General features: G+C 53.5%; 13 protein-coding genes and 1 long non-coding RNA gene across 48 annotated transcripts; 7 read left to right on the plus strand and 7 right to left on the minus strand.

The window, feature by feature from the left end:
• Nucleotides 1-829: 829 nt before the first annotated feature.
• Myh14 (myosin heavy chain 14) lies at nucleotides 830-58,063 on the plus strand. 6 transcript variants are annotated; one of them, XM_060379843.1, is made up of 43 exons: nucleotides 830-894; nucleotides 5,786-6,181; nucleotides 10,562-10,718; nucleotides 13,576-13,603; nucleotides 13,780-13,882; nucleotides 14,398-14,421; nucleotides 16,106-16,198; nucleotides 16,545-16,608; nucleotides 18,156-18,254; nucleotides 19,155-19,295; nucleotides 25,901-25,996; nucleotides 27,759-27,877; nucleotides 29,500-29,652; nucleotides 29,735-29,908; nucleotides 30,356-30,529; nucleotides 30,927-31,041; nucleotides 32,894-33,007; nucleotides 34,071-34,258; nucleotides 35,000-35,121; nucleotides 35,539-35,608; nucleotides 35,928-36,088; nucleotides 36,682-36,790; nucleotides 37,362-37,493; nucleotides 38,042-38,248; nucleotides 38,678-38,815; nucleotides 39,099-39,222; nucleotides 39,347-39,518; nucleotides 40,362-40,574; nucleotides 42,182-42,326; nucleotides 42,524-42,730; nucleotides 43,176-43,280; nucleotides 43,367-43,519; nucleotides 44,301-44,549; nucleotides 45,598-45,810; nucleotides 47,530-47,742; nucleotides 48,353-48,514; nucleotides 49,279-49,407; nucleotides 49,865-49,953; nucleotides 50,033-50,156; nucleotides 51,677-51,885; nucleotides 55,108-55,216; nucleotides 57,067-57,239; nucleotides 57,521-58,063. In XM_060379843.1, exons 2-43 carry the CDS (start codon nucleotides 5,789-5,791, stop codon nucleotides 57,672-57,674), a joined length of 6,117 nt encoding a protein of 2,038 aa, XP_060235826.1. In that variant the 5' UTR covers nucleotides 830-894; nucleotides 5,786-5,788; the 3' UTR covers nucleotides 57,675-58,063. The 6 variants fall into 6 exon arrangements, with proteins under 6 accessions (XP_060235826.1, XP_021489573.1, XP_060235798.1 ...); XM_060379815.1 differs by lacking the exon at nucleotides 830-894 and adding an exon at nucleotides 1,968-2,308; XM_021633898.2 differs by lacking the exon at nucleotides 32,894-33,007.
• Nucleotides 58,064-59,070: 1,007 nt separating this feature from the next.
• Kcnc3 (potassium voltage-gated channel subfamily C member 3) lies at nucleotides 59,071-73,219 on the minus strand. The gene is given in 9 exon segments (XM_021633938.2): nucleotides 59,071-61,957; nucleotides 62,947-63,006; nucleotides 65,243-65,349; nucleotides 65,351-65,370; nucleotides 65,601-65,792; nucleotides 66,502-66,531; nucleotides 67,866-68,973; nucleotides 72,354-73,129; nucleotides 73,132-73,219. Coding segments are annotated over 9 exon segments (2,529 nt in total). The 3' UTR covers nucleotides 59,071-61,809.
• A 3,846-nt stretch (nucleotides 73,220-77,065) lies between these two features.
• On the minus strand, nucleotides 77,066-90,062 carry Napsa (napsin A aspartic peptidase). The gene is made up of 9 exons (XM_021634021.2): nucleotides 89,781-90,062; nucleotides 81,992-82,118; nucleotides 81,787-81,910; nucleotides 81,551-81,669; nucleotides 80,811-81,010; nucleotides 78,776-78,898; nucleotides 78,538-78,682; nucleotides 78,091-78,189; nucleotides 77,066-77,368 (listed from the first exon to the last, which is right to left on the minus strand). The coding sequence occupies exons 1-9, from the start codon at nucleotides 89,849-89,851 to the stop codon at nucleotides 77,147-77,149; spliced, it is 1,230 nt and encodes a 409-aa protein (XP_021489696.1). The 5' UTR covers nucleotides 89,852-90,062; the 3' UTR covers nucleotides 77,066-77,146.
• On the plus strand, nucleotides 82,113-87,099 carry LOC132653041 (uncharacterized). Its single transcript, XR_009590684.1, has 2 exons — nucleotides 82,113-82,351; nucleotides 86,058-87,099. It is a non-coding gene; the product is annotated as an uncharacterized LOC132653041 (long non-coding RNA).
• A 10,917-nt stretch (nucleotides 90,063-100,979) lies between the features above and the next one.
• Nr1h2 (nuclear receptor subfamily 1 group H member 2) lies at nucleotides 100,980-106,279 on the plus strand. 5 transcript variants are annotated; one of them, XM_021634016.2, is made up of 9 exons: nucleotides 100,980-101,109; nucleotides 101,970-102,030; nucleotides 102,107-102,220; nucleotides 102,460-102,750; nucleotides 102,893-103,167; nucleotides 103,267-103,446; nucleotides 103,853-103,952; nucleotides 105,300-105,508; nucleotides 105,764-106,279. In XM_021634016.2, the coding sequence occupies exons 2-9, from the start codon at nucleotides 101,991-101,993 to the stop codon at nucleotides 105,908-105,910; spliced, it is 1,356 nt and encodes a 451-aa protein (XP_021489691.1). In that variant the 5' UTR covers nucleotides 100,980-101,109; nucleotides 101,970-101,990; the 3' UTR covers nucleotides 105,911-106,279. The 5 variants fall into 5 exon arrangements, with proteins under 5 accessions (XP_021489691.1, XP_021489692.1, XP_060235857.1 ...); XM_021634017.2 differs by having other exon boundaries at nucleotides 101,973-102,030; XM_060379874.1 differs by having other exon boundaries at nucleotides 100,987-101,109; nucleotides 101,973-102,030; nucleotides 102,469-102,750.
• A 510-nt stretch (nucleotides 106,280-106,789) lies between these two features.
• Nucleotides 106,790-123,549, plus strand: Pold1 (DNA polymerase delta 1, catalytic subunit). Of its 3 annotated transcripts, none has more exons than XM_021634009.2 (28): nucleotides 106,790-106,916; nucleotides 109,830-109,930; nucleotides 112,828-113,012; nucleotides 113,343-113,456; nucleotides 113,993-114,139; nucleotides 114,208-114,333; nucleotides 114,398-114,566; nucleotides 114,644-114,725; nucleotides 114,804-114,933; nucleotides 115,207-115,373; nucleotides 115,617-115,721; nucleotides 116,775-116,915; nucleotides 117,105-117,215; nucleotides 117,309-117,500; nucleotides 117,589-117,677; nucleotides 117,840-117,956; nucleotides 118,177-118,290; nucleotides 118,548-118,695; nucleotides 120,299-120,394; nucleotides 120,498-120,635; nucleotides 121,152-121,327; nucleotides 121,569-121,721; nucleotides 121,798-121,900; nucleotides 122,282-122,414; nucleotides 122,492-122,605; nucleotides 122,873-122,925; nucleotides 122,998-123,095; nucleotides 123,404-123,549. In XM_021634009.2, exons 3-28 carry the CDS (start codon nucleotides 112,829-112,831, stop codon nucleotides 123,507-123,509), a joined length of 3,306 nt encoding a protein of 1,101 aa, XP_021489684.1. In that variant the 5' UTR covers nucleotides 106,790-106,916; nucleotides 109,830-109,930; nucleotide 112,828; the 3' UTR covers nucleotides 123,510-123,549. The 3 variants fall into 3 exon arrangements, with proteins under 3 accessions (XP_021489684.1, XP_021489686.1, XP_021489685.1); XM_021634010.2 differs by lacking the exon at nucleotides 106,790-106,916 and adding an exon at nucleotides 106,954-107,295; XM_021634011.2 differs by lacking the exon at nucleotides 109,830-109,930 and having other exon boundaries at nucleotides 106,870-106,916.
• A 682-nt stretch (nucleotides 123,550-124,231) lies between these two features.
• On the plus strand, nucleotides 124,232-129,944 carry Spib (Spi-B transcription factor). Of its 2 annotated transcripts, none has more exons than XM_021633809.2 (6): nucleotides 124,232-124,274; nucleotides 125,042-125,069; nucleotides 126,295-126,367; nucleotides 126,622-126,851; nucleotides 127,265-127,415; nucleotides 127,995-129,944. In XM_021633809.2, the coding sequence occupies exons 1-6, from the start codon at nucleotides 124,252-124,254 to the stop codon at nucleotides 128,291-128,293; spliced, it is 804 nt and encodes a 267-aa protein (XP_021489484.1). In that variant the 5' UTR covers nucleotides 124,232-124,251; the 3' UTR covers nucleotides 128,294-129,944. The 2 variants fall into 2 exon arrangements, with proteins under 2 accessions (XP_021489484.1, XP_060235875.1); XM_060379892.1 differs by having other exon boundaries at nucleotides 124,246-124,274; nucleotides 126,292-126,367.
• Nucleotides 129,945-131,337: 1,393 nt separating this feature from the next.
• On the plus strand, nucleotides 131,338-154,797 carry Mybpc2 (myosin binding protein C2). The gene is made up of 28 exons (XM_021634051.2): nucleotides 131,338-131,435; nucleotides 133,011-133,088; nucleotides 133,510-133,596; nucleotides 133,798-133,946; nucleotides 134,139-134,256; nucleotides 135,071-135,119; nucleotides 135,268-135,327; nucleotides 138,387-138,583; nucleotides 138,856-138,988; nucleotides 139,100-139,224; nucleotides 139,314-139,419; nucleotides 140,294-140,466; nucleotides 141,506-141,671; nucleotides 142,713-142,819; nucleotides 143,178-143,207; nucleotides 143,429-143,568; nucleotides 145,735-145,894; nucleotides 145,988-146,092; nucleotides 147,211-147,399; nucleotides 147,863-147,997; nucleotides 149,123-149,290; nucleotides 149,426-149,514; nucleotides 149,868-150,063; nucleotides 150,522-150,661; nucleotides 150,890-151,049; nucleotides 151,152-151,288; nucleotides 152,384-152,570; nucleotides 154,654-154,797. The coding sequence occupies exons 1-28, from the start codon at nucleotides 131,417-131,419 to the stop codon at nucleotides 154,662-154,664; spliced, it is 3,414 nt and encodes a 1,137-aa protein (XP_021489726.1). The 5' UTR covers nucleotides 131,338-131,416; the 3' UTR covers nucleotides 154,665-154,797.
• A 671-nt stretch (nucleotides 154,798-155,468) lies between these two features.
• Nucleotides 155,469-160,128, minus strand: Garin5a (golgi associated RAB2 interactor 5A). Of its 8 annotated transcripts, XM_060379971.1 has the most exons (5): nucleotides 159,902-160,126; nucleotides 159,599-159,717; nucleotides 158,998-159,128; nucleotides 156,788-157,070; nucleotides 155,577-156,297 (listed from the first exon to the last, which is right to left on the minus strand). In XM_060379971.1, exons 1-5 carry the CDS (start codon nucleotides 159,942-159,944, stop codon nucleotides 156,241-156,243), a joined length of 633 nt encoding a protein of 210 aa, XP_060235954.1. In that variant the 5' UTR covers nucleotides 159,945-160,126; the 3' UTR covers nucleotides 155,577-156,240. The 8 variants fall into 8 exon arrangements, with proteins under 8 accessions (XP_060235936.1, XP_060235954.1, XP_060235938.1 ...); XM_060379953.1 differs by having other exon boundaries at nucleotides 155,469-155,712; nucleotides 159,599-160,127; XM_060379955.1 differs by having other exon boundaries at nucleotides 155,577-157,070; nucleotides 159,902-160,128.
• Nucleotides 160,129-160,180: 52 nt separating this feature from the next.
• Nucleotides 160,181-166,537, plus strand: Emc10 (ER membrane protein complex subunit 10). 2 transcript variants are annotated; one of them, XM_021633808.2, is made up of 8 exons: nucleotides 160,181-160,367; nucleotides 161,704-161,776; nucleotides 163,309-163,418; nucleotides 164,061-164,165; nucleotides 164,383-164,564; nucleotides 164,659-164,752; nucleotides 165,407-165,493; nucleotides 165,672-166,537. In XM_021633808.2, the coding sequence occupies exons 1-7, from the start codon at nucleotides 160,254-160,256 to the stop codon at nucleotides 165,491-165,493; spliced, it is 765 nt and encodes a 254-aa protein (XP_021489483.1). In that variant the 5' UTR covers nucleotides 160,181-160,253; the 3' UTR covers nucleotides 165,672-166,537. The 2 variants fall into 2 exon arrangements, with proteins under 2 accessions (XP_021489483.1, XP_021489482.1); XM_021633807.2 differs by lacking the exon at nucleotides 165,407-165,493 and having other exon boundaries at nucleotides 160,182-160,367.
• Nucleotides 166,538-170,808: 4,271 nt separating this feature from the next.
• LOC132653052 (NADH-quinone oxidoreductase subunit N-like) lies at nucleotides 170,809-186,298 on the minus strand. 2 transcript variants are annotated; one of them, XM_060379934.1, is made up of 3 exons: nucleotides 172,413-186,298; nucleotides 172,194-172,266; nucleotides 170,809-172,085 (listed from the first exon to the last, which is right to left on the minus strand). In XM_060379934.1, the coding sequence occupies exon 1, from the start codon at nucleotides 180,378-180,380 to the stop codon at nucleotides 179,367-179,369; it is 1,014 nt and encodes a 337-aa protein (XP_060235917.1). In that variant the 5' UTR covers nucleotides 180,381-186,298; the 3' UTR covers nucleotides 170,809-172,085; nucleotides 172,194-172,266; nucleotides 172,413-179,366. The 2 variants fall into 2 exon arrangements, with proteins under 2 accessions (XP_060235917.1, XP_060235911.1); XM_060379928.1 differs by having other exon boundaries at nucleotides 172,194-186,298.
• A 145-nt stretch (nucleotides 186,299-186,443) lies between these two features.
• Josd2 (Josephin domain containing 2) lies at nucleotides 186,444-190,398 on the minus strand. 11 transcript variants are annotated; one of them, XM_060380001.1, is made up of 5 exons: nucleotides 190,119-190,398; nucleotides 189,358-189,517; nucleotides 187,581-187,706; nucleotides 186,804-186,998; nucleotides 186,444-186,716 (listed from the first exon to the last, which is right to left on the minus strand). In XM_060380001.1, exons 2-5 carry the CDS (start codon nucleotides 189,501-189,503, stop codon nucleotides 186,596-186,598), a joined length of 588 nt encoding a protein of 195 aa, XP_060235984.1. In that variant the 5' UTR covers nucleotides 189,504-189,517; nucleotides 190,119-190,398; the 3' UTR covers nucleotides 186,444-186,595. The 11 variants fall into 11 exon arrangements, with proteins under 11 accessions (XP_060235984.1, XP_060235980.1, XP_060236010.1 ...); XM_060379997.1 differs by having other exon boundaries at nucleotides 189,358-189,520; XM_060380027.1 differs by having other exon boundaries at nucleotides 190,108-190,398.
• A 147-nt stretch (nucleotides 190,399-190,545) lies between these two features.
• On the minus strand, nucleotides 190,546-193,159 carry Aspdh (aspartate dehydrogenase domain containing). Of its 2 annotated transcripts, none has more exons than XM_021633994.2 (7): nucleotides 193,002-193,159; nucleotides 192,084-192,228; nucleotides 191,771-191,855; nucleotides 191,516-191,665; nucleotides 191,182-191,402; nucleotides 190,961-191,115; nucleotides 190,546-190,668 (listed from the first exon to the last, which is right to left on the minus strand). In XM_021633994.2, the coding sequence occupies exons 1-7, from the start codon at nucleotides 193,063-193,065 to the stop codon at nucleotides 190,625-190,627; spliced, it is 864 nt and encodes a 287-aa protein (XP_021489669.1). In that variant the 5' UTR covers nucleotides 193,066-193,159; the 3' UTR covers nucleotides 190,546-190,624. The 2 variants fall into 2 exon arrangements, with proteins under 2 accessions (XP_021489669.1, XP_060235923.1); XM_060379940.1 differs by having other exon boundaries at nucleotides 192,084-192,246; nucleotides 193,002-193,138.
• Nucleotides 193,160-195,069: 1,910 nt separating this feature from the next.
• Nucleotides 195,070-227,457, minus strand: Lrrc4b (leucine rich repeat containing 4B). Of its 3 annotated transcripts, none has more exons than XM_060379917.1 (3): nucleotides 213,311-213,448; nucleotides 211,816-212,153; nucleotides 195,070-197,391 (listed from the first exon to the last, which is right to left on the minus strand). In XM_060379917.1, the coding sequence occupies exons 2-3, from the start codon at nucleotides 212,116-212,118 to the stop codon at nucleotides 195,565-195,567; spliced, it is 2,130 nt and encodes a 709-aa protein (XP_060235900.1). In that variant the 5' UTR covers nucleotides 212,119-212,153; nucleotides 213,311-213,448; the 3' UTR covers nucleotides 195,070-195,564. The 3 variants fall into 3 exon arrangements, with proteins under 3 accessions (XP_060235900.1, XP_021489481.1, XP_021489480.1); XM_021633806.2 differs by lacking the exon at nucleotides 213,311-213,448 and adding an exon at nucleotides 227,275-227,457 and having other exon boundaries at nucleotides 195,071-197,391; XM_021633805.2 differs by lacking the exon at nucleotides 213,311-213,448 and adding an exon at nucleotides 214,317-214,941 and having other exon boundaries at nucleotides 195,071-197,391.
• Between the last annotated feature and the right edge of the window lie 25,754 nt (nucleotides 227,458-253,211).

Raw genomic sequence — 253,211 nt, forward strand, 5'->3', positions numbered from 1 at the left:
GGTAAGACGCCCATGCACACTAAAATATATATTTAAAAATACAACAGACTTGGGAGTATCAGACTGCAAAGACTGAGGCAGGTCCAGACGCGTAAGGGGCTAAGGAACAACAGCTGCAAAGCAGCTGGGAGACACGGAGTGTGGCATGTGGTGAGGGCCTCGGGGACTTCGGTATCGATTCGTTTACTTATGGATTTACTTTTGCAGTAGCTGAACTCGGTGCTTTACAGCTCATGGGCCTCGCGTCTTAAGCCTTCTTTTTGTACTTTGAGACAGGGTCATTTAAGTTGCTCAATCAGTTTTAAGGTTTCAGTGAAATTACGTAGTGGAAACGCTTTACACAGCTTTGAGCATACAGCAGGCGCTCCATAAACGACGATTCGGACCCACGCAGCCGCCCCCACCTGCGTGGGCCTGCGCGCGGTCTACGATCTTCAAAAGCGACGTCTTGGTGTGAGTCCGCGCGCCGGGTCCGGAGGGACCCAGGCATTCCGGTCTCCCGCCGCCCCCTATGCTTGCGCACAAAGGCATCCATTCATGCCTGTGTACAAAGCCGCCCATTCACCCGGTCCTCTTGAACCAGCGGCTCCCGGCCGCTCCCCAAGCCTCTCCATTGGTGCCTCCCGCTGGCCATCAGGCCCGGGCCCCGCCCACGGCCGCGCACTCTCCTCCAGGTTCTTTTCCCACGCCTGGCACGCTCCGCCAACTTCTGATTGGCCCGGCGCACCGGCCGCTCTTTTTAACTGGGCAGCACTGAGCTCCGTGGGCGGGGTCGGAGCGAGCCGCAGCGAGCGCTGATTGGTCCGCAGTGCCCACCTGTGGGCGGGGCTGCCCCGCGCAGGCCCCGCCTCCTTCTCTGCCCAGGCCGAGGCCTCCGGACTGCCCTGGGCGCCGGTGAGTGTCCGGGGGGCCCCGGTGGTGCGCCCCGGGGGGTGGCCAGGCCGGGGGAGGCCGCAGCCGGTGGGCTGCCGTGGAGGTCCTGAAGAGGGGTGTGCCGGGGCACCCTCGGTGGGGGCAGGCGAGCCCAGGTTCCTGGAGGGTCGGGGGTCGCAGTCACCCGGTCCCGGCGCCCACCGAGTGCCAGGCAGCCTGGGGTCATCCCTGCAGGCGGCGCCCGGTCTGTTCTGCAGAAGGGGAAACTGAGGCAGTACTTGAGACGTCGCGTGAGAGAACACCTGAGTCACGCTTTCCGTCCCCGGCTCCCGGGACGAGCGTGCCAGTTGTGGGAGGAGGACGGGGCCGGGGCCGGGGGCGCTCGGCGGGCGGCCCCGGCTGGTTTCCGTCAGCCTTGGTGGAGGTGGCTGCTCTGAGACGGGTCCTGGGCTCACGTAGAGCAAGCCGACCTCAGCTCCCGACCGTCCTGCTCGCCAGCGCCGCGGTGACAGGGTGCGCCGCGCCGCCTGACTAAGGCGCATTCGGACACGCTCTCGACGGACTCGGGCGCTCTAACTCCTAACTAACATCCTCTCCTGTGTGGAAGGACCGATTGGAGGTGGTTTTACGGGGAGGTGGAGGTGGAGGCTGGACCGAGGAAGGGAATGTAGGGCTCTGGTGTGCCTGGGCATGTCTGGTTGTTTGTTTTTGTTGTTTGTTTGTTTGTTTGTTTTAAACACCGTAGTAGTAATCAGGGGTTCAAGACCACCCTCAGCCCCACGAATGAGTCCCAGGCGAGCCTGGGCTGCGTAAGACCCGTATTAGAAAACCAAAAGAGAAAAATCAATTGTTCCGGAAGCCAGAACTCTTGACGCCTCTGCTAAGGAGAAAACCATAAGCTTATGCTAGACACTCCCCCCCCCCCCATGTCTCCTTAATTCATCCTGAAGAGGAGACCTAAGCTCCCGAGGCTGCCAGAGCATTTTGACATCGTACCTGAGGATTGGGATGTCCCACTTCCAGGGTTGGAGAAGCTGAGGTAATAAACTAAAGCACAGACCTAGGTTCTTTTCTCCACGTGGCTTTTATTGGTTTTATGGGCCTCAATTCCCGGCGAGGAAAGCGGTGGTCCAGAACGCTGGGGAAGGATTTGAACCCTAGGCGTGTTCCACAGTCCTGTTCTGTGCCGGGCCTTTACCTTTGCCCACCGCCGCCGCCCACTGGGCAACAGGTTCTACTTTTGCTGGCTGCAGTGCCAGGACCCGCCACGCCACGCCCCCACCCAGCCCGGCAGGTGTCAGGTGACGTCAGAGCCCCGTCCCGCCTCCTGACGCCAGAGGCCCCACCCCCTGCTGGACCGCAGAGCCGGCCTCACCTGGGTGTCGGAGAGGATCTGGACACAGAGGCCTCCCCATCTCTACCGCCAGGCGCCCAGGTAGCCTCGGGGTCTGCGGGATAGAAGAGCCATGCCACAGGGCACTGGGTCAGGAGGAGAGGGGTTAGGATCCAGGCTCCCAGAGTATATGGGCCAGGTACCCCAAGTCAGAGGGAAGAAGCTGGGTCCCAGTGTCTCAGGGAGGAGGGCTGAGGTCTGAACTCCTGTGTCTGAGGGAGTGGGATCGGGGCGGGGACTCTTGTGTCTGAGGGAATGGGGTCGGGGCCGGGACTCTTGTGTCTGAGGGAGTGGGATTGGGGCGAGACTCTCGTGTCTGAGGGAGGAGGTCTGGGCCTGGGACTCTTGTGTCTCAGGGAGGAGGGCTGAGGTCTGAACTCCTGTGTCTGAGGGAGTGGGGTCGGGGCCAGGACTCTTGTGTCTGAGGGAGAAGGGCTGGGGTCTGGACTTCTGTGCCTGAGGGAAAACGACTGGGGTTAGGACCTCTGTAGGTCTGAGAGAGGAGGCTGGGGTCAGGACCTCTGGGTCTGAAGAGGAAGGGCTAGGGTCAGGACTACCGGGTTTGTGGGAAAAGGTTGGGTCCTGAGTCTGAGGGAGGAGAGCTGGGGTCAGGACCTCTGGGTCTGAGGGAGGAAGTTGTGTCCTGGACCCCTGAGTCTGAGAGAGGAGGCTGGGTAGGGCGTGATCTTACCCATCAGTTGAGGTCATAAGCTTGGTGCTGCCCCTGCCCGGGCGGCGGGCGGAGCCCTGGCTGCTTTCCTTTTCCACACAGCTCTGTCTGCCACTCCCAGGTGCTCTCACCTGCCTAAGTGACACTAATGAGTGCTGGCACCACATTCCTGCTGCCCGAGGGAGGGGTGTGTGGCTGGGGCCCAGCCATTGGGGCCAGGCCCTGGGCTCACACTCTTGGCTTGGTCAACTCCTTGAACCCCAACATCCCTACTTCTAACCCCAGCTGCAGTAAGGCTCTAGGCAACACCTGTGTCCAATGGAGACAGGGCTGGAGCGTCCACTCCAGGGCCCTGGGTGAGGAGACTGTCTGCCCTTCTAGCTCTTGGGGGAGGAGGGTAGTGGGGCTGAGAGGTACAAAGCCACCAAACCCTTCCTGGTCAAAGGCTACCAGGCTGGGGAGGAAACAGGCGGGTGGGGTGGGGCAAAGTCCCAGAGACGGGGCTTGGCTCTGGGTATACCTTTGCTACACTGGAGCCTGGGGTGACCCTTGACCCTTTGGGGCTGGCCGTTTGTAGAGCAGGGGGTCCAAAGTGGCTGGGAACCAGGCTGCTGGTGCTGGTGGGTGTGAGGAGGGCCGAGAAGCCCTAGACACAGGAAGTTTGCATGTGGTCCAGGGCAAGCTTGAGGGGGCAAGGTATGGGAGGACACCCCTTGAGCTGAGTGCTTGGATGGATGTCTCCAAAGGTCTGTGTTGGAGGTGAAGGTGGCCTGGGGTGCAGAGGTGAAAGCAGGTGATGGGGATACAGTGTCTTCTGGATGGAAGCGATGAGGTGGTGGGTCATTGGGGGCTGCTTCCCTCAAGAGAGACTGCCGTGGGACATTTTTTGTGGGATGCTGGACAACCCTGAAATTGCTGTGTTCATCCCCCAGACACCCTGGCTTCCTCCGGGAAGCTTCCTTAAAGAGTCTGAGACGTGGCTGGGTCCATACCCCAAAACCTGCCCAAAGGCAGGGCCCAGAGACTCCTGACTCCCTCCAGCACCTCGGATTCGAAAGACCTCTGAGAGTGTTGAATGAATGTAAGAAAGAATAAATGGAAGCCAGAGAGAGAGAGGATGGGGATCATTTAGTAATCATGGGACAGGCAGGACCAGAGGTGCACAGAGAGCGTGGCGACCAGCGTCAGATCCGTGCCCAACCTGGGCTCCCATCTCAGCCATCCTCACTCCCTCACCTGCTGCCCACTCTCACTCAGCTCCAGCCACCGTGGGCTGCACAGATATAGGGACACATGCCCCCCGGGCCTTTGCCTTCAGCCCGGTGTCCCAGTTCCTCGTTCCTGAGGTTCACTAAGGTCTTTGTTTCGAAAAGTAGCACACTAGGGAAGGCTCCTCCAGTCCACCCAGTTAAAAATGTAAGCGCAGGCTCAGCCCCAGCCCCGCCCTTCCCTGCACCTCTGACAGCCGTTCATCACCATTTTCCTGTCTCCATCAGTGTGTCTGTTTATCCGTCTCCTGAGATTAGAACAGCGCTGTCCAGTATAAACAGAATGCAAGCCAAGTGTGTATTTAAAATTTTATAGAAACCACATTTGGGGATGGGGGCACAGGAGAGATGGCTCCGCCGTTATGAGCGCTGGCTGCTCTTCAGAGGTCCTCAAGTTTCAGCGCCCACACAGTGGTTCAGAACCATCTGTAACTGGAGTTCCAGGGGAAACCTCACCCTCTCCTGGCCTCCGTGGGCACTGCATGCGTGCGGTGTAGACATCCGTGCAGGCTAGACAGCCTTACACATACGATAGTTTCTTTTCTTAAGTGGGGGTGTAGAGAGGACTCAGCGTTTTGCAGCACTGACTGCCCTTACAGAGAGCTGCATCTTGGTCCTCAGCATCCACAACACATCACTCCAGGGAACTGATGCCATCTTCTGGCCTCTGCGGGAATTTGCATACATGTGGTGCATACAAACTCACCCAAGCGCACACACATACACATCAGTAATAAATCTTTTACAGGAAGACGTATTTGTATGGCTTTGAATTGGGTATGTGGTGGGTACGTGTGAGCGCCGGTGCCTATGGGAGCCCAGGCTCTCCTGGAGCATCAGTTGTGAACCCTGATGCAGGTGCTGGGACCCAACTCGGATCCTCTGAAAGAGCAGCACATCCTTTCAACTGCTGAGACCACTTCCCAGTCCCACAATCAATGCATTTATTTATTTAGTCACGGTTTTTCAAGGCAAGGTTTCTTGTGTGTATCCCCGGCTCTCCTGGAACTAGCTCTATAGATCAGGCTGATACTATTCTAATCTGGCCTCACACAGACCCACCTGCCTCTGGCTCCTTGAGTGCTGGGCTTAAAGGCATTACCTGGCTTAAATGATTTTTTTTTTTAAGTAAAGCTGAGCCAGGTGACACAGTCCTGTCATCCCATCTACTCGAAGGCTGAGGCACAGTGGTTGTAAGTTCAAGGCCAGCCTGAGCAATTTAGCAAGACCTTGTTTTAAAATTAAACACACACACACATACACACACACACACACACACACACACACACTGAAGATCACATGCCTTTAATCCCAGCACTTGGAGGCAGAGGCAGGTGGATCTCTGAGTTCAAGGCCAGCCTGGTCTACAGGGTGAGTCCCAGGACAGTCAGGGCTACACAGAGAAAGAAACCCTGTCCCCCAAAAAAACCCAAAAACAAAACCGAGGGGGGGGGTGTTCTGGGGATGTGTTTCAGTAGAACAGCCCCAGTAGAGCCAAAGCAAAGAAATTAGAGAGAGGAAGGCAAGCAGAAGGGCCGGTGAGGGACAGTCCCAACTGATGTGTCCGTTCTCTTCCCACAGACCATGGCCGCAGTGACCTTGTCCGTGCCTGGGAGGAAGGTGGCCTCCAGGCCAGGCCCGGTACCTGAGGCAGCCCAGCCGTTTCTGTTTGCGCCCCGTATGCCAAATGTGGGTGGCCCTGGAGGGCCACAGGTGGAGTGGACAGCGCGGCGCCTGGTGTGGGTGCCGTCGGAACTGCACGGGTTCGAGGCGGCAGCCCTGCGGGATGAAGGGGAGGAGGAGGCAGAAGTGGAGCTGGCGGAGAGCGGTCGGCGCCTGCGGCTGCCCAGGGACCAGATCCAGCGCATGAACCCGCCCAAATTCAGCAAGGCAGAGGACATGGCTGAGCTCACCTGCCTCAATGAGGCCTCGGTCCTGCACAACCTACGAGAGCGCTACTACTCCGGGCTCATTTATGTGAGTGACATGCCCGGGGTGGGGGGTGCCAGGAGTCGCCAGCCCGACCTGGATTAGCAGGGCCTGGCCTGGAGTATTTGCCCCACTTCCTGTGCCCGTCCTCCAACTCGTACAAATTATAATCCTTTATGGAATGTGGGATTAGACCAGACAGTGCTCCAATACTGAGCCACGCCCCCAGTGCTTCACTGGGGTTTCCAGGCAAGGTCGCTACCGCTGAGCCGCAGCCCTGACTGGGCATTCTAGGCAGGTACTCTATTGCCGGACCACTTCCCCAGCATGCTTTCTGGTTGGTTGGTTTTTTGTTTTGTTTTGCCTGGAGACGGATCTCCCTTGTTACTGAGGAAGGCCTCTAACTTGGGCTCCTGCTCGGAGTAGCTAGAATGACAAGGCTTGCAACTCTTACCTTATTGGAGGACTGGAGCCTGCTCTCAACCTGGCTGGGTGTCCTGCACGGGGGCACCTTTACCATTTTATAATAATAAAGAGTTAAACATGATTGAATGCTGAGCCTACATGACTCCCATTAATTCATTTCATTCCGTTTAGCAAGGCAGTGGCCATTATTAATCCCGTTTTACTAAAAGTTTAAGAGAAAGAAATAAAATAAAAATAAAATAAAAGCCATTATGTAGCCAGGCATGGGGAAAAGAGAAGGATCTTTAAAAAAACAAAACAACAACAACAAAACCCCTACGTTATTTATTGACTTGGGGCTGGGGGCATGAGGTCGGAGCACACCTTCCTGTATTGGTTCTCCTACCACATGAGTCTCGGGGTTCAGACTCAGGTCGCCACACTTGGTGGCAAACACCTTTACTTGCTGATCTCACCCCCTTGCCGAAGGATCTTGACTTTGAGGCCAGCTGGATTGTTGAGTGAGATCCTGTTTCAAAACAACAGCGTAAAACAAAATAGTGTGATGGTGTTGCTGATGTTCGGTTGGTTAGGGTGGTCCGCCAAGCTTTGGGATCCATTTTTTACGTCTGCATAGCACATAGGTGGAGTGCTGCTCACAGGAAGTTGTTTAGCACCAGAAGTGGTCCACACCCCGGCTTCATGTTAATCGTTTGGAGAGGTCTCTAGAGTGGCTCGACTGCCTCGCGCCACTACCACCCGCACGGAACTCTGGGTGGTGGTGGTGGTGACGTGAACATAGTTTTTCTTCTTTTTCTTTGAAATAAGCTTGCAGGGCGCGTCTCATGGACAGCCAAGGTGTTATTAACTCCATTTAAGAGAGAGCAAACAGGATTATAGAGTTTAACAAAGAAAGCTACTGCTATAATGAAAAAAAAAAACAAACAAACCTGAGAATGACTGGTAAATATTTATTAAGTACTTATGCTGTGCCGGGCACTGTTCTGAGTGCCATTGTTGGGTTCTTGGCCGGCTTCTTGGCTGGGCACTGTTGATGTCACCAGCATTCCAGAATGTTAAGTGGCCCGGGCCCACAGCCGCTGAGGAATCCGTGGAAGCCCAGCTCTGATAATAACCATTAGGGTGCAAACATACTGCTTTTGCCGCCAGGCTCAGTTCTGAGTTCTCTTCCTGGGGACTGTGCTGTCTCCCCCCACACACCAGGCTGTGAGGTAGGGACCACCCTCTCCTTTTCCCCTAGGCTTGGCCTAGCACAGCTGAGGATGGCTGTCACCAATGGCACAATGTTGCAGGATCTGATCAGTGATGAGCTTCCAGTAAGCCACGTGAACTCGTGATAGGTGGGAAGCACAATTCTTGTCCCCGTTCGTGGAGACAGTGACACCTAGAGAGGTCGCTTGCTCGGCCAACCAGTAAAAAACCGTAGCGCCAAGATTCAGGCTTAGTTTCCGTCTGATGCATAATAAGTTTTTACTACTAACTGACCGTGACAGTGGAGGGTGAAGGCCCCAGGGGCCTGGAGCTGGTAAGGGAATTGGTCCCTTCAGAGGGACTAAAGAGGTAGAGGAAACAGGGGTGGAGTCAGTGGCTATGTAAGGAACTCTTTGCTCCATGTGGCATGGGACAGGGTGTCACTGCTAGAGCCTTGCTAGGAAGAAGCCGCAAACCCCAGTATCTAGCACTGAACTTTGATGCTTCTTTTCCTACAGTAGCTGGGATCAAACTCAGAGCCTTACTCATGGTGTGCCACAACTCAACCCCTCACTGGGCAATTCTAGGCAGGAGCTCTACCACTGAGCCACACCCCCAGCCCCTCACTGGATGATTCTAGGCAAAGGCTCTAACCACATTTTTAGATCTCTTTTTAATTTGAGACAAATTCTCAGGAAGTTGCCTTTGGTGGTCTTCTGATCCTCCTGCCTCAGTCTCCAGAGCAGGTATGCTGGTAGGCCTGTGCTTACCAGACCTGTATGGCACTGAGCCCTTTTGGGGATCAGTCCTTCCTGGAAGTTGCAAACACCTGGGAACCTCAGCCTCTGGCTTCCAACCCTAGACAGTTAAAACCTAGCTAGCTTTGGCTCCTGGGTGGGTCTGTAACTTGAGCATCCCAGCCTGCTGTTTGGAGAGGGAGGTGGGGCCACCTGGCTGGCTAGTATTCATTCTCCCTAATCCCTTGGCCTTTGTAATGAGGCAGGCTGTCTCCCTCTTCCAGAGGAAGCCAGACAGGGGAATGTCCTCCATTTGTGTGTAGGGGGTGTGTTTGCCGGGAGAAGGAGGCCTGTCTCCAGAGCCCTCTGGGCTAGGCAGCCTTCCAAGACCCTTCCGGGGACCCTCTAGGAACTGAGTCGTCTTCCCTTTTTCCCCTGGCCCTGTTGGCCAGCTCAGGTTTCCATCCTAGGTGTTACCCAAGCTGTGTCTGGCCCGAGGGGCTGGCATGGGGAGTGGGCTCTGGCGCCAGCGGCCATGAGATACCCTCCCGGGGAATGTGGTCCAGCCGCCCCACCCTGAGATCTCGGAGAGCCCAGTGGGAGCAGCCTGGGAGACTAGGGAGACAGATACTAGGCCGACCGGTTCTTCCGCTGTGGCCAGCTGCCCCACCCCTTCTATGTGGAGGTGATACCAAGCTTGGTGGCTACACCCTGCTGTAGCCAGGTGGAGGGGGGGAGCAGGTACCCGCTAGAGAATCAGCAATTGTCTGAGTGGCCTAAGTAATAAGCAGTTGCGGCTATGAATGGTGAGCTCTCTGGCGTGTTCAGCTGGCTATCTCCCATGAATTAGGCTAGTTAGCTGTTTGGCTGCCTTCACTAAGGGACTAACTAGTTCTTAGCTACCTTCACTAAGGGACTAACTAGTTCTTAGCTACCAGCCATCTCTGTGGATGGTGAGTGCTTTGTGCTGATCTTGTCATCCTTGTGAGTTCAACAGAATCAGGATTGCTGGCAGCAATCCTCCTGCTTCAGCCCCCAGACTCCCTTCATCTCGTGTTTGTTCATTTCTTTGGTTTTCAAGACAGGGTTTCATGTAGTCCTGGCTAGTCTCATATGCAGTCAGATGACCTGAGATTTCTGCCTCCACCTCCCGAGTGGATGCCCACTCCATGCCTAGTACACGGGGTGCTGGGGATGGAACCAGGGGCTTATGTGTGCCAGGCAAGCATTCTACCAACTAAGCTACATCTCCAGCCTTCTGTTTTTGTGAGACAGGCTCTAATTCTATAGCTCAGGCTGGCCCAGAACTCATAGCAATCCTCCTGCTTCAGCTTCCTGAATAATCGTCTTATAGGTATACACTGTTGCTTCCACAGCTTCATTTGTAGCCTTGAGGGTTTAACAGATGATCATGGATTCCTTCCATTTCCATCTGGGAAGCCAGAGGCCTGTGGCCTGAGGCTGTCTTCATAGCGCCGTTCACTCGGTGGTGAATCGCCACCCGTGAGAGCCTCTGTGCAGTCCGGGAAGGCTTGTGTCTGCTGTTAGCGTGGCAGTTAACACTAATGTAACCGTCACGCTGGGCAAAGTGGCTCATGCCTGTAGTTCTATCACTGAGGGGACTGAGGCAGGAGGATTGCTGCAGTTTCAAGACTGGGCTGGACTAGAGGGTGAGACTTGCTTCAAACAAACAGCAACAGGAGATGGCTCCGCAGCTGGGAGTACTTGCAGGGGACCCATCTTCAATCTGCAGCCCCCAACTCTCTGTAACTCCAGTGGTTTCTTCTGGGCTCCGTGGGCTTGCGCTCATGTAGAACACAGACATACATGCAGGCATAGTGACAGACACCCATAATCTCAGCCCTGGGAGACAGAGGCTCCAGCAAGGCTATGTAGCAAGACCTTCTGTAAACCAAAATGAGCAAAGCCCCAGAGAGCAAAGTTTAGCTTTATGTCTCCAGGTGTAGATACACCTCTGCCTCATACAGGCTTCCTCCTGGCACGGGCAGCCCTACACCACAGCTCTGTCCTCACTGAGGACCCCTGACACACTCCTCCCTCTTGCCTGCCACAGACCTACTCAGGCCTCTTCTGTGTGGTCATCAATCCATACAAGCAGCTGCCCATCTACACGGAGGCCATCGTGGAGATGTACCGGGGCAAGAAACGCCATGAAGTGCCGCCTCACGTGTACGCTGTGACCGAGGGCGCGTACCGCAGCATGCTTCAGGGTGAGTGTGTGCGCAGTCCAGTCGGGGACCGGCTGTACCCTGGGTGCTGGCTCCCAGGGCCAGGCTTAAGTGATGGCTCTGGGAGTACAGTGGGAGGTGGGCCGGGACCCAGTTCCCACCATGCAGGCCTTTAAAACAATCTGGCCGGGCACGCCTTCAATCCCAGAACTCAGGAAGCAAGAGGCAGGAGAATCTCTGTGAGTTCGAGGCCAGCTGGTCTACAGCATGAGCTCCAGGACAGCCAGAGCTACACAGAGAAACCCTGTCTCGAAAAACAAAACAAAAGTTGCCTGTGTTTCTGACAGAATTGCTTTGAAAGGCAATTGATGCTGGCTTAAGCAGAAGTTTTCCAGAGAGACGGCAAATGTGTGACATGGCATGTCTGTTCCACAGTAGACCCTTGTGTTGGGTCACGAGTGGTAATGGGTTAGGTTATGTGAGCTCTTTCCTTGGTTCTTTGTTTTTGGATTTTTTTCAAAATTATGCATATGTGTATGTGAACGTGGGGGCCGCGTGTATGCATGTGCATGAGGCACGCATGGGAACCAGAAGAGGATGTCAGATCCCGGGAGCTGGAGGCCAGGGTGGCTGTGAGCTACTTGATGCAGGAGCTAGGAACCAAACTCAGGTGTCCTTCCCTAGGCCATCCGCTAACCCGGAAGTCGCCAGTTAGGCTAGACTAGCTGGCAGTCGAGCCCCTGGGCTCCACCTGTCTCTGCCTCCACAGCCCTGGGGTTACCATCCCAAGCTGTTTGCGAGGATGCTGGGGATTGAACTCAGGTCCTCAGGATCGCTAGCACTTTATCAGCTAAGCATCTCTCCGGCCCCTCTCCCATCTTTCTGTTGTTAATTTCTGATTGGTCCAAGACAAACCGCCTTGGCTTTGGAGCTCTGAGCAGTGTGAAGGGCCCCGAATGTGCTCATCTTGTGGTCTGTCCTCTGGGGCTTGGGGAACAAGCCACTGTTGTCTGTAGGGCTGCCTGCCAATGGGGCTGCCGAGTGGCTGCTGGGTCGGGCAGGGACAGCTACCTCTGGGATAGTTGTCTCATGGCTTCATTATTTCACCTCAGAAGAGTCCTATGGTGTAGTTTCTTTTATTACCACTCATTTCCAGATGGGGAAACTGAGGCGCAGAGCAGTAGCGTTACTGTCCATGGTCACACTGAACCCAGGTTTGACTTGAACCCATTGTCCTGGCCACTGCCTCCAATTTTCATTTTCATTCTGTGCTGGGTATTGTGTTGAACATTTTTGTCTTTGAGATGGTCTCATGTAGCCCAGGCTGGCCCCTACGTCCCATGTAGTTAAGGATGACTTTGAACTCCAGACTCCCCTGCCTCTGCCTCCTGCGAGTTGGGATGACAGGTGCGGGCCACTGTTATTTCTGGCTCACTAGGCCTTGAGGATGGAGGGTAGGGCTTTGTGCATGCTAGGTGAGTGCCTGTGGATGGTTGTACCGTGGTGCCGTCTCCTAGGTCCTAGGACTCAAACTCAGGCTGTCAGGCTTGGTGCCTTTACCCACTGAGTCATCTAAATCTTGCTTTTTTTTTTTTAATTTAAGATGTATATATTTCATCTCTTTGGGATGGGTGTGTTTCCTGCATGTATGTCTATGTATGTTATATGCCTGGTGCCTGCTGAGAGCAGAGGGCATTGGGCCCCTAGAACTGAAGTTGTAAGCTACTACAGTTGTGAGCCTTCATGTGGGTGCTAGGAATTGAACCTGGGTCCTCTGCAATAGTAGCCAGTGCTCTTGACCACGGAGCCGTCTCTCTAGCCCAGACTCTGACTGCAGCCTTCTTAGACAAGGAGCTGTGCTGAGCCTGTTTTTTTTTTGGATGGGTCAATGGAGGTACAGAGCAACACAGAGACTGGATCACAGACCTGGTTCAGACCCGCTGCACGTCACGGGGCGCAGCACAGCAAGTTAGATGGATGGCCTTATGCCAAGCGTAGCCTGACCGACTGGCTGTTCAGAGGAGCAGCACCCTCATCCTTTGTCTGAGAGGATACAGGTTGTGTGTGGGAGTCATTAGTAAGGCCTGCGTGGTGACAGACAGGTCACCTGGGATCCTACTGCAGTCAACTTACCAACTAAGGATTCCCAGACTCTGCTCACGCTGCCCGTGAATGACACCTCCCTGGAGAAGCAGCAAAGGTCCCCATCCTCGAGAGTCACCGCCTATGGCCCCAAATTCACTGCCTCAGCTCTTATGCAATGTTCCTTTCTGTGTTGATAACAGGACCTAGCACTTAGTAGGTGGTCAGGGTGTATGGCAAGATGCCAGTACAGTCAGAATACACATCTTGTGTCTAAGCTAGACTTCTGGGGTCCAGGACCTCGCTTTCCAAATCGTTTTGTTGGTGTTTTTGTTTGTTTGTTTGTTTTGTTTTGTTTTGTTTTTCGAGACAGGGTTTCTCTGTGTAGCCTTGGCTGTCCTGGACTCACTTTGTAGGCCAGGCTGGCCTCAAACTCACAGAGCTCTGCCTGCCTCTGCCTCCCCAGTGCTGGGAGTAAAGGTGAGCTCCACCATTGCCAGGCTCCCTTTCCAATTCTTGAGTCTCTGATGCCCAGCCTGAGGTGGTGCACAGTAGGGACTCAAAGTGAAGTTGACAGGTGAATTGTAGTCTGTATAGTTAGGGTTCCTTGTCTTCACCTTGCTGTTGAGGAGATGGAGGCTCAGGGAGGGACAGCTGCTTTTATAGGGTCACTCGGCAAGTGTCAGGATAGAGTATTTGAGCCCAGGAGGGCTGTGCATTGCAATCCCTTGTGGTTCTGAAAAGATTTTGAGACGTGAAGGAGCCAAGGGATGGGAGACTCTCTTGGTGACCGGTCATTCTCTTCTGTCCCCTACAGATCGTGAGGATCAGTCCATTCTCTGCACGTGAGTCACCTAAAGGGCTTCAGAGCAGAGGCTCCCACTGAGCAGCTCTGCATGAGTGGGAGGGGTCCCACTGGGTGCCTGGGCAGGGTGCCGGTAGGCATGGCTCTGCATGAACGTGTGGGGCAGGGCCTGCCTGGCCTCCCTGCTTTCCTTACCCCCACTTGCTCTCCACACAGAGGGGAGTCTGGAGCCGGGAAGACGGAAAACACTAAGAAGGTTATCCAGTACCTGGCCCACGTGGCATCATCTCCAAAGGGCAGGAAGGAGCCTGGAGTCCCTGTAAGCCACACGGCCTTGGGACCCCCTAGACGTGTCACCAGCAGTACCCCTTACCTTGGGCTGCACTCCACAAACACAGTGGGTGCAGGGCCTTATGGCTGCCTGTGCTACTGAGCACCTACTGTGTGCTTATCATGGAGCCAGGAGCTTAACAGGTTGGAGATATGAGGCTGGTTCTTAGCCTTGTTGGTTCTGGAATAGTGCTGGGCACATAGTAGGTGCTTCATTTTGAGGGCTGATTTTAGGTGACCTGTGTCTAGGTTTGGAGGGCTGTAGAGGCGCCCCTAGTCTCTGAGCCCTCAGTGGTTCCAGCAACACTGACAGGAAGGCCCAGACATGGTGGGTGAGGCCTGATGGGAGGCAGGTACAGTGGGATCTCAGCCTGGGCATAATCCCCGAGGTTTCCCAATCCCCTCAGCCCAGCCCTGCCCTAAGGCCTCCAGCTCACCCATGTGTCTGTCCATGTTCCATGTGCTGTGTCCTGGTTCGTGTGTCCTGTCCTGTGACTTCCTCAGGCCTCCGTCAGCGCCATGTCTTATGTGAGTAGCAGGGAATCCCTCTTGTCACCCCAGCATCACCCAGTGTCACACAGACATCTGGGAGTCGGTGTCCAAGAATGCCATACCCGCCCCCCAGGGATCCACAAGGCCACCCTTGCCAGGACCGCATGGCCATATAGCTTAGACATACTATGTGCAGGAAGCCAAGGACCTTTTCTGCTGCAATGTAGCCCCACTGTGTTCAGGCAAGCCCATAAAAGTCCTATCACGTGCATGCAACCAAGCTCACTCTGCCGTTATGACGGCCCCGGCATGTGTAATGCCCAGACCCCATGCCGCTATGTGTACAAGGACAGCTCTTCCCCACTTTTCGTGCCAGTCCTACTGTGGTGCTCATGTTCAGGCCTCGTGCTGGCGTTTAATGCAGTCCTCCTGAATACAGGCGGCCAAGCCCCTGTCATTCAGCTACCAGCTCGACTGCACGCTGTCATTTTGTACGGTCCTCCTATGCATGTGTAGGTGATCCTCCCTAATGTCCATATGCGCAGAGCACGGGTCCCTACCGCCACTCGTGGTGACCGGACTGTGTGCACATGTCCAGGCCCACTGCTGGTGTTAGTGCAGTCCTTCTATCTGCACAGCATGGCCCCTACTCTTGTTCATGGAAGCCCTACTGTGTGTGCGCAGCTAGGTCTCCACAGCCGGAGAAGCCATACTGCGCGTACACCCCTGTCCTACTCTAACTGTGCAGCCTGGGCCCGTGCTGCCTGCCAGCTATCCAGAGAGAGAGGCCACGGATACTATCACACGATAACCCAGACACCCAGACGCTCCTCCCAGGAGAGCTGGAGAGACAAGCTCTCACCCGACCAAGCCACGCGGCCCTTACACAGCCTCACCAAGCCAGCCAGCCCGCACATCCCCTCTTTTGTCTGTTTATTTTTATTTGATTTTTCTGGGTCAGGCTCTGACTTTATAGCCCAGGCTGGCTAGCCTTGGATTTGCTCGACAGCGCAGGCTGGTTTCAAACTCCTGTCAGTTCTCCTGCCTTCACTTTCCCAATGCTGGGATTACAGGTGTGAGCCACCATGCCTGGCTGCATTCATTTTTTATTTTTATGTTTTGTTCATTTGGCAAAGCGCTAACTGATGTAGACTGAGAAGACACTTGGCAGCCACCGTTTATTGAGCACCACTGTGTGCCTGGCTCTGACCCTGAAGGCAAGCTCAGAATAAGGATCCCACCAGAGCTACCATTTAGTGAATGCCCACTGTGCGCCGGAGAGTCTGGTGCACTTCTGTGGATGGTAGATTACTCTCCTAACATGCTTCAGCAAACATTGCATGGGGACCTGTGAGCTGCGGCAACAAACACGTCAGCAAAGGGCGACGGCAGCTTGGCGTGCACCCTCGCGGATCTTTCTCCCTATGTTTACCATTTGTATCTGTAGAAATAACCGTGTTTGTTCTCGTGTTTCTAACCTACATTGTTTTTTTATTAACGGGAACACGACTGGTTCTGCCGCATTTTCCCCTTTGTTTGGTCGTTTCACTTCCACTCAACAATAAATCTCCGAGAACTTGCTCTTTTCCCCTCACTATACACATGGCAGGCAAGACTCTTCCACCCCGGACGCACCCAGAGAAGGCGAGCCCCCTCCCCCGACCCCGTGAGGAGGGCTCCTCTCCCGTCTCACTGATGCACCGTCTCCCATGCCCTGCAGGGGGAGCTAGAGCGGCAGCTTCTTCAAGCCAACCCCATCCTGGAGGCCTTTGGCAATGCCAAGACTGTCAAGAACGACAACTCTTCCCGATTTGTGAGTACGGGGACTGTGCAGCCGGCGTTCTGGGAGGCCGGGGCCCAATTCAGGGGTAGGGAAGAAGGGTGGAGGGGAGGGGGCAGGGGTCTGGACCTCGAGGGTTTGAGAGAGGTCTATGGAAGACCTCTGGGTCTGAGGAAGGAGGCTGGGGTCTGAACCCCTGTGTCTCAGGAAGGAGGTCGTACAGCCTATCCGCTGAGGTGGTTCAGCAAAGTTGCCTGGACCTGGATTCCCTGCGGAGTCCCTGCCTGGGACTCACCGCTGCTGTGAGCTTCAGGTAGAGGGAGTTGGTGTGGATTTAGGGAGGCCCTGTGACTTAAGCCCGGCACCATTTTTGCTCCAGGGAAAATTTATCCGCATCAACTTTGATGTTGCTGGCTACATCGTGGGAGCAAACATCGAGACCTGTATCCTCTGAAGGATCGTGGGAGGCATGGGGTAGCGGCTGGGGAGGACAACCCTCTGAACTCTCACCCAGAAAAGACGCCTCTGGTGGGGACCCCATGGTGATGTCGGCCTTGTGAAGGCGTGCTGGCCTGGACCTCCCCAGTCACGCGTGTCTGATGTCCCACACAGCCTGTGGTTAGAGTCTTGGCTATGCTTTATGGGAGGGGAGGGCCACAGGAATTCAGGGAGAGGGGGGAGGGGCGTGGTCCAGGACAGCCAAGTGGGCGCCCAGACTGTTCTCAGTGGGGTTGCATAGGCTGTGCCTAACTGTCTAAACAAGATGGGAACTAGCAGGGCAAAGTCCCGTAGGAGATCCAGCAGAGCCTCAGGCTCAGTGTTCCTATCAGGGTGAGCTAACCCCAGTGCTCGCTGGGTCCCAAACTCCCACTCCTGGAATGGGATACGCCGCATTGAAGCGGTACACAGGGAGGCTCAGCTGCCATCCCAGCACTCAAGGCCCTGTCTTAAACACCAAACAGAATGAGAGGCTGAGGGCTGAAGAGGTGCCGTCCACGTGGCTGCTGGGAACTGATCTCAGACCTTCAGGCTTATTGGCAAGCACTGCCCACTGAGCCACATTACAGTCTCCCATTGATTTAAGTATTTTATTCCGTGTTTTGTGTGAGTGTGTTGGGGGGGGAGCGTTGCCTGTATGAATGTCTGTGCACCATGTCCCTGGTGCTGGCAGAGGCCAGAGAAGGGCCCTGGATCTCCTGGAACAGTTACGGGTGGCTGTGAGCCTCAGTGTGGGTGCTGGGAATTGAACCCCAGTCCTCTGTTTAAGAACAGTCTGTGGTTCACACCTTAATTCCAGCACGTGGGAGGCAGAGGCAGCCTGCTCTCTACAGTGAGGCTACACAGAGAAACCCTGTCTTGAAAAACTGAAAAAGAAAAAAAGAAAAAGAACAGCCTGTGTTCTTTTTTGAGTTATTATTATTATTACTATTATCATTATCATCATTTTCTTTTTTTTTTTTTTTTTTTTTTTTTTGAGACAGGGTTTCTCTGTATAGCTCTGGCTATCCGGGAAATTGATTTGTAGAACATGCTGGCCTCGAACCCATAGAGATATGCCTGCCTCTGCCTCCCAAGTTTGGGGATCAAAGGTGTGTGATCAAAGGTGTGCCACCCGGGGAGCCTGTATTCTTTGTTTTTGGCAGGGGGAGGAATCGAGACAGGGTTTTTCTGTGTTGAACTCTCTGTGTTGGCTGTCCTGAACTCTCAGACCAGGCTGGCCTTGAACTCAGAGATCCGGCTGCCTCAGCCTCCCTGGCTGCTGGGATTACAGCCATGCACCACCATGCCCCACACAGCCTGTGTTCTAACCGCTGATCCACCCTCTGGCCCCACATTATTTTTAAATAATTAAATAACTAATTAATTAATTTTTGGGACAGGGTCTCACACTGTAGTTTGTGCTGGTCTGGAATTCGTTATGTAGTCCAGGCTGGTCTACATCCGAAATTCTGAGAGCGCAGGCAGCAGGCTCCTTGACCTCCCCACCCAGATCTGCTGGAGAAGTCCCGGGCCATCAGGCAGGCCAAGGACGAATGCAGCTTCCATATCTTCTACCAGCTGCTAGGGGGCGCTGGGGAGCAGCTAAGAGGTCAGTGTCGCCCTTTCCCAGCCTGCTGTGCCCTGGGACAGCGGTTGGGAGACCCCCCACCCCCCACCTCTCATGCCCCCCCCACGCCCCCTGGCACCCTCAGCGGGAGACCCATCCCCAGAACAGTCGTCAGATTGGTCCCACTGTCCCTTGGTGTGTGGGGACGGTGCTGTGGCCGCGCTGTGCCGCTCTGCGCTCCTGTAGTGGACTGTGTGCTGGCTTCCCAGCCCTGCTTTCCACACTGTGCTTCCAGCTGCCTTCTGGCTCTCAGTCCTGCCCGCCGCAGCTGTCTGCTCCGTTCCTGCACTCCTGGCCTTGTAGTGACTCTGCCTTGCTGTGACCTCTCACAACTCCATGCTTCCTGTTGACCTCCTGTATGCTGCTCTACCAGCAGGCTGCCTTCTGTTGTGGTTCCTGCCAGCACAATAGCTGTGCCAGAGGTTGTGCCCTCTCTTGTCTCCTTTTCTTTTTGAGACAAGATCTTGCTATGTAGCCTAGGCTAGTCTGGAACTCGGAGCGATCCCTGCCTTAGTCATCTGAGTGCTAGAATGACAGGCGAGTCACCAGGTCTAACTTTGTAGCTCCTCTGCCTCCTTTCCACAGCTTTTTCTTCTCCTCCTCTTTCTGTCCTCCTCCTCCTTTTCTGGCCTGGTCTTTGTGTTGTTCCCCTGACCCCCTGGTCCCAACTCTGTGTCTTCTGGCAGCATGTGTCCCCAGATGCTGGCTCTGCCATCTTGGTCTCCAGACTGGAGACTGTGGAAGAGCCTGAAGAACAGTCTGTGGTTCTGTGCTCTCTAACCTGCCTGCCCCCGGCCCCCCAGCCATCACTGTAAAGGATGTTGGGTTCCACCATGGTAACCTGACCCCAGCACAGCCCGGACTTCTGCCCTCTCCCTACAGCTGACCTCCTTCTGGAGCCCTGTTCCCATTACCGCTTCCTGACCAACGGGCCCTCCTCGACCCCCGGCCAGGAGCGGGAGCTATTCCAGGAGACGCTGGAGTCCCTGCGCGTGCTGGGCTTCCTTCCAGAGGAGATCACCGGTGAGTGACCTGAGCCACCAGGGGCACAGCCATTCCTACTTGGACCAATGTGTCCAAGCTTTTATTTTTTATTTTTTATTTGTGTGTGTGTGTACATATTCAGTGTGTGCAGGTGAGCATGTGTGTGCGTAAGTGGTGTGTGCGAGTGCATGTGTGTGTGCACACGGAGGCCAGAGGTCAACCTTGAATGCTGTACTTTGGGAGCTGATCCACCTACCTTGATTTTAGAGATTTTTGTTTGTTTGATTTTAAAGTTTAATTCTATTTATTATTATTATTATTATTATTATTTTTAAAGTATTACAGCTAGGTGTGGTGGTGCCTGTTTTAACCCCAGCAGAGGCAGGTGGCTCCTGAACTCAAGGCTGGCCTGGTCTGTAAGGCAAGTTCCAGGCCAGCTAGAGCTATCATTTTTTAATTAAATTTTCATTTATCTCTGTGCTGGGAGTATATATGGGCACACACACGCCAGAGCACGTGTGTAAAAGTCAGGACAGCTTGAGGGAGTCAGCCTTCTCTAGCATGTAGGTCCATGTAAGTCACCTCAGGTCGTTCGTTAGACTCGGCAGCAAGTTTACCAACTGAGCCACATCATCAGCCGTTATCTATTATGAGTGTGTCTGTGTGTTGTGAGCATGTGTGTGCACATATATGTGTGTGCATTTGTGTATATGTGTGTTTGTGAGTTGTGTGAATGTGAGAGAGGAAGTGTGTTTGAACATTAAGTGTGAGTGTGTGAGTGCAAGTGTGTTGCGTGAGAGTGTGAGCATGTGTGTTTGAGTATGTGTGGATGTGCGTAGGTCAAAGGACAGGTTATAGGTGTCAGTTCTGCTGCCACTGTTGGCTCTGGGGCTGAACTCAGGCCATCATGTGCATGTGGTAAGCAGTTTCCCCACTGAGCTGTCTCTTCGTCTTCCCGGGATGCTGGTTAAGTGTTTGCTGTGTATCTGCTGTGTATGAAGGGTGGGAGCTCTAGGGAGAGAGGTGGGCAGATCTTCTCTCCTCACCCCAGGGAGCATGTGGAAATGAGATCAGCTATATAAATGACAAGATCCACTAGAACCTGGTCAGAGTATGGGGGAGGGGTGCAGAGCAGGGAGCCGGGGGCTTAGAGTTGGGGTGCAGCTCCACACAGGAGGTCAGACAGAAGCCTGAGGTAAGAGCAATAGGAAGGGCATTCTGAAATGTTCTGTGCAAAGGCCATGGGGAAGGTAAAGTGGTGTGTTTGAGAGATTGAAGCTTCTGAAGAGAGTTGGGTTTTCTTTGAATTTCATTTGACATTGTATATTGTGATAGTAAGGAGAGCTTTTGGGTACAAACAGGAAAGGAACGGTGATGGTTTAACAGTGGTGTGTGCTACGTTGACAAGGGACGGAGTGACCTAGTTAGTCTTTATCGTCAACTAGACACAACCTTGACCACCTGGGAAGAAGACCTCAACTAAAGATCTGTGTGCTCAGACTGGCCTCTGAGCATATTTGTAGGGATTGTCTTGATGGGTGATCCGGATGATGATGGCTCCACATGCCCCCGTCTCTGGAAGGCACAAGTGTGGCTGAAGTTGTGGTGACCTGCGCTCAGGCTGTAAGGACATTCAAACTCTGAAGATTTAGTTTGCAAAATGGGAAAACCCCATCCGACACCGGACCCACTACATAGCAGGTAGCAAGAGGCTGAGCTGACCATGGCCAGGCTCTGAATTTGTTTGCTAGTTCCCCAGTCGGGGAGACCACCAGCCTGGGAAATCACAAAGCCGGTTAGAAAATTACAAAGCCGTGGTTAGGTGAGCTTTGAGCTCTGGAGTACTGGACACAGCTTTGGCTCTAGCGTCCCAGTGTCCTCCCATACACATTTAACTTAATTCATTAATTTGTTTTGTGCTGGGATTTGAATGCTAGGCAACACACTACCACTGAGCCTCACAGCCCCTCACTGAGAGATTCGAGGCAAGTGCTCTACTCCTTAGCCATATCCTAATCTTGGTAGGTTTTAGCTGCAGAGGAACCATCTCAACACCATCCACAAGGTGGCACCATTTCCCCACTCCCCAGCTTGGACCTGCGTGAGCTCCATCCCTCTGTGTGTTTTTTGGAGTGGGAGGCAGACGGAATCAGGTGACAGCCTCCTTAGGTTCCATTTGTATGAGGTAGTGTCCATCATCTTTGCATAGACTCTGTCCTGCCTAGATCCCACCTCCCTTCAGGAGACGACAGGGTGGTGGTGGACCCCACAGCCCACTGCCAGAAATGCAGATGGACTCCCCGAGCGCAGCATTTTGCTCATCAAGAGAGAACCTCTGTGCGGCTCTCTCCTCACTGCGTGTCTTTCCCCTGCCAACCTCTGGTTCTGCAAGTGCCAGTCTGGGAAACTGAACAGTTAGCAGACACAGGGAACCTGATGGTCCCTCCTATGAGCAGGACTCTTGGACTCAGGATAGTCCTCCTGCTTCAGCTTTCCAGTTTTCAGAACTATAGATATGAGCCACCATACCCAGCTGCATTTCACTGGGAGGTGGTCCCTGGGGTCCTGATCACGGGCCTATTCCCTGAGGCTGTGTCCCAGGGTCACAGTGACACATACTGACTGTAAATTATTCAGTTTAATTTACTTACGCCACATTGGATAGGGAAGCAGCAAAGAGCCACAACTGTGCTTATGTCACAGAGGGGGACACTGAGGCCCCTTTTCCTGCAGACCAGGCTGTCACCTCCCAGCTGAGCTGAGCCTGGTGCCCAACCCTGTTCTGCCTGGCCCCAGCAGCATCCCATTTTTGCCAGTCTTATAGATAGCCCGCCCCCCAGAATTGGACCTGAGAGGCCCTCACAGAGAGCAGAGCTGTCTAACACAGGCCTGTCCAGCACTCATTCACCAGCAGGGATTTCTGTCTGTCGGCACGCCAGTCCTCAGCCCTGGGACCTGGGAGCGTGTGTGAAGTGGCTCCTGACAGCTGCGAAACTCACAGTTCCTGGAACTCCTGTCTCTCTGCCCTACCCCTCACCATCTTCCACTCCGAGAGGGTCAAACAAGAGACCAGTGAGTCCATCCCCTTCCCCAGCCCAGCTGGGGAAACTGAGGCCCGGGTAGACACTCAGCAGATGATTTTTTTATCTTAGAGTTTTAGATTTTCGTTTTATGTGTACGGCTGTTTTGCCTGCATATGCACCTGTGCACCATGCGTGTGCAGTGCCAAAGGATGCCAGTCCCCCTGGAGCTGGAGTTACAGATGCCTGTGGGTAGGGAGATTTGAACCCCGATCCTCTGCGAGGGTGGCAGCCAGTGCTCTTAACCACTGAGCCATCTCTCCAGCCTCACACAAATCCAGCAAATTCTACCTTTCAACACTGGGCTTCCGTTTAAATATCTGCTATTCTGTGTTATTCTTTTGTTCACATTTACTTATTTAGCACTTGTTTTGCATGAATGTGTGCTTGGAGGTGGGGACAGCATTGGGAAGTCTGGTTCTCTCCTTCCACATTGTAGGTCCTGGAAATTGAACTCCGGTAATGAGCTATGTCCTCAACCCTGGATTGCTTTGTTGTTGAGACAGAGTATGTAGTCAAGGCCAGTCTGGGCTTGAACTCCTGATCCTCCTGCCTCCACCTCCTGAGTGCTGGGATGATGAGCATGCACCATGGAAGTGTGTGTGCATGTGTGTGTGTTTGAGAGAGATATTCCAGTTTCTGTTGGTGTGCTGTGTGCAAGTACTTCTCCTCATTCCAACTTACTGTGGTGCACAGAAAGCTCACACAGCTCCTGTCAGAATCCTGCCTCTGCCGGCTTATGAATCGAGTGATCCTGAGTTTGTAAGTTAAATGCCTCAGTTTCCCCACCTGTCAAATTGGGTTCGTGTGTAGCAGGGTCCACCCCCTAGAGCGTTTTCTGAAGGTCAGGTGCTTGGAATAGGTGTGGTGCAAGGAAGAGAAAAGAATTCATGTCTGTTGACTGGGTAAACACTGGAGACTGAACAGCTAGGGGTGGGGATCCTTAATGTCGCCATGGAGACAACTGACACAAACACAGCTGCCGCAGCCCATCATCGACCCAGCCAGTGCCCTCAGAGGACGGAATGTCTCAGAAGTATGACCAAGCCTTATAGAACCCTGAGTAAAACCAGGAGCAGGCGCTGGAGAGACAGCTCAGCGGTTAAGAGCACTGGCTGCCCTTCCAGAGGGCCTGAGTTTGATTCCCAGCACCCACAGGGTGGCTCAGAACTCTGGAACTCCCAGAACATCCCCGGGGATCCGACACCCTCTCCTGGCCTCCGTGGGCACTGCATGCAAACAATGCACAGACACAGGCAAAACACCTATCACATAAAATTAAAGATGAAGGGGAAATCAGCAACAGTTCCCCAGGTCTCCGAGGCTGTGCCCCCTCCCCATGCAAAACACGGCGATCTTGGTGAGGCTGAGTAACCGCCTCCGGTCACACAGGCCGAGCTGTTCCTCCACACTGCCCCAGGCGTCCTCCAGGGGGCAGCGCAACCTCAGCTCTTCAAGCACCTAGGTTCCTAATGGAAAAACAACACACTGGCTGTCACAGCCGCAGCATTTGAAAACTCAACTTCACTTCCTCCCTAGCTCTGTCTGTAACCTCAAACCCTACTGTGTCGGAGGTCTCTGAAGTCTCTGGCTGGACAGACTTCCCAACTGGCCAGGGCCCAGTTGGTAGAGCTTGTCATGCATGAAGTTCGGGGTTCTATCACAGAACTGAAAAGCCAGGCATTATGGTGCAGTCTTGTCATCCCAACACTGTGGAAGTGGGGCTCAGGTGTTCAAGGTCACCCTCAGCTATATAGGAAGGTGCAGGCCAGTCTGGGGTACATGAGACCAGTCTCAAACACTCAAAAAACAAAATTAAACAAACACCCTAGGGAATAGGGATTGGGATGAGAATACATTTATTTAAAGGACAGAAGAATCCTTTGTTCCATTCTGCTAGGAAATGGGCCTGCCCAGTATGGGAAGGTGCTTGCTACCAAGCCTCAAACCTGAGGTCAGTTCCTAAAATCTAGAGTGGAAGGAGAGAACCAACTCTTATAAGTTGTCCTCTGACCTCCACATATGTGCTGTTGTGCGCACACACACACACACACACACACACACACACACACACACGATACATACATACATGTGAAAAGAGCCTGTATGGTAGCACACACCGGTGATCCCAGCACTCAGGAGACAGAGGCGGGAGGGTCTCGGAGTTTGAGGTTTACACTGGGAGTTCCAGGTCAGCCCAAGTCACACGGTGAGATGCTGCCTCAGCTCCTACCTCCGAGAGAGAGGCTAGCAGCCAGGAAACGTGTGTGTAGATCAGCCTGCAGGGTGAGTAAGCACAGCCTTCGGGCGCGTCCCCTTCAGTTCAGAGTTTCGGGGCATTCAGCTCCAGCAGGGAATTTTCTGGAGAAGTCTTAGCTCTTTGGGGTCTGTTCTTTCCCCGATTGTGGCCACTCAGAGCAGAAGAGTATGACCTGGCCCAAGAACAGCCAGCCCGGGTTAAAGCAAGATGCTCAGCTGTGTCACTTCAGACTAGTGTCCTTCCTGGGCTTCGCTTGGTTCCCTATCTTGGGATTTTTATAAAAAGATTTATTTGTGTGTGTGTATGTGTGTGTGTTGTGTGTGTGTTATATGTGTGTGTGGTGTGTGTGTTATGTGTGTGTGTGTTGTGTATGTGTTGTGTGTGTGTGTGATGTGTATGTGTTATGTGTGTGTGTGTGTGTGATGTGTATGTGTTGTGTGTGTGTGTGTGTGTGTGTGATGTGGATGCAGGGCCTACGGAGGCGAGGAAAGGGTGCACCATCCCTGGAACTGGTGGTTATATAAGAACCGCCTGACGTGAATACTTGGAACAGAACTTGTCCTTTGGAAGAGCCCTTAACTATGGAGCAGTTCTTGGCGTGTAAGCTGCACACACACACACATACACACACGCACACCGACACAGTGCTCAGTGCTAGAGCAAAGAGGTTTGGTGCCCAACTTGGAAAACAACTTGTGAGACTCACTTCGCTGTGGCACTGACTTTAATACTATTGACCGCAAGATCTGCGTGTCAGAATCAGCAATGGGGATGAGGCGATGGCTTAGCGGGAAGGGCGCTTGCTGCTAAGCATGAGGACCAGAGTTCCAATCCTCAACACTCACGTGAAGAGCTGGGTTTGGGGCTGGCAAGATGGCTCTGAGGAGAGAGGCTGGCTGCCAAGCCTGAGACCATACTTTTGGGACAGGCTCTCCCATTGAACCTGGAGATTGACGATTAGCCTTTGTTGGCCAACCGCTGAGCATCAGGGATCTTCCTGTCTGGTCTCCTCAGTACTGGGCGCTGAGGAATCAAACTCGGGTTCCGATGCTTGCACAGCGAGTGCTTACTGAAGGAACCATCTTCCCAGGCCAGTGTCTGGTTCTCATGTATCCCATTCCTGTCGTGTTCAAAGCTTGAAAGCAGAAAGCTGAGTGACTCTGTTGCATTTTTTAAAGGCTGTGCTGGGGTCAAGGGTGAGCTTTGAGCTTGGGGGTCCTGAGCATACCTTTGGGTTTCCCGTGGCATGACCGAGCCGGTACAAGAGTGCCTGGCCCCATGTGACCTTCCGTGTTGTCCCACAGCCATGCTGCGCACTGTCTCAGCTGTCCTCCAGTTTGGCAACATTGTCTTGAGGAAAGAGCGCAACACGGACCAAGCCACCATGCCTGACAACACAGGTACTGCCCAGGGCCAGCGTCCTCTGCCTCTCACCCAGGGGGCTCTGCCTCCCACCTCTGCCTCTCAAACGCTGTGTTTACAGGATTGTGCGTCCACACTGGTTCATCCTCCTCCTTGTTAAACACTGAAAATCACTGATTCCCCTCTATTTGTAGCCTGGGATGGCCTTGAATTCCTGCTCCTCTTGCATCCATCCTCTTCTTCTTTTCTTTTTTTTCTTTTTCTTTTTTTTTTTTGGTTCCCTGAACTCGCTCTGTAGGCCAGGCTGGCCTTGAACTCACAGAGATCCGCCTGCCTCTGCCTCCTGAGTATTGATGCACCACCACACCCAACTATTTTTGTTTTAAGTTTTGTGAGAGAGGATGTCACTGTAGGCCGGCTTGGCCTCGAACTCCAAGCCAGCCTCCCGCCTCAGCCTCCCGAGTGCTGGGATTTGGCTGTCAAGGAAGGGCAGGCAGTTGTCCACAGTCAGCCTCCTGAGACGCGTGCATCCTGGGGGTGTCCCCTGGGGTCGCCCTACCCTGTGCCAGTGTAGCTGGAGATCTAGACAGAAATAGAGTTGCCCGGCTCCCTCTGGACATCCGAAGCTCTCTGTCCTGGTTATAAAAACCCTCTAGTTCACTCTCAAACTCTGGAGATCTGGGGAACTGGGGCACCGCTCCCCACCCAGCCGACCCTGCAGTGCCGGCTTGTGGCCACCGGGGGCGCTAGTCACCAACTCCACACTGCCTGCGCGGCGCACCTGTTTGCTTTTCTTAAGTGGGAGGCAGAAATTGCAAACTTTGTCTCTTTCTTCTTTCTTTCTTTCTTTCTTTCTTTCTTTCTTTCTTTCTTTCTTTCTTTCTTTCTTTCTTTCTTTCTTTCTTTCTTTCTTTCTTTCTTTCTTTCTTTCTTTCTTTCTCTTTCTTTCTTTCTCTTTCTTTCTTTCTTTCTTTCTTTCCTTCTTTCCTTCCTCCCTCCCTCCCTCCCTCCCTCCCTTCCTTCCTTTTCTTTCTTTCTTTTGGTATGTGTGGGAGGGTTCGAGACAGTGAGACAGGGTTTCTCTGTGTAGCCCTGGCTGTTCTGGAGCTCACTCTGTACACCAGGCTGGCCTCAAATGCAGATGTCTGTCTGCCTCTGCCTCAGAGTGCTGGGATTAAAAGCGTGTGCCACCACCATTTCTGAATCCTGCCCCACCCCCATGCCATGGGGAGTAGCTTTGTGTGTTAACTAGAACCGTGTGGTTGGGGGGGTGGGTTCAGACAGGACCTCGTGTAGCCCAGATAGGCCCCTCTTTTGCTTTGTAGTTGAGGATGACCTTGAATTCCGGATCCTCATGTCTCAAACTGGTACTGGTACTGGGCTGGCAGGTGTGTGCCACCATGGCAGACTCCGGTGCCTTCTTAATGTATCTCTTTCTAGGCTTTCCTTTTTCCCTCAGTGGAGCTGACGGGCGCCTGGAAACATGGCTTGTTTCAGGGTTTAATTCAGAGCAGAAAGGGAAACACGCCTCCCACGCAGCCTTGCCGTGCTCCACCACAAACATCCATCTCGTTAACGTTTTAGTGTAGAGGTGCTTTTTATGCTGCTTATGCTTGTTGAAAATATGCATCACTCCAGGCCCAGTGGCACAGGCCTGTCTCCCCAGCACTCTGATTGCTCAGGATGCTCCTGCCAGCAAAGGCTGCCTCCGCCTCTTCTCTCCAGCGGAGGCGCGGGATGCCCGCCCACAAGCCCTCCTCTTTGCCTGTGCTGACCCCTGCTGCTCCCCCTCTCCCTCAGCTGCCCAGAAGCTCTGCCGCCTCTTAGGACTCGGGGTGACCGACTTCTCCAGAGCCCTTCTCACACCCCGCATCAAGGTTGGCCGAGATTATGTCCAGAAAGCACAGACCAAGGAGCAGGTAGGTGGAACCAGCTGTTCAGGGGCAGGAAGAATGGCCTTGGTATTTAATGATCCTGGGACTTTTAAATTATTATTATCACAAGTCCCTGTTTACTTAGTAATGGGGGAGGGGCCATGCTGAAACCGGAGGACCACCAGCTGAGTCAGTTCTGTCCCTTCGCGCTGTGGGTCCTGGGGAGTGAACTCAGGTCATCAGGCTTGGCAGGGGGCAGCTTTAGCTGCTGAGCCCTCTTTCTAGGTCTTTAAATGTCTTACTTCGTCGCTCACACTCGGCAGCCTGCCTGCTCCTACCCTATCACCAGCCCCGGTGAAAAAGCAGTAATCAAAACACAGATCAAGCCAGGTGAGGTGGCCACGCTGTGATCCCAGCACCCGAGGAGGCAGAGGCAGGCTCCTCGGAGGTGAGTTTGCGGCCAGCCTGGTCTACAAAGCAAATCCAGGACAGCCAAGGCTACACAGAGAAACCCTGCCTCAAAAAAAACAAAACAAAACCCTACAGAGCAGGGCTGGAGAGGTGGTTGCCTCAGTAGGAGCCAGCCTCACACACCGTGAGGACCTGAGTTCGAACCTCAGGACCACGTGAAAAGCTGTGCAGATGAAGATGGTCGATTCCCTCCTCACTGTTCAGCCACTCTGGCTGGAGGAACGAGCTCCATGTTCAATGAGATGGGGAATGTGAGGAAGGACACTGAGCTGACCTCTGGCCTCTACATCCTCACCTGGGCTCACATTTGCACACATGTGCACATACACACAAGCAGAAGTAAAGACTTGTCTCTCATGGGGCTTGGGATGTACATAAAGCATGGCTTCTCAGCCTTCCTGGTGCTGCGATCCTTTATTACAATTCCTCATACTGTGGTGATCCCTGACCATAAAATTAGTTGCTGCTACTTTATAACTGTAATTTTGCTACTGTTTTGAGCTGCGATGTAGACATCTGCTATGCGACCCTTGACCCACAGGCTGAGAACCACTGTGCTAGGGAAATGGTGAATGAAAAGGATGGCTCTATGCAGCGGTGACTCTGTGAATGAGGTTTAGTGATGTCAAGACAAGGGAGCAAGGGAGAGGGTCACTGAAGCCGTGATCACTACAGGATGAGTCATGGGGACCACAGTAGAGACGTGCTGTGAGAGGCTGGGTAGTGACCTGATTTCATTTGTCCTTTATATAAAGATTCCTTAGGGTGCTTATAAAGGCAAGGAAACTCAGAGCTGCTGACAAAATCCAGGCAAAGATGGTGGCCCAGACCAGAGCGAAGGTTGGAACCACCAGAAACAGGAAGGAGCTTGGGAGCCCTGGCTTTCTGTCCCAGCTGAGTCTCTAATACCACAGAGAAACTGAGGCATGGAGAAGTTTACTCCAGGGCCTGAGGTCACACAGCCTCTGAGTGGCTGTGCTGGAATTCCAGCTCAGACTCTCAGATGTGGAGTAATTACTGCAGTAACTGCCGTAAGAGGTAGAGGAGGGCGCGAGCCTGGTGCGCACCAGGCCTTCAGAAGTGTCAGCATGCAGTTTGTGTGGTCCCAGAGGCTGTGAGATGAAGTTCAGGGCCGCCCTGCTTCATCCAAAGCCGTGAGACACGGGCTGGGCCTCACTAAGCTTCCCTCCCTGCAGGCCGACTTCGCGCTGGAGGCACTGGCCAAAGCTACCTATGAGCGCCTGTTCCGCTGGCTGGTTCTGCGGCTCAACCGCGCCCTGGACAGAAGCCCGCGGCAGGGTGCCTCCTTCCTGGGCATCCTGGACATCGCGGGCTTTGAGATCTTCCAGGTACGCATCTTTGCCTTGCCGTCCCCGTCCGCCACCCTGGTTCTGTCCCCTCGCTCACAGCGCTTCTCCCGACCCCTCGCAGCTGAACTCCTTCGAGCAGCTGTGCATCAACTACACCAACGAGAAGCTGCAGCAGCTCTTCAACCACACCATGTTCGTGCTGGAGCAGGAGGAGTACCAGCGGGAGGGCATCCCCTGGACGTTCCTGGACTTTGGGTTGGACCTGCAGCCCTGCATCGACCTCATCGAGCGGCCGGTGAGGGGCCCAGACCAATGGGCCTGCAGTCCTGACTCTCAATGCTCGGCCCCGCCCACCACCCAGACCCGCAAAACTTTGTCCTCCTAATGCTCAGACCGCAAAGCTTGACTCCACCCACCACCCCATCCCGCCCGCCAGTGAGGCTGCTCCTCCTTCACCTGCCACAGCGCCCTCCTCTGACCCAAAGAGCAAATGTCCCGTCAGCAGCCACAAGGGTTCTGCGGACCCTGCAGGTCCCGCTTGAGTTCCTGGCTGTAGACACCGGGTCAGTGTGTGGCTCGGTGCTGGTGATGGAGCCTATCGCCTCGCGCACGCTAGGCAAGCGCTCAGCCGCTCAGCCCCGTCCCAGCCCCTAGCCCCGAGCCGCTCTAAGTGCTGACAGCCAGCAGCAGCCTGTGCGCAGACTTGGAGAATATGACTTCCGTTCCTCCCCGCGCCGGTCAGGCAAACCCTCCAGGCCTCCTGGCGCTGCTGGACGAGGAGTGCTGGTTCCCCAAGGCCACGGACAAGTCTTTCGTGGAGAAGGTGGCCCAGGAGCAGGGCAGCCACCCCAAGTTCCAGCGCCCCAGGCACCTGCGGGATCAGGCCGACTTCAGCGTGCTGCACTACGCAGGCAAGGTGAGGGGTGAGGGCTGGGCCGGCTGTGGGTCCTCGCTCTAGGATCCACCGGTCTCCACTTGGCCGCAGGGCACATAGGCCCACGTGACACAGAGCACAAGACCAAGTCAGCCACAGCTTCCTGCAGAGGGATGCCACCTGTGAAATTCCACAGAGTCACATGCCTGTGGCGCCCGTTAGCGCGAACAGACTATGCTTGAGGAACTGAGGAGGCCCATGTGGCCAGAGCAGAATGTACTGGAAGGATGTTGTAGTCATGGAGGGCAAAGAGATGGAGGGTGGGGAAGGACGTAGAGAGGGCCGTGCGGGTGAGGTGCAGTTCGCAGCGTGGACACGAGTCCATGCTAAGCACCTGTGTGGGGAGCCCAGTCACGCTCCTCTGCCTCGTTCCATGCAGGTTGACTACAAAGCCAGTGAATGGCTGATGAAGAACATGGACCCGTTGAATGACAACGTGGCTGCCTTGCTTCACCAGAGCACGGATCGTCTCACGGCTGAGATCTGGAAGGATGGTAAGGTCCCCCTTCCCAGGGTCTGTCCCCAGACTCCATGCCCCTTTCTAACCCCAGTGGGGACAGCAGCTGCAGGGGGAGGGAGGAAGATGGGGTACGTGGATGACCAGGAGGGTGAGTGAGTGGACGGATGCGTGGATGAGTGGGTTGGTGGGTGAGCCGGTGGGTGGATGGGTAGATGGACAGATATGGACGGATTGATTGGTGGGTGCCGGATGGGCAGGTGCGTAGACAGGTGGGCGGACAGGTCAGTGGATGTATAGATGGCTGGGTAGATGGATGGACGACTGGGTGGGTTGAGAAGTGGGTTGGTGGGTGGAGGTGGTATTGTCTTAAATTAGCATCTTAAAAAGGATAAGAAATAATACAGAAATAATTGTTTTCAGTAATAGTCTCCTCTGCAGTCAGACCAGGAAAATAAGTGCAGGTGTCCCGTGGGACCCGTAGGCCCCTGGGCCACTCGAAGACTTATATAAAATACCATAGTATTCACATTTGACACACATATCTTCCCATCTACTTTCCCCGGCTCTAGCCCCATAGGCTGAGTCATCCCTCATCCTATTTATTTAAAACAATGCAAATGATATGCAAATAGCAGTTACACTAGTACACAGAGACTATGGCAGGGAAAAGCCTGTTCAGTGTTCAGTATAGACTCTTTCCCTCAGAGTATTTTTAATTAGTTGCTCAGTCACAAGCCTGAATATGTGGAAAGCTGACTTTATATAGATATTTTTAGTGAGGCATGGTGGTGCAAGCCTTTAATCCCAGCCCTCAGGGGTCGGGGGAGGCAAGTGGATCTCTGTGAATTTGGGTGCAGCCTGATCTATATCATGTGTTCTAGGAAAGCCAGGGCTACAAAAAAAGAAAAGAAAAGAAAAGAAAGAAAAGAAAGAAAGAAAGAAAGAAAGAAAGAAAGAAAGAAAGAAAAGGCTGGGCATGGTAATGCAAGCCTTTAATCCCAGCACTAGGGAGGCAGAGGCAGGAGTAGCTCTGTGAGTTTGAGGCCAGCTGGTCTACAGAGTTAGTACCAGGACAGGCAGGGCTACACAGAGAAACCTTGTTTCAAATAGAAAGAAAGAAAGAGAGAAAGAAGACAAGTTGAGCCACCAGGGAACCCAAGTTCAGGTTCAGGCGCCCCACTTATAGCCACTCTAACTGCAGGGGATCCAAACCTCTGGCCTCCATGGGTGCCTCCGCTCATGTCACCTAAATACACACATAATTAAAAACATAAGTTCTTTTGAAAAGGCCGCATGACTGATGGGCGCTGTGGACACACGCCCCCTTCCCCAGCTGCCCCGCCCCTGCGTGTGGCCTTGAGTGACAGTCCTGCTCTTCTGGGGCCAGTTCCGAGTCACTCTGCTCCCACATGGAGTCACCAACAAAGCTGCCCCAAAGGGCAGGAAAAGGGAAGGATAGAGAATTGGGCCATTTTGCATCCATCTTACTTGGCTGTCTTGATCCCAGAACTGGCCATGCTGCACCCTAGCAGCCAGGGGGGAAGGCAAATGAGATGCTCCCCTGCAGGGGAACTGGGGATGGCAAGTTAATTGTTGATCTTCCGGCATCTGGGGCAAAGAGGACTAGCTAAGAAACCAGATGCCAACTTGGTTCCTGAGGTGTCCCGCATTGTTTTCTTTGGTGCTAATTTCTCACAGGTGACCTCAGTGCACTGATGTTGGGGTGAACAGGACTTGAGAGGGTCATGGGCAACTTCTGAGTTCCTGCCTGCTTGCTCTGTGCTCACTAATGCTCTTTCTTTCTCTTCCTCTCACCTTTCCCTCCCATCTTCACACATCTCTCCCACCACTGCCATCTTCCCTACCCCTCATCTGACCCTCCCCAGAACAAGGGGGCCTCCAACAGTTCACTTTACTTGGCTCATTTCCATCGTCACCCCCTGGACCTGCAGGCCCTGGTGCTCCTCCGCCAGGGGGTGGGTCTCTCTGTGCACCCACGGGTGAGGCTTGCAGAACAGAGTGAGGGGGACTGTGGGGAGGGTCCTGGGTGGAAATGTCAGTCCTCCTCCCTCTGCATGAGGTCTCTCTCCCTGCTGAGCCTTGGTGGTTCTAGAGGCTTCTAGCCAGACCACATATTAAAAATACACAGAAGGGGCCAGCAGGATGGTTCAGCAGGCAAAGGGCATGTTGCCAAGCTGAGTCCAGGCTCTTAGACCCACATGGTGGAAAGAAAGAACCAATTCCCACAGCTGTCTTCTGACCTCCACAGATGCCTTACACACACACATGCACACACACAACACACACACTCATGCACAGAGAGAGAGAGAGAGAGAGAGATAACATTTTAAGAAAGGCATATCCTAGGCTGGAGTTCAAAAGATCCTGAGTTCAATTCCCAGCAACCACAAGGTGGCTCACCACCATCTATAATGAGATCTGGTGCTCTCTTCTGGCATGCAGGCATACATGCAGGCAGAACATTATATATGTAATAAAAAATAAATAAATCTTAAAAAAAAAGAAAAGCATTTCCTGAGCACCTAATGTACAAATAAGGAAATAAGCACAGAGAGGTTACACAGCCAGTAAGTGATAGAGTATAGATTTGAACCCAGAACCTTAGGCTGTAGGAATATAATCAGTGCTATCAGTTGTTTTGAAATGACTGACAGCATAGGAGCACCAGAGAGGGCTGAACTTGGGGAGGGTCAGCAGTGGCAGGTCACATGAGGACTCAGTGCCCGGTTCTGGCCCAGGGTCTCCAGTTTCTGAGCTATGTGACCTTGAGGTCAGTTAGTGAGTTTCTGGCTCTCTGTCTGCCTGTCAGCTGCACCGCACTCCCCAGCAGGCCAAGGAGCAATGCTCTGTATGACATGCCAAGTCCCATATACAGCAAGATGGGCCACGTAGCTGACTCCACTCCTTAAAGCTGACTGTGAGAAGCTGGGTGTGCTGGCTCAAGCCTGGATCCCAGCACCCCGGAGGCTGAGGCAGGAGGTTGGCACAAATGTGTGCTGGCTGACCTTGATCTCTCTTGTGCACCTCTTTGTCCCTCCGCAGTGGAGGGCATTGTGGGGCTGGAGCAGGTGAGCAGCCTTGGGGATGGGCCGCCAGGAGGCCGCCCCCGCCGTGGGATGTTCCGGACGGTGGGGCAGCTCTACAAGGAATCTCTCAGCCGCCTCATGGCCACACTCAGCAACACCAACCCTAGTTTTGTCCGCTGCATCGTCCCCAATCATGAGAAGAGGGTGAGTGGGAAGGGGCCGGTCAGCTTGGTGTGCTCTGTGCGTGGGTACCGTGGCTGCCTGGGCTCACCACGCCTGCGTCCACTGTGTGACAGACAGGACCTGGGACACAGCGGCAGAGAGGCAAGAAGAGGCTCTTCCAGCTGCTCCGGGGTCCTGCGAGGAGCAGATACAGGGGGAGCATGTACTTCTCATGCTTGCTGGTGGACAGGGCAGAGGGGTTCTTAGTAAAATACATGTTCAGCTGCCCAAAGTGAATGTTCAGGTGAATCTGAAGGGGTGGCAAGGGTCAGGTTGGAGTGTATCTAGCTGGGGAGTCACAGAAGGCTCCCTGGAGAGGAGGAGCCTGAGCTGTGCGGGCCTGAGCAGTTTTCCAAGCGTGGAGTAGCTTGTGCAAAGGCCCCGAGGCCAGTGGGAGCATGGTGAGAATAAGGAGTAGAAAAGGGCTGCTGGGATAGAGGTGGCACAGGCCTGTCAGTGCAGCACTAGGGACAACGAGAGAAAATCTGTCATGCTCAGGGCCAGCCTCACCTGCAGCACCAATTCAAAGAGATACTAATAACACATTAAATAAATAAAATAAAAAGTTAAACCAAAAGAAAAACGAGGGTCATGCTTGGGGATGAAGCTTCCCCCTGGAATCCCCCAGTGAGAGGCTGGGGGTAGGCAGTGGTCAGGCACTTGCCACAGTCCTGCCTGTGGCGCCCCTGGTGGCCGCCACTGACCCTGCGGTCCCCCCTGCAGGCTGGGAAGCTGGAGCCGCGCCTGGTGCTGGACCAGCTCCGCTGTAACGGGGTCCTCGAGGGTATCCGCATCTGCCGCCAGGGCTTCCCCAACCGCATACTCTTCCAGGAGTTCCGGCAGCGGTGAGCAAGGCCAGCCAAGGGCTGCGGGGCGCTGGGCACAACGGGAGCAAGTCCATACAAGTGCCATCGCAGCTTGGGGGCTCGCTCCAGGCTAGGTTACTGGTCTCGTTCCCTTCCGTACTGTGTGAGAGGAAAAGGAGAAAATGTGTAGACTGAAAGGGGCCGGGTGGGGGCGGGGTGCCAGCTGAACCTAGGCACTTCAGTGAGCCATCCTCTGGACCTACCCTCGAATTCGCGGTCTGCACAGTGAGTTCCAGGACAGCCAGGCTACATAAGAGATCTGTCTCAGAAACAACAAACAAACAAACATAAACTGACCCCAAACCCAGGGATGTGGTTAGCGTTCCTGATTTCCACCAAGCCTTGTTTAGACGGCCTCTCATGACATCTCCCCTCCATGCTTCCCTGTGGTTGCAGCTATGAGATCCTCACCCCAAACGCCATTCCCAAGGGCTTCATGGACGGCAAACAGGCCTGTGAAAAGATGGTATGTAGGGGCGGGGCTTCCTGCTCTGAGGCGGGTCCTGTTCAGTGGGTGGGGCCCACGGCTGGGCGAGGGGGCGGGGCCTGTAGAAAGAGGCGGTGCTAACAGCGTGGGCAGGGCCTTTGGTGCTGGGATGGGACCTGTGGAAAATGAGGTTTCGTGGGGCCTATGGAGTGGGGTGGAGCCCATAGCGTGGGAGTGGGGTCTGTGGCAGGTGTGGGATCTGGACAGGGATCCAGGTGATGGGGGAGGAACGGGAGGCCTCCCCATTGTCCTTCCTCACACAGCTTCCCTTCTTCATCTCCTCCCCTTCCCACCCTAGATCCAAGCCCTGGAGCTAGACCCCAACCTCTACCGTGTTGGCCAAAGCAAGATCTTCTTCCGGGCGGGAGTCCTGGCCCAGCTGGAGGAGGAGCGGGACCTGAAGGTCACGGACATCATAGTGTCTTTCCAGGCAGCGGCCCGGGGCTACCTGGCCCGCAGGTGAGGGAAGCCAGGCTGGGCTGAGGCAAACACTCAGAGCATGCCGCTGGAGTTCAGAAAGTTGGGGTCCAGCAGGACACATGACTTGGCCCGCAGCTGGAGGGTGACATGTCTTGGTGGAGGATGCCTTGGCGAAAGAGAATGAGAAGCTGGTCTGTGTAAGGGCCCCGTGGCGGGCACCTGGCCTGTCTCAGGATTCGGACCTGTAGAACAGTCTCTCCTCCCCTCAGAACAAGCAGCCCGTGGGAGGGGTGCCCCAACCCCAGACTGAGGGCTAGGGACCTTGCCTCGGGACCCTGGGAAACTGTGGAGAGCTTTGAGGGTGGACTGAGAAGAACAAGGGAGGCTGAGGCCTGGACGGAGCTAAGAGCAGGAGTGTGAGATTGGTTAAGTCTGCTGTGGTGCGGAGTCAGGTGAGCGGGCACAGACTCACCCAGCATGCTTGAGACCTGGGTTCCCTCCTCATGGATGTGCGCCTGTCATCCTGAACTGAGGAGGAGGTGGGACTGGGGGTTCACAGTCAACCTGAGCGTGTTACTGAGTCTAGCGTGGCTGCTCCCTGGCCAGCGCCCACTCCCGCCGTGTCCCCACAGGGCCTTCCAGCGCAGGCAGCAGCAGCAGAGTGCCCTGAGGGTGATGCAGCGGAACTGCGCCGCCTACCTCAAGCTGAGGAACTGGCAGTGGTGGAGACTGTTCATCAAGGTGAGCCAGGCTGGGCCCAGGCCTCCGCCTGCGGGGAGGATAGGTTGAGGCCTTGGCTCGGGCTAACGCTCCGTTCCAGAGTGCTTGCTCATCATGTACAAAGCCGTCATCCCAAAACTCAGGACGCAGGAGGATGGGGTGTTTTAGGTCATCACTGAATACATGAAGATTGACACCAGCCTGGGCTACATAAGCTTTTGTCTCAGGGGGAAAAAGGGTGGATAATAACATGGTTTGGCAGGTTAAGGGTGCTTACCACCTAGCCTGATGACGTGAGTTCAATACCTGAGACCCAAACTGTGGAAGGAGAGACCTGACTTGCACAAGTTGTCCTTTGACCTCCACACATTTGTGTGTAAGCATGTTCATACAGTAGATGTGGGAGGAGCTGAGCTATCCTGACTTACGTATGAGAGCCTGTCTCAAAACCACCAAACATGTAAAGACGACAACAAGCAAGCCAAAAGAAGAGTACAGGCCGCTTCAGAGGCGGCTGGATCTGGAACGTGAGGTGACAGGGCACCTGCGCGGGGTGGGCCCCCCTGCTTGAAGCAGCCGTGCCTTTCCCCAGGTGAAGCCCCTGCTGCAGGTGACGCGACAGGATGAGGTGCTGCAGGCGCGTGCCCAGGAGCTGCAGAAGGTTCAGGAGCTGCAGCAGCAGAGTGCGCGTGAAGTGGGAGAGCTGCAGAGCCGAGTGGCACAGGTGAGGGGCGGCAGCGTGCGGAGTGAGGCCCAGGGGCCCATGGTCTGTGTGGGTGTGGCCATGGTGCCAGGGCTGGAGCTTCTGGGGGGAGCCAGTGTGTGAAGGGTGCGACTGAGGGAGTGGGGCAGTGGGTGGGCATAAGGGCATGGTCAAGATGGTGAGGAGTGTGGCTGGGAGTGGGGCAGAATGTGAAGGGCAGAATGAAGAGAATGAGTAGGTGGTGTGAGTGTGTGTCAGGGGTGGGCCCTGGTGGGCAAGAGGTAGGGCTGCTGGGCAGGGCCTGTGTGATGGACAGGATTCCTATGGTGAGGGGCAGGGGCAGGGGCAGGGGCAGGGAGGGGTTCAGGGTTGGCTTGGGACCTTGAGACAGGGTGTGGGAGGTGAAGAGGGGGAGGGGTGGAATGGTGGAGCTATGGCAGAGCTGTGTGGATGAGGGGGCGGCGAGGCCAGGGCTCAAGGGACAGAATCTGGCTGTGTCCAGGCTGGACAGGCTTGATGGTGGTGGGCAGTCTGAATGGGGGCCCCTGACTGGTACCCGTCACCCACAGCTGGAGGAGGAGCGCTCGCGCCTGGCCGAGCAGCTGCGCGCAGAAGCCGAGCTGTGCTCCGAGGCCGAGGAGACCAGGGCGCGATTGGCCTCCCGGAAGCAGGAGCTGGAGCTGGTGGTGTCAGAGCTGGAGGCGCGAGTGGGCGAGGAGGAAGAGTGCAGCCGGCAGCTGCAGGGCGAGAAAAAGCGGCTGCAGCAGCACATCCAGGTGTGGCGACCCAGACACCCCGTCCACGCCACCCCAAACCTCAGCTCCGAGGCTCCAAAGCACAAAGACGCTATAGATGTCATTCAAGTGGTGGAGGAACTAGAAAGTGACAGCTTCAGGCACCCCTGGATCCAGCTATTGTCTGTCTCCACCTCGCCCCTACCCCGCAGGCCACCCTCCTGCAGCCATTCTCCCGCATGTGTGTGCACAGAGGGAACAAGAACACTGTTCTTTTTCTGCTGGGATGGAGGCTTTTACCCATCCTCGGGGTCTGCGGTGGTGTCTGGTATACACTAGGCACTCAATAAATGCTTGGTCAAGCCGATGAATGGAAAGGGGAGACAAGGAAAAGCTTGATGCTGGCTAGTGTCACCCTGGGTGTGGACCTGTGTGAAGCCACAGCCCCTGAGGCCCCCTCCCCCACTGCAGGAGCTGGAGACCCACCTGGAGGCCGAGGAGGGCGCTCGGCAGAAGCTGCAGCTGGAGAAGGTGACCACAGAGGCCAAGATGAAGAAGTTTGAGGAAGACCTGCTGCTCCTGGAGGACCAGAATGCCAAACTGAGCAAGGTGGGGCCTCTGGGCAGCAGTGTCCTGGGTGGGGGATAAACGGCAGGTGGGATCCCAGCTGGTGAGACATGGGTGGGAGGTGATGGCGAGGACGTGCCCGGTGGAGTGGCCTGTAGTGTTGTTCATAAGAGCAGCCATGACCCTGTGTGCGCGGTGGCTTCGTGCCATCGGGTGAGCCCTGTGAGGTGGGCTGGGCCCAGATTCAGGGATGGAGAGGAGGAGAGGGTGGAGGAGGGCTGGAAGGGCAGAGAAGCCAAGGGTCCTGATCCTCTTTTGTCCCCAGGAGCGGAGGCTGCTGGAGGAGCGCCTGGCAGAGTTCTCCTCGCAGGCAGCCGAAGAGGAAGAGAAAGTCAAGAGCCTCAATAAGCTGAGGCTCAAATATGAAGCCACGATCGCAGACATGGAGGGTGAGGGGCTGGGAGCCAGGGCGGGCTGCACGCACACTCAACACCTGCAGGCGGAGGGTCGGAATGAGGAGGTAGACAGTGTCAGGCCTGGGCCTGCAGCTCTCGCCTGTCCTGGTACCCGCAGACCGGCTGAAGAAGGAGGAGAAAGGCCGCCAGGAGCTGGAGAAGCTGAAGCGGCGCCTGGATGGGGAGAGCTCGGAGCTTCAGGAACAGATGGTGGAGCAGAAGCAGCGGGCAGAGGAGCTGCTTGCACAGCTGGGCCGCAAGGAGGAAGAGCTGCAGGCAGCCCTGGTCAGGTGAGCTACCCCAGGGCGGCTCTGCCCCCTGCCTCCGCCGAGACACAGCGAGGGGCCTCTAGTGGGAGGCGCCACGCACACTTACTGAGGCACTTCTGTATACAAGCCATGGTGCCTATTTGACATACATTAGCCATATTGCATGTGAGGACTACCAAGACACCTCGGCTTGGGGGACAGCTCCATTTCAGAGGTGTTAGAAGGTGAGGTGGAAGGACTGGAGATCTCTCGGTGGTTGAAAGCACTGAATGCGCCTGCAGGGTACCCAGCTGTGATTCCCAGCATCATGGAGGCTCACAACGATCTGTTACTATAGTTCCAAGGGAGCCAAGACTCTCTCCTGGCCTCCCTGGGCGTATATATGTGGCGTACATACCTACATGCAGGCAACACTCAGTCACATAAAATAAAAATGTGTCATTTTTTAAAAAAACTAAGGTGGAGAAATGATTTGAGGACCTCCACTTGTACATACACATAGAAGTTTTAAAATGGCCCAGCATGGTGGCACATGCTTGTCATCCCAGCACTTAGAATGTTGAGACAGGAGCATTGCCATGAGTTCAAGGCTAGCCTGAGCAGCTTAGAAAGATCCTGTCCTAGAAAACAACAACAAATCCCCAAAGAGGCTGGGGACATGGAGGGAGCCCAGTATCACCTAGGAGAACTGTGGGTAGCATTCTGTGCACACCCAGGAATATGAATAATTTGGGAATAGGAATCACATGAGCAGTGGCAGAGCGAGGACTTGAACCCAGGTCTGGTCTCTCCGGCCCCTGAACTTTACGCTCAGCTGTGCCTGCCTGGGTGCTGACCCCTCCTTGGTCCTTGTCACACCCCCAGGGTAGAGGAGGAGGGTGGTGCCCGTGCCCAGCTGCTCAAGTCCCTGCGAGAAGTGCAGGCTGGCCTGGCTGAGGCCCAGGAGGACCTGGAGTCTGAGCGGGCAGCCAGGGCCAAGGCAGAGAAGCAGCGCCGGGACCTGGGCGAGGAGCTGGAAGCCCTGCGTGGGGAGCTGGAGGACACCCTGGACTCCACCAATGCCCAGCAGGAACTTCGGTGAGGACATGGTGCTGGGTGGGGCACATCTGGGTGGAAATTCAAGCCACACAGGTGCCGCTCTGAGGTATGGGGGGTCAGACCAGACCTGGCCCTCAGGCCACCCCGGCCTTACAGAAGTTTTCTTTTCTTTTTCTTTTTCCTTTCTTTCCTTTCCTTTCCTTTTCCTTTTCCTTTTTTCCTTTTCCTTTTCCTTTCCGTCTTTCCTTTCCTTTCCTTTTGTCTGTTTGTTTGGTTTGGGTTTCTCTGCATAGCCCCGGCTGTCCTGGACTCACTCTGTAGACCAGGCTGGCCTTAAGCTCGCAGAGCTCCACCTGCCTCTGCCTCCCCAATGCCGGGATGAAGACATGGTCTACCACTGCCCATCAATACCAACTCTTAAGTGAAGTAGGGGGGCTGGAGAGATGGTTCAGTGGTTAAGAGCACTGGCTGCTCTTACAGAGGATCCGAGTTCAGTTCCCAGCTCCCACATAGCGGTTTACAACTTCCTGCCACTCCAGTTCCAGGAGATATGACACCCCCTTCTGGCCTTATAGGGCACTGCAGTCACATGCACATACCCACACACATACATGTAAGTAATAAAAAGATTTAAGGCAAGGCTATAGGAGAGACTCGCGAGTACACTGCTGAAGAGCGGCCTTTGAAGAAGGGTTGAGTGTGACTAGGAGTTCACACTTGATAAGAAACCCCCTTCCTCTTGTATTACTACTTGGTACCTTGGCAAATGTATTTGTTACACAACCAAATACCCGACAAGAGGTTACTTGAGAGGAAAGTGTAATCACTTGTTTTAAACTTTTAATTTAGGTTCCCTAATGCCTCTGCCTTCTTTCCAAGCTTCACCCCCACCCACAGCAGGAGAGGAAGGTTAGAAGGGACAGGGGCTATAGAACTCTTTAGACTTAGTTAGGACGGTTGAGTTCTTTGGAAAAACACCAAGCTCAGTCGTCGGGATATCTGGCAGTCCAGCAGAACAAGCAGCCTTTTTCTTTCTCCATTCATCTCCTCAAGGCCTTGTTTCTTTCTCTGGGCTCTGGTGTTTATACCCTCTCAGAGTCCTCAGAATTAAACTAACTACAGCTGGCAAAGACTGCTCCCCTCTCTGAGCCACACGAGGCGGTTATCAGCTGTGGATAAACTAAGGCAACCCCATATCCCACACTTGGGATTAAAACAAAAAAACTGTTTATATTACATAACTGAGTTTGTAGAGAAACCAAAACTTCCACCACAGGGAAGGTTTGTTTTAGCTCAGGATTCCATGGCAGAGAAGTGGCTTCCGTGGAGGCAGAAGTGTCTCCTGTCTGTCGTAGGGGAGCTCTAATCTTGACAGAGCCAGATGGACCTGGGAGGGAACCCAGGCTGTCTGTAACCCTCAGCCTCCGCGAGTCAGCTGAACCCCTTGTCCCAAAGCTTCGCCATCCTTTCAAAACAGCACCTCTGCCTGGGCACTGGAGTATGGGCCCACATGAGCCTGTGGGGGAGACCTCACATCCAGCCCCTCCCAGGAAGCACAAACTACGAGAAGGAAACCACATCTGGCTCTCCCACATCTCACAGTCCATAGGTCTCAATTCCTGTCCCCTTCTCCTCCCCCATCAAAGGTCCAAGAGGGAGCAGGAGGTGACGGAGCTGAAGAAGGCTTTGGAAGAGGAGGCCCGTGCTCATGAGGTAGCCATGCAGGAGCTGAGGCAGAGGCATGGCCAGGCTGTGGGGGAGCTGGCGGAGCAGCTGGAGCAAGCCCGGAGGGTAAGTAGCTAGCCACTGGCCACTCTCTAGGGTGTAGACTCTCACTGTGTTAATTGAGGAATTACTTAGTCGATGGGGTCCTTGGTGGAAAGGGACTATTGAACAAAACCAAGGAGATGAGGGAGTGGGCTACGTAGGGTGATGGGTGTGCAAAGGCTCAGAGATGGAGCCTCTGCGGGTCCATCTATTCCGTGCAGGGTAAAGGAGTGTGGGAGAAGACCCGACTAGCCCTGCAGGCCGAGGTGTCCGAGCTGAGGGCTGAGCTGAGCAGCCTGCAGACCTTGAGACAGGAAGGTGAGCAGAAGAGGCGGCGCCTGGAGTCCCAGCTACAGGAGGTCCAGGGCCGGGCCAGCGACACGGAGCAGGCACGGGCGGAGGCAGCTGAGAAGCTGCAGAGAGCCCAGGTAGGCGGGGTGTGTGTGCCATGTGACTGTTCCTGCGGGGACTGTGAATAGTGGCACTCTAAATAGGGCAGGAAGGAAAGACTAAAAACGACTCACCCCAGACCAGCTTAGCTCACGTACGTCTAGGTTCTGAGACAAGGTTTCTCTGTGTAGCCCTGGCTGTCCTGGAACTTGCTCTGTAGACCCTGTGGGTGACATGGCTGTGGCTCCCTCTTCAGATCAGTCTGAGCACAGCTGTATAATTTCCCTGTGGACACAGGGGCCAGAAATCCCTCTCCTCCGTGAACACCTAACACTTGGCTCTGTGTCTATACTGCGTTAGACCCTAGGACAGCCACCTCACTGGCTTCCCGCCCATGGGTGCAGCTGGGATTTGGGACAGAAGCACCAACAAAACCCACCATGTTGAACTACCCCGGCTGGCTTCATTACCTCCTTTCCACAGGCTGAACTTGAGAGCGTGTCCACAGCACTGAGCGAGGCTGAGTCCAAGGCCATCAGGCTCGGCAAGGAGCTGAGCAGTGCGGAGTCCCAGCTGCACGACACCCAGGTGACCCCGCTCGCCCCTCCTCACCCCTCCCCACCCTCTACTCTGCTGCCGAGTCTGCCTCACCCCGTCATCCCTTCCACCCACAGGAGCTGCTGCAGGAGGAGACCAGGGCAAAGCTGGCCTTGGGGTCGCGTGTGCGTGCCCTCGAGGCCGAGGCTGCGGGGCTTCGGGAGCAGATGGAGGAGGAGGTGGTCGCCAGGGAGCGGGCTGGCCGTGAGCTGCAGACCGCACAGGCCCAGGTGGGCAGTAAAGACACGCACCAGGGACCATGGCCCCCATGCCACTGTGCCCAGTGTCCTGGCTCATGCTAGGCCTCGGGGCCGCTTTCACCTGCCACCCTTGCTGTGTTCTTGCCGCCATGCTGACCTCCCTACCCTAATAGTACACTCTGGCCTTGTGAGTCACCAACCCTACCCTTCTGAAGCTTCTGCTCTGTCCCTAGGTGGCGCAAGGACTCTGCCCATCCTCGCTCAGAGCTAGTTATGGCTCCCCAGTACCCTGGACAGAGCCTCCACCTGTGGTTCCCAGTAATGTCTGTGAACCTTTGTTCTTCCCTCCCTTGTAGTGGGTTGCTTGTCTCCTCCACCCTCCGTTTTACTCCTTGCCAAGTTCTGGCCACCTTGGGCTGTGACTGCTCTACTCATTTGTCTTCCCACCAGATTATGAGTCCTTTCAAATAAGTGATCCTAATGTGTGTGGGAAGCCTTAAGAAATGCCAGCAGGATGAATGAGCAGGCTCCTGTGTGTGCCTCAAAACCCATCTTCAAAACCCTCGTCTGTGGAGACTCTTCCCCATCCTGTGGACTCCCTCAGATTGTGTTTCTTTTCTTCAGCCTTTGTCACCTGGCCTTGGTCTTGAGATCCAAGGGCGAGTCCCTTTTGGACTGAGCGCTGGGTTAGGCTGGGTTGATAGTCCTCAGGGTCTCAGCTGCTATGAGGCCATCTCTAGGCGTCAGGGTGCCAGGAGCCCACACCACACTCACTTGTAGCCATGGCCCCATGCTCTTCTCCTCCATACAGCTCTCTGAATGGCGGCGACGGCAAGAGGAAGAGGCTACGGCGCTGGAGGCTGGCGAGGAGGCTCGCCGCCGTGCAGCCCGGGAGGCAGAGGCCCTGGCCCAGCGCCTGGCAGAAAAGACAGAGGCTGTAGAGAGGCTGGAGCGAGCCCGGCGGCGGCTGCAGCAAGAGCTAGACGATGCCACTGTGGACCTGGGGCAGCAGAAACAGCTCCTGAGCACACTGGAGAAGAAGCAGCGCAAGTTTGACCAGGTAAGTGCCTCCATTTACCCGGCTGGCCACCCTAAGTAACCAGAAACCCATTTCAATATTTGGGAGAAGCTTGCTGGGGAAGAGGAGACTTTTGAGATGAGTTTTGAAGTATGTGTAGGAGTGTGGTGTCACAGCCAGATAGGTAGGTGGTGCCTCTGCCAAAACATCTGTAAGGCAGGCCTCCCGGGTGCCCAGCGTGTGCCTGTCACCCAGGGTCACCCTGTGGCTTGAGTGTCCCAGTCTGAATGATGAGACATCCTCTCTCGTACTCCCGAGGCTGCTTACATCCTGCCTCTCCTGTCCTGTGTGTTGCTACTCCTATCTCAGCCTCAGTTTACTCATCTAGAAAATAGAAATCATATCAAGTATTCCACAGCCTGAGGAGTAAAATGGTCATTGCAGATGTCAAAGGTTCATGTGCCTGTCAGCTGTCTGTTACTGTGGCAAGTACTGGAGGAACTGGCTTATGAAGTGAAAAGGTTATTTTGGCTCACGGGTTTGAGGGTTTGGTTCATGACCATTGGTTGGTTGCTTCTGAGTCTGTGGTGAGTCAGAACTTCATGGCAGGCAGCCCGTGGGAGGCATAAACAGAAGTAACGCAGAGTTTCTTTCCACCGTCCCTGCTTAAAGCCCACCAGATATGGACGGAAGTTCCCAGGCCCCACAGTCTGTGTAATGAAGGTCGTGTGTCTCTCTAGGTGATTAAAACATTTTCAGAGGGCTGGGGAGGTAGCTCTGTGGCTAAAGTGAAAGCTGCAGTTCTGATACTTCAGCGTCCATTAACTGCTGGGTGGATGTGGTGGCCATCCCTAGGGCAAGCTGGCTAGCTGTCTCTCCTCCTGTCTATTTCTTGTCTCTCTTTGTGCATCTCCATTTCTAGCTCTCACTCCCTCTCTCCCTCACTGTCTGTCTGTCTGTCTCTCCCCCTGTCTGTCTGCCTCTCTCTATTTCTGTCTCTGTCTCTTTCTAGTACCTCCCTCCTTCCTCTCCTCCTCCCTTCTCTACCCTCCTTCCAGTCAACCATCTTCCCCTACATCTTTCCCCGCAGCTCCTGGCAGAGGAGAAGGCTGCCGTGCTGCGGGCTGTGGAGGACCGAGAACGGGTGGAGGCCGAAGGCCGGGAGCGAGAGGCCCGGGCCCTGTCGCTGACACGGGCCCTGGAGGAGGAGCAGGAGGCTCGGGAGGAGCTGGAGAGACAGAACCGTGCGCTGCGGGCTGAGCTGGAGGCACTGCTGAGCAGCAAGGATGACGTGGGCAAGAATGTAAGCGGGCCGTGGGCACAGGGGTGGGTGTTTGGGAACGCACACGTGCGCTCACACCGCAGACGTTGTAGTCACGTGTCCACATAGCCAAGAGCTCTGCTCACCGAATGCCAAACGGGCATTCTACACACACTTGCATGGTACAAACAGAATCCGCTGTCACACGCACAGTTGTTTTGGTTTTTTGTTTGTTTGCTTTGTTTTGTTTTTTGAGACAGGGTCTCACTGTGTAGCCCTGGCTGTCCTGGAACTCATTTTGTAGACCAGGCTGGCCTCAAACTCAGAAATTTTTGCTTCCCAAGTGCTGGGACTAAAGACATGCTTTACCATGACCAGCTTCCCAGATGGTTGTGAGCCACCTTATGGGTGCCAGGAATTAAACCTAGGTCCTCTAGATGAGCAGCCAGTGTGCTCAGCCAGTGTGCTCAGCCATTAAGGCATCTCTCCAGCCTGGAGTGCATGGTTTTGTGACAGACTGTATCCATAGCTAAGCCACATCCCAGTGCTGCAGGTTCAACACACCTGTTAGGGTTTTTAAATTTTTACTACCAAAAACGGGGGTAGGGCTGGAGAGATGGCTCAGTGGTTAAGAGCAGTGGCTGTTCTTCCATAGGACCCAGGTTTAATTCCCAGCACCCACATGGCCGTCTGTAACTCCAGTTCCAGGGGACCCCACACCCTCACATAGATATATATGTAGGCAAACACCAATGCACAAAAAATGAAAACAAATAAATCTTTTTTTTAAGTGTTTTGTTTTTTTTTTTTTTTTTAGAGCTGGAGAGATGGTTCAGTTGTTAGGAGCACTGGCTGCTCATCCAGAGGTCCTGAGTTCAATTCCTAGCAACTACATGGTGGCTCATAACCATCTATAGTGAGATCTGATGCCCTTTTCTGCCTGATGCTCTCTGCCATGCAAATAGAGCTCTTATATCCATAACGAATAAATCTTTTTTACAATGTGGTTTTCATTTTAAATTTGAAACTTTTGGATTAGGGGTTCCTACCTGCGTCACGCATACAGGTGGCTCTGAATCTGCTGCCGCTGTGACACCCCAGCAAGAGCAGTGTGAGGGGAAAAGGGATTTACTCGGCTTACAATTCCAAGTTCTAATCCGCCATTGGAGGGTGTCAAGGCAGGAGTGTGAGAAGCCGCTGGTCACACTCACAGTCAACAGCAGAAAATGAATGTATGCACCCTTTCAAGACAGTCCAGGCCTAGGACGTGGGGCCGCCCACCGTGGATGACGTCCTTCCCCATCACTAACACAATTAAGACATTTCTCACAGCCCAACTTGATTTAGACAGCCCTGACTAGACAGTCTGAGGCTTCCTTCCCAAGTGGTTCTAGTTTGTATCATGTTAACAGTTAAAACCAAGGCAGACAGAGCTCTGAGTTTGAGGCCAGCCTGGTCTACCAAGTGGGTCCCAGGATATTAGACAGGATATTAAAAACAAAAACAAAAAACCTGTCTTGAAAACCCAAACCAAACCAAAACCAAAAATCAAAATAACAATTAACCATCACATACAGGTTTTCAGACAATTTAGAATGATCTGAGCACCTGGTGCTCAGGAAACAGTGTGAAGGAGGGAATGAACTCGATTAGGCCCCTCTGCCAGCTGCCACCCCACTCTCCATCATAGCCTCCTCCGCTCTGTTCAAGACACCGTGGTAATCCTGGCCCGGGCCTCAGACTCGCTCCCCTTCCCACCAGGTGCACGAGCTGGAGAGAGCCCGCAGGGCGGCCGAGCAGGCCGCCAGTGACCTTCGGACACAGGTGACAGAACTGGAGGACGAGCTGACTGCCACAGAGGATGCCAAGCTGCGTCTGGAGGTCACGGTGCAGGCACTGAAGGCTCAGCACGAGCGAGACCTGCAGGGCCGAGACGATGCTGGTGAGGAGAGGCGGAGGCAGCTGGCCAAGCAGGTACTGTGTGGCCCACCCTGGTGAACTTGTGAAGAAAGGGAGGTCCCCTCTGTGAGCATTTCCGCTGAGGTCGGGGTCCTCTTGTTGTCCAGCTCCACCTGGACGGACAGCCGTCTTCCTGCGCTGCCAGGAGGCAGGCACATACATGTGTGGCAGGCACATTAGCGTTCCAGACAGACACCATCCACCGAGTGCCGTGTGGTGGCACCTGCCTTTTGCCCCTCACTCTCAGCCTAAGCGATGTGCAGGTGTCCCTAGACTTTTCCCTAGGAGCCTTAGGACTTCTACAGCAGCGAGGGTGAATCTGGGCTGCCCATGTTGCCAACAACTCCATGAAGAGCCTCCTCTCCCTCAGCCAGTACTTACTGCTGTGTGGCCTCAGGGAGGGGAGCTTGTGAATCTTAGAGTGTCTTTTGTTTCATGTGTTCCTGTGATTTTCCTAAGCCTCCCCATTTCCCTCCAGGAGGGAATGCTTCATTCCAAAGGAAATAGGTACAGGGCAGGCCGGAAGGGTGTAGGGACCAAAAAGGGCAAGGTAGGATGAGCCACAGAGGAACAGGTACTTGGAGGGAATCTGGGTGCCATGACCTCTGCTACCCACCCACCCTAGCTGAGAGATGCCGAGGTGGAGCGCGATGAGGAACGGAAGCAGAGGGCACTGGCTATGGCTGCCCGCAAGAAGCTGGAGTCTGAACTGGAGGAGCTGAAGGCCCAGACATCTGCTGCCGGGCAGGGCAAGGAAGAGGCAGTGAAGCAGCTGAAAAAGATGCAGGTAAGGAGGGGTCCTGGGTGGGGGGACCAGGTACCCAGGGTCGAGGTTTGTCCCTCTCGCCGTCACCACCAGCAGAAGCTGGATTCCCTAGCAGCCTCTCAAAAGCAGGCCTCTGATATGTCTTTTTTTTTTTTCTTTGCACTTCATTCATTTTAGATGCTGGACTTTGAAATTTTAGTTCATTATGTAATTAGGTAATAAATTTCGTGCCGCTGAGGATGGAACCTAGGGCCTTGAATCATGCTCTCTGGGGGACTCCAAGAAGGGCCTTTACCACCAAGCCACACTCGCAGCCCCTCACTGGAGGATCTTAGGCTGCGGCTCTATCATTGAGCCACACACCCCGAGCCCATACTAGGATAATTTAAATGACAGATGCCTGTGGTATATTCCTATAGGGCAGCCATCAAAAGGGCCACTTCAAGCACCCAGAGACAGGATCTCTTGTTTAACCCCCTCATCAGGCATGTGATAGTAATAATGACTGTTTGACCACTGCAGCCCATCTTCTTCCTCACTGGCATCCCCTTGGGCGAAAGAAACTTGTGTTGGCCTCTCCTCGCCCTCCCAGGCTATGGCCACATAGCCACCGGCTAAATCGTCTGTCACTTTAAGAAGTTAACTAAGGCTTAGGGAAGAGGTGGAGTTGGCCCAGGGCACACAGGCTCTGCTGCCTTGCTTGCCCTGGCCAAAGCTTGTCTGCAATGAGCAGCCTCCAGGGTGGGGGTTCTGGAAGCAGCTCAACTAAGCCTGCACCTACACAGGCCCAGATGAAGGAGCTGTGGCGAGAGGTGGAGGAGACGCGCAGCTCCCGGGAGGAGATCTTTACCCTTAACAAAGAAAGCGAGAAAAGGCTCAAGGGGCTGGAAGCAGAGGTGCTGAGGCTGCAGGAGGTGAGACTGGTGTGGGCGGTGCCTAGTGGGAGGTCTCGGCGTGGGCGTGGCTTAACGGGATGTTCGGGGGGAATGGGCGGGGCCTTGGGAGGAGAGACTTCGGAAGTGGCTCCCTGTGCCTTCTGCGGGAATCTTGTTTTGGGGGCTGTTGGGAGCCAGCGTGGGAGCAACCAGGCAGGGTCAGTTCTGGAAAGATTTAATACGGACAGGAGCCAGGAAGTCAGGACTAGGAGGCTGATGGGACAGGGGATAGGAGGGAGAGCTTGTGGCCTGCTAGGAGGAGGCCTAGGAATGAGAGGCGTGGAGGAGGAGCACGGCTGCGGGGGACACAGCTCAGCAGAGGGGAGTAAAGGAGCACTGGCGGTTAGCGCTGAGAAAAATCCTCCCGTGAAGGCAGAGAAGAGTTGATGCCAGTGTCCTAACCCCTCACCCCTCCGCCCTTGACTGGTCCGTATAGGAACTGGCTGCCTCAGACCGGGCCCGGAGACAGGCCCAGCAGGACAGAGATGAGATGGCAGAGGAGGTGGCCAGTGGCAACCTTAGCAAGTGAGTGACCTGGTGCCGCGGGCCGGGCATGCCCCTCCTAGAGGCCTGCCCACTGAAGCGATGCCCTCCCTTCTTCCAGGACAGCCATTCTGGAGGAAAAACGGCAGCTGGAGGGACGTCTGGGGCAGCTGGAGGAGGAGCTGGAGGAAGAACAGAGCAACTCTGAGCTGCTCAAGGACCATTACCGGAAGCTGCTGCTACAGGTGGGCTCAGCTGGCGCCCCCTGCCCGCCACCGCCCCACCCCACCTCAGCCTTTAGTTGACTCTTACTCAACCAGCTGAACAGAGGGCATTTGGTAATTTTGAAGGATGAAGAGGAATTCATAAGTCAGGAAGGCACGACTTACCGATTCATCTGTAATTCTGAGCAACTCTCAGACAGGCTTGCAATCGTAATTAAGTGAGCTATCAAGGTGTGGCAGCTCACAGCTGCAATCTCGGTACTTTCCAGAGCTAAGACAGGGGCACTGTCACAGGTTCGAGGCCAGCCAGGGCTGTAAAGAACAAACACTGTCCTGTGACTGGATTGCTTCACACGTTATTAACAGGAAAGCTTGTTTATCATCGTAAACCCAGTCAGGAGGGAAAACTCTGCAGGTAGAAGTACAGGGCGTTGCTGGTCAGCCCCCACCAATAGCCTCACACTGGCCTCGAAGTCACAGTGATCCCCCTGCCTCTGCCTCTCTGAGTGCTGTGATTACTGGCATGGCTCCATCACTCCCAGCTTCAGAGATTCTTTGTGTAGCCTGAGGGTGATCTTGTGCTTCTGATTCCCCTACCTGTGATGGCAGGCTTGTGCCACCAAACCCGGCTTAGGCTGTCCTGGGACACCAGGGCTCCTGGTATGCTAGGCAAGCCCTCTGCCAACTGAGTCCTAGCCAGCTCCTGATACCTATTTTCATTTACAATTAAAAATTTAAGGGCTAATGGAGGGCTGCTGGGCTCACGAGTGTGCCCCACGAGGCGAGACGTGAAAAGCTTTAATCAGCCTGGGCTGAGTGTCTGCTGTTCTGTGACTTCCAGGCTGAGGGCGAAGCGCTATTATTAGGACCAGGGCCCATTCTACACATCTGCCAGCCGCTATGAATGGAAAGGCCTCTTTCCTCAGACCACCCCACAGGTCTCTGCTGCCGGGGCTCAGACTCTGTGGTGGGAGAGGACAGAGACTGCCTTCTTCTCACAGGCTCCTCAGGTGACCCTGGTGCCGAGGAGAGTGTGAAGGGCCAGAAATAGCGCAGTTTGCAACCACGAATTTAGAGCATTTAAACAAGTTTGTGACCATCTCTGAGACTCACTAAAATAGCAAAGCTGAACCTGGCTGTGGCGGTGCATGCCTGTCATCCCAGCATTTGGGAGGTGGAGGCAGGAAGATCAGAGTTCTCAGTCCTCTTCAGTTACATTGAGTTTTAGGTCAACCCAATCAACATGAGACCCTATTTCAAACAAAAATATTAAAACTGAATTTAAGTAGATTTAAATAATTTTGAGTACTTTTAAATAAATTTAAAACATTCTTGCTCACTAAAAAGTAAAAGGTGCTATTTGCTGAGGATTGGTTCTCCTGGGCTTGTTGAAGTGCTCTTGTTGAGAGCTTAGTACCACTAAGGCTCTGTGCTGTGCATGTAACAGCCATGGGCTCAGCCCATCCCAGGAGGTACCTAGCGTGGCCACCAGCTTCCTTCTGAGGCTTCATCACAATGTCCCGCCTCCTTTCCTGCTGCAGGTAGAGTCTCTTACTACAGAGCTGTCTGCTGAACGCAGTTTTTCAGCCAAGGCTGAGAGCGGAAGGCAGCAGCTGGAGCGGCAGATTCAGGAACTGCGGGCTCGCCTAGGTGAAGAGGACGCAGGATCCCGAGCTCGGCAGAAGATGCTGATCGCTGCTCTTGAGTCTAAGCTGGCCCAGGCAGAGGAGCAGCTAGAGCAGGAGACCAGGTGAGAAGGGAGGGTACTCTGGCCTGGAAGTAACTACAGGAGAGTGACTATGTAACTCTAGAGAGTACAGTGTATACAGTAGTATCCGCAGCTAGCTATTGCTGTGTAACCAAACTCCCTAAAACTTAGTGACTGTAAAAGTAGTTTATTGTTGCTTTTGAATTTGGCCCTGGCTGGCAAGTTCTTTTGTGCTGGACTTGACTGGCCAGCCTGCTGCAGCTTTGTTGATAGGAGGGCTGGCTTACGTGGGTTTGCTTAGTCAGGCTTGAGGACATGTAAGGCCTTGCCTAGAACAACTAGACTAACTTGGTTGTGTTCCGTGTGGCTTCTCATCCTTCAGCAGGCTAGCCCAGGATGGCCTGAATGGCCAAGCTATGTGCCCCAGAATAGGGGACACTGTCGCTGGCTTCTGGAGGCTTGGAGCTAGCACTGTGCCGCTTTAGCTATAAGTGGAACAAGTCCTGTGATAGCTTAAGTCCACAGCCACATGGATGCAGCTGGAGTCACAGGCCGAGGGTGTGAGAACAAGAAGGAGTGAGAACTCACCCCCACCCCATCAAACCATCTCAGAAAGGAATGTCGTTTTCCTATATAAAAAGATGCTTTGGGTCAGTGTCTGCGTATTTCCCTGGTGGTCACAAAATGGCTGCACTTTTATATAGTGCCGTGTCCACACATACTCGTGTTTAGAGCCAAGAAGCCAGGCTAGAAAGGTGTGCTCAGTGGGTAAAATGCTTTCTGTAAAGTGAGCTTGAAATCCCAGCACCCACAGAAAAGCTGGACATGGTAGCATGTGTCTGTAATCCAGCACTCCTACAGCAAGACAGGAGGGAGAGACAGGAGAATTCTTGGAAGTTCATTGGCCAGTTAACCTTGTGCACAGCAGTGAACTGAGACCCTGCCTCAAACAAGGTGGGAAATGGGGACTGACACCTGAGCTTGTCCCCTGACCACACACACACACACACACACACTCCTAGTTTTACTTCTGTTGCTGTGACAAACACCTCAACAAAATCAGCTTAAGCGAAAATGGGTTTATTCAGCTTGCAATCCCAGATTATAGTTTATTATTTGGGGGAAGTCAAGGTAGCAGGAACCTGAAGCATCTGGTCATATACATAGTCCAGAGCATGCCTGTGCTCAGCTCAGCTTCTCATTTACACAATTCGGGACCCAAACCCAGGAAAAATGCTACTACCTGCAAGCTGGGTCTTCCCACATCAATTAACAGTCAAGACAATCCCCCCCAGACACGCCCACAGCCCAGCCTGACACAGACATCCCCTCAGACACGCCCACAGCCCAGCCTGACACAGACATCCCCCTCAGACACGCCCACAGCCCAGCCTGGTGTACAGTCCTCTTCAGACATGCTTACAGTCCGGCCTGACACGGACATCCCCTCAGACACGCCCACAGCCCAGCCTGGTGTACAGTCCTCTTCAGACATGCCCACAGTCCGGCCTGACACAGACAGACCTTTATCGACACACTCTTTCCAGGTGATTGGAGGTTGTGTCAAGTTAATTGAAAGTAACCACCAAGCCAGGCATTGTGCTTCATGCCTTTGAGCACAGCACTCAGAGGCAAAGGTGGGTGCATCTCTGTGAGCTGGAGGCTAGCCTGATCTACATAGAGAGTTTCAGGTCAAGGCTACACAGTGAGATCCTGTCCCATGAAACAAAACAAAGCAAGACAAAAACAAACAACAACAAAAAAAAACCCTCCATACAAACAAAACTAACCATCAAACAAAAGAAACCATCAGCTGAGGTTCTGAAGGTGTCGAAATGGGAGTAAACCATGCAAAGAGATGAGGGTGAAAACCTGGTTCAGATTGACGTCGTCAGCCTGGATCAGAGTCTGGGAGTCTGAGGCCAGGCAGTTCGTTGTCAGCTGATTTAAAACAGTCCAGTTTGGGGAAGTGTTTCCAGGCAGCAACCAGCCAGGTGCACAATAAAGCTAATGGTGTGACTACGCAGAAACTTCCTTACAAAGTCCGTGTGACCGTGGCGTGGGCTCTAGAGCTGAAAGGCCTAGAATCTAGAGTGGTCTCTGACTGACAGCACAGAGGTCAGCAGGCCGTTACGTCCATGTGACATCTTCCCTAAAGATGGGCTCAACTAGGATCTCAAGAGAATAGGGTAGGGAGGGAGAGTCTGGGGTAAGCGTTACGGAGGATTTGGGTAAGGTCTGCCTCTGTGGCAAAAGGGGAGGCCTACCACCTCGGACAGCAAAAGGCTCACCAGGAAGTTAACACAGTCCACTTTCAGCTGTCTGGAAGAGAAAACAAGTATTTCTGAGTTTAACATTTCTGGTTTCCCTATTGTTCTGTGGTCACAAGGACGTTTGTGCCCCCAACAATCAACCAAAAGATTAACATTTTTTTATAAAAGACTGGTAGAGTGGCTCAGCGGGCTTGCCACCTGGTTCTGAATACAATCCCCAAGACCCACGTGACAGAAGGGGAGACTCAACTACAGGTTGTCCTCTGACCTTCCCAGCACATGGCATGGCATGCACATGAACACACACACACAGAAATATAAATACACGAAGAAAGAAAGCAGGAAGCAATGGCAATAGAAGCTGTTTCCTGTCAACAAACCTCCCACAACACCTGTCAGGAAGTGCTGTGCTAATTCACCTCATCACTGAGCCCAGCACATGAGGAATTTCCAGTGCAGCAGCATCCCCTGCCATTGAAACAGGTGTGACGCCCGTGATCCTTATGTATAGAAAAACAGATCAGACAGGCTTGTCTGTCGGGCATGCCTGATTTCCAGTTCAGCACTTGCACCTCAGGCTGGAGGGCATGTGAATCGCTCTGCATCCAGAGACAGGTTGGGGCTGCAGCTGGGGTAGAGGCCCAGGCTTTATCCCAACACTGCATAAACTGGGCATGATGGTGCATACTGGTCATCCCACTTGGGAAGCAGAGGCAGGAGGATCAGGAGTTCAAGGTCATCCTTGGCTACATAGTAAGTTTGGGGCCACCCTGGTCTCCAGAGACCCTGTTTCAAAACCATCAGCATCACAGGAGACATTTTTAAGAGAATTAGCTGTCCTGCAGAAGGGGTCCTGGTGCCAGGTCTGGCTGTGTGGAAGGCAGCTGGAATCCTGGTAGGAAAGAGGGAAGAGACCGGAGGGTGGGAGAACCGTCCACAATGCCGCGGTGACACAGAGCTTCCTGAGCCACCCCCTTTTTCTCCTCTTTAGAGAGCGCATCCTCTCTGGCAAGCTGGTGCGCAGAGCTGAGAAGCGGCTGAAGGAGGTGGTTCTTCAGGTGGACGAAGAACGCAGGGTGGCTGACCAGCTCCGGGACCAGGTGAGAGACGACATCACCACAAACAGTGGCCAGTGGGATCAAAGCCAGAGAATAAAACAGCTGCCCTGGCCTGGCAGGGGGCTCAGTGGGTCAAGCTCTGGTGGAAGCCGAGGCAGGATTGCCGAGTTTCAGGACAACCCGAGCTATGGTGAGAGACCCTTTCTCAAACCAGCAGCAAGGACGGAAAACATCCTGTAGTCTGTAGGTGACAGAGCCCAAGCAGAATCTCTGTGTCCTTAAAAGCCCAGCTCTGCAGCTCTGCCTTGTTTGCCATTAATTCCACATGATTATCGAGCATAGCCTTTGTGCCAGGCACGTTGCTAGGCATTAGTGGGTCCGAAAGCCCTGGCCCTCACATGCTCACATTACCAGTCCAGGAAAGGTGTTATACAAAGATAAGGCCGGACTCTAGTGAGGGCTGCAAAAGAGAAGAATGACACAGGAATGGAGAGCCTTGTCCAGACTGGGTGTTGGGAAGGGCCAAGGAAGTGGCTTTTGAATGAAGACCTGATGGGAGGTACAGCCAGAAGGAAAGAGGGTGAGGTTCAAATGCCCTGAGGAAAAGAAGTGAGCAGAATGAGTCGGTATAGCTAGGGAGAGGAATCTAAGAAACGAGGTCAAGTTGGGCTGTGGTGGGAGTGCTTGGGAGGCATGGGCAGGTGGATCTATGAGTTCAAGGCCAGCCTGGTCTATAGAGTGAGTTTCAGGACAGCCAAGGCTACACACACACACACACACACACACACACACACAAATATACACACAAAAAAAAAACAAACCTGGCTTGAAAAAGTCACCCTCCCCCCCAAAAAAAAGTAATGAAGTGAGGGCTGGGGGTGTGGCTCAGGTGGTGAAGTGCTACCTGACATGCAGAAAGACCCTGGTTTCCACTCCCAGCCCTGCATCTGGGAGATGAAGCAGGCCCAGTGGAAGCTGGTCATCTTTAGCTACACACTGAGTCAAGGCCAGCCTGTGCGACAGGAGACGAATGCAGTCACATGACTTATGTTACCCGGGAGAGACGTGGTGGTGTCTGGGGAGATCAGGGTGTAAGGTATGGTCACTGAATTCATCAGAGGTGTGGACGTGAGGAAGACGATGTTAGGGTAGCCCCGTGCCCAGCAGTCCTGGGGAGCTGAAGGAGTGCGGTGACGGGCATGGGGCGGCTCTGACTGTGCCAGCCCCTCTGGTGCTGTCACACGATTCCAAGGAGCAGCATGTTTATACCAGACAGGGCCATGACAGGCAAAGGAACCAATTCCACCAGGCTAGTGTGGCGAGCCAGTGAGTTTATTGGGGTCACTTACAGGAACTTGGGGGACTCAGCAAAACAAAAACAAAACCAACAAGAAAAATAAAAACAAAACAAACAAAAACCCAAACAAAAAACAAAACAAACCCAAACAAACAAAAAACAAAACAAACAACCCAAACAAATAAAAGACAACACATCCCAGCATGAATAATGGCTCATAAACACTGTAGCTCCAGAGGCCCACGCCTCTCAGTTCCCACCTGCTTCCTATATGATCTTGCGTCCCAAAGGCCACAGGCCACAGGATAGGGGTGTGGTGTGGCAGGAGATCTCACAGGGAAGGCTTGCTTTCTCTGCTCATCGTAGGACTGCTGACCACCCCTTCACTGTTGCCCAACACCCAGCTGTCTTCTGCGTATTTTGTTACCATGATTGTGAAGGTCTCAGTAGGCCACCACAGCCGCTGCAGCCCAAGATGACCCGGCCTTGCAAAGGAGAGGCTGAGGCAGAGTAGAGGCCAGTGTGAGGAGTGCAGAGCATGCGGCAATGGGCTCTGGAGGACACCGTAGGAATGACACGGTCCCCCTCCCCTCAGCTGGAGAAAAGCAACCTCCGGCTGAAGCAGCTTAAGAGGCAGCTGGAGGAGGCAGAGGAAGAAGCCTCCCGGGCACAGGCTGGCAGGAGGCGGCTGCAGCGGGAGCTGGAGGACGTCACAGAGTCGGCGGAATCCATGAACCGGGAGGTGACCACGCTGAGGAACAGGCTCCGGTAAGCCATCCACATGCTGGTACCACCCGGGAGAGGAGAGCAGGACCTGGCCTGCGTGGCCAGCATGGGGAAGGGGCTCTGGGGTGGGGAGGAGGCTGCGGCCTCCCTGTCCTCCTGCACTTTTCAGTCTTGCTCGGGTGCCCTCTGCTCCTGTTGGCCCGTTTACCCCCGTTTGGTCGCAGCTTTTCCTGTACCCATCTTTCCTCTTTCTGCGTCTGTGTTCTCATCTCTGTCTGCATCCTTGGCCCTATCTGTCTCACTTGAGCGTTCTCCTCCCACAGGCGTGGCCCGCTCACCTTCACCACGCGCACCGTGCGCCAGGTGTTCAGGCTGGAGGAGGGCGTGGCTTCTGACGAAGAGGAGGCTGAGGGGGCAGAGCCTGGGTCTGCACCACCCCAGGAGCCTGAGGCTCCGCCCCCTGCCACACCCCAGTGACCCAGTGTGTTCTAGAAGTTCCAAGGACAGAGCCTGTCCCAGTGACCCTCCCGGTTTGCACTTTGAAATGACGAAGCCCTCTGGCATTGATGAATCCTACTGAGACCCCAAGACCCTTGCCCACTGGGGACTTCGAATCAAGGCCCCAAACCAAGGAGCCAGGCGGGAGGGAGGCCAGGACGGTCATTCTTGTCAGGGGGACGGAATGAGAATGGATAGCAGGGACCTGCTCCTGCCTTGAGCAGCCCTCTTCCCTGCAGAGGGCAGGCAGGGCATCTCCGTCCCCTCCCAGTGTACTGCCTTCTTTTATGGGGGGAGGGTCTGTGTTCTCAGAGGTCAGTGCTCAGGTCCCTCCAGGCGCCGAAGAAATAAACTGGCTGGACCCTTCACCATGGCTGTGTTCCTAACTGGGGACCAGAGCGCGAGGGGCTTACTCAGCTTCCGTAATAGGTGGGATCCTCCCTAATGACCAGGTGTTTACAGTACAATAGAAAGTATAGATGACCCACTCTACGCTAGGCAAACCATTGTCTCCTCAGCGTCGTTGAGCGTTGCCAAGAGAGTAAGGTACATCTTTCTAGCCCTTTCAGAGTGGTAGAAATAAGCTCAGACAGGCTGAGCTACTAGTCTCAGGACACACAGAAAGACCTAACCAGGTTCTAAACCCCACAGTCTGGCTTCAGGGTTGGTAATCCACAAGGGAAGGCATCCACCTTTGCATACACAGGACACCCTCCCTGTGTCCTAGGGCTCAAGTCCCCAAGCTCAGCGCTCTCCTTAAGAGGGCTGTTCATGTTTGCCACCAAGGAAACCAAGGCAGTACCCAAGGAGGCCAAAAGATCAGGTCCCCTAGAGCTGGAGTTACTGAGCGATGAGAACAGGACTCAGTCCTCTGCAAGACCAGCAAGAGCTCTTAATGGCTGAGCCATCTCTCCAGATTTCTACACGATTTTTTTTCCAGACAGGGCCTGTAGCTGGAACCCATCTCCAGTTGCCTAAGTTGGGATTCACATGTCCACTTCCTCGGTGCTTTGATTACAGGCGCACTCTGCCACGCTCAGCTTTCACCTGGGTTTGGGACTGAAGTCATGCTGGCACTTAATCGACTGAACCAGCTCCCTAGCTACCTCTGCCACTTTTGTTGGCTTTTTGTCGTGCTGGAGCATGAACCCAGAGCTTGCCCGAGGCTAGGCAGCCTCGCAGCTGCTGAGCCAGGACCCCAGCCTCTCACTGGGGTATTCTGGGAAACACTCTTCCCACCGCCCTTTACTTTTTTTTTTTCTGTTTTCCCCCCCCCGCCTTGCCTTAACCTCTTGAGAGGGCTGGCAGGCCAGCACCATCTAGCCCACATTTTAATTTCCCTCTGTGCACCCCAAACCTAAATCAGAAAAGCCACTTCTAAATGAAAAGGAATCATTTATTGGGCAGGGGAGTGGGAGGGAGGGTGGGGAGGGGCATGACACTGTTTCTTTTGGGGGGGAGGGTTGACATGCGGCAGCTTCTGCGTGGGTGGTTCATGCACCCTGGGTGGGCGTGGGGGAGGCTTGGGGGAGGAGCCTGCCGACTCCTCCCTCCCTGCCTGCGGGTGGGCCAGAAAGACCCGCCATTAGCACCAGAGTTGCAGACCTCCCCTCCCCCAGACTCAGGACCCGCCCCCATCCCTGAGAGCGCCCCTTGGCCAGCCCCTCCCGCGCCAGGCCAGGCCAGGCCCGTCCGCTGTCTAGGAGTAGATATACTTATTGCTGTGAGTGTGTGAGGAAGGAGGGGAGCCGTTGAGCTCAGGAAGACCCCCTTCCCCTCTACCAATCGTTCCTCCCCATCGCCCCGCCCCCAGCCCCAAGTCCGTGCTTCCCTCCCCAGCGCAGGAGGGGTGCGCGACGCATGCTTGTGTGTGTGGGGGGGCGCGTCATGCAGCGCATGCGTGCAGTTGCAGGCACCCTGGCGGCCGTGGGGAAAAGGGAGGCCAGACCTGGCTCTCCCTCCCCGAATCCCACACTGTTTGGTAAATTGGGAGATGTGGAAAGGGGCGAAAATCACGTTTTGTAGAGGTTTACAATGATGGCAGCTTTTTCAAAAGCTTAACTAAAAAGCTGGGTATGTGTGGGGAAGTGGAGAGCAGGGGGAGACAGTGGGAGTGGTTAGTACCCTTCAGAAGGACTCTTATCGCCTTTCCCCGCCCCACTCGTCTCTTTGAGGGACGGGGTGGGGATAATAGGGGCTGTTTAAATAAGTTGAACCCTTTGGCAATATTAGGAGTCCTCACTCCATACCCTGGTGTCTGGAGTCCCCTAGCCCTTTGCCTTGCCCCTACCAGATCCCACCCCACCCCTCAACCCCTGTCTCACCAGGGTTTAAGGTCCCGAGGGAAGGCGGCGGGGGGAGGGGGGACTCAATGCCCCTTGCATAGGAATCGTTGCATCAAGAATTGGGCCCAAGGACACCTCCACCGACACTCCGGTGACAGCGGGAGGTTTCCCTGAGGCTGTGGGAACAAGGGATTGCTAATTCTGCGGACCACCGAGCTCCAAAGGGGGAGTTCGCTAAGGATTCTGGGACCGGTGTGGTCTCTGGGCTTGGGGGAGGTAGCATCTTGGAGCCAAGACGGGATTTGAGAAAGTTATCCACCCGCGAACGTGGCACGTGGTGGGCAAGGAATGCTGGGAAGGGCAGGCTGAGATCCTAGCCGAGGAAGGCGTGTCCTCTCCCCACCACGTGGGTAAGAGGGGTTGCCGGAGATTGAACCCTGCGACTCTAGCAGATTAGGCAAGCGCTTTAGCATCGGGTCCCATCCCATCCTTGATTTGCCTTCAGTGGCGACACCCCACTGCTGCGCTGCCGGGACGCACCAGCCCAGAGCGAGCCTGCGACGAGCACACAAGTCTAAAACACCCGTGCACTCTGCAAACTTGGGCACACTAAGAGGGAACGAAGTCCCACGCTCTGGCAAACTCTGGTGGCCGGGAAGAAATGTGTTTTGGCACCATAGGGGGCGCGGGTTAAAGTGCTTGAGGAGGGGGCTGCCTAGACGGCGATGCTGGAGTTGGTGGGAGCTCCCTGGAATCAGACCGACCCCATCTGGGAAGGTCTTGAGTCAGAGGCGCCTGGGGACAGGGGAATGTGATGTCAGGAGGTTGGGGCCGTCTAGGGTGCGGGGAGGCGTGAGGAGATGGGGGTGTCCAGGCAATGGCAGGGTCACGAGGACTGTCAGGACCCCAAAAGACTGAAAGTGAGCCGGAGTGCAAGGGAAGGAGGGAAGAACATGGCGGCGCAGTCCAGGCCAGGGAAGGATAAATGGAGTGATGGAAGTGGGGAGGGTGGGGCGCCGGAGTGCACGGGGCATGGGAGTGCAGGGTGCCAGGGTCTAAACCCGTGTAAGTCTAGGGTGCTCGTCTCACGTCCTGGGATACAGTGGGGACGGGGTGGGGTGGAGGGTTCTGGGCCTGGAGGGCCAAGTCCATGCAGAATAGAGGGAGCAGATCCCCGGAGGCGGGCGTGGGTGGAATGCACCAGCTGGCGTCCTCCAAGCCCGGGAGCAGCTGGCAGAGCCCCCACCCCCAGCTGAGCGCCTCAAGGCTGCGGCTGATTAACCAGCCGTCCTTTCCCTACTTGTTCCTAGAGGTTTGTGTTTTTTTTTGTTTTTGTATTTTTTTTTTTTCCTGAATCGATTAGTGATGTGTGGGTCGCCCTTTTGGAGGGTGATCAGGAAGACCCCTAAAATGTCAGCTCCTACCCCAGAAGCTCCCAGCGGCCTCCCCTCCAACTCTGCAGGCAGCTCCTGGCGGCTTATTGCTGAAGAGGGGTCGGGGAGGCATGCAAACTGGAGTGGGTGCCCCAAGATGGAATCAGCTTTTAGTTATTTACAGGGGTCGATGGGAAGGGTGTCCTATGGCTCATGGAGACCTGAGGTTTGCTTTTTCTTTTTTTTTTTTGAAAGAGGGGAGGGGTTGGGGGGGACAGGCTCCAGCCCCGCCCCCTCTATCGTGGGGGCTCTAGTATGTGGGGAGTGAGAGGCCCCGGGGGCGTCTGCTGGCATCACCTTCTCTTTTGCATATTAATAACTTAAAAAAAAAAGAACCCTTTCCCCCACTCCCAACTCCTTTCGACCTTCCCATCACCCCCAGTCCTCCCACAGGGGTTAGGGAAGCACTAGAGGATGGAGGGGAGGGTCGGGGGAGCTCGGCGCGTGGCCCGGGGTGAGCCAGGGGGCGTGGCGAGGGGCGCGAGACGCAGGGACACCCCACTCAGGCCCACAATGCTGCTCAGGCTGCGGGACTTCTCGTAACCTGGGGAAGGAGCAGAGACAAGGGTGGGACAGGCGTGGGGATGGGAGCCGGAGTGACGATGCGACAGAGAGCCCAAAAACAAGGACACAGGCACAGAGAGAGATGGAGAGGCCAGAGATGCGGAGAGACGAGGAGATAGGTGGGACGGGGGGGCCAAGGAGATGGAGAGAGAGGTGAAGAGATCGGAGAGTCAGTCAGTATCCACAAGAAAGGTGCAGACACAGGGAAGAGGAGAGACAGGGTTAGGAGGCGGCTGGTGCCCATGGAGCCTCCCCACCCAGCATGCCCAGTGGAGAGGCCCGCCCGCCCCCTCCTCCCCCTCTCCAAGGACCCATGGTCTGAGGCCCAAAGGCAGCAGTTGGCGAGGTGGGATGGTGGGCGGCAGGGGCTGGGGTGAAGGCAGCTGGTGGAGAGGGCTGCGCAGGGGGGAGCTGGGGCCTGGTGCAGGAAGTGGGGAGGGAATTTCTTGGGACCTTGTGATAAGAGCTCACTGTGTAGCCCAGACTGACCTCAATCTCAGTATATAGCTCAGGCTGGCCTAGACTAACATTCTATATAGCTTAGGCTAGACTCAACCTCACTATATAGCCCAAGCTGGCCTCAAACTCACTATTTAGCCCAGGCTGACTTCACATTCAGTAGGTAGGTAGCCATGGACTGAGAGGCTTGAGTCATTACATTCATCATGGACATTTTTAAAGAGTCCAGGCCATGGGCTGAGGTGGAGGATTAGAAAATCAGTTGGGATCTGCTGGTGACAGGAATTAAGCGGTAAGGTCACACAGCTCAAGGGACCCCGCGTCAGAACCAGGGTGGGTGGGTGGGTTTCTGGCTTTGTTTTTGTCTCTGCTAGCACCAGGGACTGGGATGGTTTTTCTAAGCTTCACCGGCTGGGAGGTGGTACTCTGACAGCAGGAGAGTGCCTAGGGGTGGGGACCAGAAGCCCAGTGTCTCTGGGACACTCCCTCCCACCATTCCCAGTTGCTAACCTGGGGGGAAGGGACAGGGGGAACCCGAGGGTCTCTCGAGGTCTCAGGCGGTGACAAGAGCTGGGGACAGAAATACAGAGAGTCAAGGATGGGGGATGGGAGGCAGATGGGGGCTCCCCAACACAGGCTCACTGTTGGGGGGACGGAGAAACGCCGGGATGTCTTCCTCCTCTCTGGTGTTTTCCGGGGGTGATGGGAGCGGTGAAATGGGGGCAGCCAGAGACATCAAATATGGCAGGAGCTTCCTGGGTGGCTGGGGAAGGGGGGGGCGGAGGGTGGGAGGAATGGGTTTGGGTATGTGAATCAAGAGGTCAGGCATGAGTGGGACAGGCCAGGAAAGAGGGAAGATATTGGGTCAGAGGGGGTAGAGGACAGGACTGGACAACACTGGGGCAGAAAATTCAGTCAGCCCCATCAGCTCCAGCCATCATTTGAGTTCAAAAATGAATGGATTTTGGTATCATATGCAAGAAAAGCAAGGGCCTTGTCCACCCAATTGGGATCCCCGGCCTTCCCCACACACTCCATTTTACCCTCCACCCCCCCCAGCAATCCCTCAACCTAGGGGTGAGGGGTAGAGGTCTAGGTTCAAGCGAGGGGGGGTGAGATGGGAAGGAGGGAAGGAGTGATGAGATGGACATGGAAGGTGATGGGAGAGGGTGTAAGAGGGACATGGAAGGGAGAGGCACAGGGGTCCTCCGGGCTGTCTGCTTCCCTGGGAACTCTGTGGAACATGGCAGTTCATTAGGCCTTTCCTGAGACTTCTCAACATAGCATTGCCTTGGGCTGAGAGCAGGGATCGATTCTTCATGTATTTGAATTTCTTCTTGTTTGTTTTGTTTTGTTTTTTGAGACAGGGTTTCTCTGTGTAGCCTTGGCTGTCCTGGACTCACTTTGTAGACCAGGCTGGCCTTGAACTCACAGCAATAAGCCTGCCTCTGCCTCCTCAAGTGCTGGGATATAGCTGTGTTTGAATTCCTAAAGAAGGTGCTGTGGTGTTTCTAGAAGTAGATCAGACAGCAACTTCCCATCAATTACCCTACCCAGCACCGAGCCTTCTACCCGGAAGCTCTCTGTCCTCTTTCCCTGGTTCAGGCATCCCATCCTTTCTTCTTTTTCTACAGTATGGGAAGTAGAACTCAGGAAATGCTAAGCAGATGCTCTACCACTGAGCCGCACCCCTCCCCTGGGGTTCTAGGCAGGGGCTCTAAGGCCAAGGTACAAACCTAGTCCCTTCTTTTTCTTTCTTTCTTTCTTTTTTTTTTTTTTTTAAAGAGTCCTTTCAGCACTCTGAGCCTTTGCAGTCATGCTTTTCTTCTGCGTGACTGAGCCTTTTCACCCTTTCAGGTCTCATGTCATTTTCTCAGAGAGGTTTCCCAAAGTTGGCTGTGGTGGTGCCTCCCCACAATCACAGTACTGTCCACATGCAGAGAACAGGCCCCGTCTGGGCGTAGCTCAAAGAGGACCTGAGCTGCCAGAAAGGTTCTTTCCTCCTCATGGTGGGGCAATGTAGCAGCTACCTCTTTATGGTGAAACAAACCACCCCAGCGTGCAGTGGCTAAAACAACATGAAATTTAGGGTGGCAGGGTCTCATTTTCCAGTCCTGGCTAGCTTCAATCTCACAACCCCTCTACCCCAGTATCCAAGTGCTGTGACGACCACCATGCCTGGCTTCTCCTATCCTTGGCTGACCCTTGACCTCTGACTCTTCATCTTTTCCTTTCGTCTCTGAGACCTGGTCCCAGCTAGGTCTCTATCCTCTTGTGCCTAGATTTCATCCCAGCTCCTTCCAGACTCATGATCTGCTCCATTCATCCCATCTCCTGGCCCCTCGCATGGCCCTGCTTTCCTAGTTCTTGTGCCCCCGTCTCTCCTCTGATATGTCTGTTTTCTGCTTGGCTGCCAGAAAGCCCGCAGGGAAGTGCGTCTGCTTAGGTGGAGCCTAGCTCTAGATCAGGGAGCCTGCCTGACTCCACCCTGCACTCAGGAGCATCAGGTACATAACCCACATTGGTGACTACGTAAACAATTCCCAGAGGGGGTGCAGACAGGGGAGGGCACACCAGGGGAGGGGGATGAGGGTGAGCAGGTCAGAGGTCAGAGTTGGGTTAGTTCTGGGGTGTTAGTGAGGACCAGGCGCATCCTGGGGTGACGGTGGGGGTCAGTGTCAGGGACTGGGTGTGGCTGTTTACCATGGGTGAGGGTCTCAGTCAGTGGGAAAGCATGTTCTCAGAGGTTAGGCAGAGGTGTAGAAGGAAGGGGAGTCAGGAGGGGCTGTGGTGGGGAACTACTTACCCTGGGGGGAAGGGGACTCGTCCACTAGGGGGGTATCCAGGCTGCTGCGTTGGCGTTGAGGTCGGGCAAGAAGCTTGGGGGGGCTGGCTTACGCCAGCATGGGGGGAGCAGTGGGGGAGCACCAGTGGCTGGGATGAGGGAAGAGGCCAGACAGTCAGGGCGGGTGGGGGAGATGGAGATGAAATAAAGACAGGTGAGGAAACTTGGGGCTCAGGATGAGGGAGGATGGGGGAAAAGGCAGTTTGGGGCTGATAAGGAGAATGGAGGGGAGCCCGGCACCTCCCCCATCCCCTCCTCTCCCTCCCCTGGGCTGGGGAGAGAGGAAGGGTCTCTGGGGAGGCCCTAGAGGGCACCTCACCTTTTCGGATGGAGCCATCAGGGGAAGGGGCATAGTCAGTGACAAGGAAGCAGGCTCGGTCCCGGCTGTAGCGACCCCGGCTTCCAGGAGTGATGGGGCTCTTATCTTCCGGAGACATGGCTGGCTGGTCAATGGCGGGGCAGTCCTCATGGGCCAGTGCAGCTGCCGCGGGGTCCCCATTGGGACGGGGGTCTACTGCAAGGTGAGAGGTCATAGACAGAGGACAAAAACTGAAGGGAGAAGGTGACAGTGAAGAGCACCGGAGAGATGGAGGTTCAAGAATGATCCTAGGGAAATGGGGTACAAGGTTGCTGGTGAAAAGTGCTGAGAGGTGGGGAAGGCAAATGGGACTGAGGGTGTGGACAGTGATTGGCTAAGGCGCAGAAGTGAGGCCAAGAAATTGGCAGTTGGGTCTCATGTGAGTGTTTGAATGTCCAGAACAGGAGACTAGGAGGGTGGCTGGGGCTACTGTGGACCAGGCTTGGTAGCATATGTTTGTCATTCCATCACTCAGGAGGCTGAGGCAGGAGGATTCTGAGTTTGAAGCCAGCTTGGGTTGCACAGTGAGATTTCTGCACCCCGCCATCCCCCCAAAAAAACAAAGGGTGGGTGTTGGGCACAACCATCGTTAAGATGCTGAGTGTGGGCAGGGGACAGGCAGTGTGTCACGGGTTTTGAAGCGGCTGCTTAGGGACAAGTGTGGGGTGCTGCAAAGGGCAGGATGGGGAAGGGCTGGGAAGGTGACAGGTGAGGGAGGGTGAGGTGGGGGTCCCCTAGGCTCTGACTTGAGCTATTTTTAATGGATGGGAAACTGGGTCAGTGGCTAAGGGAACAAGATGGGGGGCCAGGCAGACTAGCTCATTTTCTTGACCTACTTAAGGCCCAGTGGGGGGTTGCTCACCTCCTTCCTCCAGGACACCCAAGTCACTGCCTGCGAAAAACAGAGTCCCCCAGGACAGACACGACACTTGAAATCCGGCACAACCACCAGCTTTCTCCTCTCCTCCCTCCTTTTCCTGGCCTGTCTCCTTATTTAAAGAAAAAAAATTTTTTTTTTCTTTTGAGATAGTCTCACTCTATAATCCAGGCTGGCTTTGAACTCACAATCCTTTAGCCTCAGCTTCCCAAATGTTGGGATTGCAGGTGTGCTCAAGTAGATCTGGCTGCCTCTTGTCTCAGCGAGAACTCTCTGGAAATCTCTAGTTTCTCATGCTACCCTCTGCAGACCCTGCCTGGCAGCCCTGCACCCTGCCCTCTGTTTGGCCCTTTTGGGTTTCTCCCTTTTGCCTCCCTGTAGGTGGGTCCTGAGCACTCTATCCTGCTGATGGCCTGACTCAAATGGTCTCCTTCTCTTCTTGAGTGACTGGTACCTGCACAGAGCGACTGTGGTCTGGCTCTCAGGACTATGCCACAGTCACGCACTGTAGTGCTGCCCGGGCCTGGCCCTAGCCTTCCCAGGAGTCACGTGAGACTCCCCATGTTTTACACGGAGTCCCACTCTTTTCGGAACAAGGTCTCATGCAGCTCAGACTGACCTTAAACTGCCTCTTTCTCCTAAGTCCTGGGATTACAGGCATGCATCACCACGCCTGGCTCTCACTCCTTTTTCTCCTTTCTCGCTCTCCTTCTCTTCCCTTGCCTTCTCAAATAGAAATAGGAGTTCTTTCTTAGGAAACTGTCCCTAAGAACTGGAGTGGACTAATGGTCTAGGGAGCCATCCAAAACCTTTTTTTGTTTGTTTCCCTGAGACATGGTTTCTATATGTATGTAGCCCAGGATAGCCTCAAACACGTGTTGACCCTCCTGCCTTGGCCTCCCCCATGTTGACATTATAGGGGCGTGTCACCAAGCCCCTCTACCTGCTGGCCACTTTCTCTCTTTCTATTTTCTCCCCCATGACTTTTGACTTGCAGCTCAGGCTAGGCTTGAACTCCTGATCCTCCTACCTCTACCTCCCAAGTATGGAGGGTACCAAGTACCACCAAGGGATGGGAGGCGTGCACCACCACCTCTGGGTTTCTGAGTCTCTTTCTCTGGACACCTTCACTACGCTGCCTCTGACTGAGGCCTCTCAGAGCAGCCTTGCTGAATTCCACATTCCAAAACTCTCTCGCACATGGAATCCTGTCCCTGTGGCTCCTCCTGTCTCTGTTCCTTTCTGTCTGCTCCATTGCCTTCCACCTCTGCCTGAACCTGCATCCCTTCCAGTTCTGCCACCTCCCCGCCCTGGTCTCCCTACACCTCCAGTCCTGGCCCCAGCCTCACCTGCCCTGTTGGTTTCAATCACCTCTTCTTGAGCCAGTGGGCAGGGCTCACCAGGGGCTGGCAGAGGAGGCAATCCCATGATGCCCAGTCCCCCAGCACCACCCCTGAGCAGCCCAGGGTGCGTGTGGGGTCCAGGTGGGTAGGCCCCGGCCACATTCATCCCCATGGAAGGAGGGGTGATGGGCGGTGGGGGGCTGATGCCACCACTGCCGTGGTGGGGGTGTGGCGGGGGTGGAGGTGGGGGGTCGGGCTTGCAGTAGTTGGGTGAGCCAGGCTGCGGGGGCCTGGGGATATGTTTGTTTTTCTTCTTTGGCAATTTCTGCTTGGCCATAGCCAGTGAATAGTACATGCCGAAGTTGTTGACAATGACGGGCACGGGCATGGCAATGGTCAGCACGCCAGCCAGGGCACACAGCGCCCCAACTAGCATCCCAGACCACGTCTTGGGATACATGTCTCCGTAGCCCAGGGTGGTCATAGTGACCACAGCCCACCAGAAGCCGATGGGGATGTTCTTGAAGTAGGTGTGGTTGGAGCCCAGGATGTCATCAGGGTCGGCACCGATGCGCTCAGCATAGTAGATCATGGTGGCAAAGATGAGGACCCCCAGAGCCAGGAAGATAATGAGTAACAAGAACTCGTTGGTGCTGGCGCGGAGCGTGTGGCCCAGCACACGCAGCCCCACAAAGTGACGTGTCAGCTTGAAGATACGAAGGATACGAACAAAGCGGACGACACGCAGGAAGCCCAGCACATCCTTGGCGGCTTTGGAGCTGAGACCTGATAGGCCCACCTCCAGGTAAAAGGGTAAGATGGCCACACAGTCGATGATGTTCAGGCTGCTTTTGAGGAACTCCACCTTATCTGGGCAGAAGGTGACACGCATGAGAAACTCAAAGGTGAACCAGACCACACACACGCCTTCCACATAGGTCAGAAAAGGTTCTGTCTCCACCTCCACATTGGTGATGTTCTCTGGGGGAGCCCCAGGGATTGGGGAGGCTTGCGTCACCGTCTTGTTGCTGATGTGGATGAAGCCCTCGTGTGTTTCCAGGCAGAAGGTGGTGATGGAGATGAGGATGAAGAATAGGGAGGCGAAGGCCACATACTGCAGGAGGACGGGAGAGAGAGTAGCGGTGACCAACACGTTTGCATCACTGGAATCTAAAGAACCTTCTAGTGGTCTCCCATTCCCCACCTCAGGACCCAGATCCCATGAGAACCTCTGTTCCCACTTAACGGTTCCCCCGTTTCTGGGGAGGGAACGCAGGCTCGGGGCAGGAGTTTGCCACAGTGGACCCAGGGAAAAGCATTTTCTGGGTTCCAGATGAGGGGTCCCCAGAAGGATTCAAATGTGCCACTTGAGGATGGGAATGAGAGGGACTACCACACTACCCGTGTGTCAGAGGTTTGGGATTCAGCCTGGAGCTGGGGAAGGGAGAGGGCAGGGGGGACACAGGCTTTTACTTCTGTGGCGCTGAGGATGCAGCCCATACAGCCTTATGCAAGCTAGACAAGCCCTCTGCCCCCGAGCGGCACCCCACCCCTCCCTCTAACTTTTATTTTGAGGCAGGGTCTCTAATTTAACCAGGCCAGCTTCAAACTTCAACTCCCCTGCCTCAGCCCCCTGAGTAGCTGGGCTGACAGACCTGCCCAGCTCAAAAGCCTGGGTTTGAATTTGTCACACTGGAGCAAGGGTTAAGCTTTCTGAATCTGAATTTTGTTTTTTAATGGAATTGTTATGAAGATTTGGTGAGTGTACAGAGGGCTTGCTTCCAAATACAGTGCTTGGCTGAGTGCCTGGAACACAGCGAGAGCTGAGCTGTTACTAGGGTACGGTGGATCAGTTAGTTGGGGGCAAGGATGAGGGGGTCAGGGTGGCTAGGATCTAAGGACCACAATGTCAGTATTCCGCTGAAGAGACCTGGGGGCCGTTCGGGAATGTGGGGAAGCTGAAGAGGGAAGGCCTCACTGGGTTAAGGCTAAGGAGAGGGAAGAGGAAATGGAAGCCTTGTGGATAGGGAGGGGTTGTGTTCTGAAGAGGCAAATTCAGGGACCTAGAGTGTGGTCCAGAGTTCAATAAATGGGGTAAGTAGGCCCTGGGCCTTAGGGTAGGCTGAAAGAGTGGTCAGTAGGATAGATCACCAACTTAGCTTCTCAGCAGTGGAGAAAAGGCCAGAGGACGCTGCAGAGCGCATGCCCGGCGCCTCCCCGTCCCCCTTCCCCCCAACTCCGCAGGCTGCAGCACTGCAGTGGAGGCGGGCCGACCCGGCTCGGAGGAGGGCGCGCGGAGGCCAGCACCACGGACAGCTCACCCCACCCCACCCCCAGCGCGCGCGCACCCGCAGTGCGCAGCCGCAGTGCCCCGATTGCCTTAACTCCTTCCAGGCTGAGGCACCGCGAGCCGGCGGGCTGCCACAATGCCTATGGTTTTGGCTTCGTGGCTCGCGGCCAATTGGCCTATAACTTGCGTAACCCCTTCCCTCCCAGGGGCCCGAGGAAGGGTGGGCAGCCGCTGCAGTGCCCAGGCGCAGGGTTGGTTTCCCTTGGAGAGGCTCTGAAACAGGAGGCAGGGAAGGGTACCAAGGCTCTGGAAGAAGAAATAGCGGGGCTGGAAAGGCTGGACCCTGAGCTAGGGCATGCTTTGCGCTCCCAACTTGCAAGAAGGTCCACCTGGAGATTGGAAAGTACCGCAACAGCAGATCTTCAAATAATTTAAAAGAATATGTGCAATAAATAAATGAGTGACTTTCGCAGCATCACCCAAAAACTCTATATCTCAACCTCAGCACCCTTGAATGGGGTCAAAGGAAGGAAGGACGCCCCAGGCCGCCCAGCGGGGAAGGAGATGCTCAGAGGCCCGAAGGTGCATCTGGGGCCATGTCCCTCCTTCCCCTCTTCCTTTTCCCTTCCCCCCAACTCAACCCCAAATGTCGCCAATTCAGCAGGAACTAAACTTTATGCGAAGCCTCCGGTCCCCCCCCCCGCCATTCCCCCCTCCCCTGGACTGTTCCCCCTCCCCCCGCGGCACGAATGCGGCACTGCGGCTCCGCGTCCTTCCTGGCCCAGGACGCTGCACGGTAGGGGGCGGGGGCGGGCAGAGAATGGCTCTCCCTTATCCACTTTTGCTACTGCTCCCTCTTTTCCTAAACTTAACCCCTAGTTCCTCCCACACCCTCCCTTCAGGGGCTCCCGGCCCGGAGGAAGTTTAGGGAGAGGAAAAAGCTAAGAGCTATCAAGAGGGTCTCCGGAAGGCCTGGGAAGTTACAGAGGCTTACAAACCGTTCCAGGAGAGATCTTTGAGGGAATCTGAGGTTTCTAAGAGAGGAGAGGGTTCTGGGAGCACATCAGAGGAGGCCAACAGAGGAGTGGTGATGGGGGAGCTCGGGAAGGGGTGAGGAGGAGGTGGCTGGGAGAGGAGAGCTCTGAGGCTGAGCTCTCCCAAGGCACGGTGGGGTGGGAATTGAAGCCACTTTGAGAAGTTTCTTGGCGATGACTTGGGGGTGGGTAGCAGGAGCAAGGTTTCGATTTGAGGTGACACAAACTTCTGAAAGTCCCTTGGCAGAATGAGAAAGTAACCGTGGAGGGAGGAATGGAAGAAAAGGAGTCCCAGAGGCAGCTGGAGGGGAGGGATGTGCTGCCGACGGTCAGGGTCAGAGGCAACACTGGTGCCAGAGAGAAGTGTGACAAGGGGGCCCTTCTGGAGAGACGGGGGTGGGACCCACTTCAGTGGAGTCCGAGTTCTATGGGGGAAGGCCCTCGAAGGGGGTTGGTGAAGAAGGTGAAGGGGGAATGAGAGGGGAGTTAGGAAGAACCGACCCCCACCACACTCAGCGTTGCGGTGAGGTTGTGGAGAAACTGTCCTGACTAGAACCAGTAGTTTGGAGGTTCAGTAAGACCCTGAGGACTCGGGGGGGGGGAAGGAATCTCTTAGAACTCTGGGAGGTATGAGCAGATCACCCACAACCAGGAGGCCCGAAGTTAGGTACAGAGAGAGAGAGAGAGAGAGAGATCTAGAAGTTGGGTCTAGGGAGAACATGGGAGGGCCCCAAAGAGGGAGAGATGGGGAGTGTTCCTAAGGCCTGGGACGTCGGGGACCTGGAATAAGTGGCTTCGAGGTGTCCAAGGGACGGAGAGGAGAATTTGAGAAGCCGAGGACGTTCTAGGGGCCTGCCAAGGGTCTCAGACGGTGTGTGGGCAAGGTGGGCTGGTCAGGAAAGTCCAGGAGATTTCCGGTTAGGGAGCCTTTCCCCGGCATCTATGACCTGGAGCAGCAGGGCTGGGGTTTGGAAAGCCCCGGTGTCTTTGCAGAACCAAAGGGGTGGCCTGGAGAGGAGGGGTGTTTTCGCAGGGGCGCAGGGCACTCCCGCCGCAGGGAGGAAGGACTTCCAGAGGACTGGGGGCCCGGGTTAGGGAGTCCTGAGGGGGCGGAATAGGGGCCTCGGGATGGGGTCGGCATAGTTAGAAGTGCTCGGAGAGCGCGCTCACCCTGGCGGCTCGCGACGAGTAGGGGTCCTCGAAAAGCGCCCACACGCGAGGCTGCCAGCGCCGCCACCACGTGCCGCCCGCGCCGCCCGCGCCCCCGGTAGGTCCCCCGGCGCCTCCGCCCGCGTCCTGGAAGCACAGACGCTTGAGTTCGCCGCCGGCCCCGTCCAGGCCGCCGCCTCCTGCTCCCGCCTCGTCGTCAAGGCCCGCATCGTGGGCGCCCCCGGCGTTGGCGGAGTTGGCAGCGCCCGAGGAATCGGGGGCCTCGAAGGAATCCAAAGCCTCCTCGGCGTCGCGGTGCTGGCGGTAGGTCATCCAGCAGCAGGCCTCCACGTCCGTCTCGTCGATGCCCCAGAAGCCCAGCTCCTCCTCGAAGAGCGGCCCGCACACATCGGCCGGGCAGTGCAGCTTGCCCGTGCGGTAGTAGTTGAGCACGTAGGCGAAGACACCCGGGTGGCGGTCGAAGAAGAACTCGTCCGTGCCCGGGTCGTAGTCGAAGCGCGCGGCCGCCTCGGGCTCGGTCAGCCCGGCCAGCCGGGTCCCCGGCAGGGTGCGCAGCGTGGAGCGGTACGTCTCATGGCGCACGCCGCCCACGTTGATCACGATCTTACCGCTGTCGCCGCCGCCGCCGCCGTGCCGCCCCATGGCCACCGCCGGCAGCCCGGGGCATGGCTCGGCGCGCCGGCCCCCGGGCCCGCGGGAAAGCGGGGCACCCGCCGGGGACGCGGCGGGGCCGGGCTGCGCGCACTGCTGTGGTGGCGGCGGCGGCGGCGAGGACTCGGCGGCTGCGGCGCTGGCACCGGCTGCGGCTGCTGCTCGCCGGCCCACTGGCGCCCGCGGAGCGACCAGACGCACAGTGAACTGAGCATTGGACAGGGAGGCGGGGCGAGGGGGGGGGGCAGGGCCTCGGGGGCGGGGCCCGGGAGGGAGGGCCAACGTGATTGGACCGGAGGAGAAGATGAATGGAGGGGGAGGGTATGATTGGGTAGGTGGAGGGAGGACGGGAGCTGATTGGGCTGAGGGGATGGGCGGGGCCATGGCCAGGCGGACTCTGACCAAGCCTAGCTAGGGGAGGCGAGGTTGCTCAGCAAGCTCGGGGATTGGATCCTACTTAGAAGAGGGCGGGGCGTCAAGGGGACCCTAAAAATGCCTAACTCAGCAGCACGGCGAAAATGGAGACCTCGGAGCAAGGTATGAGGAAGAGCCAGGTGCGGTGGAGGCCGGGGGATCAGGAGTTCAAGGTCATGCTGCAAAGTGAGATCGAGGCCAGCCTGAGCTACTTGATAGCTTTTCTTTCTTTTCTTTTCTTTTCTTTCTTTCTTTCTTTCTTTTTTTTTTTTTTTTAGGAACCACAGTAGGAGAAGCTAGCAAAAAGAAATCAAATGGTCACTCGCCTAAGCCCTGGCAGGCAGGACCCAAGAAATCATTAACAGTCCTTATTGGGCCAGGACAGTAAGGAGGAGGGTCTCACCTGGGGTGCACGGGAACTGGAGGTGGAGATGGAATTCGAATAAATAAATAAGAACAGGAGACAGGCAACGGGGAAGATACTGGGACGTAGTGGTAAGAGATGGAAGGAGAGGCCTGGGAATTTCTGGATGAAAGCTAGGGAAGGCAGAGGCTGTAACAAGCCATGGAGTCCAGAGAGGCCTGAGGTTTGCTGTCCTCCTGCCTCAGCCTCCCGAATAGCTGAGATGGCAGGTGAACACCGCCAGACCCTGGAGGTTGCAGACTTGGACTTCGTTAGAAGGGGCTGGACCTGGAAGAAGAGGGTTGCGCATGGATGGGAAGAGACATAGGCGGGTGGGCGGGGTCTCTAGGGGCTAGGAAACACCTTCAGTAGTGCGGAGGAAGACGAGGTGACTGGATGGCAAAGTGGGACACCGAAAACGAGCATTTAGAGCGCCAGGAGCCGGCTGGTGGCATGGAGGACGGGAACTAAGACACCTATTAGGGGAAGGACACTGCTGGACACGGGATGCGGGTGGGCTGGAATAGAGATTCCGTGTCAGAGGCCCAGGAGGACAGTCCACGCGAAGCCTTGGGGAAAGGGGCAAAGGTTTACAGCTTGTGGAGGAAAGGGAATGAGGCGTAGACCACAAAGATTACAGGCAGCAGGGCCAAAAGATAGGTAAAGGAGTGGGCACCAGGGCATGCAGCGAGGGGCGCTGCCGGGAGCGCAGCCAATAGCTTCTCAAGCATAGGTTTAAGTGGAACCAATGGGAAGGGGCGGGCCTACGGAGGAAGAGGGGAGAACCGGACCGGGACCGCACACCTTCTAGAGGGCAGGCCCCGCCCCGTGGGCGGGCCTAGGCGTGGGGACGGCAGTGCGCAAGCGCAGTGGCTGCGGCTGGGGCTGCAGCCAGAGCAGGCGCTTGCAGGAGCGAAGAGGGCGGGTCACGGGCTGCGGCTGCGGCTGCGGCGGTCGCTGGCGCGTCGCCTCCCTCTGCAGGCGCCACGCGGGTTCGTATTTCCATCTCCAGCCCCGTACCCGCTTATGTGTGTCACCTTTTCTCCGTTGTCCTCCCACCTGTCCCCACCACTCTGGATATCTGGTTCTTCTTTTCTAAGTCTCCGTTCTTCCATTTCGGTCTGTCTCTCGGTATGAGTTTCAGCTTTCTCTTTGGGTCTTTGTCATCTTCCTCCACTGGGTCTCAGTCTCTCTCTCTAGGTCACTTATCTCTTCCTCTGGGTCTATGCATATCTCTCTCTGGGATTTTGGCACCCCTGCCCCGTCTTTGTCTCTCACTGAGTCTCTATCCCCACCTGTTTCTTCCCCACCGCTCCCTGGGCCTTTGTTTCTCTCACAGGGTCTCTGCGCCCCACTTCGCCAGGGTCTTGTTTCCTCTGTGTCCCTGGTTCTCTTGGTCTTGGTCTTGTCTTGGACTCTGTCTCTCTGTGGGTCTCTGTCTCCCTCTCCTGGTTCTTGGTTCCTCTCTGTTTCTGGGTTCCCTACCCTAGTGTAACCCCATCCTGGCAGTGGTTAAGTCTGTGTCATTGTAGCGTTGCAGAAGTGGGGCCAGCCTGTCCTGCCACCCAGGAGTGAGTCCTCACCCTCCAGAGACCCTGGGGCCCCCTCTTCTGGAGCCTTCACGACTCTGAGGGACCCACCAGGGCAGAAAATAGAGGCACTCACTCACTCACTGTGTACTCATAATTCTGGCATATCACAAAGAGAAGCTGTGACTTGCTGTGAGGGGTTGGGTGGGTCCCAGGTCTGTTGTGAATAGGGTTTCGTGCTGGTGCAGGGTTTGGGTATGCAGCAGCGGCTGGACCTAATGCCAGTCCTCCTTACACCTCACAACCACCCTGACGGCCTGATTTGGACAGCAGACAGGCACTGGATCCAGTTTCCCAAATAAATCAGTGTCTTGTTTTGTTTACCCCCAAAGATTAGAAGGGTAAGGTGGAGGCTGGCGAGAGGAAACAGAGAGAAGACTCTAACAGGGCTTAGAGGTGGGGATAAAGAGCAGCCAACAGCGGGACACTCATGGAGCCCTGGAAACTTGGGTGTGGTTGTCCCTCCCAGGGCCTCACCAGAGGGGGGTTTTCACTAGAGAACTACCTTCCTTCAGCCAGAGACTGGGTGGGGCTCCTGTCACAGGACACCCAGAATCAAGGCTGAGTTGCTCATTTCTGGAGACTTTTTCTCAGTCCTGGTCCACTGCATCCATAGTCATTCTTTCCCCAGACACTTTCTGTCATCTCTGCCATCCCTCCCGCTGTCCCTTCCAAGGCCAGGTCACTAGGACCAGCCTTCCTCTCTTGGACTGCTAAGATTCCTTTCTGCTCCGACCCCTACACCCAACTGGTCAATGCAAAATCCAGGAAAGAGTCTTAGTAAAGCAGAGACTGTGAAGAGTCACGGCAAAAGACCCCAATACACATAGAGACACACACAGCCAGGCTGTGGTGGCGCATGTCTTTAATCCCAATCCTCCGGAGGCAGAGGCAGCTGGATCTCTCTGAATTGGAGGCCAGACTAGTCCATAGAGCGAGTTCTAGGACAGCCAGGGTCACACGGAGAAAACTCTGTCTCGAAAAACAAAAACAAACAAGCAAGCAAAACGACTCCACACGCAAGTATCTTGCCCCTCCCCTTTCAAAGCTCAGAGTCTGGGTGATCCTTCCGCAGCAAGCTTTGTGTCTCCCGTCCCGTCCCCTGTCTCACAAGCTGAGCTGCAGACTGTCTTCCCGCCCCGAGAGCTTGAGCCTCCGCCCCCTCCCCCGAACTCACCCCAAGTTTCGGTGAGGAGGGGACAGGAGGAATCTGGCGGTGGAGGAGGGCTGACCGAGTCCCAGAACCTCTGAGCGGCCTGTGACAACGGAGGAGGGTCAGCCCTGCTCCCCACGACCCAGGTCTTCGGGCTCCGCCTCTACGGCAGGCCCGGGGGTCCTGGAATCCCCAGAGGGAGGGTAGGATGCACAAGGTCCGCAGGACGGTGAGCTCTCTCCATAGAACCAGGACTGGAGAACCCTTAACGTTTTCACCACCGCTGGCTGCCACCTGTTGCTGTCATCGCGACGCCCGCGGGGAGAGGACTACAAAGTCCGTGATGCTCCGCGTTGTGCGGGCCAGAAGCTTCGCGGGGGTTGTTCCCGGACCGCTCTCACGGGCGCGCGCATGGCAGAATAGGATGCTTCCCTTCCCTCCCCTCTCTTCCTCAACTCCAGACACTCATTTCCCCTACCCGAAAGTTACCCAAGCGAGTTCCTTAAATGGAAAGTGGATTTTTTTTTTTTTTAATTGGAAAAAAACATTGGCTCTGTGGGAATGTACCCTAATCGGGGCGTCCTCAGAGGAACTGCGCCTGCGTAGCTCCTCCTGCCGGTCTGGTTGCACGAGGCTGAGCACGCGCCAGACCCACGCGGGGGCCGTTGTTTTTGTCCCCTCGGTCGAAGACGGCCACGTAGGACCCCAAAAAGACGTCCCCGAGGATCCAGAAGGGTCCTTTAGGCTTCGGGATGTCCAAGGCCTGGAAGCCCAACAGGCAGAGGCCAACATCGCTCGGAAAAATCTGCAAGGTGGCAACACGAGGGACATCGTGTGTCACGGGGTTCCGGGTTTGATCGTTCCCTCTGTACCCAGAAGAGGACAAGCAGTGTTTGCAGCTGGGCATGGTGCTACCAGCCAGTGATGCCAGCCCTCCAGAGATTCAGGCAGGAGGGTGGCGCGCGGGGCGGGGGGAAGGGGTGTTGGGAGGGGAGTAGGAGAGTTCAAGGCCAGCCTGGGCTACATACTTAAACCTCATGAAAGAAAAAGAGAGAGAGAGAGAGGAAGGAAGGAGGAGAGAAGGAAGAGAAGAAGAAAGGAAGGAAGGCGCTCCGCTGGTAAAGGTGCTTGCTGCTAAGTCTGTCGATCGAGTTCCGTCGTCAGACTGCACACAGTAAGAGAAAGTCAGTTCCTCTGATTTGTCTTTCGACTTGTACACAAGTGCGTTGTGCACACAAAATAAATAATCTTTTTTGAAAAGTAGAAAAGGAAAGGCAACGTTCAGGCTGGGTGTACTGGCACAGGCCTTTAATCCCAGCGCTTCAGAAGCAGAGGCAGGAGGATCTCTGCGTATGAGGTCAGCCCGGTCTATGGTAATAATTCTAGGTCTGCCAAAGCTACACAGTGAGACCCTGTCTAAAGGCAAAGTTCCTGTGTTGGATTCCCAGCTTGGTGAATTCAGAGCCCCGGCTCCACCCTCTCAAGCTCAGTTTTGTTGCTCTGATGTCAATATGGCAGCTGCCTTACCTTGAGGACGTAGTCCTGGCCTGTGAGGTTAAACCAGGCTCCGCCAAGGCGGAAGGAGACAGGGGGAAGCTCTGGGATTTTGGAACACTGAATGAGGTACTGCGAAAGAAGAGGAAGAGTGAAGGTAGGCAGGTGACTCTTGCTCGCCAGTGCCCTCGAGCACAGCTTATGTTAGGCAGTCAGGTATTCAGGTATATCCCCTGTACAAAGGCTTGTTCGGTAGGCTTCCATTAAGTCTGCATTTCTCTCCCCAATCCACCTGGAAAGCGCGCTGCTTCCTCCTACTGCCTTCTACCTCATCACTCAGCCCTCCAGTCCCACCTGCCCTTTTTCTTACCTCCTAGTTACCTGTTTTTGTTGTGTAGGCAGCAGCTTCCCACTCAAAGTCTACCACCAAGCCCTCCACCCCTCTGCAGAATATTGGCCAGAACCAGGAGTGGTCCTCACCTGCCCAGTCAGGAGGGGATATCCCCCAATGGCCTTATTCAAGGCCCGGATCTCCTCACTAGGTCCTGTGATGAGGGATGTGCCTGTGTCCAGGATGGCACCACAGCCCTGGGCACAGAGACTCAACCCTGTGCCAACCTTCACACTGTGAGGGAAGGACAGGGCAGGAGCTGTCATCGGAGGTAGGGCCTGGGTGTCCACACCCTCAGCTCAAGCACCACAAGGCCAGGCTCCTCACCTCTCCATGTGGACTTGCCAGTAGGCAGGGATGGTGACTGGTATGAAGGTGAGGGGGGGTATGTAGTGAGCTGGGTCTGAGCCCCCCAGGACCAGCTCTCCCCCGTCAGACCCTTCAGAGTCCCTGCAGAGGCAAAGTGCAATGAGAGGCTGGTGTTTTATCTGTTGGTGCCAGAGGTGAGCCGAGGTGGGACAGTCTGCCAGCTGGCTTCTAGGTGGGTGGGCTGGCTAGTTTTATGTCAGCTTGACACCAGCTTAGAGTGACTGGAGAGTAGGAAACCTCAGCTGACAAAGTACCTTGATAAGATCAGGTTATCAGCAGGCCTGTAGGGCATTTTCTTTATTAGTGATTGATGTGGGAGGGTGAAGCCTATTGTGGGTGGGGTCTCCTCTGGGCAGGGGTTCCGGGGTTCTGCAGGCCAAGCAAGCCATAGGGAACAAGCCAGTAAGCAGCACCCCTCCATGGCCTTTGTGTCAATTCCTGCCTCCAGGTTTGTGCCTGTGGTGGTTTGAAATAAAAGGGCCCCATAGGTTCATAGTAAGTGGTACTTTTAGGAGGCATGGCCTTGTTGAGCTGTGTCACTAGGGGGGTGGGCTTTGAGGCTCAGAAGCTCAAGCCAAGCCTGTCATTTGCTCTGCCTTCCAAACAAGATGTAGAACTTTCAGCTCCTTCTCCAGCACCATGTCTGTCTGCATGCTGCCATGCTTCCCACCATGACAATGTTGGACTAAACCTCTAAAATTGTGAGCCAGCCCCAAATAAATTCACGGTGTCTCTTCACACCAATAGAAACCCCAACTGAGATGCTGCCCTGTTTGAGTCCCTGTCCCAACTTCCTTCAGTGATGACCAGTGATTCAGAAGCGTGAGCCAATTAAGCCCTTTCCTCCCTAACTTGCTTTTGGTCTTGGTGGTTTTTTTGGGGGGGGTTGGGGAGGAAGTAGGGAGTTGTTTTGGTCTGTTTTAGGCTGGTCTCGGACTTTAAGAGATCTGTGTGTGTCTGCCTCCCAAGTGCTGGGATTAAAGACGTGCACGACCACCTGGGGTTTTATCATAGCAATGGTAATCCTAGCCAAGACAGTGGGGTAGTGTGGGCAGGTCCCAGATAGGGAGAATGGAAGCAAGACAAGGATGCCCTTGAACTTCTGATCCTCTTGCTTCCACCTCCCAAGTGCTGGGATGACAGCATGCACCATCATGCTTGGTGCTGGGGGCTTTTTGAATATAAAGTTGTACCTCCTAAAGGCTGGTGAGAAAGATCCTCGCTCGGGCGGGACTCTGCAGCGGAGGGTGGGCTGTCTTTGGGGTGAGGCAAGGGTCCCAAAGTGGAGCACTTGTCCAATGTGCATGGAATTTTCTGTTTGATTTCAAAGCCTGGGGCCTTGTGAGCCCATGGTGAGTGTTGTTGGTATGCCTCACTTAGGTTGTGGGGTTTCTTGTGTTTCCGTATTGGGTAAGCACTTTGCTGAATGCCGGTGGAAGCCCTTGTGTTGGGAGGCTGACTTCCTTCAAGGACCAACGGACTTCCTGTGTTGATGATGGGATTTCCTGAAGGAAATTTCTTGGGGCTGGAGTTGAGACCGTGTGCCAAGCCAAGCAGCCACCATCGTGAAAGTTTAGTCGTGCCCTGTTGCAAAAGCTCATGCCAGCTGGGCTTGCTGACTGACTGCACCCCTTCATAGTGTGAGGAGGGCCATCTGAGCATCCAGCTGCTCCCTCCCAGGCAGCTCTGCCTCACTTGCTCATGGCCTGGGGGAGTGTGTAGGCTAGGGAAGACTAGGGGCGGTTACATCTATGGAGTTACAGGGACTCCCTCATCCCTGCTGGGTAGAGGCTTTTCGGGCACAGCCTTTTAGGAAGAGGAACACCTCACCTATGCTCTGCAAGGATGCCGAATGAAGCCATTGGTCCCCCAGAGGGAACTGTGGTGGAAGGGTGCTTAGGTATTGGGAGCTAAGGAGGAGGTGGATGCCCTGGGGGAGGGCATTTTCTCAATAGCTGCACTCTCAGGCACAGAGACAACTCGCACACAGTACCTGTTGAGGTAGAAGGAGAAGACGAGTTTCTCCAGCAGTCCCTGCTCCACCAGTGTGTCCAGGGGAGGCTGAACTCCTCCCACAGCTAGAGTCGGGAAACCGAGGCCCAGAATCCCATCAAAATGGGCAAACGCAAAGACCAGGCTGGGCTCCCACAGAGCCTCTCCAAACATCACAGAGGCGCCATGGATTCCCCCGATCTAGGAGAGAGTTGAGGTGGGACCAGTTACCTCTAGGAAAGACATTACCCTCCCATGGCTGAGATCCTGCTTGGAAACTTCGGGGAAAGAATCTAGATCCATCCCCACCCCTTCCCTAGAAGCCATACACGTTTGCTCAAGGGAGTCCACCCCTCCAGCCAGGAAGCTCCACTTCTGGGGAGGCCATGCCTATTTGCAAAGGCAGCCTCTTGCCTTTTTCAGATGTCCCATCCCTTCACAAGAGGCCCCGCCCTTTCACAAGAAGCCCCATCCTCTTGTTAAGGAGACCCCATCTCTTCCCTAGTAACCCTAGCTCCTTCCCCAGGAGACCCCGCCTTTTTCTAAGAAGCTCCACCCCTTGTCCAGGAGATTTCCTCCACTCTGACCTCACTCACCCCATCTCTAGGAGAACCCCACCTCTTCTCAATAATCCCCTCCCCCACTCCCATCAGGGCCTGCCTCCTCAAACCCTTCTCTGAACTAGGTGGTGGTACATCCTGGGTTCTAAACTGAAAGTCTTGTTTGGCTGAAGTCACCCACAGTCAGATCATCCTGGCTCAAGATTCCATTCAGCCGTCCGGTCCCATAGCGAATGGCAAACTTGGTCCCGTTGGGCCGAAAGGAGCTGGAGGCCTTGGGGTTGAAACGATGGTGAAACCCTAATTCAGTTCGGGAGACAGGCATCACTCAGGAGATGGGAAACAGCCGAGGGGATACTGAGGCCAAGCCCCTCTTCTCCCGTCACCCCTTTTGGCCTGTTCCCCAGGAAAGCTCACAGCAGGCCAAACTGAAGAAATGACATCTCGAGGATGGGACCCAGAAATTGGAAGAACCCGTGTCAAAGACAACAGTGAAGTTTTGAGGAGGTGTTCCCAAACCAATGTCTCCAAAGTACTGGACCTGGTGGCACAAGAAAACACAGAGCAAATGAGGAGTTGAATATTCTGCTGCAAGGGTGGGAACATGGTGGCTGGGACTCACGTTCATGAACTTGGACAGAGGCACAAAGGAGCGCTCGTCACCAGAGGCGGAGATGCTAGGAGGCTGTCCCCATCCATTCAGTGGGCTTAAGAACCTGTGTCCAGGATGGACTCGGCGAAGAGGAACTCTAGAGAGAGAGGTAGTTTGGCAATGAAAAAAACCATAGGTCCAGGAGACCTTCATGTAATAGATGCCCTCCCTGCACAGATGCTGAAGGTCCCTGAAGTCCTGCAGTAGCAGTCACTGACTACAGCTCCACAGTGACCAGGAAGTGCTTCCAAGAGCAGCTTCACCGCACTACAAAAAAAGCTATCCCCAGTGTACAGACTCAAAGACCTGCCGACATCCGAGTGCCTTAAGGTAAGCTGTTCCCCAGGAACTGGCATTCCCGGCAGGTTCCAAAGACTGAAGAAAAAAAGTTAATGGGAAGGGAAGCTGGAGAGATGGCTCAGTGGTTTAAGAACACTTGGGGAGCCTGGTGATGGTGACACACACCTTTAATTCCAGCACTCAGGAAGGCAGAGGCAGGTGGGTCTTTGTGAGTTCAAGGCCAGCCTGGTCTGCAGAGTGAGTCCAGGACAGTCAAGGCTACACAGAGAAACCCTGTCTCAAAAAACAAAAAGCAAAACAAAATACAAACAAACAAACAAACAAACAAAAAACCCAGAACCCTTAGGGGAGGCTCACAGAGACTGAATCACCAGTCAAAGAGCACGCATGGGCTAGACCTAGGCCCCTACACGTATGTAGCAGATGTGCAGCGTGGTCATCATGTGGGTCCCCTAACAATGGGAGAAGAGGCTGTCTCTGACTCTGTTGCCTGCCACTGGATCTCTTCCCCCTAGCTGGGCTCCTGATGACTTGAGGTGCCAGGGTGGGTTGGTACTCACGGGGGCTCCTTCTCTGAGACGGGGGCGGGGGAAGGAATAGGGGAAGGGGCATGAAGGTGAGGCTGTGAGGAGAGGAAGGAGGGGGCTGGAATCAGGCAGTAAAGTGATTAAATTAAATGAAAACAAAACAGAACAAAAACCCAAATGCTTGGGGATCTAGCAGAGAACCTGAGTTCTGTTTCCATCACTCATATTGGGTGGTTCACAACCACCTTATATAACCATTATATATTATATATTTATATATATTATATAAAATATTTAAATTATATACAAGAAATATTATATGTTTATAACATATAAATATTTAAATTATATATAAGCTTGGCTTATATATAGCCATAGATTCAATCCCCAGTGTTGTCCCAAAGCAAAAAAGAAACCCTGATTTGACATTGCTTTAACAATAGTTTTGAGATTAAAAAAAATTATTTTATGTGTGTGGGTGTTCTGTCTGTGTGTATATCTTGCACTTTTTACATGTCTGGAGCCTGCAGAGGCCAGAATAGGGTGTCAGATCCCTTAAAACTGAAGGTTCAGACAGTTGCGCGCTGCCATGTGCCTGCTGGGCATGAAATCGGTGCTCTTAACGACTGAGCCATCTCTCTAGCCCTACGCTGACAAGTCTTTACATGAGCCTTGTCGAGGGGAAGGTGGATTTAAGACTTGCTGTCGCAACAGGAATTCTCGGAAGCTTCATGCTTGGTGGTGGAACTTTGTTCCCCATGCTTGGGAGAGGGGAAGTTAAATAGCAGAACCCACCCTCACCTTTTATAAATCACAAATGTGTCAAAGAGTTGATGTGAAAATTATAAGAACAAGAGAAGTAAACATAAGACCTAACTGAGAAGAGGGAGACTTCCCTAAGAATGACAGCAAAAGGCCACACTGATGAGGGAGACTACAAAATCACACTTCCAGCTGGAAAATGGCTCAGTGGGTAAAGACGCTTGCTGCCAAACCTGAAGACCTGAGTTTAATTCCTCAGACCTACATTGTGGAAGGAAAGAACTGATTTTTGCAAGTTGTCATCAGACCTCCATGTGCACAATAAATAAATAAGTGTAATAAAAAATAAAATTATGGGCTGGAGAGATGGCTCAGAGGTTAAGAACAATGACTGCTCTTCCAGAGGTCCTGAGTTCAATTCCCAGCAACCACATGGTGGCTCACAAGCATCTATAATGATATCTGGTGCCCTATTGCAGATAGAACATTGTATGCATAATAAATAAATCTTTAAAAACAAAACAAAAAATTATAAACTCCCCTGTAACATATTCACATGCAAAAGAGATAAAGTTGGTCTGTGGGTGGCCTTATTTATTTGTTTGTTTGTTTTGAGACTAGGTCTCACTATATTGTCCTGGCTGTCCTGGACCTCATTAAGTAGACCAGGCTGGCCTTGAATTCACAGAGATTTGCCTGCCTCTGCCTTCATAGTACTGGGATTAAAGATGTACACCACTACCACTTGGCTGAATTTGCTTTTTTTTTTAAATATATATATGTATGTAAAAAATATATATATATATGTAAAAAGAGGTCCTGAGAAATGACTTGGAGTTAGAGAACCTGCCTAGAATCCCCCAGTGTGGGGCTGGAGCCATGGCTTAGTGGTAAAGTATTTTCCTAACATACACAAGACTATGGGTTCACTCTTCAATAACCCACAGGGAGGAAAAAAGGAGATTAAAAAAGAAAGAAAGAAAGTCATGGGAATTAAAGGAGGCAATAAAGGAAGAAAAGGAGTGAAGAAATCTCTGGATACATCTTTTAACTCAATAGCTGGCATTTCTCCTTCAGCAGTTGGCAGGAAGATCTGCTTGGTGCGATTGGTCTGATTGGAGAAGTGGCTGGTTGAAGTGGTCAGCCGCTCTTCTGTGAAAGACACACAGACCAGACAGAGCTCCGCCACACAGCAGGGGAAGTGGCCCCCTCCACCCATGTTTCTCAGAACCTTAGCACGGAGCACTGATCCACTAAGTTAGCAGTGCTGGCCTGACCGTTCTCTCTCTGTAGGGGTGGCACGGGGAGGGAGACCAGGTCTTGCTATATAGTCTTGGCTGGCTTCCAATCCTCCTGCCTCTGCCTGAGTGGTGTCTGGTTAGTGGTAGCCAAATATCTGTAAAGGTGTTGCCTGTCCTCAGTTACTCATAACTACAGTGTTGTAAGCCTCTAATCCACACATAATCCCTGATAGAAGAGGATTTCCATGAGTTCCAAACCACCCTGGCCTACAGAATAAAACTATTTAAAAAAAAAAAAAAAAAGGCTGGAGAGATGGCTCAGCTGGCAAGAACATTATTGCCCTTCCAGAAAATTTGGTTCCAGATTTGATTCCAAGAACCCACATGGTGCCTCACAACAACCTAAACCTAAATTCAGGAGATCCAATGACCTCTTCTAGCTTCTGTGATCACCAGGCGTGTGCGCAGTGCACGTACGTACATGCAGGGTTTCTCTGTGTAAAAGCCCTCGCTGTCCTGGAACTCATTTTGTAGACCAGGCTGGCCTCCAACTCACAGATATCCGCCTGCCTCTGGCCTCCCGAGGGCTGGGATTAAAGGTGTGTGCCACCACACCTGGCCTATGGTGCATTTTTTGATGTGGGAGGTCCCAGCTCACTGTTGGCAATGCCACCCCAGTTGAGCAAACCAAGGGGAGCAAGCAGTGATCGTCCAAGGCTTCTGCTTCAGTTGAATGACAGACATTGTGAAGAGAATGAACATTAGCTACACACTGGGAGAAAATATTTGCACAAGTCTGATTAAGAACTTACAAACAGGGCTGGAGAGATGGCTCAGAGGTTAAGTGCACTGCCTGCTCTTCTAGAGGTCATGAGTTAATTCCCAACAACCCCATGGTGGCTCATAACCATCTATAATGGGACCTGTTGCCCTCTTCTGGCCTGCAGGCATACATGCAGATAGAACACTGTATACATAAATAAATAAATCTTAAAAAAAGAATGCCTTAACAACTCTAAAGGCCACCTTTAATCATAGCAGAGATTGAGCGTCAGGCAGACATGTCTGTGAGTTCAATGCCAGGTTGGTCTACACAGAATTCCGGGCCAGCCAGGGCTACACAGTGAGACCCTGTTGAAGAAGAGGAGGAAGAGGAGAAGGACCTAGAATCTTTGAGGTGACATTCTCTGGGAAATGTTTCCTCAGGTTCAACACACAGAAGCTGTGGTCAGAAGGGAGCTAAGGCTGGCTGTACCTGTGCTGGCAACCAAACTTGGCGATCTGTAAGAGTTTCCAAGGTGGTGCTGGTTTTGAAGGTATGAAGGAGTTGTGGAAAGCAGCTGAGGCTTGGCACTGTGAAGTCATCGGTGAAAATGCACCCCAGCTGCAGAGACCCTGCATTTTGAAGATGCTAACAGCATCTGCTGGAGCCTAGGAGGTGAGCTGTGTGTGCTGTGGCGAAGCCTCTGAGCCTCCATGTGTGTCCCACATGTCTGGGACGGTTTTGCCTGCATATCTGAGTGAGAGTGTCAGGTCCCCTGGAACAGGAGTTACAAACAATTGTGAGCTGCCATGTGGGTGCTGGGAATTGAACTCTGATCCTCTGGAAGAGCTGTCAGTGCTCTTTACCACTAAGCTATCTCTCCAGTCCCCGACTTTGAACTTCTAAAGAGACTTTGGAATTTTAGAGAGACTGTGAGCATTTTAGAGACTGATTATTTTAGAGAGACTTGAACTTTGAAAGACTTTGAATAGATAAAAAGACTGAACTTTTAAAGAGATTGAGTTTTTAAAGACTATGGGACTTTTAAATGTCAGACTGTTTTATTTTGTGATATTAATATGAGATCTTGGGGTGAACAAAAAAGGAAAAATTATGGTTTAACACTTTGTTTTAGTGACAAATTGTCAAGGACTGAGTTGTGCTGGCTAGTTATACTTGACCTAGTTTGGAAGAAAGAGCCTCAGCTGAGAAAATACCCCACTAGATTGCCCTGTGACAAGCCTGTGGTGCATTTTCTTGACTAATGGTTAATGTGGGAGAGTCCAGCTCCTGTGCAAAGTGCCATCCCTGGTCATGTGGTCTCGGGATGTACAAAAAAGCTGCTGGTGGCACTCGCCTTTAACCCCAGCACTCGGGACAGCCTGATCTAGAGAGCAAGTCCAGGACAGCCACAGCTGCACAGAGAAACCCTGCCTCTTAAGAAAAGAAAAGAAAAGAAAAGAAAAGAAAAGAAAAGAAAAGAAAGACAGGAAGGAAGGAAGGAAGGAAGGAAGGAAGGAAGGAAGGAAGGAAGGAAGGAAGGAAGGAAACAGCTGAGCAAGTCTAGTAAGCAGAACTTGCAGGGCCTCTGCATCACTCCGTTAAAGTGTGACCGGAGAACTGCATGCTGAAATAAACCCTTTTTTCCCCAAGCTGCTATTGATCATGTTTTGTCACATCAATAGAAACCCTGAGACAAGGCAAAACACTCATACATTTTTTTTCCAGTTTAAAAATTTTCATTTACATGGCAGGAAAGCATAGAAAACCACAGTGGGAATGAATGGGTGGGGCTTCCTGAAGATTTCATTGCAAAAGCTATTTGAAGAACTTGGTCCTTGAGCTGAGTGTTGACCAAGACTTGACCAAAAGGCTGGCTCAAATGTAGGTCTCTTGGTTCTCTGTTTCACACCTGGGATGGAGTGTGTTGGCAAGGAGTGTGTCCATAATGACCTGAGTTTTAGAACTGCTCTTGGCCCTGAGAGAGTATGCTACATCCACTGCTCTTGGCATGGCCTTGGAAGTGTGTGGTATTTTGGGTTCAAAATTCAGGTTAAAAGGGGCTGGAGGTATGGCTCAGTTGGTAGAGCTCACCTAGCATACAGGACACTCTAGCTTCCACCCCCAGCACCACATAAGTCAGGCATGGTGGCACACCCCTATGATGGTTGAGGCAGGGATCAGAAGCTCATCTGTGGCTATAGGTGCAGTTTATACCTAGTCTGGACTACATGAGTCCTCAGAAAGAAAGAAAGAAAGAAAGAGAGAAAGAAAGAAAGAAAGAAAGAGAAAGAAAAAGAAAGAAAGGAAGAAAGAAAGGAAGAAAGGAAGAAAGAACGAGAATCAGTACGGAAGAGATGGCTGCCAAGTCTGATGACCTAAGTTCAGTCCTAGGATCCATAAGGTAGAAGGAGAGAACTAATTCCTGTAAGGTGTCCCCTGACTTTCACATGTGTGCTGTGTGTGCAGCTGTACCCCACAACACAATAAATACATTAAAAAACAAAACAGGTTGATAGAGCCGCGCCTGGTAGCCTTCTGGCCATTGCTCAACCCCCACCCCTCACCCCAACCCCATGACTCAGCCTGAAGAGGCCCTAGAGTGTCCAGAGTGTAAAGAAGGAAATGCTTTCTGGAAGGGCACCCCTACCAAGAGTTGTGAGATGGTAAAGGGAAATGAGGGAAGAAACTGAGAGAAGAATCAGAGACAAGGTGTTGGGGCACTCAGAGGGAGGCTCCCTGAAACAGACATGCTCAGAGGCTGAGAGTTTCTAGACCATGGAGAATGGATCTCCAAGAAAGGCACAGGGGTCTTGAGCCTCAAAGCCAGATCACCAAGGAACCTCCTCATAAAATGTATCCTGATTGGATAAGGATACATTTATCTTTATCTTGTGGTGCTGGGGACTGAACTCGGAGGCCCTGGTTTCTCCTGGACAAGGGCTGTAGGACTGAGCCACACACACCCTTCCCCCCCCCCCCCCCCCGCTCCTGGTTTGTGGAGACTGTCTCCACACCCTAGAACTCAGCCTTTCTGCCTCAGCCTCCTGAATGCTGGGACTACCACTCCATGGCACCCAGCCAAACAAGTATCTTGGACTTGTGGTGGTGCATGCCTTTGATCTCAGCCCTTGACAGAGGCAGGAGGATCTCTATGAGCTCAAGGCTACCCTGTTTTACACAGTGAGTTCCAATGCAGCCAGGGCTATGTAGTGAGACCCTATCATAAAAAAAGTGGGGTTTTAGGAGGTGAAAGGACGCTGGTCGGTTTGAGCACGGCTCTGGCAGGCCTTGCCCTTCACCCCCATTCTCCATACCTCACTAAAAACCATTAGAATACATTCCTAAATCTAAACACCGAGGTCTATTCCCTTATTTGGCCACTTTCTCCTCCTGAGGCTGACAACCAAGGTCCAGATAGCAAAGTATTGAAGTCCAGCAATCAAAAGCTCCCATTGGTTCACTTAATTAGCACAACCAATTAAACACCTCACCCTAACACGGGGTTTTCCCTTGTTCTTTTATAAACCACCATTTTCCTCTGTCTCCACTCTATCCAAAAGAAGTCCTTTTTTCCACTCCAGGACAAATACCCCTCCTGCTTCTCCCTTGTTCCCTTCCCCTGCTCTCTTATCTTCTGACTCCTGTCTTTGTCTCTTATTCCTTGCCCTCTGTCCCTGTGGTGCAAATAAATCCCCTTGTGCTAATAAATTGGTCTTAGAGGTCCTGACAGGAGGTATTATGCTGATTTTCTCAGGATGGAGACCCCAGTTTGAGAGTCGGGGACCCAGGCCTTTAAGATGGTGCAGAGGGTAAGGAAGCTTGCTGCCAACTTTCAACATGAACCTGAGCTGGTTTCACATTTACAGAACATATTTGCTGTCCTCTGACCTCCCTGCATAGTCTCTCTCTTTCTCCTCTGCCTCCCTCCCTCTCTCCCTCTCCCCCTCTCTTTCCCCTTCCTTCCCTCCCTTTCCCCCACCTCTCTCTCTCTCTCTCTCTCTCTCTCTCTCTCTCTCTCTCACACACACACACACACACACACACACTCATTATAAAAAGTAAAATCTGAGGACCCTGAAGGAAAATTGGGTTCCTGGGGGCACCAAGACCAGCCCCAGTCTTAAAGATTAGTGATAGGAATCTGCCAGGTTGGGGGTCTGTACCGGATCAGTGCTCCTGCAGGCTCCAAATTCCCCAGCAGCAGCAGGCAGAGCAGCACCACTGGTGGCGGCATCTCCAGGGGCTAAGACTTGGCCAAGATGTCCTGCGGCCCCTTTCTTCCCCTTGAGACTCCACCCTGTTCACGCCCCACCACCTACTGGAACACAGAAGTGACGTGTGTGTGTGTGTGTGTGTGTGTGTGTGTGTGTGTGTGTGTGAAGTCCCTCAGTAGCAGGAGGCACAGGGGCCAGGAACAGTCTGTTTAAGATGTGTGCTGAGTGTGTGTGCTGAGGTTCACTGGCTGCTTGGCTTGCACCTGTGGAAGAGAGGCGAGGGCAGACCCAACCCCCACCCCCTTCCTGCCACCTCTATGGCTTTTACTTTTAAGACTTTCAGTTCACTTTTCTGAGACTCATTAACCACATTTTTTTTTCCCCTTGGGCAAGAGTGAGGGACAGGAAAGATTTGAGAGGGGGCTGGGAAGGGACACTCAGGTACAATAGAGACATGCTGTCCTGTGTGGGTGTCTCAGCTGGACTCTCAGGATGCCCACCCTTTCTGTTCTTTCTCTGTTAGAGACTAGGCGCTTCTTCCTCTTTATACACTTTAATTGATTGATTAACCTATGTGTGTGTCCACAAACCCCAGCATGAACTCGAAGGTCAAAGGACACCTTGCTGGAGTCAGTTCTCCTTCTGTCAGGAGAGCCTCAGGAATCAAACAGGCCAGCAGGCTTGGCGGCAAGTGCCTTTGCCTGCTGAGCCATCGCCACAGCCGCCTTTTTCTTCTGAAACAAGTAGCAATGAAATAATTTTATGGTTGGGGGTCACCACAACACAAGGAACTGCATTAAAGGGTCTCAACGTTAGGAAGGCTGAGAACCACAGGTCTAGAGTATCTGCGGACTGAAAAGGCATCCAGCAGGGCCAGGGAGGTGGCTTAGTGGGGAAAGCACTTGCAGCCTAAGTGTGAGGGCTTGGGTTCCATTTCCCACGCTCACATAAAAGCTGGCCTGAGCTGCAGAACTATATATGGCAATTCCAGCACTGCAGAAGACAGAGCTATCCCAGGGGGCTTGTTTGCCATACAGTCTAGCCAATCAGTGAGCTCCAGGCTGAGTGAGGGACCCTGACTCAACAACCAAGGTGGAGAGTGATAGAGGGAGACCCTGACACAGACCTATGGCCTCTGTATGCACATGCACAGGAGAGCTGCCTGTCACAGAAGTACACCCCTGTAATCCCAACAACTGGGAGGCAAAGGCGAGAGGATCAGGAGGTCAAGGTCATCTCTGGCTAAGCTGGATGTCAGCCTGTGCTAAATGAGAACCTGTCTCAAAAGAAAATTGGACCCCCACCCCCTTAGCCACTCAGCCCCTCGCCACCTGTGGCAGATGGCAGAGCCGGCCCTGAGGTCACAAGAATGGGAGAGCTGTCCCTGCCCCTCCCTGGCTGCAGCACTGCAGAGAGCAGGCCCTGCACCTGGCCTGGGCAACAAGATAGAGCTGGCCGTGCTGGTGAGGGCAAATGGAAAGCTGGGCCCCGAGGGCAGGAGCGCAAGAGAGCTGCCTCTGCTCCTTGTTGGCTGCAGCGTTGGGTGAGCTGCCCAGGGCAGTCCTGGAAAGCTTGGCCTGGTGGCATGGATGTAAAAGAGCTGGTGGGCCAACCAGCTCAGCTACCACCCAGGCCCAGATCCAGGGCTTTGGGTTGGCCCACCCCAATAGCTACCCCATCTATGAACTGCAGGAGCACGGGAAAGGACCAGCCCTGCAGATCCAAAGCTTCAGAATCTCCATGACACAGGGCAACAACAGGGCATCCTAGAGGAATTCCAGGGAGGACCCAGCACTGATGGTGCAGCAGAAGCCCGAGGCCTCAAACCAGACCAATGACTCAGTGCAATGAACATTGGCATGTAAATTCTCAAGTGTGGGCCACAGGGTATACTGAAGCACATAACTGTGACACATTATAGCTTCTGCAATGAGATTGTGTGTGTGGTAGGGAGAGGTTGCAAGGGTGGAGGACAGGTAGGAAGGGGCAGGGAGATTAGTGGGATTGGGGCGCATGATGTGAAATTCACAAAGAATAAAAAGTTAAATAAAAATTAAATGTGGAGGCAAATGCTTGTAATGCCACGAATTGAAAGGCTGAGAGAGTAGAATCATGAGTTCAAGGCCTTTGTGTGAGAAAAGAGAGAAAAAGACAAAAAAAAAAAGAAAAAGCAAAAAGGGTGACAAAGAGGAAGGAGGATGAGAGAAAAGGGAGGAATAAGAAAAGGAGGGAATCACGTTTAGGGGCACAGTCCTGTCATCCCAGCTACTTGAAAGGCTAAGGCCGGAAGATGGCAAGTTCCAGGTTAGCCTCGGCTAAAGAGTGAGTTCAAGGCTAGCAGGGGCAACTCAGATCTAGTCTCAAAATTAAAAGCTACCGTTGAGAAGAGCTAAGTGTCTGATGCTTGCCTCTAATCCCAGCATTTTGGAAGTAGAACTAGGTAGATTCCTAGGAGTTCAAGGCCAGCCTGGTGTACACATCAAGTTCCAAGACAGCCGGGGCTACATAGTGAGACCCTGTTTCAGAAAACAAGAAAAATCAAATTTAAAGGATTAAAAAAGTGCCTGGAAAGATGACTCAGCAGTTAAGAGTATATACTGTTCTTCCAGTGTAGACTGACAACATGACCACTCCAAGGTATGGTTAAGCAGAAAGTTTTGTTTTGTTTCTTTTTTGGTTCTTTGATACAGGGTTTCTCTGTGTAGCCCTGGATGTCCTAGGCTCACTATGTAGACCAGGCTGGCCTCACACTCACAGAGATCTGCCATTTCGAGTGCTGGCATTACAGGCATGCGCCACCTGGCCCAGCTAAGCAGAAAGTTTTTATTGTAGATATGATAGAAAACAGGCAGAAGCATCTTGGAAGAGTCCAGAGCAGAGAGAGAAAAATACACTAAATGTTGTCAGCAGACAGGGCCTGGCCAGGAGAGAAGCAGGAGCAGAGCAGGGGTGTTGTGGGGGATGATAACAGAGACGATGAAGGCAAATACGAAGATCAAGTGCAGCGGAAGTTTTGGCGTCTTTAAAAACTCAGTTATGTAAACAGGCTTTTGTATTAATTACAGATATGGGACATGGGCCTTATTCAGATTATCCATAGAAGCCGGCTTCGTGTGGGCTCTGAGAGGGGCCCTTTGCCAGCTAAAGATAGTTTAATTCTGAGGACTCGGGGGAGGGAATAATGCCAGAGCCCAGAGAGAGAAAGGGGTTCAGAGAAAGAAGAATGCTGCTGCTGCTCCCCCTCTCGTCCCCCCGCCCCCCCCCCCCCACTGCTCCTGGCTGCTCTTGATGCAGTGTGATGAGAAGAAGCTGGAGATCTCCTGAAAGGAAGATCGGACTTTCAACAAGGAACCGACAACCCTAACCAGCAGGAAGTAGCCCCTTTCCCTATTAACTTTCTTTCTCTTCTTACCTGGTGTTGGGGTGTTGGAAGGGATTGGGGTGGAGAATAGAGGAAGAGGTATAGGAAACCACAACAAAATAAAATGCAGTATAAAAACTCGTGTCTATAATCAAGGGTGAGGATCGAGAAAGCCCGTGTCGGAAATAGCTGGGTTATGAGGAGAAAGCAGCTATGGGGAGGGGAGCTCCTGAGCCAGAGGAAGTTGGGGGAGGGGGAGGAGCCGAGGAGAGTCAGGGTGCCAGCACAGACACTGAGATGTGTAACAACTGTAGAGGGGAACTGGCTTTACACCTTCTTGAGGGATTCTGGCTTGTGTCTAACTACCAGAATTTGGGGAAATGGGGTTTGTTTTGGGCGTGATAGAACTGGGGTCATTTCTCAGCACCAAGGCAGCTCACAGCCTTCTCTTAACTCTAGATCCGGGGGTTCCAGTTCCCTTTTCTGGCCTCCAAGGGCAGCAGACACACAATGTACATACATACACGCAAGGGAACACTCACGCACATAAAATTAAACAAATATTAAAAATAACTAAAGAATGAAAGTATCGGCCGCGTGCTCCCTGGAATCCACCAGTGGAGGGCTTGCCTAAGGGTCACAAGAGCCTAGACTCCTTCCTCAGAACCACAAAAAAATAGAGTGAGAAGAGAGACAGGGAGCAAAGGAAGGGAAGGAAGACATGTAAATCCCACTGGGCGAGAATAAGGCCCCAACTACAATATTTGAGCCAAATTTGAAGCAAGCTTTATTAAATACTGGGCAGGTCACGGACACTGGCCAGGTCCAAACCCAGAATTCCCAGAGTATAGCTCCTAATTATGTTAGCCAGGGGCTTATAAAGGAAAACCTACAATGCCACCTACTTCCCACCTTCATCCGTTCAGGAGCAAGCATACATCCTGAGTACTTCCTGCCTATGTGTAACTCAGCACATCCTGTGAAACTGGGGCAATCATACTTGCTTTCAGAAGTAAAAACACTGAGCTTGTTGTTGATGTATCTTGGAATGTAAACATTCCCAGCATTCTGGGATTCTCAGCATCCCAGTAAGTCATCTGTCCTTGGGCAAGTAGGGTTTATAGGTTAGAGGCATTCTCTTTGTTTTATAGATCTCTTAAGCACAGTAATTTAAACTGAAAACAACTTTACCGCCACACTGGGACTGGGAAGGGAAGAGGGAGACACTGAACATTAAATTTTGTTTCCCTTAGAAAAGCTGCATCAAGCCTGGCATGGCGGTGCAGGCCTTTAAATCCAGCACTCCAGAGGCAAGGGTAGGCTGCTGGAAGGCTAGCCTGGTCTACAGCGTGAAGTCCACGACCACCAGAGCCACTTAATGATAGCCAGCATAAAACAACAGCAAAATAAATAAAAGAAAAGCTTTACCAAAAGCCTAGGTGGACTCAGGTCTTCAAGGACAGATACCTGAGCATGTGCTAGGTTTTTATTTTTTTTGGGGGGGCGGGGCAAGGCAGGGAGTTGGCCCCAGCCCTCTAGATCTCTGGTTCAGAGCGCCATGGGGAAGAACATCTTGATGGCGGGAAGGTAATCCATCAGGAGCTGCAAGCTACACAGAAAATGACGAAACACAGATGTTGCCCCACAGAGATGGGGGGAGGGGGTGCAGCTGAGTGCATTTCATTGGCGTTGGCCTGTTGCAGGTTGACACTCAGGGCTACAGGGATGTGCGGTTGGAGTGAACGACCTTCAGTGAAGCTGTTCGGAAGTCCGGGGGGGCCTCAGGGACGGTCCTTTGTGAGATGAGATTTCTTAATGACCTCAACGCTGCACAGAGGCTTCAAGAAACGGCACCTGAGGTGGATGCCGCCTCCATGTGCCAGCAGGTGAACAAGGTTGGGCTTTTGTGTGGAGGGAAAGCAAGACAGCGGTGGCGGTGCCGTCCTGCTCTGTCCCTGGGGCTACAAAAACCGGCAGAAAGTGAGTTGGGACTGTACGGTAAACGGGATGTGACTGTTAAGGGGTTGGTCTGGTGCTGTGTGTAATTCAGATGTTAAATTCTGGGCCCCAAGATCTGGTTGCCGTCCAGACTAGTGCATTCTCATGCACACTGAACAATGGTGTGCAAACTTTGCTCCCCAATCATCTCTGATAGTTTCATAAAGAAAGGCTGGACAGCCTGTAACTGGGCAGAAGAGAGGCAGGCGGGGCTTAGGTTCCTGGGCTTGGGGTCTCAGGCAGGGACCACGAGACTGGGGGTAAGGAGGAGAGGAAGCTGTAGAGAAAGGACTAGGCCTGATGGAGCAGCCTAGACAGGAGGAATATTGGCAAGTAACTTGGGGCGTGTGGCTGGGAAGTGGCCAGACTAGCTAAGAAAATCAGTATAAACAATACCTGCCCAGCTTCTGTGCTTCAATAAACCTTGAATAAATGGCTTCTGTCCCAAGCATTTGGGAGCTAGCCACATCAAATCAATACATTTACTACAATCGTGGGCACCCATTGTGGGGCACCAAATATTGTAGAACATTTATTGATTCTGGGGACTTTTTCTACCCTGAACCTTTCCAGTTCCTGAGCCTCCCTGAGCTTCCTACACTTTCTCAGCCATTTTGATACTCGGTATCTTGGTCTCTTGGTCCTCTCTCTCCCTTCCTTCCTCTTGCTCTCCCTGACCCCCATAGACTGGTTCTGGCTGCTGGAACCTGGTTCAGTCTGGACCCTTCCAGATGCCTCTGGCAGTTCTCTCCCTCATATCTACGATAAACCTTCTCCTCAGCCGTACCTGGGGGCCGTCACAGCCTCATGTTTTCATTCAACAACCCTGACCACTCACCCCTGTCATCCTCATTCTGGGACCCTCGCCTCACTTTCCATCAGAGAACTTTGTGAAGTGTTGGCTGCAAAGCAAGTTATGGCCACACGGTGGCAGCGTGGACCTGTGTTTCTAAACGAGGTCCCAAGGTGGCCTTTTCTGCAGCGTCTTGGGCTTCAGCAGCTGGGAGACAAGCCACCAGCCTCTGCAGCGTTCCTGCTTTCGGCCCTACCCAAGCTCAGAGATGGGAGTTCCTTCCTCTCTGACAGTGTCGTCCAAACTACCTGGGATGACCAAAAGCTACCAAGCTCTTCCTCATACAGCTGGGCTTTGGGGGACTCGGATGGAACCCAGAAACAAGGGCATTCCAGATAGGGGTTCTCCCAATGAGCCACACCCCAGCCCCTCACTGGGAGATTCTAGGCAGGGGCTCTTCCCCTGAGTTATAGCCGAAGCCTTCTTTTAACTTTTTATTGAATTGCCCAGCCTCACTTGAGCTTATTCTGTAAAATTGGCAGGCCTTGAACTGGTGATCCTCCTGCCTCAGCCTCAATGAATAGCTAGGATGTCCGAGTTTGCCTTCTCTGATCTTGTTGCATGCTCTCTTCCTCAAAGCCTCAACCCGCCCTAGCCTTAACTCGTGTTTGAAGGCACTGGAATCATCGTTGCCTCAGCACCGTTGTCCAGGCTCCCCCTGCCTGCAGGAACTTTCTTTCCCCACACGGGCCATAGGTCATTCCCTCAGAAGTTTGGTGGGTTTTACATTTTGGTGCTGAGGTTGGTCTACAGAGCCTCCTGCCTGCTAAACAAACAATGTTGCCTCTGCCCCAGCCTACAGGACACGATAAGCTGGGGAGGAACATTTTATTATGACATAGCTAGGAACAGATGGTGCCACTTGCTGGACTTTCAGCCTCACGACTGTGTACAGATAATTTCAAATGTCACATCTGCTGCATGTTTATGGTTTGCTCTTATCACAGAGCTGGAGTTCTGATCTCAGAACCCACTTCAGGTGACTCCGAAACGGCTGTAATCTCTGCTCCAACTTACCTTATGTCCTCTTGATGACTTTGCTGGGTTGTTTATTTTTCCCATTTTTATGTATTAGTTATGCATGCGCACATACGTACAGACAGCATCCATACGTCTCAGCATGTGCGTGGAGGTCAGAGGACAGTGCATGGTGGCCAGTTCTCCCTTGTCGCCCTCTGGGGCTCAGAGAGAAGGCTTAGTTTTTCAGCATTGTGCCCCCGCTGTCCGAGCAACCTTGCCAGCCCTTTACAACACGGAACTGGAGTTGGTCCCAAGCTGCTTTTCTGTGTGTGATTTTCTTTCTGCTTCTTTTGCGCTTCCTCTGTAGAAAAGCAGCTTCCTCTGCTCACCTCCCGGGGACACTTGCTATTCTAGGGAATGAGGTTTTGTCAGTTCTAGAATAAAAAGTAAGACCAATTGCACACCAATCCTTCCTGCACTTGGGCTGTATAAAACACAGAGAGAGAGAGAGAGAGAGAGAGAGAGAGAGAGGCACCCGTATCTATTGTCACTATTGTTTTCTTCATATGGAGTCTCATGTAGCCCAGGCTGGCCTACAATTCACATTATAGATGAATTCCTGATCTTTCTGCTTCTACCACCAGCGTTTTGGGATGGTAGATTGTGCCATCACACTTTACTTAAAACTATTTGGATTCTTGTTTGCCCTTTGACACACATATTGCCAGGAAGAACAAATTAAAACTGCAGTGAAGTCTGACTTTGAATCCAGTGCAAGGTTAAGGTGAAAAGGATAATAGCATGTGTCGATTGGTGTGGGGAAATCAGAGCGACAGCACGCACCTGTTGTCCTACTATTCAGGAGGGTGAGGCAGAAATCACCCATCTCCTAGATCAGGGCCAGTTTATGCAATATAGCAAGATGCCAACCCAAAAAATTCTGGGCATTGTGGTGCACACCTTTAATCTCAACACCAAAGAGGCAAAGAAAGGAGGATCATGCCTTCAGAGCTGCCTTAGGCTTTTGAAAATATTATTTTTTCACATGTGTGGGTACCCTCCCTGCATGTGTGTAAGTGCACTGCACATGCGCCTGCTGCCTTCGGAGATCGGAAGAGGGCATTGGATCTCCCAGGACGTAGTTACGGATGGTTGTGAGCTGCCATGTGGGTGCTGGGAATTGAAGTCAGGTCTTCTGCAAACGCAGTCAATGATCTTAACTGTTCAGCCATCTCTCCAAGTTTGGACTTTGAGACCCTGTCTCAGCACAAAATAAAACAAACAACCCTTGTGTACCAGTGTTCACTGCTGTATTGTAGCTTTCAAAAGAAATTACCCAAATGGCCAATCCACACACCTTTAATCTCAGCACTCAGGAGGCAGAGGCAGGAGGATCTCTGTGAGTGTGAGACTGACCTGGTCCACAGAGTGAATTTCAGCACAGCCAGGGCTACATAAGAAATCCTGGGGGCTGGAGAGATGGCTCAGAAGTTAAGAGCACTGACTGCTCTTCCAAAGGTCCTGAGTTCAATTCCCAGCAACCACATGGTGGTTCACAACCGTCCATAATGATGTCTGGTGCCCTCTTCTGTCATGCAGGTGTACATGCAGAAAGAACTCTGAATACATAATAAATAAATAAAAAAAGAAATCCTGTCTCAAAACAAAACAAACAAACAAGAACAAAACCCAAATATTGGCCCATTGGTAAATAATGACATGTGATAGATCCATCCAACCACAAAGAGTAGAAAATACTGATACATAACACATAAAGCAACATAGATGAACCTTGAAAATATTACAACAAAAGCCATTCACAGAGAATAAGAAGTTTCAGGGTTCATTTACCAGAATGGGCAAATCCCAGAGACAAAAAGTAGAAAGTGTCGCCTAGGGACAGCTGTGGGTTGGGAGAACTGAGTACAACTGCTAATGGACACAGGAGTGTTTTGTGAGGGTGAAAAACATGTTCCAAAGTCCAGTTAGTGAAGGTTGCAAAATGTTTTGAAAACTCTTTAAAAAGTTGCATTCTTGGTGAAATTCAAAATGGGTCAATGGTCCAGCAGGTTAAGTCTCAACAAAGCCATTAGCAAAATATCAAGGGTGTATTGGATGTGCATTGGATGTGGTCAGAACCTGGTCCATAAAGAGATGAAGATAACAAAGCCAGGCCGTCTTGATGGGCCCTTGAAAACCCTTCTCCTCGTCTTGGCTGACTTTGTTTTTGTTCCTCTCCTCTGTTGTCTCTTGTTGTTTCTCTTTCCCAGTGCATATGAAATCCCAGGACAGGGTGTGGAGAGCTGTCTCAGGGGCTAAGGGCACCAGCTGGCTGTTCCTATAGAGGACCCAGGGTCTGATTAACAGCACCCGTACACACAACAGTCTGATGCCTTCTTCTGGTCTCCGTGGGCACAAGGCACACAGGTGGTACATGGAACTACTACATACAGACACTATATCTCAGCATATAAGATAATTAAATTATCTTTAAAAATATGCGCACGAAAACACATACATATACATTAAAAAAAAAAAAATCCAGGATCAGCAAGTTTGGCAGACAAGCCATGTAATGCTTAGGATCAAAACTCTCTCCAAGGCCAGGTGCGGCGATGAATATCTGTAATCTTAGCACTCAGGACACTGAGGCAAGAGAGAGTTGGAAGGCTGCCTGGGCTGCATAGCAAGACCCTGATGCAAAATAAAACACATCTGCCACTCAAGTATCAAAGACCCCAGCAGGAGCTGGCAAAACCAGATCTTAGATAATGGTAGGCCAGCCCACAGCCTGGCCTGGCCAGGGCCAACACCCAACGTAGGCCTTCCTTTGTCTCGCCCTGTCATCATGGAGCCACCATCAGTATGGGGAAGTCAGTTCTCTTCAGCCACTAGATCTGCTGGTTTCTCAGTATGTGCACCCTGAAGTCATCCTCCGCACACACGCAATGACTCGCCACGATGCTAAGGACAAAACAGGTTGCGGAAGAGTATGGAACACACACTGATGCACACGCTGGTATAAAAGTGGTTGTTGGGTCATTTATTTTGGGGAGGTGCAGTCCTCCTTTCCCGGTCTCAAGAGGGCCTAGGGGAGGAACATGGGTTTTAGTTTTGGGTTCACGGCTGTAATTGAACTTCTTTTAATGACATTTATTTTTGTATTGTGTATGTTTGTGTGAGCACGTGTGGCGAGGTGCACCTGTGGGGGTCGGAAGGCAACTTTGGAAGTCGGTTCTCTCTTTCCATCATGTGAGATCTGGGAATTGAACCCAGGTCCTCAAGTATAGTGGCAAGCACCTTTACCTGCTGAATCATCTTGCCATCCCCAAATTTAACTTATTGAGAACCAATATACAGGACTGAAGTGGATTTGTTATCACTACAACCCGGAGGTGGACGCAGGAGGATCAGAAGTTCAAGGCCACCCTTAGCATGAGAGCCTGTCTCAAATATCAAAACTAAAATAAAATTAAATTTAAAAAGACAATGGTGAAACACTGCTACAAAAGTAGAGAACTTCAAACAATTCAAAAAGGGGAAAACATGCTTTGTTAGTCATGGGTGAAAATATACAAAAGAACTTTCCGGAACTTTTTTTTTTGAGTGGCCCACAGGGGAACCAACAGAAGCAATAAACTTCCGGTAAGTGTGCTACTTCCGGCTCAGGTCGCTCATTCGTTGGCGCCTAGGCAGACCGGAAGTCCATCACCCCTCCCGGCCCGCCCACATCCGGAAGTGACGCGCGGCGGGGTTGCCGGAAGAAGTGGCGAAGTTTCTTTTGCTTTTCGCTCAGCCAGCGCGGTTGCTCCGAGCTACTCCCAGGCTTCTGAAGTTACTTGTGAAGTGCTGTGGAGGCGCGACCGCCGGCGCGGACACAGAGGCAAGTGGGCCGGGCAGCGGAGCGGGTGGGGCTGGGCCGGGTGCGCGGGTCGCCGCCCGTCCCGCTCAGCGCGCGCCTCCTCCTCGCACTCCTCCGCAGCTTCCGCAGCGTTTCCAGGGCAACGGAGTAGGAGACCCCCGCGCCCCACCGCCTCAAGACCGCTGGTGCAGTCATGAGCCCCGCCTCCCCCTGGTGCTCGGAGAGGGGCGGGGCCTGGAACGAGGTGGGCGTGGTTCGCGGGGCGTGGTGTAGCGTAGGGGGAAACCTATGCTTGGTGGGCGGGGGCGGGGCACGGATGGGCGGGACGAATGGTGTAAGGTCTGTGATTGAAAGTCCTTGCTCCTTGGGGCGGGGCCTGGATCATTGTTGGGCGGGGCTTGGAGGCAGGGGTATGGAGGGCGTGGCACAGTGAGAGTCTATGATTGGCTTCTGGAATGGTATAGGCGGGATCTATCGGGGGGGGGGAGAATCATGAGGGGGGGAATGTTGAAATTTGAGTGCATGTCCAAGGGTGGGAAGGGAGGGCTGAGGGACCTGATGGGCAGGGTCTGGGGTCTGTACTGGGGTGGGGCAATGTTAGGAGCCTGTGTTAGGAGGGTTAGAGTTGCGGCCTGACGGGAGGGCTAGGCTCACCGACGATAAGTGCAGTGGGTGCTCACAAAAGAAGAGGAATTTGAGAGTTTTTGGGTTCTCTTAGTGTTAGAGCAATGGGAACTGTCAAGGGAAGTTTTGCTTCCTAGAGAAGGGCAGGGAGCAGTGGGCCGGGTGCAGCAGAAGTGGGTGGGCACTGTTCAAATGGGTGAGATGCTTGTAAGGGACTAGGGCCGGGGTAAGAACGCTGAGGTGTGGTGGCACAGCCCTGTAATGTCAGCCTTTGAGAGGCCTAGGCAGGTGTGCTGAGTATCCCAAGACAGCCCAGGATAGAGAGTTCCAGGGTTGGGGAGGTGGTTCAAGATGTTTAGCCACATAGTTTGGTCAGCCTGAACTGCATGAGATCATGTCTCAAAAGAGTTGTCGAGCGTCAGAAGGAGAGGCACCCTTCTTTGCGCTGTAGCTGTAACTGGCTGGGTCCTCTATGTTCAGCAGGCTGCTTCGTGACACACCATGTCTTCCCCCACAAGATCTGTGGACACTCCAGTGCCTGGTGAGTGACGGGCTTCCCTACCGGGCCCCTTCCACAGTGTTGGAGAAGCTCACTCTTCCCTCTTCCTTCTCCTCAGGGACTGGTTCTCCTCAAGCCAGTACCTCCTCCACTTCTCCCACTATCAAGGAGGAGGGGCAGGAGACTGATGCCCCTCCAGGCTCTGAAGGGTCCAGCTCTGCCTACATAGTGGGTGAGACAGGGACAGCGTGAAGGAAGGGTGGGGAGATGGTGGACCTTGTCTTCTGGTGGGCTTTTCCTCCTGTTTCCCCTTGATGCCTCTGACTCATTCTCGGGAGCCACTGACCTGCAGATCTTTGCCTTGGCGTTGCAGCCCTGTACTCTCACCCTCGCTTTGGGACTTCCCATGGCCTGTCCCCAGGCTGCTGTCTCTCTTTGTCACTCTCTCTCATGGCCTCTGCTCACCCCAAGTCATCTTAGAGCCAGAAGATGAGCCCGAGCGCAAGCGGAAGAAGGGTCCGGCCCCGAAGATGCTGGGCCACGAGCTGTGCCGCGTGTGTGGGGACAAAGCCTCAGGCTTCCACTACAATGTGCTCAGTTGTGAAGGCTGCAAAGGCTTCTTCCGGCGCAGCGTGGTCCATGGTGGGGCCGGGCGCTATGCCTGTCGGGGCAGCGGAACCTGCCAGATGGATGCCTTCATGCGTCGCAAGTGCCAGCTCTGCCGGCTCCGCAAGTGCAAGGAGGCTGGCATGCGGGAGCAGTGTGAGTACAGGGAAAGGAGAGAAGGGGTCAGTCAGTCAGAGAGGGGCCAGCCTGCGGGGAGTGAGGTTGGAGGCTGGGTCATTCTGGAGGGCAGGAATAAGTGAGGGTGGGGCTCGCCGCTGAGAGGCTGGCTCTCGTGCAGGTGTGCTTTCTGAAGAGCAGATTCGGAAGAAAAAGATTCAGAAGCAGCAGCAGCAGCAGCAGCAGCAGCAACAGCAGCCACCCCCAGCTGAGCTAGCATCCAATAGCTCAGCTCGGCCTGCAGCCTCTTCAGGCACTTGTGAAGCGAGTGGCCAGGGCTCCGGGGAAGGAGAGGGCGTCCAGCTGACAGCGGCACAAGAGCTGATGATCCAGCAGTTGGTTGCTGCGCAGCTGCAGTGCAACAAACGGTCTTTCTCCGACCAGCCCAAAGTCACGGTATTGCCCTGCACAGCCCAGTGGGCAGAGCCCACCCGGGCTAGGGAGGTCCCAGAGGCCATTTGAATCCTCTTGTGACCCTGGTTTCCTGTGTGCCAGCCCTGGCCCTTGGGTGCAGACCCTCAGTCCCGAGATGCTCGTCAGCAGCGCTTTGCCCACTTCACGGAACTGGCCATCATCTCAGTCCAGGAGATTGTGGACTTTGCCAAGCAGGTGCCAGGGTTCTTGCAGCTGGGCCGGGAGGACCAGATTGCCCTCCTGAAGGCGTCCACCATCGAGGTAATAATCAGGCTCTCAGACGGAGATCAGAGCTGAATGTAGTCCAAGCTGATCCTAACCCTTGTGGGGTGTGGTCAGCTAGAGTGTCGAAGGGAGCCAGCCAGGGATAAAAGGGGAGAGGGTTGAGATGGAAAAAAAGGAAGACATTGATGAACTGTTAAAGAGGAATGTGTCCTAAAGACTTTTCAAAGAAATGGATATTTGAGCCAAATCAAAGATAATGAGGTAAGCATTGAGTGTCAGCTATATGCGAAGTTCTATCGTAAAGGTCAAAACTCTAGCCTGTACCTTACAGTAGTGAGGGGCAAGTGTCCTTGGATGGGGCAGTGCGTAGCAGAGTTGGAGGAAGGAAGCGTCTGGCCTGGCAGAGGGGTGGCTGAAGGGCCCTGTACCTTGTCACCTCCAGATCATGCTGCTGGAGACAGCCAGACGCTACAACCACGAGACAGAGTGCATCACGTTCCTTAAGGACTTTACCTACAGCAAGGATGACTTCCACCGTGCAGGTGTGTGGAGGGACCTGGCTCAGGTCCTGGTGTCGCTGCCCCATTGGACCTCCAGGTCGAGCCCTGTTTGACAAACAGGCCATGTTTGTCAAGGCAGATTAGTGGGAGGCTTTGCTGGCACTTTGGCACTGGTAGGAGGTCAGGGAGAAGCACGCACTCCTGAGTGGCCCACACTGACGCGTGGGACTCTGTCTTGGGGAGCTCACCTGGCCATCTGCCTGGGAATAAGATGCTCGTCCCAAGCATGGGGCAGGGTGCCACAGCCTGCTGCACCCAGTGTGAACAGAGACCTTGCGCACTCGGCTCTGGGCGTCCTGTAACTTCTCCCTAGGACCCGGTGGACACCTCTCTGTATCGTTAGGCATCTGCTCCTAGTTCTGCCTTCATTCTGTAGGCTCCAGCTCTCCTCTACACAAGAGAGTCCTGGGATTCCTCCAGTGGGAGCTTAGCAGGGCAGGTGTTGGGAGACAGAGTTCTCCTTATGATCCAGCCTGGGCAAAGGTTCTGCAGCCAGACTTGAAGGAACCACACGGAGCCCCAGGCATTCAGTCCCAGGGAGACAGGACTGGAAAGGATGTCAGGCTTCCCTCCCCAGCCCTTGCACTGCCTGGCTCCCGGCTCAGTCACCCCTGCTTGGATTCTTAGGAGGACCGGTGGCTCTCTGCTGTCCCCTCCCGCCATGTGTGTTCTCACAGCAGGCCAGGGTGCAGGGACAGTTCGTCAGCTCCCATACTCCCTGATGGGACCCGACCTCGGTCTTCCCCTTGCTTGGTCCATCCTTTCTCCCAGGCACTGGCTGCCTTGCCCTGAATTTGTACCCATCAGCACAGAGCAGCTCAGGGTCTAGCATTCACTGTCCCTTGCTTGGGACTGGGTGACAACTCCTAGTGTGCCTGGAACCTGCCCAGATGGTTTTACTTTATTCTTAGTGTCTCAGTGTGCAGGCCAGGACACCCTAGAATTTGTTATCCTTTACAGAAAAGGGGCGGGGTGAGTTGTGAATCTGCCACTCTTTTCCAAGGTATGATACACCGTAGTACTGATCCATGAATGAATCCTAGCAGATCTGAGACTCAGTAGTGGGGGCCACGTAAGGGTGCACAGTATGCCCTAGCCTAGTCCCTTTCCCTCTGCTTCCGTGAGGACAGGTCTGGGACCTGAGAGGATGAGGCCTTCCAGGGTGTGTGGGAGGGAAGGGCGTAGGGGCCGTCTTGGTGGCATGGCTCCTACGTAACAGGTGCTCACAGGGTCCGCACTGGTGGGAGACAGGAATGACTGGCACTGGCTGTTCTGAGTACCCTGGGGCCAGGATCAGGGTTTCAGGCTGGTCTGGGGCCACTCTTGCAGGCCTGCAGGTGGAGTTCATCAATCCCATCTTCGAGTTTTCTCGGGCTATGCGTCGGCTGGGCCTGGACGATGCAGAGTACGCCCTGCTCATTGCCATCAACATCTTCTCGGCGGACCGGCCGAATGTGCAAGAGCCCAGCCGCGTGGAGGCCCTGCAGCAGCCCTACGTGGAGGCCCTCCTCTCCTACACCCGCATCAAGCGGCCCCAGGTAGAGAAGCTGCCGCTCCCCAGCAGGGCGGGTTGGTGATGGGCTCAGGTCGTACATACTGGGGCATGCTAAGTCAGGGTCTGCCATTCTTCCTGGATCCTATCTCAGCCATGTTTTGCTGCTAATGAGATCAGCAGAGATATCCCAAGCTCTGGGTTGGGTTCGAGGTCAGCCTGACTATGGGACTAGCTTTCCAGATTTAGCTGGGTGTTGCGGGGCCCTGGATCAGCACCTACCTGCCTCCTCTCCTTGCAGGACCAGCTCCGCTTCCCACGCATGCTCATGAAGCTGGTGAGCCTGCGCACCCTCAGCTCTGTACACTCGGAGCAAGTCTTTGCATTGCGGCTCCAGGACAAGAAGCTGCCGCCTTTGCTGTCCGAGATCTGGGATGTGCACGAGTAGGGGCCGCCACAAGTGCCCCATCCATGGTGGCATCTTCTTGCAGATGGACGCTTCGCCTTTTCTCCTGGGGTGGGAGGACATGGTCACAGCCCAGCGCCGCGGGGCTCAGCCTCAAGCCCAGCGGGAGTTGGCACCAAAAGGCCCCACCCCAGCCACTGAGTCTTCCAGGAGTGGTGAGGGTCACAGGTCCTAGCCTCTGACCTCTCCCAGCTGCCCTCCCACCCAGCTTACACCTCAGCCTACCACGCCATGCACCTTGAGTGGAGAGAGGTTAGGGCTGGTGGTTCCCCACAGTTTGGAGACTACAGGCCCCCTCTTCTGCCCCTTTTATTTAATAAAACGCAAAAATAAAGTTTGGAGTACAAGCCAGCCCTGAGCCCAGCGTGCGAAGTGAAAGGGTGGGTCACCGCTCTATCCTGGTGCCTCTGCTCTTGGTCTAAGTTCAGACCCCTGGGGGTGGAGGTTATGCAGCTGAAGATAGGTGTTTGTATACAGCATCGTTTGGGGCCCTGGAGGCCAGTAGAAAAGGGAGGGTCCCCAGAGGACATTTCCCCAGGGACATGTTTCCGAAGTTGGGGACTGCGCATCTGGTCATGAATGTCTTAAGTCAGGAAGTTATACACGATAGTTATACTCGATATATATAAGTAAGTTACACACGATACTGCGGCGTGCGCAGGATCACGGGAAAGCAGAAACCCTCTTCTAGCGAAGGCAGCAGGGTAGCAATCTCCCTGCGCTCCCACAGGGGGCGCTCAGGAACCGCAGGCCAAGCCCGCCAATTGAGCCGGGTTCCTGAGGGCGTGTCTTCGGGCCGTTAGCGTCATGAGGGGCGGGGCAACGGGCCACACGAGGAGAGACGGGGCCTTTCGCGGGGGTGTGGCCTGGACCCCCGCAGCCGGCCGGAGGCGGGGCCCAGCCGGCGCGCCGCTGCTCTGGGCCTGCGCACTTAGGGGTCAGGGGTGACGGCGGCGTAGCTTGTGGCGGGAAAAGCTGTTTGACGCGGGTAGGTAAGGAGGAAGGGCAGTGCGGCTTTCGGTTGGCCGCTGACCGCTCTTGCGGGCCTGCTCGCGGGATACCCGCATCTGGGGCAGGACAAGGCAGGGCTAGCAGTGCAAGGGCCGGACCCCAGGAGCTGAGGACCCGGGGCGCGTGGGACTGTCCGGGTGTGGGCGCCGCGCCGCGTGCGCGAGCCGGGCCCGGAGGCGCGGGCGCTGCAGGGCGCTGTGCGAGCGCCGTCCGAGAAGCCGAGCGACAGCCTCAGAAAGCCCGATAAGAAGTAGGAAGGGGCCGGCGTGTGGAACACGCCCTTCGTCGCGCTCCCCCGCCCCGCGCACTCGGAAGGCAGAAACAGGTGGTGCTCCGACTCTAGTCTCGGCTGCAGAGTGAGTTCCAGGGTAGCCAAGACCACACAGAGAAACCCTGTAAAACCAAGTTTAAACAAGTAGGAATGGGAGAGAAAGCAGTGCCTCGGAGCCTTCTTTTTTCCTTAGTGCGTGCGCGCGCACGTCATGGTGCACACGTGAGGACGACTGTGGAGTTAGCACTCTCCCCGTGTGGGTTCCCTAGGCTGTTCGGGTGGCCAGCAGGCGCCCTTATCCGCCTCGCCGTCTCGCCGGGCCTTTTGTGATCCTTCATATAACAACAAGACAGTTGATAACTAGCTGGGGCAGCCTGGTGCTTGGGTGGGGACGTGATTTTGAGACAAGTCCGACAGCCCAAGAAAAGTGGTTGCTGGAGGGTCCCAGAGGAGGAACCGGGCCTGAAGCTGGCAGTGTGTGAGATGCCCTGTGAGAAATAAGCGGCTACTGTGTTAGGGTGCCACCGTCACCACCGCGTGGGTGGGAGCCCAACGGAGAGCATCCCATGAGTGGGTGGGGCTCGATTCTGCGTCTGGCAGTGTCCTGAGGGGAAGGGGAAGGTTGTGGCCCCAAGGGCTGGCCAGGATAAAAGGAGCCGGGTGACAGAAGCAGTTTGTGGGAGTGGGTGTGAGACCTTGCCTCAAATGAATAAAAAGGGAACACAGCTGTACAGCCTAGAACCCCCAGTGAGGGGTGGGGTGTGGCTCAGTGATAGAGCCCTGCTAAGTTTTGTCCCCAGACCCTACTGGCTTTTGAAATACAGACTTCATAGCTCAGATAGGCTTTAAATTTGCCCTGGGGTCTACAGCTTGGATTATGGGTGCCACCAGACCTGGTGCGGATTAGCTTATGTCAGGGAGGTATGTTGTAAGTGACTTATGGGCACCAACTTCCCACCCTTGTTTCTTAGGGGCCAGCTCCACAGATTCCCCCGTGTCCTTCTAGGAGGTGTGTCTGTACTTACCTCACCTGGTTAGGGAGGTACACTCCCCTCTGCAGAGCCATGTCCCCTTGTTTGGAGTCTGTGGTCCTCAGGTGTCCAGTGGCTTTGTTTGAATACACGTGTGCCTGTATTTATGGTTGAACTGTTTGGAAGTTGCAGCTGGCCTGGCACCGCAAGCACCCCATCCAGAGCCCACTGAGGGCGGCATCCACCTCATCCACCAGCTCCGCATGGGACAGGCAGTTCCCAGCACGCAGTCCTTAGCTGTAGCTGCCTGCTTCTCTACACCCAGCTCTTACTACCCACCATTTTAAAATCTGATCTTGCAATGCAGCAAGGGGCTCAGTTTGAACTCGTGATCCTCCTAGCTCAGCTTCTCAGGTAGATAGCTATAGGATAATCATTTCCTTCTGTGTCTTTGTCTTTTTAAATATAAAGTAGAAGCATGCCATTCCACACCTTGATTTACCTACTAGAGACAAAGCCTCTTTGATACCTTTCATATCACCATATGGCTTCCTCATTTCTTTGTATAGCTGCATAGTACTCCATTGAGTGGTACTAAGGGACTCTATTGAAACTGTCCCCCTGGGGAGGACATTTAGGTGGTTTCCAGTCCTTAGGGATTTAAACAATGGTACCGGAAATAACCTTGTAAAAACAGGTTCTTATGCCCCAACCTGTTAGGGTCAGCTCTCACGTGTGGAATTGCTTGATGCCTTTAATGCCTGTGTCTTTTGATTGAGGTGCACAGTTGTGTGGGAGGCAGATGTCATTCAGAACATTCCTTGATACATCCTCAAATCCCATCAGTCTCTCCACTCTCTGGAAGCTGGCGGTCTGTGGCTACCACTCAGGACCTGTTTTGCCCAAAACCTTTTTAAGATTGATTGATTTATACCTGTGTGTGTATGTGTGCACACTGTGTGTGCAGTGCCTGGAGCAGCCCTTGCTTTCAAATCCTGTAGAAGTGGAGTTATTGATGGCTGTGAACTGGGTGCTGGGAACTGAACCCAGGACCTCTGCAAGAGCAGCCTGTGCTCTTCATTGCTGAGCCATCTCACCAGCCCCCAAGAATTTTCTTTTAAAATGTATTTTTAGTTGTTTGTGTGTGTGCAGTTCCCCCTGAGGCCAGAAGGGGGTGGCAAAACCCTGGAGCTGCCATTAAAGACGTTGCCCCCCACCTTTCTCCATGGGTTTCTCTGTGTAGCCCTGGTTGTCCTGGATTCACTTTGTAGACCAGGCTGGACTTAAACTCACAGAGATCGACCTGCCTCTACCTCCCAAGTTCTGGGTTAATCCACCACTGCTCAGCTCTGGAACAAGTTTTTTTATTGGGGACTGTTACGACACCCTCTCTCCCCCTCCCATTCCTGCTGACCCTTCTCAACATGTTTCATTTCACTTTCATGCATTTTTCTCTTGCACAGAACAAGCTTTGATTTTTTTTTTTTTTTAAAAAAACAGTTTTGTATTTTTTTTTTTCTGATTGTGTTTGTGTCCTGAACACATTCACAGTAACTTTTCCTCCATAAGGAAAGCATGCTGATCTGTCACATCATAGCCCACTTGAGACTCTTGAAGGCCCTGCTGATGTGTGTTTTGTTTTATTCAGTCTCATACGAACTTTAGGTCTCAACTTGACACATGCTTTGAAGTTGGCCTGGGTGCACACCACAACAATTTTGGCATTTCCCCAACCTTCTTGGAATACAGGTAAGCAGTCCTATTACTAAGGATTAGGCACAGTCTCCTTTCATTACAGGCTGTTTTGTAGGAATGCCTGCAACGGTGCAGCAAGTGCTGGACCTTTTTTTTTTTTTTTTTTTTTTTTAGGCAGGATTTCTCTGTGTAGCTCTAGCTGTCCTAGAACTCGCTCTGTAGACCAGGCTGGCCTCAAACTCTTAGAGCTCTGCCTTCCTCTGCCTCCTGAGCTCGGGGGATTAAGGTGTACACCACCACTGCCCGGCACAGTGAGTTTCGTCAGGGCTGCTTGGAGAGCAAGCAGGAGAAGCAGTTTACAGGAGCGTGGGGGGCTGGCTGCCCTGCTAACACTCACTTTTATAGTCAGACACTAACCCACAAACCAAAGGTATGCTTATTTAATGTATGCTGGGGAACAGTAGAAAAGTGCTGTCTTTGTTTCCCATAGTTGAACTATTGTATTTCTATAAGAGCAGAGACTGCAATGAAAATGTTGAGTCAGTATAGAAGGTGGTGGCGCTGCCGTGGGCAGGGTGGACTGCTTGTGTGTTGACTGGGAAGGCGGCCACTGCCAGGATCACCGAGTTCATCACCTGTTTGATTGTGAGTTGTCTTTAGTGTTAACTTGACAAGTTTTTCACAATCCCTGATTCACCTGGGGTTGTAGCCAGTGGTGTGAGCAGCTTTGCTGTAGGTGAGTGTGTGTTCTGCACTGTTGTGTGAGTAGTAGTGTGACCTTGCCTTTTGCACCACGATGAAACTGAGCATCTTGAAACAAACAGCTAAGCTTTCCTCAGTATACTTAGTATGTTGCGTAGCCACTGCCCTATGTAGTTCAAGAACATTCCATTATCCCAGAAGGAAGCTCCATTCCCACCAAGTGTCCGAAGCCCCTCACTGGAAGCTTCTAGGCAGGAATCTACCACTGAGCCACACCCCCAACCTCCTCACTGGGGCATTTTAGGCAGGTGAGGCATGTCCCAGCCTTTTTATTTTTTTTTTATTTTTTTACTGTGTATATGTGTTTGGTTTGTTTGTTTGCTTGCTTGCTTCTTTTTAAGATGGGTCTGACCATGTAGCCCTTGATTGGCTTTGAACTCACTATGTTGACTTGATTGGTCTTGAACTCATGGAGATTCGCTTGCTTCTGCCTCCCAAGTGCTGGGGTCAACAGTGAGTGCCGCTATACCTGGTCCTTTGGCTTTTTATTTTGAAATGCAGTCTTATTAAGCTCCCCAGGCTGGCCTTGAACTTGTTATCCTCTTTCCTTAGTGTCCTAAGTTACTTGCATGGTGGCTTACACCCTTTAGGGTCCAGCTAAGCCCCCAAAACTAGAACAAGAAAGACCCAGGCTGGTTCTCCCATTGCTCTACAAAGGTCCTGAGCAGCCTGGGACCGAAGCCTCCCGTCTGACTGGGGCCTGGTCACACCTCAAAGACTTCACAGAAAAGTGTGGTACTCTGGATGTGGGGTGATGTTTAAGGAGTGGGCAGGGGTTTATTTGAACCTGGGGAAGCTGACTGCCCTCTCTGTTGGGTATGAGTCTGTTTCATATTCCCTTGTTCTCAGCCTGCCTACTCAAGAACACACATATAAATTGTTTGTGTGTGTGTGTATGTGTGTGTGTGTTTGATCTTTCCTTTATAAGTTTCCAAAGGGCTGAAATCAAAGTAGAATGAAGCAACTTGCTGCAATGCTGCTATTCAGCCTCCTTGCACTGGCACATCCCGGCTCACTCAGGCACTCATGTGGGGTGCTCTCTCCCCCTTCCGCAGACCCACAGTCATGGTCCTTCCCAAATGAGCCTGACACCTGCGAAGACCGTGGCCGCTCACCCCCAGGGCCTCAGTTACCTAACTTTGGATACTCTTACTGCTCACAGCAGCTAACCTCTTCAGGCCGTGTGGCCTAGATCCAGTCCCGTCCAACCTGCAGAGGACAAATAGTTTATCTCTGCAGACTCTATGGGTGGTGCTCAGGGTTTCAGCCTGTGATAGCAGGCAGCTGTGGTTTGGAGCCGCAGTGGAGTATCGCCTACTGCCCTGCTTTGGCCAGCCAGGTCTCACCGCCTTCAAAATAGCCCTGCCAGCCGGGGACACGTCTAGACGTGGTCTCAGGCTACAGTTGAGAAACGCACAGTCCGCTCCCTGCCATGTGTTTCACTGGTTATATATGCCTCTGGATTTGGGGCTGTGGTGGGGGCAGCTGAGCTGGTCCTTGTTCTTTGATCCTTGCTCCTGGGTGATAGTGGTCCCCAGCTGGTGACACTGGGGATGAGTAGCCACACAAGCGACCCCATCACGGGATAGAGCCACTGATGGACTCATGAGCTCAAGTCTGGATGTCACACTTCAGCACTACCCTCCTTGTTTTTTGAGACAGGCTTTCTCTCTGACCTGGAGACTTCATGTTGCCTTCTCAGAGAGCAGAGAGAAACAGCCAAGTTTGATTTGGCTCAGAGCTTCAGTTTGTGTCACTGTGTCACTGGGCTCAGCTGGTTCTGAGCCTATGGCGGGGAGCAAAATTGCTTACTTGGTGACAGAAGCAAGGGGTTGGGGAGGGCTGGGGTCTAGCTAGCCTTTCAAATGCAGGTCCCCAAGACCCGCTTCCCTCGGGTCTCCATCACCTCCTAGTCATGCCACCAGTGGCTGAATACAGGGACTTGGGGGGATGATTGGGTAAAGTACCTGCCTGGCAAGTATGAAGGCCTGAGCTCAATCTGCAGCGTGCATGCAAGAAACCAGGAGTAGTGGCATGTCTGTGATCTCAGCACTGAGGAGGCAGAAGCAGGCAGATCCCTGGGGCTTGCTGGCAGCCAACCCAGGCTACTTGGCAAACTCCAGGTCAGAGAGAGAAGAATGGGGAATGGGGTTCTACTTAGACTCCATCCAGCCCCAACTTGCCTACAGGATGGATTTTAAGCGGCGGCAAGGACCAGGCCCTGGAGTGCCTCCAAAGCGGGCTCGTGGGGGCCTCTGGGATGAGGATGACCCGTCGCAGTTTGAGGAGAACCTGCTGGAGGAGATAGAGGCTGAGAATCAGCTGCAAGAGGCAGAGGAGGAGCTGCAGCTACCCCCAGAGGCCACTGTGGGAGGTAGGCCCCCACCTTTCCACTCACTCCACCTGGATATAGTGATACCAAGAGATGCCTGGCATCTAACAAGTGTTTCCTTTGACCCTGTGCCACTGGGGTCCTTCCTGGCTGGCATCTTATTTTTTAATGGGGTTCTTGTCATTGCCCAGACTTGAGTGATTCTCCTAGCTCATTCTCTAGTGTCTAGGCTGCGGTTTCTGGTTGGGCAGTTTTAGCCCTTGACCCCCACCCAGTCTCTTCCGCCACCGTTCCCAGACTACCACCTCCACCCTGCTGTCCTCTGTTACCTTTGTAGAAGACCCATCCACGGAGCTTTTTGTTTCCATATAGGGCAGTTTTCCACTGCAGACATTGACCCACGCTGGCTGCGGCCCACCCTACGTGTCTTGGACCCCAACGTAGAGCCCCTCATTTTCCAGCAGCTGGAGATTGACCACTATGTGGGTGAGTCGGCAGGGTTGTGCCAGTGCCTGTAGCGCACACAGTCTCTACTGCTGGGCTGAGGCAGGAGGAGGCACAAGGCAGGGGGATGTTCATCTCCTTCCTTCCCAGTGTGGGAGCTGGGCTCCGTAGGTAAAGGCCCTTGACACCAAGTCTGATTTCACTCCTGAGACTTCAGATTGTGAAAGGACAGAACCAACTCTGACCATGCATCTCCTTTACACTCACCAGCAAATAAATGTTATTAGACTATTACACTGGGGGTTAGGGACTACACAGCTCAGTCATAGAGCTCCTGCCTAGAATTCCTAGTGGGGGCTGGGGTGTGGCCTGGGAGCCACTGGTTCTGTCAGCACAAGTCCTGTTTCTATCCCCAGCGCCACAAGGGAGAAGCTGGCTTTTGCTGTAATGCAGGCTCTGCCTCTGTAGGCAGAGACGGGCATCAGGAAGGACTGTGAAGGGCGAGGTCCCGAGGCTTTAGGGATGGGCCTCAGGCAGAAACATCAAGACCTGAGGGTATTCTGTGCCCCCCCCCCCAGGCTCAGCGATGCCCCTGCCAGAAGGGCCCCCAGTATCCTGTAACTCAGTGCCCATACTGAGAGCCTTTGGGGTCACCGACGAGGGCTTCTCCGTTTGCTGCCACATCCACGGCTTTGCACCCTACTTCTATACCCCTGCACCTCCTGGTGAGTGTCCCTGGCCTGCGGGGGGTGCTCCTGGACTTCTTGCTCTTCTGACTGGCCTCCCACACCAGGTTTCGGGGCCGAGCACCTGAGCGACCTGCAGCGAGAGCTGAACACAGCCATCAACCGGGACCAGCGTGGGGGGAAGGAGCTCTCGGGACCAGCAGTACTGGCCATAGAGCTGTGCTCCCGCGAGAGTAAGTGTGGCCCGGGGGCCAGGGGTGGGGAGCACGGGTAGGTGCCAACCTCCTTTCTCCACAGGCATGTTTGGGTACCATGGCCAAGGCCCCTCTCCATTTCTTCGCATCACCCTGGCACTCCCCCGACTTATGGCACCAGCCCGTCGCCTCCTGGAACAGGGTATTCGAGTGCCAGGCCTAGGCACCCCAAGCTTTGCACCCTATGAAGCCAACGTGGACTTTGAGATTCGGTACTGTCCTGTCTCCCCTTTGCTCTACTCCTACCCTACCCCAGTGGCTCTTGCTAGCTGACCCGCCACTCTTCCAGGTTCATGGTGGATGCTGATATTGTGGGCTGCAACTGGTTGGAACTCCCAGCTGGAAAATATGTTCAGAGGACAGAGAAGAAGGTAAGGGGCTCCCCGGGACAGGGGCAGGGAACCCGGACTCACGGCTGACCTTGCTGCCCTCCATGTGCCTCTCCCCAGGCTACGCTGTGTCAGCTGGAGGTGGATGTGCTGTGGTCGGACCTGATCAGTCACGCGCCAGAAGGGCAGTGGCAGCGCATTGCACCCTTGCGTGTGCTTAGCTTTGACATCGAGTGTGCTGGCCGCAAAGGTCTGTCCCCAGAGCCTGGGCTCCTTCCCTCTCTCTGGACAGTGGTGATGTGCTAGGCTCCTGTGGAGGGCTAAGCGGGTGGAAGGAGTGCCAAAGCAGCAGGGCCTGGGGCTGTCCCAGCCATTTGTCTGGAATGGGGTTGGGAGAGGCGTTGAGCAGGTGTGGGGACAGAGAGGGTGGACGGGGACCTCTGGAGCCTCAGCTACCCAGTGGAGCTCCCCACTAGGGTAAAGGAGACATGTGAATGAGGCCCCATGTTCCTCCTCCCTGCAGGCATCTTCCCTGAGCCGGAGCATGACCCTGTGATCCAGATCTGCTCCCTGGGGCTGCGCTGGGGTGAGCCAGAGCCATTCTTGCGCCTGGCACTCACGCTGCAGCCCTGTGCCCCCATCCTGGGTGCCAAAGTCCAGAGCTATGAGCGGGAGGAAGACCTGCTCCAGGTGGCTCCCCCCTCCTCAGGTGGCTCCCCCTCCTCAGGCACCCACTTACCCTACGTCCCCAGCCATGCCAGTGGCCCTTCTGCAGAATGACACTATGTCCTTGGGTTGGGGGCTGTGTTTTGGGCTAAGTATTTTCCTGAGTTCCACAATATTTTCATAAGTGCCGAGCTTCCCTTGAACATTCTGGAAATGAGGTGCCTGAAGCCGTAGATAGCCTGCTTGACCCTCTGCGCTCCTCCGTAGGCCTGGGCCAATTTCATCCTCGCCATGGACCCCGACGTGATCACCGGCTACAACATTCAGAACTTTGACCTCCCGTACCTCATCTCTCGGGCACAGACCCTAAAGGTGAGGGAAGCTGGAACCAATTCCTGGAGCTTTCCCCACTGGAGCCATCCTTGCCCTGTGTACATCTATCCATGGCTGTCACCAGGCACTCAGAGGTGTCCTGGGCTGATTGGCTGCCTTAGAGTTCCCCTAGCTAGAGACAGAAGTTTGTTGATGTGGACAGGAGGCTCGTGAAGAATCCAGCCGTCCACATTGGTCATCGTCATCACCACCATCGTGGCTAGGCCTTACTTTAGAATTCACTGGAAGGTGTGAGGAGGAAATGAGGGCTTTTGCTTTCATGGGTGGCAAAGGCTGGGTGCTGTTGAAAGTGAGCCTTGTTCCTACTAACCAGCTGCAGAGGTGAGCCTCTGGGTGTCCCGGTGTGGATGCTGCTGTCTTGTGGGCCTGGCAGCCTCGCCTGAGCCTGGGGAGCCCGGCTCCAAGTGTAGGCCTCCTGGCCCGCATCTGCTTGGGCCTTTCTTCTGTGCCTCACTGCAGTCTCACTTGGCCCTTCTTCAAGGGCTAGCTCTGTTACAAGTGGGGTCATGGGTGATGCACAGGAGTCAGCATTTGGGGGTTCAGTTCAGCCCCAAATAGGATATACTGTATTAGTTTTCTGCCATCTGCATCGATAGCCAATTTGGTGATAAATAAATAGGCTAGTCAGACCTTATGGTGCCCAGCTGCAGGCAGACAGTAGTCCTCATGTCCTGGGTGCCTTCCCTTGAGCCCCCCTCACCTGCGTCTCCCTCTCTCTGCCAGTCTGCACCTCAGGACCTGAAGGCACCCCTGTTGGCTTTCAGAACCGTCCCACGGGACTTCCCTGTCTCCCTCCCAGGCACCGTCCTGGTCTCTACTGATAGCCGTCATTTCCCCAGACTGTCCAGGACTCTCAACTCTGTCCCTGGTCTCTGTCCCTCATCCCAGCCAAGCAGTCTCTGCCCTGAGCTGCTCTTCTCCAGTCCTGGGGGTGCCATGGCTGGTCCCTGGTCTGTGGTCATGTGGCCAGGTTCAGAGTGGGGCTAACTAGTTGTGTACCACAGCAAGGGTCTGTCCACTGTTCCTTTCCAGGTGGACCGCTTCCCTTTCCTGGGCCGTGTGACTGGTCTCCGCTCCAACATCCGTGACTCCTCCTTCCAATCGAGGCAGGTCGGCCGGCGGGACAGTAAGGTGGTCAGCATGGTGGGTCGTGTTCAGATGGACATGCTGCAGGTAGGAATGAAACCCACCCACCCCCTAACACTCTGCCTCAAGCCCAAAGCTCCACCCACCTGAGGCTCCACCTTGCCCCACCCACCTAAGTACCACAACCTCCATGCTCCTTCCCACAACTCTTGAAGCTGCACCCTGTACCCACAAGGCCCTTCCCTCCACCTCTGAGGCCCACCTCAACCTGCCCAGGTGCTACTTCGGGAATACAAGCTCCGTTCCTACACGCTCAATGCTGTGAGCTTCCACTTCCTGGGTGAGCAGAAGGAGGATGTGCAGCATAGCATCATCACCGACCTGCAGGTGCTGCCCCTCCTCCAAGCCCTCCCAGTCCCTCCTCCCCCTGGCAGAGCCCCTGACTAAGCTCTGACCCTGACCCCACTTGCCCCTCACCAGAACGGGAATGAACAGACGCGCCGCCGCCTGGCCGTGTACTGCCTGAAGGATGCCTTCTTGCCACTTCGGCTGCTCGAGCGCCTTATGGTGCTGGTGAACAACGTGGAGATGGCTCGTGTCACGGGTGTTCCTCTTGGGTACCTGCTCACCCGAGGCCAGCAGGTCAAGGTCGTGTCTCAGCTGCTGCGCCAGGTGGGTGTCTGAGGCTGATTGGCCTCATGCACCGTACACACACACACAGCCAGCCTGGTGCCTGGATACTCACCCACCCTCTCTCCAGGCCATGCGCCAGGGGCTGCTGATGCCTGTGGTGAAGACCGAGGGAGGTGAGGACTACACGGGAGCCACTGTCATTGAGCCCCTCAAAGGGTGAGGACCCTGCTGGACACGGTGAGGGACACATTATCCCACCGTCCAGGAGGAGGGCAAGGCCAGCCTGAGCTACTTGAGACACTGTATGTAAAATGTTAAGAAGTAAGGGCCCGAGGGTAGGGGCTGGGTGGGGTTGACTGGCCCCAAATCCTCCCTTAGGTACTATGACGTCCCTATTGCCACCCTGGACTTCTCCTCTCTGTACCCATCCATCATGATGGCCCATAATCTGTGCTACACCACGCTGCTACGGCCTGGGGCTGCCCAGAAGTTGGGGTATGCTGCCTTCATTCAGGATGCCCCTCCCCAACTACCCTGAGCCCCCATGTCACGGCTTGATAGGTCAGGTCCAGGGAAAGGGAGGCATGGGAAACTTGAGGCAGGCTGTGGATGGTGCCTGATGGAGAGGCTGACCTGGGGCGGGCGCTGCGGAGGCAGGCTCCTGGGGAGCTAGGCAGTTCAGAAGCCCAGCCTCCCGTACCTCCTCCTTCCCCAGCCTTAAACCAGATGATTTCATCAAGACACCTACCGGGGATGAGTTTGTGAAGTCGTCTGTGCGGAAGGGCCTCCTGCCCCAGATCCTGGAGAATCTGCTGAGTGCCCGGAAGAGGTGGGCTCTGCAGCCTCTGCCCTGGCCTAGTGCTCAGGTCCCCCATGGTGACAGAGCCCTGGTTTTCTGTAGCTGTGTCTGCATTAAGCGAGGCATCACCCTGTTGCCTGCTGGACCTGCATCTGAGCAGTGCACAGCATGCACAGCACACCCAACTATAGTTGGCACCCCTTTTCAGTCCTGACCGGCGCCTGTGCCTGTGTGTGTTCCTGAGGCCCATAGTCCCCTTGAGCAGCCTTCATCCTTCCCCTACCTAGGGCCAAGGCTGAGCTGGCTCAGGAGACAGACCCCCTGCGGCGACAGGTCCTGGATGGACGGCAGCTGGCACTGAAAGTGAGTGCCAACTCTGTGTATGGCTTTACCGGTGCCCAGGTGGGCAAGCTGCCATGTTTGGAGATCTCCCAGGTGAGCCCTTGGGACCATGGTGGGCAGTGGGTTCCTGCTGGCCTGCATCAGGAGGTCAGTGAGGTCAGAGGGTGTGCCAGTAAGGCAAGAGCCACAGATGTCAGGCCACGCTCTGCACCAGTGTGCAGGGTCCTCAGAGATGATAGCACCTGTCCTTGGTAGTCCTTGCTCACAGCCTAGTGGGATAGGAACTCTGGTCTCGGGAATGTTTATAGTACCAGTGGCTCCCGATGGCTCAGATGGGGTAGGTGCTCAGGGCACCCCTACCACGGCAGCTGTCCCCCTGTTTACCTCTTCCACATCCCTGCAAAGGGAGTGTGTGTGTGTGGTTGCACGGACAGGCTGGGTTTGGGGGGGTCAGTCGATGTTGGCCCCTTCAGCAAGCACCAGGGTCGTCTGTCTCAAATGTGAGGTCCTTGCTGCAGAGCTTGGCTAGGACCAGCTGGAACGAGTAGGGAAGCGCTGCTCCCATCTCCCTCGCCAACACGGCAGCCCTGGGTTCAGACAGAAACGTTGAGAGAGCGTGAGGCCTGAGGCACCACATGGGCTGTGGCTGACCCTGTTGTGAGGGGCTGAGGTGCCCAGGCCATCAGACCTGGCCTTTAGCTCTCAGCCGTGAGGGGCAACACATCAGGAGCATCTAGCTCGGGAATGTGCAGAGCAGAATGGCAGTGTTTTCACGAGATGGCTTACAGGGCACGGAGGCCGAGTGGCCGACAGAACACTACCGTTTGCTCCAGCTTCAGCTCCCACAGTCTCAGGGTCAGACCAAGCATGTGTGGCCCAGGGTCCCTGCTAACTCACCTGTGAGCATACATCTCTGGTGCCGCTTGGGGTTCAGGGAAGCGGAGTACCTGGATAGATGCCCAGGTACTCAGCGGGCGTCTGCCAGGAGCTGAGCCCCAGCCAGACCTGCCTCTGCTCTGGTCACCTGTGATTCTTATTCCTAGCATCCCACAGAAATGGGGTGGGGGTTGGGACCTTAGGCCAGAGGGCCACTGATAAGCCTGTCTCTCATGCCTCTTTTGGTGGGATGATAGGTTACTGAGTCATTCCAGAATAAAATAAAAAAGGAGCACAGAGCAGGTAGACAAAAGACAAGTCGGGCGAGGATTCCTCCCGTGACCACATGAAAACCCAGGCAGAGAGCATTCTCCCTTTCACGTCCTGGTACCCAGTCGGCCTCATCCTCATTTTACAAATGAGACAGATCAGGGTGTGGTGATGTGGGCTCCTCAATAGGCTATGAGGCTTAAGCAAGAGGCCTGTCTAGGCTTCAGGGAGTTCAAAGCTGGGTAGCTTAGACCCTATCTTGAAATAAAAAAGCTGAGGATATAGCTCAATGGTAGAAACGCTGCTTAAAATCCCCCAGTGAGGGGCTGGGTTTAAAGCCTCTACTCACTATGCATGAGACCCCGGCTGCATTCCCAGTCCAGGAGGGAACGGCTCCTTGTTCCCTGAGAACATGCACTTTGCAGCAGCAGCCACCTGTCTCATAGACTTAGGATGTGCGGTCCATGGTGTTTGGAGGTGGCAGAGCTGTGTCCTTCCGAGCTGGATGCAGCTTTGGGATTCTCACTTTCCCTGGTTCTGCTCCTAACAGAGTGTCACTGGGTTCGGGCGGCAGATGATTGAGAAAACCAAGCAGCTAGTGGAGTCCAAGTACACCCTGGAAAATGGCTATGATGCCAACGCCAAGGTCAGGGCCTGACCACACCTCCCTGCCCTCCTGGGTCCTCGGGCTTCCTACCATGGCAGGTCCTGGCTTGAGAAGAGACATTCCTCTTATATGTACCTGGCAGGTGGTCTACGGTGACACTGACTCTGTGATGTGCCGATTTGGCGTCTCCTCTGTGGCTGAGGCAATGTCTCTGGGGAGGGAGGCTGCAAACTGGGTATCCAGTCACTTCCCATCACCCATCCGGCTGGAGTTTGAGAAGGTGCGTGTGTGCCTGCAGAGGCTGACAGTGGCCTGCTCCCCACTCCTGAGAGTTTCTTAGGGCACAGAAGCTCAGTGTTCTGGGTTCTGAGGCTGAGGCCTTTGCTGCACAGACCAGTGGTGGTACATTTTGGATCTGTGTGTTTGTGTGTGTGTGTGTGTATGTATGTGTGTGTCTCCAGATACTGGGCCCGGTCTGCAGTCCTCACCCTGCCACTCAAACATGCACTCCTGGCTGCTCTCCAGGGCCATCTCAGCCCAGGACTCACTTACCCGTCTCCTCCCATGGCTGCAAGACTTCACTGAGTCGCCTGTCTGGATGATTTAGGGGTCAGCTCGAGGCCTATGGCATTACATCAAGTGGAGTTTCTGGGGCCTGGGGCGGGGGGGAGGTGTCTTCTTAGCATTCATTTCACCAAGGTCAAAGGTCCTTCCTGGCCTGGCCTGTTTCTGGTGGGTGTCAGGCAGGACTGGGGGTAAAGGAACATGCCCAGGGTCACCACCAGGTCCCTTCCAGGTTTACTTTCCATACCTGCTTATCAGCAAGAAGCGCTACGCTGGCCTGCTCTTCTCCTCCCGCCCTGATGCCCATGACAGAATGGACTGCAAGGGCCTGGAGGCTGTGCGCAGGGACAACTGTCCCCTGGTGGCCAACCTTGTTACATCCTCTCTGCGCCGAATCCTCGTGGACCGGTGTGTGTGTGTCCCACCTAGACCCAGAAGGCGGCCCCCCTCAGACCCTGGGCCTGGCACCCTACCTTGGGGGCACAGATGGCTTGGCATGGTGGGGCAGCGGTAAATCAGGCTGGCAGCTGTGATTGATTGCCTCTGGCCTTCCCTGCCTCTCCACTTAACCCCAGCCTCTGTATCAGCCCATAGTACCCGATGTCTAGATTCTATCCTCAGTAGTGCCTAGTGACACCCTCCCTCTCAGGGATCCTGATGGTGCAGTGGCCCATGCCAAGGATGTCATCTCGGACCTGCTGTGCAACCGCATAGACATCTCCCAGCTGGTCATCACCAAGGAGCTGACCCGTGCGGCCGCAGACTACGCGGGCAAGCAGGCTCACGTGGAGCTGGCTGAGAGGTGGGCTGCCACATAGCCTCCTGCAGCTGGGGCCACTCAGCTGTCCGCAAACCTCACCTAACTCTCCTATCCGCAGGATGAGGAAGCGCGACCCCGGCAGTGCGCCCAGCTTGGGTGACCGAGTCCCCTATGTGATCATTGGTGCTGCCAAGGGTGTGGCTGCCTACATGAAGTCTGAGGTCAGGCCCACCTGGGCTGTGCCCCTCCCAGAATCTCACTTCTGCTTTCTTCTGGGCGGTTATGCCCCTGGGCCTGACTTAGTGTAGGGCCTGCAGAGTTGGCTGCTGTGCCATCTCTGCCCCTCCCCACCCTGGATGCCAGCTCTATTTGCTTTTGTCATCTCAAGCCACCCAGTTCTCAGCCTTGTGACTTCTGACCCCTGCATCTCTTCCATGGCCCTTCCTTCTCCCATGGGGAAATTGACTCTTAGCGATCTGAGGCCCCCACCCAGACCAGGGTTGCAGCTCCTTTATCACAGCCAGCAGGTGGTGTCCAGAGCTCCCACCATGCCCCTGGCCCATGCCCCTCTGCAGCCATTGGTGACCCTGGTCTGCCCGCAGGACCCCCTGTTTGTGCTGGAGCACAGCCTGCCCATCGACACTCAGTACTACCTGGAGCAGCAGCTGGCCAAGCCACTGCTACGCATCTTTGAGCCCATTCTGGGTGAGGGCCGTGCAGAGTCTGTGCTGCTGCGTAAGTGGAACTCCAGGAGGGAGTGGGCGGGGAAGGGGCAGAGGCAGGGGCAATGCCATTCAGCTTCCCTCCTGCAGGCGGTGACCACACGCGATGTAAAACGGTGCTCACCAGCAAGGTGGGAGGCCTCCTGGCCTTCACCAAGCGCCGCAGCTGCTGCATTGGCTGCCGCTCCGTGATCAACCATCAAGGTGAGACCCGAGTTACAGCCCTTATACCCACTGGTGGGGCTCTGCCATAGGGGCGCCATTCAGCCTGCACTCTAGCAGAGGGTCCATGCCTGCCCCGGGGTTCCCCAGGGGAGTTTTCCCCACACACTTGGGCCCTTGTTCTCCAGCCTCTGGGGACTTTCAGAAGCCGGGATGGGCAGCGGGTGGAGAACTGCAGAGATGCGGGGATGGAGGATAGGGCCTGGCTTGGTCCCAGCCCCTCTGTGCTGACACCCACCCCACCCACAGGAGCCGTGTGTGAGTTCTGTCAGGCACGGGAGTCAGAGCTCTATCAGAAGGAGGTGAGTAAGGCAGAGGTGAAAGGTGGAGCAAGCCTGATCTCCACAGCCCTGCTTAGTCCACCGTGTCCTCAGGTGTCACACTTGAACGCCCTGGAGGAACGCTTCTCCCGCCTATGGACCCAGTGCCAGCGCTGCCAGGGCAGCTTGCATGAGGACGTCATCTGTACCAGGTGCACCCTCCCCCACCTGCTACCAGACTCCTGACCCAGCCACGGGCCCTCACTGCAGAGTGGGCAGGGTCTGCCTGGGCTTGGCACCCACACAGCCTCCCCCAGGGTGGGGCCGGGCTTTCCCCAGGGAACAGGCGGGCGGGGCGGGTTCCCACGCCAGGTGACAGCTGATATACAGCTGGCTACCTCTCAGGGCACTGCTGTTATCGGCTTCTCTGTGCCCGCTAAGCAAACAGCCCCCTCCCCCGGGTGGGCAGCAGGTAGGGGCCAAAGTCCTGGGAACAGCCCCTGACCCCCACCCTCAACAGCCGCGACTGTCCCATCTTCTACATGCGAAAGAAGGTGCGGAAGGACCTGGAGGATCAGGAGCGGCTGCTGCAGCGCTTCGGGCCTCCGGGCCCTGAGGCCTGGTGACCCGACAAGGGATGGGGAATAAAGTTCAGACTTTTTGCTACTGGTGGTGTGTTGTGGTCTCTGGGACCGGGTTGGGTTTCATGACGGGTGCTGTATAAACTCCTGGGGCCCCAGCGCCTCCGCCTGTGTCCACACAGGGCTGGTATCTCATAGTTTCCTTTCTGAAACCCCGAGTGGGACCCTGCTGTATGCTTTGCCCCTCTCCAGGGGCCTGATGGTCACCCAGCTAGCATCAGGTGCTGTCCTGTTTCCTCCAGGCCTGGGGCAGCCCCTAACACAGGCTTTCACACCAGGGCAGCAAAAGGACACTCCCTGTGATGTCACAGTCATGGTGGTGCTTCCACGGTGGGGGCCTGGTGGTCGGTGTGCCTGGGCTTCCCCTCAGCTCTTACACGGTTACCTGTCAGTTTCCACAGATGTCCCTGGGCCTCACTGCCCCATGCCATCCTGCCTTGGTCACCATGGGCTTCCTCTCGTGGCTTCTGTTCCCAGTGCCTGCAGCCCCTCATCTCCCTGCCCTTTCTAGCAACTCTGCATCTCCACGGTGGGGATCCCCAAATCCAGATGGCTCCTAGGCCCACCCTCCGTGCCACGTGACCAGAGGGTTGTGCAATCCAGACCCCTCCCAGAGGGGATTTTTGAGGAGGGCCCCCATGTCCCGCCCCCAGGAGGGGGGCAGGGGCTGGGCCAAAGTATATACAGGGGTGGTGGCCAGAGCCAACCCAGCCTGCCCTGAACCACCATGCTTGCTCTGGAGGCTGCACAGTAAGTGGGTAGCCCCCAAACCTGCACTTGGGACCCCCACCTCGCTCAGCACCCTCGGCTTCCGTGGCACCCAGAGGCAGGTGACAAGGGGGTGGTTCTCACTGTCTCTAGAAGACAGTGCTCCATCAGCTTCCCAAAGGTTCCCAACAGGTTCCCAAAGGTGGCATATTCTAGAAACATTCACCCCCTTCCCGCCCAGGGCCTCCCGGTGTGCCATCTGTCGTCTACATAGCGCCGTGTGCTCCGTTTCTGGTGCTCTCTGACCTTTGAGTTCTGTCTCTAGTTCCTTCTGTCCAACCATTTCCTTTAGCTTCTGGCACCACCATGGCTGCCCATCCTTGGGCACAAGAAACCCAGTCCTTTTGCTCATTCCCCTTTGCTGTGTGTTTGTAGCCCTGCTCTTTAGTTCAGTGCTTCTGGTCTGTGCTGGGCTTAGGAAGACAACCAAGCCTGGCTCTCTGGCTACCCTGTCCCCAGCTGTCCGGGAACTTTCTCCCCCTTACTTTCCCTGCCTCCCCCAGTGTCTGCATGCAAATCCCAGGGAGAGTGGGGGACATTTGCCTGGCACCCGCCCCCTACTTCCTGTCCCTCTGGGGGTGTGGGGGTGATTGTGGGAAGGCTGGGCGCACACAGGGACAGCTAGCAGACTGCAGAGCTGTGGTGGGCGATCACAGCTGCCACCACCTCCCCTGTGGGCCCCACAACCACTGTGAGGCTCAGGTGGCTGAGGGCGGCTCTGACATGCCCCTGTGTCTCTCCCCCGCCAGGCTGGACGGCCCACACTTGAGCTGTTTGGTGAGTTGGAGGCCCCTAGGGGGTAGTGGGCCCTGAATGGCCCATGGGGACTAACCTTACTAAAATCATCTACTTCTGGCCTCAGTTTCCAGTCTGTCTCTCTGTCTCTCCTAATTCCCATCACCACACCTGATCGCTTTTTTTCTCAAACTCCAGACTACTTCCTTGACCTTAAATACGTGTCTATCCCATGATCTCTGTGTACAGCCCTTTCCTTTGGGTTATGGACCTTAACTTTTTTAACTGTAGTATTTTGGACACCAACTATTTCTCCCAACATTTTTGAACTCACAACCCAACAATGAGACCTTTCCTATGTCGGCAAGAAGCCCTACTTTTGTTTTGAGGCTGGTTTCAATGAGCGGGCCTTCAGAGTGCTGGGGACTGTTTGTGTGAGACACCTGTCTTGTCCGTTTTTGAAATTGATGTCTTGAGTGTGCATCAGTGAGCGTCTTCATTGTATACAGTGCTGTAGCTATTGCTAGACAGACCCAGGACTAGAAAAATTCCATCATTCTAGAGCACTTCCTGGAGCCCCTTCCTAGGCAATCTCACCCAATATTTTATACTGATTCATTTAAACTTTTTTAAGTGACTCCTGCACAGGTCTTTGGGGCACCTGACCTCTTTCCTTCTGTGTGTGTTAGGTACCCATCCTTTTCCTTTGCAGTGTAGTTCACCAGTCATCAATACACCCATAGTTTATCCTCCTTGCCAAGATGCGCGGGATCTGAGCAGAGCTGGGCCGGGCTGCTCTGCGCATACGGGTTTCCATCTTCCTTGCGTGAGCAGGAGGGGTGTGCTAGAGCCTCTAGGGTAGCTTTTGCTTCACATCTAGTCTCACTGCCTCTTCAGTGGCTGTGGCTGAAGCAACAGAGAATTGTTGAGGTGAACTGTGTCCTGGATTAGAGAAGGTGGTGTGTGCCTGTCGCCCCAATACTCAGAGGGTGAGGCTGAACAATTGCTCCAAGTTCTGGGCCAGCCTGAGCTACAGAGTGAGTTCCTGGGTACCAGTTGCATACTGGAGATACTAGGGTTCCTTGAAGGTCACAGCCATGGCAGATGCTAGCTTCTGGCTGTCTCTCATTCATGGATTCAGTCTCTGTGTCTGTTTGTTTCTGTCCTGATCAGATCCTCCCTTCTCTCCACTGTCTGTGAGTCTTCCCAAAGGTCGGGGAGGGGGTTGTTTGCAAGGCCTGGGATGACCCTGTCCTTACCCCAGCAGTACCCAGAAGGTGTCTTCTATGACCTGGACAGCTGCAAACCCTTCAGCTACCCAGATTCAGATGGGGCCCCTGGTGAGTGACCCCAGCTTCATAGTATCTTCAGCCAAGTTCACGAAGGGGGGGAGGTATCTGAGGATCATGGGAGTTCTCCTCCAGTATGGCAGCCCCTCCCCAAGACACCTCCCCGCCCCCTCCTGTCCATCTGCTCCCCCATGCAAATTCTGGGGTCAGAGATTTGCACAGTGCACAAAGGCCCCTCTGTGTGGGACCTTGAGGGTGCGGGTCTTCTGTCCACCTACAGCTACTAATTCTGTCCCTTCTCCTAGACTCTGCATGGGGCTGGACAGAGGCCCCGCCTGCCCCTGCCGTGGCCCCCTATGAAGCCTTTGACCCTGCTATGGCTGCCTTTGCCCACTCCCAGCCTGTACAGCTCTGCTATAGTCACGGTCCTAGCCCCTCCGCCTACAGCCCCGTGGGAACCCTCGACCCAGCCCCCAGCTTGGAGGCCCCAGGGCCTGGCCTTCAGGTGTATCCCTCAGAGGACTTCACCAGCCAGGTGAGGAGCAGAGAGAGCGTGGAGGAAGACTTCCCATGTCGCATCTCTTCTGCAGCCCCTGAAGTGAACTTCTGGATTGTGTGGAAGTTGTGTGTGTGTATGGGGGGGGCACAAGAACACCCTTCTAGGGTAGCTCAGGTAACCCCTGAACTCCCGACTCTATACTTCAGTCCAGAGGGCAGTTCCCAGGTCCATGCCATCTACTGACTCTAGAGCTTTGGGCAGCTGCCTCAACCTCTCTGTGTGCTGAGACAAGAGCCAAGGCCAGTGTCCACACTGTACAGGAAATGGAGACCCGAGTAGTGAGGGCCACAGAGGTGGGGGAGACCGAGGGAGTGATTGATGTGTGGGTGACCCGGGAAGAGGTGGGGGAGACCAAGAGAGTGACGTGAGGTGGCCCTGGTCTCCCACAGACCCTGGGCCCCTTGGCTTATGCTCCATACCCCAGCCCCGTACTGTCAGAGGAGGAAGACATCCTGCTGGACAGCCCTGCTCTGGAGGTCTCTGACAGTGAGTCAGACGAGGCCCTCTTGGCTGGCTCCGAGGGGAGGGGATCCGAGGCAGGTATGTGGGGTGGACAGTTGGTGGGGTGCTGATGGGGGCTGGGGGAGAGGATAAAGGAACCAGGGCTCCCTAAACACACTTCCCAAGGAAGTTTCCAAACCTGTGCCATTTGTTGGCTGTGTGACCTTGGCCAAGGACGTCAGTCTCTCTGTGCCTTTGTTTCAATTGTGCACAAAAACATTAACAGCAAAAGGAAGGCCAATATATACCCACAGCCTATCTCTCCTATCTCTCTGTGCCTGACAGCCTTTCTAGCAAATCATTCTCTGTTGGACCTCAGTTTCCCACATGTAAAACCTGTCATCTTGTATTCCTTACTCACTGGGGGGATTTTAGCCTGGGGACTCTACCACTGAGCCACGCCTCCGCCCTCTTTTTACTTTTAAAAGACAGGCTAAGTTGCCCAGGCTGGTCTTGAACTTATGATCTCCTTTCCTCAGCCTCTGGAGTAGTTGGAGCCTGGTCTGAGGCAACCAGGCTCCATTCACTTGTGAAAATTAATGTGTGTCAGGGGGCGGTAGCTCTGGGGTCCCCTCAACGGACTTCCCCTCCTAACACGGGACACCCAACACCCTGCAGGTGCGCGCAAGAAGCTGCGCCTCTACCAGTTCCTGCTGGGGCTGCTGCTGCGCGGGGACATGCGCGAGTGCGTGTGGTGGGTGGAGCCAGGTGCCGGCGTCTTCCAGTTCTCCTCCAAGCACAAGGAGCTGCTGGCTCGCCGCTGGGGCCAGCAGAAGGGCAACCGCAAGCGCATGACGTACCAGAAGCTGGCGCGCGCACTGCGCAACTACGCCAAGACAGGCGAAATCCGCAAGGTCAAACGCAAGCTCACCTACCAGTTCGACAGCGCGCTGCTGCCAGCCGCCCGGCGTGCCTGAGCACTCCGCTAGGACCCCTTTCTGGCCCTCAGGCCCCCGCGCCCACGGAGCCCCGCATGAGGGCAGCAGGCTGCCAGGGTCCTTTGTGCCATGTGTGGGATCATCCCCCGGGGCAGCTGTGTTTGAGGGGGGTGTCTCAGGACGCGCTGGCCATTCTGCATATTTCCAGAATGCCAGGTTTCTTTGTCGGGGCCCCTGGTGTTTTCTGCGGTTCCAGAATTCACACAGGTACTACTTGCGAGCCCTGTGATCACACACACCATCCCACCAGCAGGTGGCGCTGTCTACAGCCCGAAACTGGTGTGTCTGGGGGCGGTGTGGGTCCCTCTGTGCTCCCGTGAGTACCCTGTGCCATCTATGACTTTTCTCTGTGTCCATTTATGACTTCTGTTTGAGACGATCTCTCTATGTAGCTTAGGCTGGTCCCCAGCTTGTAACATTCCTCCTGCCTCAGCTTCCTGAGGGCTGGGATTTACCATCACACATCACACCTTCAACCAGGTTTTTTCCTTCTTTTTGAGACAAGATTTTTATGATGTAACCCAGGCTGTCCTCAAGCTTGTGGACATCTTGCCTCATCCATCCTGTAGGACCCCCTGGGATCCTCGTCTGAGAGGATGTGTTGGGTAGGGTTGGGGCTCAGTGAATCTTATAGGCTGGGCTGTTCTGGGGTCCTTTGGTCATGTGGGAAGTTCTCTAGGGTCCCTAGCCCTGAGTTCACACACTCCCTGTCCTGTCTGAGGTGCCCCCTGTGTACTGTGTTTGAGGATCAGCCTAACACCTGGCACTTTGGCGTGAGTGGCAGAGGTGTGGTTGTGTTGTGGTGTTTTATTTTTGAGACGGGGTCTCACATAGCCCAGGCTGGCCTTGAACTCACCATGTAGCTGAGGATAGCCTTGAGCATGCCTCAGCCAGAGTGATCAGCGCACAGGCACCACCAGGTGACTGTTTCTTTACCTTTTCTTAACCAGGGTCTGTATATGTAGCCCAGGCTGGCTCTAGACACAGACCAGTCCTCTGCCTCAGTGTCTGGAGTGCTGGGATTGCGGACGTGTTCCACCACACCATGCTTACCAGACTGCTGGAGCTGGCCACCCTGCCCACAATGCAGGCAGACCAAGTCCCTGCAGGTGTTTTCTTCAGAGAAAACATGCCTTCACAGTGATCTTTCAAGCTAGGGAGCACTCCCACAATCCAGACATCTGATGTGGAACTTTGGACAGCAGGTGAGCTGGCCAGCTTTCCTGGGACCAGCTTCTGTGCCTGCCTCACCCCAGCGACTTCTCTCAAACGCCTGTCAGGGCCTAGTCTTTTTGCCTTTCAACTGCTGTGTGCCAAGCTGGCTCAAACTGTGGCTCTCACTGGGCCTCAAGGGCAGAATCAGAAGCCAAGGCTTTGAGTGAGCTGGGCCACCCAGGTCTCGGTCCCTCTAAGAAAGAGAGGATGAAGAGGGCCTTAAATCTCCTTGTAACCCTAATGAACCCATGACACACCTGAACTCACCTCTGTGAGTGGCCAGGAAGGGGAAAGAAGAATCATGGAAGATCCAGATGTCCATGTGGCCAAGGCTAAACTGGCACCAAATCAAATTCTCTCTTCAAAAGCCAACATCGTTACTCTACGTGTGTGACAAATAAAACCCTAAATCAAAGTCAAGCTGTCCTGGGACCCTTTATCAGGCCCTGCCCCCTGCCCCTCTAACCCGAGCTGTTCTGAGACTGAGGTAGCTACAGTGAGGGGGAGGTGAGGGAGGGAGTCGGTGACACCATGGCGGTGGGCCAGGCTAGGTCTGGAATGGCGCAATCACTGTGCTTCCCAGCTTTCCTTTCTGCTCACCCCTCCGTTCCAGGTTTCTGGCTTTTGCGGGTTCTGTTTTTGAAAATGAGATTGTTCTTACTGTAGTTCAGACTGGTCTCGAAGTCACACCAGTAGCCCCTGTCTCAGCTTAGCCTCTGAAATTCAGAGTCCTGTCACTGCGCTGGGCCTGGGCCGCTAAGCAATTAGCCTGCTCCCGAGGGAGCAAGGTGAAAGTTTGCCGGTCAACCGATGGCGTCACAGCGAAGACGTCTGCTGGTTGGCTTAGTGCCCCAGACGCGGGGAAGTTTCCGGCAGTTAGGGGATTTTTGGAAAGTAGAGCGGACGGAGGGGCGCTGGAAGAAAAAGGAGTCGGGGCGGCGTGTGTTCGCTCCCCTGGGCCCTCACCCGGTCCCTTCCTCTGCCGCGGGCCAGCCGCACCTGTGGCTCCCCGAGTCCCTCTCTGCCCTCCTCCCACTCCTCCCCTCTCTGGTGCTGGGAAGGAGCCGGACCGGGCAGCCCTCCAGGGCCTTCCCGGCCTCTTTGCACCCGGCCGGTGACGGGCAGCCGGCCAGGCTGCTCCCAGGGGGACCCGGACCAGGACAGGGCGGGAGGGACACCGAGACCTCCTCCCCCCGGCAGGCACCCGTCCTGCCTACGCGGGGAAACCGGACTCTCCCTCTCGGCTCTGGTTTCTAGAAAACTCCTGACTAGCTAAGAAAGGCTTCCCAGAACCTGCCCCTCCCGTGCCCTGTGCACCTGAGACCCCAGCCCTGCTTCTCCTCCTCTTCCGGGGACCTAGTCGCCCTGTCCCCACACCCCTTCTCCTCTCCTCAGGACCCAGCATTCCCTCCCTCCTTCCCCTCCTTCCTTTTCTCTTGTCCTCCTCCTTTGCCCCGACACAGCACCCTTTCTGCTTCCTCCCTCTCCCCATCTTGTGCTCTGGCCCCTTCTCCTTCCTCCACCCTGCCCTCCTTTCCTTCCTTTCTCCAGGACCTAAGGATCTGGGCCCCTGCGCCCCCCAGACTCTGGAGTCCCAGGCCTTCCTCTTTCTGAGGTCACACAGTCTTCACCTTTGCATCTCCACAGACTCAGGTGTCCAAGCTCCCCCAGCCCATCCCCAGCGGGGCCCTGGCATCCCTCTGCTTCTGTCTGCTAGCTATTTCTCGCCCTTTAGAGCATGCGGGAGGAATGTGGGGCGGCCCTGCGCTGCCTCCTGGGAGTGCTGAGACTCCATAAAGGGCTCCTCCTGGAGACCCACCTGTCCCTGCTAGGACCTGGCTAGCGCCACTTCGGTCCGGGTCCTGGGAGCAGGAGAAGGTCGCCGACATGCCAGAGGCTAAACCAGGTGGCTGGCCAGAAACCTTCTTGGGGGTGGGGAGGGGCTGTAGACGAGGTGATGTCTCTACTGTGGGAGGAGGGGGTCCTCTGCCTGTACCTACAGCTACATCTAGGTAGAGTGTGGGTTTAGTGCTTGGGGAAGAGGGGTCCCTTCTGTGTGCACAGATGGGTTCCTTCCTAGTGCAGCTTGCTGAGGTCTCTGGTCTGTGTAGGGTCGGGAGTCCCCTCCCTCTTCAGGGACTGGGAGACCCATTTCGGTAGAAATCTCAGTTGTCTAATTATAAATTGGGCTCGGGTTTTCTTTCTCATCCTCCCTCTTTCCTTGCTTTCATCCCCGCACCCCAAACCCTCCAGGCTGGCCCCAAACTCACTCTGGAGCCCAAGCTGGCTGGGCAGTCCTGACCTCACTGCCTCAATCTCCCAAGAACTGGGTAGCACGCATGTGCCAGCACACCAAGCTAGGGGTCTCCTTTTCTTTTTCTTTTCTCCCCTCCCCCCCACGCCCTTGCTCTCACTGTATTTTCAAGACAGGGTTTCTCTGTGAATCTCTGGCTCTGGCTGTCCTAGACCGGAGAGGCCTCCAACTCACAGAGATCTGCCTGTCTCTGCCTCCCAAGTGCTGTGATTAAAGGTGTGCGCCACTACTGCCTGGCAATAGAATTTTTTGGAGGGGTGGGGTGGGGAGCTCTCTTTCTTGGGGCTGTGGCATCTTGCTGAGCACTGCTGGGCTGGGCTTGGGGGCAGGGCCCTCTCTGGTGGGAGAACGTCCTTGAGTAGTTGAATCTCCGCACTGAACGAAGATTGGGGCTTTCTAGATTATGGGGTGCTTCTGTGGACACATTCGGACTCCAAGTGCATAGAATGGTACTTTTCTGTGCAAACAGAGAACTCCCTTGGTGTGAGAGCTGAGCTTTTGTGTGGGAATTACGGGTCTCTTCCATGGGTGGGGCCTTCTCTTTCCTGCTGTGCTGGGACGGAATCCATAGTCTCCCACTTGCTTGGCCAATACTGGCCATGTCCCAGCACCCCAGTCCCTCTCCATGGGCAGTTAGGCATGCTCCCTGAGGGGCAGGGGTGGTTATATGCTTGCTGAGGCTTGTTTTTTTTTTTTTTTTTTGTGGAAGTGGGCACCACACACAAGCCCTGGCACCTCCCCAAGGTGGCTGTCCCCTGGGGGCAGCCTAGTAGCCAGGCTGAGGTAGAGACCAGCTCCCTTGCACAGACTGAGGCCTTCACCACATGGAAGACTGCTGTGGTCAGCACCAGTGTCCAGTTTCCAGCCCAGCGGAAGGGCTAATTATACCCCAAACCTGAAAGGTCAGGCTGGTGGCCAGAGGCTGGGGTGAGGCTTCAGGGGAGGGGGAACCTCACTCTATACTCAGGGTTGGGATCAACTTATGTCTGCAATGGAAGGTCTGTGCCCCACCACACCTACATCCACCTGAGGGAAGAGGTGTGGATCTCAGGTCTGGAGGAGACGGTTTGAGGCTCGGACCCTTGGTTCTGAGGAAGAAAGTTTGAATCTGGATTCTGGGGGAGGAGATCACCATTTCCTGCTGAACTGTTAACTTCTGTGTTACAGCGGCCAAAAAGGCCCCCAAAGGCAAGGATGCGCCAAAGGAAGCCCCTGCCAAGCAGACACCTGCTGAGTCCCCCAAAGGTGATGTGTGCTGGGCTTCTGCCGACTGTCTCTCTCTGGTCCTTGCCTTTCCAGGTCTCTTTCCCATAGCTGCCCCCACACCGGGTCAGAGCCATGGTCCTTCCTGGCTTCCCCAGGCCGGCACGTCACTCTGAGTGATGCCTCAAGCAGTGCTTGCCTAGTTCTCAAAGGCTGTCTCCATGTTCACATGCCCTTTACCCCAAAGTCCATTCAGGACTATTCTGACCGTAACTCGCTGCTCCATAGATGGGGAAACTGAGGAAGCCTAGCACAGCTTATCCCTTCTGGATAAAAATCCAAGTCATCCTACGTTCTTTGTCTTTGGAGCAGAGGGACCCTCGCTGTCCCCAGAGCCCTTCCCAAAGAGGCCCTCTGCCTCCCCCAGACCACTGCTGACACCCTAATCCTTTCTCCTGAGCAGAAGCCCCACCTGAGGACCAATCCCCAACTGCAGAAGAGCCCACAGGCATCTTCCTGAAAAAGCCAGACTCTGTGTCAGTGGAGACTGGTGAGCACTTGGGAGGAACAGCCTAGAACCCGAGTCTGAGGGAGGAGGGTTCAGTCTGGACCCCGGGATCTGAAGGAGGAGGATTGAGGAGGACCTCTGGATCTGAGGAAGGAGGGCTAGGCCTGGACCTTGGGGGTCTGAGGGAGGAGGGCTCAAGGTCCTTTCTGGAGAGCTGGGTTTCTCATTCCCTGCCTCCTCCAGGGAAGGACGCGGCGATTCTGGCCAAGGTGAACGGGAAGGAGCTCCCGGAAAAGCCCACAATCAAGTGGTTCAAGGGGAAGTGGCAGGAGCTGGACAGCAAGAGCGGAGCCCGCTTCTCCTTCAAGGAATCCCATGATTCTGCTAGCAATGTGAGACCCTGGCAGCACCAGAGGCGGGGCTGGCCACCAGATGGCGCTCGTAGAGCTCTGGCACCCCCTAGAGGGAGCCGGCGCCCCGGGCAGTGGCTGAGGTCCACCGGGTGGGCTAACAACTCTCTTCCGGGCCCCGGGGTGGGGACTTGGGGACTCTGAGTCACAAGCGCCCACACCCCTGGCCCCCAGGTATACACCGTCGAGCTCCACATTGGGAAGGTGGTCCTAGGGGACCGCGGGGATTACCGTCTAGAGGTCAAAGCCAAGGATGTCTGCGACAGCTGCGCGTTCAACGTGGATGTGGAGGGTGCGCTGGCGGGGGCGCTGGCGGGGGCGCGGGCCGGGCCGGGGGCGCTGGCGGGGATGGGAGGTTCTAGGCTGAGCTGGTTTGATGCAGGTGTGGAGATGGGGTGGTCACAGTCTCTTGGGGGAGAGGGTCCAGACTCAGTAATGGGGATGTGGGAGACAGGTCTCCAGGCTTTGCGTAGGAGGAGGTATAGACTCGGGGTACAGGTATTTAGCAACTTGGGGTGCGCATGAAAAAGCGTATGAGGCGTCTGTGTTTGCGTAAGCGAGCCGAAGGCTCGGAGGGCCAGGGCCTCCTGCCTCACAGACTCTGGGTGTATGCATTTAAGATGGGGTGCACAGACCAGGCCAGTTTAGGAGCAAGCAGGGATTCTGCAGCCTCTGGGGTTCTGCAGTTCCTATGGTGTGGGGCTTGAAATCCCTGGCCTGGGAGTAAGGACCAGCTGGGGGGCTGGGCATGGCGACTAGGGGGGACATGGCGACTAGGGGAGCGGAGAAGTTGTCCTAGTACCATCCTGATGGCAGCCCCATGTGCGCGAGCCTGGGAGTTGCTGCAAAGTGCTCTCTAGGCAGCCAGGGCTACATAGTGAGATTTTGTTTCAGACACACACACACTCACACATACACACACCCAGACATATGAGAGAGGGAAAAAAAAGAAATAAAGAGAGAGAGCTATCTAGGCTTGAAGAAGGGGTGCACTGGCCTAAAAGATGTAGGAAAGGGTACCCAAAGAAGTTGCAAATTGTGAGTGCCTGGGGACAGGACAGCCTGGTCTCCATTTGCCTCACTTTCTGCCTCTGACCTGTCCCCAGCACCCCGTCAGGACTCATCTGGACAGAGCCTTGAGAGCTTCAAGCGTTCGTGAGTGCCTCTAGGTCCCGGGAAGAGGTCCCTACTGTCACTGAGAATTGAGGGAGGTTTCTCTGTGGGAGGTGGAGATGGGGGACAAGGAGTGGGGAGCCTGGGATGGGTCTTAGTGGAGTTCCCGCCTCCCTCTTAATGATTACAGGGGTGACGGGAAGACAGAAGATGCGGGTGAGCTGGATTTCAGTGGCTTGTTGAAGAAGAGGTGAGTTGGCCTAGCTGGCAGAGTGGACAGGTGAGGTCATGGGAGAGGGACAGCATCCAAAACACCAATTCCTCCTTTCATTTCTCTTTATAACCTCCCCTTCCCTTCCTTTTTTCCTTCCTTTTTTTTCCTTCTTTCCTTCCTTCCTTCCTTCCTTCCTTCCTTCCTTCCTTCCTTCCTCCCTTCCTTTTTCTTTCCTTCTGTCTGTGGTGTATGAGTGTGTGTGTGTGTGTTTCTGTAGGGGGCAGAGGTTGATTTCTGGTGTTTTCTATCTCCACTGTATGTATGTATGTATGTATGTATGTATGTATGTATGTATGTATAGGTAGTGTCTCACTATATAGCTTTGGCTGGCCTTGCCTAGAGCTTGCTATATAGACCAGTCTGGCCTGAAATTCATAGAGATCTGCTGCCTTGGGCACTCGGGTGCTGGGATTAAAGGCATATGCCACTGTGCCTAGCCGTCCACATTATTTTTTGAGATAGGGCCTCTCACTGAGCTTGGAATTCAATAGGCTGGCTAGAGGAAGCTAGCAAAGGCCAGGGGTCCACTTCTTTCCACCAACCCCCACCAGCATTTCATTTTATTTTTATTATGCCTGTGGGTTTGTGCACATGAGTGCCATACCTGTGGAGGCCAGAAGAGGGCAATGGGTCCCCTAGAGCTAAAGCTCCAGGTAGTTGTGAATTACCTAATGTCAGAGCTGGGAACTGAATCTGGGTTCTCTGGAAAAGCTGTGTGTGTACTTAACTGCAGAGCTCCCTCCAGCCCACACCTGAGCAGCAGCACTCCGCCCACTGAGCCATCCCGCCGGCCTCAAGGTTTTCTGTTTACTCCAGAACGGTCTCTTCAATATCTTCATTGGTTCCCACCATCCCCTCCACCCCCAGCCCTGCCAATAGTGCCATCCAGCCAGCCACCTCCCAGCCACCTCCCAGCCACCTCCCAGCCAGTCTCCCACCTAGTCACCCTCAGAGCCACCACCTCACCCACGCTGCTCACCCTGCATCACCTGTTCACTGCTCCAGCGATGCATCCCGCCAACCTACCACCAACCCGTCACTGCTCCCCTACCCGCCATCCCCCATCCACATGGCATCCAACACTTATCTTCAAGCCCAGCCACCTGCATCCCACATCCACTCCAGCTTCCCCGAGCTCTACCCGCCCTCCTGCTGTTACACGCAGGCACCTGTTTGTTAATCCACCCATCCACCCTCCACCACTAAGGCACTTACCGGTCCTTCTTACAGCCATTTGCCTCACCTCCAGCAGCACCCAACATCCCACCCAGACATCTGCTCCCCAACACACCTAGTTAGCCAGCCTTTTCCTTTCTTTACCCGCTGCTCACTGACACACCCAGCCCCTTATAGCTTTCTGTTAAATTCATCAATGTGAAATTGGTATTCTGTAGGCAAAAAAAAAAAAAAAAAAAAAAAAAAAGGGATTGGATTGGGGCTGTTAAGATGTCTCAATCAATAAAGTGCTTGCTGTGCAAACATGAAGATCTGAGTTCAAATCCCGGGCACCCACGTGCAGGGCCAGGTGCAGAGCCAGGCTTCTGTAATCGCACCGCTGGTGAAATGGGATGGATAGATTCCTGGAGTTTGCTGGCTAACCAGCCCAGACAAATCAGTGAGTTCCAGGTTCAGTGAGAGACCAACCCTGACTCAAAACTTAAGGTGGGCTAGAGAGATGGGTCAGTAGGTTTGTGTCACCAAGCCTGATGACCTCTATTCAGTCCTTGGAAACTATGTGATAAAGGAGAGAACGGACATCTGAAAATTGTTCTCTGACTTCTACACACATGTGATAGTGTGTGAGTGCACACACACACAGACACTAAAAACAGTTAAAACATTTTAAGACATAAGGTAGAGAAGAGATGGAGGAGACGCCAGTCTGACTACGCAGGCACACATACACAGCAGAGTAGCCAGACTATGACGATTTACTAGTGTTCCTCAGAACGCTAATTCTCTCTCACGTGCCCACCATATTATTGCCATGTGTCCCTTTGAAGCTCCCCACAACAGCTCCCCTGAATGATTCATTCCTCCGTGGTATTCTACCAGTCATCTTGGTCATCTTGTGTTCAACCCAATCTTGTTCAACTGTTTCTGACCCTCCTAGCCATGTATGCACTTCCCATGCTCTTCTTCACCCCCCCCATCCTTCTGTTTATCTGTCTTCTTGCCCTCTGCTCTGGATACCAATATGACATTCATGTCCCACGTCCATCCACACATCTGCTGTCTGTCCCTTCCTACTTCCTTCCTGAAGCATCCCTTCCGTCATGCACTGTTCCTCCTGGGAGTCCTCCTGCCCACTAGGCACTGGGCTGAGGGGGAGGAACACAGAAGCCCCTCTTGATCCTGGCCTGACTCCTTCAATGCCTTGGGGAGACAAGACAGGTCCAAAGACAGGGACACACATGAGGCAGTTTGGTGTGGTTGGAGGAAGTGTCTGCAAGGATATAAGACCCCAGGGCAAGAGCAGATCAAGTAGTCTTGGAGGACCAAAGATACTTCAAAGAGAAGCAAGCATGTCACTAGGGTTTGTAGGATAGAAAGGGACACAAGAGGCTAGATGCAGCCAAGCACTCTGGGAGGCAGGAAAGAGCCTGGAGTGCTAAGGATGAAACATGCCGCTGGCTTGGATGGCTTGGGTGGTGGTGCAAAGGTGGGTAGGTGGGTGATTGCCAAGATGAGGGGCTGGGGCTCCCTCCTGAAGGCACTGGGGAGCCTCATCAATGTTTAGAACAGGGAAGAGATGCGGCTGTTGAGATGTTCCGTGGGGACTGTAGGTAGAAAAGCCTAGAAAGGAAGGTGACTGAAGATATTTGCTGGATGAGTGGACGGGTGTATAAATGAATGTATGAAGGTGAAGGAATGGGTGTATGTATGTATGTATGTATGTATGTATGTATGTATGTATAGATGAGTGTATGGGTAGATGGATAGAAAATGAAAGGGTACATGGATGGATGGTTACACAGCAAAGTGCACCATGGAGAACCCTAACCTTCTCTCCACTGGTGTCCCTGCTCCCCCAGGGAAGGAGTTGAGGAGGAAAAGAAGAAGAAGAAAGATGACGATGATCTGGGTATACCCCCAGAGATTTGGGAGCTCCTGAAAGGGGCCACCAAGAAGAGCGAGTATGAGAAGATTGCCTTCCAGTATGGCATCACTGACCTCCGTGGTATGCTGAAGCGGCTCAAGAAGGCCAAGGTGGAGGTCAAGAAGAGTGCAGGTCAGCATTGGGGACATGTACCCTGGTCCCAGTTTTGGAGGTCCTAACCTGACAAGTGGTGGACTTCACTCTCCAGGGTCTCTCAGTCTACAGGAGATCTCCAGACTTGATCTTGGAGAAAGTAAAGTCTTGGAGGAAGACCTGGCTCCCCCAGAGATGATCAGGGCAAAAAGAAACTCTCCTCTCTACCCCCTGGTCTCCTGTCCTTGACGCTGGTCATCTCTGTATCCCTTGGTTTGCTCTCTACCGTGTGGTCCTCTCTTCATCCCTAGCCTTCACTAAGAAGTTGGACCCAGCCTACCAAGTAGACAGGGGCAACAAGATCAAGCTGGTGGTGGAAATCAGTGATCCAGACCTCCCTCTCAAATGGTTCAAGAATGGCCAGGAGATCAAGCCGAGCAGCAAGTATGTGCAGTGTCGTTGCTGCACAGAGGGTGGTTTGGAGTGGGTGCCCAGAAATAAGTGTGGCTCCCAATCTTTCTCTTTGGTCTTCTCTAATGCGTGCTCTCATGCCAGGTATGTGTTTGAGAATGTGGGGAAGAAACGCATTCTCACTATCAACAAGTGCACACTGGCGGACGATGCTGCGTACGAGGTGGTGGTCAAAGACGAGAAATGCTTCACTGAACTCTTTGTCAAAGGTGGGGCCAGCTCCTGCCTGGGCCTGGGGCCGGAGGGAGGGCAGTGAGTGGGTCCTGAACCCGCGGGCTTCCTCTCTCCTGCTACACAGAGCCTCCGGTCCTGATTGTCACCCCACTGGAGGACCAGCAGGTGTTTGTGGGTGACCGGGTGGAAATGTCGGTAGAGGTGTCTGAAGAGGGTGCGCAGGTGATGTGGTGAGTTGGGCTTTGGTCTTTGAGCTGAGTTCAGGTACCTTTAGGCTCTTCACCTCAGTCCTGGTGTCTAGCAGACACAAGACTCCCTGGGAGACTCCAATCCTAGCTCAGGAGATACCTGAGACCTCAGTTAATTTTTTAAAATTATCCCTTTACTCTTACCCTTATTTTTCTAGAACTGACCTCTCTTGTCCCATTCTCTTCGGGATCATTTCCCCATCCCTCCTGTTGTAGTGAATATTCATCTATCAGCCAGTCATTTGTCCTTGGATCCATCTATGAGTCTGTGTCTGTTATCCACCTGTCTATCACTCTCTCATCCATCCACCATCCACCCATCACCCATCTATCATCCCTCTATGCATCCATTTTTCTATTCTCCACCCACCATCATTCTATCCACCATCCTCCTCCCATGAGTTATCCACACACCCTTCTAGAATCCATTCCCCCATCACCCTTCCACCATCGTCAGTCCATCTTTCCTTTATACCTTCACCTATCCATCCATCATCCCTTCACTCACCCATTATCTACCCATCATTGTCATCCACTCATCTATCCATCCATCATCCCTCTATTCCTTTCCTCTTTCCATCCATCATCGATATATTTTTCTGTTCGTATCTCCTTTTATTCATTTCTTCATCCATCTTCCTACCCAACCTCCTTTCCATTGAATCATCCAGCCATTCACCTGTCATCATCCAACCCATCATTATCCAGCCGTCCTTGTAGCATTCACTCACCCACCCATCCCTTTCCCTCCACCACGCATTCCCCATCTAAGTTAGCCGTATGCCCACCCATGCCTGGTCTATCTGTGATCCACCATTGCACCTTGAGACCACTGAGCCATCTTCCCTCCACCCAGGATGAAAGATGGTGTGGAGCTCACACGGGAGGACTCCTACAAGGCGCGCTACCGCTTCAAGAAGGACGGGAAGCGGCACATCCTCATCTACTCTGATGTGGCCCAGGAGGACGGGGGCCGGTATCAGGTCATAACCAATGGTGGCCAGTGTGAGGCTGAACTCATCGTGGAAGGTATGGCTTCTTCTCGGAGGGCTGGATGAGAGTGCTGAGGCTCCAGACCAGACACGGCCAGACTCTCCACCTTGTGTTCAGACTGGCGCAGTAGCCACGCTTCCTTCTGCATTCGCATTTGCCCACCCCATTACCACACACAACCCCGAGGTCTGTGTTCTGGTTGGCATGACCCAACCCTGTGAATGTCCCAAATGGCACCCCTGGGAGAAGGTGGGCCAGTGAAGTGTTCATAGGATTTTATGTACTGTAAGTCTACATCTCTACAGAAAAGAAAAGTAAGACAAAACAAAAAACCCTCACCAAAAAAAACTATGTCATTTATGGTCAAATAAATAAGTTTTCCATAAGCTATATGGAAAAACTTATTTATTCCAAATAAATAAGTTTTTCCATTAAACAAAGGAACGGGCTACCAAGATCAGTTCTCAGAGGATACTACTGTGCAGGGGAGAGAAAGAGAAAAGGAAGGAGGGAGGGAAGGTTACAAACATGAATATCTATATCTATATGTTATTCACACACACACGCACACACACACACACACACACGCACGCACACACACACACACACACACACACACACACACACACACACATATATATATGTATATATTCATTCAGCTCTCTTTACCCAGGGCTTCTGTGGGTCAACATCTTCTGAGTAAAATACTGGGAAAATAAATTGCATCTTATCAGGGTGTGTTAGCAAAGAGTTCTACCACTGAGCTATACCCCAACTTTTCACTGGGAGACTATAGGTGGTGGCTCTGGGCACGCCCCCAGCCCTCCTCAGGGCCTTTGCATACACTCTTCCTAGGGGGCTCTCATTTCCCCTGCCATTCTCAGGCCATCTCACTTCTAGTCATAGTTGTCTTATTTACTGTCCCACTGGCATGTGGCCCTCCAAGCGCAGAAGGTAGTTTGAGGCTCACTCATCCTTACATCCCCAGAACAGCATTCAGCACACAGTGGGTGTTTGTTAGCATGTGTGGCCTGATTGGAGCAGTCAGGTGCCCACCCTTCTCCTTCTTACCCAGAGAAGCAACTGGAAGTCCTGCAGGACATTGCGGACCTGACAGTGAAGGCCACAGAACAGGCCGTGTTCAAGTGTGAAGTGTCTGACGAGAAGGTGACAGGCAAGTGGTACAAGAACGGGGTGGAGGTACGACCCAGCAAGAGGATCACCATCTCCCACGTGGGCAGGTGAGGCGCAGGCGGCATTGATGGTGTGTTGTGTGAATCCTTGGATTGTTCTTGCTCTAATCTGAGTCTATGGAGCTGGCTGACCCGTCAAGGTCTTACTGCAAAGGCATGGTGCAGGCAGGGGTCCACTAGGGCCATATTTGGAAGACAGAGGAAAACAAGAGGTTGGAATTCAGTCGGCGGTGTGTGAGCACCTGAGAAAAATACTGCTCATCCGCTGAATGCCTGACAGCCATGACTCTGCTCCAGGCTTCCTCATGAGAGCTGTTTGCTTTTCATAAGGAACTGTAGCTGCTGGTGGCATTGATGATGAGGGCAGCCAGCCTGGATGCTGACAGGAAACTTCCTGAGTGCCAGCACCATTGGAGCTGTTTCACAGCTCTGAGATAGCATCATTACCTCTGCTTACAGATGAGGAAACTGAGGCACACAGAGGCTTGGTAGCTTGCCCAAAGCCACACAACCAGGAACTGGCATTTAAAGTCACAAAACAATAAATAAAAACAGTGGCTGGGGAAACGTGAGGACTTGAGTTCAGTTCCCAGCACCCATATACAAAGCTGGGCATGGTGGTGTGTGCCCATTATCCCAGCGCTGGGGAGGCAGGGACAGGAGGATCCCTGGAGTTGGCCGGACAGACAGCCTAGCTTAATCAATGGGACCCAGGTCCCAGTAAGGGGCCCTGTCTCAAAATGGAGGAGAAGGGCTAGAGAGGTTTCATGATTAAGAGCACTGGCTGCAGAGGACTCAGGTTCAATTCCCAGCACACACATGATGGCTCACAACCATCTGTAACTCCAGCTTGAGGATATCCAGGGCCCTTCTCTGTCCTCTGTAGGTACTGCACACACTTGGTGCACATACAGACGTGAAGGTAGACACACATACATGTAAAATAAATCTTAAGGAAAAGGCCGTAGATGGTGCTTGAGGAATGACATGAGGTAGACCTCTGGGCTCCACGTGTTCCTCATGCTGGCGTTCATAGAAGTATGTGGGATGATCTGGCCTGACTCCACCCACCTCCTTTCTGCCTTCTAGATTCCACAAGCTGGTGATTGATGACGTCCGCCCCGAGGATGAAGGAGACTACACATTTGTACCTGATGGCTATGCCCTGTCCCTCTCAGCCAAGCTCAACTTCCTGGGTAGAGACAGCCTTCCTTTTCTATTAGGGGCGGAGAACTGGAGCTGGGTGAGGAGGGAGGTGGACAGGCCCTCTCAGGCCTCCAGGATCCCAGAATGCCTCCCTGCAGGATTAAGATGTACAATGGGGGCCGTAGCAAGAGTCTGTGGGGCCCATGGGTAGTCAGATGAGATGTTCAGAGCATGGTGCATGCAGATGAGGGTCCATGTGAAGTAGGCGTGGCTTGGGCATCTTTCCCTCCCCTAGGGTCCCAGACTCAGGTTTTCTTCCAAAGGTTTCTCTGTCTCTCGATTATGAGGGGAAGATGAGGGAGGGACCTGAGAGTTTAGCTCTAACCATCCATCCTCTTGTCCTTCCAGAAATCAAAGTGGAATACGTACCCAAGCAAGGTAAGGGCCAGTGTGGCCCGCTATAACTCACACCTGAGGAAGGAGCCTTGGGTCTTTACCCCCGAGTCTCAGGGAGGAGGCTGAAGTCTACACTCCTGGATCTGAGGGAGGAGCCTGAGTCTGCGGGAGGAGGCTGGGATCTGGCCTTGGAATGATGCTTCCTGGGGCCCTTACGATGGTATTGGGAAGCCAGGTCCCCAGTGCTTTCTTTGTGCCTGTAGAGCCCCCGAAGATCCACCTGGATTGCTCAGGGAAGACCTCCGACAACTCAATCGTCGTGGTGGCTGGAAACAAGCTGCGGCTGGATGTGGCTATCACCGGGGAGCCACCTCCCACTGCCACCTGGCTGAAGGGCGATGAGGTAGGCTTCTGCCCCTGGTCCCTCTCCCTCTGGCTCTGCTAAGATGCTTCAGGCAGGTGGCTTTCCCTCTCTGAGCTTTAGTTTCATATTCCATGAAATGAAGACAAGTCTTCCTTTTGTGTGGGGCTGTTCTGAAGATTGCAGATTGTGTTGGTCTGCACAAGGCATGGGCCCAACATATGACCTTTTCTCCATCCATTCATCTTTTCATCAGCTAGTTAGTCAAGACTGGCCAGTTCATCTATCTCTTCATCCACCACTCATTCAGCTATCAACCCACTACCCATCCACCACTCAGTCATCAGCTCCCCATCCCACTGCTCACCCACCTGCCCACCCGTTCACTTATCCACTCATCCGTACACACATCACCCATCCATCTACATAGTCACCCATCCATCCATTCATCCTCACAGCCACCCATAAATCCATATATTCACATCCCGTCCACCCACATATCTACCCTCCCTCCATCCACTGCCACCATCCATTGTCTGTAATCTACCTCTACACAACCCAGCCACCAGCACCCAGCGGCCCAGCTCTCATCTATAATCCATCCGTTCCTCTGCAATCGACCCACTCCTCTATCCATTCATTTACCTGTCTGTGCTTCCGTGCCCCCATTCATCCATCCGTCCCCCCAAAAGTTCAACCCATCCATCTACCATTTATTCACCCTTCCATCAAAACGCTGCTTTGCTCTGTCTATTCTGGATCCCAGTAAAGTCAGGTTTTCACCTCTCCTCGTGTTAGACAACTTTCAACTAATGTAACCAATACCAGAGCTAGGTTCTCTATCTATCTATCTATCTATCTATCTATCTATCTATCTATCTATCTATCATCTCTCTATCTGTACGTTCTTGGTGTCAGCTCCTTGTCAGTGTTCCTCTGCTTAGCTCTGTGGTCAGGCCGAGTGCTGTGGAGGGGAGTACACTGTGGAGTAAGATGCTTACCTCAGAATGGTTGGGGCACACCGAGAGGAAGAGGCTGGGGTCTCAATGTCCCCTTTAATGGCACCCCCTACCAATGATGGGATGTCCTCCTGTTAGACCCCATCACTTTTTTTTTTTTTTTTTTTTTTTGGTTTCTTGAGACAGGTTTTCTCTGTGTAGCCCTGACTGTCCTGGAACTCACTCAGTACACCAGGCTGTCCTTGAACTTACAGAGATCCCCCTACTCCTTCCTGAGTGCTGAGATTAAAGGCTTACTGTCCGGCTTTCGTCCCATCACTTAAAGGCTCCACCTCCTCCTAGTAATATGTACGACAAGCCTTTTAGGACATGGGTCTTTGGGTAGATTTCTCGGAGCTGTAGAAGCATTGGAACTTCTGGCAAGTCTGGAACATGCCAGCATGGTTCCGTGTTTATCCACTCTTCCCCTCAGCCAGCCACTCAAGGTGCCACCCTCATCAGATGCAGCCCTGGCTCTGTGCCTTCTTCCTTTGGGGGAGGTGAAACAAGCCCACACAGTTGCTTCCCCAGATGTCTGAGATTGAGATATGGAGGCAAAGAGCAGGAGCTATGGGAATTTGTGAGAGCATGTTTAGCCGGGAGCAATCAAACTTCTTCCTGGAAGAAATTTGACTTCCAGGTGGCTTTAAGAAAGACCAAGAGGAGGCATGAAGCAGAGTGGGTGTGATTCTAGGCAGGAGCTCCACCCCTGAGCCACACCCCAGCCCCTCACTGGAGGATTCTAGGCAAGGGGCTCTAGATTTTACCCCCAGAACTGCACAGATCGGACGGGGTGGCTCACTCCTGTCATCTCTGCAACTGGGAGGTGGAGGCAGAAGGAACAGGAGTTTAAGATCATCTTTGGCAAAACAGGAAGTTCAATGCCAGTCTAGATTACAAGAGACCCTGTTTTAGAAAGAAAAAGAAAAAGAAAAAGAAAAAGAAAAAGAAAAAGAAAAAGAAAAAGAAAAAGAAAAAGAAAAAGGAGCATCAGGCTCAGTGTATACAGATAAATTGTGACTCTTGGGAACAAGACGTGTGTTTAGTGAAGGTGGGTGTGTGTGTGGTGGATAAGAAGGATGGAGGGGGAATGTCAGGGTGAGACCCCTGAGTCCAGAACTCACATACATGTGGCCATAGAGAGGTCACTGCAAGATTTTGAGGGTCTGTGAAAGTGACGAAAGCCTGGCCGTTGGGCGGCCGTGTCCAGGTGTTCACACTCACAGAGGGCAGGGTGCACATTGAGCAGAGGCCAGACTGCAGCAGCTTTGTGATCGAGAGTGCTGAACGGGCAGATGAAGGCCGCTACACCATCAAGGTCACCAATCCCGTGGGCGAGGATGTGGCCTCCATTTTCCTGCGGGTTGTGGGTAAGCAGAGGAGCAAAGGGGGATGAAGCATGGAGTGGCCCGCTGAGGCCTCAGGGCTGTCCCTGACTCTCTCATTGTCCCTCACCCCACCAGACGTTCCTGATCCTCCAGAGGCCGTCCGTGTCACCTCAGTTGGAGAAGACTGGGCCATTCTGGTCTGGGAGCCACCCAAGTATGACGGAGGACAGCCGGTGACTGGTTAGCATCCTGTGACTCCCGTGTTCCCTAACTTCAGATTGAGCTTTCACTGTAGTCTCTAGCTTCCTGTGTGTCTCCCCTGGAAACAGTTCTCCTGGGACCTGGGATCCCACGGTTTTTCTTGCTTTGTGTGGACATATGCATGTGGAGGCCAAGTCCCACACTGGATGTCATCCTTCACCTCACCTTAGTTTTTGAGGTAGGGCTTCCGCTGAGCCTGGAGCTTGCTATTAGGCTCGACCGGCTGGCTGGAGAGCCCAGCGAACCTTCTGGGTTCAGCACTGAAATTACAAGTTCACGTGAGCAACCCAGCTTTTATGTGGCTCTAAAGACTGAACCACACCTGCCGCTCCTACCCCACCTTTTCTTTTCTTTTCTTTTCTTTTTTTTTTTTTTTTGAGACAGGATTTCTTTGTGTAGCCTTGGCTGTCCTGGAACTCACTCTGTAGACCAGGGTGGCCTCAAACAGAGATCCGCCATCACCGCCTTGCTTACCCTAGCCCTCCCCCTTTCACCTTTTTGAGACAGAGTCTTACTGTGTAGTTCTATCTGGCCTGGAATTCACTTTGTAGACCAGACTGGGTTCAGACTCGTGGGTATCAGCTTGACTCTGCTCCCAGGGGCTGGAAGCACCACCACCATGCTCAGCCAAGTTTCCATCTTTGGGTTTCTGTTTTTTTTTTTTTTTTTTCTGGTGAGTGCTGAGGATCCAAACTCAGGATGTATTTATGCAGCATTAACGACCAAGCGGCACCTGCAGCCCCTATCCTTCACCCCCCCCTTTTTTTTTTCCAAGATAAGGTTTCTCTGTGAGGCCCCTGGCTGTCCTAGAACTCACTCTGTAGATCAGCCTGGCCTCAAACCTGGAGACACACCTGCCTGTGCCTCCGGAGTGCTGAGATTAAAGGTGCACTACCACTGCCCAGCCCTTTGTTGCTTATTGATCTGGAAATACGTCTCATTTTAGCTTGGTGAATGGCAGCCTCAGAAGGTTCTGTGATGCCAAGAGTCAACCTGATGGGGGTTCTATGATCCTTTCTATGTATCCTTCCTACCCTGACTATGACTCTAGACCTCACCGTGACTCCCCAAACCCTTTTCCTTGGGGAAAACCACAGGGTACTTGATGGAGCGGAAGAAGAAAGGCTCCCACCGCTGGATGAAGCTCAACTTTGAGGTCTTCACTGAAACAACCTATGAGTCCACAAAGATGATCGAGGGTGTCCTGTATGAGATGCGGGTCTTTGCTGTCAATGCCATTGGAGTGTCACAGCCCAGCATGAACACCAAGCCCTTCATGCCCATTGGTATAATGGCCTCTCTGTCCCCATCCGTTTCTTCCACCCACTCTGCCCCACATTCAACTCCTTGATCTGCAGAGCTACAGAGCTTGGGTTTGTGTGTGTGTGTATGTGTGTGTGTGTGTGTGTGTGTGTGTGTGTGTGTGTGCGCGCGCGTGCGCAAGCGCTCCACCACTGAGCCACACCTACAGCTCCTCACTGGAGGAAACTAGGCAGGTGTTAGCCTCTGAGTTAAAGCCTAGCACACCACCCTTTTTTTTGGGGGGGGGATCTTTTTGAAACAGGTCCTTGCTGTCCTCTCTGTGTAGTCTTAGCTGGTCTGGAACATGATATATAGACCAAGCTGGCCTTGAACTCACAGAAATCCACCTACCCCCCCCCCCGGGCTGGATGTGCACCAACACAGATTTTTGTTTTGTTCTGGTTGCTGTTTTACCTCCTCCCTGCTCCTCTCTCTGGATCCCTGCAGCCCCCACGAGTGCACCCCTGCACCTCACGGTGGAGGACGTCACTGACACCACCACCACACTTAAGTGGAGGCCTCCAGATCGGATTGGTGCTGGCGGCATTGATGGCTACCTGGTGGAGTACTGCCTGGAGGGCTGTGAGTGCCACTTGGCCCTGGTTGAGCCGGGGCGTGGACTTGGGAGTGGCATGGGGCTGGCGCAGTGCCTGGGATGGGCTGGACCCTCAGGTCAGCATGTCCTCTCGCCCTCTGTCCATCTCTATGCAGCAATGGCTCCTTATCTGTTTCTCCCTCTCTTGCATCTTCCTCTACCTCCTTCCCACTCTCTTCTTTCCTCCTCCTTTCCTTCCTCTTCTCTCTGGTTCTAATATTCTTCCTTCTCAACTATGTCTGCGTAACTGTCATCTCCGTTACCCCATCTCCACCTCTGCTGCACCCCCAAACACACACACTTTCACACTCAAGGCACTTTTATATTCATGCTCAATACTCACACACATATTCAGGAAGCACATTGGCATGCACACTCACACCAGTGCAGACACATTGCTTAAGGCCATGCACTCAAACTCAGATATTTATTCACTCACCCGTGTGTGTACATATGCATACTGGTGTGCTCTCTCCCTGTGCGCACGCGCACACACACACACACACACGCACACACACACACACACACACACACACGGCCTGCTGTGGGGTTCACAGCCCTGTGTCATCTTTCATGCACCAATTGTCTGACAGTCAGCACACCACGCTGGCACTGTCTCCAGTCTTATCAGTAATCTAGCAGCTGAAGCCTTGCCTGCCCTACCTGTGGCTGTGCGGCCTTGGCCTCTACGATTCAGAACCTTTACCTTGACCTGCGACTGTGACCACCATCTCCTGCAACACAGGGAAGTGAAAATGTCCCCCACCAGCTTCTTGTCCCCTCCCTTCCCAGCATTCCTTTCTACATTCCCAGCTGGCCAGTACCCCATCCTCCTACCCTGCCACTCCTGCACCGTTTCATGCTTGAGCCGTGTGTGTGACTTCAGATAGCTTCTTAAGCCACCTGGCCCCAATTTTCTCACCCTTGAAACGGGGCCCCAGTGTTGAGGCAGGTGTCTGTCTTCATCCTCAGGGATGCCTGGCCAGTGCTGCTGCCATTAAGCTTGTGCTCAGTGAGTCATCACTGTAGGGGGCTATTTGCTGGGGGACAGTGAGGGGAGCAGTGCAGAGGCCCAAGAAAGGCCCAGGCCCACATGTGACTCCTCTTCCCAGCTGAGGAATGGGTCTCAGCTAACAAGGAGCCTGTGGAACGGTGTGGCTTCACTGTCAAGGACCTCCCAACTGGAGCTAGGATCCTCTTCCGGGTTGTTGGGGTCAACATTGCGGGGCGCAGTGAACCAGCCACCCTCCTTCAGCCGGTCACGATCAGAGAGATTGTGGGTGAGTGACACCCGGTCCCCGACTCAGCACTCCTGAGGCTCTGCTCAGCGTCTCTCACTGAGGGGCCTTCAGATGGTGTCAGCGCGCTCTAGTGGCTCCCAGGCCAACACCAACCCCCTCTGTTCAACCCCTCAGAGCAGCCTAAGATCCGCCTCCCCCGTCATCTGCGGCAGACTTACATTCGAAAAGTTGGGGAGGCCCTGAACCTCGTCATCCCCTTCCAGGTACTGGAACTGGGATCAGTGTTAGGCCAGGGTAGGAGCTGGGGTCAGGCTTAGGGTTACTGATGGGGCTGGGACAGGGTTAGAGCTGTGGGTGCATCTGTGGACTGTTATAGGCTCAGGGCCAGTAGTACCATTGTTTGTGCTAAGGTCAGAGCCAGGGTCATGGCTAAGACTGGGGTCAGAATGGAGGTCAGAGATAGGGTTGGGGTCAAACAGAGCCATGGCCAGAGTTTGGTGGGGATCAGGGCCTGGATCAGGGTTAAGTACAAATCCAGGATATCATCAGGGACAGTGATGTAGCCAGGCCCTCAGGCCCTGAGAGGCCACTCACCTGACTTTGTTCCCTCACCCAGGGCAAGCCCCGGCCTCAGGTGGTGTGGACAAAGGGTGGGGCTCCCGTGGATAGCTCCCGTGTGAATGTGCGCACCAGCGACTTCGATACTGTGTTCTTCGTGCGCCAGGCGGCTCGCTCTGACTCCGGAGAGTATGAGCTGAGCGTGCAGATTGAGAACATGAAGGACACTGCCACCATACGCATCAGGGTCGTGGGTGCGAGGCTGGAGCCTGGGGGGATGGGCAGGGTTAGGAGTGGGTGAGGAGGCCAGAAAGTAGTGGGAGGTGAGGGGAGTCAGAATAGGGGAGAGGCTGGGATGGGAAGAGGGGAGGAACGCTGCCAGTGGGAAGGAGGACAGGTCTGAAACAGGAAGAGTGAAAGCTGGGGCAGGGGCTGCGTTGGCACTGTGTTTGCCTAACACACCAGACCCTAGGACCCATGCCCGGCACGGGGTAAACAGCGTGGTGGTGGACAGCATTCGGGGGTAGTGGTAGCAAGAGCAGTTTAATGTCTATATAACGGGTTATATAATGGGATATCAAGACTGCCAAAGAGGGGAAAACAACAACAACAATAACAAAAAATAACAACAAAAAACCCAGGAGAAAAAGGGAGGGGCAGAGGCAGGCATCAGGGCCCCTCGGTGGTGTGTGACCCCCAGCCTTCCTCCCAGAAAAGGCAGGGCCAGCAGAGAATGTGATGGTGAAGGAGGTGTGGGGCACCAACGCCCTGGTGGAGTGGCAGCCGCCCAAGGACGACGGGAACAGTGAGATCACAGGCTACTTTGTCCAGAAGGCTGACAAGAAGACCATGGTGAGGGGACGGGGGGCCTTGGGGGCGGGGGCAACGCGTGCGGCCTTGCCAGAGCAGAGCTGCGTTTTCTAGCTCACAGCTGAGCAGGTGAGGCTAGGAGACTGGGTGCTTGGGAGCGTGTGCGCTGGCTAAAGACGGGCTGTTTGGTGCGCACTGCCCCTCCTAACGTCTGTACCCATGTGCCCTCCACGCGCTTGCCTTCCCCGGTCCTCCCTCCCCCCATCCCAGGAGTGGTTCAATGTCTACGAACACAATCGCCCCACCAGCTGCACGGTGTCCGACCTCATCGTGGGTAATGAGTACTACTTCCGCGTCTTCAGCGAGAACATCTGTGGCCTCAGTGACTCCCCTGGTGTCTCCAAGAACACAGCTCGCATCCTCAAGACAGGTGCAGGGCCCCGCTACCCGGCCTTGAGCTCTAACTCCTGGCTGCTGGCCCCTGGCTGAGGCGGGGGTGGGACTCACGTCATGGGTGTCCTTCATTCTCCAGGAATCACCTTGAAACCACTGGAATACAAGGAGCATGATTTCCGAACAGCCCCCAAGTTCCTGACCCCGCTCATAGACCGGGTAGTGGTGGCAGGCTATTCCGCAGCCCTCAACTGTGCCGTCAGAGGCCACCCGAAGGTACCACGGGGGGCTCCCCCGACGCCTTCTGCAGCACAGGACCCCCAGGCCCACCATTCCGGCAGTTCCTTCCCGCAGTCTCCTCACGAAGAAGCCAAGTCTCGGGCGATTCTGACCTTCCTGCCTTTCTCTACCTCGTGACTGCCAGGCATAGCTAATCCATGAAGCCCACCTCCCTGAGAAACCTTTGGGGGATGTCTACACCTTCACAGCTCTCTGAAGTTTTCCTGAGCCACCCAGTCATGAGTTTGTTTTTGTTTTTGTTTTTTTAAATCTTTTCTTTAAAATCTTAAGCTCTTTTTATTTGTCTGTGCACCTTGTGTGTGCAGTACTCCTGTAGGCCGAAAGAGGGTGCTGGATTCCCTGGAGCTGGAATTATAGGCAGTTATGGGCTATCTGACATGGTGCTGAGGACTGAACCCATGTCCTCTGCAAAAGCAGCAAGCGCTTTTAACCACAGAGCCATTTTTTTTTCTTTGACAAGGGTTCATGTAGCCTAGGATGGCCTTGAACTCAAGGTCCTTCTCATCCACCTCCTGAGTGGGGGATTATAGGTGTGCACCAGACCTGGGCATACTCATTCATCCAGAAATCTGTCCACCATTTCATTTAACCATGTGCCAATCTATTCATTGTTGTTTTTTTTTTTTATCTCAGCTTTCATTCATTCATTCATTCCATTTGCTGTGTTACCTGATTCATCCCACAAATATTTTCCTTGACTTTGTGCTTCACAAATGGGACAAAGAAGTTTCTTTGTGTTGGGGGAAGAAGGACATTGATCTAACATTTCACAGATAATACAAAACTGTGAATGATGAGAAGCATGACAGAGACATAGGCAGTTCTGAGACAGTAGACATTCTTGCCTAGGAGGTGACTGGCAGCCACACTGGGGTCCCTGTGGAGCAATCTTTATTCTAAGAAGGAAGCCCCTGTCTCTTCTGTGCACTAGGCATCATGTATTTGTTTGAACAGAAGAAACCGGGGGTTAGCTTGTAAAGTAACTATTTGAAACCACCCAGCCAGGTAGTGGCATGGCTTCTACCCAGGGCACCTCTCTAAATCAGCTTCCTCTCTGGCTCCCTTCCCTAGCCGAAGGTGGTGTGGATGAAGAATAAGATGGAAATCCATGAAGATCCCAAATTCCTCATAACCAACTACCAGGGCATCCTGACGCTGAACATTCGCCGTCCTTCGCCCTTCGATGCAGGGACCTACTCCTGCCGTGCCTTCAATGAATTGGGGGAGGCCCTGGCTGAGTGCAAGCTGGATGTCCGAGGTGAGGGGGGTGCCACGCTGACTGACCCTCATCCAGGGCCCTTGGCTAACCTACCCAGATGCCCCAGGCAAGAAGGGGACCCACACGCAAAGGCAGTGGGCTGGAGGGTACCAATCCCTGCTAACGCTTCAACGTCTGCCTCTCAAATCCTCTGTCAAGCCTCCTCCTGCCCTTTGCCTCTGGATCAGAGTTGCGATGCCCTTCCCCCACTCCTCAGACCCACCACTACCACAGTCTCTTCAGCCTGGAATTCAGTGTTCTGTGTCTCAGTCCTGTCCCTAACTCCAGTCTGGGCCCTCCCATTTTCATCTGAATTGTGTTCCAGCCATTCTATGCCTTTTGGGGCCACAGTGACCTGTTGACCTTGATTTTTTTTTTAAACAAACCTTTATTTAGGGTTACTAAATGCTTCTACCTCCCTACCAACCCCTCAACACTGGGTGAAAGGGAAAGAAAGTTAGTGCGGACAGGGGCGGAGTTCTCTCTGCTACTTCCTGCTGGGTAGGGTCACAGAATTCTTTTGGGGGAAAAACTAATGTCAGTCATCTAGAAATCCAGAAGTCCAGGGAACCAGCAAATCAGCAAACAGCAAATGCAGCAGCAGGATGAACCAGCAGCAGGCAGTCCTCCTCCAAGCAGCCGTGCCTTTTTCCTCTGGGCTGTCATATTATCCCCCTCAAAGTCCTCAGGATTCAACTAATTTCACCTGGCAAAGACCACGTTCCGCATGAGACACTTAACAGGTGTGGACAAGCTAAAACCCCCAACTTGGAATTTTAACAAAAGCATGTTTACCTATCCTAAGCCAAAGCACCCACAGCAGTGAGCTCATTTCATGCCCATGCTGGGCCCAGGCACAAGCTGATCATCCTCCGGGAAACCTCTCCCTCACCTTCAGTGGCCTAAGTCCACAAGACACTGCTGAAGGAGGCAGCTCAGGTCCCAGGGCACAGATTAGCAAAGTCCGTCCCTGCTTCATCTGGAGACAGTTGACAATGCTAACCCTGGCCCTGTGACAGTTTAGGAGACAGGGACTTCAGCCCCTCAAGGAGGGGTTCTTAGGAGGACCTCCCCTCCCTGCCCAGCGGCTGCATTCTGGATTCAGGCTGATCCACTGTCTATCCTGCAGTCTTCTTTGTGGGTGACTAAGTATCCCCGCTGCAGATTCATGCTAACTTCTGACAGCTGGTAGTTTCTTGGAACACTCCGCCCCCATTTAGCATTTAAAATGACATCAAACTGTCATTTCCGCACTCAGGAAGCTGAGGCAGGAGAATTGTGCATTTGAAGCCAACCTCTGCTGTTAGAAGCCAACTTCTAAGTCAGCCTGAGTTACATAGTATGATCTTGTCAAAATAGTATAAAATAAAATAAAAAAATAAGGGCTGGAAAGATGGCTCAGGGGTTGAGAGCGCTGGCTGCTCTTCCAGAGGTCCTGAGTTCAGTTCTCAGTACTGACAGGGTGGCTTACCACCATTTGCAGGCTCCAGTTCCAGGGGCTCCATGGAGCCATGGGCTCCTGCACGCACATGGTGCACATAAACTCAAGCAGGCAAACACACATAGAATACATTTAAAAACAAAACTACAAAATAAAAGGGCCAGGCATGGCAAAGTACAATTGTAGCCCTCATTTTGAGGTGCTTGAAGCAAAGGCATCAAGAACTCGAGGCCAGCCATAACAACAATGGAAAGTCAGATGCCATGAGACCCTTTCTCAGAACAAAGAAAAGAAAAAAGATGTGGGGCTAGAGAAGTGGCTTATGGGTAGATTGCTTATCTAGCATAAAGCCTGGATTCAGTCCTCAGCACTCTGTAAACCAGGCATAGTCGTGCATGCCTGTTATCCCAGCTCTTGGGAGGTGGAAGCAGAAGGATCAAGAGTTCAAGGACATCCTCAGCTGCTTGAGTTCAAGAACAGCTGGGGCTACATGCAGTTCTGCTGAGGGAGAGAGATGACCATAGTGACTCCACAGGTTCAGGGACAGTCGCTGGATGGGAACTCTCTTGCTCCAGGGTCTTAGGTAGAGATGTGGGGCAGCCCACCTCCTTCAGCCTCATCCATCTCTCATTTCTCCTGCAGTGCCACAGTGATCGCTCCCCATCCGTTAGAAACATCACCAGAGCCCGGACACCAGTCTCGCAACCCTTGGGATGGCAGCCATCCCTCTGGAATGATTACTGTGATAAAATGCTGTTGTTCGAACTATCATGTGTCTGGCCTTCCAGGATCTGTGCTTCTTGTCTCCTCGTGGGTGGGATTGGTCACTCTGGGCTAGGGATGGCCACCACTGCAAGGCAGCCTTAAAGATCGGATCCCATTATACCAGCATCTCGGACAATGGCATCCGCTGAGGGGACTGCTTTGCCATGGTGTTTACAAGAGTCAAAGGTGAGGCGCATGCTCCCAGAATGTGCAAGGCTCTGGATTTCATCTCCAGCAGAGGGAAAAGGAGAGAGCCAATTGGAAAAGCCTCAGAAATAGTGGCTACCAGGGCACCAAGGGCACAGAGGGCTAGGGGAAGACCTGGAGGCAGCTTGTTCTTAGCGATCATGGCATAAAGAGCCAGGACTTGGGTATTGGTTCTTATATTTGTTTTTTTTCTAAAATTTTTAAACTATTTTATTTTTTAAATATATTTTACATTCAAGGGTATCCCCTCCCTCCTCTCCTCCCAGTCCTCCTTTCCCCCTTCCTTCTTCCCCTCTCCCTTTTCCCCCAGAAAAGGAGAGCTCCCCCGTATCAACCTTCCCCAGCACATCACATCAGGACTGAGCATAATCTTCATTCCCTGAGGTCAGGCAAGGCAGCCCTGCCAGGAGGAAGTGATCCAGGAGCAGGCAACAGAGTCCATGTTAGAAACAGTCCCCCTCCACTCGCCAGGTGCCCCATATGAAGACCAAGCAGCCCATCAGCTACATGTGTGCAGGTCCAGACCATGCGTGCTCCTTAGCTGATGTCTCAGTCTCTGAGAGCCCCCATGGGTCTGGGTTAGTTGTCTCTTGGTCTTCTTGTGAGGTTCCTGTCCCCTCCAGGTCCTTCCATCTTTCCCCCAACACTTCCACAGGACCCTTGGAGCTCAGTCCCATGCTTGGCTGCAAGTCCCAGCATCTGATCCGCTGCTGGCTGGAGCTGCCCAGACTACTGGACAGGAGATGGAATGGGGAGGGAAAAAGGGGTGGGGATCAGATGTGCAGAGAATGGAAGGTGGGAGGTGAGTGGGCTAGGAACAGGAAGGGAAACCAAAAGGGGACATCTCTCTGTCAAGCTGGAGGCCTGCAACAGGGCAGCCTGTTGGGAGGACATAGCTGTGACTCTAGCTGTTCTCCTAACGGGAGTGGGGAGGACATGAAGACTGAAGTGTCTACCTCCTAGCCAGGAAGGACTAGTAGTCAACCCACTGACAAAACCCGTGATCCAAAAATTACCCTGGTACAAGAGGTGCAGGAATAAGGAGAGAATAAAGATTGGGAAAGCCCAACCAATAATCGGCCCACCCTGAGAGCCAGCCAGCCCCTGACACTAATAATGATACTCTGCTATGCTTGCAGACGGGTGTTGGTTCTTAAGAGCCTGATCTTTATTAACTTTAAAAATCCATCTCTCTGGCTCTGAGCTGAGCTGTCTTGATCTCTTGTCCTTTGGCGATCTGGAAGGATCTTTTGTGAATCAGAGGCCCCAGAGTTCTGAGACCTGCGGGTCCAGTCTGGCCTCTGTGCCTTGAAGCTAAGAAGGAGAGCGAGCACCTGAGAGCCTGACCAGCATGAAGGGCTGAGTTTGGGGTAGGTGGGGCTGTGGATGTCTTGGGAAGAGGCCCCATGTTCCAGAACTGTCCTTTCCTCTTCCCCTTTCTGGGAACTGGGCATGTGTGGCCAGGCAGAGACCATCTCTTCAATGAGTAGGCTTCCCTCCCTAGAACCCATGTGTGTCAGGTAGAGGCTGGGGAGGGCTATGTGCTCTCTCTTAGGAATACCATGCCACACCATTCCTCCTCTGCTGCAGACACTATAGCCTTCTTAGAACCCCTAAGAAGCAGGAGGAATGGGTCTCCTCAGGTCCAGGGATACAAGTCTGGTTCTGCTTCCTCAGACTCAGAGGTCCAGGCCCCAACCTTCCTTTCTCCCTCAGTCCCAGGCGTCCAGGGTCCAGCAGGCCTACCTGGTCCCTTTCCATATTTCCTGGCCCAACATCCCAGGGCTCGCTGTCCCGCCCTCACCTCCGGAGGCCGAAACTGCCCTTCCTTGGCCTCCTCCTCATAGTCGTCATCGTCCTCCTCATCCTCAGGCGCCGTGTCCTCGTGGGTGAAGGGTACCGCACAGGCGGGCGAGTGGAAGCGCAGGCGGTAGAGCAATCGCACCCAGCGGCCGAACTCGAGGTCCAGGGTCTCTGGCGGTGCTAGCAGCTGCAGGTAGAAGGCACGGCCTGTGCGGAACTTGACCTTGAGCTGCTGGCGGCTCTCATCGTGCACAAACAGCTGCACGAATTGCAAGGGGAACAGCCTGATGGGAGATGGGGTGGCTCAGCCAGGGCCTCTTTCCTGTCGTGCTCCCCTCCGGGACTCCACTTCTGCATGTGCCCTGGGATGCCTGTGGCGGCCAGCCACCAGACCACTGCTTCAACCTCCTCTCTCTGCACTCTGGTCCAGTCAGTGAACAAAACCCGTGTCCCTCAGTGGACAATGGATGTCCTCTAAGTGTAACAGCTCTTGACATTTACACACTGCTCCTGCTGTGCCAGGTGCTCCATGAAACACAAACAGGAAGGACTGCCAGTTCAGTGCACGTTCCAGACAATGGGATCGAGGCACGGAAAAGAGGCGGCAATGGAGGCAGGGTTTGAGCTCAAGCTCTGGGATGGCGGACTTGTTCAAGAACGTCCCAGCTACAAACTAGGCTGGCTCAGCCTGGATCCGGGAGGAGCCCGGAGCAGGGGTGGGGCTGATCACCTAAAGCGTTTGTTTTGTTTTGTTGACAAGGTCTCAGTAGCCCAGACTGACCTAGAACTGGCTGTGTCACTGAACCTGGTCCTGAATTTGATTCTCCTGCCTCCACTTTCTAAGTGCTGGGATCATGGTTTTGAACTACTTTGTTGGCTGCGGGCAGGGGAGGACAGGGTCAGAGGGACCCCCAAGCTTGCACTTAATATTCAAAGCCCGTTGTTGGAAACAGTGCATCAGACCACAGCAGAGAACTGAGCAAAGTTTTCCACTTATGTAAGAAGATAATTAGGTGAAAATTCTTTCCTCTCTCTCTCTCTTTTGACAGTCACATATAGCTTGGCCGACAAACTTGCAGACCAGGCTGTCCCTGAACTAAGAGACTTGCCTGCCTCTGCTTCTCAAGTGCTGTGATTAATGTGAGCCACCATGCCCAGCTGAAATCTTTCCACTCTTTCCTTCCTTCCTTGTGCATGCTAGGCAAATAATATATATATAAAATTTAATATTAAATTATATTATATTAAATATATATATATATATATATATATATATACACATATCTCAAGCCCTTTTTAAAAATGACTTGCATGTGGTGATCATGGGTAATGTTATCTATCATTCTCAATCTCAGCTTTTGAGACAGTGTCTCACTTAACCTGGGGCCAGGTGATTGGGAAGACTGCTTGTCAGCAAGGTCCAAGGCCCGGAGCTCGTCTTTGTCTTTGTGTCTCCCAGCACTGGGATTACCACGGTACCTGGTCTTCTACATGGCTGTTGGGAATTCAGACTGATCCTCATGCTTTCCCTGCAAACATCTTACTGTGCGCCATCCCACCATAGCCCCTCTGGCTTTTCATCTTAAGACAGGGTCTCACTAAGGGAAACCATTTTTTGTTCAAGCTCCCCAAGTTGCTGGGATGTACCATTTGTCTTCATCTTTAAAATTTTTCCTCCTGTCTTTCATGGACTGAGACAGGATGGGAAAGGATTCAAATCCTCCCAGAATCCCTGAGTACCCACACGCACTCCAAGTGTATAAGTGTCTCCTGTTCGCAGATGAAGCAGGGAGAAGGAATGCTCTGTGAGTGTGAGGTTTGTGCGTGGTGGTACTGATTTCCACAAGTTTTTCAATGAGGGGAAGAGAGTGTAACAGTGGACTTGAACTTGAGTACTGTTAGATCTGGATTGTGAGGAATCTCAGGTTCTAGTCCCACCTCCTGACCCTCTGTGGGACCCTGGGCCATGGGCCCGGTCTCTGAGCCTTACATTATCTCTCTAGTACAGAGGAGCACCTGGAAAGCAGGAAGCATTGTGTAAAACAGTCACCGCTGTGACCCTGGGTGTCACTGAGGACTGTCCTCCCTCACTTTGCTTGACTTCTGACCTCTGTGACCTGCCCTGTCATCTCTCTGAAAAGTCCTGGTGGTGCTCTTGGTCCCCCGGGGGCAGAAAGGTTGGAGGAGGCTGGGACCAGGAGGGGCAGTCACCCGAGGAGCTGCAGGCGTCCACTCTCCTTGTCAGGGCCGGCCAGCAACAGCAGGTCTGGCAGCTCCAGAGCTGGACTAGAGGCTGCCACCCCCATGGTGACCTTGTTGGCGACTTCTCCAAACCGGGTCACCTGGGGCCAGAGGTTAAGGCAAGACAGATGGAGAAAAAAATTGAACAGGGTTCTGATGGGTGTTGGTAATCCTGAACTAGGGGAGTTGAAGAGCAGGGAGGGGGTTGCGAATGTGGCTCATTCCATAGCACCTGCCTAGAATCCCCCAGTGCGGGGCCGGGGCTGCTGCTACTGGGCAGAGCCCCTGCCTAGCAGGAGTGAGGCTCTGGGTACCACCCATGTGGTACCACTAAAAAGAAAAAAGAAAAAAGTAAGTTGTGGGCCAGATATTTTAGGACTAAAGAACCCTATGTGTGTGCAGTCAAGGAAACTGAGACAAAGGCTGTGAAGCCACTAACAAGTCAAAGGATTGGCGATATGAGGTGAGAGGGCTCAGAGGTTACGTGGAACACGGAGCTCGACAGGGCCCGGCCACAGCTCGCAGAACAGGGGTTCCAGACATCAAGTGGGCGGAGGTCGGGGCTCCACACCTGCACGAAGTTGCTTTCAAAGATGGGGAAGTCTCGCAGCTGATCGAACTCGCCGCTCAGGAGGTGGCGCTGGAGGCGCCCAGGGCGGCACGGGGCATAGGCTGGAAACAGGGGGCGGTCTGCAGGAGCGAAGGGCTGGCATCCACCCCAGGAGGACAGGTACGAGTCCCCGGACAGGGGGCGCACGCGAGGCAGAGGCCTCCGCATTGCCGGTCCCATGCCTTCCCTGGCTCCCTCACCAGGGCCAAGCCCTTCGGGCAGAGCTCCTCCTCTCACCTACCATCCCATCAGAACCGCTCTCACCTGTTCCGCGGGGGCCCGATTTAAGATCGCGCCCGCCCTTCATCGCCACGCCCCGGCCCTGGGTGGGAACGCAGGGTGGAACCAAGGCCAGAATGCTAAGGGCCGGCCCTAGCACCTATGACATCACAATAGCGCCCAGCGTTCGATGACGTCACGGACGTCACCTCCTCAGGCCGTGTCCTCCGGAGGGTGAGCTCCGGAGACCCGGATGGAGAAATGGCCTCCCTAACTAGCGGCAGGCTCATGAGTGCTAGTGCGCAGGCGCGGCAGGCGCGCAGGCGCATAAGCCTTGGGATGTGCGCTGAGACTCCCAGCGTGCTTTACGGCGCTCGGCTCTTCTCAGCGTCTCGGTATGGATGCTGCAGGTGCCGGGCTGACCCGGCTGCTAGTGCTCTTGTTGATGGCAGCCGCGGCTCCTAGCAGAGCCAGAGGCAGCGGCTGCCGGGCCGGGGCCGCGGCACGCGGGGTGAGTGCTCGCGGGCGGGGCGGGGCGGCCTCCTGCAGGCGCTAGATGGGCCTGCATCGTGAATATTCATGAGAATGTGGTTTGCTTGCCATCTCAGCTGACTAAGAACCAGGCTCGGTGTAGTGGTGCACGCCTTTCATCTCAGTGCTCGGGAGGCTGAAGCAGGAGGGTCAAGTAGTTTGAGGTCAGCTTGGGCTGCATCAGATTGTCTCAAAAGTACAAAACAGTGGGTAAGATGGTGAGCGCTTTCAGTACCAGTATTCGGAAGGCAGTAACAGGTGGGTTTCTGAGTTGGAGACCAGCCTAGAACGTAGGGAGTTCCAGGCCAGCCAAGGCTGCATGATGAGGCCCTGAGTCAATAAATAAATAATAAAGATACGGTAGAGAAGCAGGGCCGGGGCTCCTGGGATGGAGTCCCTGAGTATGCACGAGGAAGCCAGGCCCTGCAGGAGCCAAAGAGCCAAAGTGCTGTAGGATGCCTGGTTAGGAGAAGCTTGAACTTAAGAGAACAAACACATAGGCCTGGGCATGGGCTACCCAAGGCCCTGCTTCAGAAAATTTCCAAAAACAGGGTACTGGAGAAATGGGGGTTAAGAGCTCTTCAGGAGTGCCTGGGTTAGATTCTTATCACCCACCTGGCATCTTGCTACGGTTACTCCAGTTCCTGGGGCCCACCACGAGTTCACGGCATATGCAGCAAACACCCATCCACAAAACTTAAAAAAAAAAAGAAAAACCACATGCAAAAAATTGAGCTGCTGCTGGTGGTGGTGTTTATCTGTAATCCCAGCACTCAGCAGGCTGAGGCGGGATGAGTCTAGACCAGCCTGGGAATGGCTTAGTCAGTCTCTTGTTTCAGAACATGGAAAAAAGTGTAGGATTTAGGCTGTACTGGAGAGAGGTGGAATTCTTGACAATATGAGTGGTCAGGGTATTAACGCGTGCAAAGGAAGCCAGTGCCTGTGAACTCGTGAGTGAAAAGCTTGACAGTGGCCTGAGGAGTAGAGCAAGCTGGTGCTTGCCTGTTGTATCAGCACTGGGAGGCAGTGGATCATGAATTTGAGCTATTCAGTGAGGCTTTGAAAAAACAAAAAAACAACGACCTGGGCCTTGAGAAGTATCAGCTAAGCATGTTTGGTTTTTTTTTTTTGTGTGTGTGTGTGTGTTATGGAAATCTGCTACATGAATATTCATGAGGGGCAGTCCTGGGGAAAGCAACTGTAATTGGATGAAGACAAGGCTTGTCCTTCAATCTGCCATTCTGTCCTGGGGTCAGTGGCTTCTGCCCTGCCCAGAGCTTGAGTGGCCTGAACTTGGGGCCCTTTCTCTCCTGCAGGCTGGGGCTGATGGCCGAGAAGGTGAGAGCTGTGGGACCGTGGCATTGCTGCTGGAGCATTCATTCGAGATTGGTGAGCTTTTCACACGCCCTGGCAGGAGAGAGCAGAGAAAATGACAGTTGAAGAGCAGGTGGTTTCCGATGCCCCGTACTTGACTCTGAGTGCTTGTTGGGCTTGTCTAAGGACCTGGCTTGCATTTCTGTTAATGGAAATTATACACATATATGTATATCTGTATATATATATATGTAAGTATATACACACAGAGTGTGCACACATGTATACATGTATGATTGCATGTGTACATGTGCTTATAATAAATGTACATGTATGATGGCCCAGGCATCCATTTGCATCAACTCTAGTGCCTGGAAGGTTCCCAGTAACCTTGACTCAGTGAACCCATCCAAAAAAGGTACAGCTGTGACTATCTACTTATTACAATGTGACTCGTTGGTCTTTTGGCTTCTGTAACTTGTCTACACAGATACCCAAAGATTGGCTGAGTTGCCTTAACCACCTAACCTGGCAGAACTGACCAGTTTTTGCTTGCTTGTATAGATATTGAAGGTCTTTTTGTGGTTTTCACCTTTAAAGTTTTCTTTCCTTTCATAATTCCGGTTACAGGTCATCATAGTAGGGAGTCAGATCGGGGACGTCAAACAGCTGGTAGCCCAGAGCGGGGAAATCTAATGCACACGTGCTCACTTGTGCGCAGGGCCCAAGCCCAAGCCCAAGCCCACCATAGGTGGGCCTTCCTACCTCAGTGAATGGGATCAAGACATTCTCCCGCAGATACACCCACAACCCTACTTGATCTAGACAGTTCCTCAGTGCCGATCTTTCCCGGTCATTCTAGATTGTGTCAACTTGACAATTAAAACTAGTCTTCAGAGGCCCTGACTCTTAACGATGTGGCCAGCTTTCTGTTTTGACAGGATCTCCATCTATAATCTGTACTATTGCTTTGCTCCAATAGTTTGCTTTTACAGAAACTGAATACAAGTTAACATCACACGTACAGATCTGTGTGCACACATATGCCTACATACACACACACACACACACACACACACACACACGTGTGTGTGTATATAGGGTCTCTCTGGGTGTGTATATGTGTATATAATTATCTCCTTGCCCCCAGACCTATAGGAGCAACTCCAGACCCAGTCAGCTGGAGAAGGAATGTCAGAGTAGACTTCTCTAATGTCTGACCTATGTTCTGCCTTGCTAGTCATGTAGGCAGTGGGTGGAAGCATTGGCCCATTTTGCTGCAAAGAGGTCTGGGCAGCACCACAGGCCCCCTCTCTCAGGGAAGGCAGCACCAGGCCCCTGCAACATCTGCCTGACTAAAGGGGCTATCAGATTTGCCCACAGCCCCTTAATTGAATCAGGCAGGCACTTGTGACATTCAGGCCCCTGTTGGCCCTCTGAGTTTCTCTAGCCATTCCAGAGTCATCTTGTCAAGGCAGTGCAGGCCTTCGGGGCCTCAGGCCAGGCTGTCCTTCGGGGCAGCAAATAGATAGGTGAAGAAGCCTCCTGTCACTGGGCTAGGGAAGGTCATGCTGTAGGCGATTGTAACTGAGCCCAGTTCCCCACAGGTGATGGAGCCAACTTCCAGAAGCGTGGCTCATTGCACTGGAACCAGCAGGATGGCACCTTGTCGGCGACACAGCGGCAGCTCAGCGAGGAGGAGCGGGGCCGGCTCCGGGTAAGGCCCCCTGCGACTGAATGGGCTTGGCGCTTAGCTCAGCCACCCCCGCTCATGGGTACCTTCCTGACTTTGGAAGAGAAAGCCCAGGGCAGCTGTCAGTAGACAGGAGGCTCCTTTCAAGTCTCAGCCTTGTCTGCGGTGGGCTCTGTCCTTGCTCCCTCCAGAAGCTGCCATGTTGCAGTTTTACTTCTGCCCAGTGTGAGGTGGCAGGGAAACTTGCCTTGCTGGAGTGGCCCCGTGCCTGGGTGCCTTCTGTGTGCAGAAAGGCAGCAAGAGGCCTGCTGTCTGCCTCTCTGCCTGGTCTACATGGGATTCTCTGTCCTAGCTGCCCCCACAGACAACCACTTGTAGCCGCTGTGTTTAGGTGTGTGTGGGGTGGGAACCAGGTGGCTGGGTGGAGGCTGAGGAGTGCTTGGATGCACACTGCTGCTGATGTGGCGCTGATGCCTTAGGTGGCTCTTCCGCCAGGGCTAGGGCAGCCCAGCTGTTTTATCCTCCCTTGGTTGCCAGACGCCCCTGTGGGCAGACTTTTGTCAGCTAGGGGTTGTGGGAGGTGTGTGAGGGGCAAGGCTGGGGGAGCTTTCTCCTGCTCAGCGTGGTGGCTGGCACTCCAGTTCACGGGGCTCTGCATACCTGCAGGATGTAGCTGCTGTCAATGGCCTCTACAGGGTCCGGGTGCCAAGGAGGCCTGGGGCACTTGATGGTTCAGAAGCTGGTGGCTTCGTGTCTTCCTTTGTTCCAGCGGTAAGTCACTGATGAGGGCGTAGATAGTCCTCACTCCTGCCCGCCTCACTCTCCCCAGGGGGTGCTGAGGAACTGTTCAGCTTCAACTCCTGTAGTTGGTGATGGTCCAAGGGACCTACAGATGGGTGTAGGCTCTGGAGTGTGCTTGTGCATCAGTGGGGGAGTGCAGCAGAGCCCAGTGGCTCCCTGACGCCCCCCACTCCCCGATCTCCCACAGTGCTCCCTGGTGGAGTCACACCTCTCTGACCAGCTGACTTTGCATGTGGATGTGGCTGGCAACGTGGTGGGCCTGTCAGTGGTAGTGTACCCTGGTGGCTGCCGGGGCTCCGAGGTGGAAGACGAGGACCTGGAGCTATTCAACACCACTGTGCAGCTGCGGCCTCCAGGCACCGCCCCGGGGTAAGAGCTGGAGGGAGGCCGGGCCACTGGCTGCCCCAGGTGCCCAGCTACTGGGGCTCTGCCTCTCACCTTGTCCCTTCCCTCCTGTGTTTAGCCCTGAGACTGCGGCCTTCATTGAGCGCCTGGAGATGGAGCAGGCCCAGAAGGCCAAGAACCCTCAGGAGCAGAAGTCGTTCTTTGCCAAATACGTGAGTGTGGCTCCTTGACCCCCCCATGCGGGTAGCCTGTGTATGTCCCTCTGGTGGGAGGCTGAGGGCTGTGGACCCCACCTGAGCTGTCTGGGGCTGAGTGGCTCTAGGAGCCAACCGCCTGGGCCGGGCTGGGGAATCTGCAGGCACAGGCATCCCAGGATGGGAGCAGAGCGGTGTGTAATGTAGCTGGGCGTGGACAGGAAAGCTGTGGGCACACATGCAGGAGGGCCAGGAGGGAAGGGGTAGCCCGGTGTCCAGAGAATTGAAGGAGTTTGAATGGTTGAAGCCATGGGAGGCCCAGGACCTGGAGGCAGGTTGCACTGGAGTAGGTGCAGGGGTGCAGGTGGAGGTGCGGAGGAGCTGGGGAGGGCGGCCTGCCGGCCTGAGGTCCCTAACACCCAGGCTCCTAAATGGGGCTGGGGTGCGAAGCCAGTGGCACTCCTTGAGGCTGCCATCCCTTGAGGCTGGAAGCTTGTGCTAGCCCCAACAAGGTGAGGACCCAGCAAGGCCAGCATCGCTCAAGGGAGAGGTGGGAGGGTGCTGAGGCCAGCCCCGGAGGGGCCTCAGAAGCCCCTGCTGTAGGGACTGAGGCCTGGCAAACCTCAGCCCTTGCCATGGCCAGGCTGCTGACCTGCCTCCCTCCCTCCTCAGTGGCACCTCATCCTGGGGGGGGCCGTGTTGCTCACAGCCCTGCGTCCTGCTGCCCCAGGGCCTGCGCCAGCGCCAACGGAGGCCTAAGTGAGGACCCAGATCCCTGCCCGCCTTGCCCTCTGCCCGTCCCCTCTGCCCCTGCCCTGGCCCTGCCTGTAGTGACTAGGGGACCCAGCCCCTGCCCTCCATGACCCCTGCCCCAGGCCAGCCTCATCACTTACCTCCCTTCCTCTCTGTCTGTCTCTTTGTCCTGTGTTGCCCGCAGTGGATGTACATCATTCCAGTTGTGCTGTTCCTCATGATGTCAGGAGCGCCAGACGCCGGGGGCCAGGGCGGCGGTGGGGGCGGGGGCAGCGGCCGGTGAGCTGCTGTGCCTCCTAGAGCCCCCCAGAGCCTCTTGTCCTTAGTCAGCCCAAGAAGGAGTTGATGTCTCTCCATCTCCCTATTGCATGAACATGGAAGGCTGTCTCTTCCCATGAGCCCTCTAGCCTTCTTGCAGGTCCTCATTCTCTCCCTGAGCCCCTCTGTGTTCCTGTTGACTGAGAGCTGGGCTGTACCTCCCTGTAGCCACCTCAGGCCCACTGGCTCGCTGTACAGATATGTCCCACCATGTGGTACTGGGTCCCTCTGTCTGCAGACACCCACCAGCCTCGCCCCTTCCCCCCACCCCACCATACAGTTTGGGAACATGCCAAGCTCTCTCCAGCCTCTGTGCCTTTACCCCCGTGCATCCCTCACTATCACATCCAGGCTCTTTGCCAAGAAAATGCGACCAGGAGGCCCCTGCTGCTAGTGGCTGGGTCTGCCTCCAGCCCACTCTTCCCGTGGCATCCTGTGCTCCTTGCCGCCTCGCTGGAGCCCCAGAACACCTCAGTGACCTCCATGGCTACCCTTTCTGTCTCTGGATAGTCCGCCCTGGATACATCACTGGGAGAGGATTGTGGGCCTCGCTGTTAGTCTGTCTTTGTGAGTGCACACTCTAGCTCTTGGTGTGCACGTTTGGAAAGGCAGTTTTGAGCTAGCTGCTCGGCATGGCCGTGCTCTTCCACACGCGTGGCCGTGGCATGGGGATTGCTGTGCAGCCTCAGCCGTGTTGTGTGGCGGTTGATTAAACTGTTCCCTAAACAGCCACCATTCAGCTTGCTTCCTGCCTTCTGTGGTTGTAGGTAGTCCCAGGCTGTTGTCACTTGCCTGGTGTATGTTTGAATGACTTTCTTGGGACACGTTACAGAGGCGTTCCTGGGGCAGATTGAAGTCTCTGTGAGCAGGGACACCTTCGGACTGTAGGAGGAGGCTGGTCCCTGGCCCTCCTGGCACATTTGTTTATTCCTGGCACATGTACACTTGCAGGCATGGCAGCGGCACAGGCTCCTGTCAACCCCCTCATTCTCGAGGGTTGTACGGGGCCTGGCCCTCACTGAGTGGCCAGCGTGTAACCTGGGCTTATGTGTTGGTGCCTTCGGTGTCAGTTGGAATCCCAACATTCCAGTTGCTGCCTGAGGCATATAGCCAGACGTCATGAAGAACGTCAGTTGATAGAGTGTTTTCCTCACCCCCAGCAGTGCCGAAGCCGGCTGTGCGCTGTGGCACGTACTCCTCTCAGCATTCAGGGAGTAGAGGCAGGAGGATCACAAGTGCAAGGTATTTGTTGCTTGGCTGTTTAGCAAGTCTGAAGCCACTCTGAGCTATGTGAGACTCTTGCCTCCAGAATGACAAAACCAAAACCAAGGCTGTTCTCTGCACTTTGAACCTGCCCTGTGAGGTCGGCTCCCTCAGTCTAGTGACTGTAGGTGAGACTTGGCGTTCCAGGCACATCTATATGGTGATGCAGTCAGTGCCTGAAAGAAGCAGCCGAAGGGAGAGCGGACTGGCTGGGCCCATGGCTTTACAGGGTTTGGCTCCTTGGGTTGGTCTCACAGGGCTGCTTTCTAGTCCGTGCAAGCCAGACTGTGATGGAGGCCGCTCATCATGGTAGACAGGACGCCGAGGGAGATAGTCTGGGTCAGGCAGCACCTGCGAAGGCCCCCCTCCAGGTCCGCTTTCTCCAGCTGGGTTCTGCAGCGCCTCTGAACAGCACCGGCTAGGACATGAGTGCCTGGGATAATTCACCTTTGCACCGTGACACAGTGTTGCAGTCTCATGAAGGCCTCCCAAAGCTTCCCCTCAGGCCAAACCCAGCTGTGGGCTTTTCAGTTTGGCACAATGTCAGCTGTCTCACCTGTTCAGGAAGGCCTGCCATCTCAGCATCAGCTCAGTGGCATTTTCCGTTGTGATGCCCACTGCTGTCCTGAGCCTCCATGTCCTCAGCCTCTCTCCCTTGTCAGTGTGTACTCAGACCCCTACACACCATAGTGTGACAGAAGGCCTTGGTCCCAGGGGTTTGGCTGGTCCTCATCCCCTTGCTATTCATGGAAGTTAACAGTTACTGCATGGAATGGTGGCCCAGCACCCCACCAGCTTCCGTGGTGACCAGGAGAATGACAGCTGCCGAAGCTAGGCTTCCTGTCTTCATTCTGTGCTGACCTATTTCTTGATTGCTACAGAGGCCCAGAATATTTTTTTTCTGGAAGACTTGCTATGCAGATGTCAACCCTTTGTCTAATTTAGGGTGTTACCTTCTGAGCTGAGGTGTAGCTTGGTGGTCAGATACTTGCCCAGTATATGTAAGGAAGGTTCTGGGTTCTATTTCCAACACTGCCACATAATCCCGACTATATAAAGAATTAAGACTAAATCAAAGCAGCTTAATGGGTAATGAGCTCATGAAATGAATAGTCTCCCTCAAAGCTTGACAGACAGACAGCAAAGATGAATGCCCACAGGGTTTCAGGCAAGTGAGGGCTGGGATGTGGCTCAGGTAGGATGTGGCTCGGGTAGGAGGCCCTGGGTTCAGACAGCCTCACCCCAGCCACGTGCCGGCCGGAATGTGTATGACATTGGATGCACTGCTGGTGAGAATGCAAGCTGGCCTCTGTGGAAGCCAGTACAGAAGGCTGTCAAGAATGGTGGTAGGCCTTCCACACCAGCTAGGTCTGACCCGCCTCTCAAGTCCAGCAGTCGGCATTCCACAGAGGAGCTCCTCGCCAGTGACTGCAGATCATGGAATTATCCTTGGTGACCAATGACGGATGTGGGTGAGAAAAACATAAATATACACAGTGGAGTTGTCAGTCAAAAAGAACGAAGCCTTGTGTAAAGGACAGTGGATGCACTAAGGTGCTCGTGTGAATGAAATCAGCCTGGCTGAGAAGCACACCATGCAGCTTCTCATTTGTGGTTCCTAGACTGCATAGAGATCATCAGAAGTGGAATTACCCAGAAGGACGAGGCATAACAGGAGAGGGAGGGAGACAGGGTGGGTGGGTAGGTGTGGGAGATGCGCCCGTGTTTGGGGCTGGTGGGATAGCTCCGCAGGTAAAGGTGCCACTAACCCTGATGATGTGAGTTCAGTCCTGGGATGCGTGTGGTGGAGGTAGATAAACGACTTCCTCAAGTTGGCCTCTGACCTCCCTTGCAGGTTCTAGTGGTAACAGATTTATCATCCCTGTGGACGCCGCAGGGCCATCTCCACATTTTAACGGTGGAGCTGTGGTGTCTACCTGGTGGCTTTCCCTTCCCTTCAGGTTGTTTCCAGCCAGTGCTCCTGTGTTCTAGCTGCCGCATCAGTCGGGCTCCCTGGGCCCCATCCTAGTTACTGTCACAGTTCTTACTGGTGCCTTGAGAGCCCGCTGCCCAGGCTGTCCAAGGATTGGGACTCTAGCGCCACACAAAGCTCTGCACTCTCCCCGTCTCTGCAGTCCTGTGGGAGGCAGCTGCCGCCAGCACAAACAGCAGCAGCCGTCCCCACAGGATGGTCTTGCAAAAGCCTATAGCTTACTTTGTTGGCAGACAGTCACAGATGACTCTCTGGGCATGCTCGGCCAGTGCTGCAGGAGCCCTGTGCACCTGCATTTTTCCTTACTCCATGCTATCTTCAGGGCGCTGGGCCAGATGACTGGCTGGCTGAGATCTGAACCTGCATGTGCACACACGCACGCTTACTTGTGCTGCCTGATTGTGACCCTGCTTTAGCCACACTCCCCCCAGTGGTTCCAGCAGCCTTGCCTCCCGGATAGTTCCTGGGTCCTCCAGACTGCAGCCTTATCTGCCACCCAGCTGTCTGCACCTCGGCCCCTGCACGGTGGCTTCTGGACTTCTGGAAATGCTGTCACTGGTCTAGTCTCAGGACAGCCCTGCTCGGCACCAGCGCCCACCCCACCCTCTCTCCCCGGCTGCCCTAGAGGGAGCCCTATGCAAGACCCCCGCCCAGATCTCTATCTAGTCCCTCCTAGACCTTCAGTCCAGCCTTCTCCCTGGCCTTCCCATCCATGGCATTCCCCACCCACTGCCCATTCCATCCTGGGCTTCTAATACCAGAGATGACACCATTGCTGCTTTCCCAAGGCTTCCAGCACCCACAGGACAAAAATCCCAGCCCACTTCACTCTGGCCTAGCATTTGATGCCCAGGCTTCTTAAACTCTGCACCCCCATCCCTCTGCCATCTCCTGCCATACCACTGACGTGGTCCTAGCTCAGCCCTTGGTCGTCTCCTGGATCTCCCCAGCTTGCTGGCCTTGTACATAAGATGAAGGTAGCTCAGGGGTGGATTGCCCCTCATCCCTTGCCCTATCCATGGGTGCGCTTCTCTGTTCCCCAGAAAGTGTCCCCTTCCCAGCTTCTAGAGCCTCTGGCTGGCACTTGAGCTGTCCTCAGCCACTTTAATATTGTGTGTGACTCCACTGTCCATTGTAGCTGCTGGATTTTGGGGAGCTTCTGAGTACCCAGAACACTCTGACAGAAACGGGGGGCCATTCTTGGACTTCTAAGTCCCCCCCCCACTGCTGTCCTGGCTAGTTTTATATCAACTAGAAACAAGCTAGAGTCATCCGAAAGCAGGGAACTTCAATTGACAAGTGCCTCTGCCTGCCTGCCTGCCTGCCTTCTTTCCCTCCATCCTTCCTTCCTCCTCCTTTGAGACAGGGTTTCTCTTCCTATTCCTGGCTGTCCTGGAACTCTGTAGACCAGGCTGGCCTCCAACTCAGAGATCCTCCTGCCTTGGCTTCCTGAGTTCCAGGATTAAACTCCTGTCACCACTGCTCAGCTGCACTCTCTTCTTTAGTGATGGATGTGGGAGGACTGTGCGCTGTGGGCGGTGCGGCCCTAGGCTGGTGGTCCTAGATCTATAAGAACGCAGGTTCAGCAAGCCATGGTGGGCATATGGCAAGCAGTACCTTCTATGCCCTCTGCATCAGCTCCTGCCTCCAGGTTCCTGCCCTGTTTGAGTTCCTGTCCTGACTTCCTTCAGTGATGGGCTACAATGTGGAAGTGTAAGCCAAATGTCATTGCAGCTAAAAATGAGTGTTGGGCTATATGACGTTTATTATTCTTAGTCCTATAATCATTATGGCAGTATTACTTAACCCAGTATCACAGTTCATAAAACACAGACCTGCTAAATTTTACAGTTGCCTTAAAACACCTTGGCTGTCCAGATAATAAAATCTATACAGTCTCAGTAACCTCACCATCCACCTCCCAGCCCCCCTCCACTGCCATCCCCCTTAATCATCCTTAACTGGCATGCCATCCACACTCTTATAAATACTTGCTTTTATTTGGTGTTTTTTTTTTTTTTTCCCATCCATGCCATCCTTGGAGTCCTTCCTCCTGGCTCACGTGGTTTCTTCTCCATGATAACCCATTGTGTTATCCTTCCTTCTCTCTCCTGTCTCCCTGTATCTTTGGGTTCTCTTGAACCCAAAGCCCAGGAACCTTAGCCACACCTACTCCATTCTCCCTGCCCAGGCTTAAGGCCTTTAATCAACCAGTCAGGTGTAATGTCTTAGGCAGGTTTACGCAAGAAGGATAGGTTTATCTAGGCAGTAACCAGATCTTGAGGGCCAGTAATTAGCATCAAAATACAAGCCTCAGACCAACAGCCAAATAAACCCTCTCCTCCCCAGCTTGCTTTTGGTCATGGGGTTTCATCACAGCAATAGAAACCCTAACTGAAACACCCACCATAGCTTGCACCCATCTTCCGCTTAGCAAGATGATGGATCGTGCACAGACCTGCGGCAGGTTTGCAAAATCAAAGACCTGCTTTCCGTTCTATTCCCCGGTACACCTGGATTCACTCCCCTGGGATACAAACAGTACTGTTGAGTGACTCAGTGTGAGTGAGACTCAGAGGTGTGAGACACCATAGTCAGAATCAGATTGAAGCCAAGCACAGACTTGTAATTCCAGCACCCAGGACGTGGAAGCAGGAGGATCGGGATCAAGGTCAGCCTTGGCTACATAGGGAGTTCAAGGCCAACCTGGTTGGCATGAGACCCTGTCTCAGACAAACAAGCAAACAAACAATTGCTGAGAATATTTGTGTTAGGAGTAAAAATGTTCATTTCTACAGAATTTCCCACAGTCCCTTCACCCCACTGTTCGTTACTGGGAACAATTTTCAGTGCCTAATACAGCTGGGTTGCAGCTGCACTCTGTGCCGGCAGGCGGGTCCCATTGGCTCCTTTCCCAACACACAGGTGGCTGGTGCAGGTGCTGGTCTTCTGTGTCCCGCAGGTGGTGCACAGATGTTTTCATCTGGAACACTGAAGGCAGCTGAGGTCTTTCATTGCTGATGCCTGAAGAGGGTGGAGGCAGGAGACAGAGCACCTTACCACTCATACCTAGTCCCAGAACATATCCTGGACCAACCCAGGATCCCACACTCTTCTGGCCATGTCACTTACATGTGTCTGTAGGCAGCTCTCTCTCTCTCTCTCTCTGAGCTGATCCTTCGCTTCCTGCTTCCAGGGTTTGATTCTTCCAGGCAGTGTCCAATGTCCAGGACAAACAGAAAAAAGAAAGAGTTGTCACAAAACCCATCCCCACACTGGACTGTAATGTGGTTACCATGCTCCTGGTGATTAGCCTCCTGCCATAACTTTCTGTGGACAATGGTGTCTCACCTCCCTTTCAAGGTCTGGGGGCCTCACAGCACCGGGGCAGGGGCTGAAGACAGCAGGAGAGGAGCCCTCTTAGAGGTCCCTAGGGTTGAGAACTGGGGGAGAAGGCAGGGAGGGAGAGTATAGAGGAGAAAGGGAATAAAGGGGAAGATAAGAGGAAGGAGAGAGGGCAAAGGACAGGAGAAAGGAAGAAAACAAAAGGGGAAACAGGTTTGTTGGTGAAGAACTTGTGCAAGCAGGAAGAGCCAAGTTTGAGTTTCAGACCCATACAACAGCCTGTTACAGTGTCATGTGCCTGTAACCCGGTGCAGGGGAGGTGGAGCACAGCGGATTTCCAGCGCTTGCTGGCTGGCCAAACTCACGACATCAGCAAGTTGCAGGTTCAGTGAAGGGACTTTGTTTCAAAAATTAAGGTGGAGAACAATAGAGACAACACTTTAGCTCCAAACACGTGTACTCATAGATGAATAACACACACACACACACACTAAAAAAAAGTTTAAAAAGCTGACACCTAAGGTTGACCTCTATCCCACACACCCCCACATACATAGAGACAGAGAGAGGTGATAAGAGAGTGAGAAAAAGAGAGGAGGGAAAACCAGAAGGAGGATCACAGGAATGAGAGAGACAGAGGAGAGTACCATGAGGGACACCCAGAGAGAAGGGGTGAGCCAGTAGCAGGGAGGAATGATAGCACCATGTATCAGAATAGATCTAAAGGGAGGAGAGACTGGAAAGCAAAGATAAGAAAGAGGGAGTGAAATGGTCAAGGAAGATAAACAGCAGAGATGCTAAGGGAGAAGAGGCCGCTTATAGGTTTAAATGAGGAAAGAAACGACAGGATGGAGGGATGATGTGATAGTGCTGGTGGGAGAATCTGGGTTGTAGAGAAAATGAGGAAGAAAGAGTGCGGCGATGGAAAACAAAGATTTCAGAACAGTGAGGGCAAAGATGGGAAAGAAACAGGACAGAGAGCTCCAGAGAGGAAGAACGGGAAGGCAAGGGAGGGGAAGGAGGTGGGAATGGAGAAAAGAACAAGGAAGAACTGGCAGGTGGAGGAGATAGGGGAGCTAATATTGCTTATATTCCTCACATCCCCAGAACAGGACCCAGAGATGAGTCTGCACTTTGGGGAGGGACCCAGGAGGACATCAGGCCTGGTATCCTGCCCTCATGTCTTCTGAGACTAGGGGCCCATCACAGGTCAGAGGGAAGGGTCCAGAGAGAAAGGGGGAAAGACTGAAAACAGGTAAGAAGAAAAAACAGGAGGACAGATAAAAAAGGAGCCAGGAAACTGAAATATCCCAGCACTCAGGAGGCAGAGGCAAGCAGGTCTCTGAGTTCCAGACCAGTTTGGTCTATAGAGTTAGTTTCAGGACAGTCAGGGCTGCACAGAAAAATTCTGTCTTGAAAAATCAGAAGAAGAGAAGAAGAGGAAGAGGAGAAGAAAGAACAACAACAGGAAGAAGATGAACAGAAAGAATGACAACAAGAACAAAAAGAATAAGAAGGGATAAAGAAAAGTATGAAGGTGCCATAGGAAATGAGAGGGGAGGAAGAGAAGGCACAGAAGGCAAAGGAGAAGAAAGGAAGAAGAGATGGGAAGAGAAAGTGAAGCAGAGGATTGGAAGGTGATGGTGGAGCAGATTGCAGAGCAGAATGAGTTGGGAGGAGGAGAGAAGGGTAGAGAGATGGAAGGTGGAAGAGATGGTGGGCAAGGAGAAAGATGAAGACTAAAGGAGGCTCAGGAGGAAAGGTGATGGTGGAGCAGATTGCAGAGCAGAATGAGTTGGGAGGAGGAGAGAAGGGTAGAGAGATGGAAGGTGGAAGAGATGGTGGGAAAGGAGAAAGATGAAGACAAAAAGAGGCACAGGAGGAAAGGGCTAGGAACAGGACAGAGCAGTTGTAAACAAAAAGAAAGGTGAGTGACATGAAGGAGGTGGTGAGGAGGATTCCAGTGAAGATCAAGATTAAGGAGAAAAGAGGAAGCAAAGAGCAAGATGGGGGAGAAAAAGGAGAGATTATGGCAGGAAGGGAGAAAGAAGAAGGAGTTGAAAGAAGAAATGGGGTGGAGGTGGTAGAGGGCACTAGGAAAGAAGGCAAAGAATAGGAAACGAGATGTTAGAAACAAAAGAACATGGAGGGAAAGGAGGGCAGAGAATGAAGTGTGAGGAAGAGGAAGGAGAAAGTATGAGGGAGGACTAGAGACAAAAAGGAGGTGGAGGAGAAAAAAGATGGAGGAAGAGGACAATGTACAGGGAGGCTAGGGATGAGGAGAAGGAGAAGAGAAATGAGGAAGACAATGCTAAGGAGGAGAAGGTAGGGTAGAAGGAGAAAGAGGAGATGGGAAATTGAGGAGGGAGCAGTGGAACGGGGGATAGAAAAGGTAGGAGGAGAAAGAGAAGGGGAAGGAAAAAGGATACACAAGGTGGAGGAGAGGAAGTAGAAGAAAGAATAGAGGAGGAGGAGAAGAAAAATGATGGAGGAGGGGAAGATGAAAGGGGAACAGAGATAGAGGAGGGAAAGGAGAGAGGGGGATAGATGAGATTAAGGAGGGAAAGAAGGTAGATAATGGGATAAAGGAGGGTGAGGAGTGCAAATGTAAAGGAGGAATAGATGAGATAAAGGAAGAAGAGGATAGAGAAGATAAAGGTGGAAGCAGATGAAGAGAAAATAGAGAAGTTGAAGGAGAGGAAGCAGAGAAGGAGATAGAGCAACAAAGGAAGAGAGAGAAGGGAAAGATGGTAGAGTAGTTGGAGGAGAGAAATGAAAGGGGGATAGAGATAAGAAGAAGGAATAGAGAAGATGGGATAGATAAGATAGAGAAGGGATAGAGAAGGGGGAGCAGAGAAAGGGGTAGAGGAATTAGAGGAGAGGAAGGTTTATGGATGTGATGTAGAAAGTGAAGGGAAAGAGGAAGGGGTAGAGGAGATGGAGGAGGGAAGGAGGGAAGGAGGGTATGGAGAAGATGAGAAGTGGGGGGCTGGAAAGGTGGCTCAAAGGTTAAGAGCACTGTCTGCTCTTCTGAGGTTCTGAGTTTAATTCCCAGCACCCACATGGTGGTTCACTACCATCTCTAATGTGATCTGGTGGGCAGGCACATATGCAGGCAGAACACTGTATATGTAATAAATCTTAAAAAAAGAGAGATAATCCATGGCAGCTTACTGTCTAAGTGGGTTCCATAGTAATGGGAAGAGGGACTGCTTCCGACACAATCTGATTGGCCTGCTCTTTGATCACCTCCCCCTAAGGGGAGAGCAGTCTTACCAGGTCACAGAAGATGACAATGAAGACACTCCTGATGTGATCTGATAGACTAGGATCAGAAGGAAGGAGAGGAGGACCTCCCCTATCAGTGGACTTGGGGAGGGGCATGCATGAAGAAGGGAGAGGGAGGGTGGGATTGGGAGGGGAGGAGGAAGGGGCTTATGGGGGGATAGAAAGTGTAAAAAAATAAAATAAAAAGTAGCCTCTGGGAAAGAGAGAGAGAGAGAGAGAGAGAGAGAGAGAGAGAGAGAAGAGGAAGAACTAGAGGAAATGGAAGAGGGGAAGGAAGAGGAAGAAATAGAGTAGTTAAGTTAAAGGAGGGAAAGGAGAAAAGGAGGGGATGGAGCTGAAGGAGTAACAATATTAGGAGAAACAAAAGCAGGGATAATAGGAGATGGCAGAGAGAAGGAAGAGCAGCAGGAAAGACTGGACAAGACTCTGTGAAGGGAACCAAAGCATAAGAAAAAAACAAAAAGAAGGAGATAGAAGAGGAAAGGGGAAAGAGAAGGTAGAGAATGTGTTGGAGACTATAGAGATGCATGTAGAGTCATTGAAGGAAAATGAAGGGCAAAAGAGGGGAACGAAGAGTAAGGGGGATGAAGGTGGATATTAGAAGTAACGAAGAGAGAGCAGGAAGGAAGAGAAATTGAGGGGGAAAGAAGGAAAAAGAAGAGTTGAATTAATGGAAAAGAGAAAAAAGGAATAGAGGAAGAACAGGAAGGCAGGAGAGGATTAGATGGAGGAAGAAGAAAAATAGGGAACGAAATAATACTGAAGGGTTATATAGAGGGGTTGCACAGGAGTAGAGGAGAATGTAGAAGGGAGAGTGTTGAAAAGAGAAGACAAGGAGTAGAAGGTAAGGTGAAGCAAGAAAACAAGGAAAATGAAAAGTAGGAGAGGAGAGGATGAAGAGGAAGAGGGAGTGGAAGGATGGAATAAGAAAGAAGAAAATTAAAGAATAAGGATGAAGAAAGTAATGACTGTAGAAGAAAGAGAAACAGGATGGAAAGGAAGAACTGGAGTTTTCAGAAGAAGGCAAGGAGGATAAGAAGAAAGAGAGAAATGAGTAGAGAGGAGAAAGAGATTTCAGAGAAGATTAGGAATAGGGGAATGAGCTAGAAAGGAGATGGGATTTAAAGAGGAAAGGAGAAGAGAATATACTTGGAAGTGGAGGGGAGTGACTAGGATGAAAAAGGGTAGTAGGCAGGACAGACAGGAAGTAGGAGAAAGATTAATGAAGATTAAAAGAAGATGGGAGAAGAGCAGGAGAAAAAGAGGAGATATAGTGAGAGGGTGAGAAGAGAAAGTGGAGGGAAACAAGAGAAATAGGAGAAGGAAGGGTGAAATAGATCACAGGAAGGAAGAAGAGAGCTGAGGAAGGAAGAAGAGGAAGATTTTAGGAAATGGCAAGAAAATGATGAAGAAAAAGAGGAAAGTGAAGAGGCAGAGGAAGGAAAAGAGGAGTGAAGAAAGAGAATGAGAGGATAGGGAGAAAAAGACAGGAGAGGGCAAGGAAGAGGAGAAGGAACCATAGAGGTAGAATGAGGAAAAAGCTGGAAAAGAAGGTGAAGGTGAGAAAAGAGGATGAAAAGAAGGAAGATGAATACAAGGGGAAATTGAGGGATCAGTAAGGGAAGAAGGAAGTGGTAGGGCAGGAAGTGGAAGAGGTGGGATGTGGGAAGATGGAGGAAAAAGGATAGGAGGAGGGAGGATGAACAATGAGGAGGTAGAGAATTCATAAAAGAAGAGGAAGAGCAGGGCTGGGAAGGATGGAGAAAGAAGAAGCAGGAGGAAGAGGAGGGGCAAGAGAAGGAGGTGTGAGCAGTGAAAGGTAAATAAGGGGGAATGTAAGAACAGAAGGAGGTGCAGGAAGAAGTGATGTGGGTGGAATGAAGACTAAGAAGAAGATGAAGAGAAGAGTAGAAATTGAGAAGCAAGGAACAGGAGCAGGACACAGGAAAACCAAAGATGAAAGGAGGTTGAAGAAGGAGGAGAAGGGTGAGAGGATGAGAAATGAAAAGGGGTAGGAGAGAGGGGAAAGAAGAAGCAGAGAAGAAGATAGGAGGGAAAGACTACAAGATGAAGATGAGGGGTGATGGAGAAGCAAGGAGAAAAAAAGTGAAATGGAAGAGAGGAAGAGATGAAGGACAAGAAAGATGGAGGGAGAGGGGAAATGTGAAGGAGATGGAAGATGGATGAAGAAGGGAGAGTAGGTGGATATGCAGAAGAATGAAAAGGAGAAAGGAGTAGAAAATAGATGAGGAGATAGAAGAAAATGAGAGGAAAAACAGGAGGTGGAAGAAGCTAGGAGAAAGAAGATGAAGTAGGAGTAGAAGGATATGGAGGATATGAGCAAGGAGAAGATACAAGAGGAAGAAATGGAGATAAGGATATGAAGGAGAGGAAATGGAGGAGGAAATGGAGGATGGAAAAGAAAGAGATGAGGGAATAGCAGGAAGAATAAAAGATGGAGAGAATAATAATAGTTGAGGATGAGGAGAAAGACAAGATAGAGAAGATAGAGGAACAGGAGGAGACAGAGAAAGAGTAGGAAAAAGAAAGAGATGAAGGAGAAAAAGAAGGTAGAGGAAGAGAAGATGAGACAGGGGAAAGATGGAAGAGATGAGTGAGGTGAAGATAGAGAAGAAAAAGACAGAGGATGAGGTAGAGGAATGGGTTATGAAAAGAGGACATAGAAAGGAAGACAGAAGGGAAGGAGGAAATGGAAGAGAAGCAGGGTAAAAATATGAAGGAGGGAGAATAGAAAGGCAAGATGAGTAAGTAGGGGGATAAGATAGAGCAGTAGGAGACAGAAGATTAGATAATGAAGAGACGAGAGAAGGGAGAGGAGATGAAAGAGGAAAAGATGGAGGAGATTGAAGAGTAGGATGAAGAAGAGTAGAAGGAAGGCTTAGAGGAGGATATTGAAAAAGATAGAGATGAAAATGGAGAGGGAGACGGGGAGGACAAGAGTGAGGACATTATGGAGCTAGAGAGGAGGGAAGGAGTGGAGGAGAAAATGGATGAAGAGGAGAAAGGGGTTGAATGAGAAAAAGGTGATTGGAAGGGGTGAGGGAGACAGATATAGAAGATGGAGATGGAGGAGCAGTAGGAGATGAAGTTAAAAGAGGATAAGAAAGAGGAAAAGATACAGGATAGAGTAGGAAGAGATAGAAGAAGATGGGGTGGAAAAAAGGAGGGGTGGGAATAGGGGAAGAGCAATAGACAAATGAGGAAATAAAGGAAGTGGACATGGAGGATGGAGGAGGAGAAGGAAATGGGAGAGGAGAAGATGAGGAAGAGGAGCTGGAGAAAGAGAATATGGAACAGGAAGCAGGTAAAGTGAGAGGAGGAGGCAATGGAAGAGGAAAAGATAGGAAGAGGAGGAGGAAATTGGGGAAACAGCAGAGGAAATGATGGAGAGGAGAAAGAGATTGAGGAGGAAACAGAGAAGGAAAGATGGATGAAGAGAAGAAAAAGAAGAAGAGACAGGAAGGGTGACAGGGAAGGAAGATGAAGACAAAGTAGAGGAAAAGATAGGAGTAGATGGAGAAATAAAGGGATATGAAAAAGTAGAAGGAGATAGAGGAAAAGGAGGAGACTGAAGAGGAGGAAGAGGTAGACAGGAAGAAGAGATGTAGGGGAAGGAACAATAGGAGATAAAGGAGAAAAAAATATGAAGAATTAGGAAAAGGAGATTAAAAGGAAGAAGGAGATGAAGAAATAGGACAGTGATGAGAAAATGGAGGAGAAAGAAGAAGAGAAGGGGAGGAGAAAAAGGAAGATAGAGGAAGAGGAGATGGAAGAGATGGAGGAAGACAACGAAGGGAGAGGATAAAGAAGGAGGATAAATGTGGTAGAAAAAATGAAGAAAAAGATAAAGGAGTAAGAGGAGTAGATGGAGGTAGAGGAAGAGGGGGAGTAAGACAAGATGGCAGAAGAGGAGCAGGTGTAAAAGAGGAGATGGACAAAGAGGAGGAGAAAAAAAGAGATGAAGAAAAAAGAGATAAGGAGGAGATGGAGAAGAATGAGGAAGATGTGGCAGATGAGACGAGGGAGACCAAAGAGGAGCAGGAAGAGATAGGGAAAGAGAAGGAAGAAGAAAATGAGACAGAGCAGGAAGAAGAGAAAGAGGAGGGGGAGGAAGGAGATGAGGGAGAGGTAGAATAGGAGAGGAAACAGAAGGAGAAGGGGAGGAGGAAAAAGAGGAGATAGGAGGAAGGAGGAAGAGAGAAGATAGAAGAGAAAGGAGGAGAAGTTGGAGGAGAAAAAAGGAGATGAAGGCAGAAGAGGAAGTGGAAGAGGAAAAGTGGAGAAGAGTAGGAGATGAAGCCAGAAGGGAAAAAGGAGAGGAAAAGTGATGGAGGAGGAAGAAAGGTGAAAGAAGAGGTGAAGGAAGAGAAGAACAAAGGATGAGGAAATGGAGAAGGAAAGAATGAGAACATGGAGAGGGAAGAAGAGGAGGAGAAGAAAGATGGAAGAGAAGAAGGAAGCTGAAAGAATGTGAAGGAGGAGGTAAAAGGAGAGAAAGATGGACATGGCAAGGAGAGGTGGGAGAGAATTAAGAGGAAAAGAAAGATGACAGGAGAAAATGAGAGAAGATAAAGAAGAGATGACAGGAGATAAGTGTTGAAATTCAGACCTGGGACAAATAGCTGATTTAACCAAAGCAGATCGGCCCCCAGGTTCTCCCAGCATCCCTTAGTCTCTACCTGTTACAGGGCATGGCTAGCATATCCTGCCCTCTGCCCTGAATTTTCCAGCCTAGGGTCTGGGGATTCCTCTCCCCCAAAAGCTCTTTCCTATATAATTCAGACTCTTTCTCTCTCTGCATTTCCTCTCTCCTCTCTTCCTCTGCCCCCGCTTTTCTGTCTCCTTTTGCATGGCAACTTCCCTGGTTCCATTCCTTGGGACCAGTGAACCCTCCCAAGAGCTGTCTGCACTAAACTTGCATTTATATACTCTAATTTGGCTTGAATTGGCTTATTTTTGTCAGAGGAGAAGTCTATCAATAAGGAAGAAAGAGAGAGGGTGGAAGCGATGGAGGAGGAGGAAGATAAGGAAATGGAGGAGCAGGAGTAAGAATAGATGGTACAAGAAAAGTAAGTGACAGAAGGAAGAAGAGAAGATGGAAGATGAGGAGAAAGGGTTGATTAGAAGGAGATAATGGAGGAAAAAGGAAGAGATGAAGACGAGGGGGAAGAGATTAGAAGAAAGAAGAGAAGGAAGAGGGGAATAGGGAGGAAAAAGGGAGAAGAAAGAAAATATGGAGGAAGAGTAAGAAGAGGAAGTGGAGAAGAGGATATGGAGAAGATAGAGGAAGAGAAAAATAGAGGAGAATATAAAAAGGAAGTAGGAGGATGAGAAGAAATAGAATATATAGGACGATGTGACAGAAAGGGAGGAGGAGGAAGAAGAAGAAAGGAAGGAGATGATTATGAGATGAGGAAGAGGAGGTATTGAAGAAAGGAGAAAGAGAGGGAGGAGAAAACAAGAAATAACAGAGGAAGAGAAAAATATGGAAGAGGGAAAAGGGAAAGAGGTGTGGGAGAGGAGGAAGCAGAAGATTAAGAGGTGTAATAGGAGCAGAGGGAGATGAAGGTTGAGGTGAAAGAAGGGAGCAGATGAGAAGATGAAGAAGGATGAGATAGATAAGAAAATAGTGGAGGAGAAAGAAGAAAAAGGACGGGAAGGAAAAAAGTAAAGTAGAAAAAGAAGAGGAGGAAGGGAATAAACAGAAATGGAGAAGGATCAGGAGATTGAGGAGTAAGGGGAGTAGAAGAGATACAGGAGGAGGATCAGGAAGAAAAGGAGGTGATGGTGGAGGATAAACAAAAGAAGGAAAAGGAGATGGAGAAGATAGAGAATCAGAGGAGATACAGGAGGAAGAGTAGGAAGAGGAGGAGTTAGAAAAGGAAGAAGAGATGGGAAGGATGAAGAGCTAGTAGAGGAAATGAAAGAAGAGGAAGATATGGAAGATTAGTAGAAGAAATGGATGGGAAATCAGGGAAGATGGAGGAGATAAAAGAGAATGAGAAAAAGGAGGAAAGGAGAAGATAGAAGAGAAAGGGGCAGAGAAAGAAGACATAGAAATGGAGGTGAAGGAAATGGAGGAGATTTAGGAAGAGGGGGATGGCACTGAGAAAGAAGAGAGGGAAGAGAAGGAGGCAATGGAAGAGGAAGAGAACAAGGGATGAGGATCATCAGGAGAAGAAAGAGGTGGAGGAGATGGAAAGAAATGGAGGATGAATAGGAGGAAAAGTAGATGACGGAGAAGGTGCTAGAGGAGGAGGAAGAAGAACTGAAGGAGGAAAAGAAGTAGGAGAAGCATCAGGAGGAAGAAGAAAGGAAAGGGCAGGAGAAAACAAAGGAAAGAAGAAAGAGAAGGGGAGAGAAGAGAAGGTGGAGAGGAGGAAGACAAGGAAGAGATAGAGGAGGAAGAAGAGATGCAGGAAGAGAAGTTGGAGGAAAGGAGGAACAAAAGAATAAAAAGAGACAGAGGAAGAGGAGGAGGGCAAGGAGAAAGAAGGAAGAGAATTAGGGGAGAAAAGGAGGCAGAGGAGATGGAGGAGGAAGAGGAAGGACAGGAGATGGAGGCACAGGAGAAGGAAATGGAGAGGAAGAGAAAGAGATGGAGAAGAAGGAAATTGGAGGAAGAAAAGGAGGAGAAGGGGAGAGGAGGAAGAAATGGAAGGAGAGAATAGGTAAAGGAGGAGGAGAGGAGGAAGCCGCTGGCTGGCCTGGGAGGAGACTGCAATGTTTGAGTCAGTGATGTCAGGAGTAGCCAACACCGGGTGCTGCACTGTACATGAGGAGCTTGAATAACGCGATAGGGGCGGAGTGAGATCATGTTGGGTGGGGGTGGGGAGAAGATAACAGGGGACCCAGGCTAGCTGTAGGGCACACCCTTTCCATCAGCCTTTTTCCTCATCCATTCCTGGAGGTGAGTGCTGGTCCCAGCCTTAGCACCGAAGCACGAAGCACGTTGGCCCATCTTTACCCCAGCGGTGCTCCCAAAGGGCACCTCACCCCTCTGCCTGAAATAGTTGCCATTTCCTCTGTAGAGGAGGAGATAGAGAGCCAAGAGAGGCATAGGTGTAGATTGTCTGGCACAGTCAGCGTTCAGTTAGCATTCCTGCCCTTTTCTGGGGTCGGGGGTGGGGGGAGAGCCAGTAGGAAGCGAAGGACGGAAGGGAGGAAGGGGAAGAGAAGGAAGTGTTTATAAAAACTTTAGCACACAGCTGGTGCCCAATAAATGCCCATATTCCCCAGAGAGAGAGAGAAGCAGGCAGAGACTGGCAGAGACCGTTGTCAGGGAAGAATGGAGGACTAGAGAGAGTGCAGACCAGAACTCTGTTCAATGTTCAATAAATGTGCTCTTTGTCTTGGAAGAGAGTGGAGAAAACAGTGAGAGGAAAAGGGGGTGGGGGCAGGAGAAGAGGGTGTGAAGAGATAAGAGGTGAGTGAAGTGTCTGTTACACAGGAGGGGCTCACGGTGTGGTCATTCCTTCTCCAAGGAGGGCAGAAAGAGGAGGAGGCAAGGAAGAAGCTTGGGGAGGGGGTGTGCAAGAGGGAAAAGGAGTCTGGAGTCTGGGACTCCACACACAGCAAGCGCTCACAAGATTCCTAGTGGGGAGAGGCCAGGCAAAACAGAACGGGAAGAAGGACATATGGAGGGGATAGCAGAGCTAGGACAGGAAGTCCAGAGGCATCAGGTAGAAGGGATGGCCAGACACCAGGGTGACCAGAATGGAAGGACCCTGGACTCAGGCAGGGACAGGAGGCTGGAGATGTTAGCTGCCCCAGGCCTGATCCCCAGGGTCACTCCCCTGCCTGGGGCAGAACAGAAAGCCACTGCCCCCCTGAAAGAGACGGAGGCAGGATCCCCCAGCTGTCAGGACAAGAGACAAGGGTGCATTGTCCTGGCGCTGGCACAGCCTGGCCCGAGGGGGAGGGGAGCCTGCTTTGCTGGGAGTGGGGTGCTGCCTGGCCTCTGTATCCCGTGACCTGCTGTCCCCCTTCTGGGATGACTGTCCTCCCTGACTCTCTGGTCTTGAGTACCTACTCTTCACCCCTCTGTCCTGTTGTATGGGGCAGGAGGGGTTGCCCCTGCTCACAGTACTGAGCCCCTCAGGCGGGATCAGCGGTGGGTGTGGATGGGGGCAGGGGAGGAAAGACGGAGGCAGAGAAGGGGGAGTCTGGACAGAACCAGCTTTATTCAGGAGAGAACACAGGGCTCTGGCCCCCGTGGAGAGCAGAGACTGCGGAAGAGAGACCCTAAAACAGGAGCTGGGAAGGAAGGGGTGGGGAAATAGCACACAGAGAGAGAGAAAGGAGGGACAGAGAGAGGCAGAGACAAGAGAGAGACAAAGACAGACATGGAAAGAAACAGAGAGGAGGAAAATCAGGTCGAGAGAGACAGACACATACAGGGAACATCAGAGATAGAGGAAAAACTAGGTGGAGAGAGGAAGAGAGATGAAAATTGGAGAGGCAGATGGAGAGACAGAAACAAAAAGATAAAAAGAGGCAGAGGTAGACAGATATAGAGAGACAGAGAAAGACACAGAAAGAGAGGAAGAGAGGGAGGAAAAGAGAGAGGAAGAGAGAGAGGGAGAGAGGAAGAGATGGAGGACGGAGGCTGTGGAGAGTGGAAGGAGCCCAGTCAGGATAGGCAAGCAGACAGGTGGAGAAACACTGAGCCCCTTGCAGGCCCCAGCGCAGCAGGACCCTCTCACCTGGCCTTGGTGTCTGCGCCCCCAACCCCAGCCCAAACCCTGCAATTTAAGGGGCACCATAGGGGCGGGCCCTGTTCTTATCCACACCTTATCTGGCCAGACCCTGGCCTGCAGCTAAATCGAGCCACAGCTGTCAGCGCAGCCAGCAACAGCTGCACAGGCAGACACGCCACCAACCTCCCCTTCCATGGCCTGTGTACCGGATTCCTGGGGGCCACATGGAGCCTGTTCATCAGGGAACACTCATGAACCCTAGCTTCCAGGTCAGGCCTGTTGGGGCAAAGGGTGCTCTCCTCAGAAGTAGGGTGTCAGTGGGGGCACAAAATCAGCACTGAGAGCAAACAGGAGGGACTGAATCTGTGCAGGCCTGCCCTCCGCAGGCTCCTCACTTGGTACCTTATTTGGTCACAGTGGAGGGGGCACCTGGGATGTCACGGGCTGCACCACTCAGGCCGAGAATAGAAACACTCAGGGAGTCCTGCCAGCTGTCCTCTGCCCCAGACTGGACAGGCGACAGGTGGGGCAGGGGTGGGGGACAGATAGGACGGAGGAAGGGAGAGAGGCACAGAGAAGGTCAGAGACCACAGGGACTTCAGAGCCATGGAAAGAGAAGGGGAGGTGGCACACACCTGTAATTCCAGCACTTGGGTGGCGGAGGCAATGGGACTGTGGCAAGTTTGAGATCAGCCTAGGCTACACAGAGACTGTTTTTTTTTTTGGGGGGGCATACACACGGGGAAGGGTTAGAGAATGGGTTACTTTGGACACATGTGGAGGAGGACAGACAGAAAGAGAGAGGAGACCCTGGGAGGAACTAAGAGGCAGAGGAAGGCCGAGTGCCAGGCTGGATGCTCTGGCAGCCCTGTATGTGCCCTCTACATGCTGCCTTGGTTTTCACTTTACAACTTGACCTCAGAGATTTTGGGGCCCAGACAGCAGCACCTTGAACTGCCTTTTACTAGCGTGGTTCCAGGGTGTGGCCTGCGTCCCCAGATGAATTAATTACTAGGGTAGATCACAGCCAAGGTGGGGTGTCATTCCCCAAGCTGGGCCCCTCCTCACCCATAATCCCCGAATCAGTCTCATGCGTCCCTGCTGCGTCCCTGCTGCCCAAGCCAGGCCCATCATCTGAGGACAATCTCCCACTTGTTTCCTACAGGCCCTGGGGCTCTGCGTTAGACGCTGGCTGTCCTTCCCTTCTCTGCAACTTTGGTGCCATTACTCCTCTTCAGGGCTCCTATCTGGGCCCTCTTCCTGGCTCCTGTCCTCTTCCACTCTGTCCCAGATAAGCGTGTCTGTCAACACCTCCCCAAATATCTGCGGTGATGACAGCAGGGCCGCAGCACTCGGGGCACATCAGCAAGCTCCACATTTGGCGCCCCTCAGGTTTCACAGCCCCTGGAGCATGGCTGGCTTGGGTGACTGTGATGGGGACACTCCTCTGCGTCAGTTGCTTGTCTGCTCCCTGGGAGAATGTTCCTCCAACAGCCCCATGGTCTGTTCCTCATCGCCCTCAAGGCTGAGCCCAACTGGCCTTACTCAGGGGGCCCAGCACACCCTGAGAAAATGACAGCCACATTGGCGCTTTCCTGAGGTTGCTGTGAGGAGCCCCAAACCCTTGCCACAGCTTTAGATACCTCACTCTGGCTCTGTCCCTGTGGGGGTCAGAAGTCTGGAATGGGTTCCACTGGGCTGGCCCTCCTGCTTCTAAGGACCCTGTGACTTCACCAAGCCACCCACCAATTCAGCTGTTCCTGAGGGAAGCCGATTCCAGCCAGTACTGCTCCCCAGCTCTCCCTGCACCTGGGAGGTCAAGGTCCACGGCCACAGGTGCTGGACCCGATCATCTTTGGGGGTCACTGTTCTGTCTGCCTCCTCACTGATGGTCTAAACCTTAAAGTGGAGTGACCCCTGCTCCAGCTTAGGTTTCCCTACTGATTTTGGGAAGTCTCTGGTGTGTGTCCCTGTGGGCCTGTGGGCCTGTAACCAAGAGTAGTCCCCTGGAGCTGAGCTCAGGCACCGATAGCAAAAGAGCAGATTTATTGAGGCAGCAGTGGTGGGGAGAGTGGGGACCTTAGGGCGGGAGGCAGACCTCCGGGGGCCCGCAGCTGCAGGCCCCTTCCAGGCACTGGACACTTGGGAGTGTAGCAGCATCAGCCCTTCACAGGCAGTGGGTTAGCTTGTGTGCAGCCAGCAGCCGGTCTCCTCCACCTCCTTGGTCACCACCAATAGCACCTCACACAGGCCTTGGGCCAGGGCAGCTGCCAGGAAGGCCCTGAAGGGAAATGTGGGGAGACTGAGGTCTAAGCGGTCTAGGCAGGCCCATCTCCTTGCTGGGCAGTTCCAGTGTTGGCCCCAACCTGTCACTTCCCTCACCACTCACCTGACACCATCCTCGCCCCCCAGGGCTTCAGGTGCCCGCAGCTTTGAGTCCAAATTATAGTAGATGCCATCCACCTGGCGCAGGGCTACCCAGTGCCGGCGACGCAGTGGCAGGGACAGCAGCCCCAGAGACACAGGAGAGGGTAGGTTCAGGATCAGGCCTAGCACCTGAGGCAGGGCCAGCTGGGACAGGGGTCTGGGGAGCGGAGGGATATAGCATGAGGCCCCAGCCACTGGCTGTGGCCCTCAGACACACCTGGATCCTGCTCCCCCAGAACTGCATTCCCCAGAATGACCGCCACCCATTGACCCATTACCCTCTGTCTGTCCACTCCAGCTTTGGATTGTTTAGGGTGGGGCTCAGGGCTCCCAGATGTGCACCATTACAGCAGTTTATGGAGTTCTGAGGATGGAATCTTGGCCTCACAGGTGCTAGGTAAACCTTCTGCTAGTGGAGCCCCAGACCCTCATCTTTCTGTTGTTTACCTTTTTGAGTTAGGATCTCCATATGCAGCTCAGGCTGGCTTCTGGCTCAGTCCTGCTTTGGGCCAATAGGATGGTCCCACTGATCTTGACCTAACTTCCATCTTTCCCCACCAATGAGTCACTCATTTGGATACCCCTTTGTCTGGTACCAAGTTTATCAGTTTAACCCGCCATTCAGTCAGACTGCATCCACCACAGCTCCCTGGCCAAAACCTCCCCTATCTACCTTCAAGCCACCCTCTGTGTCATCCCACATGCCCAGAGCCAGTGCAGCCCACAGTCTAGACCCTACCTCCTCCTGTCCCACCACACAGCGGCCAGGCCCAGGCCCTGCAGGGCAGCCATGATCACGTTGACATCATAGTTGCCGGTACCCAGGAGGCTGCGATGGGGGTTCAGCCGGGAATCTGGGGCTAGCCTGTGGTGAGAGGGGAGAGCCAAGGTTTGGAATCCTGGAAGGGCCTCTACCTTCCCACACAACAAGAGAGGCCTAAAGTCTTATCTTTTAACCCCTACATAGCTTATCAGGCCCCAAGTCCTGTTCTTTCTCCCACCCCTGACCCCTTCACCTTTGGCCTGGGTAAGGCTTTTGTCTTTCCACACAAAAACCCTTCCCAGTCTCTATTTCTTCCTTCAGCCTACCTGTGACCTCCAGAAGCCCTGATATGCACACCTCACCTCCAACCTCCACAAGCCCTTTTCCTGCTCAGCTGTTCTGCCCTTCTCCTACTCCCACTTCTCCTGTGACTCCCAAGTGCCCTGGACAAAATCCCTGCCCTTCTGTCAGTCCCTCTCATCACAGCCTCTTTCTAGGCCAGCCTCAGATGTCATTTCTTCTGGGAGAGGAGGCTTCAGATCCCCAGACTGGGCTGAGGCCCCTGGGTGACAGTGAGACTCAGGCCACCACATCTGAACACAGAGTGCCTCTTTCTTTACATAATACCCTGCCCTACCCTCGCGCAGCCCTGCCCCACCATCCCAGAACAGGCTCCCAACTCCTCCAGTAGCAAGTGGGCCTTGCATAGCCTCAGCACCAGCTCTCACCAGCTACCCATCCCCCGCTCTCCCTTGTGCCCAAGCCTTCCTCTATTTCTCCCCAGTCCTGCCACCCTGCTCCCCTGTAGGGCTGGGGAGGGCTTGGGAGAGCAATGTCAGGGAGGACATTTTTTGTTCTCTTGCTTCCCCAGCCTTCTCCTTCCCATTACATTAGCCTCAGAAGGTGTTAGACAGCCAGGACTTGGTCATCCGGGTCTCCAGATTACTGTGTTCCTGGGCAAAACCACTGAGATGGCCATTGGGGCCAGCTTAGGAGGACATGCTCTAGCTGTTCAGCATGCCCCTGACACGAAAGAGCTGGTGGCAGGAGAGCGAATATCTTCTAAAGTAATCTGAAGTTTGAGGACGCCGGTGAGCAGCGGTGAGAGGAGATAAGGGCTGCCTTTGGGTGTGGGCATGGACTACAGGCCTGAGTGTCCTCATGTCTGTGGAAGGACTGTGAGGCCTAGAGGTGGGAATACGGAGAGTGTTTCTTAAGAAAGTGATGCTGAAATTGTGAGGGGCACCCAGGTGGTCAAAAAACAAACAAACAAACAAACAAACAAACAAACAAAAACCCAAAAAAACAAAAACCAAAACAGCTTATGCAAAAGCTCAGGGGTACCAAAGCTGGGCCATTTGGGGCCAAGGAGAGCAGTGAAGGAGCTGCAGAAAGGTAGACAAGGACCAGAACAACCAAGGCCTTGACTTCAAGTTGAAGGACCCTGGGCTATTCCCTAGAAGTGCTGGGGAACCAAAGAGGGATGGAGGGGAGAGGGGGAGATGGAGGACAGGAAAGGCAGCTATGCAGCTGGGTGTAGGATGGACAGGAGGAGAAAAACAGACAGCTGGCAGGCTGTGATGAAGGCTCAGATAAGAGAGGTTGAGGCCAAAGCTGGCGCTGAGGTGAGAAGCAACAGGTGGAAGCGCAGGCAACAGCTCCTGGATCCGAGCCCTGGCCCCGACAGGGCCCAGGCAGGCTCCCATGCCTCTCTGCGCCCTGCTCTTCCAGGGCCAGGGTCAGTGGCAGTCACCTCTTACAGATTTCGTCTGCAGCCTCCTGGCTAAAGTGTTGCTTTTGGAGGACGTTGTTGAGAGCGTGGACGGCGCACAGCTCTAGTCGCTGCCGCTCATGATACACTGAGGGTGGGCTTGGCCGAGCTTCCGGTGCCTGAGACATGCCCTCCTCGGCTCCTGCTGGGGATGGGACAAGGAGAAGGTGTTAGGCACCAGGACTTGGCCATCCGGGTCTCCAGATTCCTGTGTTCCTGGGCAAGAACCACTGAGATGGGCACTGGGGCCAGCTTAGGAGGATGTGAGGTCCTGGTTTCCTAGCCTGTCTCCGGAGCACAGAGGCACCTTCAGGGCCCAATCCTGGAGGGAAAAGGCTCTTTCCTGCTCACCTGGCAATAGGGACCCACCCCACTACATGCCTCTGAGCAAAAGGGTCCTATCATCGTCACCTAGCAACGGACTATAGCTACTTCTCTCCCTAGGAAACAATACCTTTTTGGTTCCCAAGCAACAGAGCACACTCCACCCCCTTGGCAACCCGGTCCGTTTCCTGATCACCTAGCAATGGAGGACTCCTCTTTCCCCGTCTCTGGGTAACAGGGTCTCTTCTGGTCGCCTAGCAACGGAAGACTTCCTCTCATCAATAACCTGGGTTCTCTCTTCCTGTCACCTGGCAACAAGGCCCTCTCCCAATCACTAAGCAACAGGAGCCCCTCTTCCTGTCACCTGGCAACCAGGCATGCTCCCACCCGCCTCCGCATGGCTCTCGCCTGGCCCTCACCACGCCGGCCTCTCTGTTCCCCGGGACTGGCTGCTTTCGCATTTCCTAGACAGCGACAGGGTGGTACCACGCTGACTGGGCAGGCGGGACGGACTACAGTTCCCGGAGACTCGCGCGTGCCGGACTGCGATTCCCGAAGGCCTCCGCGGGACGCCTAAATCGGACTCACAGCCCGGAAGTCCTCCGGGGGCGCTCTGTCAGGCGGGACTACAATTCCCGTCGCACCACGCAGCCAATTCGCGTGCTTTCCCAGGGCTACTGCTGTCTAGAGGTTTCTGGGAAATGTAGTAACTTTGGATCTCGCGATAGCTTCCAGGAAGTTAGTTTCGTATGTGTTCACGTGCTCTCTGATATGGCGTCATGCACGGTGTGTAGCCGAAGCGTGACGTCATAGAGGTGGGACACAAGAAACCAAAGAGGCCAAAGAGAACAGCGGACAAAATTTTGGTGTTTACTGAGCCACATAGTGGTTGAGGTGACAGCAAGAGGAGTGGGGGAGGAGATTGTCAGCAGAGGCGGATCCCAGGTCTGGAGGGGAGCTGGCAGCAGCCTGTGGGAAGAATGAGAGACTAGGATGACAATACAGACACATGCAGACAGCCGTGGCGAACCGAACGTGGGCTTTGAAAATGGTAGTGTGGTTCAACCCAAAGAGGTATACTCAGAAAGAAATGTGGGGTGTGGATGGCGAGACCTAGATGAGACACAGATGCTGAGAGAAAGGGGGACGGGAAAGAGAGGCACCTAAAGCCCGGGAGTGAGAACCAAGGATGGGCAAAGACCGAAAACGGAGCTCTGCAGAGCACAAATGCCAGGGGACCTTCGGAGGGGTCTGGCCGCACCCAGGAGGCTGTGCCAGAAGGCTGTAACAGTGGCAGAACCGGTGACAGCGCCAGGCTGGGCTGGGTTCTCTCTGTGGGTGTGCACGGCGAAGCTGCTGCCTGTCGGTCCCGGGGGGCCGGTCAGCTCCACGTCCACGACATGCATGTCATTGAGGCTGCAGAGAGGGGCAGTCAGTCCATCCAGCGTGTACACAGATGGGCCACCTGCCCCCTTTGCTCACCTAAGGTCAGCCACAAGCACCGCAACGACACGGTCGAAGCCCAGACTGGGGGCAGCCAGGGCAGCGGCTGCCATAGTATTAGAATTTCGGGGGGCCAAAGGGCAGAGCCCACGCACAGGGCCCTCATAGAGCACTGTGCGGGCCCCACTGCTCTGCGCTGCAGCCAGACGTCCCTCCAGCCGGAAGCCATCAGGATGTGTGGCCATAGTGACTCGAAGGCTCTGGAAGCAATGGCAGGGTCGGTCAGGAGGCTGCGACTCTTTTCCTTTTTTTTTCTTTTTTGAGGCTGAGACTCTTACATGTTGCCTCTGATTGCAGCCCGGATGGTTCTCACCTGGAGGCCTCCGGCTGCATCCAATCTGCTGATGTCTTCAGTCCCCCACAGGGCCCCTCGGGCCACAAACACAGTGTGGCCCCAGTGGTTTGAAGCCTCCAGGAGCTGCTGCTCTGTGGTCTGGTCAGCCAGAGCTGAAGGGGATCCCACCTTGGGAGATGGATGGTAGAGAGAGGCAAGCCAAGACACAGATCACTGCGGTAGGCTGGGATGTACCCAGCACAGAGAGGGACTCAGTGAAGGCTGGGGGCTCACCAGGAGGTTAGCATGGCGCAGAATTTGTACCCCGTATTCCTGGATTAGTTTTGGATGGGCCACTTCTACCACAATGTCAGGGTGCCTGGGAGAGGGAGACATAGAGGAAGGCCTTGGAGAAGAATCAGGTCTCCTGTCTCCCAGGTGCCTCATGGTTTGGAGGGATATCACTCCTTACCCTGGCTTGGAGGGAAACAGTATGGTGGGCGAGTTCTAGTTTATTGTTACGTGCACTGAGACTCAGAAGGGTCAAAGGATTGTCTGACATAGGCAGGAAGCAGCTTTGGGAAGGCTCCTGCTGTGGGATACTGACCTTTCCTCAAGGGTAGTGAGGTCTTGGAGCTGCAAGGCAGGGGGCACGCTCCCTGCCATTCGTCCAGGGTCACGGTTCCACACAAAGACAAGTTCTAGGCCCAGTTCTGATCCCTGAGCCAGAAGGCGGGACACAAGGGATTGTCCTGCAGAGAGGGGGAGGGCTGGAGATCCAAGGAAAGTACAGAGACCCCTGACTCAGAGATGGAGGGGGAGGGGGAACAGAGACCCAGAAAGAGACAGAATATATAGCCAGAAACTCAGAGAGGAGAAACAGAGACCCAGAAACACACACACACACACACACACACACACACACACACACACACACAGAAAGAAAGAGAGAGAGAGGAAGAGACAGAGACCCAGACACACACACACACACACACACACACAGAGAGAGAGAGAGAGAGAGAGAGAGAGAGAATGCATAGTCAGAAACCCAGAGAGAAGGAGAGACAGAGACCCAGACACACACACACACACACACAGAGAGAGAGAATGCATAGTCAGAAACCCAGAGAGGAGAGACAGAGACCCAGACACACACACACACACAGAAAGAGAAGAGAGAGAGAGAGAGAGAGAGAATGCATAGTCAGAAACTCAGAGAGAAGGAGAGACAGACCCAGAGACCCAAAGAAAGAGGAACAGAGACTTAGAAAGAGACAGACACAGAGACAAAGACCCAGACAGAGAAAGGAGAGATTGAGAGGAAAGACAGAAGGCAGGGTCAAGAGGGAGAGAGAGAGAAACAGACAGAAGGACATACAGACACAGAGAGACAGGGAGTCCCAGTGTGTGGGCAGAAGGCAGGCTGGGCTGGCAGACGGGGGTGAAGGATACGTGGGAGCAGAGATGTTTCTGGAACTTTAGGAACGGGACAGAGGACGGAGACTGCAGGCTAGTTCTTACTCACCCAGGCGGCCATAGCCCACTACCCCCACCTTCTGAGGGACTCCGGGGACCATACTGGTGGCCATGGCCTTTAGCGTAGTGTCTTGCTGTGGGGACCTCCTGTGCTCACTGGCCCCTGTACTAGGCCTGGGAAGTGAATGATCTTTGGAGTTTCACCCTTGAACCTCTACTGGAGCCAGAGGGAGGGAGCAGGATGGGGGGTGTTCTTTTCAAGCCCTCTGCCCTCCTGGGCTGGCTGGCACGGTGGCTTGGGAGCTAGGCCTTGTGTGACCCTGTGTGCCCACTACCCCACTGCCTCCTGTGCAGCCGACATTCTCCCATCTCTGCTGAAGTTGAAAATTCCCTTTGCAGGCCCCCCTCCTCAGGCTGGCCAGCAGGTTGTCATGGGAACTGCAGTTTTCTTCGGCTAGTGGAAGACCTGGGGACGGGCCCCTTGCAGTCCTCCTGATGTCCACTTTCCCCCCGAAGGTCTGAGTGGAAAGGTCTGGCTGGAGTGTCCTGTGTTCCTGCATGCCCCACCAGGGTCCTGTCTTTCCCAGGCCTCCATGCTCCTCAGTCCTGGCCGAAGTCCCCTCCCTCACTCCAGTGCCTCATTGCCCTTGAACTCACCTTAACTGTCCACCATTCATCCCACCTGGAGGCCACTGGTCCCCTGCCCCCTCTCCTGCCTCCTATTCCATCCATGAACAAGGGACCTACATGGCTGGGGGAATCTTTAAGTGCCCCCAGGATGAGCCCAGCCACTGCCTGGCAGGCCTGGCATGGGCCATGGCAGGCTGCAGCAGGCCAGCTCCCTGCCCCCATTGCCACCTGGTACAGCCGCAATGTTGTCATGGTAACCAGGATCATAGCCGAGATGGTTGCAGAGAGAGCAGGAAAGATGGAGAGAGAAGCTACAGTGCATGCGCAACAGCTCTGTCCCAGAGCCCATCAGCTCCGAGGAGCCCGGCGGGGAGGAAGATAGGGCCAGACACCTGACAGTTGTCACAGATAAAGAATCCATTTAGCGCTGGAATCGGAGCGAAGAGATGCGGGGTGTGTGTGTGGGGAGGTGTAAAAACCCCAGGAAGAGGTGGGGACGAGGGGAAGGGGGCAGGCACACAAAGTGCAAGGAGTGAGTGAGTGTGTGTGTGTGTGTGTGTGTGTGTGTGTGTGTGAGCTTCCTGCTCTCCCACCTCTGGTAGAGGCATGCATCCTGGGCCTTCAGTGTCTACACAGGATCTAGATATGCTATGTATGGAAGGCAGGACACGCTGCATTATCCCACCCCAGGTGTCTGTGAGCTGTACGTCTGGCTCTGGCTACCTCTCTGCCTGCCTAGGCCTTCTCAGATTTACTGGAGGTTGAACCATGGACACGTGGGCCACTCTGAGATGTCGCTGATGTTCCGACGCCAGCACTGCCCAGTCCTGGCCTGGCTGCACATTTTCCCCCGGAACTGCAGAGTCTGCGGGTGACTCCGCCCTCCCGGTCCATTTACAACGTTCCTCCTGGGGTCCAGACTTTATTCTGTGTGCACCTCCCTGTACAAACTGTCTCCTAAGTAGCCAGAGATGTGTGTGAAGTGGAGGGGACTCTCCTGTGGGGACACGTGTCACCCGGGAAGTTCTGTGGCTGCCTTGACCGTCAGTGGTGGCCTTCCTGGACAGCTGTGTGTGAAGATGGTCAGGTCAGGAGAGGGTCTGCTGCTGTGTGAGCCCCTAAGAAGCATGGCGGTGCTCCTCCTCTGGGGAAGTGGTATGGATGGCCTCCGCAACCAGGAAAGGCTGCTGTGGACCCTCGGAGGGAGCCCAGCCCCGGAAGCGCTGTGATCTTGGACTTCTAGGCCCTCAGAACCCCAATATCCCACAAGCGGTGGAGCCCCAAGCACATTCCTGGAAGGGCAGCTGGGAAGACATGACAGTGCTGCTGTGTGCTGCGTGAGCCTGTTTCTCTGGCAGCTTGGGGGTGAGGAGTCCCAGAGCTGTAAATTTGGGGTGCCCACTCTCCCCTCCTGGATGGATGGCTGTCCACCCTCTCTGGTCCCACCCACAGTGGCTTTGTGCTGTTTGTCTTCAATACTTTAATGACCAAAAAAAAATTTTTTTTAAACTTTTTCCATGTTTTTTTTTTTTTTTTTTTAAAGTAATTACAGAGCAGGTAGTGAGTGACGCAAACCTCCCTTCAGTATCAAAAGAGTCTGTGGGGCGGGTAGGCCGGCCAGGGCCGCGAGGGGAGCTCGCTGCTGGGGACGCTGTCGGAGCTGTCCCCCGGGCTCTGGTGAAGTTGTCTGTCTCTTGTGTTTTGAGGGTGGAGGGGTGTAGAGGAGAGGATGGGCGTCAAACTGCAAAAAAAGAAAGAAAAAAGGAAGAGCCCTAAAAGGTGGGTTGTCGGGACGAGGGGAGAGAGTCCCCCCCGAAGAGGCTCCTCTCCCCGGGAGGCGGCGGGCAGGGCAGGTGGGCCGAGGCCGGGCGGAGGGCGGGGCCGCCTCTCCGGCTCTCCGGTCCCGCCCGGGGCAGGGCGGCTGGGGCGCCCCCGGGCGGCAGGCGGGAGCGCCGCAGGCCCGCGGCCCCGCGCGCCCGGGCTTAGATTTGTGTCTCTTGCACGTTTTCCTTAGAGCCGCTCTTGAAGAGCAGAGGTTCGTGGATGGAGTTGAGGCCGGGGCCCTTGGCCCCGCACCCGCCTCCCGGGTTGCCGCCGTAGTGCGCCTTGAAGGCGGCCGCCACGTAGTGGTGGTGGTTGAGGTGGTCTCGCTCCAGCGCCGGCAGGGCCAGGTGGCTGTCCCCACCCACGCCCGCGCCTCCGGCCACCGCCGCGGCCGCGGCCACCGACACGGCGGAGGCGGCGGGCAGCTCGTCCTCCACGTTGATGATCTCCACGGTGCGCGTGGGCCCGTGGTGCTTGTGCAGCTGGTGCTGCTTCCGCAGCTTGTAGAAGGCCACCAGCATCACGGCGGCCATGAAGGTGATGGCCACGAAGCAGCCGATGATGATTTTGGTGGTCTTCATGACGTCGTCTAGGTCCTTCAGCGCGTTCTCCGTCACGTCCGTGATGGGCACCGTGAAGGCCTTCTCCGTGGGCCGCGAGGAGCGCGGGGCCGGCGCCGTCGTGGACGCCGAGGCGGGGGCTGCAGCGTCCGGCCGGCCGCCGCCCCACGCGCCGTCCGTTGTGGGCCCCGGGGGCTCCTTCTCGGTGCCCCGGGGCTGCTGGGCCTCCTCTCCCGGCTGCGTCTCCAGCGTCTCCACCGTCACCGTGGTGAAGTAGGTGTAGCCGCCCGCGCCCCCGGCACCGCCCCCGCCCCCGGGGCCCGCGCCCCCGGGCCCTCCTGCGGCCACGGGGTCCACGGCTGACACGTTAAGCGTGGCCGAGGCAGTGGTGTTGCCGGCCGAGTTTGTCACCATGCACGTGTACTGGCCCGTGTCCTGCACGGTGACGTTGGTGAAGTTGAGCGTGCCGTCGTGCAGCACGGAGATGCGCACGCGGTACGAGCCGTGCGTCATGAGCGTGCCGTTGGGCGTCAGCCAGTTGACCGACGTCATGGACGTGCCCGTGCGGCACTTGAGCTCGGCCGCCATGCCCTCGGTGACGTTGAGGTCAGTGGGCGGCTCCACAATGACCGGGGCGTAGCAGGTGAAGTGGGACTGGTCCAGCTCGCCGATGTAGCGCCCCTTGAGGCCGGCGGGGGCGTGGCAGCGCGCGCAACACGTGGTGTTGCTGGGCACCGTCTCCTTCAGCCACCAGCTGAGCCACAGCACGTCACAGTTGCAATGCCAGGGGTTGTGGTTGAGGTGGACACGCTCCAGGCGGTGCAGGGGCGTGAAGAGGTCGTGCGGCAGCGACATCAGGTTGTTGTGGGACAGGTTCAGCTCCTCCAGCGACTTGAGGTCGTCGAAGGCGTTTCGCTCGATGGTGGCCACTTGGGCATGCATGAGCCACAGCTTGCGCAGGCTGGTGAGGCCCTGGAAAGAGCCAGGGCGGATTAGGTCCAGCCGGTTCCCCGACAGCTCCAGCTCCTCCAGGCGCACGAGCGCCGTCAGGTTGGGGATGTCCTTCAGGTTGCACATGCCCAGGTTGAGGTAGCGCAGGTTCACTAGCCCCTCGAAGGCCGCCTCGGAGATGTACTCCAGCCGCTTGAGCTCGCCCAGGTCCAGGCGGCGCAGCGAGGGCACGCGGTTGAAGGCGTAGGAGGGGATGCTCTCGATGGGGTTGTTCCGCAGCCAGAGCTCCCGCAGCTTGGACAGGTACTCGAAGGCCTGTGTGGGCACTGTGGTCAGCCGGTTGTCGAAGAGCTCCAGCGTGTTGAGGCTGGGCAGCCCATTGAACGCCCCCACCTCGATCTTGCGCACCAGGTTCTTGCTCAGCTGCAGGATCTCCAGGTGCCGGAGGTGCTTGAATGTGTCAGTGCGGATCACCTGCGGGGACACGAGCGTCAGTGCACCTGACAAGCCCGGGGACAGCCGGACTCTCCAGTTCACGGCAGGAGAATGACACTCAACGATCAGTATGGGGTGTTAGGGGCAAGACCCGTGCTGGGCAGGGGCTGTACGCCTGAGCCGCATCCCCTCACTGGGGGATTCTAGGTGGGTGATGTAGCCTGAGCCATGCCCGGCCCCTCACTGGGGGAGTCTAGGCAGGTGCTCCACCACTAACTTCCATCCCTAGCTGTCTTTTTACTTTGTGTTTGGAGACAGGGTCTCTAAGCACCTGAGACCAGCCGCAAACTTTTGAGCTGGGTGCTTCAGGATTCTGACTGCTTGGGATGACAGACCTGAGCCTCCACGCTTGACTTACGCCTTTTCTGTGGCCTGTGATGCTTTCCACATGCACCTCTCATTCACCCTTTAACAGTCCTATAATCTCTCTGGTTCAGAGAGGAGGAGAGGAGGCTCACTACGTGGTTTGCTGGGTCCTGTCTCCCTCGTGTTGGCTGTCTTGATGGACAGATAAAGAATTCAAGGCTGCACATGTAATGAACCCAGGAATGTCTCTGCACCCCACCCCCTTTCCTGGCTATGGGGCCTGTCACCTGACCATGGTCAAGGGTCAAATCCCTCAAGAGGGCAGTTAGCATGCAAGAGACCATGAACATGCTCTCAGGCTGTGGAGCCTCCTGAGTACTGGCTTCTCTTCACACCAGCGTTCTGACTGTTGTTCCCACGGGCTTGGAGGGCAGGCCGCCCCAGGGATTAGAGCCCTGGCCTACTAACCCATCATTGCAGCACTACCCTCGGAAGGGCATCATCTCCGACACCCCTGCCCTCAGTGATCTCCTCCTCTCCACCTGGACCCCGCCCCACCCCCTTCCTCCTCCCTGCCAGGTTGTTTAGACCCAAGCCCTGTCACTTCACGGGCAGCTTGCCACAGTATTCTCCTACCCCATAGAAGCTGCACACCTAGTTGACAGAAACTTTAAAAATGTTGAGACAGGGTCTCATGTAGCCCGGGCTGGCTTTGAATACACAGGGAGCCATGGGTGGCTTGAATTCCAAATCCTCCTGCCTCCGCCTACCTGATGTTGGGATAGCAGGCGCTCACTAACATGGGGTTTGTGAGGCAGTGCTGGGGCTGGCACCCTGGGCTTTCTGCATGCCAGGCGGGTGCTCTGCCAACTGCACCCTAGCTCAAGATCCCCCTAGCTCAAGACGAGTCCGTCCTGGCTGCAGGCAGCTCATCCTCTACGGCCATCACCTCCCTTCCTCCATGCTCTATCTTTATCTCCCGTTCTAACAGGCTCTCAGAACTGCAGACTTACTCCTGCCTCCGAGCCTATGCGTTCGCGGCTCCCCCAGCTCCCAAGCACACCCCTGCTCTCTCTCATGGTCAAGTCTGCTACCCTTTCCACGCTCGGGTCAGGATTGCCTGCTTTGGGGGATGTCTCTGCTGTGTCCCCCATGGGTGTGAGTGACCACGTGGCTGTGTGTAGTCCACCAGAACATTGATTTTGGGTTTGTGAGAGCAGAGCTGCCCTTGGCAACAGAATGATTTTGAAATCAGCCCCTCTTGGAACTCCTGTTTGGGACACTCACTCTTTCATGGTGCTGAGGGGCTGGAGGGCTCCCAGGAACATCTAATCACAAAGTCACACTGGTGCCACTGAGCCACAACCACATTCCACAAGGACAGTGGGCGACCCTGGCACCTTGACATGCTGTGGTTTTAGGACAAAGATATGAAAGGGGTGAGAGCAGAGCATGGTGACTCATGCTCATAATTAATCCTAGCACTCAGAAGTCTGAGGCAGGAGAATTATTGTGAGTTGGAGGCCACTCTGGGCTATGCAGTGATACCAAGTCTCACCCCCTCCCCCAATAGACCATAAGAAGAAAACTCGTGAGCTCTCACTATGGTAGGTTAAGTGGCTGGAGCCTGGACTGAAATTTCAAGTGTGAGGGACAGACAGAGGGCCTGTAGAGGGAAAAGGGTCCTCAAGGCACACTATTTGGTCCCCTGGACCAGACCTGGCTGGTACTATCAGAACCACAAACAGAACAAGCATTCAGACACCTATTTCCTATTGATGGGAGTCCTTATACTTCTTTTAAGGAAAAATAGCAAGGAAAGAAAAGTCCAGAAAACAGGAGTCCAGACATGTTGGCCATTCAACAGGCGTCCATTCATTCTCTTCTTCCTTTTAAGAAAAATATTTGTTTTGGGTGTATGAGTGTTTGCCTGTGTATGGGTATGTCCACCACGAGTGTGGTACCCACAGAGGCCAGAAGAGGGTATCGTATCTCCTGGAACTAGATGCTGGGAACTGAACCCAGGTTCTCTGCAAAGGCAGCAAGTGCTCTTAACTGTCCAGGTGTCTCTCCAGGTCTCACTCTCCTTTTCTATGTGTGCAAAACTGTAGGTGATTAAACTTTACACTTTTGAGTTTTTTGAGACAGGGTTTTGCTTTGTGGCCAACGAGGAGCCAAGCCTCCTGTTTTGACCTCCTGAGTAGCTGGTCATACAGGTGTGTGCCAGAATCACCAATCCCAATTGATGTTTAATCCTGTTAGGTTGATTAGATTGTGAGGTGCTGGGAGATTGGTAAAGCCCACATCTGGGTGTGTCAGAGAGGGCAGGTCTAGAGATCAGGAAATACTGAAGCTTGAACCTAATCATGTTTAATCCAGTGAGGGGCTAGGGATGTGGCTCAGTGATAAGAGTCCCAGCCTGGAATCCCCAGTGAGGGACTGGGATGTGGCTCAGAGGTAGGATTCTTGTCTAGAGTGCCTAGGTGAGGAGCTGGGTGCATAGTTCAGTGGTAGAACACTTGCCTTGCATATGTGAGGATCTATGTTCAGCTGGTCTGATAAAATAGTGACTGCAATCCCACAGGAATGCTTGGTTCTAAATTTTCAACTCAGCAGATCATGATCAATACCTGTCCTGTGTTCTGGCTTCTGCTTCTTCCTCAACGTCTTCCCTTCTGATTGGTGGCCAGTTATCCACAGTGCAGTTCTGACCTCAGTGTGCATGTGCATACACACACACCACACCACATACACATAAACAACACAGACACACAGACAGACACACAAACAACACAGATATACACACACAGACACACATACAAGGACACAAGACACATACACACAAAGACACAGACACACACACAGACATACACACAGGCACACTACTATCTGCACCTTCTCCTGCTCCAGTCACGCCAGGGACACACAGGTCCCCTTCGCTGCTCATGCTCTGGGTTTTTGGCCTTCTCCTGAGATACTCTCCTCCCCATGCTCTGGAGCTCCCAGGAAAGCCATCTTTGGTATCTGCTTGATCACCCTTTCCATGTAATCCCACTCATCACTTTTTTTTTTTTTTTTACCAGCCCCATCATATTGGCTGCCACTGATTTGACATACCATGTCCCTGTCTGGACTGTGAGTCTTGTGTAGAGACCATGACAATGAGGTCTGCACTCCCAGCATTCAGCGCAAGGCCTAGGTGACTGAGCCAGGTCTGAGGGTGAATAGACCAGGGAAAGCAAGGCCCTGTGATGCGTAATGTAGTCACTTAACGGGACCTAGAATGGCCTAGGAGACAAGACTGGGCACACCTGTGATGGGGTGTCTAGCCTGGATCCACAGACGTGGGAAGCCCACCATGAACTTGGGTGGCACCATCCTGTGGACTGTGGGTTCTGGACTGAATAAAAAGGGGAAATTGAGTTGAACACCTGGTGCGGTATGACCAGCTGCCTCACTGCCTCCATGCCTTTGCTGACGTGTTGGATGAGTCCCCTGGAACTGTGAGTCAGAAGACAGCCTTCTTCCCTCAAGTTGCTTCTGTCAGACATTCTGTTATAACCCTGAGAAAAGTTACTAATACAGACCCTTGCTGGGCAGCACCCAGGCACGGGGGGATGACCATGCCAGAGAGTGAAGCCCCCAGCGACAGGGTGTGCTGGTGCCTACCATCCCAGCACTTGGGAAGCTGAGGCAGCAGGGTTGCCATGAGTTTAAGAAGGCAAGATTGTGAGTGTCAGGCAAGCTCATCAAACTCTCTATGTACCCGAGGAAGACCTTGAACTCCTGATCCTCCCGTCTCCACCTCCCAGGTGCTGGGATTTTAAGAAAGTGTCACCACACCTGGTTTACACAGGGCTGGGGATTGAACCCAGGGCTTCATGCATGCTAGGTAATCATTCTAGGAACTCAGTTCCAACCCCATCCTATAGTCCCTGCCTTTTTGGTAGAAAGCATAGCTCATTCGCTTTTATTGTAACCATGAACACACAGGAATCACTCCTGCAATGCTACCTGATATTTGCCCCTATTCTTTTCCTCCTCTCCTGTGGATTGGATTTCTTATTATTCCATTTACCCTCTGCTGCTTTAGAATTTACAGACTTCTTCTCTTAAAACATTGTGGTGGCTTGAATGGGAATGGTCTCCACAGGCTCATATACTCGAATGCTTGATCATTAGGGAATGGTGCTACTTGACAGGGATTAGGATTGTGGCCTTGTTGGAGGAAGCGTGTCATTGGGGTTTTGAATGTTCGGGCCAGGTCCAGTGCCGCTTTCTTCCCAGTGCTGCTGTCAGGATGGAGAACTCTCAGCTGCATCTCTAGCACCATGTCTGCCTGCGTACTGCCCTGCTTCCCACACTGGCTTTGATGGATGTTTCTGAGAGGCGCTATGTCATTTTGAGCTTTCCCTAGGGTCAGATGTGGACAGACAGACCTCACAGAGCCTGTATCACGATAATTAATAATCTATAATGGTATAGTTGCGGCACTTCGAGCTGCTGGGGTGATGGGCCTCAGTACCTCAACTCCATCTGAAACACCCCAGATATCCTCCGAGTCTGGGGTCGGAGTCACAAGGCTACTGTGATGACATGGATGTCAGCTTGACTACACCTGAATTAACTAGAAGTTAAATGGCTGGGGCACAACTCTGAGGGATTTTTAAAAATTAAATCATTTGAAATATTTGAAATGGAAAGCCCCACTTTTCCCTGGATTTTCGAGGTGGGAAGATCCACCTTTAATCCAGATTTCTTGAGGTGAGAAGATCCACCTCTCAAATGGACCACACTTTCTCCTTGGGGACACCTGGTCTGGAGTGTTTGAGATGTCGTTGCTGTACTGAGGCCCATCACCCTGGCAGTAGGAACTCCACAATTAATTGGTGTAACTGTGTCTGTCCTGTCCACATCTGCCCCCAGGGAAAGCCCAGGATGACATAGTCTATATAAAGGAAGAAGAATCTTGCTCTGTCCGCCCGCTTGCTCTCACTGGCAAGTCCATCCCTTCACTGGCATGAGAGCCTACTTCTTTGGATTCCAGTGTGTGCTGCAACCAGACTGCAGCCCGGCCTCCCTGGAGCACCGCGAGCTCCGCTGCAGTCTGTAACCAGGACTAGAGTCAAGTGAATCACACTGTGTTCTTCTGGGGCTTTTAAGAAAACAAACTGTCAGGAGATCCTTTATTAAAAATTTAACTGTGGTAGGAAAATGATTAAGTGGACCGTTCACCCTAATGCTATTAAGATAAATTGATTTCATACGTCCTGAATGTAATGAAGCGGGGGAAAACAAAAGCTGGGCCAGCTTACGACGCTTCTGGTTGTTTTAGTTTTTGTGGCACAAATTTTTGTTTTCAGGGTTAGAAGATAGTGGGTTAGCAAAAGGGGAGTGTCTGCCGAGCGCTGGCCGTGCAAGCTTGACGCCCTGAATCTGATCCTCAGAGCCCACAGAGCAATCTGGGTGCAGTAGTCTGCCTTCGTGAGCCAGCACTGGGGAGCGGAGGCAGGCTGGTCCCGGATGGCCAGCTGAGAGAGCCAAGCGACGAGGTTCAGGTAACACACACACACACACACATCACACTGCACTACTCTTACCACACATGCGTATGCCCACACACATACATATATACACCCCCCACACATATACACACACCACACACACATACATATGCCACCCACCCATGCCACACACACCATACACACCTACAGCACATACACACACACACTCACATCACACATACCACATACACGCACAGCACATGCCAACATACACACACATCATGTGCATACATACACACACAGCACATGAATACATATATCACACATATCACATACACACCCACACCACATATATACATACACACACATATTACACACAGCCACACCACACAAACATGTACACCCCCCCCACACACACACACACCAGAAACCTCAGATGTGTCAATGGCAGCTCCTTGTGCTCATCCCTCGTCCTTTGAGAAGGTGCCTTCCTCTTTCTGGCCAGCACAGGGCTGGGGCCGTGTGTTGGTGCCAGACTGGCAACTTAGTCACCTGCGCTTGGACTAGTCTCCTTCCCTCCCTGTGCCAGAGCCTGGAGTCCCCTCTTGCCACACTAGAAAGTGTGAGGAGCTGTTGAAAAAGCTGAGCCCCACTGGGCGTGGTGGCGCACGCCTGTAATCCCAGCACTTGGGGACGCAGAGGCAGGGGAATGTCTGAGTTCGAGACCAGCCTGGCCTACAAAGTGAGGCCAGGACAGCCAGGGCTACACACAGAAACCCTGTCTCGAAAAAAACAAAAACAAAAACAAAAAGTTGAGCCCTAATTTTACTTCCTGGCCGGCAGCACTGCCCAGCGTCTCCCTCCCACTCGGTGCTCTCTGTGCTGGGGAAGGGCTTGGCCTCGGGTTTGGGGCGAGTGTATGTGCGCCGTGTGGGCAGCAGAGTCTCAGGGTGAGGAGCGGGCGGGGAGGTGCCGGGTCCGTGAGGGGCACTGCAGGACACAGCTCCGGGTGTTCAGGGCGGCTGCACGTGAGGACTGGATGAGAGGCGGTTCCCCATGCCTGGTTTGCACACTCTGGGTGAGCACTGCCAGCTGAGCCACACCCCTGCTCCCAGTCCCCAGGCTCTGACAGAGGGGCCTGTTAGCCTCACTTCACAGTGACACAGAGCACTGGGAGCTGGTGCTGGGCGAGCTGTGGGGGCACGAGAGCCCCGGGAGGAGGAGGAGGACGGAGCCTTGGTCACAGTGTTCACAGGGTCAGGGCACCGGATGGGGGGGTGAGTCTGAGGTCAAAGGAGGAACACGTTGCCTCATGGTCGTCGGCCCCGCCTGCAAGGGGATTATGGGGGTTTGAGGCCAGCCTGGTGTGTCAAGCGTGTATATTGTATACGTGCGTGTGTCGTAGAGCTCTGCTTCCACCCCCTTCACACAAATTTGAAGTCAGGTTCAGACCCGGAACCCACGTAAGTGGACAGACAAGTACTCGGGCGATGGCACGCTCAGTGGTTTACACCAGAGCGCTGCCTCAGACAAGAGTGGGCAGAGGACCAACGCCAGTGTCCTCGACCTCCCCACGGGCACTGCAGCCCTGGGCACACTCACGTGCGCGCACACATGCACACAAGATGAGACCTCCTCCCCACACGTGTTTCCCAATCGCCAACAAAACATTAACATCCTCACCACATGTACAAAAAAGATAAACCAACAAACAGTCCCCCATACACACACTCAATAAAACACATGGAGGGAAACCAGGCTGGGGAGACACGGTTGCTAAAGGGCTTGCCCGGCTGGCAGGAGGGAGGGCCAGGGCCTGAATCCAGCAGTGGTAGCAGGCGTGGGGGCTCCAGGCTGGGATCCCGAGCTCACCACTGGGGAGCCTGGCCTGACAGCTGAGCAGCCAGCCCGTGAGGCCGCCTCACAGGACACGCTTGCTACCCGAGAACGCAAGCTCAAGTTCTCAAGTTCTCTGTCTCCACACATGCATGAACACATGTACAAACAGGAGCTTACACACACACACACACACACACACACACACATCATACACCTCACATACATGCATATACACCACACAGAGAGAGACACACACACCATACACACAGACACCACAAACATATACAAACATATGCAAACATATACCATAACACACACACATACCACACACCCCACATACATGCATATAGACCACACAGAGAGAGAGACACATACCATATACATACACAGACACACCACACACATATACAGACATACCACACACAGAGACACACCATATACACACACACACAGAGTCACAGACACACCACACACATATACACACATGCACACACACACACCACACACAGGGACACACACACCACATACACACACACACACAGAGTCACAGACACACCACACACACATACACACCATACACATACACCCACACCCCACATACATGCATACACACCACAGAGAGACACACACATACATACACACCACACACACGTACACAACATCACACACACACACACCATACACATACATTAACACCACACACACAACACATACATTCACAGACATACAACACACACACACACACACACACACACACACACACACACACACACGGGGTGGAGTCCGATCTTGGCACTGCACAAACCAGGTGTGGTGGCACTTTCTTGTCATCCCAGTCTTTGGGAAGTGGAGGGAGGAGGATCAGGATTTCAAGGTTATCCTCTGCAGTACAGTGAGTTCACACCTCTTGCCGCACCTGTGTGCGCAGCTGCTGACTTTAGCCTCTGCCTCCCTTATCTATGGGGGTGGGGGAGAGGCCTTGGAGCCCCTTACTGGGAGATTCTAGGCAGGGGCTGAACTGCTGAGCTATACCCCAACCATCTCTTTACATTTTATTTTGAGAAATGGCTTTACCAAATCTCTCAGGCTGTCTCTGAATGCTCAATCCTCCTGCCTCAGCCTCCTGAGCATCGGGGAAGCCAGGCCTCTGCCACATCAGGCTTTGTATCTGTTACTTCGGTTACTTGTCCTGATTTCAAGAGTATCAAAGGCACTCAGTGAACAAATACTTAGAAGACGAAACATGATGGAGAAGTTAAATCCCCCACAAACAGCAACCTTGAAAGAGAAGCAATGACAATATTTTTGTATTCCCTGTGAAATTTTTCTTTAAAAGATTTATTTATAGCTGGGTGAGGTGGTGCATGCTTTTAATCCGAGCTTTCGGGAGGCAGAGGCAGGTGGAGCTCTGTGAGTTCAAGGCCAGCCTCGTCTACAGAACTAGTTCCAGAACAGCCAGGGCTACATAGAGAAACCCTGTCTGGAAAGGAAACTAAGACCAAAACAAGAACAAAAAAACATTGATTATTAAAAGTATACTGTTTTGCCTGCCTGTATGTCTGTGCATTACACATGTCCAGTGCCCACAAAGGCCAGAAAAGGATGTCAGATCTCCTGGAACTGGAGTTTCATGTGGTTGTGAGCTGATGTGTGGGTACTGGGTCTTCTTCAAGAGCAACACTTCAAAAAATTTAATTAAAATATTTTATGCATGTGTGTATTTTGCTCACATGTGTACCATGTGTGTACCTGGTGCCCTCAGAGGTCAGAAAAGGACATCAAAGTTGGGAGGTTGTCAGACTATAGGTGAGTGCTGGGAACTGAACCCAGGGCCTCTGCAAGAGCGGCAAGCACTCCTAACAGCTGGACCATGTCCCCAGCCCGCCTCCCTGGAAGTTTTAAAATATTAACACCAGGGAACCAGTTGGAATTTCTGCTTGTATTTTCTGAAAGCTTGCTAATGCTGATCGATCAGTTGATGGCGAAGGAGTTCCACTGTGTAATCCACAATGGCCTTGAACTCCTGGCAATTCTCCTGCCTCAGTCTTCTGAGTGCTGGGACGTCAGTTGTGTAGCCCCACAGCCTGCTAACAGCCCAGAGTCATCTACGGGACTGTTAGATGACACTAACAGTCGAAGTGTCCCACGGTCCTCTGTGAGACCCCATTGTAGAAACCTGTGTGCGATCCGCAGAGGGAACGTGGGTAACTCATCCCCAGCTTCCCGCAGTGTGGGCAGGTGGCCGCCAGGCCATCCTCAAGCGGGAAGTCTTTGAACCTTCCACTTCCTTCCCGTGGTGCGTGATGGAAGGACTGCAGCTCTGTGGAGGCAGCTTCCCTTTGCCAAGTTAATGCACACACGGCTCTAAGACCAGCAATGGCTGGGGAGAAAGTGACCATGGAGATCACTGTGCAGGGCCTTGGTGGAGAGAAGGCATGCAGGGGGACTAAGTTCAAAGCCTAGCACTCACATAAAGAACTGGGCATAGTTCACAATCACGATCCCAGCACAGAGAAATGCAGACGGGGGGGGGGGGGGGGGGGCTGGCTGGGAGCCAGCCTAACTGATCTGGTCAACTCTAGGCCTGTGAGAGTCCCTGTCTCAAAAACTGAGGTGGATGGTTCCCAGGATGGAACTCTGACTACACACACACACACACACACACATGGGGGGGAAGGAGGGAGAGAGAGGGAGAGAGAGAGAGGCAGCAGCAGCAGCAGGAAGGTAGAAATCAAGCATGAGCATCAAAGGGTTGTGGTGGGGAGGGGGAGGGGAGGAAGGGCACTCCAGTGAGAAGCCCAGCCAGGTAGAGCAGCTTCAGGAGAAGAGGAGGGGGTGGAGGGGCAGCTGTCCACCCCCCCCCCACCCCCCCGCTTCCCACACCCGGCTTCTCCAGGGCCTCTCACCTGGTCAGTGGAACCCTGGGCTGTGCTCTGTTAGGCTGTGGCATCCAGCCCGCCCTGACAACTGGGGACCAGTGGGCAACTGTTGACTTAAGAAAAATAAAATGTTCTGGGCCCCACACTCAGCACCACAAAGCAGCCAACCAACCCAAACAGAATAAAGCCAACTGAGAAGATCCTCCTTCCAGCCTATGGGGACCACCTACTGTCCCAGCCCTGTGTGAGAGGCTCCGCCCACCTACCCACACAGCCGGCTGTCACAGTTTAGAGAGAATCCGGCCAATACCCTCAGAGTCCACCAGTGTCCGGAGTGGTCCTTTCTGCCCCTCCCAGGCCAGGCTAGGCTGGAACAGGCTGTGGGAACCTCTCAGCCTCCAGTTCTCACAGGAGGGCACGTGGGCACAGGGCCCCTGCTCAGTAGAGGGCAGAGCTCTGGGGCAGGCTTCTTCTGCTCTCAGATGTCTGCTGAGTCGTGAAGACAGTAATCAGGCAATAATGTGTGTGTGTGTGTGTGTGTGTGTGTGTGTGTGTGTGTGGTCTCCAAGAATAGTATGTTGTGTGTATGTATGTGTGTGCACACGCATGCACATGCCTGTGTGCATGGGGCACAGGTGTGTGACCAAATGACACCCCTGGGTAGTGCGTCTCTGATCTTGAACTCGGATCTGGAAAGCCCAGTTCCAGGAATGAATTTCAAGGCTTGAGTCTGGAGCAAGAGGGAGAGTAGGCCTGCATGTCTCCATTTGCAACCGAGAAGTGAGTAGTCTTCTGCAGAGCTGTCAGTGTGCTGGGACCCAGAGGTGAGGCACGTGCTCTCACGCACTGCCCACCTCCCAGCCCTTCCGCTGCTGTTTGTAATGAGGGCACAGCACCCCAAAGCATGGCATACTGTGCTTTTATCAAGCCACGCGAGAAGCCAGGCCCGCTGGTGCATGCTAGTGGTCTCAGCACTTTGGAGATGGAGTTCAAGGCCAGCTTGAAATACATAGTGAGAGTCTGTTCTAAAAACCCTAAACCAAGCCTGGCGCAGTGGCACACGCCTGTAATCCCAGCACTCAGGGAGGCAGAGGCAGGCAGATCTCTGTGAGATCGAAGCCAGCCTGGTCTACAAAGTGAATCCAGGACAGCCAAGGCTACACAGAGAAACCCCGTCTCAGAAAAACCAAACAACAAACAAACAAAATAAAAGCAAACCACCACCACCACCAATAAAAGCGATCTCCCCTTCCCCCTCAGCAAAAAAACCAACTCAACCAAGCCAAACCTAGTGGCACAGGCCTGGAATCTCAGGCCGTCAAGTGCACAAGAGGAGGAGAGTGACAAGCTCACAGTGTGGCAGGCCCTGAGCGACTGAGTGGAAACCTGTCTTAAAAAGTGAAGAGTGCGGGGGTGTGGCCCGTGGTAGAGTGCCCGGTGAGAGAAGGGGCGCATGGCTCCTGCCCGGCATGTTGGAGGCTCTACTTTCCCTCCCCAGTGCTGCAAAAACAAAGGCCCAGCAATGTCAGCTCTGAAAAAGATGCATCCCCACATGCCAAGACCCAACCTTAGGGCAGCATTAAACACTGTGGCTTTCCTTTCTGAGAAGAGAGCAGGCTGAGGCCATGGCTCAGTGGGAACGAGCCTGATGCAGAAGCAGGAGGACCAGCGGTCCAGCCCCAGCACCGATGGTGCGGTGTGGCTGTAACCCCAGTGCCAGGAAGCAAGACAGGACCATCTCCGAGGCTTGCAGGCCACCCAGCCTAGTGACCCATGCCCTCCAGTTCAGAGAGAGACCTTGCTTCAAAAGAGGGGGAGGGTAATTGTGGAATCATCTGAAATCTACCTCTGGCTTCCATATTCGGATGCACATTAACACTACACACACATACACACACACATGCACACAGACATGCACACACCTACAGACACACACAACGTACACACACATGCACATTCACACACATGCGCACACAGGTAACCACACACCTGAAAAGCACCCTCCTGCTAGCCAGGCAGGAAGGACCCTGGGGCTGTGCTGAGGACACCGGCTTGAGGACTCCAGACAGGAAGGAGCATCATCTGAACCTGTGGAACTGTGAGTAGCTTTTGTCTCTGTGTGTTTATCTAGGTGTATTTTCTAGTTTTCCGAAATTAATTTGTATTCATTCTGTAATAAATAATTAAAAGACGCATTTACATAAGCCCAGAAAGGTATGAAAACAAATGTAAACAGGAGTTATTTATATCTGGGTGGTGGGATGTGTTGATTTTTTTAAAATACGGATAATTAAAACCATTAATTTTTTCCTTTTGTGGTGTGTTGGTTTGTTGGCTGGATCTGAGACATGGTCCCTCTGTGGCCCAGGCTGGCCTGGAACTCACTACATAGCCAGGTGGCCTTCACAGTTAGCCCCTGGGGACTGTAGACGCACACTGCATGCCAAGCCAGCATTACATTTCCTACTCTCAAGGCAGCTGGTGGTCCTGTCATTTGGAAGGTAGGCCCTTGAGCGAGGCCAGGCCCACTGGGCTTTCTGTTCTGGATCTCAGCTTTTAGGAAGGTCAGCGGCTTCCACAGAGGGCTTCAGTGCCCCTAAGCTGTGGCACATGAGAATGTCCTTATTCCTATTGCTACTTTTCATCCTTTGATAATGTCCATTTTGCGTCAGAGGGTCTGTCCCTCATGAGGGGCATAGACAGCCCAGTGGAGGCTGCAGCTGGAGAGATGTGGGTGCAAAATTCAAGTGAACTGGCAGAAACAGTGACCTGCAGCTGGGGAGGTGGGCCTGGAGAGGACATGGATGGCCCAGGAGCATCAGGTTCCTCTGGTTCACTCATCCTTGCTTCCCAGGCACCCAGAGCAGGCCTGCGCCCCTGAGGCCTTCAACTCTTTTCAGTGTCTGGCTCTCCAGGAGAGTTATGTGGGGCCGCTGACCCCTCTGCTGATGACCAGAGGTCTAAGACCTTCTGGGAGGGTGCCCTCCTCTCCCCCACCTGCATCAAGCAGGGACAAGGCAGTCTGCATGAGGACTTGGAGTTGACTAGATGCCTTTAAAATGATGGCCTTCAGCCAACTATGGTGGTTCTTCACCACTGCAATCCCAGCACACAGAGTTCCAAAGCAGCCAGAGATATAGAGATGCTGACCCTACCTCAAATAGGTAGGGAGAGAGAGAGAGAGAGAGAGAGAGAAAGAGAGAGAGAGAGAGAACAAAACCCAGGAATCAACCAACAGCTAAATTGTCACTTCAGTGAGCCCGGGTGCCTGACAGGAGCTGCAGACAGTTGATGGGAGGCCGAGGAGCGCTCTGCAGCACTTAGGACAGCTCCACCTCAGCCTCCCGCTGAAGAAAGACCTGTTCCAAATGTCGCCACGCAGAGGTGGGAGGCGGCTCCCAGCGGCCCACTCAGCCCCTAGCCCCACTGCATGGAGGAGGCTGTGCACCAGCCAGAGACAGCTAAAGTCACCTGCAGCTCCCACTGACCACCATCCCACTGCCAACGACCCTCACTCAGCCCCTTGGTCCCCCTCATTCATCCAGCCAGCTCCCCAGGACCGGAACCAACCCCCAGTTTTTAGAAGAAGGTTTGCTGGGAGATTCTGCGGCAGGTCAACAGCAGCGAGAGCGAGATGGAAGGGCCCCTCCCAGCTACCCCAAGGCGCCCTATCCTGTGTTGAGGGCACTACAGGCACCCCAGGAAAATGCACACAGCCTGCATGGCAATACATTGCAAAGGTGGGCGGGGTGAGGACACACAGGCTGGAGTTCAGACACCAGGAACTCCAGGGTGAGAGGGACGAGAAGGGAGGCCGAGGCTTGCGCCCTTTGTGCCTTGACCCACGGGCCAACCGGCGATGGAGGCAGGCTCACCTGGATGCTGTTCTCTTGCAGGTTCAAGTAGCGGGTGTTGACAGGGATGCTGGCGGGTACCTCGGCCAGCTCCCTTCGCGTGCAGATCACCCGGCTGGCCTGGTTGCTGCAGGAGCAGGCTGCGGGGCAGGAGGTGGCTGGCAGGGAGCCTCCTCCGGCTGCCGAGGTCAGGGCCACACCGCCCCCGCCGGCCCTCAGGGATGGGGAGAAGAGCCACAGGAGCAGGAGAGCCCCGTGGGGCCAGGACATCCTACCAGGCGGCAGCAAGGGGCACGCGGAGCCTCGGGTGTGGGCGTGCGCCATCCTCAATGTTCATACTCCGAGGGTACGCTGGGGGGCTGTGGCAGAAGACAGTGTGCTGGTCAGCATACAGCAGGGACTCACCAGGCTCAGTTTCACCAGAAGCCTCTACCCCTGCTCAGAACCAAATGTACAGGGACCTAACTGTTCTGGGCCCATCCTTTCCTGGGCCATTCTGTAGAAAGGATAACTGAGGCAAGAGGGGACATTTGTGCCCAAGGTCACTTGGTTAGTAAATGACAAAGTGAGCTATATTCAAACTCAGATCCTGACAGGCCTGGGGATGCAGCGCTCAGGATGCTGGGACAGGAACACTGAGAGTTCCAGGCCAGCCTGGGCTAGCGAGTACATCCAAGGCCAGTCTGGACGATGCGGTGAGACCTTGTTCAAAACTAAAAAGGCAACACGTGGCTGAGTGGTGGAGCACATCCCCAGTGTGCCTGAGGCCCTTGGTTCCACCCCCAGAACAGTAAAAACAATTTTTAAAAAATGTGCCTTTGCACTGATTTCATTTAGACAGGTAAGTACATAGAGATGGAGGGACAGACAGACAGTGAGGCAGAGGCTCTGCCAGGGTGAGGCGCAAAGCTGACCAACTTCCATCACACCAAAGCCAGTCCCAGGGTCCCTGGAGGCAACCCCCATCTCTCCATCCCCTCCCCCACGTGCCTCAGGGGCTCAGCTCTGTACCCCTCCTTCCCACCCCTCATTCTGCTCAGTCTCACAGGCCGGGATCTGCAGGAGAGGTGGCTGAGAGGGCAGGAGCTGAGGGGCTGTGGGGGCACCCTCACCCTGTGGTGGCATGGTTGGAGACTATAGCAGTGCCCCTGTGCCTCAAGACTGCAGGTGCTCCAAGGGAACAGGGCCTGTGGCGGGACCTGCGCCAGCGGCTGTCGCAGGATGGGGCTGAGGCTGCTGATGGAGTGAGAAGGGGCTGGGGGGACCTCCACGTCTCGGTCGGGGGCACGGTACAGCGCGCCGTCCCCCTCCAGCCTGTCCCTGCCTTCTGAGCCCCAGGGGGGAGGGACTCAGGCTAAGCAACGGCTCGCAGGAAGGACAGTACCCGCAGCCGGCACAGCAGGCGCCCTTCCTATGCATCAGCCGCTCGCCTGTGCAGGGCGGAAGCTGCTGGCCTGTGTGCCAGGCCATCTCAAGGCCCACTGAGTGGCAGAGGGGGTTTGGCCTCAGGACTTACCCTCTGGCTTCCAGTGGCCCCTCCACACGTTGTCCCCAGGCGGTCACACACATAGAGGGTCCCCATGAGACAGGGAGGGGGGGTCCCCGTAAGCATGACCACCCACCCACTCCCACAAACAGCAGGGGCAGACACACCCTCACACACAGCCTCTCCAATCCATGGACACAGGGCTGCCCCCCCACAGGTGCGCATGAACACACACACACACACACACACACACACACTCACTCCTGCAACCTCCAAGATTTTAACCCAGATAGAAATGTGTGTGCCGCTATGTGTGTGAGCACGTGTGTGTGTGAAGGCAGGGCTGGAAATGGAGACGGAGATGGAGACAGAGATAGGGAGATACAGAGACAGAGACACAGACCAAGAAGAAATGGCAGAGATGGTGAGAGGCACAGAGACAGAAACAGAGATAAAAAAAGACAAAGACAAAAACCAGGACAGAGAGAGACCGAGGCCAAGAGACAGAGACTGTGACAGAGAGGCAGAAACAGAAAAATAGACAAAAAGAGACACGGAGATGGAGAGATGAACCCAGGAGCAGAGAGACAGAAACAGAGAGGCAGAGACACAGGAGAGAAGCAGAGATTGAGAGAGAGACAGAGACAGAGACAGAGACAGAGGGTCCCCTGCCTCAGGGCTGGCCACCAGACCCTGCCCTGTACTGGCCTGTCTCAGCAGGGGCTGTGGGGTCTTTGCTCCCACACATGTGGCACGGTGAGCTCTCTCCTCAGTCCACCCTGAGTCCACTATCCCCACTTCCTGAGACTCTGGCAATGGGCAGCCCAGACCCTCTAAGCCCAGGGTCTGGTGCTGCGGTGCTCACTGAGCCCCCATCCCCCAGGCCAGCGCCCGGGTCTCCTCCCCCACCAAGGCTGCCAGTGCACACCCCGTCGAGGCTTCTGCAGCAGCCCCCCCTCCCCTCTCGCCTCCCCTGCCACCATCTCCTTGTCCTTGTCTCCCCGCTCCCAGAGCACACACACTGAGGGACACTCACCCTGGTGGCTTGGCTTCCGATGGCCTTCTCTCTGCGCCCCAGGCCCCCCCTCCGCATGCCTGCAGTTGCCCTGGGGCCCTGCCACCACTTCCCGTTGAGCTGTGCTGGGGGGGGGGCGCAGGGGCTTCTTGTGTCTCCCTGCACCCCCCCCCCGTCTGTTGCCCTCCCCACCCTCTAGGGGAGCCCGGCCTTCTTCTCTTGGCCACCACACAAGCAAACCCTTGCCTCTCCTGGTCCTATGGCCCCCACTTTAGTGCCCCCCACAGCAGCTGCCTTTCTCTTCACTCGCAGACACAGCCTCTGCCCCTCTCCCCAGCTCCCCGGCTCTGTCTTGCCTCCCTGAGGACCACTAGACCCCTTGTCTGTCTGTCCTTCTCCTCCACTGTCCCCGTCACCCTGTCATTGCCGGGAGCCTGGCTCAGTCAGCTTCCTACTGTCTGTCCGTCCGTCTGTCAGTCAGTCTGTCTGTCCTGGGGCCTGCCTCGTCGTCCCTCTCCCAGCTCTGCTTGCTCCCTTTCTCTGCGATTACAATTTCTAGTCACACGGCAGTGCAGAGCCCAGCTCGCTCCCTCCCCGCCCCCTCCCTCCTTCTTTCTCTCCTTCCAGCGGGGAGGGCGCTCCCTCCCTCCTTTCCTCCACCCTCACTCAGCTCCCCCCTCCCAGCTAGCTCGGCCAGGGGGTAGCCTCCCCCTCCCCCGCTAATCAAAGGCTCCGTTATCTAATTAACCCGTTGGTTCTGGACAGTCAGAGAAGGTCGGGGGAAGCGGGGGAGGAAGGTTGTCGGCTGTGCTGCCAGGGGAGAGGGGTTTGGACTGTGCCAAGCTAGAGCCTCATGGCACACACACACACACACACACACACCACCACCACCACCAGCAGCAGCAGCAGCAGCAGCAGCAGCAGCCTCAGCTGCAGAACCAGGCTCGGCCGCATGGACTCCATGCCACCGGATCAAGACGTCCCTCCTGCATCCTCAGGGCCATCCTGGCACCCCTGTGTCTGCTAAAGGACTCCCACTACCTCATGCAGCCACTGGTTCAACCCCATCTCATTATCTCAGCAAACCTATGCCAGCCAACTTAGGCCATGTCACCATCAGCCTGTCTTTCAGCCGGGGCCAGCACTCATTCTTGCCACAAAGAAAACTAACCCTGATGCCCCACCCCACCCTGCCTCAGCAACAGACTAATACCCACCTCCTAGTGCCCTCTGCAGAACAGGCTTGAAAGCTACACTCTACTTATCCACTTCATGTATCCGTTCATCTATCCATTCCTCCTTCCGTTCGTTTGTCCAGACATCTATGCATCTACCTATCCATCCACCCATCTATCATCAATCCATCGGTCCATCCATCCATCTATATATCCACCCTTTATTCATCTATCCATCCATCCACCATCAATCCATCGGTCCATCCATCCATCCTTCTATATATCCACCCTTTATTATTCTATCCATCCATCCACCATCAATCCGTCAGTCCATCCATTCATCTATGTATCTATCCTTCCACCTACCTGTCTATTTCTCCCTCTTTGTCCATCCATCCCTTTATATATCCATCCATCTCTTCTTTATCCATCCACCCATCCATTCATAAATTCACTTATCTATATATCCATTCATCCAGACCTTTAGACATATCTTTATTCTTTATCCATCCATCAACCATCCATTTATTGATTTATCTGTTCATCCATCCATTTATGTCTCTATCCATCCCTTTATGCATCCATTCATTCACTTGCCCATCCATCTATTATTGGTCCATCCATCCACCCATCCATCCCATCCATTCTTCTACCTCTTTGTCCCTGCCCATCTATCATTTCCCCCCTTTTCCCCTTACTGTGTCTAAAAGTTATTTATGAAACACCCACTATGTGCCAGGCACTGAAGCAGATGCCAACAGTGATTACACACTGGTACAAGGCTCAGCATACCACAGGGCACAAATGGAGGTAGTGCTAGTTAGAGCTCTGGGAAGGGACTGGGTTGAAGCCCCAATTTTTCCTTTTGCCGTATGGCTCCAGTTTCTGAGTTTGGCGTCCTCCATCATGAAGAAGCTAATGCACGTCATCTGCCAGAGTGTCTGGAGGCCAGAAGAGTAGTGTGCGCAACACAGGTTCTCCTGTCTCAACAGTAGAACGCTCACAGTACAACTCAGCTCATGCTCAGCTAGCTTCCTAACTGGCTGCTACCTCACTCCTGCCTGGACCCTCTACTGCTGACTCCCACAGTGTGTCTGCCCCCACAGGTGACCAGAGGGACCCTGTTAACATGGCAGCCAGATCCCATCCTTTGCTGCTCAGGACCCTCCAGCAACTTCTGAATCACACAGATAAAGGAGAGCCGAGCACCAGCCGGGGGGGGGGCAGGAAGGGTGCTTTGCACTTGCTTTTCGCTCCTCCTGCACCCCTCTGCCTAGTCAGTTTCTCAGTGAATGGTGCCTGGTGCATTTTCTTTCTCTCTGTGGGTACTGCCACCTAACCTCTCAGGCCATATCTACTGGAGAGGGCTCTCATTTGCTTTGCTCTCTTTTTGGTGTTGAAACTTGTGACAGAATCCAGTACGCTCAGAGAATGCCAGGGGACCGAAGGGATGGACGCACTGGCATGGATGCTTGGCTGCACACCTTTCCTTTTAGGTTATATCCCAGCCTCTTGTCACAGACACGCCTGTACCCAGCCCAGGCATAGCAGCCTTGGACATCCCTCCACCAGTCCCCAAGAGGTCCCTGCCTTGGCTGGACACCTGTGTCTTTTTTCCTCCTTCCCCTGGCCTCCCCCATTGCCACAATACTACCTGGCTGGCTAGATCCCAGTGCATTTCTGTGTGCCTCTCTTAACCTGCCACTAGGGGAGTCTCATCTTTGCCTGGAACCAGAACCTGCCCATGGGCTCCATACTTGCCAAACTAGTGCAGACAGGGAGCAGGCTAGATGCTTTTTCCCAGTGTGCATCTGAGCTAGTTCCAGGCACAGGCTGCCTTAGAGCAGGCTCACACACAGCACACAGCTGTGAGCACATCACCAGTATGGACACCATACCCTTCTGCAGCGTTTCTTGAGGAAAAGAAAGCTGTTCTGGGAGGAAGCCCTCTAAGAACTTCTAGCATCCCCATTTCACAAATAGATAGGTCTAGACACTAGCTCTAGGTCAACTATAGCGTTAAGAAAGATGCCGGGCATGTAGGCACAGGCTTGTTATCCTTACTATGCAGGGGGTAAGTAGAAGAGCAGCAAGTTCAAGGCCAGCCTGGGCAACTTAATGAGATTCTGTCTCTAAAGAAGAAGACAAAAAGAGGGCTGGGGTATGGGTGTAGCGCAGCAGTAAAGCACCTGTCTAGAGCCCCCAGTGAGGGCCGAGGCATGTAGTGGGCACCCCGCCTAGTCCACAAAAGGCACAAGGTTCCATTCTAAGTACTGCTAATACTCCAATGCACACAGACAGACAGACATAAACACATGCATATATGCACTCGAGAACACACACGTATGTATCTGGGATGGCAGCTCCATGGATAAAGGGCTTGCCGAGTTCAGTCCCCGGAAGCCATGTAAACAAGCTGGACTTGGGGCGTACTCGGCACTGAGGAGAAGGAAACAGAGCCCACAGGCTTGCTGGTTAGCCAGCCTAGCCAAAGAGGTGGTCTCTGGGCCAGTGAGAGAGCCCGTGTAAAAACAAGGGCATACGAGGTTGATGACATGGCTTGGTAGATAAGGCTGCCTGTAGCCTGGGGAATCTGGGTTTGATGGAGGGAGAGAACAGACTCCTGTCCTCTCACCATGTGCACATACACAATGATGAATAAACATTTTTTTTTTTTTTAAGGAAAACCAAAAACCAAAACAAAACTAAAACCAAAAATTTACAGTGCAGATCTGAGGAACACTGACGCTGACCTCTGGCCTTCATAGGTGCGACACACACACACACACACACACACACACACACACACACACAGAGGTTGCTGTGGTGGAGGCTGGCCAAGTAGCCAACCAGTAGCCTCTTAAGCTCTCCTTCCTGCCCTGGGGTGCCCGACACAGAATACGCCTCCAGCCCCTGGGAGGCTCAGCCATGGTCTCAGGCTGGGAGGCTGACTCATATTGGTGAGAGACACTGGCTGCCCCAGGCAGGACTGTGGCTGGGAATCAGGCCTTGACTGGGCAGAGCCTGAGGAATGGAGAAGCCAGATAGCTGAGCAGGCTGGAGGGAGGGCCCCAGGGTCCAGGTGCTCAAGCAAGGTGGCAAGCTCTCACAGACACTGCTGTTTGCTCAGCTCTGGCTCGGGGCTTGTCTTGGGCACAGTGCTTGAGAGGATTCAGACAGATGGCAGATCAGAAACTCGGAAACTCGGGGGCCTAGAGGAGGTGGGGTGAGGAGAAAAGGGAGGCAGGAAGCACTCCTGTCAGCCACACTCCTGTGCCTGAGTGAGTTCAGCAGGTGAGGACAAGACAGGAAACTGCTGTAGGGCAGCAAGAGGGGTTTGGTCAGAGCTAGAAGAGGACTTCCTCAACTTCGGGTGGCAGAGAGGCACCACAGCCTGGGCAGCAGTCATAAGCAAGGCTTGGGGAGGGGTCGGGAGGTATCTGCTCAGGGCAGAAGGAAATAAGCCAGTGCGTTGTCCCCAGGGCTTTCACAGTAAGAGCGAACACAACCCTGAGCACTGATATCCTCTCAGCTGGGAGCAAAGGATCCTTGAAGAGAGCGGCAGAGCAGAGTCCTGGCTGCCCAGGCACGTCAGGTGTCTGTCCTGGCGTCATGTCATGGAGCCTCCGTGTGTAGCAACTTCCTGCTCTCTCAGCTGTCTGTCTCCCACTAGAAGGTGACAAGGACCAGATGCCCGTATACAGGCTCACAGTCCCAACCTCTGCTCTCATGCTGGCAGCTGGGAGTATACCACAGAGCAATAGCAGGACAGAGGACACAAGAAGATGAGCCAGGGCGGGGTGAGGAGTATGAAGGAGGGGTCTCCCCTAGCCAGCAGGCTCCTGGGAACAGTTACAGGGAGGGACACGGTGGCTGAATGCTGGGAGCCAAAACCTATCTCTTCTGCCTAGAGTGAAGAAGCCAGAAGTCAGAGCTGAGGCAAGGGGGAAGTGGGGTGGGGGATGTGGGGGGTGGGAGGGGCTGTGGCTGGAGCTGAAGTGACAGGAAGGGGGAAGAATGAAAAGATTGCAAATGGGCAAAACCATCAGAACCCAGAAGCAGAAGAGGTGAGGAAGAAGATGACCCTGCTCCTTTGCTGGCCCGAAAGCCATGAAGGGAGGCAGCTGGGCACCGACAGAGACAGGCCCTAAGTGCATGTTCCACAGGCCCAGCCTAGGCTGTCACACCAGGCAGCGGCTTCACACAGCCCAGGAGAGGGCAGGAGATTCAGAAAAGGAAGAGGAACCCGGGATTCAGCGGTTTGAGCCTGTGACTTTGGCACTCAGGAGGCGGAGGCAGGAGGATTGCTCTGAGTTCCAGGCCAGTCCGGGTTGTATAGCAGGACCCTGTTTCAGCCCCCTCTAAATAAGAAACAACAAACACACCCAGGCTGGGAGTATTGCTCAGGTGATAGAGACCTCACCCAGCATTCACCAGGCCCTCTCTCCCATCCCTAGCACCGCATAACCGGGGCGTGGTAGCACATAGCTCTCATGCCAGCACTTGAGAAATAGAGGCGGGAGGATCCGGAGTTCAAGGTCATTCTCAGCTACACACAAAGTGTAAAGCCAGCCTGGGTTGCGTGAGACCCTGTCTTAAAATAGCAACAAGAAAAAAAAATGTGATAGGCTCTTGTCCTGTGCTAGCATCAGTCTGCCCTTGCTGTCCTTTCCCTGCTGCCTCTACTGAGCAATGGGCATGGATGAGCAGTATTATGTAACAGAGGGCTGGAGGTCAGGGAGGGGGACTCTGGCAGCGTGGCAGGGACCCACCAGCTACGGTGCAGGGCACCCATGAAACTCTGACATGGCCCTGACTGATGGAGTTCTGGAGTAACAGAACCTTCTCAGCCACAGGATGGAGCCCAGTGGCTATCCACCACGGCTGGCCACCGTGCACCCCTCAGCTGGCAGCTATGACTGCAGGCTGAGCTTCAACTTAAAACTCTCCTGCCTCAGCCGTCTGTGCGCTGTGAGGATGGTTGTGTACAACCACACACAGCCTGGGTGTGTCGTTCACTTGAGAAGAACTTAAATGGCAGCAGGAAATGTGGCTTGGTGTGGCTGACCCCAGCCCTGGCTAGAGCCATCTCTGTTTCAGTGCCCGTAACATTGGTGGGACATGGTCTCCTACGGGGCTCCTGGAGAGAAGATCTGGTTCTACTGGAAGCCCATGGGGCAGAGCCAGGCAGGCCACTTCACAGAAGAATATTTTGAGGCCTGGTGTACTTAATGTGTGTTTAATGTGGTCCTAATGGACCCACACACGAGCGGGCTCGCTGGCAGAACCATGGCTTCCAGACCCCCGTGTCTTGTGCTAAAGAGGGAATACTTACATTTCATACCCAGCAGGGGCAGGCATTGAAACCGTGTTTGCTGCTGAGGCTTGGGCAGGTGGCCCTGGGCACCATGGGCACACTCAAGAAGTGTGTCCTAGCGGGCCTGTTTCTGGGTTAGGCACTCGTGTTTTCTGTGAAACAAAGGGCACAGAAGTAGCCGAGTGTGGTGTTTCACACATGGCATCTCAGCATCTGGTAGACAGAGGCAGGGGACTGCTGTGAGTGTGAGGGTTGTGCTACATTCGAAGGCCTGTCTCAAAGAAAAGGAAAACCTGAAGGCAATGGTGAAAGCCCTGAAAAATCGTAGAGTTGTGTCAAACACAACCGACTTTCCCAGAGAAACCCAAGCGTCCAAGCTGCCTGGGGCTCCTCCATGTGCAGGCTTTGAGGATGGGGTTCTGTGTTTCCCAAAGTGGCAGCCAGAGGTGCTCAGCTCTGGGTCCCCCAGTGTCCACGCCCATGCTAGGAAGAATGAAGCCCTTCATCCCACCCTGTCCAGGGCAACAGAAGACTGTGGCTCAGTGTAGGCTTCGAGCTTGATCTGCCACCATGACTAGCCATGTGGCCTTGCAAAGAGGTGGGCCAAAGCCTTACCTGTTCATAGGAAACAGCCCGTTTCTTCAACGGGCTCCCAATAAAGCATTCTTGTAAGAAAATACCCTCCTCCATCTCTCAGACTGTCTCCTAGGAGGGAGGGTGGGGAAGGAGAGTGTGTAGGAGCCTGATGGAGCCCAGACTTATTCTCCAGCTCCCAGTTCCTTAATGACCTTCTCCACAACCCCAACAGTCTATAAAGATGACATAAAAGAAGACAGGCACAATACAGGGCCCTCGGTGGTCACTACATTCAAATGTAATATTCATATCTATTTCTTTATTTAGGTTTTTTGTTTTTTGGGTTTTTTTTTCTTTGTTTTTGTTTTGTTTTCTTTAGACAAGGTGGCCCAGGCTGACCTCGAGCTCATCAAACTCATGACAACATTCTTGCCTCAGACTCTTGGAGAAAATGACAATTTATTCTTGCTGGGGCAGGAGCACAAGCTTTCCCTCACTCCATGACTCAGCCCCTGCCCCATATGGAATGCCATCATTTCCGACTGGGCCAGTGCTGTTCACGTGTTAGACGGCGGATCCCCCAGGATCGCAGTCTCCTTCTACAAACCAGACTCTCTGGCACACTCGTTGGCACAGCCGCAGTCAGCCCGAGCACCCTGTCTTCTCGGGGCTTGTGGACAGAGGGTCCCAGGTTAGGAACTTTAAGCACTGAGAACTGGGGCTGGTGAGGTGGCTTAGCAGGTAAAGGCACCTGTTGCCACCCCTGAAGAGCTGAGCTGCATGCTGGAACCCATGTGGTAGAAGGAGAGAAGACACATACCAGCTGTCTTCTGACCTCCTCAAGCACACCATGTGTATGCACACACCGCCAATAACTAAATGCATGCAATAATTAGAAAAAATCATGACGTCCTGGGGGGGGTCTGGAGAAATAGGTTCAGTGGTCAAGAGCACCGGATGCTCATGCAGTGGACCTGCATTCATTTCAGTACCCACAGGGCAGCTCCCAACCTGCTCTACTTCAGTTTCAGAGATCCAATACTCTTCTGACTCCTCAGGCACCAGAGAAGCTTTGAGACAGTTACATTCATGCAGGCAAAACATACACACACAAATCTTAAAAATATATAAAGTACTAAGAATTGAACTCAAGGCTTCTTGCCCATTGGCAAGCGTTTTACCACTAAGCCACACCCCCAGCTTCATTTGCTGGTAGAGTTCCTTCTAGACGGAAATTCTAGGCAGAAGCGCTACCTCTGAGCCACACCCCTAGTCCCTTATTGGAGGATTCCAGACAGGGGTTCTACAGCTGAGTCAGCACCCTCCAGGCACTTGCTCTACCTCTGAGCCATGACACAGTCCTCTTTTAAAAATTCTTTTTAGATTTACTTTTACTATTTTACGTGGATGGGTGTTTTGCTCACATGTATGACTGGGCATCACATTTGTGCTTGGTGTCCAAAGAGGTGGTAAGCCTCCATGTGGGTACTGGGAATTGAACCTAGGTCCTTTGCAACCACAAAAAGTGCACTTAACCACCGAGGCAACTCTCCAGCATGGTGTGTGTGTGTGTGTGTAGTTTCATTTTTTTTTATTTATTTAATTTTATGTGCATTAGTGTGAAGGTGTCAGATCCCTTAGAATTGGGAGGTATAGACAGTTGTGAGCTGCCATGTGGGTGCTAGGAATTGAACCTGGGTCCTTTGGAAGAGCAGATGGTGCTCTTAACCACTGAGCCATAACTCCAGCCCCTGTTTTTGTTTTTTGAGACATGGTTTCTCTTATATAGTCAGGCTGCCTTCCAAGTGATGGGATTTATGGCCTGAGCCTTTTTTTTTTTTAATCTTGAGGCTAGGGTCTTGCTGGGTGGTCTAGACTAGCTTTGAACTTGTCATCCTCCTCCCTCAGCCTCTCAAGTGGCTGAGATGACAGCCCTGTGTCACCAAAGCCAGGATGAGAATTTTGAGGAGAATTTTGAAGTTCAAATGTCCATGAGTCTTTAACATCCTAGTTACATTGCCAGCTCTGGGTTTCAGTTCTGCTGTGGAGAGCAGTGGTTCCAGGTCGGCATGGCAGTCTACAGAGAGGCCCCTCTGTACATCGGTGGCCTTGGAGAGGCTACTTCATACCTATGGCCACAGTTTGCTGTCAGAGTTGACTTGATGGCAGTGTCTCCCTGCTAGGAGTGGAATGAATCTCCATGCCATCTTTGCATAGGCTAGCTCAGAGGTGCCCCACAAATGTTGTTTTGGCTGCACTAAGGCTCTTGTCCTAGGGTTTTCTAGGCAAGAACAGGACAACTTTCTTCTGCACCTCCTCCCAGTGTTTCACCCTTCCATGGAGCTTCACACCTTCCTCACTGAGTCTAGGCAAGAGCTCTGGAACTAAGCTCAAAATGTGGGGACCTGTCACTGTCCCCAGCCTCACCTCTTTCCTTCCCATCAGCTAGCATTTACTCTACTCAACTTGCCCAAACCCTACAGACATCTCCCCACAGCTTCACTCTCAATGCCCTCTGGGATGGGCTCCTGCCCGCCTTAAAGCAGCACCTCCTGCCATCTCTAGGTCTTTGCAGCCCCTCCACCCTGGCACACCATGGCAACAGCCTAGTATGGGTTTCCAGGCAACAAGGGGCATCCTGCCACTGGAGTTACTCTCCTGCCATCCTCCGCCTGGCAAAACTGTCCTAGCCTCAGGACCAGGAACTGAAGGCAGAGAGGCTTCTTCCTGGCAGGAAGCAGAATCCTGAAACTTAGACACAAGCTTGTGCGTGCTTCAGGGCTGGGGTGGGGGGATGGGTGAATCACTACTGGCTGGCCACAGTCACCCCACTGAGGGACCAGCATCTGCCCCCTGACTTGGAGGTGAGACCAAGCGATCATCTTTCTGTGTCTCCAGGGATCCTGTTCTCCAATCCTTCCCAAAGATACAGTTGTCCTATGAGCCCCCAGGAGAGCTCAGGGTGCCCCTGGCTGTGAACTGGCTGAGAATGAGACCTTTGGGTGGACAACTGGTGCTCTAGCGACTGTCAGTGGAGGAAGACAGGCCATGCTGCCATGGGGCTTCCTGCAGGGCTCTGGGTAGACATCAACCTTGGGAGCCTGCAGATGGATCCTTTCCTGCTGTTGGCCCAGGTGGCCACAGGAGGTGGCTGCATTTTCCTGCTCCTTCTCTCCCTGCCCCACCATGTCCCTTTCTTGCTCTGTGGACACCTGTTGTCTGAGGACAGATTCTCACTGTGTAGCCCTGCCTGGATTGTCATAGACCGTTGAATGCACCATCCTCCTGGCCAGACACAGGGAACCATGGGCCTCAGGGACAGGGGAGACCCAGGGAAGGGAGCAGAAATGGGGGTTGGATCTCACAGTGCTGGAAAAAGCAGCCTTCTTGAGAGGTTAAAATGGCTCAGCAAAGGTGTTCCTCAGGGTAGTGCTGGTGCAAGAGAAGGCAGGTTGGTATCCGGGAAGTTCCAGGCAGAGCGTGGTGGGTTGGCCCCCGGGAAAGGCAAATAGATAAAGGCAAGGTGATACCTTGCCACAGAAATGCTGGTGGAGAAGGTGGGCTGCGCACTGGGGAGTGGATGCTGGGAGAGGAGTCAGTGGCAGGAAAGTAGAGTCCAAGCCTGAGCCAGGCCATCCACGCAAGAGGCCAAGCCTAGCGTCCTCTGCTGCAGAGCAGCTTCCACGTGGGCCCTGGTGGTGGCCTGTGCGCTGCCTGCCAGCTGTCGGGGGGGCCGGAAGCCTGAGGTCTCAGTTCTGCTGTCCTCTTGTTGGAGCGCCCTCCTGGCTCCTAGGGGTATGAGGGGCAACCCCCCCTCGCATCCCTCTAGCACACTCCCTTCAATCACAGCCCACTGCAACAGTGTGGACAGTGGGGTTACTCATTTGTACATTTACAGGCGGGGCCGGTTTCAGGGCCTTGCTTTCTGCATTCTGTCTCTGGGAGGAGCATGTGCGCAGGAGAACCTCTGCCTTTGTCGGTCCCCCCAAGTCACTGTGAGCACAGGATTCTAAGTGTGGGACTTCCTCCCCGGTGTGTGCTGCCTGCACACTCCATTTTCCGTGGGTTGACTGGGGCTCCTCTCTGCTTCTGGGTGGCAGAGCGCTTTCTAGCTCTAGCAGAGTGATTCCTGGGTCCCGGGCTCCCTGAGTCTGTGGCTCCAGCTGTTTGTGTGCTGGGTGGGTGGGGATGTGTATCCCTTCCCATCTCCAGACTGACTTTTCTCTTAAAAGAAATTAACAACCCCCCCGTGTGTGTGCTCTCGCGCGTGTGTGTTTCCCTGCAATAAATAAATCCTTGTGTGTGTGTGTATGGGAAGCCATTCCTCTCCAGCTCTCTAGCTCTGTACTACCTATTGAGTGTCTCCCAACAGCCTCTCTTTGGCTTTCCTCTTCTGTGTGTATTTGAATAATCAGGTGGTAGAGGACCAGAAGGGATCAGAGAAGGCCCAAGGAAGAGGAGGAGGCAGGTGGGAAGGGAAAGAGGAAGCTGCGAAGTGCAGCAGCGATGGGGCAGAAGATGCTTCAAAAGAGGGTGGCCGAGACTGGTCAGGGTCCTAGGGTAGGAGCAGCGGGAGGGGAGCTGCCTGGACCAGCGAGGCAGCCTACTCGGCTAGGCTGCTACCAGCTGCCACTGAAGCCCAGAGTTCCTGTCTGGCGCTGCGCGGCTGGACTCGGGATGTGAGGCGCATAGCAATGGATGGTGCGGAGGGAGGCGACTGCGGCTCGCAGCTGGGGAGGGGGCGAGGGGCACCCCGGGCTCCTCCACTGCCCAACTGGGGTGCTCCCCGGGAGGATTTCCCAGCCTGGAGAAAGTCACCCGAGGCTTCAGGGCAAAGAAGAGCCAGAGGTGGGAGTGCCCAGAGAGGAAATGGTGCTCAAGAACACGGGGGTGGGGGGGGATCAGAATTTAGCAGAAAGACTGGCTGGTGTCCCCAGCCCAAGAGGTGGAGTCCAGAGAAGCTGACGGTGGAGATGGAGACCTAGGAGGGACGCTGGACCAAGCCTGAGCTCTGGCCTAGGAGCGACAGCTAGGAGAAAGGAGAGGGTTCTGGAGAAGATGTGAGATTTAGGGGTGGGTGGGATCCCAGTACCCGAGCTAAGAAGACAGGGTTACAGAATGGGGCTTCCACAAGATCTGGGCTGAGGAGAAAGGGGGTACCAGCTAGCAAGGTTAGGGGGTTAAGGCAAGGAGAAGGATGGGGCCTAGAGGAGAACAGACCCAAGCTGAGTCTCCAGGAAGGAGGATGGAGGGATAGGACGTCCGGGGGAGAGGGTCAGCGATGGGCCGGATAAGGGGAAGGAAGTGCAGTTAGAAGGCCGCGGAAGGCCTTGGAAGAACAGGTGTGAGGGAGGCCGGCAGCGACTGGGGAGGTCCCCTCGAGAAGAGCACCCAGCGAGGAGGGGTCCCAAGGAGACCAGCGGGGACCGCAGTCCTGAGGCTGATGCGGGTCAAGGAAAGGGGGTCGTGGGAGGAGGGAGGGGCGGGACGCGCAGCCAGAAGGAGGAGGATCGGCGCTGGGTAGTGGGATCTGAGGCTGCCTCCCTCTCCAGTCACCCCCTCTTGGCTTTCCCATGTTCACTTCCCAAACTCCCCGGTTCTCCCCGGTTGCCACGGCAACCGCTCCTGCCAGGCGCGGTCACCAAGGAAACCCCGTGCCCGCCTCTCCCCCTCCCCATCGCCCGCACGCCCCCCGGCGGCGGGGAGGAGGGCGTGGGGGAGCGGGCTCCCGCCCCGGGCCACAGCCGGCCCGCCAGCTGCGGTCGCCCCTCCGGGGGCGCCGGTCCAGGTCCCGCTGGCATCCCGGCCCTGCGTCTCCGTTCAGTCCGGCCCCATCCTGCTCCGCGTTCCCTTCTGCCCCGGCCCCAGCCCCGTCCGACCCCGTCCCCACGCGCCGCGCGCTCCGACTCACCGCGGGCTCCGGGCTCCCGGCGAGGGGCGGCATGCCCCGAGGGGTCCGCTCGGGGCGCGGGGCCTGGGCCGGGGGCGTCCTCGGGGTCGCGGCTCCGCCCCCGCCCGGCCCGCCGCCCGCCCGCGCACCGCGCTCGCCGCCTGCCAGCCTGGCCGCCGCCCGCCTCCGCCGCGGCCCCGCCGCTCCCCCCACCCACCCCCCCAGGCCCCGGCCCGGCCCGGCCCCCGCTCGGACGGTGCGGCAGCCGCCGAGAGCAGCCGAGAGTCCCGCGGACGCGAGCGGAATACTGATGCTGGTGGGGAGCGGGAGGAGGAGGAGGAGGAGGAGAGAGGAGGAGGAGGGAGGGCGCTGAGGGGAGAGTGGCCGGGGAAGCTGGGGAGGGAGGGCAGGAGAGGCGGCGAAGAAGGGGGAGGGGAGGGAGAGGGGAGAGGGAGGATGGAGGGAAGGGGAGCCAGAGCCAAGGGGGAAGGGAGCAAAGGAGGAAGGGAGGGAGGAGAGGAAAGGAGGAGGGAGAAGAGAGAGAAAGGGGAGTGGAGGAGAGAAGGGGTTAGAGGCGCAGAGAAAGAGTAAGCGGCATTGTGAGGGAGGGAGGAGGGGGATGGGGCTCTAACTTAGAGAACTCTGAGACCTGCACGGACTAGATGGGATGGAGGCTTGACCTGATGGGCGATGCGGGGAAAGTGGGGAAGAGGGAGGTGGGAAAGCGGGAGGGTAGTGAGGGAGACACCCAGGGGCTGGGAGCGGGGTGGCTGGGAAGGAATGGGGTGAGGGGAAATGAAGAGAAGGCTAGTATAGGGAGGGGGCCAGGAGGAAGTGGAAAGGATGAGGGTTAACACTGTTAACTGCCAGAAGAAGTGGCAGGACAGGGAAGCCTGGAGGGAACTGAGGCAGGACTATGCAGTGGGTGGTGAAGAGAGGCCCGGAACAGCCCCTAGAGCTGGGGAGGTATTGGGAGGCCAGGGCAAGGGGTTGCCTGGCATTTTTTGAACTCAACTCCTCATCAGATGAGAAGGATGGTGTCTGAGCTTGGTCTCTGTTCTAGGAAGGGCTTTGGAGGAGTCTCCTGTGGAGAGTGGGACCTGCCTTGGGCCTGTCAACCACGAAGAACAATGACCAGGAGTTCTGGCTCTGAGCTCCTACCCCAGACCTGTCAGCGGCCAGGCGCCGGTGCAGCGTAGAGGCAAGGCCCAGCCCCCTCCGCACTCTCACCTTCGCAGGTGCAGGCCGAGGGTGCTGGGACACACTGAGAGGTGTGAAGCTGGTTGCCAGGCTGGGGGGGGGGGCGGGGCAGGGTGCCTAGGAGAGGTCACAAGGATGCCATCTTCTCATCTGTGGATGTTCTCACCTGCTCACCGCCCCCAGAGGCTGGGCATTGAGGAAGGGTCTTGGGATAGAGGAGCCCATGAGGGCTGAGAGGAGGCAGTTTCATTCCAGCCAGACACCCCAAATTCTTCCAGAATTAAAGGTAGGCAGATGCTTTCCCTACCAGCGCGGCCCCTCCCCCAGAGCCTGGCTACTTAGGACTGGGAAGAAGGGCAAGAATAAAGAGCCCTTCTCTCAGGGACAGGGTCCTTGTCCTTAAAGCCCTCAGAGTCTGAGAGCAGGTTTTCTCTTCCTCTGAAGCGGGCAGGCCAGGGAGCTGGGAGGAAAGGGGCCACACAGACTGTGCTGAGAGCCTGAACCTGGTTGGGAGTGGTCTAGAGCTCACAGAACTGTCATGGTGGGTGCTTTAGAAATAGCTGGGTGGGCACTGGGCGATACACAGAACTGAGCCACAGGCCAGGGCTCATTTAGGCGTACAGCTGTGCTGAAATCTGGTTAGGAGCCCGAATGAGAGTCTTGATGAAGACCCAGGGTCCCCGGTGGCACCCCAGATCCTTGCCTACCTGCTGGGAAACAGGGCTCTCTGTTTGAGGGTCGGCTGCCCGGAATGTGGGTTTGTTGAGGCTGAAGGGCTGCAGGCCCCTCCACATCCAGCCAATAGTTACAAGAGGATCTAGGGGCCAGGACCAGAGTTCCCAGGGAAAGAAGGGAGGACGCTGGGGAAGCTTCTGGTTGTCCTGGAGTCTCAGGCTCGCCTGTCTGGGTAGAGGTTGGCTATGGTTGCTAGAAGGGGGATGGGCAAGCCCCTGGCCCTGGGCAGCTCACCCTCTAGGGAACAGGGCAACTCAAGGGCCTGTTCCAGAAGGTGTACAAACCATGAAGACAACGAGAGCAGCAAGGAGGAAGAGGCTGGTGGAGGGATTGAGGAGACCCGCAGGCCTAGAGAGGTGGCTTTGCACCCAGGAGGAAATAGGAGCAGGCAGGAAGGGCCAATTAGAGAGCAGCGATTGGGTGGGGGTTCTGCTGAAAGGCTGAAAGGAGTGGGGACACAGAGAGGCAGTAAGAGCAGAGAGCCCAGCAACCTCTGCCACCCAGTCCTCCCTCAGCTCTGCCCCAATGCCCTAACCTTCAGCCAAGGCTGGTCCTGATTAGTGGCAACCTTGAGACAGGGTCTCATGTACCCCAGGCTAGCCTCAAACTCACAATGTAAAGGAGGATAAGCATGGTCCTAGGGGTGTGAGCATTCTAGGCCTATGCTCTGCTTGACTGAGTAGAGCCTCATCCCTTCACCAGCGTTTTCGACATGGCCTTGGACACACCAGAACTGTGTTGGGGGGTTTTATGGTTTGAAGGTCTAGTTTTCGGCTTCTCGGCCCCTGCCATGCGAATAGATTCAGTCTCCTACCTCAGTGCCAGGTGTCTTCTCAGGAAACATGGAAGACCCCAGCATTAGCACCCCCATGATGCACTGAAACCCCCAACACTAAGCATCTCCAGAACACACTGAAACCCCAACATCAGCTCCCCTTAGGACACACTGAAACCTCTCAGAAACCATGAGCCAAAGTGCCTCCCCGCCACCTGTAACTTGTCTATTAGGTATTTTTTGTTGTAAAACCATCGGAACAGCTGTACAGTAGGAGACAGTGGCCGCGGTCCTACAAGCCACGAAGGCTTGAAGATAAACATGATCTCAAAACAGCAGGCTAGAGGACTTCCAGCCGCTGCATTCACTCCCAGCATCCACGGGAAAGCTACCGGGATGTTGGTGTGAACCTGCAATTCCAGCGCAGCTCAAGAGGGGAGCCGAGAGCTTCAGGGGCGCTAGGCAGCCAGAGCAGTCAAATCAGGTTCAGTCAGAGACCCGGCTCACAACACAGGGGAGGGGCTGGGGCGCTGGCTCAGCAGGTAAGAGCGCTGGCTGCTCTCCAGAGGACCCTATTCCCAGCACCCACACGGCAGCTCATAACTGTTTCCAACTTCAGTCTCAGGGCATGAAACGCTCCCTTCTGGCCTCTGAGGGCACCAGGCACTCACGTAATGCATGTGGGTACATGAAGGCAAAACACTCATGCAAATACAAATTATTTAAATTTAATTATATTCTATTTGTATTACAGCTTATTCCCTTTGTATCCCACCTGCAACCCCCTCCTTCATTCCCTCCCCATCCTACCCTCCATCCCTCTTTTCCACCCACACCCCTCCCCCAGTCCACTGATAGGGGAGGTCCTCCTCCCCTTCCATCTGACCCTCCCCCATCAGGTCTCATCAGGACTGGCTGCATTGTCTTCCCCTGTGGCCTGGTAAGGCTGCTCCTCCCCCCCCCAGGGGGGGAGGTGATCAAAGAGCCAGCCACTGAGTTCCTGTCAGAGACAGTCCCTGTTCCCCTTACTAGGGAACCCACTTAGAGACTGAGCTGCCATGGGCTACCTCTGTGCAGCGGTTCTAGGTTAACATGAACCCCTGCAAATACAATTTTTAAAATAAAATAAAAACAAACACCAAGAGCTACTGAGAAAGACACTTGACAGTGACTCCTGGTTTCCACATGCACATGTACACAACTACATACACACACAGACACACCTGCACATGCAGGAACAAACACACCTACACATGTACTTATGCATACCTGCATGTACACACATACACACCTGCACATACACACACCTGCACATACATGAGCACTATACAGGTGCATGTAAACATGCCTGCATGCAGTCATGCACACACAAGCATGTATGTGTTCACAAACACACATGCTCACAAACAAAGCCAAAACCAGGTTAGGCAGTTTGTAATCCCAGCACCCATGAGGCTGAGGAAGGAGGTTAGAGATGGAGTCCAACCTGAGCTACGTATTAAGACCTCGTCTCAAAACACAACATAAAAAGGTGAAGGGAGGGAGGGAAGATGGTTTGGTGGGTGGAGGCTCTTGTGACCTGAGTTTGATTCCTGGAACCTACACAGTGGAAGCAGAGAGCTTACTCCTGGAAGCTGTCTCTGCCCTCAACGTATGTGCTGGGTTGCTTATAAATAAATGCTTATAGGTGAATGGAAATACTGTGACCTTTCGGCTGGTGGCCATGACTTTTCCATGCTGAGATCAGGAAGGGGCCGCAGCTTCTTCGTCAATGCTGGGTTGTCGTCCCTTGGCTCTTTGCCAGCTTCTGAAGGGATAGACTTCCCAAGGTTGCCTTGTTGGGAGGAAGCTCAACCTCCCCCAGAGAAGCCCCAAGACTTCAGCCCTCCATTAGGAAGCCAAGAGCCAGAACTTCCCAGCCAAGCCCTTTCACAATTCTGACTTACAGGAAGCTTCAGATACAATGAGGTGGTTTTGTTGTTTGAAGCTACTAAGCGCTGTGGGGTGATTTGTTACACAGCATTCGGGGACTACAACAGTGAGGAACACAAAACACTCTCATTTCTTCTTGGCCAATGAGAAGCCATTTTCAGGAGTGAAAGTGTGGCCGGAACAAGCAGGTGTACCACCCTGAACTTGATTTCCATATGATATTTTCTACAAGCCTTGGGGAAACGGCTGCCTCCGTCTCTAGGTAGGGCAAATACCAAGTAACCTAGAGAAAGCTTCTGTACCAGAAACTATAAATAGAAACTATAAACTATCAAACAGACACAGGAGCTTTCTGGAATGGGCTCCCACTCACAAGTATGGAGACAATGTGAGAGCCCAAAAGAATGAAAGTTATTGTGTTTTGTGTAATGCGTGTGTGTGTGTGTGTGTGTGTGTGTGTGTGTGTGTATGTGTGTACATATACACATTACATGGCTACCGTCAACATGGCAGTGAATTGGTGGAAAGAGTGATGGTCATGACCACTTGGCATCTTCTGCTTGTTCTTTGAGGCTGGATCTCAAGTAGCCCAGGCTAGCCTTCAACTCCCTGGGGGATTGAGGATAATCATGAACTCCTGATTGATTTTCTCGCCTTAGCCTATGAGCACTAGCACCATGGGCCCTGAAGCTTAGAGCACTGTTCTGCCAAGGTGTGAAGAGCTGCAGCTACGCGACCGAGCTGCCTTGTGCTCTGGAACCACAGCCATGAAACTTAGCCACCTCCATGCCTGCCATGATGAACTAAACCTTCAAACTAACTGTGAGCCAAACAAATCTTCCCACCCTTAGCCGATTCTTGCTAGGTCCAGGAACAAGTTAGACACTGTGAAGGCTCAGCCAGCAAATCCAGAGTACAGGGCACTCTTGAGGACAACCAACATAACCAGTCTGTTCAGTAAGACTGTGCGTGATGTTACAGGCCTGTTAGCCCAGCTGCTTGAGGGGCTCAGACAGGAAGGTTGTGAGTTCAAGGCCATTCTTGTCTACAGAATGAGTTCAAAGACAGCCTGAGAGACTTAGGAAGACCCTGCCTCAAAATAAGCAAAAAGAGGTCTGAGGATATGCTCGGTGGTAGAGCCCCTGCCTAGAATCCCCCAGTGAGGGGCTGGAGTGTGGCTCAGTGACAAAGCACTTGCCAGACATTCTTGCAGCTCTGGGTTCAGCCTTTAGTTTCTTTAAAAAGGGGGAGGGACCATGTAGAGCCTGTTCTAGTCTGAGATGGCAGAGATCACCCAGGTACAATGTGTGGCTCCTGCTGTCATCTTAGTTTAGAGAATCTTTGTATTAAAAAATGAAGATTTATTTACATTTCATTTACATGTATGGTGTTTTGCCTGCATGTATGTTTGTGCACCATGTACAGGGCCCATGGAAGCTGGGAGAAAGTGACAGATGCTCTGGATGCTGCTAATTGAACCCAGGTCCTCTGTAAAAGCAGCCAGTGCTCTTAAGTGCTGAGCTATTTCTGCAGCCCGTGAAGGCCTAGGGCATGGTCTTTGGACAACTGGAAGAGTGTGAGCTTGGACTTCCTTAGAAGCTGGTGCCATTGTCATCAGGTAGATGGTGAGATGTCGCTGCACTCACAGGACTGTTCCTCCTCTCCAGAGGTTCACTAGAAAACACTCATGTCTGACAAGCTCGCAATGATGAATGTTAGCTGATGCCAGGTTTGAATGCTTGGTCCCAAGTTGGTAGTGCCATTGTAGGAAGTTGTAAAACCTTTAGGAGGCAGGGCCTTGCTGGAGGAAGTGGGTCACAGGGGGGTGGGACTTAAAGCTTTACATCCTTGCCACTTCCTGCTCCATCTTTGCTCGCGGATCTGTTAGAGTCCAGGCTCCCGCTCCGTCTGTGGTGGAACCACCTGTTGCTGTGTCTTCCATCCATGACAGGCTGTGCTTCTTCACATCATAAACCACAGTAGAGTCTTCTTCAGGTGGTTTTTTGCCTAGTCAGAAGTGAGATAGTTGGTTATGGACACTTACCACCATTTTCCCAATGTTGTGTGTACCTGGGTGTTCCCCATGAAGGTGTGAGGGAAGATGAGCTGCAAGAACACTGAGGGCCGTTGCCACCTGCAGTGACCACCTCCTTCCAGCACAGCTTGCTCTCTCTCTGTCTCTCTATGTCTCTCTCTGTGTGTCTCTCCCCATGCTTCTCTCTCTCTGCACAGCATTTAAAGCTTCTGGGTATCACCCATCTTGAGACATGGTCGTCTCTGTGCTCCCTCCCACTGCAGCTTCCTCCCTGCAGAGACCATATTCTTGTTCATTTCCATGAAACTTCTAACTGTCCCACTGCCTCTGCTCTTGTGTCTTGTTCTTTCCTCAAACACCAGCGCGGGTTCCTTCTTCCTTTTCTAGCCACCACGAATACACCAGGGCAGATCCAGTGGCTGCTCTCGGCCCTTTTCCTTCCTGAGTGTCTCTCTTCACCACCATGGGCACTTCTCTAGGTCCTCCATCACATGCCCCATGGCCATGGGGGGGTGCTTCTCTGTCTACCTCTACTTCCTGGACCCTAACCCTGGACACAGAGCTCAGGGTCCAAGCTCTCTTTGCACTTCCCTGTCTCCCCTAGCTGGGCCCACCGTGCAGCAACTTCACCTCCCCAGGGTGGGTCCCAGGTCCCATCTCTGCTCAGGCTCCTCTGATATGTAGACACATAGATGTTTGACAACCCATCCCCTATCTGGTGGGCCAAACAGAGCTTGCACAGCCATGCTACCAGCCCACTCATGGGCTCGTCGCCAGCCATCCTCACAGCTCTGCTGATGAGAGAGTGGAGGAAAACACTTTTCTCTTGCCCAGGTCCAACCCATCATCCACTCCCACAGTACTACATGCAAAATGTATTCATTTCCAACAGTCCCTTCCTTCGTCACTCCTGCTACCTCAGTATCAAAAGCCACCCTCTTTCCTCAGGCCAGCTGCAGGTTTCCTCACTGGCCTGAGCACAGTCACTATCACATCCCTCCAGGCCAGCCTCCACAGGGTAGCCACAGTGAACTTAGTGACAAGTAATTGCCATCATGCTATCTCTGAAAGCAGACCACTGTGCTCACCATATCTAACCGTCGAAGTCCCCACCTGATACTGTTCAAGCTCATTGCCCTTCACCCATACTCTGGCTTCTCCTGCCACAGGAAGCTCGCTCACCCCGGCACCTCTGCACCGGCTCCTCTTTGCCCAGTGCCCTCTGTCGACTGGCTCTCACTCCCCAGTCTCTGTCTGACCCCTCTCCTCCCACCCTGGCCACAACTCATTGACAAGGAAATATCCTGTTCACTTCCTTGCTGCTCAGCAAGCTTCCCTTCCTAGAAGCAAACCTGAGAACCAAGGCCTGTCTCATCTTATCGGCCATTCCCTTCCCTGTGTCTAGGAAGCATCAGGCAAACTGAATGTTCATTAAATTTGTTGCGCATACTATGTAGTCCTATGTGCCCTTTAAATGCCTCCGTGTAGAAAAAAGTCATCTCGCAGGGGCTAGGGATGATGGCTCAGAAAAGTGTCATTGCAAGCACAGCTACATGAGTTGCATTCCTAGCATCCATGCTAACGATAGATAGATAGATAGATAGATAGATAGATAGATAGATAGATAGGCCAGTCATCATGGCCTACACTAGTAATCTCAGTACTGGAGAAGTGGAGAAGGGTGGTCCCTGGGCCTTACTGACCAGTTAGCTTACTTCCTTGGTGAGATCCAGGCCAGTGAGAGGCCCTATTTAAAGAAACAAGGTAGACAGTGCCTGAGGAATGGCAGCCCGGGGCATCCTCTGCCCTCCACAGGTGCACACACAAAACCCCACACAGATCATCTCCCACATGAACAGGATATTAGCTACTTTTCTGAATGTTCTGGGTGTGATGAGAGCGCCTGTGTTTTCTCAGCTGTTGCCGACCCTGCGAGGTAGGTGTGAAGACACCTGGTTGATCATGAGGGACCACACAAAACACTTGGTGAAGAAGCTTTGTAGCCCATGAACACTGCAGGACTCTCAGGCGCATGCTCACTTCGCTTTGTAATGCTGCTTGTACAGACACAAACTGTATTTTCTTCATTATAGCTACCAAATGTGGGGGAACTCCCTCTCCTGTGGATGACTGAGGCATCTCACAGGGCTACTTCCTGTAGCCCTCGTTTTAAAACCATTTTATCTGGGGTGTTTAAGCCTCCACCTCCCTTCCACCAACCCTTTAACCCTAGGAAAGAGAGAGAAGGTTAGTGGGGAGAGGGGGTGCAGACCCCTCTACTTCTACCGATTGTTTAGGGTTGATAGGTTCTTTTGGGGATGTGCCAATCTCCATCAACAGCAAATGCAGCAAGCTGCCTCCTCCAAGCCACTACGTTAAAATGTTTTCCTCCCTGTCTCCTCCAAGCCACTGTGTTAGAATGTTTTCCTCCCTGTCTCCTCCAAGCCACAAAACCAACCGTCTCAAACTGAAACACCTTCTCTTTCTGGTCTCTCATAGACCACGCCCTTCTCCATGCTGTGGGAGGCCATTACCAGCTGTCAAAGACTGAACCCTGCAGGAGGCAATTATCAGCTATGGACAAATTAAGCCCAAACTAAAATTCCAAACTGGGATTAAATCAAAACCATATTTACATAAGTTATGAGTTTTTAAAGAAACCAAAACTTCCACTACAACTTCTTCCTGTAGGCAACAAGCCTGAGATTGCACAGCCCATGAGGTGACTGTGTGCAAGCACCCATCATGGAGAGAGGGCTAATTCTCAAGGGATAGAGATCAGAGGTGATCCTTTCCTTCCCGGCACTTCTGAGAGTCCTGGATACCATTCCTGCTACATAATAGCAAGTGTGGCTATGGGGCCTCCTCCATGAGCCTAGACAAGGCCATCTGGAAGGCTCTGAAGGGGATGCAAGTGCCAACAACCGGCTCAGAGACCCAGGCTTAGACTTGCAGTCAAGGTCTTGGATGGACATGTCTAGGGCTGGACTCCAGGAGGCCCCAGAGTGAGCAGCTGCTTTGGGAGAGAGGCAAAGAGCAAGGAGAGGCGTGAAGCGCTTGGAGCCTGGTGCAGAGGTCCTGGCATGGCCACGGTAGAGACCCAGGTACTGATGACTCAGAGGGGCCTCCTGGGCAACCCTTGGAGTAAGGGAACTTTCCCAGGACTGCCATAGCTATGAGTGAAAGCTGAGCCTGACAGTACCCACGATATCTTCTAAGAGGGGCCTTTAGAATACCCTCTGAGGAAGACAGTGTGAGACAGGTTTCACGCCATTTGCACTGGCAGTCAGATAATAGCAAACATGAGAAGACAGGAGCATGTGCCTGCCATGCGGACCAGCCTGCCAGTCAGTGGAGACAGACCCAGGATGACCCCATGATGGGACTGAGGGACGAAATAAAGCTTTTGTGGTTACGGCGAGTTCCAGGGTGGAGGAGCAGTGGGTGTAAGGGCAGCCTCAGCACACAACAAGCTACAACAACCACAGGCAAGTCCTGCTCTCCCCCCCCCTCTCTCTCTCTCTCTCTCACACACACACACACACACACACGGCTGCTTTCAGAAAACAGCAAAGAAAGAAACCTTTTCAAAACCATCTCACAGGGCAACAGATCCCAACACCAGAACCTGACATCACGAGAAAGGAAATTATAAACTGATATCCTCATGGGCACAGATGGAAAAAAATCCTTAATAAAATACTGGAGATCAAAATGGTAATATGTGAAAAGGTTAAGACATTGTGAGTGAGGGATTAGGCCGTGAGCAGTGTGTGCTTAACATTCAGAGAGCAATGGGTGCGTGTCAGCACGAAACACAATGAAGGGGAGGCCCCGGCAGACAACACCTCAAAGACACGGAGGAACCCAGAAGGGTCCTGATCCAAGGGACACACACAGGAAGCCTGAAGCCATCTGCAAAGCCAGATTCTAGAACAGACACGATGTAGGTGAGAGGTCAACAGGACATTTTAAATTATATTCAGTGGAATTAATTATACCAGATGAAGATGAAAAAATTAAGGCCTGCTTAACAGCACCAAACATAAAGGATGCACAGAAACGGTGTTGCCGAAGGGTGCCACGCCTGCCGTGTGCCATGCCTGCCACGTGCCACGTTGCCTAGGGAGGAAGAAGAGATAGGATGCTTGCAGGTTGGAAGTTTCCGTGTCACCACCTGTGGGCTTGGCACCCACCAGAGCCCCACATGCTTTTTGCAGGACACACAGGTTCCACCTGGCAGCTCTATGCGAACCCAAAGAATCTTAAGGAGCCAGGACAGTTCACAAAACAAAACCTGATTACTTGATCTCCAGCTTAGCCGAAAGCTGTGAGAGCTTGGGGAATATGGTCTTAGTGTGAGGACAGATAATCCAGGGCAGAAATAGAGAGCTCTTATGTAGAACCGTATTTATAATCAGTGATTTGTTCCAAAAAAGAGTCGAAGCAGGGTCAGCACGGTGTCGTGGTGAGTAAGGGTGCTGGTCACCAGGCCTGATGACCTGTTCGATCCCAGGACCCACAAGGTGGAAGGCAAGAACTGCTGCTCTCAGCTGCCCTCTGATATCCAGATGCATTCGTATGTGTGCGTGCGTGCGCGCGCACACACACACACACACACACACACACACACGCACACACACACACAAATAAATAAATAAACATAAATACATGTAATTTTTAAAAAGTCAAAGACGAGGCCGCAGAGATGGCCCAGCAGTTAAGGGCACTTGCAGAGTGCCAGTTCAGTTCCCAGCACACACACCATGGCTTAAAACCACCCGTGGCTTCAGTTTAGGGGATCTAACATCCTCTTGGCCTCTGAGGGCATACGGCAAACAGACATATATGCAGACAGCACACTCACACACGTAAAATGAAATTTAAACATAGATTTAACAATGTTAAATAGTCAAAATGATCCACGGGAGGGCAGCCTGGGGCAGGAGAAACACGCACAATTCACACTTAACTTTAAGCCCTACCACCTACGTGAGAATTCGCTCAAGGGTCAGGTGTGAAGCTCAAGCCATCAAGCTCAGAAAGTGAACATGGAAATTCCACAATGTGAGAGGATAGACAGGATAGAAAGGCCATGCCTATACAAAAACCATGGTAAATGAAAATTTGAGACACGGGCCTGAGGTCACGTCTTCAATACAAATGTGGGATACTGTGCATGCAGATCATGAAACAAACCTTGCTTAGTGACAGCATGTGTCAATCACGTAAGTACAAGAAAGGCCAGGACCCTAAGGAGGCATTTCCCCAAGATACTGGCAACTGGCAACAGGAACAGGAAGACATAGAAGGGATGTGCTCAACACAGGGCCACTCTGATGGGAGTGGAGGAAGGTGGACCATGCCAAATGGGGGAGGGGTGTGGCAGGGAGGAAAGCCAAGTGACACCCCACAAGCCATCAGTGCAGGTCTGTGTGTGGTCCATTTCCACACAGCTACAGCCTTCAATGGGAGGATGGCCAGCAGACTGTGGCACGTGGGTACAGGAGGACACAAACCATGGACCATGACGGAGAGGACGAAAGTCTGAGCTGTGGACTGTAGAAAAAAAAAATGGAGCCAACAGTATGAGGAGCTCCCACAGACCTACAGCTGAAGACAGGCGATCTCCCTGAAAACAGACAAGACACTTAAATGGACATTTCACAGGGAGCGCCTGTGAGGGACTGGTGAATACCCTGAGGGTGTGCTGAGGACCGTGGGCTAGAAGATTCACCTCCCATGCCTAAACTCCCAGTTTGGGCCCAGCACCCCCCCAAAAAAAATTAAAATTAAAATAAAAAAAATCAATACATAAAAAGGTTGTCTTAGTTTTGTTTCTGGTTGGTATGACTTAATAGCCTGACAAAAGCAGCTTAAGCGAGAAAGAGCTTATTGAGCTCCCAATAGATTACAGTCCATCAGTTCAGAGAAGCCAAGGCAGGGACTAGTTCTCCACTGTGCCCAGGGAACGGTGCTGCCCACAGCGGATCTGCCTCCCACTTCAGTTAACACAGCCAAGACAATCCCCCCAAGCACACAGGTCAACCTGATCCAGACAGTCCCAGGTGGCTCCTTTCTCAGACGGTTCTAGGTTGTGTCGAGGTGACAGAAGTCGTCGCCATCACCGAGGCGTTCAGCATCCCCCCCCCCCCAGGAAAACACAGACTGAACCACAACGAGAAAACTACTCTCCGAGTCAGACCAATGACGAAGACAACAGCAGACGTTACTGTGGCTCAGGGAGGACTGGGGTGTGCAAAGGGCTGGGGTGAGGGTTCCCGGGAAAGCTAAACAGTCTGCCCTAGGTCCTGGAGACTCCTAGACGTTTTCCCAGGAGAGAGGAAAACGATGTCCACACAGTCCACGAGAGGACCTGGGCAGTAGGAGCATGCTTGTTATGGCAGCCCAGAACTGTAAACAGCTCAGTGCTAGCACAGGCAACCCATGAGGGCCATTGGAATCAGAGGATACTATTCAGCAACAAAAAGCACTGCTGGTCTCAATAGCTTATATTGATTGCTAGGCAGAGGCAGCAGAAGGCAGTTCAAATGCGCACCAGAGATACAGTGGGGAAGAAAACCTGGGGCGGCATTGGTTTCGCACTTCTGGCCAAACACCCCACAAAAGCAGCCGGGGAAAGCGATCTTTAGGTTCGAGGTTTTGAGGTCACTGTGGAGGGAGTGTGAAGGGGCTGGTCACAGGGCGTCCACAGTCAGGAAGCAGGGAGAGGAGGATGCTGGTGCTCAGCTCCCTTTCTCCTTTTGATTTAGTCTAGGACCCCAGCCCATGGGATCCTGCTGCTGCAGTTAGGGTGGGGTCTCCCCATCACAGTGAACCCCCAGGAACTCCCTCACGGATGTGCCCGGAGGTCTCCTAGATGGCTCCCAAGCCTGATTGGTGAGGATGAACCAGCATGTGTGCTGTGCTCATGAGGGGCACCTAGGGCGGTAAGAATGGTGGCAGGTAAACAGCCGTCACAGCACAACAGATCTTAGACACCCAGTGGAAGAAGTTCATCGCACAAGAGACCCAACTCACCCCAGGCTCCGCTTAGGCCGGATGGGTCTGGATGAGTGTGGGAGGTTTTTGCTTCTTCATCTGGTTGCTGACACACTCCTCTTTGCTTGATAGAAATCTGCTGAGGGCTGAGGAGACTGCTCCACTGGTAAAGCGCCATGCTTGCAGGGGGATCTGAGTTCAGATCATGGTACCTACACAGAAAGCTGAGTTCAGGGGAGGTGGAGACAGGATGACCACCGGGGCTTGATGGGCAGCCAGTCTAGCCAATGGGTGAGGTCTAGGTGTAGAGAGGAACCTTGCCTCAAAAACAAACAAATATAAAACATGAGGAGAGCAATAGAGAGAAACACTTGCAATATACTTCCGACCTCCACAGGGGCATACACACCTGCACACACACACAAATAAGGAAGAATCTGCTGTGCTGGACATTTATAATCCACGCTTTTAACTGCTGAGCCATCACTCCAGACCTGCGTGTATGCTTTCTTCTGTGCACATGACAACATTTTAAAAAGGTATGTGAAATTTGCAGGAAAATCGATGGACCTATTAAGAAAAGACAAGATTAAGTAGGGTGATCCGAAAGAAAAAGAAAAAAGTAAGTAAGTAAGAAACAAAACAAAACCCCACATTGTCCCTCATTTGGGGATCCTAGCCACAGTGTAAGCAGTCATGAGTGCTGATCAAGCCTAATGCTTAGAAAGGAGATCCACAGAGAGCGATAGCAGTTAAGGAGGGAAGGCAGAGTGCAGGCAAAGACGAGTCCTACAAGAGAATATAAAGCTAACTCATTTCTAATAGCTGGTTTTAGGTTTGTTTGTTTTTCCTCATAGATCTGTGGATTTGATTTTCTGTGTATTGAAGTAGCAAGGACAGTTCCCCCATTCCGAAAGACACAGCTTGGGTCAATCCTCCAGGGCCATTGTGGTGGTTTGAATAAGTCTGGCCCCATAGATTCTTGTGTTTGAATGCTTACCCATAGGGAGTGGCATTATTAGGATTATTATTATTATCCATAGGGAGTGGCATTATTATTATTATTATTATCTCCTCCAATGAGGCCTTGTTAGAGGATCAAGATGTAGAACTCTGGGCTCCTCAATCACCATGTCTGCCTGCACACTGCCGTGCTTCCTGCCATGATGGTGCTGGACTGAACCATTGAAACAGTAAGCCAGGCCCAGTTAAATGTTTCTCTTCTTAAGAGTTGCCTTGGTTATGGTGTCTCTTCACAGCAATGCGACCCTGACTAAGAAGTTTGTACCAGGTACTAGGGTATTGCTGTGATAGGCCTGGCCGCGTTTTTGTTTGGAGGAATGTGGATTTTGGGGACTTCAGGTTAGGAAAGGAGTGGAATGCTTTAAGTGCCGACTAGTGGGCCACAGTAGCAGAAGCATGGCAGACAGTGGTTCTGAGGCTGATTTGAACTGTGGGAGCCTGGCTCAAGAGATTTCAGAGGAGAAGAATTTTAGTATGTTGCCTAGAGATCATTCTTGTATTTCTATATTTTCTTATATTTCTATATAACCACAACATATCATTCTTGTGATATTTTGGTGAAGAACGTGGCTGCTTTTTACCCTTGTCTGAAGAGTCTGCCTGAGGCTAAAGTGATTTAGATGATTAGTTGCATTGCCAAAGAAAATATCAAAACAGCCTAGTATAGACTCTGTCCTGTGGTTCACCCTCATGGAGAACACTTTGATCAAACGTACAGACATAGCAAGCTGAGAAAGGAAAAATACAAAATGCATGGTTCAAAGGTCACAAAGAAGTGGAATGGGGCTAAATCCTGTTTTCAAGGATATAAAGAGATTAAAGATATTCCGTAGAATTAAGGGAGTAGTGACCTTGGGGCAAGATCCCACCCAGCTAAGCTTCCATCTTGTGAAAAGAATGTTGAGAAAGGAATATTGCCACTTATTCTAAATTTCCTATGCATTTGCTGTTGGATGGGGGATAGTTTATCACGTTAGGCATTACTACGACCTGATTGTTGTTTTCATTTGAACATAAGGAGACATGATTGTATGTCAATTGACAAGGGCTGGATTGCGATAGCTACTCTTGGTTGGCAACTTGACTATATATGGCATGAACTACAGTCCAGAAAAGAAGGGCACACCTGATCTGGACCTTGAGGCAGGCAGGCATGCCTTTGTTCTGGATCTTGAGGTTGGAAGACACAGGCCTTTGATCCAGATCTTGAGGTGGGATGATTTGTGCTTTTGATCTGGATCAATAGACATCTTCAGTTGGGATCTTGAAGCACAATGGCCATGCTTATAAAGATCTATATAATGAAAAGAAATTAAAGGAAAGCATTGAATTATGGTAATAGTAGGGGCATTTTCAAATACCCACCCTAGCTCCCAAATAATTGACAGAGAGACCTATCAGATTTATTCAACAAGCTTTAAGCACTATGGTTGGACAGATATTCATTTGTTCTAACCCGTCTATGCCTGCCTGGCTACTTTCCATTCAGATGCCCCATGCTACTTGCTTTCTTAGTCTCACAATGGCTTTTTTGCTTTATCTCTCTGTCCTCATGAAGACCTTCTCCTCTTTTGACCTTCATCTTCCTCTGTTCTCTGGACCCTACCTGAGACCCCCTGACTGGGTAGAGAAGTCCTGTCTGCTCTCCTCTCTGCCCAGCTATTGGCTAATTAGCTTCCTCATAAACCAAACATTCAAATACAGGAGTCCACTCCCTGGCTCCCATCTGCTTGTAGCCACAGCATAACACAAAAATGCATTTAGTCCAACTTCAAAAGTCCCCATAGTCTATCACTATTTTGCCAATGTTTAAGAGATAATGGGGGAGCATTCTTTTTTATTTTTTAAAAGGATTTATTTATTTATTATTTATACAGCATTCTGCCTGCATGTATTCCTGTCTACCAGAAGAGGGCACCGGATCTTACTATAGATGGTTATGAACCATTATGTGGTTGCTTGGAATTGAATTCAGGGCCTTTGGGAGAGCAGGCAGTATTCTTAACATCTGAACCATTTCTCCAGCCCCTTGGGGAGCATTCCTCACACAACATTAATACAGGAAATTCTTCAGAGAAATGGCAATGCCCACATCTGGACTGTAAACAGCTCTCATAGGAACCAGCATCTGAACACACAGTGCACAAGTCCATCCCCCAACAGAAAAGCTTATATCCAGGCATGGTGGTACATGTCTTTAATCCTAGCAGAAGGAGCCTTTAATCTCAGCACTCAGGAGACAGCAGAATGAAGATCTCTGAGTTCACAGTCAGCCTCATCTACAGAGCAAGTTCTATGACAGCCAAGCATAGGCAGTGGAGGAACCATCAAAAACAGAAAGCTGGTGAAGGTTTGATTGAACAAGGGGCCATGTTCCGGCCTCAGGAAGCAGCAGAACTGGGCAGCTTTGGCCTTCTGGTTCTGGGTTTAGAGTCAAGGATAGAGGAAAGGGGTTGTGGAGCCTCCATTTGTGACTAAGGAATGTTGCTGAGGCCAGGTGCGTCCCTGCATGGAAGCTTAGAAAGGCCGTGGCGAGGCAGCCAAGGTTGTACCTTGTTCTATCAGTCAGATTTGGTAATGTGAGAGAGTAGTCCGTGTGGTACTGGTTTGAAGGCATGAGATGCCTGCACTGTGGGATGACCACCAGGGACAGCAGCAGCAGAAGCTGTGTCCCAGAAGCTGTGAAGGTGAAGCCTGGATTGCCTTGGAGAGCCCAGGATGTTTGAGACGACAGAGCTGTGGGGTACCTGCTGAGGAAAGCTGCTAACAGGGAGTGGAACCAGCCCGAGGAAGAAGTGTGTCACAGTCAGCAAAGCTGAGAGGAGTTGGCCATCTGAAGAGCACTTTGACATCAGACATGGAGATGCAGAGTTTCGAGTTTGCCCAGCTGGCTTTCAGTCTTGCTCTGGTCCAGCGTTTCCTCGCTCTGCTCCCTTCCCTATGTTTTGGAATGGTAATGTATCTCCTGTGCCATGATATGTTGGAAGTATGTGATCTGCTTTTTTATTTTTATTTTATAGGGGATTACAGTTAAGAGGTTGCATGAATTTCAGAAGAGTCTTTGAAGTTTGGACTTTTAAACATTGTCAAGATAGTGATAGACTATGGTGAAAGACTATGGTCACTTTTGACAATGGACTGAATGTATTTTTGCCTTATGCTATGGCAACCAGGGAGTGGATTGTGGTGGTTTGAATAGGTATGGCCCCTATGGATTCCTGTGTTTGAATGCTTAGCCATAGGGAGTGGCATTATTAGGAGGTGTGGCCTCATTGGAGGAGCTGTGGCCTTGTTAGAGAAACTGTGACACTGTGGGGGTGGGGCTTTGAGGTCTCACATATGCTCACACTCTGTCCAGTGTGTAACACAGTCCCCTTCTGCTGTCTGTGGATCAAGGTGTAGAATTTTGAGCTCCTCCAGCACCATGTCTGCCTGTGTGCTGCCATGCTTCCAGCCATGATGATTATGGGCTGAACCTTTGAAACTGTACACCAGCCCCAATGCAATGTTTTCTTATTAAGAGTTGTTGTGGTCATGGTGTCTCTTCACAGCAATACAAGCCTAACTAAGAGAGCCATAGCTGTGGAAGTCGAGTTCCCTCTTTAGCTCCACTGGCCATTGGTACAACAAAGTGACGAAATGACATCTGTGTCATTAACACACTTAGAAAAGGTGAAGTGTTCCTGTTATATTTGTTTTGGGGGATGAAATTTTGTAATCTGATTTTTCTTTTTTTCTATTTAAAATAACATCAAGGCAGAGACAGGAGAATCACAGGAGTTCAAGGCCAGCCTGGTCTGCAAAGCTAGTCCAGGATAGCCAGGGCTATTTCAAAAACACCAAAAAGTGAAGATTTTATAAATGATATCAGATGCTTCTGTCAGAGCCTTGTTTCATGTGTAAACTGTATTGCCAAATATAAAATAAAGTACTTTAAAAAAATCTTCTCATACAATACATCCTAACCTCAGCCTCCAGTAAAAGTACAGTTTTTAAATTTTATTTATTTGTTTGTTTGTTTATTTAATGTATATGAGTGCTCTATCTGCACGCCAGAAAAAGGCATCAGATCCCCATATAGATGGTTGTGAGCCATTATGCTTGCTAGGAATTGAACTCGGGACCTCTAGAGGAGCCGAGAGTGCTCTTAACTGCTAAGCCATCTCTTCAGCCCCTTAAAAAATATATTTTTAAAGAAAAAGGTTTATTTAAAAGGTTTACTTTTTGTGATGGGTGGGGATAAACACTTGTTTTCAGAAGCAAGAGGATCGGGAATGTGGGACCAGCCTGGACAACAAGAGACCTGTCTCAAGAACAAAGAAAGGGTTCCTTTGTAAGAGTGTGGCCTCAAGAGATGACTAAGCCACTCAAAGCACTTGTTATTGCTGAGGACCTGGGTTCTGTGCCCAACACCCTACCAAAAAGCTTGCAATCATCAGTATCTCCAGCTCCAGGGGATCCAGCACCTTCTTCTGGCCTTCGTGAGAACTGACCCATTTGCACTATTACTCCCATTTAAAAGAACAGTTCTGGGTGTGGTGGTGCAAGTCTTTGATCCCAGCACTTTTCTTCAGTTGCTTGGCACCTTGAGTTTGAGCAAGCCTCTCTCACCAAATCTGGAGCTCCCTTGCTAGGCTGGCTGGGCACAGGGCATTGGCCTGTCTGTGCTCTTCAGGGCTAGGTTAAAGATGCATGGTGCCACAGCCAATGCATCCACAGGCCTTCGGGATCCAAATGTGGAGCCTCATGCTGTCAAGGTGAAGTAGGCATGCACCATGTCCCAAGCTGCACTCAACCTTAAGCACCACTGGGCTCACACTTGTGATAAAGCATTGTCTCTGCCTGTGCTCCAGAGCCTGCCCAGTGCACATGCCCAAGCTGATACATCCTTCAAAACTTCACCTTAATGCCATGCGTACTCTGCCACATGACAAGAGTGGTCCAGATAATTAAGCTGTCCCCTCTAGTTGGCGATGGCAGTCATTTCATTTTTGGAAGACCATTACGAACACTATCATATTGGCTGTCCTTGCATACAGGCTCCTGACTTGCATGCAGAGTCCCGGAAATGAGATTTGGTGCATTTAAGGATGTGGACATTTTCCTTCATGGAGCATGGGCAGCCATATTGCTCTCTGAAAGGATGGCAACCTCCCCAGTGCTGGGATTCCAATCTCCTTCATGGCATCTGGTGAGTATGTGTGCCCCTCCTGGGTGCTAGAGTTACAATCTGTATGTGCATGTGTGAGAGTGTGAGAGAGAGTGTGTGTGTGTGCACCTGTGTGTCTCTATGTCTGCATCTTTGTTCAGCGCTGGGAGTAAAAGTGCTGCTTCTACATCTGGCTTTTCTCGTGGGTTCTGGGGTTTGAAGTTATGTCTTATCCTTGCAACAGGAACACTTTACCAAGAAAGCCATCTCTTTGACCCCCACTTTAGCTTTCACAGAGAATGTCTGTTGGTGGCCTGATAACTCAATTCATAGGAAACTACATGGAGGAAATAATCAGAGAGGGAGACAAAAAATGTTCACAGAATAGAGGCGGGAAGATCTTTGTGGGTTTGAGGCCAACCTGGTCTACAAAGCAATTTCTAGGCCAACCCAGGCTGTGTATTGAGACCCTGTCTCAGAAACAAACAAAATGAACAAAACAAACAAGCAAACAAACAAAAAAAAAAAACAACAAGCCAAACAGAATGAAAATGATAAAATCGGACATGGGGGTCAGAGCTGGTGCTCCCTGCCCTACAAGCCCAGCTCTTGGGCTTCTGTCGGGGGCAGGGCTCCAGCGTCTGGCCGGGCATCTGTGCGGCAGTGATGTCTGTTGTCTGCACACACCTGGCCCTGCTCTCTCACAGGGCTTCTCCATTCCTGAGCACCATAGCAGTCTAGAGGTTTTCAGTTCCCTAAACCGAGACATCTGCACCCTCCTTGGCCTACACCAGTGAGTACTGGGTCTGTTGTTCATAGTGTGTGAGAAGGGGCTGCTGTCATGGAATACGAATGTGCACACACACACACACACACACACACACACACACACAAGCACTTGCGTGTCCACACACTGTCTGCCCATGCTGCCCACTGCCCTCTCATTTCCTCCTCTGGGTGTCGGTTGGCAGAGAACCCTACCGTGAAAGGCCTGTGACAGCTGCACTATGCATTTCCATGGAGACCACACAGACATGATTTTAGAGGATCCTGCTCCATGAAGTGGAGAAGGCAGAGAGTATTTTATTACTTGTTTATTTATTTAAGGTTAGTAGTTAGTGACAGGCTGCCTCTGTGCAGGGCAGACTGTGTAGACGGGCCTCTAACTTATGATTGACCTACCTCGGCCTCCCGAGTGCTGGGATGGCAGGTATGTATCACGCCCCTAGTTCAAGCAATGATTCTACGTCTTCTCCTGACCCTGAGCAGACAGACATGTCCTCAGGGAAACCTGAGCAGAAACGCACAGCAGCCTTGCTCACTGTTGGTAGGAAACCCTGAAGTGGCCAGATGCCTAACAGGAGAAGATGGGAAAGCAAAGCCAAACACAAGGGGTTTCTAGGGTGCCGCTGCCTCTTTTACAAGGCATGGAAGAGGGCTTTAAGTTCATCTGGGTGCACTTCTAAGACAAAATGTAAAGCTGAAAATGCAAGTTGCAAAACAAGGTGTACAGTAAGGCTGTGTTCACATTAAACACTCACAAACTGGCCCAAACGATAGCAGCCATTTACTCTCTGACCCAGGCATTGGAGATATAGATATAACTGATATAGATATGGCCATGGGTATGGGTATATATCATGTGACACACGTGGGAACAAGACATTATTACTTGAGCACATTCTGCGTGGAAATATAGGTGTAAAGACCATAAATTGTGTTTTCCTCCCTGTGGACACCAACCTCTGGCTTCCATGGTTCGCCTTCCCCACACATACATCCCCACAGACACAACTTAGAGACTAGTGGTTAGAAAGCTGTGCTTTGCAGTCTCTTAACGAAGCCTAGATTCAGCCAGCACCTCTCCAAGCCCTCGGAAGAATGGAGGGCTTACTGAACCCAGGGATCAGCTATTCCTGCCAGCCAGCTTGACCCAGGCATCCTGTCTCTCTGCCTCCCGAGGATGGGGATTCAGGCAGCCATCAAGCTTTCCTAGCTTTTTTTGTGGGTTCTAGGTATCCAAATTCTGATCATCACACCTACACAGCAAGCACTTTTCCTAGGTGCTTGGGGCCAGGTTTTGATTCCCTTTGTCCTGAAGGTCAGCTGTTGCTCCTCCAGCTGAATGTGGGCCCTGCCTCAGGTGGGTCCAGAGCCCCTGCCTGGCTTTGTCCCCAGTTCTTTCACATGTCACTGAAAATAAAAGTTCAAACTGTCAGGGGCTGGACAATGTCCACAGGGTAGGCCTACTCTGATTTCTCCTCAGTTCCATGGATAAATCTTGTGAGAGACCTTCAGTGCTCTTAAGGTAAGGAAAGAAACTTATTGGCCATTTTCAATTGCTGAGTGGCAACAGCAGTTTGAATCACCTCGCCAGCCATTACCAGCGATTTTAATGACTCCCTCCTCTCAGCTTTGCTTACTTTTTTTTCTTTCTGTCTTCCCTCCCTCCCTCCCTCCCTCCCTCCCTCCCTCCCTCCCTCCCTCCCTCCCTCCCTCCCTCCCTCCCTCCTTTCTTTCTTTCTTTCTTTCTTTCTTTCTTTCTTTCTTTCTTTCTTTCTTTCTTTCTTTCTTTCTTTCTGTTTTTCAAGACTAGGTTTCTCTGTGTAGCCTTGGCTGTCCTGGACTTGCTTTGTAGACCAGGCTGGCCTGGAACTCACAGAGATCCCCCTGCCTCTGCCTCCCCACATGCTGGGATTACAGGTGTGTGCCACCATGCCCAGGTCTGCTTAATTTTTCTTAACCCATCCTAGGTGATGTTATACGCTCATTTGTCCCTAGCAAGGTTGAAAGCACTGTGGCTATGCATGATTTATTGCCTGCCCGCACCCCAGCTGGCAGAATGCTGGACACATCATTGTAGATAGTATTTGTGGAATGAAACAAACAAGAAAGCGATGCCCCATGTGTTTCTGCACACCTCTGTGTGGGCCAAAGGAGAAAGACCAGGGGATCAGAAACAGTGTCACAAATCTAGAAGCTGGGTGGAGAGCTTTCACATCACAACAGCGGATTAAGGTGACAAGTCACCAAAGTGACTCAAGTTTTCCTGGTTCTGGGTACCTCTGGAGATCTGCCATCAGGCTGAGTGGTGGGTCTTGCTTTAACTTCCCTGGCTCTGTGTGCATAGCTCTGCCTTTGCTGTTGCCTGTCACCCTCACCTGGTTTCTTTTCTGACTTGCCCTCCTGTCTGTGGCTTGCCTCCTGTGTCCGTATCTTTTCCACTGTCGTGTTCTCCCCATGATGTCTGCCCAGCTCTTTGACCCAGTGCTACCTGTTGCTGACTCTGCCTACACCCCTTCTCTCCCCTCTCCTCCTTCCTCTCCTCTCTTTCTCAACCTCTCCTCCTTCTCCAACTCCCGGCACCCTCCCACGTATTGCCCCAGCCCTCAGCTAATAGCCTGGCTCTCCAACAGCCTCCCTGTCTTTGCCCTGCCCACTCTGCTTTGTTCTCTGCCAGTCACTGTTGCCTCCATTTTTATCACTGCCACCTTCTCTATTTTTGTCACTCTTTCCTGTGTTCCTTCTGCCAACCCCGTCTTCTCTTTTCCTGTCGCCCACACCGTTATCACCTCTGGCCTGTCTTCCCTGTCTCTGTGGCTGCCACCTTCTCCCCTATATCTGTCCCCTTTATCTCTTTTCTCTTTATCACTGTCTCCCTGGTCTTGGTCCATTCTGTCACTGTCCTCTCTCTCTCCATGTTCTGTTTTATGGTACTTGTGCTCTCTCTGACACTATTCTTAACCTTTCAATCTTTATCTTGGCTTGGGAAGCCTTCCTTGTCTCAGCTTCCCCAAGTCTGGTTCTAATGGGTCCAAGATGTTCCTTTCTCTGCTTCCTCTGACTCTATCCTTTCTGTCCTTGTCAGCACCATGTCTGACTCCATCCTGTCTGTTCTTTGTCCTGACCCTGTTCTCAGACCCTGCCTCGGTGCCTACCATCGGTCTCCCTCAACCCCTCTGTCTCTTCCATCTTCCTAACAACCCCCTATCACTTTTCTCACCACAACCTCCATCTCTCGGCCTCTGGTGTTTCCCAGATGCCATCATTGTCACCCTGTCACCTCCTTCTTCTCCTTGACTGTGGTTTATACGTTGGGTTCCTGTGAGCTGTGCATGTGGGAGGTATGTGTCCCTGAATAGCTTTTTCTCTCAGTCTGCGTTTTGTGGTCTCTCTTTGTACTTCTGTTCCTCAATGGGACTTTTAAAGGGCCATCTGCTTCCCCGGGCCTTCTCTTAGCGTGCAACCAATCAGTCAGGCAGTTGGTCTTGTTGACCCTATCTAGCCTCTCACTTCATTCCCGGTCACATACACTTTCCCGCCTTTTGTCTCCAACAAGCGCATGGGAGAGTGGGCGCATGCGCAACCACCCTGCGTTTTCTAGGGGAGGAGGGAAGGTTCAAGAGTTTCTGCAAGCTGGCTTGGCAACTACTGACGTCACAGAGATGAGCCTCGTTTATTGGCTGATTTTCACCAGGGAGGTGGCCATGCGTTACCAAGCTCCTGGCACAAGCAGTGAACCCTAAAAACTCGTGTTGTCATGGCAACTCTGCTATTCACGCGACCCATTGCACTATTTCCGCTAATCTGATTGGACAGCGCTTGCCTTCATGACTGTTTCTGATTGGATGTTAAATAATTCGGACGCTTCCTTTCAGTATTTTTCCTTTCTCCTCCGGGGAGCGCGGGCAGCGGGGACTAGCGTGTGAGGAGCGGCGGCCATGACACCAGAAGTCGGCCCGAGTCAGCTGACCTGGCTGGCTTCGAGGGAAGTTCCTGCGCCTCCCGCCAGAGGACACCCCAGAACTCCCGGCCCCTTAACGCCTTGGTGACTGATGGCATCACCAGAGACTGGTGATTGGCTCCCTCTCCCCTAGCTAGCACCATCACACTTGGAGGCTTTGCGAACTCTCGCCGGGAAGAAGACTCCCGTGTGCCCAGGACGTCGGGAGCCCGCGCTCAAGTCCTCAGACATGCGAAGGATGTCATTATGAGTAGCTCTAACCATGGGACCACATGTGCCCATTCAGGGAAGAGACCTCATCTTGGACCTAGGTCTGGACACCTGCCGGGTTGTTTTCTTGCCTAACAGCTGTTATCTATGATTTTCGTCTTCATTAATTCATTTTTAAATTACCAATTGTCAGCTTTTAGAAAAAAAAAAAAAAGAGTGAGAGTACAGAGAGTTTCATTCGCCCCTCAACACCTCCTTCCCCAGCTTCCGCAATTAGTAATATCTTCACAGTGAGACATTTGTTTCAACTGGTGAAGCCACAGAAACGGTGTTGTTCTGGGCAGTCCCAACCAACCTGACGGGATCTGGAAGCATCATGGAAATAAGACTCTGTCGGTGCCTGGGAGGGATTATCTAGGTTAGTCCCGCCCCTGGCCGTGACCAGTACCATCCAGTGAGCAGGGGTCCTGGTGGAACAGAGGGAGACCGGGAGCTGAGCAGTCCAGTGTTTCAAGTTGCCCCCACCATGGCTTCCCCGCCAGGAGGCGCTGTATCCTCAAACGGAGACAGACAAACCCTCTCTCCCTTCAGAGGGTTCGCGATTCTGTCCCAGCCGTGTAAATAGTACAGATTATGTTGATTGTTGCTCCAAGCTCTGGTGATCCTGAAAAGAGCTGCTGCAAACATCTTTTTAGCTCTTCTGGGTTAGTGCCAAGGAGCGGGGCTCATGCTCCAGGTCCTATGAGTGCACTTGGTTCTTGTGAGAAAAAGTCCAAAGTTTCTTCAAGACAGCTACGTGACTTGACATTCCCAACCCACAACAATGGAGCATTAGTGGTCCTTCATGGCCTCACGCGCGCTTGGTGATATCCGTGTCTTGGATTTGGGACTGTGGTGGTTTGAATGAGAATGTTCCCACAGGCTCATATTTTGCATGCTCAGTCCCCAGCTGATGAACTATTTGGGAAGGATTAGAAGGTGTGGCCTTGTTGGAGAAGGTGTGCTCCTGGGCTTGGCTTTTGAGGCCTCTCTCTCTTTCTCTTCCCCTTCCTCCCTCCCTCCCGCTCTCCTTCCCTTCCTCTCTACTGAACAGGCTGTAAAGCTCTCTGCTAACACTCCAGTGCCAGGTCTGTTTGCTTGAAGCCATGATGCT

The sequence above is a fragment of the Meriones unguiculatus genome, chromosome 1 (assembly GCF_030254825.1).
Source record: "Meriones unguiculatus strain TT.TT164.6M chromosome 1, Bangor_MerUng_6.1, whole genome shotgun sequence".
NCBI classification, from domain to species: Eukaryota; Metazoa; Chordata; class Mammalia; order Rodentia; family Muridae; genus Meriones; species Meriones unguiculatus.

What these genes read in the sequence shown, in the direction of transcription:
- Nr1h2 (XM_060379864.1), top strand. Translation starts at nt 102,303, where the DNA reads ATGCCTCTGACTCATTCTCGGGAGCCACTGACCTGCAGATCTTTGCCT. An exon ending in GGCTGGCATGCGGGAGCAGT is followed by an intron (nt 102,751 to 102,892) that starts GTGAGTACAGGG and finishes GCTCTCGTGCAG; the next exon opens with GTGTGCTTTCTGAAGAGCAG. An exon ending in CCCGCATCAAGCGGCCCCAG is followed by an intron (nt 105,509 to 105,763) that starts GTAGAGAAGCTG and finishes CTCTCCTTGCAG; the next exon opens with GACCAGCTCCGCTTCCCACG.
- Emc10 (XM_021633807.2), top strand. Translation starts at nt 160,254, where the DNA reads ATGGATGCTGCAGGTGCCGGGCTGACCCGGCTGCTAGTGCTCTTGTTG. An exon ending in TGTCTTCCTTTGTTCCAGCG is followed by an intron (nt 164,166 to 164,382) that starts GTAAGTCACTGA and finishes GATCTCCCACAG; the next exon opens with TGCTCCCTGGTGGAGTCACA. An exon ending in AGTCGTTCTTTGCCAAATAC is followed by an intron (nt 164,753 to 165,671) that starts GTGAGTGTGGCT and finishes TGTTGCCCGCAG; the next exon opens with TGGATGTACATCATTCCAGT.
- Pold1 (XM_021634009.2), top strand. Translation starts at nt 112,829, where the DNA reads ATGGATTTTAAGCGGCGGCAAGGACCAGGCCCTGGAGTGCCTCCAAAG. An exon ending in AGAGCTGTGCTCCCGCGAGA is followed by an intron (nt 114,334 to 114,397) that starts GTAAGTGTGGCC and finishes CTTTCTCCACAG; the next exon opens with GCATGTTTGGGTACCATGGC. An exon ending in GGGGCTGCCCAGAAGTTGGG is followed by an intron (nt 117,957 to 118,176) that starts GTATGCTGCCTT and finishes CTCCTTCCCCAG; the next exon opens with CCTTAAACCAGATGATTTCA.
- Myh14 (XM_060379815.1), top strand. Translation starts at nt 1,970, where the DNA reads ATGGGCCTCAATTCCCGGCGAGGAAAGCGGTGGTCCAGAACGCTGGGG. An exon ending in CGCTGGGGAGCAGCTAAGAG is followed by an intron (nt 18,255 to 19,154) that starts GTCAGTGTCGCC and finishes CTCTCCCTACAG; the next exon opens with CTGACCTCCTTCTGGAGCCC. An exon ending in TGCAGACCGCACAGGCCCAG is followed by an intron (nt 43,520 to 44,300) that starts GTGGGCAGTAAA and finishes TCCTCCATACAG; the next exon opens with CTCTCTGAATGGCGGCGACG.
- Mybpc2 (XM_021634051.2), top strand. An exon ending in CTTGAGAGCTTCAAGCGTTC is followed by an intron (nt 135,120 to 135,267) that starts GTGAGTGCCTCT and finishes TAATGATTACAG; the next exon opens with GGGTGACGGGAAGACAGAAG. An exon ending in AGTGGCTTGTTGAAGAAGAG is followed by an intron (nt 135,328 to 138,386) that starts GTGAGTTGGCCT and finishes CTGCTCCCCCAG; the next exon opens with GGAAGGAGTTGAGGAGGAAA.
- Aspdh (XM_060379940.1), bottom strand. Translation starts at nt 193,065, where the DNA reads ATGGCCACCAGTATGGTCCCCGGAGTCCCTCAGAAGGTGGGGGTAGTG. An exon ending in GTGCTTGTGGCTGACCTTAG is followed by an intron (nt 191,116 to 191,181) that starts GTGAGCAAAGGG and finishes CCCTCTCTGCAG; the next exon opens with CCTCAATGACATGCATGTCG. An exon ending in CTTCTGGCACAGCCTCCTGG is followed by an intron (nt 190,669 to 190,960) that starts GTGCGGCCAGAC and finishes TTCTTCCCACAG; the next exon opens with GCTGCTGCCAGCTCCCCTCC.
- Garin5a (XM_021633832.2), bottom strand. Translation starts at nt 159,817, where the DNA reads ATGGGACCGGCAATGCGGAGGCCTCTGCCTCGCGTGCGCCCCCTGTCC. An exon ending in TTGAAAGCAACTTCGTGCAG is followed by an intron (nt 159,129 to 159,598) that starts GTGTGGAGCCCC and finishes CTCTGGCCCCAG; the next exon opens with GTGACCCGGTTTGGAGAAGT. An exon ending in GGACGCCTGCAGCTCCTCGG is followed by an intron (nt 157,071 to 158,997) that starts GTGACTGCCCCT and finishes ATCTCCCATCAG; the next exon opens with GCTGTTCCCCTTGCAATTCG.
- Napsa (XM_021634021.2), bottom strand. Translation starts at nt 89,851, where the DNA reads ATGCCGCCACCAGTGGTGCTGCTCTGCCTGCTGCTGCTGGGGAATTTG. An exon ending in CCTGCAGGAGCACTGATCCG is followed by an intron (nt 82,119 to 89,780) that starts GTACAGACCCCC and finishes CTCTCTCTCTAG; the next exon opens with AGTTCCTCTTCGCCGAGTCC. An exon ending in TGAGCCAGGATGATCTGACT is followed by an intron (nt 81,011 to 81,550) that starts GTGGGTGACTTC and finishes ACTCTCTCCTAG; the next exon opens with ATCGGGGGAATCCATGGCGC.
- LOC132653052 (XM_060379934.1), bottom strand. Translation starts at nt 180,380, where the DNA reads ATGCTGGGAGAACCTGGGGGCCGATCTGCTTTGGTTAAATCAGCTATT.
- Spib (XM_060379892.1), top strand. Translation starts at nt 124,252, where the DNA reads ATGCTTGCTCTGGAGGCTGCACA. An exon ending in CTTGCTCTGGAGGCTGCACA is followed by an intron (nt 124,275 to 125,041) that starts GTAAGTGGGTAG and finishes CTCCCCCGCCAG; the next exon opens with GCTGGACGGCCCACACTTGA. An exon ending in AGATTCAGATGGGGCCCCTG is followed by an intron (nt 126,368 to 126,621) that starts GTGAGTGACCCC and finishes CCCTTCTCCTAG; the next exon opens with ACTCTGCATGGGGCTGGACA.
- Lrrc4b (XM_060379917.1), bottom strand. Translation starts at nt 212,118, where the DNA reads ATGGCGCACGCCCACACCCGAGGCTCCGCGTGCCCCTTGCTGCCGCCT. An exon ending in TGCAAGAGAACAGCATCCAG is followed by an intron (nt 197,392 to 211,815) that starts GTGAGCCTGCCT and finishes GTGTCCCCGCAG; the next exon opens with GTGATCCGCACTGACACATT.
- Josd2 (XM_060379991.1), bottom strand. Translation starts at nt 190,160, where the DNA reads ATGCGAAAGCAGCCAGTCCCGGGGAACAGAGAGGCCGGCGTGGTGAGG. An exon ending in GGAGCATGCCTGGTTGCCAG is followed by an intron (nt 189,521 to 190,063) that starts GTGACAGGAAGA and finishes TCCCATCCCCAG; the next exon opens with CAGGAGCCGAGGAGGGCATG. An exon ending in GCAGACGAAATCTGTAAGAG is followed by an intron (nt 187,707 to 189,357) that starts GTGACTGCCACT and finishes CTCTCACCACAG; the next exon opens with GCTAGCCCCAGATTCCCGGC.